Source organism: Lepidochelys kempii, chromosome 6, assembly GCF_965140285.1.
Source record: "Lepidochelys kempii isolate rLepKem1 chromosome 6, rLepKem1.hap1, whole genome shotgun sequence".
NCBI classification, from domain to species: domain Eukaryota; kingdom Metazoa; phylum Chordata; order Testudines; family Cheloniidae; genus Lepidochelys; species Lepidochelys kempii.
This window is the reverse complement of record NC_136385.1, coordinates 20,312,388-20,562,584: the sequence shown is the minus strand read 5'-3', so window position 1 is coordinate 20,562,584 and position 250,197 is coordinate 20,312,388. Positions and strand designations below refer to the sequence as shown.

The following is a 250,197-nucleotide window of genomic DNA, read 5'->3' as shown; positions in this document are numbered from 1 at the left end:
GGTCACCTTTGTCAGTCAGAGATTTAGGGACACCCAGAGCAAGGTGTTGCATCCCTGACCAACTTGGCTAATAGTCACTGCAGACCTATCCTCTATGAACGTATCTAATTCTTTGTTGAATCCAGTTATACTTTTGGCCTTCACAACATCCCCTGGCAATGAGTTCCACAGGTTGACTGTGCATTGTGTGAAGAAGTACTTCCTTATCTTTGTTTTAAACCTGCTCCATATTCATTTCATTGGGTGACCCCCTCATTCTTGTGTTAGGTGAAGGGGTAACAATATTTTGTTATTCATTTCAAATCACCAGTCCTTAGTTTATAGACCTCGAGCATATCCCCCCTTGGTCGTCTCTTTTCTAAGCTGAGCAGTCCCAGTGTTTTTAGCCTCACCTCATACAGAAGCTGTTCTATACCCCTAATCACTTTGGTTGCCCTTCTGTGTACTCTTTCCAATGCTAATATATATATTTTGATATGGGGTGACCAGCACTGCACGCACTATTCAAGGTGTGGGCATAGCATGGATTTACAGAGTGGCATTATGATATTTTCTGTGTTATCTGTCCCCTTCCTAATGGTTCCTAACGTTGTTAGCTTTTCTGACTGCCATTGCACATTAAGCAGATGTTTTCAGAGAACTATCCACAATGACTCAGAGATCTTTCTTCAGTGGCAACAGCTAATTTAAACCTCATCCTTTTGTATGTATAACTTGGGATTATGTTTTCCAGTGTTCATTATTTCACACTTACCAAAATGAAATTTCATCTGCCATATTGTTGCTAAGTCACCCAGTTTAGTGAGATCCTTCTGTAACTCTTCACAGTCAGCTTTGGACTTAACTGTCTCCAGTAGTTTTGTATTGTCTTCAAATTTTGCCACCTCACTGATTACCCCTTTTTCAGCTCATTTATTAATGTTGAACAGAACTGGTCCCAGTACAGATCTTTAGTGAAACCCACTACTTACTCTCTGCACTGTGAAAACTGACCGTTTATTCCTACCCTTTGTTTCCTATCTTTTAACCAGTTATTGATGCATGAGAGGACTTTCCCTCTTATCTCATGACTGCTTACTTTGGTTAAGAGCCTTTGGTATGGGACCTTGTCAATTTCATCATGGTAAGTGTGAAGTAATGAAGAGTGGAAAACATAGTACCAACTATACATACAAAAGTGTCCACATGCTAGTTGATCCCCTCAAAGAATTCTAATAGACTGGGGAGGGATGATTTCACTTTACAAAAGCCATGTTGACTCTTCCTCAACATATCATGTTCACCTATGTGTCTGATAAATCCATTCTTTACTCTAGTTTCAACCAATTCACCCACTGGTACTGAAGTTAGGTTTACGGGCCTGTAATTGCCAGGATCGTCTCTAGAGCCCTTTTTAAAAAATCAGTGTTATATTAGCTACGCTCCAGTCATCTGGTACAGAGGCTGATTTAAGCCTTAGGTTACATACCACAGTTAAATATCAGACCGTGTTAGTCTGTATCCACAAAAACAACAAGGAGTCTGATGGCACCTTAAAGACTAACAGATTTATTTGGGCATAAGCTTTCGTGGGTAAAAAACCCACTTCTTCAGATGCATGGAGTGAAAATTACAGATGCAGGCATTATATAAATGACACACAAAGAGACGGAGTTACCTCACAAGTGGAGAACCAGGGCTGACAGGGCGAATTCGATCAGGGTGGATGTAGTCCACTCCCAACAGTAGATGCGGAGGTGTCAATTCCAGGAGAGGCAAAGCTGCTTCTGTAATGAGCCAGCCATTCCCAATCCCTACTCAAGCCCAAATTAATGGTGTTAAATTTGCAAATGAATTTTAGTTCTGCTGTTTCTCTTTGAAGTCTGTTTCTGAAGTTTTTTTGTTCAAGTATAGCTACTTTCAAATCTGTTATAGAATGTCCAGGGAGATTGACGTGTGCTCCTACTGGCTTTTGTACGTTACCATTCCTGATGTCCAGTTTGTGTCCATTTATTCTTTTATGTAGGGACAGTTTGGCCAATGTACATGGCAGAGGGGCATTGCTGGCACATATCACATTAGTAGACATGCAGGTGAATGAGCCCTTGATGGTGTGGCTGATGTGGTTGGGTCCTCTGATGGTGTCGCTGGAGTAGATATTGGGACAGAGTAGGTAACGAGGTTTGCTACAGGGATTGGTTCCTGGGCTAGTGTTTCTGTGGTGTGATGTGTAGTTGCTGGTATTTTCTTCAGGATGGGGGGCTGTCTGTAAGCGAGGACTGGCCTGCCTCCCAAGGTCTGTGAGAGTGAGGATAGGTTGTAGATTGTTGATAATGTGCTGGAGAGGTTTTAGCTGGGGGCTGTACGTGATGGCCAGTGGTGTTTGTTATTTTCCTTGTTGGGCCTGTCCTGTACTAGGTGATTTCTGGGTACCTGTCTCGCTCTGTCAATCTGTTTCTTCATGTCCCCAGATGGGTATTGTAGTTTTAAGAATGCTTGATAAAGATCTTGAAGGTGTTTGTCTCTGTCTGAGGGACTGGAGCAAATTCAGTTGTATCTTAGGGCTTGGCTGTAGACAATGGATAGTGTAATGTGTCCTGGATGGAAGCTAGAGGCATGTAGGTAAGTAGAGCAGTCAGTAGGTTTCCGGGATAGGGTGATATTTATGTGATCATCACTTATTTGCACTGTAGTGTCCAGGAAGTGGATCTCTTGTGTGGACTGGTCCAGGCTGAGGTTGATGGTGGGGTGGAAATTGTTGAAATCCAGGTGGAATTCTTCAAGGGCATCCTTCCCGTGGGTCTGTATGATGAAGATGTCATCAATGTAGCGCAAGTAGAGGAGGGGCGCTAGGGGATGAGAGCTGAGGAAGCGTTGTCCTAAGTCAGCCATAAAAATGTTGGCATACTGTGGGGCCATGCAGGTACCCATAGCAGTCCCACTGACTTGAAGGTATAAATTGTCCCCAAATCTGAAATGGTTGTGGGTCAGAACAAAGTCACCAAGCTCAGCCACCAGGTGAATACCACAGTTAGTAGTTCTGCAATTTCATATCTGAGTTCCTTCAGAACTCTGGGGTGAATACCGTCTGGTCCTGATGACTTATTACTGTTTAATTTATCAATTTGTTCCAAAACCACCTCTACTGACACTTCAGTCTGGGACAGTTCCTCAGATTTATCACATAAAAAGAATGACTCAAGTAGGGAATCTCCCTCACATCTTCTGCAGTGAAGACCAATACAAAGAATTCATGTAGCTTCTCTGCAACAGCCTTGTCTTCCTTGAGCGCTCCTTTAGCATCCTGATCATCCAGTGACCCCAGTGATTTTGTGGAAAGTTTCCTGCTTCTGATGTACTTTAAAAAATTGCTGTTAGCTTGTGTGTCTTTTGCTAGCTGCTCTTCGAATTCTTTTTTGGCCTTTTTTATACTTTTGCATTTGACTTGCCAGAGTTCATGCTCCTTTCTATTTTCCTGAGCAGGATTTGAAACTTCCAATTTTTAAAGGATGCCTTTTTGCCTCTAAGTGCCTCTTTTAATCTGCTGTTTAGTCATGGTGGCATTTTTGGTCCTTTCCCCCCTTTATTTGGGATAGATATGTATATAGTTTGAGCCTCTATTATGGTGGTTTTAAATAGTTTCCATGTCATTTGCAGGCATTTTACCCTTGTGACTGTTTCTTTTAATTTCTATTTAACTAGTTTCCACATTTTGTGTAGTGACTCACCGAAGGTCACCCAGGGACTTGAATCCAGGACTCCCAAACCCTAAATTAGTGGCTGGACTGTCCCTCCTCCGAGATCTGGGTCCAAACTGCTGCTCTGCCCCACTGCTACTGAAAACATATAAAGAAGTACATTCCCAAGACTTCCATCCCCTTGCTTACACAAAGCCCATTATTTCACCCAATTAAATGTTTCCTTGCTGATAAGGAAGGCCTGTAAAGTTTACTCATAGGGTCTTAAACCTGCATTGAAATGATTTCTAACCTGGATAAAGTATGTGGGGAAACAAACACCCTGATTAGAACAAAGGCTCTTAAAGCTCTATACATCCAAGATTCAGACTTGGCATGGAGCTAACTCAGAGGCACAATGCGGCAGCCTTATCAATGTTGTCATCACTGTTCAGTGGCAAACTGCTCCCACAGGGAACACCCAGCCCTCTCTCTCCTCTAGGTTAGAGCTGGGCACGTTCTTTGCAGTGAATCTGAAGCACTGAGTCCTTTTCCCTGTTCCCATGGTACTCACCGCGGCTGGATTTTTTGAAATTGTATTTTATTTTTACTAATTTGTTCATTTTTCAAAAAGGCTGGGAAAAAACTGGGGTTTATCTGCCAACTGAGTGCTGGCTCTTTGTGCCCTGAGCCTAGTCACATGGGATTGTTTGGGATGCCTGCTTGGATGAGGCATCAAATCATTGGATGAGCTTCATGAAATAGGAAGTGTGCCCTTTTCTGTTTGCAATCCATTCACAGTGGGCTTGTCATCATTGGATGAATCTACTGCACTGAAAATAAAGAGCATTTCAAGACTAGCCCAGGGGCACTTCCCTCTCATAAATATATACCCACATCCGTAGTCCCTAAGGTTTTGCTTGGTGTGAGTATTCTTGGGAACAAAATCTCCCTTGGTGTCTGCTCCAAAGCTCACTGAAGCCAAGAGGAGTCTTGCCATTGATGGGGGTGGGCTTTGTGTTAGGCCCTCTTTGTTTACACAGAAGTGGGGCTGCAAGTCCCAGCAAAAAGAAGCTGCAGGTTTTATTCGTTAGAACAGAGTTTCTCAAACTGTGGTCCGCGGATAGTTCCTTCTAAGGTGCACACCTGGATGGTGGCACACAAGAGAATGAAGGGCGACCCACCTAATTAGTGGAACCACACAGGCGTGGCTCCACTAATTAGGTGCCTGGACCCTGGAGAAGATGCACATGTCAGGTGGTGGCCTTGGGGGGAATAGGGAGTAGGTGGGAGGGGGCAGTGGGGTGAGAAGAGGGGGTGGGGGGAATTTGGGACATGCAGGGCTGCAGCAGCCAGAGAATGAGACTACTTTCCCCAGCTCCAGGGCTGCAGCTGCCGGGGAGAGATCCCCCTCCTTCCCAGCCCCAGCTCGGGGGCTGCCACAGTGGGGGAGACCCCCCTCCTTCCCAGCCCCAGCTCGGTGGGAGAGAAGGCACATCCATTGCATTAGAAAAGGTAAGTCTCCTGATATTAAAAGATGAGTTGTGTGCTTTTATTTCTAGAACAAAAAAACATTATTATTAAAGGGTTTTTTTATATAGTGCTTTTATCCAAAGCGCTTTACAATAGTTAGCTAATGGTACAAACAACATTTGGAAAGATCATTAAGTGGTTCGCCAAGACCCTCAGCAATTTTCAAGTGGTCCGCGAAAAAAAAGTTTGAGGACCACAGCCCTAGAACATTCGTGAATAGCTCTTTTTGCTTGATTCTGCATTTGTCCGGCTCTGTCTCAGGACTTCTCTCACCCCTTACCCCAGGCCTATGTGGGGGAATACAGCTGACCCTTACGACACCATTGGACCATGGTGAACCACCCCCAGGCTCAGCCAGAACAATACGGTTGAACAACAACAACAAAAAGATGCTTTCTCTGGACTTAGCATGTTGCATCAATGAATTCTGGCTGTTTTATACATCTAGCACTGGCCACTGTTGGAGACAGGATACAGGACTAGTACTAGATGGACCATTGGTCTCTCATTGTCCCACTGAAAGGGGGCAAAATTTTCAGCTGAGAAGTGCTAAGTGTTGGTAACATTTTAGAGTTCTGTAACACCACCACACTGCTACAGCACACGTCATCTTCCCTCCAGGGCCCTCAAAGAACTTTATCATCACTAGCCCTGATTAGCAGGAGGAAAAACCAAGGTACATAAAACTTAAGGAACTCCCCCAAGGCCACAGAGAAAGTCAGGAAAATAGCCTTCAGCGAGGAGAAGAGTCTCTGTGTTCCAGCCAACGTTGATCCATTTCCCTCCGGACCACAAGGGTCTGAAAATCATAGCTCATGCATGGTGAGTAACTTGGTGAAAGGGTGGACCTAGGGTTTAATACAAACCCCACTGGACTCAATGGGAGCCTCGCAATGTAGCTTGTAGCCTCAGCAGCTCTTCCAGGACTCTCAGCCCAGCCTGTGTGGCACAGAGCATTCAGGGGGGCTCTGGACCAATATTTCAGGATTATGGAATTCATGTTTCCTGTTTTTTAGGAAACTAGGAAATTCCATCCAGAAGCTACTTGATGGGAAGATTAAAGGTTGCCACGTTAAGGACCCAAAAACCAGGAATTAACAATGTTCAGGTTTGCCCCACTATAATAAAAGTGGCTTTTGGCCACTACTGGCCCCGTGAGACCCAGGAACATGAAAAGTGCAAGTAAATGCAGAGATCAAAGAATACAGAGAGGTCTCCTTCCTGTATGTGTCTTCTGCTGCTTATGCCATGACTGTCTGTAGTGCAGAGTATCCCTGCTACTAGTATTCATACACTACAGACCTGCTGTGACACTGTGATAGCAAATCTATCACAGCTGTGTCTAATCCCCTTCCATGCCCAGCTTCCTCCAGCTCTTGGAATTTGGCTTCTGTTTTCCTGACTAATCAAACTGCCCAGGATGAGAAGTTTCATCTCTCCTACCGATTCCTCGTAAAACAGCCCAAGAAAACCAAACCAAACGATCATCTAATCCAGAGGCAGCACTCCCTGCGCCGCCCCCGTCCCAGTCCCAGTGCTTCTGGCACCAGCTCTAATCTTGGGCCGGCAGAAGATGCAGCCTCTCCCAGGGCAGAAGAAATCAAGACGTTTCAGAGCAACATTCCTTTGGGCACAAGAGCTCCATGGAAATAGCCCGCACGCTCTCACTTCGGCAGCATTTTCAAACCCCCTCCAGAGCAGAAGGGGTCTGGAATTGGCAAGCTGAAGGGCACGACTCTTTGGGTGCCTCACACGTGTGCAAACACTCTCGCCAGTGCAGCGTTCAGCTGCTTCCAGCCAGAGAGCGCCTTCTCCGAGCCCCTCCCACAGCCAGCCAGCTCGGCGCCAGCTCTCACTGCTCACCCTTAGACTCCCCGGCCCATCTAGCTCCCACCTGCCTCTTGTCCCCAGTAGCTTCTTCCGATTCCCTCAGCTCTGCTACCAACTGCTACCCCCCAGCTTTCCCCTTTGGCTCCCCATCTCTCCCTTAGTGCTCCCTCATCAGCTGAGAGGCAGTGTAGCCTCGTGGGCAGAGCCCTAGACGGCGACTCAGAAGAGCTGGGTTCTATTCCATGCTAGATGACCTTGAGTAAGTCACCGCTCTGTACCTCTTTCCCCATCTGGAAAATGTCAAGTGCTAGGAGATCTTCTGATGAACTGTGCTAGACAAGAATGAGTTATTATTATTACTCCAGCCATGTTGCTCATCCTCCACTCTTACTGGGTGGGGAGGGGTAACACCCTGAGCCACCCACCAGTTCCCATCGTCCCCTCTCTCACCTGTGACTGACAGAGGAGTAGCTTTACTTTTCTGATCATTTAATGCAGGGCTGGTCCATACTCCGAGTTGCGCCCGTTTCACTCAAGGTGTGATTTAAAATGGCGTTAGTTAAACCAGTGCAAAAGGCTGGGTGGATCCTCTTAAACGGCTACAAACCCGGCTACTGTCAGCTTAGCTTAGCTTGATTCAACTGGGGTGGCGTCCTGGTTCTGTTCATTCCCTCCGAGGCCTCTGGCGCTGGCCGTTGTCAGAGACAGGACACTGGACTGGATGCAGCATAGCTCTGACCCACTATGGCTATTCTTACTCTCTTATGGTTAGAGACAGGTTTAAGTTCAGCTGAAACAAGCCACTCTCGCTCTGCTGTCAGTTTCACTGGGGGCTGGTTGAAGTGTGGGAATTGTTTCCCACAGAAGTTTCCAAGTGATACACAACACTGCATTTCATTTGATTTTTTCTTGCAGCGTTTCCCTATTTTTCAACAGAATCAAAAGATCATTTTGAGCAGATTCAAACAGAAACCATTTAATTTCCCTCAGATCAAAGGGAACGGAAATGGACATTTTTACTGTGTCCCCCCCAAAACGCAAGTCACCTCAAAGGAGTGCTGGAGAAGCTTTAATGCTGCCCCACTGTGTGTTCACTGGGTGACACACACATGCCAGGCACACACACTGTGCTAGGGAGTGCAAGACACTTAATGGCATAGCCAGGTCAATCAAATTTGGGCCTCCTGAAGAACCACCCCGTTGGCAGTGAGATCTACGATTCACTACATGCCTTCTCCCAACTTCTCCTGCCAGGGAGTTTCTGAGGTTCCTGTGTTGAGTTATCCAGAGCAGGGGAGAGAGAGTCCAGAACTGGTGGGTCTGTCTGCAAAGGGAGTTAGGAGAATGGGGCAACGGGGGTGGCAGAATTCTGCTCTATGCACTAACCAGGCTTCCCACTTACAGTCACCAATAAAGGGAGATGGCTAGGGGTAGCAGCCAGTCAAACAGGGACATGCTGATTTCCCAGGGGGCCCAAGTTATTACTCCCACACAGCTCTCAGGCCATATGAGCTGCCCCATCTGACAGGCTACATGGCGCTGGAGCAGGAGCAGTAAACATCACCCTGCTGATTGACAGTCCATGATGGTTGGAGCTGAGGGCCTCCTGCAGACACAGGTTTAGCAGCATTGGCTGTTTGTTGGTCTCATTTTCCCAAACCCTTCTGCCCGTGCAGCCAGCTTGCTGCATTGTCCTGGCAGGGAAGGAAAAATCACAGCCGATACAGCACTGGGGAAACTGCCCCTCCGAATATTTGGTCTGGGCATTTCCAAGTGTTGTGGGCTACCCCATCACATTCCCCAGCCTGGCGTGGTGGGGGGCTCAGGCTAGCCTACAGCAGAAAGCACATTGGAATACACCGTCTGGGTGTCTCTGGTAGACATTTGCCTCCCCATTCACAATCACTGAGCCCCACCTCGCATCCCAGCTGCAATTGCATAACATCCCTACAGCAAACACTGCAGCTGTCAGTGTGGCACCGAGACCAGACCCTGGGCTGCTTTTAGGATTTTTGGCCAGGATTGCAAGATATTCTGCCACCAATTTCCCCTCCCCGCCAAGGCCAAGACTCCCCTCCCCGCCCCCATGCACTCAGCAGGCACCAGAGTAGCCTCTAGAGGTCAGAGGGCACAGTGGCACCCTGTCCTGGGCTGGATGGCGAAGGATGCTGCTGAGGTGCAGGCCGGTGCGACAGGGCTGCCGAGTACATGACACTTGGCAGCCATACTTTTGGGGAGAGGGGGGCAGATGTCAACACCATTCCAGAGGAGGCCTCTGTGTGCGGCCGAAGAAGTGTGCAGCGGGCCCACCCCACTAGGTACTTTAGCAGCTGGAATGTATGGGGGAGGAAAGAGAGAAGAGACCCTTTGCTGCCCTCTCCACCCCTCTGGGCAGGAGTAGCCCCCCCCCCCATCACTACCACTCCAAGTTGGGGGAGAGGGGCAGGGCCAGGGTTTCAAGGAGCCCTGTTTGTGCCTCTAGGCCAGCTGTTCTCAAACTGTGGGTTGGGACCCCAAAGTGGGTCACGACCCTGTTTTAATGGGGTCGTCAGGGCTGGTGTTAAACTTGCTGGGGCTTGGGGCCAAAGCCAGAGCCCCACCGCCCAGGGTCGGGGCCGAAGCCCAAGTGCTTCAGCCTTGGTTGGCGTGGCTCATGTGACTGGCCTCCCACCTGGGGCTTCAGCTTCCCCTCCCTCACAACCCAGACAGGTGGGACTCAGGCTTCCGTCCCTCCTGGGATTGTGTAGTAATTTTTGTTGGCAGAAGGGGGTCGCGTTGCCTTTAAGTTTAAGGCCTAGTACGGGGGTTCTGAGTGTGCTTTAGTCTAGTTTTGGGCAGGATGCCTGCGGGGCAAGGCCTGTGTGACCAGAAAGAGAAATGTAAGGATTTCTAGCATTCCCTACCACTATTTCTCTGCTCCTTTCCCCTAACTCGCCTCATTCCCTGAGAGCCCCAGGGAGACTTTGTCAATCCATCCTCCCCATTATAGGAGTTTTGGGCAGCCAGTTAGGGGAGAGGGTACAGAAATGATACTATGTGACCAATCACAACCCATTCCTCACCCCAATCAGACTTAGCTTCACATAGTCACAGCAAACGATTTGCAACCAATCCATGGCCCGAGCAGGGGGGGGGGGGGGGGCAGTTCAGAGAAGCGTATCTAATAAATGGAAGGGAATCACAATATGCTCAGGGACATTGCACAGGCAGGAGGCTAAATTCACCTAATAATTTATTTGAAGCAATTTATCCTCTCCATTCTCCTAACAGAGCCTGGCTTCAGGGCCGATTTTAGGCTCTGGATTTCAGCAGATCCCAGGCCATGCTCTAAATAAATGAAGCTCCCTAGGACCTACAGGCTAGCTCATGGGCCAGACTGTGCAACCTGTGGAATGGGTCTCATTGTGTAACAACTGATTCAAAACCTGATTTGTATAATGGACAGCTCTTACATGAGTGCTTTTTAATTTACAAAAAGAAAAGGAGTACTAGTGGCACGTTAGAGACTAAGCATAAGCTTTCGTGAGCTACAGCTTACTTACTGAAAAGGTCCTTTCCTGTGCTACTCAGAGCCTCTTAGCTCCTGTTACACTAGCACCCTCTTGTGGCTAAGAAGAGCCCTGATCTATAACCTCACTGGTTCAAGGTGGTTTTATAGCCTCCATGCCTCTTAGAAAAGTTACTCCTAAAAATAGCATTTCTAACAGTTGCTCCTATTCTGATAGTATCCTGTATTTGTAACACCCAGGAGCCCCAGATGTTTATTTGGATTATTGTAATTCCTAGGAGCCCTCCTCACAGACCAGGACCCAACTGTACTGTGCAGACAGAACAAAAGGTATCACTGAAGATTGTCTCTTTAAAAACAGTGACCAAAGTTGCATGAGCATGGGGAAGAGGTGTTTCTTAGTTAGGCCCTGTCTACACCCAGAGTTGCACTGGTTTAACAAAAGGTGTTATTTTAAATGAATTTGGTTAAATCAGAGCACAGTATAGACACTGCTCTCGGGGTTTTGAACCTGGCTTATAGAAGTTTACCTTCTGTTAGTACATTCACAGATACAAGTTAAATCAATAGAATAGATTTAAACTGATACAAAGGGGTTTGCCCTCGTTTAAAGCAGCTTAGGGAGGCAGTGTTTCCTAGTGGATAGAGCACTGGACTGGAATTCAGGCAACCAGAATTCTATTCTTGGCTTAGCCTCTTCCCTGTTGGGTGACCTTAGGCAAGGCACTTCTCTCCCTTTATCCCAGTTTTCCCACCTGTAAAATGGGGATAATGATGCTGAAAATCACTAAGATCAACTGCTGAAGAGGACTATAAAAGCTAGGGATTATAACACAGACTAGTTTCAGAGTAACAGTCGTGTTAGTCTGTATTCACAAAAAGAAAAGGAGTACTTGTGGCACCTTAAAGACTAACCAATTTATTTGAGCATAAGCTTTCGTAGCTCATGAAAGCTTATGCTCAGATAAATTGGTTAGTCTCTAAGGTGCCACAAGTACTCCTTTTCTTTTTGCGAACACAGACTAGGTTTAGGCAAGGCCTTGTATCAACCAGAAGCTTCATCATCATGGTTATCTCCCAGAACTAAGCAAAATATTTAGTGGAAAAATTAACAGCTGAGCACAGGAGACCTGACAACATCTGGAAAGAGGTTTGGGTGCTGACAAAGGCGGCCTGATTACTAATGCTACCCCCAAGCTCTGACATAGTGCTTTTCACCCATAGCTCCCAAAGCACTTGACAATGGGGATTAGGCTGCATGCCTTATTTGAATGGACACTTGGTGCCAGCCCAGAGCATTTTAGAAAGAAACCTCAGTATTATGCACACTTCAAAACCCCTCAACCCAGAGAGACAACCTCAAGCAGCCCATGCAGACATCAGCGAATGTTTGATTTCCTGTGGTTTTAATTACATTTGGGCAGCACAGCACAGCAGAGTTGTCACTTATGGTCTTGCAGAGGGCCCAGCCTGAAAGAAATGTCAACTCTGCTATTCAGCCTGTAACAGTTACAAGGAGAGGCTTTCCGGGCAGATTGGCAATGCGTCCAGAGGATGTCACTAGTTAATTAAACTAATCGTTTGACAGCTGCTCAGTGGCCTAGGGGGCCTCAGGCCAGTTCCCAGTGGACAGATGTCTATACATCAAATACCCCATCCACTGCTACTAGCATCCGGGTTAATCTCACACTACAGAGAATTAGCTTCCCCCTACAAGGTGGCCACTGTAGCTTGACGTAGACGGGGCCACTTTTTGGGGGGGACTGGGGGGCAGATTTTGCACAGTTGGTTTCTTTGGTGCAACTGTTCTTTGGCTACTTAGGCAACTCCGGACTCCTAGGGTGTCAATTCTGTTCCTCTCCCAGACACACAGATCACAGGGGAAAACAACCAAGAAAGGAAACCAGACTATGATTCTGGGCAGCGTTTGTTTAAAGGGCGTGGACTAGAACTTATAGGAGCCCAGAGCCCATTCTCAACATACAATGAGAACCGCTGAATGCTGAGCAGTGTTGAAGACCTGGCCCAGTTGGAGGTGTTGAGCACTTGAAAAATTGGCAGATGTAGGATCTAGCCAGCAGGCACATGCAGCAAAGTATCTGCCTTGGCCCTGCTACTTCAGAGGAAATGCTTTGGCTAGCACAGGGAAAAGCAAGCCTAGTTATTCAATATCGGATCACAGGAATGACAACTCTTAGGGCATGGCTACACTTGCGAGTTAGAGCGCATTAAAGCAGCCCCGGGCGCCCTAACTCATGACCCATCCACACTGGCAAGGCACTTAGAGCACCTGGACGGCTCCTGGTAATCCACCTCCACAAGACGCATAAAGCTTGCTGCGCCCCGGTTGAAATCCCAGGTGTCCGTATGGACGAGGTGTTGCATTACTGCACTCTGATCGGCCTCTGGAAACGTCCCACAAGGGAAGCAATAAGAACATGACATAATTAATAAGTTATGTCATGTTCCTCTGTGAGGAAGGAGCAATGAGATCTTTCCTCCACTCCCTCCCCACAGCACAGGAGTGGGATTGTTTGATGTTTTTTAGATCTGTGGGGAAAGGCAATTTCTTTCCTCCCCTCACTACGTGGCCAGGATGGTCACTCATCTGGATCCAGCTTGACGCACTGTAGACAGGCTTAGGGAATAAACCAAGAGTTTCAGACACAAGCACTCCCGCTGGGCTGAAATTAACCAGAATAGAAGTGCCAAAGCAGCAGGTAGGTTTAAACTAGAAGAACAATGCCTCAAAAAGAGAAGGGAAAGCCTTAACTCATTTTATACACGGGTTGGTAGCCCTAGGTTCGTAATGTACAAATGAGACAGATGAGGCACGCTATGAAACCTCTTGCCAATTAAGTTCACTAATAACCCAGGAATGTTGGTGTCAGTTATTTAAATTCCCCATGCCCCATTAACTCCACATGTCTATCTAGATTGCAAACTCCCTAGGGCACAAACCTGTTTTCCTGCACACCTCTGGCTGGGCACTAAACTACAAATTAAGCTTTCAGCATAGTGCGTAAACTACAATTAATTTTTCAGAGAGTATATTTTAAATGAGAGCATCACTCAAGCAGGAATTCAGGGGCAAACAGCGTCTATGTCAGTGGCTCTCAAACTATTTTTTTTTTTTTTTTTTACTGGTGACCCCTTTCACATAGCAAATCGCTGAGTGCGAGCCCCCCCTTTATAAATTAAAAAGACTTTTTTAATATATTTAACACCATTATAAATGTTGGAGGCAAAGCAGGGTTTGGGGTGGAGATTGACAGCTCGACCCCCCATGTAATAACGTTGTGACCCCCTGAGGGGGTCCCAACCCCCAGTTAGAGAACCCCTAGTCTATGTGTTGTTACCACACATTATCTTGTGTTTACATCGGTATCCTTGGAGGTTTAAGAAGCTTGAAAAGATTAAACTGGTGGCGTATCTATGCCAACCGAAGAATGGCTGGGGCACTAGGAGATGGAATGGCACTGTATTTAGTGATACATTTATTATTCAAGTTTAATAAGAGATCTTAATCAGAGAAGGGAGCCAGAGAAAGAAGTTACAAAAAAAATTCCATTTATAGGTTTCTGGTGATCAGGCCTCAACTCTGCATTGCCGGGGAGGCAGCGCACACCAATGAACCTCTCAGCTGGTGCCCAACAAGCAGCTATTTACAAGAGCCCATTCAGTCATAAGGCGTCTAGATTAATGTCTCAGCCAGGTGAGAATTTAATAGTTAAGAGTGAAAAGTGGCACCCCAGCCAGGAAGGTTATTAACCAGGGCCCCCCCCGCTGGCACACTTCCAAGGCAAGAGGGCTGGACAGACAGCGCAAGAGAAGTGGTTTCTTCGTGGTCATTATGTGTCAGACGCAGACTGAGCTCATTCTCCTTTGGCCACCAGCAAAATGGGGAGCTGCAACTTGCTGAGAATAAGGAGCAAGTTCAAGGAGTAGATGGTAAGGCCAGAAGGGACCATTGAGGTCTAATCTGGCCTCCTGTACAACAGGCCATGGAATTTCACCTAGTTATGCCTGTATTGCGTGAATAATTTGACTAAAGCATACCTTCCAGAAAGGAACCCAAGTCTTGATTTGAAGGATTTGAGAAATGGAGAATCCACCAGTCCCACCGTTAATCATGCTCACCGTTAAAAGCTTCAGGTGCTATGTGAAGGTGTCTATGAGCCTTCTGACAGAATTCAGTGGCTGGAACCCTGGGAAAGAGGGAGATATTGGGCACTGAACTGCTGAGGGGAAACCACAGTGAGAATGGAGGTGTCAAAAGTTCTTTAAGAGCTGTGGAGTTCCAACAGCCCCATGTTGAGAAGCCAAAAGCCAGCAATGAGAACGCTGGCAGATGGTACCTCTAGAGGAAGCTGTCTGGCTATTCGTGAAACATCAAACCTTGCAGAGTCCCACAGGTAGCTAGTCCACATAGATGCGGTCGGGGGGGGGGGGGGGGGGAAGAAGCAGCCCCCATACCTCTATTTTTCTAGTTGTGAATAGGAGTCTTGGCAGTACTACCAGGTAGCCACCATCTCCCAGCTAGCACGTGACTCAACAACACTAACATGGGCTGAACATGTTTTTCGCACCCACCCAATCTTGCTGTTATTTACACTGCATTCTTTCCCTTCTGGAGACAGCAGCTCAACCTAGATATCTAATTTCCAGGACAAATTTCAGTGCATTATTAGACCAGGAAAAACGCAGGTTCTCAGAAAGCTAATAGAGTTGTACAAGGGACCATCAGACTAAGGTGAGAAGATATGGGATAAAACAGGGATGTACAAGGCAGAGGAGGTAGATACTTTCCCTTCATATCTCCATAGAGGCAAACAACCTTCCTTATTTCATGTCCCACTTACCTTTAGTGGACTTCCCAGTAGGGCCTAGCAGCTCTCCTTCTCTCCACATACCAGCTCCTTTGAAATCTTGCATGCTTTTACGGCATAGCCCTTAGACAGTGGTGCATGGAAGCATACATTATAAGGGACTCCTAAAAACAAGTAAGACTTCAATGGCCAGAGCTCACCAGCAATGCAAAACATCCCCACAAGGGAAGCAATAAGAACATGACATAATTTTAGTAAGTTTAGAATAACCCAAGTTGTTTCACTTTATGATTAAGGTCTTTTAATTCAGAGCCATTTCATTCAAAGTTAGTTACCTTTTAGGGAAGGGGAGGAGACTGCCACATGGAAATGTGGCCATGAACATCTGGACAAATTTGTTACACTAATGGCCACTTGTCCAAAATCCCGTTACATGTAGTGGCAATCTAATGGTGCTTTCTGCTCATAGGAATGCACAAGATGGCCTATTAGCCATGCAACTCCATACCTACCATAGGTAGTGTGAAAGTAAACCACAAACAGGTTGTACCCAAGAATACACCAGCAAATATTTTATTTGTTCAGTTATCCTGCCTGTAACTTTAAAAGCTCCATGTTGAAGTGAACGTAGATAGACACAAATTAGTGTTTTGTCTAGTACACCAGCTTTGGAATTGGGAAGTGGGCATTTTCCATAATTCCTTCAAATTTGCATATCAGAGTCCCGGGGGGGGGAGGGGGAGTAAAATGCCAAGTTCTCCCCATTCCACCTGCGAGAATCATGAAACCAAAATGGGAATGTTTACGCACCCAAAGACAAGTCAGAAAAGGGACAATGGTGTGAACTAGCACAAACAGTGAATGAAAAGATACACATCTGAGTCTTGCTCAGCTGGGACCACATTAGCACATGTACATGAGTACTACCTACTAACAGTCAGTCAACAGTTGATAAGACTGGTATGAATAAATGTGAATGTGTAAAATTAATACTTGGGGGTGGAAAAAGGTTTAAAAATAAATGATTTGCTCAACTCCGCCTCTGTCCATTTAAGGATTTGTTAACGTCTAGTTACACAGCCATAGCATTCATCACCACGTTACAGCAGATAAATCCTAAAGCTTAACAGCAGCTGTTTAATGGCTCACAGTAGCACAATCAAGGGAGAAGCCTCATATGACCCCTCAGACTGATCAACCTCCCCTCAATTTACTGATCATCATCATCATGAAGGGAAGCCACCATACTCCATCGACCCTGCCTCCTTTGCCCTGAAATTCTGCTTCATTTGTCGAGCTTTTTAGGTGCACTCATACTGTAAAATTTTTAATTAAATTCTACTCTGTTGCACGTTGTTTAAAAGTATCTGTGTCACTGTCAACACAGGAGAGACACGGATTTCGCTTACCATTCAAGTATACCCCCAAAATGGGTCAAAGAGTTGTGCTTTGCTGCAGCCAGCAGCTTTGGCTTGTGAGTCTCTAGCTACCGTTGAAAGTTTGGGGTAAAGCGATTTGGAAATTCTGAGCTTCTACTCTGTTTTCGTATTTATATTATTTTCTTCTGTATAAATAAGCTTCTCTCAAAAGTAGTGTATATGATTAATAGCCAGATAAGACCGCTGCATTTTTAGAAAAAGTTAAAGTTGGTTAAAGTTCTCAGTCTGTTACAGTACAAGGGCCTGCATCTAAGACAATATGGGACAAGTTTATGTTCTACTGCGGCCACTACGTTCTAGGAGCAGTGACATTAGAAATGAACACCAGTTCTCCAATTTTGTTACGAGAGACAGTCACTGGCAAGAATGCTAGCTAGCCTGGACAGCAGGTTCTCTCTCATTACTCAGGATAGGGCTACAAGTGATCAGGTCAACCCTATTCTTTCATCAGCTAGGACAGCAAAGCGTTTAGTGTCTGTTTATTGTGCAAGTGGCCGGCAGAATGTACATTTTCCAGTTGGTTTACGGTTGCTAAAAGCTGAGACCTAGCACTGGGAGGAATAGGACAACTCTGAAGGGTGGCAGAACTTGACCTGCCTTCAAAGCCGAAGCAAAGAATGCAGCGGTCTTGGCAAGCAAAGAAAAATAATGCTGTAAGTATAAGGCAAATAACTTAAGACCTTGATGGAATTAACTTCCAGTTTTCTGTTTGTAATACACTTTACTCCATTAGGCAATGGAGGTTAACTTTCTGATCTAAACTTCGATTATGTTGAGAGATGACCTGGATAAAAATGAACCAAAAGGAGAGGTTTTCTGAATAATCAGTGCTATGATGTACTATGAAACAGTCATAGGTTGCATCCTGGTAATGTAAATCAGCTTTGAGAAAGGCAGCAAACCCCAGCATTATAGGGGATGTAACAATTGTGTGCTGTATTATATGCTGTGCAAGTTACGCAATTTGTTCACACGCTCCAGTCACATCACTAAGTTTATCTTGCTGCAGTTCTGTCCCTGAACTTCTGCTAATAGGTGGATGAAACCAACATTACATATATTACTTCACAGCTCAAGGTAGTTTCAGCAGAAATACAAAATTGTTCAGTGCCATGTATATTTAGTCCATAAAATGGGTGTTCCTAATGGCCTACCAATCAGTGTCAAAACTGATATATCATGGGTCACTGGAAATAGGATCACTGGATTCCCTTTGCATTGAAATTTAAAACTCCCCATAATCGTTGATTTTGCAAGGAACAGACACATTTATAAAAACACACACACGCAAAGATCCTTTCTTTCAGTAGTGTAGGTTCTGACTTCTGTCTATTGTAGTCTTTCTCCAGCTTTGACTAGAAGGGGGTCATAGTGACATCTTTTCCCAGGAGATTTTCAGACGTGGGTAAACAATGAAAGTTTCTAGGTAGAAGAAGGTTGAGAGTCAAGTCAAACAAGCTGACTTTCATAGGTTGCTCTCTTAGCCCTTAGTCTGTTGCTTGAGTTCAAAGTTTTCTTTCCCTCAGTTTGTTCCCATTTTGTTCATCTGGTACTGGAGAATGTCCATCACCATTGCTTAAGCATTTGTCCTTTTCATATTTGTGCTCTTGCTGTTGTCGTCTTATCTCCTTACACCGCAAGGTAATGTCACTAAAAACAAAACAAGATTGTTAGTACTGACTTAAACAAGCATTCCGTTTAGATTTACAATAAAAACAATTGGACAAATATATCCTGGTGTCATTATGACAGGGATAATTTGGTTCATTCTGATTAATGCTACAGCACTAAGTTTGTAAGGACTTCCTTTATCCTGTGAGGAAGGGTACAGATTCAGTTGATGAAAAAAGTTTATTTACATTTAGTGCTAGTACTTACAAATAGTTACCACCATGCCCAGAAGTATAATGAACACAGGCTGAATTCTGCACAAGTGTAGCGGGGAAGATGCCATGCAGGCCCTGATCCATAGGCTGGTCTCATTCCATTGACCACACTCATTGACTGAGTATAGACAAGGAAGGCACATCTTCTATTTCTTCACACAGAGGTGCTGTCTCACTTGAGTAGTGTCCAAACTGAGCATGCATATTTAGATTATGTGTCAGGAAACTAGGGAAAACTCTCAACCTGGATAACAGCAAAGTAGCACACTTCTAACAACTAAGGGTGCGAGTGTCACAGAAGTCATGGATTCCATGATCTTCTGTGACCTCCATGACTTCTGCACCAACCAGTGTTGGTTCAAGGGCTGCCCAGCTCAGGCAGCCCCTGGGCCAGCAGCAGCAGTTTGGGTGTGTGGGAGGGGGCTCAGGGCTGGGGGGGCACTTAACTTGGGGTCGGGGGGGCTTCCTGGCTCCCACAGGCATGGCCCTGCAGGTGCCAGGGAGAGGGGCCATGCGTGGCAGCCTCCATGCCGCCCATGTCCACAGGCCCCGCCCCCCAGCTCCCATTGGCTGCAATTCCCGGCCAATGGGAGCTGTGGCAGCTGGCACTTGTGGCAGGAGCAGCAGAGCCCCTGCCCTGGCACCTTCACTGCCTAGGAGCTGCACGGATGCAGAGCCAGGTAGGAAGCCCCTGCCAGCCCCAGCAGGGGTCCACATCAGTCTCCCCACCCTACCCCCGCAGCACCAGCAGGGTCCCAGGTCAGCATCTGCAGTGCCCCCAGAGCGCCTTCAGCCCCAGGCCCATGTTTTAGTCATAGTGGTATTTTTAGTAAAAGCGATGGACAGGTCATGGGCCTGTGAATTTTTGTTTACTGCCTGTGACCTGTCCATGACTTTTACTAAAAATACCAGTGACTAAAACGTAGCCTTACTTATAACGCACATTTACCTTTGGTCCTCTCACTCTTGGTCTGTTTAACTCTTTGACCTTTGTTACCATCTTCATTTCCCTTGACTATAGAGCACTATACCAGGAGGGCAGTTGGACTTATGCACCTTCAGCTGTTTATTTCCCAAGTGACAATACTAGGGCTAGTCTCATGGAGAAAATACATGCCATGCATTTGTCCCCAGACAACATGCAGGAAAACTGTTTGCCAGGCACACACAGTAACACTTCCTATTTGGCTGCCGGAAGTGCTTGTGAACTAGTCTCTCTTCTGTATTAAGATATTTTAGCGGGAGAAGAGAATTCCTGCTCCTGTGGTAGATGCTCAGGGAAGTGCACATCACGCTCACAAGCAATTCAGCTTGGGTTACCTTCTGCACTCTAGTGAGAGCGATGTAACCTTTTGAAAGGGGTCCTGCCATCTAGGCAAGTGGCCAAGAGCATATAAAATCAATAGATCATGTATATGCACCTGCTGTGGTTGTCAAAGATATATGTTTGTCATCTTGGAAATGTTACATCTCCCACCCACCATCTCTACAACAACTACATTCCCACTATGTTACATACAATATATTTTGCAACTGTTGCATTTTTGTACACGCAGTCAGGGTAAATATCTTGCGTATTAACTACTGGAGTTTTTCATCCAGATTGAGATTGTACTTTTAAACTAATCCCCTACTTTCAGTAGTTTATTCAGAAATTTTCTCAAATTATTTTCGGGCTGAAATTTCCAGTGGTTGGTCACCATACAGCATTATTAATTATTATTATGAAGCTGCATAAAAATCATGAGCCATTTTTGCATTTTGATAATGAGGGCCTTATCACTTAGATTTCAGTCAATATTTGCACTCTGATCATTCAATTGAGGTTGAAAATAATTCCAGTTTGGCATGTATGTAGCCTTAAAAGACATTAGTGTCAGAAAGAAACTTTAGAAACAGAGCTAGATGGTCTAAAAATATAGGCCAGAATTTTCAAAAGTCACCAGTGAATTTGGTGCCCAACTTGAGAAAAGTCTTCATGAGGCCTGATTTTCAGGGAGGGCTACTCAGTACTTTCTGAAAACTGGTCTTCTTTAAAAGGGGTCGCAAACTGGGCACCCAAAATCCCTAATGACTTGTGACAGCTGTGGCCATGGCATACTGAGCATCTGATGTATACAGTTGGTCTTCCCTTCAAAAGTATACACCACTGTGTGAGGGTCACCGACTAGCTTTCAGATTTCTGGTTAAGTTCTTTAAAACAAGTAGTTATAAATTGGTTGTCAGGATTCTGGTTACATTTATATTTAAATTATACGAAACAGAGTCAAGCATTGTGGATACTGTGTGTCGAAGACTACCTAATCCAGTCTCCCAAACAGACTTTATATTGTATACCTGCAGTAGGCTGTTTGTGAGATGCATTTCCCCTGGAAACTCAAAATTCTATAGGGTTTTTAAAAGATACACTTTGAAAGTTTTTTGTTCCACAATAAGCTACTGTTCACATGGGCTGGCTAAGCCTGGCCTTGGCGCACCGGTGCTCACTGGAATCTGAGCTCTATCACCTTTGCTTACCGAATGAAAAAGCGCCATATTGTCCAGGTGAGCACAAGTATGATTCCAAGGATCCAGCACTGGGTAATGTAGAAAGGAAGGGACAGCATTAGGGTGTAAGGGTCGTACTTCACAACAATCAGAAACTCTGTGACTGTGATAGCAGCAACTAGCCAGGCCTGTTGACCCAACTTCTTATTGAATTTCCTGAAACAGAGACATTAAGTGATTAGTATTTTAGTAGCAAATGTACAATGGAAAATACCTTTCTAAAAATAAGAGGGAGGATAGGAATACATATTTCATCTTTACCCAATTGCGTGAATGTCTATGCTTAACCATTACTATGGATGTACGGACATACTACAGATTGGCATGCCAAAGTATTTTCCCTCTAACGCTGAATACTTTGTTCTCCCCTACAGCCCATTTCAGAGGTTCTGAGAACACGTTACATGAATTAATCCTCCATATCTTTGTAAGGTAGGCAAGTATCTCCATTTCAATAGATCTGTGAACAGGCAAAAAGCAATTACCTGACCAAGTCAAGATTATAGACAGTCGATGGTGAAAGTGGGGTTATAAGAGGAACTCTGACTTCCAGATCTTCTATGAACACTAAGCCACAATCCACACTGTGTTACATACAGTACTTAATGCCTTTAAGTAACTATGTGATTTAACTATATTTTGAGCCCTATTATCTTCCAAACAAAAGCTACCCAATTAGTCCTATCTGACCATCTCTGAAGGGACTTAAAAGCAAGATGCTTAATATCAGAAAATAAGACACTGGAAGAGGCAAGGGAGCTACAATGCTTTTGGCGGCATAACTATCTACAAGCATAAACATTCTCAGTATTTAATCTCCCCTTGAATTAGTCCTTATGAAGTACCAGGAAAGCAAAAGGGGCATTGCAACATTGTGTACGTTTGAAGTAATCAGGGACACTCAAACTAAACCCTACTAAAACTCAAGATTGTAAGCAAACCCTCTGAATACTTACAAGGAGAAGCCAAGGCAATAAGTCTGCTAGGGTATGTCTACAGTGCAATTAAAATCCTGCAGCTGGCCTGTGACTCAGGCTGAAGTAGCTTGGGCTAAGGGGCTGTTTAACTGCGGCTTTAACTTTGGGCTCCGGGGGCAGCCTGAGTTTTGGGACCTCCCACCTCACAGTTTACATGCCGATGAGGAACAAATTTCAGAAAACCTGTTAAAAAATTAGACCTCTAACAATAAAAAGCCATTTGACTCAAATCAAACTATGCCAAGTACCATGCTTTGGAAGGCAGATGCCCACACTTCACCTAGCTCAGCCAACAATTCTCTGTATTCACTTTCTACTGTATACATTCTTTCAAAAACAACTGTGGGATTACTATCTATCTGTATTACCACAGAGCCTAGAAGCCCTAGTCAAGGACCAGGACCCCCACTCTGCTAGGCACTGTACAAATGAAACAAAAAGATAGTCCCTGGTTTATATGACAGCTACAGACACTGCCACTACATTTTTCTAGGCACCCTCCTCTTCCCTCCCACCTCTCACAGCTGATCGTTAAGCCTTCTACCAGCAGCTCCTGTCTCTAAATTAAAGTTTGTCGGTTTTCTACAACACAAAATCAAAACAAAAATTTCACTAACCGAAGCATTAATACAGATGACTGAATTTTACTGTTGACACCTTCCCACTCTGTCTCTTTGGTAAAAAGACAAGGCAAACCATACGAAGAATCCAGCGTTTTTCTTCATTCATCATGAAGAGGAGAGCTGTTTCCTCTGATAGCCTCTCACACTTTTACTTATTTCTCCTTCATTCTGTGTTCACTCGCCAACATGCTCCCTCCCTTTGCCCAGCCCTCCCCTGGTCTTCCATTCTGAGTGCATCCCAAGCCGCTACGTGAAACACAGCAGGGGAGATGGTGCCTTCTACTGCCTCCGCCATTGCAGAACTGCATGACACAGCCCAGGAACACATCCACTCAATCAAATACACATTTTTCTTAAGCATGTGGTCCTTGAGAGCCACGTGTTTGACACCATCGCTCTATTTCAAGTTAGACAGAATGGTCTGGGTATTCTGGGGAAAACAAAATAGGGTACATGGAGCACAAATTGCTGTCTGATGCAGATGGAGTCAGAGAGACATACTCCAAATTAAAAAAGCCTCCTGGCTCTAGAACAAGGGACCTTTGGAGCCACAGTACAAAGTATTATTCGATGTGACTAGGATTAAATAAGCTAAAATGGAAATATAGATTGACAAATGGGGAGAGAGAGAAACCAAAAGTATTTCAAAAACCTTGTTTTGACCTACACCTATTGAGGAGAGTAGGCCAGCAAAGCAGAAAGCTAGCTATTTTCAAGTGCCTTGATTATAAAGCCATTCCTTGAGGAACGCTGCTTGTGGGAGAACTAAGGAAGGAGAATTAAGAGTACCAGGTGACCATTGATGAAAGGGCCATACTCAGACTGAGAATGTTGAAGAAACACAAGCTAGTTACGTGCTCTTCGTTTGGGAAAGAATTTTAAAGGGAAGTTGTTAGGATATAGATATTCAGATCTGTCTGTAAAGGCCTATACTCTAAGAATTTAGGTGTATTCTTATCACTTGGCTAGTTATAGAAGTATAAAAGAAAGAATCAAAATCACTGTCTGCCAGTGTAAGGGCCTTCTCTTACTGTGACAGTCTGAGGCCCTGTTCTTAGGCTAAGGCCTTTGGCTAAGCAACAGAGGCAGCCATAAGCTGGGAAGCGAACGGTCACATCTTCACATTCCAAACTAGTCACATTGAAATAAGGTGCTATTGGGCTGTTAGGAATACAATCCTATCCTGATCGTGCCTATCACCTCCAGAGAAAGGGAAGTGCCTAGAAAATGTAAAAGGAAACTTAGTTTGATAGCATCCAGTCTGGCAAGAACTCACTTATCAATAGCTGGGATGTGAAATACACACTTCTGTATTGTTTTGTCATTATAGTTCCCACTTTGCTATTGTTTGTCTGTATAATCTGTCTGGTTCTGTGATTGTTCCTGTCTGCTGTATAATTAATTTTGCTGGGTGTAAACTAATTAAGGTGGTGGGATGTAATTGGGTACATAATCATGTTACAATATGTTAGGATTGGTTAGTTAAATTTCAGGAACATGAGCAGAACTCAAGTTTTACTATAAAGTCTGCAGTCAATCAGGAAGTAGGGGGGTGGGGGTGGGCATGCGGGTGGGGGAAATGGGAACAGGGAATGGGGCTGGGGAAATTGGAATCATGTTTGGCTAAGGGCAGGAATGGTAACAGGGACACAGGTGTAAGGCTCTGTGGTGTCAGAGCTGGGAAGGAGGATACTAAGGAAGGAAACTGGAATCATGCTTGCTGGAAGTTCACCCCAATAAACATCGAATTGTTTGCACCTTTGGACTTCGGGTATTGTTGCTGTCTGTTCATGCGAGAAGGACCAGGGAAGTGAGTGGGTGAAGGAATAGCCCCCTAACAGAAGTCACTCTTCCGCTCAAGGCCCAAGTATAAAGCCCATGGCCTTATTCCAGGCTTTCTGAAAAAGGCTTGACACCAGAAACAGGAAGATACAGAGAGAGCGTAACTCCAGATGCCATGCACCTAGTAGTTAAGTCCACTGCACCAGAGGATTCTTTCAGGAAGAATCCTCCTGGATTCAGAGCTTTTCTGCTCTTAACTGTGGGAACACACCAATTTTGATGGGACAAGTGGAATATCAGAATGACAAAAGCCTCACAGCACCAAAACTGTAAGTCTCACGGCCCATTAATGTAAATTTTAGATGCTCTATGAGGAGGACCAGAAAGTTCTAACCACTCTGGATCTAAAATGGTTGAAAAGACTATAAATGACCCTGAATCAGGAGAGAAGATAATGTCTTAGTTTAGAGCTTCATTGCTTCCTATACTGAATACTGTAGGATTACAGAAGCTGGTTAAATCTTTGGCTGTCTCTGCAACAGTTTTATCACCCAGGAATAAGGCATCCTGACTCTGATTCAGGCAACAGGTGGTGAATGGAATATCCTAGGTTTTATCCCTTTTTAAAAAGAGTTGAGAGGCCACAGCAGCTTTCAAATGGAACAGACTGGATGTGTTTCGAGTGTATCTAGGGAGTAAGTATCCAGAACAACCTGCTCTTCACCAATAGCTTCCTCTTACAATTCAAAATTGGAAGAGTCCATCAATAGGGTTCTTGACTCAAGGTGATTTGGAGTGGTACAAACACCAAGACAGGTGGTGAAAAAAAGGAGTGTGAGGGTATGGGAAGCATGAAGGAACTACAATCAGACCAAGCAGACAGAGGATATCAATGAGATACCAGTGGCATTAGATTCACAGCCTTCCATAAAGAACCTACGGAAGTTAGGTCTGCTGATGAATCAGAAAAACTGAATCTCAAATGTGCTGATGGCAGTCACTTTACCTACCAAGAGAAACAAAAAAAGGTAGCTAATGATGGTGTTGGTGACATGGTACTTGGGTTGAGTTTGTCTGGTCACTAGATTAATTCCTCATTTTTGTGACTCAATTTGCTAAAAGAATGCTGATTCAGCATGTTGCCAATGAGAGACTAGTGACTGATGATTCTCAAGTCTCAATGTTATGCCATGTGGTTGAACAGAGGGCAAAGGAGTTGCTTTTTCAACCCAAACACAGGGACCAGATGATGGGGTGTGCTGCTAAGGAGAGGAGCTCACCAATAAGAGGTAGAGACCTTCTCTTACCTTCAAAATGGGAGGCATGTCCCAAACCAGTAAATCCAACACCAGAGGGCAGGGGACCACCTGTTACCGCTGAATGTCCTTAAATCCAACTAAATAATCGGGGTTGACCCTTCTTTCCAGTACTGTGAGTCAAAGCCTTGCAAGTGAAACTGATCTTCGGAGTGTTGAAACCCTAACTTCTCAACACAGACACTTTTTGTGTTGGTCAGTGACAGACAATGAGCATCCCTTGCAGCCAGAGGTAGGGTCAACCTTAAGAAGCGTGGTCAGCCAATCTGTGACATTACCACTGTAAATTAACAGAAAAACTGAACTTGAGAACTAAGCAGTCTCAGAACTTACAATCTGCAGAAACAATAAAAGCAGCAAGGACAAATACGATGCTGAAATAGGAGCAATCTGACAGGTAACTAGTACATGCACTGTTGTGGGGGAGGGGGGTCTTTGCCCTAAAATGCATCACTAGAGGGTCCTCTGATTTGCAAGATGGTGCCGCAAAAGCTCCAGAGGACCAGAAAAGTGTTGGAAAATAGCTCAAGAAAGAAGCAACTTTAAGAAAAAGGGTTTAGGGCTGGACCATGCAGTCCTTAGAAGCTAAGTCTAAGGACTGTAGCACCAGGCTTGTAAATGTGAAAGTGGAGTTCAGTGCTGCCTCGCACAAACAAAAAAAGTGTTCCAGGTAATTCAAATGTTTATAGAACATTTTCAAAGAATATGGTAACTTTTTGTTCAAGAAAAACTGAAATTTAATACTGCGTATGTAAAATGGTCTATACGGACACCTGTTATCTAGCACATGTAGCCTACAAGAGGGGATATGTTTAACACTCAAGGTAAACAGTGGAAAACAAAGCATGTGCTCAGAGCTGAAGGCTTCTTTGCCCCAAAAGACTGATCCACTTCTATGGTACTTGCACCAAGAAGCTGCAGCAAGGCTAAAAAGAAAGCAATTGAAGCTTGACATTGCACCAAAAAAAAAAAGGACTGGCTTACGGGTCATCCATGAAGTCGTAGATCTCCCTCATGCCCACACCTCCAACATTGACAAAGAAGACAAGTCGTAACAGGACCAAGCAGTGTTCGGGTGGCATCCACAGGACAAACTTCAAGTAAAATGTGTTCAGCTCTGCCAGTAAAAACTGAGAAAAAAAAGGGACATTTTAATAAATTAATTTAAAAAGGTTCAGTGAGTAAAGCCTGGACCACCCCCACCCCCATATTTATTCCTAAAATAGAGACTTGTACTCAGACTTGTACAGAGAGGGCCCCACAAGGAGCAAGTAGAAAACATGCCTATCTGCTTGGCATTATGCAGAGCTACCTTCCAGTCACATCTTGAAGTACTGTTGAAAATGCCAGGCAATTACAGTTATACTTAATATACAGATTACGGGTGAAATCCGGGCTCCACTATGGAGGACTATGGCAAAACTCCCATTGACTTCAACAGGACCAGGACATCGCTCTAGAATTTGGGAGCCTATTAAAGCTAATGGGGGTTGTAGGCCCAGATGAGCATCCCGAGATTAATATCAAGAAGGGTCTGAGGGAGCAGGGGAACAAGCCTCCTCTTCCTGGGAGTTCTTACATATGGCTCATGCGGGGAATAGGGGTGGAGGTTTTGCCAGAAGCAGAGGGACCGAGGACATGTTCAAGAAGCACTAGCACTTCCTGCCCTCTTCACTCAGCTAACTTCCTGCAGTTCATCATAATCACGCATAGTGCTTCCTTTACCACCTTCTCCTGCGTGCTCTCGCTCTCTCTCTCTCTCTCTCTCTCTCACACACACACGCGTGCGCGTGCCCCTGAGGTAACGCCCCACCTGGACCCTTCCGATCTCAGCAGCACTGACTCAGTCAGCAGGTCTTTATAGTCTCAGTCCCCATGCCTTCTCTAAAGGGCTGCCAGAAGTAAAGGAGTCCAAAGGAAAGTGGGGATACAGATATATTCCTCGGCTTCCTTTGCTCTCCCATTCCATGGACAAGACTTGGTTAAAGCTTGAGCTAAAGTTATTGCCACTGTTCCAGAACATCCTACTCCATGCCACCGCTCATGCTATGCCCTCCATCAAGATATGAGGACCTGTCACGTGCCATAAGAACATTAAAGGGTTCTGTGGGGGGCTGCATGGAAATGATTACAGTATTTTTAAAAAACAAATGTTCTTGTACAGCACATGGTGAAGCACCAATGAAGTGTGGCAGTAACTGTAACTCTATTTTTAACCAAGTTTATCTGGTGATTTATATAGTTTTAGAACTATCACTAATGAATCCTAAAAGCATAAATGCTGTTCTTCCAATGGCCACTGAAGAAGCTGATTATAGATGCACATAAAATACCAGGAAACAAAAGCAACAGATCCTGTTTTGGGCACTAATTACACAAGTGTCACTGACAAGGTCTCACTGAACAGCAGCAGTTAAATATTTACTTAAGAACGAGTTTGTAGATGAACTGAAGTTTAAAGTGACAGAAAGAACCCCTACAGGGGGATCCACTTCAGTTATGGTTATTATGGTAGACTGAGTTGAAGGATGTTTCTTGCTTCAAAGATTATATATAATGAAAAATATTAGCAAGTAATGATTAAATCTGAGGTATATCTGCTAGATGAAGCATCACAAATCAGATGCAAACCATTTTTGTCAAGAGAATCACTATGACTTGAGTTTGCCCCAGGCTAACATGAACTTGACAGCTTCTTCAGGTTTAGCAATAGGCACAGCCAACTAACGGTTGGCTCTTTTTATTGTGCATGAAAGTTACTTTCATATTGGGTGCCAGACCTCTTTATAGATATGCAGAATGTTTTATTAATAGTGGCGTTTACTTCAACTCCCATAAAAAATTGTATCAATCTGAGCAAATCCATTGTGGCAAATGAATCTAACATACAAAACAAATTTTATATAACAGAAAGTTTGGTGGTCTGAATTTTTATTCAAATTGACTATCATCTATGTGTTTGCAAAGTGCCTAACGTATGTTGTAGGTGCTCCCACAAATTGTTAATTACAGGTAATACATTACTTGCTCCAAAAGGACAGTTTCACAAACCTGCCATTTGTCTTCTCCAATAAAAGAGTAAATTTAGAATACATAACAATCTAAGATGCCCCACAAAGCAAATTGGATTAGAAAAATTTGCTAGGCAACCCTTAAAATAAAAAGGCCATCAGATTTTCACAGCAATCATTCATCCTCTGCTAATTTACAAAGTGATTACGCAGCTGTTAGAACAATCTGCTTATCAAATGTACAGATTATATATATAGTATCATGTAAATAATACAGTCCAATATCTAGAGAAAGCATCAAAAGCATTTCAGTCTGCTGCGTTTTTGCATTTCTCCACTTACTCTGGATATGTGACTATTCTGGGATAGCTATATAAATACATTTAAGTCATGCTGGAGAACAGAGCCGGACAAAACAGAGTCCAGTATGATCATCAAATTGTTTAGTTACCTTATCTTTTCTTTGATATTTTAGTTAGATAGGCCTGAGCCAAAACACTGTGCTCTAGATCCATAGTGCCCAGAGCCTGAAGTGCTGAGCTCTAAGGTTCTGGTTTGAAGCTATCTCCAGTTTTAATTTGATAATACTCCCCTGGAAGTGGGGAACAAAAGGGATATTTTCATATGAAGTCTGCATTTTGGGCAGCACACTTTATTAATTTAATCATGCTTAGCATGCATGTTAAACTACTTAGAATTGAAGTACATCACTCAGTAATCAAGATTAAAAGTATTTTTGAAAAATCAATTTACAGACAGGAATATAGACAGTCCCAATTCCAGGGTGTCACACACAGTATGGCTAGGATTGGCAGAAATAAAAAACAAAATTACCATTAACATATTTATGAGTGCTGCAAACAAGTCATTTTATCAGTTAAGTTTAAAAAGAAGTTTCCTTACTACAAAGATGATGCCACAAACTGCTAGCCATCTGCGCAGGCTGGATGCTGGCTTCCACTCAAATTTGACCCAGCTATAGGGTGTGAACTGGAAAGCAATTCTCTTTATTTTACCTCTGAAAAAAAGTCACCACACATCACTCTTACACCAGTTTTAAGGAACAGAAAATATCCAATCTTTACAAACACATTTTAAAAATTTTTAAATCAGGCAACAGTTCAAGCCACCAAACTTTTCTGCACTGAGCTAGGGGCCCTCTATTTCCCCTGTATTAAACCCACCTTTATATGAAAGCTGCAGTGAGTCAACGTACTCTAATTTAAAAACCTGTTAAACAGCATATCAATTAAATTTTTACAAAACTAACTTTACAGAGACATTGCACTAAGTAGATAGGTCCTATCCTAGGTGTCATCTAGTAAGAGCAGTCTCCACAAACCTAATTCAGAACTAGCAGCGCATGGCATACAGCATAACTATTATCAAAGGACATTTTTAAAACTTAGGAGTTGAAGAAATAATGGTATAACTCTACTGAAGCTTTGAATGTTCTTGACCTGATCACTCATAAGTAGGTTAGAGTACACCCTTGCTCACAAAATATTTTCTATACAGAGCGGAAGCATTCTACAGTTCCTGTCTGTATTTATTTTAGGTTAATCTATAAACGTGTCTGGTTTCCACACAACTCTGACTGTGAAATCTAGAAATGGCAATGTGGAAGACGCCATTGCAGGAGGATGTATTTTCAGAAATGCAATCACTACATGAAACAAAGTTCACATTAATATTTAACTCAGCATCAGTGGTCAGAAAATAACCCACTAGTTATTGCATAGTCTTCAATCTTCACCGAATACACTTTTCGGTTACAGAACCACAATGTCCTTTAACTGCCCAAATTTCACAATCATATGTGCACAGATTTTAATGAAATACGAGTCTCAGAACAAGCAGCACGATCTTCCACCACCATTTCAATTCTGGAACTCTTGGTATAACAGGCACTTAAACTTGCTTCTACAGCAGATGGTTATATAGCCAAAAAGGCCAGTTTTACTACCAAACTCTGATCACTGATGAGAAAATGGCACCCTCACACACGGTCAGAAAAACTGGAAACAAAAAAGATGCTAATATAGTGTCCATTATTTTGTTGCATTTAATAAGTCAGACTTCCTAAATTATCTAGTCCCTACCTCGTGTCTTTTCCATACCCCATACTTGAAACTACAGCTCTCTCCAGCTGTTCATTTACAGATATGATAATCAGAATAATTTCACTTAAGACACCAGGGACATGATGAAAACTCTTTCTCTGTTAATATAGGCTGAAGCTCTGAGACTCACATCTGTGGGGCTGCGATTCAACTTGTCCCCAACGCTGCTTAAAGAGTTCTAAATGCCAGCCTAACTCAAGCAACTGCAAACAAGAAGGTAAGCACAGAGCAGCACCCACCAGTAAGTTTCAAGAATGCTGGCATCAGAGCTCAAGTTACAAGACATCCCTTTTAGAGGCTGAAGACATGCTAAGTTGCCATATAGCTTTTATTGTTGTCTCGAGATAAAGCTGGTTCTTAATAGGAGCTGGAGTCCGATAGTATTTTAACCTGCTGCCTACTCAGGAAAATCAGATTAAGCAACTGCTGCTCCATTACAAAACCCAAAAGAACAAGTTGGCTCCTTCATGACATAAGTCTGTTTCATCACACAGGCCCTTACATATTTCCAGCATAAGCCTCAGTAATGCTAATAAGGCAAACAGAGCAAAAGCTCCCCTTCACACAGAAGTGAGCAGGTTTCCTTAAGATGTCCCTTTAAAACCCAGAGTGTGTTAGCTTAACAAAGTCATACAAAATTCCCAATATCAGGATTATTTACAAAATTAAATTACAGATTCTTGTTTTGAGCATACAAATTAAAGCCTTTAATCAAATAAAGCTTCACCTATGATTCAGTATTTTAGTATATTTGAAGTAAAATCCCCAAACTCATTTGAGTTCTGCTACTTTTGGTTACGGAAAATTTTTCTAAAGTGGCATACTTGTACGTAGGAATGTTCCAAAGTCCTTGCCATTTATACGTTTTCAAAGAAAGCCATCCCAAAGTCTTCATTCCACAATAAATCCCAAATCCATTGCATAGGATTACATCCATTATCCACTGAAAAGGAAAAAAAAGGTATTTAAGCAGCAGAACTACAAAACTGAAGCTTAATGGTCTAGTGAAGGCTAGAAAATGTAAATACTATATACTTTTATGTGCAGGTACATGTTTTCATGCAAAAGGAACTATAGCTAGTTCATCCTATATTAAGATTCTCTGGACACCTGCCTCATACTTCCTGAAAGTCTAGCTGCCCCAATATGCATTTGATGGACACCAGAATTTTTAAACAGAAGGACGAGTTTCTTCTTGATATATCAGTCCTATTATAGTAAACTGATCTCCCACTGCTCATTATGGTTGTGGCTCCACACACCCCGTCTCTGGTGGGAACGTCTTAAAGCACACCAAATAAAGAGTATTACCAGGTTGTGTTGCACTGGGATTTTGCTGTGCCTGGTATTTAAGGTGTTTCTTGATCTTGAGCCTGTCATTCCCTACATATCCAGCTGGATAATTTGTCTCCAGGTTCAGGATGTAAAGTTCATGGGAGACCTGAATTTCTCCCATGCCCTCTATTTCCTGTTCAGCATTAATTCCCGAGAAGAGTCTCAGAGCTGGGAATATTGGCTGCTTTTTTAATTCAAAACGTGATAGCATCTCTCAAAGTTGCTCACTACGTTAGTTCTACAATGACAGCTTCCAATACTGCTATCTATTGATCAAATAGATATTTTCTTTGTTTTCTTTAGGAATGTGTTTAAAAAGATAAAGTGAACATTAAAAAATGTTACAGCTTTAACAATAAGAAAGTACTTTTTCCTAGAGTTGACATTACATAAAAAATTAATTTATACAAAAAAAAATTATAGATAAACAGCATCACGTCTAGGGAAGCTTGTTGCAAACTTTGAACACTTGAGTCTGATGGCATCATGCAGAAGATGAAGTCACACTTCAAACTGTATGGCCCATGTTGTGAAGGTAGCCAGACTAGATTATAGTAGTGCCGTCTGGCCTTAAAAATCTAAGTGTTAAGTATCCTAAGACATCTAAGGCTACAATAGATACACTAAACTCCAAGATTTTGGTTTTGTCTAACTTGAGACATTGCATGCTCCCATCTGCACTACAAGACCAAACTATTTAAATGGCATTGTGGATGACTTTCTAATTTGAACTCCCAACAAATAGAAGGGACCTAGTTAAGACAGATTTAATTTACTGTACAGTAGCAATGTCTTTAAAAAAGCACCTATGTTTGTTGTCAGATGAACAGAGTCAAAATGGGTTTTCATAAAAGATTCAAAATACACCCCCCCCCAAAAAAAGAAGACAGATTGAACACAAGTTGCACATTTGAAACTGATAAAAAAACCACACACTACATTCAAGGCTGTAATTTTCTCTGTGTTCCTCAATCTTCAAGTATTGTGATTTATTCTGTCTTCAGAAAGACATATCCAAACATCTGTACACTGAGTATAGATTAGTGTGGAAGGTACAACATATGCAGGAACAGAGAGAAACATGGACGGACATCTAATTGTGTACTATAGGGCTACCATTCCACAGAACAGATGTATGTCAGTAAAGGTATTTATACATCCACTGATAGTTGGGCAATCATAAAACAAGGGAAGGGTTTTGTACTAAGCAACAAATACACATTTTTAATCCGTTAAAAAAAAGGGGGAAGTAGGCACTGAGCTAAAACTCAATCACCTCCATGTGCATATACAACTGAACAGATTTACATCTGATAGATAGCACATGAATGCTCATCAGCTACATCAATCCTGTACCATAGCAGTGTCACTACAGTTAGATGTCTATTTGGGCCATAGATAGATCAGATAATCAAGTTGATTTCAGCATTTAAGATATACAGAATGCAGTACATACATGATCCCACCAACATTCACTGAAGTTTGGAAGCTGATGTTCCAGACTATACTCCAGAAATTCAAACATTACACTGATGATCATACACATCCACCAGTCCCGAATCATTAGCGTCTGAAGAAAGAAAGGGAGGGAAATTTATCTTGGAGAATACCTTGCAAAGAATAAAAGCAAACAAGCAGGATACAGTAACAGAAGGAAATACAAGTCAAATGCAGGAGTCTATTACTATGTCCCTCTGCTACCAGGTGAAGGTGGCAGTAGCCAGCAGTGTTTTGGGGCTGCTCAAGAAAGGCTCTTCCAGCTTGCTTAATGCAATTCTCAAAGCAGCCAACTGCCCTCAAATCAGCAATAGAGCTGTGTTCACTCAAACTCACATCACATCTCCAAGTAAGCCTGCATAGGAAGCATTAAGTGGAAATTTCCTATAAGATCCAGGTACATATTTTAGGCTAAGCCTCTCAGTGACACACTTAACTCAGTGGGTGCTGTTCTGATCCTGCTTCACACATCTGAACAGCACTCCCACTCCTCACCTATCAGGAGGGGCTGGAAAAGGAAACTGCAGGTATAGATTTTTCATGTGTAAAAAAACAAAACCATCCCAATCAGTGATTTACTCAAAAGGAGCCAACAATACAGAGTGTAGTTGGGATTGGGCAGACACTTGAGTGATCTCTTCCCAAACAGTTCCTTTTAGGATTGAAGATGACTGGCACTGTCTTGCAAGATGTAGTGGTAAAAATGCAGCAGGTTTGTAAGCAGCATTCTTACAGCATTAGAAATAGCAAGATCAGGAGCATGAGCATGGACAGACGGACTGTACTGCTGTAGCTCCTGGAGAGGAATATTCATACGGATGGGTGGTTGTAAACATATCATTATTTGGATACCGGGAGGAGTGTAGCATAGATCTCACTCTCCCAGCAGTCAGAAGGTGAGGATATAAATCCGTCCCCCTCCCCCCATCCAGCCAAAAGGGGGGAGAGCTGCCTACGTGCAGCAGCCAGGAAAGGAGAAAGAAGTGCCCCTCCTTTACTGCCAGCAGCTTAAGACTGAACTTCTCACATGGCTGGGGTTCCCACAGCTTTCTTTCTACTAGTACAGCACCTGCCCAGCAATAGATTAGTGTTAGACCTGAGACACAGTTTTACTACAGAGAAAAAGGCACAGTCCTGAGGTGGAAGAGTAAGGGCAATCATAGCCAGTCACATTTCTGCCCCCTCTATTTAAAACATGCTTTCCTCAAACCTGCTACATATGGAAGACTATGAACTATATCACCTAAATATACACATACCTTTTGTTAGATAACAGCATTTAGAGCTATATTAACATTTAATCTCAGGCAGTTAAGTTGTGCTTTAATTCTATATTTAATGTGATCAGCTACACTGACTGAAACCTGGCAAAGCCAATAAGAAGCAGACATCTTTTAAATATGTTTATGCTGATAATGTGCAACCAATATCTATCCTGGGATCACACCGATGATGAAATAAAAGATCCACATAAGTAAAGTACTGACAAGTAAGACCCTTAATTTTTCCGTGTTTTTCATGGGGAGTCAGGGTGCAGAACAGGTCAGAGTTTGTTTTAATTATTCAAGTCACAAGCAAAACTGAAAACAGAATGTGCTCACTTTTGCATTCAAGTAGTATGAAAGATAAAAAGTTAACAAAGTGGCGTAGGAAATGTTTTAATGACTACGGAGGAATACAAGAGGCATATTTATTTTGCTATACAGTACACAAATCTCTGCTTTGTTGCGCACATAGGTGATCGAATCTGGCTCATCTGTTTTAAGAGATGGGACAAACAAACAGTTGGACAGGAAGCACATCATCAAATAAACCTCTCTGTAGAGGACATTCTCCCACATGACCCTGATACAGGCTATACTCTTCTTCACCTGGAGCAAATCTAATAGCTTGATTTAAGAGAGATCCAAGTCCTGTATCCTACCCCAACTTCCTTTAGTTCCTACAAAAACCTTGTTTTACTAGTTGTGCTATGTCTTTTCACCCAGTCCCTCATTTTTCTAGGAAATCACACTCTGCCTAAGTTTTGGTCAAATTTGTTTTTATAGAGAAAATATTATTACATGAATGCAACAGAATTCGCATTCTGAGAATTGTCTCTCTATATCCAGGAGTATCAGACTAACAGAAGTACTCCTCTGATATCCCACATATGCTTCAAAACAAAGCCTTATATAGGTTAGCAAGCTCTTTTCTATTTAATGTCAAGCCTTGCATTTTTGAATGGGGAGTGCAAGTAAAATGAAAACAGTGATTTATCTTACAATTCAAGTTTAACGTTCCCTGAATTACGTTGTTCAAGAGAGGACATAGAATAAGAGATCAACAAGGGATGCAAGGTAAAGTAAAACTTGTTAGTAAATTCACTTGAACAGAGGATAGTCACATTTAGACCTAAATGTTTAGTAACTGACATACAGCGCATAGAATCATAGAATATCAGGGTTGGAAGGGACCCCAGAAGGTCATCTAGTCCAACCCCCTGCTCAAAGCAGGACCAATTCCCAGTTAATTCCCATGTTCTGCTATAGACAAATTCAGCTGGCATTTCTTCCATGATTGGTACATGCATGACTAAGACATTGCCCCTTTATAGTATTTTTAAGTTATGAACTAGAAGCTATCTGGAAAGTGTGAAGTGCTTAGCCTGTAACTTCACCACAGCCTGTACTGCACATTATCTTTTCCACAGTCTATGTTAAGATCACTCAAGCATTCAGGATGCTTGGAAAACAAAGGACTTTGCTTTTGCATATTCTTTGTTTTATCCATCTGACCTAAATATGAATCATCTCTGTGGAAGCAGAAGCTTGTTAGTGGAATGTTATTTAGAAAAGAAATTAAACAACTTACTACAGTCAGAAAAAAATAAGTTATTATGCAAACACTTATTTAAACTAGTTCATGGATGACTGCCTAATATAATTGATTCTGAACACTGGTAACATTGAAACAGAAGCAGTCAAGCTTTGAAAGCAGAAGAGCACTAATGAAAATATCTGAACATAGAGGGGACTGATTCTTACTTTTAGGTACCAGCCAAGGAAGTGAGCAGGAACAAATCCATCCAGTTTGTCCTATAAACCAAGCAGAGATGTTAGGTTATTTGTTATACAGAAGATCAATATTTAATTTTCAAGGCCTGCGTTTCTATCTAGGTAATACAGAAGTGGAACTTAATCTTTTCAACTGCCTTAGCTGCTATTTGAAATATATGCAAATTCCATATGCCTCTCTGTACCCATGAAGTATTGCAAACACTCAGGTAATGTGATCTAAAGCAAAATTAGAAACTTCAAGCAGGGACAGGAGGGGGGAACAGGGACTAAGACAGCTTGTAGAGGTACAGGCAAAAGCCAGGGGTCAGTATGCGGGGAAACCAGCAGAAGAGTCTGTGCTCACCAGAGCATGCTCCTCTCAGGAGCCTGGAACAAAACCCATGTTTCCCAAGCTCACCATTTCTCTGCTGTCAGCAAACAGATATAAAATCCATGGGTAAAAGGGGTCTCTCATCCCCTTCTAGTGTTCGTGCACCTGCAGTATAACTTGCTATTACCATCAGTTACTCCATTAGCTCAAGTGGCAGAGGAGCACGAAGTGGGTCTAAAGGTTCCAACCTTGTCCACTGCACAGCCACCAAAACAGCTTGGAGATCAGTGTACATAACTAACACCAATTCCTATGGTTTCAGATTTTATGCCTCTGGCTTGCGGACCTGGGAACAAAGTTCATATGGCTTCTTGAATCTCAGGTGAAGATACAAAAGTGTGCAATTTATGGATCACTCAGTAGCATGTAACAGCATTTAAACTTTTAGTCTTCTGTAAAAAGGAGCTAAATATGCTACTGTTAAGTGTAAACAGAAGCTAACTCTAGTAGGACCAGAGGAATGGGTATGGATTTACATCAATACTTTGAACAAGCAGCTAAATAATTTACCTCTGCTCCAAAAGTAGTTAATTTGGTGACAAAGAGATGCATATCTTGACCTGATTAATACTAAACATCAAGAGAGAAAAGGAAAAAGGAAAACGGTGGGTAAGAGTCTAAAACTAAAGAAAAGGCATAAATGGATTACGGATTCAGCAATGAAACATATATGGAAGACAGCACATAGAGCGATCAAATAGGCAACATTTCACACAAACATTAAGGCTCACTGGCCAAGAGCTTTTTCATTTCAATTTCTTACCCAGACGTTGTGAAATGGATCCGTCTTATTGCCTGGATCGTAAATAAGGCAGTTCCCACCATAGTCTCTTTCTGGCAAGGCAACTCCTAAATTTGGATCAATGTATTTCATGAACTGTCTGCCATCGTGTACAGTCTGCAGAATTAACACATCCGTCTGTTAGCAGTGGATAGTTAAAAGGCAGGAAAATCTGAAGCGTTGCTAACTAGTGATTCCCTATCTTTCATGATTTTTACATTTATGTTGCAGAATACCTCAAACATGTAGTCAAACCTCCTTAAATGAAGGTTGAACGGTTATTAATTTATATTCCTGACTCTCATGACCTCCAGTACTAGGTGCTGAAGCTGATTCAAATGACTAGTCAAGACTGTATTAAGGTACAATCCTACAGTCTAGGCTAGGAAAACCAGAGACAGATTTGACTGAATTTACCAAAGAGCTTCTATGCAGCAATTTAAAAAAAAACAAAAACAAAGCCTACAAGGCGCATAATTGAAGAGTTGAGGCATAATCCACCCTCTTTCCTTTTCCAATCACCTCAGTGGAGCAATCAACAACCACCAAACCATACCAGTTAATTCTTCAGGGACTACAATGTCTATTGTCCTCATATAGACTGTTCATTTTGGTTTTGTTTTCCTAGGACAGGCAACATCCAGCGGCATTTCAACCTAGCTACAGCCCATACATCTGCCAACTAAATGCATGCTAAAAATCAGCAGATTTAAAACACAGATTAAACATACAAAGAGGAGTGGTCATGCACGAATGTTTACTTCAGTTACAGAAAGAGCAGGATCAAACTAAATTCTGTGGTTAGAGTTTACTAGAAGTGCTCATCAAATAAATACAATTTTGTTTTCAAATTAAGATCAGACTAGTATCATGAACAAAAGGACTTAAACTAAAGGAGAGTCTTCAGCAGAAAGATTAATTCATGTATCAAACAACCCCCATCACATGTAACTAATTTGCTGAAGAACAAATATTTCCTAATGGAATCACAAACGTTGTCATAGCCAATGCTTTACACTAGCAGCAACATGATAAATGGGGTAGTGTTTGTTCTGACTGGCTAATGATCAGACAAGTAGGAATCAAACCAGCAAAGTGTAACGGGGGGGGGGGGGGGGGGGGGGGGAAAGAAAATCAAATCTGTGTAACCAAAGTCAGTAACATGTCAAAACAAAAGTAGTCAACTTGCACTAATTTCACATTAACCACAAAGATGTGTTACACAAACGAGCTTGTATCGGCTTTTAGGAGAGTCGGTAATATTGATCTATAGAGAACAGACTAAGGCCAAGAAAAATGTATGTTCAAATATTTACAAGATAAATATTTGGTTTATAATTGAAGGATTGGTCAATAGCTAGTAAACATGTCTTTTGCCATTAGTGGCTGAGCAGGCCTAGAAGATGGCAGGACACAACCAGAGGAAGGAAAAGCAATTATAAACAAACTGCTATCCAAAACAGAAGAACTACAGCAGTATAGCTCAGCAAATGAAATCAAATTGAAGTAATCAAATATTGACAGCACGTTGCAACAATGCTGTCTGGAAAATGTAAGATAACCAGCATGGTGGGGACATAAGAATGAATGGGGACTGACCACTCAGGGATACAAACTACTTAAAAAGGAACAAAAGGAGAAAGGTAAATTTGTCCATGATGTAAAAGGCTCAAGACCCCAACACAAGGGGGCAGACACCTTGTAAGAGACACGAAAGAATGAATTTAGTTAAGATCTAGTAATCAAGTGTCATGTAAACACAGGCAGAAACATTAAGCGTGACACAGTGGACTGGTTCAGTGGGTACTAGTACAAATCTGTTTGGACAAGCCAGTAGAGGTAAGAATTACTGATTGCTCTCTTGCTCCTAAGGCTTCTGCCACTGACTTTTGGGGAGGCAATCAGGCTGAATGAGAGGGAGTGCTATTTGAAGCAGTATGGACCCAGAGGAAACTTTAAATGAACTTCAAAAGTTTCACTAAACATTTAGATCTTGTTTGCAAAGCAGGCATCATGGTCTAATGGAAAGAGAAGATGGGAGCCAAAAACTCCTGAATTCTATGCCCAGTTTTGCCAATAATTCACTGTCACCATGATCAAATCCTTTAACTTTGCCTGATTTTCCCCTCCACTGTGGAAGCCTGTGAAATAGAGCTGTTTATCTACATCATAGCAGTGTTGATAATTAATGTTTTTATATTTTCAAAAGAGTTGTACTTGAGATAAATATTACTAAGATTTCAAGATGAGAAAAAGTCTCTAGTTGTGAAGTGCAATTAATTCAGCATTTAATACCCTAATAGCCTGCAAAATAAGAACCGTAGACTAACAGAGTAAGATCGCAAGTTACAGAAAGTGATCAGAATAGAATGGCTTGTCAGTCTAACATTCCCCTCTGGGCTGAACTATCATCACGTGCATTTCCGGGGGGGAGGGAGGGAGGGGTGTTCAGTTTTTGTGGGTGGGAGGTGTGACACCACACCCCATATTCATCATAGTGGTATGGTTATAATAGGATTATGACATAATTATCAGGCATTTCGCACAAGATACGTCTGGTCAGGTGTCTATGGAAAAGTTATGATTTGCTGAATATGATTACCCTATTCATATGCATATCTCGTTTTTGTATCTGAAGTTATGAATATAGACTACGTATCTGTATTTCAAATCTGCTTACTCTGGAAAACACCCACAGCTAGCCTTTCAGGTACAACAGTGATGAAGCTAGACAGTGCTAATGGCCCACCAACAAAGACAATGGACCATGGAAGAGCTCAGCCTTCCTGTAAACCTTTCAGCCAGCCTGTAAATAATGGCTGCTATGACTCAGCAGGATATTCAAGGGCATGTGACCAGACCACATGACACTGAACTCCATTTTGGTACCTGTATTTTTCCCACAAACTGGACAGGGAACTGAGTTTGGAACAAAGGGTTCCTGCCATATGGAAAAACTATATAAGGCAGGGAGTGACATCATCTCGTGGCCTCCCTACCCACACAGGAGAACTCCTGGAAACACCTGAGGAACAAAGACTGAACTGGGGGAAGTGCTGGTCCTAGGCTAAAGGAATTTCTAGCCTGTGTATGGAAACTTGACTGCCTGTATCAACAGTCAGGGCGAGACATTACCGATTCAAAGCCTATCTAGTATTTTAGGTTTAGTTTGCGTTTTTTTGCTTAAATTTCCTACGTAACCTGCTTTGATCTGTTTGCTATCACTTATTAGTGCAGCGGGGCACAGCGGTTCCCACGGCTCCCAGACTGCATCCTAGGGGCAACAACCTATCACGGGGTGGGGTGGGGGGGATGCAAATTGAATAAGACTGAAAAAATAGATATTCATGATATCAAGCTGGGAGGGGCTGCAAGTATTTTGGAGGATAAGATTAAAACTCAAAATGATCTGAACAAACTGGAGAAATGGTCTGAAGTAAACGGGATGAAATTCAATAAGGACAAATGCAAAGTACTCCACTTAGGAAGAAACAATCAATCAGTTGCACACATACAAAATGGGAAATGACTGCCTAGGAAGCAGTATTGCTAAAAATGATCTGGGGGTCATAGTAGATCACAAGTTAAATATGAATCAACAGTGTAATGCTGTTGCAAAAAAAAAAAAAAGCAAACATAATTCTGGGATGTATTAGCAGGAGTGTTGTAAGCAAGACCCAAGAAGTAATTCTGCTCTACTCTGTACTAATTAGGCTCAAATGGAGTACTGCGTCCAGTTCCGGGTGCCACATTTCAGGGAAGATGTGGACAAATTGGGGAAAGTACAGAAAAGAGCAACAAAAATTATTAAAGGTCTAGAAAATGTGACTTATGAGGGAAGACTGAAAAAATTGGGTGTGTTTAGTCTGGAGAAGAGAAAACAGGGGACATAACAGTTTTCAAGTACATAAAAGGCTGTTATAAGGAGGCGGGAGAAAAATTGTTCTCCTTATCCTCTGATAAGACAAGAAGCAATGGGCTTAAATTGCAGCAAGGGAAGTTTGGACATTAGGAAAAGTTTCCTAACCATCAGGGTGGTCAAGCACCAGAATTAATTGCCTAGGGAGGTTATGGAATCTCCATCACTGGAGATTTTTAAGAGGTTAGACAAACACCTGTCAGGGATGGTCTAGATAATACTCAGTCCTGCCATGAGTGCTGGGGACAGGACTAGATGACCTCTCAAGGTCCCTTCCAGGCCTATGATTCTATGAGTCATCAGCAAATTAATTACATGTGTTGCGGATTGTCTGATGATACATGAATTCCTCTTTCTACTAATGACTTTCCTTTAGTCTCCTTAAGACTTAAAGCACTCACACCTAATTTGCAGTTGCTCCTTACAACAGTAGATGTACATATTAGATATTTTTAATGGAAGAACTATTTCCTTAGCAACTTCCATCCAAGATACACAATGTGCTTCACAAATATTAAGCCTTGTGAGGCAGTTAATTTTCTTGTCAATTTTACAAAGGAGTAAACTGAGACCTAAACATGACTTAAGTCTGTGGTAGTGGAAAAAATAAAAGCAAGGGTATGTCTACACTGAACACTAAGCCCAGGCTCCAATTCAGACCTGCTAGGAGGTGGGGTCAGAGCCCAAGTCCAACTGGGAATCAGGTCTTGAGCTGTGTGAACGCAGCTGTGCGAGCTGCAGACCTGAGTTGTGACGTCTGTGCAGTGCAGAATGGCTGCGTTAGCACAGCTGAGAGACCTGGGTCCACAAATTGTAACCTAGGTTTACAATGCAGCATGCTCAAGCAAGGGCTTGGAAACACTGAGTCTGCCAGCCCAGGTCCCACAGACCTTGACTTAACATGCAGTACAGACATACCCCAAGCGTACTGTCTCCTAGTCATCTGATGCAGCCACCAGAGAACAATGCCTCCCTCCCCACCATCTCTGGCTAAAGGAAGCAGCATCTTGATGAGGCTTTCAACTAGCCTAGGGTTTGTAGTACATGCTATGGAGAAATGGGAAAGGGGTATATTTAAATAGTTTTACCACCTTGCCTCCATACCAGCAAAGAACTTTCATATCCAGAGCAAGACCCCAGTTGTTATTAAGAGTCAATTCTTAAGTTCCTTACCTGGAAGAGTATAAAGATGAGGAAGAGCTCATACACAACGCTGACACAGAGCCAAAACCTCCAATAAGCTACAGAAACAAACAGGAGGTTAGCAAGGCTTCTGGCAAAATCTCAGTTGGCAATTCGTTTATCAGCAGCATGATTAGAAAACACTTTCACACAGAGCACCTGTCAAATATAAAGGGTAGGGTAACCACCTTTCTGTATACAGTGCTATAAAATCCTTCCTGGCCAGAGGCAAAACCCTTTTATCTGTAAAAGGTTAAGAAGCTAAGATAACATCACTGGCACCTGACCCAAAATGACCAATGAGGGGACAAGATACTTTCAAATCTGGAGGGGGGGGATGACAAAGGGTTTGTCTGTCTGTGTGATGCTTTTGCCGGAAACAGATCAGGAATGCAGCCTTACAACTCCTGTTAAATTAGTAAGTAATCTAGCCAGAAATGCATTAGATTTCCTTTTGTTTAATGGCTGGTAAAATAAGCTGTGCTGGATGGAATGTATATTCCTGTTTTTGTGTCTTTTTGTAACTTAAGGTTTTGCTTAGAGGGATTCTCTATGTTTTGAATCTGATTACCCTGTAAGGTATTTACCATCCTGATTTTACAGAGGTGATTCTTTTACCTTTTCTTAATTAAAATTCTTCTTTTAAGAACCTGATTGCTTTTTCATTGTTCTTAAGATCCAAGGGTTTGGGTCTGTGTTCACCTGTACCAGTTGGTGAGGATTCTTATCCAGCCTTCCCCAGGAAAGGGGGTGTAGGGCTTGGGGGGATATTTTGGGGGAAGATGTCTCCAAGTGGGCTCTTTCCCTGTTCTTTGTTTAAAACACTTGGTGGTGGCAGCATACGGTTCAAGGACAAGGCAAAGTTTGTTCCTTGGGGAAGTTTTTAACCTAAGCTGGTAAGAATAAGCTTAGGAGGTCTTTCATGCAGGTCCCCACATCTGTACCCTAGAGTTCAGAGTGGGGAAGGAACCTTGACAGCATCCCTTCTGCTCCCCCACTAAGAAATACTAATGCACAACAGGGAAGTAAGGAGCTCCACCAATAAGCTTCCCAAATTGTGCAAGTCTATTCAGGCAACATTCAAACAGCCCATTAAATCAATCCACTTGCAAAACTTGTGCGATTCCTATTCAGCTCCCAGAGCCATTGATATGCAAGATAATTCTCTTCTACATATTTTCATAGGGGTCCACAAGAATGCATCAGAATTCAGCAAGCTTTTAACACGCATGTTGAAGAGATAAGGCAAAAAAAAAAGCTGAATTACATATCTCTTGCATGACTTTCCCCATGAAAGATTTCTCAAGTTCCCCACCATACTTTATAATGACTCCTTAAAGCAAATCTGTTGCTTATTGAACTAATCCCATCTCCTTCCCCACTGCCTGATGTTACTTGACTCTTCAGCTTTACTTTTTACCCTATGCCTAGTTCAGCTTGGCAGACTTTTTTTGGATACCAAAAATTGGCATCCCATTGCAGTCCCAATTCTTTAAGGTCACTAAGCAATATTGCTGTTTTCATTTTTAGAAGCCTATCTTCCTCTGTGTGGAATGCTGCGTTATCTTAAAGGTGAGCAGATGGCATTTTTCAAAGTTTACTATCAAAACGGTATTACAAGGAGGTTAAGAAAAAGAAAAAAAAGCAAAGGGTTTTACAGTAACTACATGACAAGATCTATAGAGACCACGCAAACTATTGGAAGTTAGCTAACCTGTCTGAGAATGAGGTCTTAACCTCAGACAACATGTTTTTATAAAATATTGTGATGCTGTAGGATGGAAGATGTCCATTTGTATCATTGTTGCTACCACTGTTATACAAAGCATATCGTGTAAGGTGTCAATGGAAAGGTTACAATCTGTCAAGTATGATTATCCTAGTTAAATCCATGTATCACCACTCTATCTCAAGTTCTGAATATTGGCTATGTATTTGCATTTCAAATGGGTTTGTTCTTTAAGGTACTTTACAACTACTCTTGCCAGCCCATTGTGAATGGACTATTCAAGCTTGATGGGCCATTAAGAATCAACTCTCCAGATTGCTGTCTGAGGCATCCTCAGGAAGAGCTAAGAGCCAATGGCCACCACTGTGATTCAGCAAAACATGTAAGGGTATGTGATGTGGACATGTGAACCCTGACTCCATCTTTGCCAGTATCTTTCCATACACAAGGTCTATAAGCATTGTTTGGGACAGTAACTTTCCATGCACATGGCAGGGGATATAAAAGAAACCCAAGTTATCTCCGTTTTGCCTCATTTCTCCTCCAATTCTCTGGGCTGCCAACTAAAAGGAGTATTTTGAACAATGGGCTGAGGATCTTCCAATCTTTGGACATGACCAGAGACTTTTTACAAGCTAGCAGATTATTCCATCACTGCTACAAAGCTGATTTAAGGACTTTGCAATCATTTGTAAGTATATGATTTAGCCATTTATAGTCCATTCTTTTCTTAATAAACTCTTAGTTTACTAAGAATTAGCTGACAGCATGATATTTGGGTAAGATCTGAAATATATACTGACCTAGGGGTAAGTGTCTGATCCTTGGGGATTGGTAGAACCTGACATAGTGAATTGGGTTTTCAGTAACCTCTCACTACATTATATCAGTTTGTCTGGAAGGGAACAAAGTACTGGAATGCCTAAAGAGACTGCATTTGGCTCCTTGTTAACCGATGTGGTGTTACAGAAGCTCGTTACTAGTTTGATCAATATAATTATAGAATAAACCACCAGGTTTTGGGATGTGCCTGCCCTGTTTCTTGAAGTCTGCCCTTAGGGTGGAACTCTCAATGTGGTCCATTCTAGGCACCTGGTCACAACTGTTCCTTTGTGTTCCACCCCCCTGGTGTCCCTTCCACCAATAGTCACCTTCCCACAACCAGTATGAGGTTGAGTCCCATCCAAGCAAAAAAGTACACAAATAAAAGACAGGTTTCAGAGTAGCAGCCATGTTGGTCTGTATTCGCAAAAAGAAAAGGAGTACTTGTGGCACCTTAGAGACTAACAAATTTATTTGAGGATAAGCTTTCGTGAGCTACAGCTCACTTCATCGGATGCATTCAGCGGAACATACAGTGGGGAGATTTATATACATAGAGAACATGAAACAATGGGTGTTCACTCTCCTTACAGTGTGTATGGTAACACCCATTGTTTCATGTTCTCTATGTATATAAATCTCCCCACTGTATGTTCCGCTGAATGCATCCGATGAAGTGAGCTGTAGCTCACGAAAGCTTATCCTCAAATAAATTTGTTAGTCTCTAAGGTGCCACAAGTACTCCTTTTCTTTTTACAAATAAAAGAGTATCTTTGGCACTTCTGGCTCCCTGCTCTGCCAATCCCACCTCTGACTTCAAATCCTTAACACTCCAACAATAGGCCCTTCTGCCTCCCATGGATCCAACCTTTGTGGGTCTCCGGGCCACCTCTCAGGACCTGGATCCTATCGTAATTCATCCCTCTTTTCTCAACATCTACACAAGTGAAATTTAGGAGACAGAAATGGGGCACAAAGAGATTGATGCCCCAAACTGTTTTTATTACATGTTTGTATAGTGCCTAGCACAATGGGATCCTGGTCCATGATTAGGGCTCCTAGGTGTCATTGCAATACAAATAATAAAATCAAAACCCTGGATTGGAATGTCAACTCCCTCCAATGAGCAGAGCCAGACAGTGGAGGGATAGCTCAGTGGTTTGAACATTGGCCTGCTAAACCCAGGGTTGTGAGTTCAATCCTTGAGGGGGCCATTTAGGGATCTGGGGCAAAAATTGGGGATTGGTCCTGCTTTGAGCAGGGAGTTGGACTAGATGACCTCCTGAGGTCCCTTCCAACCCTGATATTCTATGATTCTAACCTAAACACTTGGGAGCTTGCAATCTGTATGTGAACTCTCCCATATGTCAAGAGTTTAGATTAGGAGCATTAGAAAGTTCCATGCTGTGAACTATGATTCAGAGTTTTGGCTCAGCCCACCTCTATGGTGAAGCATCCATTAGAGGAGATAAACACCTCAGGGTAAACTCCAAGTAGTATGTGACCAATTCATCTAACCATGTCCACTGGTTTACATAATGGGGAGCAGTTTAAAGAACTTTTGATTTGGGATCAGATAAGACCCATGTCCTCCAATCAGTAATCATTCCTGGGAGATTTTCTTGATAGCTGTTTATACAATGTGCCAGCTCTCTCAAGAAGCCTACCTGTCCAGGGCTACACCTGGATATTTGGCCTGACTGGTTCTGGGCAAACAGGATTCTCTACAAGAGAATCAGCATTCAAATGGTCAAGTGGAAAGAATTAGCTGTTGTGTGTCTGAGACATCATTTCCTCAACTTCCACTAGTTTTTTGCATGGTTAGTCCTTAGTTCTAGTGAAGACAGGTAAACAATATTACAAATCAGACATTAAAAACCCTATGTAAAAAGGAAACCAGGAGGAACTTTGACACAAGTACACACATTTTGTATAAGAGTTGCTCATCAGTGCTTCACTGGACAATGATTGGATTTTTAGAAGAACACACGCTATTATTTTAAACAGGATTACATGTACTTTGCAAATCAATAAGGAAAAAATATCAAATATTAGTCCTGTTTTTTAAGACTGAATTGAGCAAAGAAAATCTATCACAGGGCTAAAAAAAGTTTCTTTTCTAACAGACTGCTCCTAACACCATCTTAAAAATAGCTTCAGATGTGAGAGGTTGTGATCATTTTCAGCAAAACTGCCAAATAAATCTCATCAGGATGGCCTACTTTGCACGTCAGGGACAAACAGCAACTCTGATCTGGATAACGGAGTTCAGAGCTTCTACTTTGTAAATTCCAAACTCAGACTGAAGATTAACTTTGGTAGTTTTATTTGCAAGTTTATTAATTTAGAGAGAAAATATGTTCTTGGAATAACCAGCTAAGAAGAAAGCACGCCACAGAAGTAGTGCATACAGATTACCAAACTACCATTTTAATAATGATCACAGGATTTGTCCAAAATTATTCATGTTGCTCTTTTTCCTCAGTCACGCAACACTATGAGAACAACCTTATTAGAGCATCTTCCCTCAAGGAAAAACACTAACATGCAATGTAACTTGTGCAGTGCACGTTACTTTGTTCTTGCTTATTATTGCTAGTTCTCCTTCAACAGCTGTCGGTGTCCCGTCACTAGTCTGACATTACCAAACGTGATAGCCCTTGGGAAAGGAATAGAGTACCAGAGGTCTATCAAATTTGTGTTTCTGTGCATTAGTAAGCAAGATCAATTCCAGGATAGTTTTTGTGAGGGCTACATCAACAGTTGGCTCCCTTCAATTAATGCCTTCAAATGCTTTCAAGTTAGAAGACTCTCAGATTGAAAGATACCAATTGCAAGTTTTATTCAAAGCACAAAAGCTTTTTGCCTCAAGCACCTAGACTATAAATACCACCCGACCCAATATGGAGTCAATGTTTTGTCAGAAGCTAGATTTGGATTTTGCTAAATGGGGAGTCTAGGGGAGGGAGATGCTAGTGGAACCAGTCAGGTTACTGTTTTTAAGCTATTTGACAGATCTGTGAAGTATTAAAGGAAGCCTCCTACCTCTTTTTTCCTTCAGTTAATATACATCTCCTGTGAAGACCAGCATAAACCCCTCATGCCCAAGTCAGAAAGTGAGAAATGTCTGGACTGTGATTACTAAGTATGGTTTCCCTTATGGAGTGTCTGCTTCAAGTCCTCATCATACCAATTACAGCTAGACAGCTCTTTGTAAGATTGGTATACAACTAACTCAAAGCCCATACTCATTAGTTATCAAGTGAGATCCTGCAGGGGTCTGTCCTGGGTCCAGTACTATTCAATATTTTCATTAATGACTTGGATAAAGGAGGGGAGAGCATGCTTATAAAATTTACTGATGACACCGGGAGTGCTACCCACTTTGGAAGACAGGATTAGAATTAAAAATGACCTGGACAAATTGAAGGTCAAGACAAAAAAAGCAACAAGATGAAATTTAGTAAAGACAAGTGCAAAGTACTACATTTAGGAAGGAAAAATCAAATGCACAGCTACTAAATGGGGAATAACGGGCTATGTGGTAGTACTGTTGAAAAGGATTTGCGGGTTATAGCAGATCATAAATTGAACATGAGTGAACAATGTGATGTAGTTGCAGGAGAGGCTAATATTCTGGGGTGCATTAACAGGAGTGTCCTATGTAAGACATGGAAGGTAACTGTTCCGCTCCACTCAGCGCTGGTGAGGTCTCAGCTGGAGTAAGTACTGTGTCCCGTTCTAGGAACTTTAAGAAACCGATGGATAAAGTAGAGAGAGAGTGTCCAGAGGAGAGCAACAAAAATGATAAATGGTTTAGAAAACCAGACCGATGTGGAAAGGTTAACAAAGGAAAGAGTCACAGCTATCTACCTTTCCCAGACCTGAAGTAGAGTGCTGTGGAGCTCAAAAGCTTGTCGCTCTCACCAACAGAACTTGCTCCAATAAAATATATTACCTCACCCACCTTGTCTCTCTAATATCCTGGGACAGACACGGCCACACCACCACTGCAAACAGAATACTGAAGAGTTTCATCAATGAGACACTGGGTTACAAGATAACCAGATTTGGGGGAAACGATCTATTAGCAAGATTTAAAACAAAACCTATAAAGGAAGCAGTATGTACCAGCACAACATGCTGTAGCTCTATTGGGATTATGAGACACTTCTCCAGGGATAACAGAACCATGAAGTGGGGGTCACTAAAGACTCATTTTCTCATTTACACCCCACCAATAAACTTACCCTTCCACATCCCCCAGTGTATACGCTCTGGTTACAAAGAGCTCCCTGGAGGACTGCAACACCATGCACCTCCATGCCGGCAAGAGCCTCCCCATCCACGAGAAGGCTGGAGGTTAACACGCTCTCCTCCTAAAGGAACACTCAGTTACCTCCAGCAGGCCCTAGAATTCACGCTCTGCTGGGGAACTAGCCTAGAACAAGATAACCACTCATTCATAAAATGGTCCTTTTTATCTCCTCTAAGCGCATCAGGAGGCAGCCTATTTTTGAAATCCAGATATGAGTGTAAACATTTAATGCAACTAAGATGTTAACACATTCAGGTTACAATACTATAACATGTTTTTAGACAGACCACTTGGAGAAGGAACATGCATGGAGAAAAGAACGCTCAACAGCTCTAGTAAAACTAGCTCTAGCTGAGAGCATAAAAGCTTCTTTGTGATATGCAGAGCATAATCTGTGTAAATTATGCTACTCAGGCCTTGACTTTGAGCGTGTGCTCCCTGGGCTGTTGAACAATTAGTCTGGATTTTAGTATGACCATTGTTCAAAGGATGAAATTCACATAGAAGCTTCCTTAACCACCCTGTTTCATAGATCTTTCACCAGAATCAAAACTACAAGCTTCCGTATAAAATTCTCCCGCTTTCAACAGTCTATAGTTTATAAAAGGTAGAAGATATTTCTAGATGCTTTAGAGCTGAAAACTGTATGGAGCATATGTCCAAGAACATCTCTGAAGTCCTTAAAGGCAACAAGGTCTTTCATAAACAGAATAAAAAAATAAAGAATTGCCATGTAGTAGGCTGCCTAGAAAGTGGCGTTTTAAACTTAAAACAGTTCAAGTTTACTGCTGTATTTCTTCAATTGTCTCTTTGCAGAAGACAACCTTCAACTTTAGGTCTCCAAGGTTTCTTTTTAATCTGCCTACCATTTCTTGGAAAAACAGGATTACCAACATGAAAGGTTAGGATGAAATAATGAGAAATGCTTCGGTTACAGTTTTCTCTAAGTGATCGCAGAACTTGGGGCCTATACTCAAGTTTAATATGCAAGTCTATATAACGGTCCCCATTCTTATAAACCATCATTACCAAAACATAAAGACAGCCAGGAAAAAGAATCAGCAGCAAGAAGTTTGATTACTTCTACAGTTCACCAGACTCAACACATAGAAGTTTTATGTTGCTGTTTTATAAAGACTCCCTGAAGTCTTACAGCACAAACTTAATCAATGGGGCAGAAATCTTGCACACAAAGTAGAATAAAGGCCCTCTTGTAATTTGTCAGATTACTTGTAACAGCGGTTCCATAACCAAGTGAGTTGTTTACATCTGTGTCAATTAAGGAGCAGAAGTCCAGTCCAGTTACATTCCAAAATGGAATTGTATAGGTAAGGTGGAGCTGAGGTTTAAGGAATGATTTGATTAGCTTCTCCAAACTGGGGACCATGTGAGCCTTTTTGCTAGCAATATGAAATGCAGACCAGGGACAGCTGGGTAAATCCCATACAATTAGCTGATTTAAAAAAAGCAGATTGCATGCATAATATGTACTGTTTAGAGTAATTGTTATTCCCCTGGGTTAGGGGGCTGTTTTCAGACAACAGAAAGAGGGAATGTTTAGGGCTGCTATCTGACAAGGATCTCAAATTCCTTTTAAGTGTCCAAATGATAAATAGGGGAAGTAGTCTTGGAAATACCTGTTGGATAAATGAGAGATCTTGCACTATAAGGCAGAAACTGTGGGTTTAAGATTACCGGTTGTATGTATGTTATGTAGTTGTATCACAATGTTAATGAACTTACATTGCATATAAAGGAAGTGTGCTATAAAACAAAAGTTATGAATGCTAACATTTACATCCAATTATATAAACTTAGAGGCTATTTATGAAATGGTAAAATTACTTCTACAGAGTTAGCAATTTATTAGACACTTGGAAAAAGTTAAATGATTTAAATTACCTGGATGAGGTCTTGAAAATGGTCCATCTTTAGCTTGAGTGACTCCAAAACATAAGAAAACTAAGATACTGGCAACAATACCTCTGAAAATAAAGAACAAACTACTCAATATATATTTGCTTCACCAACCCACTCCAAAAAAGAAAATCATGACAAAAAGAATCTGTTTAAATTCTTAAATGTCTAGAACATCTTGTCTCTTTATACTAGTGTAATTTCCATAGATGAGTTATAACTTCCAGTGAGATGCGTGTTTCATCTTTTGCAGTTTTTGTTATAGGAGAAACTGGTACGAACCCGTATATTTAGGTTTTCTAACAGTGCATAATACCTTTCATTATAAAAGATTCACGACCTTTTCTGAAAAGCTCTTAAAACCTCCATAGTTTAAAGGTCTTCGAAATTCAGCAGGGAGAAAGTCCATGGGCTAGAGAATTGTTTTCTTTGTCCCATTAAATTCCATTCAGGTTTTGCTGAGCTATAAATGGTTGAAAATAACCATTTCCCTTCTCACTTGTGTTGTCTAGGAATATGTTAGCCGAAAATCACTGAACATGAATATTCCAAGACCATGCCCATGCAGCAGCCAAATCAGCAACAGACACTGCACTGGAACACCAGGAAACTGCTGCAGCAGCCACTCTGGGGGTTGGGGAAGAGAACCAGGCCAGGCTTCCCCTGACTACCCCATAGACCTGGCATCTAGTCTTAGTGCCCCAATCCCACCTCCCAGACACCAGCTTTCTCCTGCTACCAGCTAGTGTTCGTCTTGTAGTTCAGGTGGTAGACATTTGTGCTCCAACGTGAAGGTTCAGTTTCAAACTCTGCTGATTATTTATGATGGGAGATGGCTACAGTTGTAAAGAACAGAATTTGTTTTTAAAGACTAGGGAACTGCATGCAGGAAGTATTAGAAGGACGTTCTTTAGATTGCAAATGCTTCAAAAGTTAGGAAATACCAGATTTAAGATTGCTTGTGCTTTGAAAAAAGATGTGAAGATTCACTAAATGGTCAAATTGAGACTCCAGTGTAACCTTTCGTAATGCTTGTATTCTTGCCTATCCAGGCTTCCTAATATATTTCTTCTACAACGTAAATTAAATACAAGCCTGCTTTTTTAATTAAAAAGAATGAATGACAACTATAACACCAGACTCCCTGTCTCACCTACCATCCTTGTAACAGATGGCACACCATGCTGATCCAGTACTCAGATCTCTGAACATGAAGTGACTCATGGGCATGGACAAGGGGTCTGAGGCAAGGCTGTTTGTGAAATTTTCACTAAATTTATTTGAAGACCTGCAAATCTATTACAACTTCAAGATACTGGTATCTGTGGAACTTTAACTTATTCCCAAACTTTCAACTCTTGTACATTTAATATTGTTTGAGTGCAACTTGTGTAAGTTTCACCTCATGTAGCAGCCTTAACTTAAAATGCTGTTCTCCTTGAAACTATGGAATAATGGCACCTTCTCCCTCTTCACCTGTTGCCCCAAATGGTTAAAACGAAAAACCACCTGAAGAGCTAGAGGTCTGCCCGTTTTGTACTAGAATGCTAATATCCTCAAGAGTTACCATCTGTGCAGGATGGTGTATTTATCTGAAGGTATTAGAGAACTTGTTTTTTGAGAGAAAAAATTAGATGTAATTATCTATTGGCTTGTCACCTTACGTCTATCTACCTAGGAATATGTCCTGGTGCTGAGGACATCAGCAACAGATACAACGGGTATTGAAAGATTTTTAACTACTTTAAAGTAAATGGGAGGAAATAGTTTAATGCCATCACAGAAAGCATGATCAAGACCTGGTGAAAGCACTTTAAATACTCTGTGCACACAACTTGTTACTGAGTTCAGGCAGTTTTTAAAAACAGAAGTAGCTCGGGTAGGCTGAGGTTTATTAATCAATTGCTATCACATGATCTAAGGATGGAATATTTGCTTAGGCAGAGTTCCAATTTGGGCTGAAGCAGTGGTAAAAGGACTAGAATTGTAAGCTCTAGCACAAGTTGAAAAGTAGACATTTTAGAAAATGCATTTGGACGTTTAGCACAGCTTTGATACATTATAACAACTAATATAATTGCCAGTTTGTGATTTTGCTCAAGAATTACTGAAAGTTCCACACTACAAAATAAGTACCTTAAAACATTGCTTCAACAGGATAGTCAAAGTTGTGGCTCTGGCTTTTCCCAATATAAAGCCTACAAAGAGGCTGGTTTTGTTTGTGGGAGATGGGGAATTATTTGAGGCTGGTCCTGCTTCTATATTCAGGCATTTGGTTACCGGCCAGCATCCTGTCCACACGTGATTGAACTCTGTATGAAAACTACATAAATAATGTACTAATATAGTTTAAAAAGTTAGTATGCATGAGGCAGCCATATTTAGCTGTTTTTCAGTAATAAAATATTTTTCAATCATGGCTCCTTCAGAAGAGCAGCTGGGGCCCAAGAATTCGGATTGACTACTAGCAAGTCTTGTCTTAATGTTGGTTGTTTTTTTTTTTTTTTTTAAAAAGGCAATGTGTTTAAATGGCTAAGGATGGAAGTTTTACCATAAAAACGAATAATGACAACCAAGTTTTAGCAGGATTAATTGACAGTCTTCAAGGTGTTGATAAATGCATTGACACAACAAGTATATATTAGGGTTACACAGTAAAATTAGCTAATAAATGAAACTGTTGACACAGCAGATAGGTTCCACCAAGCTTTCCAAAAGGTGAAGAAAGCAATTACAATTTGTAGCTATTCTCAAAGAATGTAATTAGATTCTTTGTGTATTTGATTTGTTCCCTCCCCCCACCCCCCGCATTTGAAATTATGAAGCTGGCATGTACATCCTTAACAGTACCTACATTTACATCTAAAATGCTTGCTCTATACTTTTTGTATTATGTACCAATACAAATTTCTTAAATTTATCATCATTTTGCTTAGCCCTGAGCTAAGAGCCCCAAGGCACCATCTTAAGTTTCCATCATGTCATATTATCCTGAATCAATCTCCAAGGGAACCTGCAGTTATACACATTTACATCTATTCTAAAAAACCTAACAGTAGTATCAGCTGGAAATTAATGAAGTAAGTTGAATTTTTGATAATTCCCTTCTGTTTTTAATTAGCTAAAAGGAAGTTATGCAACACCAGCATTTTCCCAAAAACACTCATGTGGCAAAACCACCATCATTCTTCCCAGTGGTGAGATTTATTTTTCAGTTGCCACCATGCTTCGGCCTAATGAGGCAGCCTGAAACCTTCAAGGATATCCCAAGTTTTCACCCGTCTGCATAGTGTCCTTCTGGCTTGTCCTGGAATGAACAAAGGGCTTTACGGGTCTGTTGCACTCTCAGTCCCATAGTTGGCTTTGAGAGGCATGGCTAATGTATCTATTTTCTTGGACAGGTAGGCTCAGCCAGGCAGGATCCAAGTGTGGAGGGGTTTAGTGTAGGGGAATCCAGGTGTTGGGTGAGAGGGTTGTGTGTGGGACAATCTGGGTGCAGGAGGCTCAGACGGGGGTCCAGGTGGGGGTGAGGGAAGAGAATCTGGATGCACGTGGACTTGTTGTGGGGTTTCAGGTGCAGAGGCAGTGGGTCTCTGTAGAGAGGTCCAGGTGAAGGTGGTTGAGGCTCAGCAGGGGGGTCGGGGGGGACGACGACTTGGCAGGCAGGTTCAGGGTGCTGAGGGAGTGGGGCTTGGTGGGGTGGGGGGGGGTCTGGATGCAGTTGGTTGGGGCTCAGTGGGATTGGGTTCAGGCATGGGGGCCTCATCAGGGTGATCCAGGTGCATAGGGGATAGGGCTCATCAGGGTGGAAGTTTGAGTGTGGGGGGCTTAATGGGGGAGTCTGGGTGCAGGGGCTTGGTGGGGGGGGGTCCAGATGCAGGGGGAGGGCCAAGTGCAGGGAGCATTCAGATGCACAGGCGTTGGACATACAGAGGGAGTAGCTCCCAGTATAGTGACCCTTCCCACCCATGCTGAGGATCAATGGAGGCAGGAATCGGGGGGAGGAGAGGGATGCAGAGCTGGGGGAGGTTTCTGGGGGTGGGTCTGACCTGGCCCTGGCCACTCCACGCAAGGGAAGTCTTCTGTGCCTCCTCTCCACCCCCAGCCGGAATTGGCTGCTGAGCCTGGCACAGGTTAGGAGCCACTGGCAGGGACGTCCCCAGCCCTGGGGTGTGGGGTGTAAGGCTTGGCAGGGTTCAGGTTCTGGATGCAAGGCCCAGTGGTGGAGTCTTGGTATGGGGGCGGGGCCAGATGCACTGGGGTTGGGCGGACAAGGGTGGGTCTGACCCAGCATCGGTCGGGGCATCCCCAGCCCACCCCTTGCAGGGATTTACCTCTCCACCGGCTACTCTGGGCACCCAAAACCAAGCACCTGCACTGCTGAGGAGAGGCATATGACCGCTCTCGCAGGTTCACTTTGCTTACCTATCAGAAAATCATTTTTCTGCTGGGAGGCAAAGCAATCTGCAGGTGACATGAATTCTGCGTGAGCAGTGGCACAGAATGCCCCCAGACTTAATGTCAGTACGACCTTGTCTGCATTATGCGCTTTTCAGGAAAAGTCTCCCCTGCTGGCAACATAAGTGCAGCTCCTCTGGTGATAGCAATGATGGCATGACAAGGCACTAGTTGACGCTGGCATTTTAAGCACCCACTGTGAGTAGAGTTTGAAGAAAGAGTAGTTAAAGTATTAGGGATTATCTATCTGCAACCTTGCTTGTTCTAGCATACCCACTGTCGCTACAATGGGTGGACCTGCACTTGTACGGGGAGACGGCAGCAAACCAGTAAAGTGCCAGAAACCACTATTCGTATTGCTAAAAGCAGCCAAGTCAGCAGGCTGTAAGTTAGCCATGCAGCAGCCTCTGCTTGACCAAGGCAGGAGGGGAGGGAGTTTTGGGTGCCACAGAAAGGGCAGCATGACCCAGTGTCCTTCCTGATAAGAACTCCGTTGAAGTTGCTGATTCTGCTCTTCTAAAAGGTATGTGCCCCTCAGGAATGTCTATTAGGGCCTCAAGGCTGCACACTCTGGAAAAACCCACACCTGGTTAATCAATAATCAGAAGGAACATTTTGCTTGACCATTGAAACGGCTTGCTTAACACGTTTTCTTTAAGGGATATGTCATTCTATTATTAATGTATAAATAAGGGGGGAAAAACGAGTGAGGTAGTTGGACTCTTCTGGACTCTCCCTCTGGATACAGCTTGCCATCCCCACCGGCAGACGAAAGATTTGGCCACCAGAAACCTGCCACTCAAGAGCCACACTCAGCTTTGGTAATTATCAAGGGTTGGGGGTGTTTTACTAACCTGTTATGGACGTGTGTATAAGTGCTTGAGATTAAGTAAAGTTTAGTTTTAAGTGAAAGCACTCTTGTGTTATCCTGTTTGTGCCAGCCATCTATCGGTTGGATGGCCATGTCTCACCTGATTTATTTCCTGACACCACCTCACATAGAGTAAAAGTTACCAAGAGTTTTAGGTTGAAAGAACCACAGGTAACACACTAGCGTCCATAACAGCAGGATTTTTTACTGGGGAGGGGAGCAGAGAAAGAGGCTAACAGAGTCAAAAAGGGCCAACAGGAACTCCCCCCTCATCGTGAGAAACGTATGTGGTAATTTGTTAGTCACCTTTTCAGCTTCCAGTCTGAATAAATGTGTTTCTAGAAAAGCAAAAATGGACATGGATAGTCCTCAGAGGTTCTAATCTATAAAATCACACAACTTCCACTATGCCAAAAGTCTGTCCTAGATCTGCAAGCTTTGGAACTGTACCAAGATGTGTCACATTGCAAAACTCAAATAATTCTTCTCTAAAGAGATACTTGTCCTGTCTCAACTCCCTCATTAGGCACTCAAAATGTACCACTTGTCAAGTGAGATTAATCTGCTGCAGGACTTACATGAATAAAGTGTCCCTCATCACTGATAAGAAATTTCAGCACAGTCCTTTGGTTAGCAAGATAACACTTGAAAATTTCCAACATTTGAGATATACATGCTATCGGATATTACATCAGATTATAACACCATAGCTCTGTGCAGGAAGTCTAATGAACAGTGATTGTTTATAAAGCTATGTTTACCCATGAAATGTTTAATAGCCTAAAAGATCTTTTTTTCTTTACTGATCCTTAAGTGTTCCACAGCAGAAACTGGTGTTCAATTGCCAGCAGACAAAGTACACATATAGGATGACTATGTGCTCCGATTGTTGTGTTATGATTGCTATATGCCCTCAGTAGTTGTGGATGGCAAAATGTCTTACCAGCTGGTGGAAACCTGTGCTGACCTGCTGCGCTCATTCATTTACTGGTTGTATTCTGATCACAATTTAAACAAACACAATATCAATCACCAAAAATGCAAGTGATTTATAGCCCAACCTCTATTTCCAGTCTCAGCTCCTCCCACAGGAGCAGGGTTGCTAACCAGCACAAAGTGATGTGAAGAGAATGCACTAGATAAAATTTCAGCCATAGCAAAGAGCTCTTTTGGCTGCTTGTTTTGTTTTTGTTCCCTTTTTAAAAAGAACAAAAACAAAACAAACACGGAACTATTATACCGATCACAATAGCACACTGACTGAAAAGAGCACTAGAAATTAGGGTTTTAGCTGCGTTGGGCTTATGACTACTAGCAGCCACTCTCTTCATTATTATCTGCTCCACAAAGATTCCTTCATAAGCATTTTCCCTGTACGGATGACGGAGTTCCATTATGCTGATGGTTGCACATGTTTGAAAGAAGGAAACTGCAACATAAACTGAAGGTTGCCGTCTAAGTTCACCTCCACTAATAGTGTCCAGATTCTGAAAGTCACTGCTGCAGGTACTGCAAAGTTTCTTATTTGTTTTCTAAGTCACGGAACAGACAGCGCAGAGATCGAGTTCAAGATGTCCCAGCAGAACTCCTGAGTAGGGTGCCCAACATTGTATTTAAAAATATAAGGGACTGTTTTCTTAGCACCCCCACCCCACAATATTATTAAATATCAATAAAATAATAAATAATAAGCAGCAGGACTCACCTACATTTACCAGTGGCATTTCTTGCTGCTTTTTGCAGCACTCGGCAACTCACGATCTTTTACAGAGATGAAAAAATAAGGTCCGACCCTTGTAATAAGGGACTGATAGCAACCGTACTCCTGGGGCACATAAGTACCTTCTGCATAGTCAAGCATAAAAAATATATCCACCTCTAGGGTTCACATTTACAGTGCAACTTATTCACTCCATCAGCTATTTCTGCCACCACATGAATGAGTGTGACCTGAGTGACTAGTCTTACCCAGAATTCGACAGCCTGAAGGTTCCTAGCATCTACTGATACAGTTGTCCCCGTATGGACAGCAATGCTATCTTGCAAGGCAATAAAGCATACAGTTCTTGGAGTTATAGTTTCACACTGAGTCCCTTAAGGATGACAACAAATCTGGCTGTAAGCAAGTTGAGCCTAAGCTTCATGGCTCTGCCTCTCAATCTCTCCTAGAGTTTCAGCTCCCATTATATCTGAAGCATAAAGACTATTCAGGTCTGAACTCAGAACTTACTAAAATATCTGCAGATTCATTCCTCCACTAAGCTATAGAAAAACCAGGTGTATGAACAAGATGTTTAAGAACTTTTCTCCTTAATATTTATACATCTTTAAATCAAAGGCACAAGTCTAATTTACTACAGGTAGTAGACCGTGTTAGTTTAGCAGCCTTTATTTTCTGAAAACTTAAAATAAATGAGGACTAAGACAAATTTTACTCACAAGTTAGAGTACTGATCCTAGTTTTCATTTGTGAATAAAAGATAAGAAACTTATTAGCACATGCAACAGTACGGTATGGTGCTGAATGGGCTTAGAACCAAACTAGGAAGTGATTTGCAGGTCAGGATAGAGGTACGTTTGTAAATTTTAAACAGCACTTGTCCAAAAACAGGCCTCAAACGTACTTTTGAGAACATAAAAGATTATTTCCTTACTTCTCTTAACTTGAGAAAAAAGGATGGGACCTCTGTTGGGAGGTGCCAGGTTGAGAGCCTTGAAGATTCATGTCTGCTTTTGGGTCAAAAGACAAGTGCAAGTTCTCTGCAACAGCTTATCAAACTGGCTCAAAGCTGACTGTTTTGGAGGGCTAAAAGTAGTTCAGAATCAATATTCATTTAGGCTCAGTCCCCTTTCAGAATCTACCTAATGGAGTGCCAGCTGTGATGGTGTTTGTGATGTTGGCCCTCTAAACAGTCATCAGAAAATAACTAATCTTGGCCACTACTGTCTTGGTCTAAGTTTGAGCCAGTGATGTTAAGGTAAATAGCCCTGTACCCAATTATCAATGGCTAGTCATTCAGTTTCCTTTCAGTGCTAAATGATTGGGAAGTGATAAATGTACATAAATAAATGTACACAAATCAGATGTCAAGAATTATAACATTCATAAACCAGTTGGAGAACACTTCAATCTCTCTGGTCACGCGATTACAGACATGAAAGTCGCTATTTTACAACAAAAAAACTTCAAATCCAGACTCCAGCGAGAAACTGTGGAATTGGAATTAATTTGCAAAATTTGATACAATTAACTTAGGCTTGAATAGAGACTGGGAGTGGCTAAGTCATTATGCAAGGTAACCTATTTCCCCTTGTTTTTTCCTACCCCCCCTGCCCCCCCCTCCTCAGACGTTCTTGTTAAACCCTGGATTTGTGCTGGAAATGGTCCACCTTGATTATCATACACACTGTAAGGAGAGTGGTCACTTTAGATAAGCTATTACCAGCAGGAGAGTGGGGTGGGAGGAGGTATTTTTTCATGCTTTGTGTGTATATAAAAAGATCTTCTGCACTTTCCACAGTATGCATCCGATGAAGTGAGCTGTAGCTCACGAAAGCTTATGCTCAAATAAATTGGTTAGTCTCTAAGGTGCCACAAGTACTCCTTTTCTTTTTGCAAATTGCACACTACATACCTGAAAGCCTTGGTGGAGGTCTTAAAGGGGAGACAGAATGCCATTTGTTGCTTTTAAATAGGGTGTCAATCTTACTTCACCATCCTAAATTCCTTTTCTAGCTGTACTCCTGCTGTTTCACCAGATTGAGCATTTAGATATGGCTCTTGCCCAGGGTAGATATTTTCATGATGCAAGTGAAGGAGAAATATTAAGGTTGCTCATTTATTTTACTTTTTGCCTGTTTTTACAATCTCACATTTCCCACAAACTTGCAGCAGGGGAATAGGGAGGAAACATGTCTTGCACTAGCCCTCCCTCTTGTAGCGTTCGTATTCCAATTACCAATTCCATTTCCCATTACTTATTTCCCCCAATATCCATTTCTGGCAACCCTTAAGGAGTGTAAGCCCAGTATGGAAATACAGTAACTCCTCACTTAACGTCACCTTGGTTAACATTGTTTTGTTGTTGCCTCACTGATCAGTTAGAGAACATGCTCATTTAAAGTTGTGCAATGCTGCCTTATAACATTTGGCAACCGCCTGCTTTGCCTACTGCTTGCAGAAAGAGCAGCCCGTTGAAGCTAGTGGTGGGGGCTAGGAACCAGGGTGGACCGGCAGCCCCGCCCCCCTCCATCAGCTCCCCTAAGTTCCCTGCATGGCAGGGGACAGGACAGGACTCAGGAGGTAGGAAGCTTGCTGGCAGCAACTGTTGTCTCAACTTGCTGATCTACTTAAAAAGGCAGTGTCCTTAGAGTGGAGTCAACATACTAAAAAGGGGCAATGCAATAGCCTCACACTCACACAGTCCCATCCCCCGCACCTGGCACTTTCAAAAGTGGAGGGAATGGTGTGCTCCAGTGGGATACCGAGGGATCATCACATTCAATTTCCGCAGGGAATGTTTGCAGCCACTGCCATGCACCTACTGTGTCTCCTCCTTCCATTCGTGCTGCCTTGTAGAGTGTGAGGCTATATTAACAACATGTTAAGTTAACCCTTGAGGGCTCAGCCAAGTGTTAGTTCAGCATTTAGCAGCAAGGCATTCCCTGAGAAATATCCAACCCTCTGACTCCACCACCTCAACCAAGCTTCACAGTTGTCATTGCTATGTACAGTATTAAATTGTTTGTTTAAAACTTATATACATACACGTCTTATCTGGTGAAAAAAAATTTCCCTGGAACCTAACACACCCCCCTTTACATTATTTCTTATGGGGAAATTGGATTCGCTTAACATCATTTCACTTAAAGTAGCATTTTTCAGGAACATAACTACAACATTACGTGGGGACTTACTGTACCAGTATTGATGGCAACAAGCTTCTCCAGAGGCAAGGTCATCCTGGCCATCTGACTTTTCAGATGACAAACAGGTTTTGTGAAAAGTTTTACTAGTGAAAATAATGTTTCTACCACAGAAAGATAGATCCAGAAGAGCTACTGAAACTTGTGTCATCTAACAGACACACTAGATATCAAAATGACTAGTTATACCAGGGTGATAGGGTTCATAATTATTTATATATTTGAGATGTGGGGCAAAAGAATCTGAAGTATTTCAGACTGGTGGAAATGGTTACAAACAGTAGTTACCTCATATTTACATACAACCTTCTCTAATGGTAGCTGATTTTAGCATGCAGTTGAGAGACTGAGTCCAGGATCAATGGGACAAAAGCCTTAAGATATTCATTGTGAAGAAAAATACACAACCTCAGTCAGCGCTGCATTCAATACTGAGAGAATGACACAGTCTCAAATGCTAGGAAGTTTAAATAGGTAATCTGAGATATAAATGGATGGAGCAGTACTGAGGTTCCCACCAGCACCCCACATCTCCTTGAATCATGCTCTGCAATAGTTACTGCCTTATTCTTAGTTGTTGGTGGCTGAGATAACAGGAAGCCAGACAATAATCCGGTGGTCCCTTCTGGCTTTCAATTGTATGACTATCCTTTTTGAGCTATTATTTCTGCTGCTATCTGTGCTCACACACCTGTACATACGAGTTACTGCTGCAGTCAGCTGCAAAGGGGGCCTTTAGGGGAGTAAGGAGGGAAAGCTGGTTTTCAAGGAACTACCCATCTGCTTTACTCAGTCTTGGGAGCATGTTTACAATGGGGAGTGAAGCAGTTCTGGTTTCTGTTCCTAGCTCCCAACCATTCTTCTATTCTGCCCTACCCAGCCCCCTTGTCCCAGACTAGTTTATCACCCCACAAGTTAACAACATGCAACAAGAGTATGAAAACAAATTATTTCAAAGCATTTGCAATTCTACATTTGTGGGCCCCACATACAGAAAAGAACAGAGCTTTACTGCAATAGACATTTTCATTTCCAAGTACTGAATAATCGCAGTTACAGACACTGTTCATTACACATTGTATGATTACACTATTGATGTTCATTAAGCAGATTAAGTGTTACTGTAGGATTTTCTCATAGTGACAGCCTCAAGCAGACCCAGATTTTAGAGTTTAAAGAACAGATGGTAAAGCCACAGAAAGAGCAGAACTAGCCTAAAATAAAGACAGAACTGTAATCCAAGGCAAGACAAAATATTGTAAGTCACTAAGGTATAAAAACCATGCACTCCACTTTTTGGAGGGTTATGGGGACTAAACACATTTTATTTTCTACAAGGAACACTAGAATATGTTTGAAATGTATTGGTTAAAATTACTCTGTGTATACTAAATACAGAATGAGGTACATAACTGCCACACAACCCTAAAGTCAAAGTGGAGGGGCAGATAAAGTAAGCCCAATCATACACGGCAAAACAAGAAAAGCTTCTCTTTGAAAGTTTTTCTCAGCACATCAGAACTATCTAGCAGAGAGACCAAATGTTCTTGAGGGTTTCCTTTAGCACAGCCAAACAGGCTCATCTTTTTATGAAGGGTGTGTACTTTGAAACAGCAGATCTCATTCTTCTAGGTGTTATTACACAGACTCTTTTTCCCAGGCTGCTTCTTTAAACTGTAGCTAGTGTTTGATAAAGATAACGAAGCATTAGCAACAACAGGAATGCACAGGAAAGGCACCAATATCATACCAAGAAGACTGAAAACCCACTTATGAAGCTACGGAAGTAATACCTAACAAAACCCAAGTTGCAGCAGGGGAAAGGAGTCTGAAGAAAAGTTGATTTCTGGTAGCCTTTTGCAAGCCCATGTGCCTGAATAAGTTACCGGGGACTGCAAAGTCTGCTGAAACTTGGCTGCACCATAACTTTGAGACCCCCCTCAGGTCACTACACAAGAAACTAACTTCCAAGTCAAGATGACACAATAATAAAAGAATAAAGATCTTGCAGCAAACAACCACCTACAGATTCTTGAGTTACCTGGCTGCCTGGGTATTCCCCCCCTCCCCAAGGGAACTTCTGAGGGAGGTAGGACTATAAAAAGTACTTTGCGTTTACTTATGTGACACATTTACATAGCACTTTACAAACAAGCAATGAATCCTTAACATACTTTTCACCTCTTCCCTACCTGGAAATTGTAATGATGGGTTCTAGGTCACACGTCAAGCTAATGGCAGAGCTGCAATTAGAACTCAGTTCCACATTGCTGGGGCCCTAATTTCTAGCTACTCAACACTACTATCTAGTCCATTCTAACCACATATCACTGCCAAATCCAACCTTGGCACCTCTCCCTACATGATACAAACAAGACATTTTATTTTATCAAATGCCTGGTGTTTTCCAGGTAAAAACAGAGTGTCTTTAAATCTATGATATGGAGAAAAGTTTCCCTCAGTGGGAGTGGGGTCTGCAAAGAACATGGAGAGAGAAATACATTGAGAACACCTTAGACATGAAGCGGGGATGAAACTGTGGTGACTTTTTCCTTGTGGGCCACAGTATAAAGTAGAGTGAAAGCACTAAGCTCACTCAACCGCTCCGCAGACATAATTATCATCATGAAGGCCGTTTTGATTGATAGATGTTCAAGGGAGACTCGTAAAGAAGGCCCCTTTATCAATTTTAATCTCCTTCCTTAGAGGTTTTTAAGGTCAGGCTTGACAAAGCCCTGGCTGGGATTATTTAACTGGGAATTGGTCCTGCTTTGAGCAGGGGGTTGGACTAGATGACCTTCTGGGGTCCCTTCCAACCCTGATATTCTATGATTCTAATTTAGTTAGGAAAAGATTTAGGTCTTGAAAACAAGGACTCCCTAATGATGGGGAAGGAACACACACGGGTCACTCCCTTATATAAAGTAAGGAGATGTAATCATCTTTGTGTGAGATTGCTCATGCACTGTCAATAGACACTTCCATAGCTCAATGCCAGTGGTGCAATATCCCACACAGAGGGCCTCTGCACTCCTAACATTTATTCCCCATCACTTGATGGGACTCTTCTAGTGTGTCTGCACTGAACACAGTTCAATAAGTTAAACAGAATGAAATATTTGATATGGAAACATTTAACAGAAAAATAGTCTGATTAATTTTCTTCCATATCTGTATTATCATGATAATGGCATTAAACTCAGTAACAACATATTCCACTGAGTCACGTTATTATGTTAGTGTGTCTCAGCCTCTAATCCCAACACCTTTGATGTGTCAACTTCCCCTTCCTTGTGTTTTTTCTCCTCTATTTTAGGTGGCACATTGTTCTATTCTTGAAATTCTCTACATTGGTTATAGCCAGCACCGAAATGCCATTCGATCACAGGTTCTGAAAGATTGCACTTCCATTTCCCAGCTCCCCACTGGGTGGGCTGCTGTGATCTGCCACATTTCTCTTCTCACTATTTAGTTCACACCCATGAAAAACACTATCACCAGCTTTGTACAGATATGTATGTGTGAAGTTCACCAAATACATCTACCATATAACTGATGGAACAATGAACAGAAAACTTGGTTAGAGGCACAGGGGAAACATCTGCCATGACAATGGATGCTAGACACTTACATTAATTTGAAGGACTGTAAAGTGCCCCTTTAATTTATTTTTTCTTATGACAGGAAAAATTTTTTACATCAGCGTCATATTCACGAAATCAGACACATGGGGAAAGGAGAGTTTGGTGTTCTTTGGGCAATCTAATTTTGTTTTCATAATTTATGGCAGAGGCACTTAGACCTTTGGATAGGCACTCTTTTTGTATAAACTAATAAAAACTTGAAGTGTAAAGTGAATTAAAGACTGCATTAAAAATCATAGATGAAGTTTTGCATGATTGGGTAAACCATACTTTTTTCCTGCTCCACTTCTATAGAGGAAATGTTTGATTAGGCTTGATCAATTTGAATATAACATAATTGTAGTGATGGAACACATTCAGGTATGAAATAATTCTAAACTTTATTTTCTGGAAGTTACCATTTTGGGTACAAGTTCTCATGTTTGCTCACAGCCCAAATGTACATTTCCATTAAAACCTCAACCAAAGCCTTGCATAAACATACAATAAATTAATTTACAGTTCACACAGCCAACTTAGCTTGTTTATATATTGTAAAAGACAGGCCACAACACATCAGCAAAGAGGCAGAATGAGTTGCCATGGGAAACTGAATGCATTAAGAGATTTTATAGTTAGTTATATGCATAGGAGCTCATTACAGTAAGAAACACTACACTGATTAGAGACTAAATTCAAAGACTTTTGTACCAGATGAGCTTATTGGTTGTAGTTTAGTTTTGCTGGTTTCATACTGACAGGACAAATGCCATATCGCAACACTTCTGCAAAGGACAGTTACCTCTTTGTATTGTAGGCTGTATCTTGTGGAGTTTCTTCAAGCAAGGTTACATATCCCAGCGCACATGTGAGGATAAACAGGACTGTTAAGGTGTGAGCTCTCCTGCAGTTCAGAAAAAAGTCAATTAACACTAGATCAGAATGCGGGGGGGGGGGAGAGGGGGAGGAAGAATCATTACAAAAGACCAGCATATTGGGATATTTTGTTGAAAGCTAGACAGGTGCTGGTAACGCTTAAGGTGCTTTACATTTTCAGTGCATGTTAGAGATTGTATTTCTGTGCACTACGCAGCACAGAACATTGTCGGCACTAAACTTACATCCATGTGTCACAAGCTTATAATTTAAAAAGTTCTCAAGCCTGGTACTTTTATGTTTTCCCTTATAATTCTTCTCCACTGGAGGATTTGTAGAAACACTTGCATAGTGAAGGGCATCAACCTGAAAAATCACCTTGATTTAAGATTACACTTAAGAAAACGCTTAAGATTACAAAAACTGAAATTCTTTCCTGATTTCTCAGTAGGTTTACTTTGTATATTTGAAAGCACTTTGTGTATTGTCATTTTCACTAATTCCCAGTACACAGTTTGTTAGCAACAGAAAAACTGACTAACTGAAGGGACTTATAAACAGAAGATTAAAAACCATCGAAATTCCTTTGAAACATCAGAACATACTATTTAGAGGTTGTTTTAGGAGATTGTTTTATAGATTAATTAGGGCTCATCTGTTGCTTCCTCATTTTTACTGAGCAGCAATTTTGAGTTTTTCCCCGTCACTAAACCAAGCTGTATAGAACTGTGTCCACAAACAATTTCAATCTGGAAATAACGGAGAGTGAATTCTACATTTCTGCAATGTAAAATCTGAAGTGAGTTCATATTTCACATTTAAAGAGCCCTTTACTTCTTGGTACTCAGAGCCCATTTGCTTAACATGAAATCCATTGCCACCACAAACTCAACACCACAAGGTCATGCATGTACTTACTGATAACCACAAGATCATATATGGATATTTTGGCATTAAATTTGCCACTAAAATGCCATATTCAATACTTTAGCTATAGGTATAATTGATATGGCATAGTAGGAGTGACCAGAAGGAAATCATTTACATCACACCTAGTTTTTTAGTAGTATTGTCTACAGAGAGAAAATGTTTATGTCTACTGATCTTAAACCTCAGAAATGAAACCTCAGCACCACCACAGTATAGTCTGAAGTTGACCACTTTTCATTATGAAATCCATATTTTCATTTACTGTCATTACTTTGAGCTTCTCACTCTGGCCTCAGCCATAAAGTGAATTTTTTGGAAAGTTTAATGGAAGTCCAATCATCTGAGACCAAACCATACCATGAAAGTGTTTAACTTTTCAGAAGTCTCTATAGCACTAGTTTGCTAACAGATCTTTAAAAGCAACTTGGGTATAAAACTTCAAAAACAGTACAGAATTATCCTTAATGAAGGCTAGCAGTTTTAACAAGTTTGGTTGTGGCTCAAGTTGTGCTGGTCATACATTTCCATACTGTGCATTCATTTCCCTAACATGCAACTAATGCAACTCAGAGAGCTACAACCAATTCTATAAAAATTCCTTCACCAGCTTGAAAAACTAAAGCAACAAATTAAATTGCCTTCTGAAGTATAAGGTAAGTTCTACTCAGAACAACATTTTTCCCAACAATAACTCAAGGTTTCAAAACATAATCAGCACTCAAACAGGTCTATTAATCCCCATAGAAAACATGTAATAATACCTCATAGGCAAGTGCAATCCTCTTCTGCCACTTAAGAAATGTTCAAGATTCAAAACTGTCCTTCCACATAATCCAAACAAAGCACACAGATGAACTCCACAAACACATAGCAGTTGTTTAAGAACTAAATTCTTTATGATTTTTGAATATATCAAATCTTATTCACAGGCTTTAGGAAAGAAAACTTCCTGCTAAACAGATGTATCTACATTTTGACCAGAGCCTCTCTCAGAATGCAAGGGGGGGGGGGAAGAGGGGGAACCACAGATGATTCAGACATCACATACTTAACATTCATTGGCCAGTCATATGACTCAACACCTATTTCACATAGCACTATACTAGTTTAAAAACTAGTTACAATCCCTTCCTAAAGGATATTATGCAACAGGATGCTGCGTGAGTTGATCTAATTTACTTATCCTAAACATGGTCTCTTAATAACAGCTAGTCACTGAAACAAGAATGCTGCATCGCTGGAAGAAGCTCCATTCTTTCCCTGAAGTTTTTAATGCTGCATATTAGTTTTCATTTATAAATATTTCATTCTTTGTTTTATTTCTTAAATGTTCCTTTTATAAAGTAATCCAAGAGGAGGTTACAATGCAGTCATGACTGCTGTCCTCATCAACTACATCTACTTTAAGACATGTACCTCACAAAAACAATTTCTTCTCAAAAACATTTTTAGTCTCTCAGAGCTTGCTAAATAAGATGTATTCAGCCTAGAAGCATACCCTCATTTGAACAGATGTAGTAAGTAATCTACAAGAACACACTGATGCTCTAATTTCACTCATCCCTTTATGGAAAGATCATCAAGGTGAAAATTCAATGTTCCTGAATGTTTCATGTGCTCTGGGAACTGTCCCCATAGCTCTGTTTATCTAGGTATCACAGCAATACCTTGAAATTTAAGATACCAGGGTTTCTTGTTTAATATGCACAAGAACCTTTACGTTCTCGTCACTTCCCTTTTAGCTTTTTATGACTTTTCATTCTCAAATTGAAATTATAACCTAATGTCTTTGGTACCAAACTTTCAAATAAAATTAGATTCACATAAATACATCAGTGTGACAGAAGTTCATAAACTGGAAATACACAATCAATGGTTTGGGTTTTTCTAGAAAAAGGGGGCTGGGAAATTCACAAATCTGTCCACTGTGGGCGTTCGTGTTGACAAAGTGCCAGCAGGTGTGTGGGTCAAGCACTTAGGAGATATAATACTGAGCATAGCAATACCTAACTTTTAGGTGGCTAGAAAAAAATAAATCACAGGCTTTGTGAATCAAAGTGTTGTTTCTGAGTTAGGCACCTAGGCTGCCTATGCAATGAATGGGCAGACACAGATCCCTGAGACGCCAATTCACAAAAGCCAGCATATTAGGCAGGTAGCCAGAGAGAATGACTTTGTAGCCTGGTTTTTAGGGCATCCATCTAGGAGGCAGGAGACCCAGGGTCCAGTCCCTCTGTGATGCTGACAGACCAGGTGCCAGTTCTTGCCAAGGTTTTAGGCCTCAGCTGACCACTGACAAATTCATTGCTGAAAACCAGTCTTTCACCTGTCTGTTAGTATGGTTAAGATAGGTACTGGACTTATAACAATTTGTTTAGTCTTTATGAAATGTTTGTAAGTTGCTGCATGCATTATCTCACTTAAAATTTCTTTATCACCTGCTTTAAGGTAAATATTTACGTTTTTGCTTTGTAACTTGTAAAAAATGTTTGCTCTGAAACTGTAAACCCAGTGAGGAGGGATCGTCTTCTGCCCAGCAAGAAGGTCTATCAAAACTAAATGGGCCATTGCTGGACATCACAATACGAAGACTGTTAATTGTCCCCTTTATGCCCAGATGAGACTATCTACAAAAGGGCTCATCCCATCAGTTGGAAGATGGAAACAAAAATACTGTAGCTGGCATATGTTTTCATCTTTTTGCTTTTTAGACTCTCACAAGGCCTGCATTACAAAACAGAAGCAGAGATCCCCAGTGTCAACCTTGCCTAGCCCTAAAAGACATTCAGAGCTGATAGATACCTGCAACTGTAACCTGAATATTATTGCGATTTTTGGTGTAAAAGTGTCCATTTATCATTAAGTCCATCTTGCCTGGGTGGCAAGATAGACCGGAATGCCCAAGTGAACTGTCAGACTCCACGGTAAGACTAGTTACAGTGCTTTAGGAATTCACACTTGCTACTGGTTTGGAGAAATCTAATTCTAGAGCATAAAACCAGTTTGGGGTCCCTGCCCTGCTCGACAGTCTGCCCTGACTGTGGCACTCACAAGCGTGAGCCACTCAAGATGGCGTGAAACCCCCTTATTCCAATGACTAATTATCCACAGTGGAACAGCTTTCACAGGAAGACTGGGGGGGAGCCCTACATCAAATTATCCCAGAGAGCTCACTGGTTAGAGCACGCTCCTGATAGATGCGAGATGCCTGGTCAAGACTTTTTTCCTATCTCTATCTGAGGGGGGGAACCAATCATCCCAAGTGAGTGCTCTAACCACTGGGCTAAGTTTAAGGTTGACATAGCAAGCCACAGCATGCAACACCACCATTACCTCCAATCTAATTTTGAAAGGGACCCAATCCAGTAGACAGCCTCTAAGCGTGTCTATGGGATCAGACTCCATACGCAAAAGAGGCAGGCAAACACCCACCTTCCCTGGTTCGTGAATCACTCTTTGGCTTAGGCAAGAAATAGGTGTCTAGATGCCTACAGCAAGGCAGCTGTGCACATACCCAGAGGCAAAAAATTTAGGCACTGAAGGAACTTTTACCTTGAAAATTTAGGCTCTGGGTGAGTTTAGATTTCTAAAGAACTCAGTGGGATTTTTGTATATTGCGGATGGTGCCCAAACACCTTTGTGATTCTTGCCTAAAAAGCAGAGCATAAAAACACCATCCCTCAAGAATAAAAAGTCCCGGGACACCACACGTGGAAAAGAGCCGTAATGGTTATATGATAAAAGACAAACGAGACAGAGCTTGGGTAGTTATAGCAGATGGATATCTGAACACCACGGAAAAAGATTCCGCTCAGATATACACCTTGAAATATTTAACAAAGTCAAAATAAGTTATTTTAGAGCTGTATACAGACCAAAGAGGTCACATCTTTTATTTTGTACTCAGTGCTGTATGCTTTAGATTACAAAGACAAAAGCAGCACAGCTAAGAGCAACCACTCCAACACAAGTACTAAAGGGGAGTATGCAGACAGGCCTATATTTTCCTAGCTTGTTGTAGTCTTAGGAAACTGAAATGATCTAATTGACGTACACATGATTTGAAAGTGAAGCTAAATACATGCTACAAGAGTTTGATTTATATACCAGAACCATAGACTATGAACAGAAGTTAGGTCCCAAAAAATGTTACTATAAGAATGTACACACGACTATACAGAAGGCAGGGATTCATAGCATAAAAGATAAAAGACAGGGCTCACCAAAACCCTTAAGTAATACTGCAGCCATAACATCTTAGACAAACTAAGATCTTTCTAACAGTGTTTTTCCATCTTTCTACCCTTTCTGTATTTCATGTTCCCCACCCTCTCATACACTGTCTTGTGTTGTATAAAATACTTGCCTCATTAGCCTAGTTAGATGTTGAATGGCTTATTAGCAATTTAATCACTTTTCCTCACTCTAAATTAAGAGAGCTATGTGGATAATTCCCAGAGAAATATAAAGTGTAGGAAATATACACTCTCCAAAATAAGATGTTACCTGTTTTTTGATAGTAAGCTTTTTGATAAAATACTGTATTTAACAGCAATGGCATCTATTTATTTTACTAGTTTAATTTTACTGATTTAGAATAATGGTGTTGTATATGCATTTGGACCTGATCAATGTGTCACTAATGTGTGCATATGACACTCAGGCCATTTAGTGTGTTTATATTTTATGATTACAGACAGAGTGCATTTTAGATTATAAGTGCAATATAAGATTTACTATGTAGCTAACTACCCATTTTTTTGCTTTTAAGTGCTTGAGTTCTGTAAATGATATGATGGTGCACTGTCAATAGCAAACATACATTTTTAAAAATCTGTTTATGCAACTTCCAAGTTTGTTTTAAAAACATGTTCTGTGTAGTTTTCAAATAAATGAAATGGAGGGCATAAGATTATTAGCTTGGCCAGCACCATTTGCTCCTTTAATTTTAACAATTCCACAAATAGCTTTGCTGTGAGACTGGCAAAAAAAAAGGCAAAAAAAAAGTATTGTCTGTCCACATTGCATCACCCCAGTGTATTTTTCATGGAAAGAACTTGTTGATAAGGCTGCATTATGTAGAAGTAATGCAGTCATCCCAGTCTCTCTGCCTTTGCTTAATGAAAAAGTTAGTTGATGAGAGGTTTTAAAATATTCTCTGCCAGCTTTTCCTTGTGACAGTTTCAGTGACTGAATCATGTCTTGCTTTCAAATGGCAGCAATTCCTTTAAATGTTCAATATTTCTGCCCCTGAAAACTTTGATGAGCCAATGAAAAATGTACCTAACCTATCTGTATTTACAGATCACTTACTACTGTGGTATATAAGTGCTGTTCGTGAATTTTTTTTTAAAAAGTGAGATTGCCTGGGAACACTCAAAAAATAATGTTTGTGATGTAATAAGATTTCATTGGGCTGATTTGGGGGAGGAGGGCATCAAACAGGAAATGCTTCAAAAAGCCATTTCTAAATCTTATTTCTATAAAGATAGTAGCTACATTTATTCAAAGTTAGAACAAGTTCTAATTAACCAAAAAACCCAGGTCTTCAAGTTTTTAGGGTTGTCTTACTATTGGTCATTTTTCAGAGTTTCAAGGGAGCGTAAAACCGGCTTTATAAAGGAACTGTTGTTACAGTCTTGACAAAGGAGACACTACTATGTCTCTTTCCCTGAAGAATTAGGGCTTGAACCCTTGTTCTGCAGATCCAGTAATACAAAGCTTGTGATTCTTGGAAGTAAAGGAAACTCTCAGGCACCAACTCTTCAATCACATATGCTTAACTTTAAGCATGTGAGTAGTTCCACTGAAGTCAAAGAGACTACTCAGAAGCTTAAAGTTAAGGTTGTGCATAAGAGTTAGGCTCCAATCCTATAATGTTAGCTTCCAACGACACAAGGACATTTATGTACTTTCTTTGCTTTAACCAACCATAGAGGGCAACATGCTCACAGAAACAGGGCCTAATCCTCTTCTTAATGGAGCCAGTGGCAAGACTCCTAGTGAAATCCAAGGGAGCGGGATTGCGCCCCTAAAATTATTCAAATATCAGTAACTTTGCTTAGTTACAAGCCATTTTCTTCAAGTACAGCCAGCACACAATCTTTCAAGGAGATTTTACTATACGTAAAGTTTAAAGTGGAAGCAAACTTTTGAGCTAGAGGGAGACACAGTCAAGCTTTTAAATCCCCAGCAACGGCTAACTCAAAGAGTTGACAGATTTGCATCAGGCTTTGCATAAACGTGGTCTTCAAAGTAGGACTGGTGGTTTAAGCTAACCCAGTTTTCCAATCCATAGTTCCCAAGGGACGAAATACAGGGGTTTTAGAGCGAAGGCTGATTGCAGGCAAATAAGGGAAAGCTATGGCTGCTCCATTGTAAAACAGATTTCAGTAAAACTTATACACTTCATTCCTTTACTGCTTTTTCCCTGCTGCTCTATTTCTACTCCTTTTAGGAAAAAGAAAAGGAGTACTTGTGGCACCTTAGAGACTAACCAATTTATTTGAGCATAAGCTTTCGTGAGCTACAGCTCACTTCATCGGACGCATACGGTTTCCACAGTATGTGTCCGATGAAGTGAGCTGTAGCTCACGAAAGCTTATGCTCAAATAAATTGGTTAGTCTCTAAGGTGCCACAAGTACTCCTTTTCTTTTTGCGAACACAGACTAACACGGCTGTTACTCTGAACTCTTTTTAGGAACATGCAACACAGAACTGTGTCCCTTCCTGATTTATATGCCACCCCCCACTTCTCTCCCATATTTGATGCTCTTTTATTGCTTTCTTTCTCGTCTACCTAAACCCCAGAAGAATAACTCGGAACAACCACATTGGGGCAATACTTTAATACTGCGGCAGTGTCTGACAGGCCTAAGTACGTTCAGCACCCGGCTGCGCTTTCTAGACTGCAAGAGATACAGTACCTGCCCCAAAGAGCTTAGAAATCTAGAGCTCAAAATTTAGAGCTTTACAGCTACAAAAAAACAGCGCAATCAAGAAGTACCTGCTCTTGGGCAAGTAACAAACGTGGAGTACATTTGTAAGGGTACATAATGTTCTTATTACATTTCTGTACACACTGGGGATGCTTGATAAGGACATAAACACCCATTTTTCTTACCATAACATCCCACCCCACCCCCCTTCAGTGATGTCCAGTGGTATTTTCATGGCAGCACCAGTAGCAGCAATTTGAAGACTAAATTAATTTTTCTGCTGGTGGGAAAAGGTAAACACAGATTCAGACCTTTCCTATACTATGGAGTTCCAGTGATTTACAATAATTCGTTTTAAAACTGATCTAGCTAAAAGTCAAACTCCTAATGCAGACCCATTTTAAACAAGGTTTAACCTTATTTAGGGTTTTTGCATCACAGGTTCACGAAAGTTTAAATAATTTAAAATCAATTTAGTTAAACTAGTGTTATTCTGTAGTATAGATAAGATTAAAAGGGATACAAATAAACTGAAAGAAACACTGGAATTATTTAAAAAACAAACAAAACCCTCAACTAAGGAGAGGGAGAAAGCATGCCAGTGGGCAAAAGTTTGATTAGTCTTCTAGCAGTATGAAACCAATTTCCTCCACCCCACCCCCAAAGTGCTTCCTTCTGACCTCCAGATTCTAAAGCAATTTACCAAACAAGTCAGACGACAAGTCAGGGATCTGAAGCAGGAGGGCTGAAAGAACCCTTCAAGTGCCAATACTTCAGACACAGGGTTCCTGCAACTCCAGACCATCGGACAGACATGGCTCCCCTATCCCGCAGCCTCTTCAGCCCAAGCGTCCTGCAAAACCCCTAATGCCTCCCAATCACCTCCACCCTCCTGCCCGAGGATTTGCACTAAAGAATTGCAGATATCAGTTTTAATGCTATTTAATACTATCCCCAGGACACATACTCAAGTGCAGGGGTGGGCAAACTTTTTGGCCCGAGGGAAACATCTGGGAATAGAAGTAGTATGGTGAACCATGAACGCTCACAAAACTGGGGCTGGGGTGCGGAAGGGGGTGAGGGCTCTGGTTGGAGGCGCAGGCCAGAAATGAGGAGATCAGGGTGCTGGAGGGGGCTCTGGGCTGGGGTGCAGGAAGGGGTGCAGGCTCCAGCTGGGGGGTGCAGGCTCGGGGGGGGGATGAGAGGTTTGGGGTGCAGGAAGGTGCTCTGGGCTGGGATCGAGGGATTCAGAGGGCGGAAAGGGGAAATATGGGCTGGGGCAGGGGCATGGGGAGAGGCTCAGAAATGCAGGCTCCAAGTGGCGCTTATCTCAAGCAGCTCCTGGAAGCAGCGGCATGCCCCGTCTCCGGCTCCTACGCGGAGGTGGGGCCAGGAGGCTCTGCACGCTTCTCCGTCTGCAAGCATTGCTCTTGCAGCTCCCATTGGAGCACGTAGGAGCCAGAGCAGGGTCATGCCGTGGCTTCTGGGAGCCATGTGGAGCAGCCACTGACTCTGTGCCCTGGCTGGAGCACCGGAGCAGGGCAATGCCGCAGCTTCCGGGAGCTATGTGGTCTGGCCCAACCCTGTGCCCTGGCTGGAGTGGGGCCATCCCACGGCTTCTGGGAGCCACGTGGTACGGCCCCTGACCCTGCGCCCCATCTGGAGTGCTGGAAGCAGGGCCATCCCACGGCTTCTGGGAGCTGCGTAGTACGCCACCTGATTCTGCAGCCCAGCTGGAGTGCCAGAGCGGGGTAAGCCCCAGACCCTGCTCCCCTGTGGGAGCTCATGGACCAGCTTCCAACGGTTCACAGGCCATATCCAGCCCGCGAGCCATTGTTTGCCCACTCCTGCTCAAGTGCATATTATTGTGCCCAGTATACTTTTCTCTTCTACTGTTCCAGACAGGTACAGGCCCTTTAAAAATGAAGCTATAGTGTAACACATAATCATGTCTGAAGAAGTTGTATTACCCTGTCTAGGATCTTATGTTTAGACATTTTGGGAAGCAGCAGCAGCAGGGGAGGGGCAAGTGAGGAAGAGATCACAATCAGTTCGACTTGCTCACATATTTTGTTATGGTTCACCGGAAGCTCTCCAGTCACTTGGATACTGTCTAATGCATTCTTCCATATACATGAAGCAGTCCGTTTGCTGAATGCAGCACCAATAACCCTAGGCAAAGTTTCTTTTTTTTAAATTTACATTTGACAAAATATTTAATTTGCCCTGAACAGAAAGCGTCAATCACAAGAAATAGAGACAAGATTCAGGTAAAGAGAGTGGAGGAGGAGACCTCAACTGGGCTCACCTTAAGAGCTATCAACTCATACAGCATGGCAATATTAAGAGTTTCAAACACAAAGACTGCTCCCTTCTTGAAACGGGTATAGCGTCTACTAATAGAGTATGGAAAAAGAAACGTCCATACAAAGCTGTTCTCAAATCTCCTATTTTATTCCTCCTCTTTACCAGTTGGTTAAGCCATTAACCTCTTTCTCCCAAAATCCTCTTGTCATCAACGTGTAGTTCCTAGTTTGTCTGGGACCAGGAATATGCGCAAGTAAGCACTGGCTTGTCAACATTTCATTTGGCGGGCCACTGCATATATTCTCAGAAAAAAAATCCTCTCCTGCAATCCCTCACTGTTTGGTTCTTGAAGCATTTCATTCTGCTGACCATCAGGAGAAGCTCCACCAACCAAAAGACACAACATTAGAAACATCAAAATAGAGGACCTGAGCTATTTACAGACTACAATTTCTGCAGTTCTAATTTCTTTGTCAAGTCCCTAACTTGTCTTTCTCTAAAACAGCCCTGAAAAATTCCTATAAAAACTATACTAGGACAACAAAATATCAGTTCTAGCCTGCATCCGTCAGTCTCTTCCTTATCCACCAGAATTCTGTTCCTGAATCTTGTGTGGAGACTCCATGTTTCATATAAACCAGAACTGAAAATGAGATACTTGAGGGCTTTTTAACATGAGAGGGAAGGGCATAACAAGAACCAATGGCTGGAAGTTATAACCAGGCAAATTTAAATTAAAAATAAAAGTACTTTTTCTTTTTTAAAAAAGAGGGTGATTAACCACTGTAACAAACTACCAAGGGAAGCAATTGATTTTCCATTATTTTGAGTCTTCAAATAGAGAACGTCTTTCTGGAAGATGTGCTTCAGTCAAAGAAGTTATTGGGCTCAATACGGGGATAACTGTTTGAAATTCTGTATAACACAGGTCACAAGAGGTCAGACTAGATGATCCAATGGTCCCTTCTGGCCTTAAAGTCTAAGAATATCAGCTACCGTGGGTCGATGTGAGACACTTGAAATCCCTGCATCCAATCCTCTCTGGCTGCTGGAAGGGAGAAGGGAGATTTATTCTTTGTTCCCAAGAGTCCCCCAGCTACCATGAGAATGGGGATTCACAGCACACATCCTTAGCCTACTGTAATGAGACGTGTCTCTGCTACACTATTCCTCTCAGCTTTCCTGCTGCTCAAGGAGGTTTTTAGCTGCTGCTCACCCTGTTTTTACGTACTTCCAAGCAAATGCACTCAGTTATCCCCGGCTGCAGCAGAATGAAACAACCCAGTGAAGACTGAGAAAAATGAAAATGGACCACTCTTCTGCAACTTGTAGAAACTGAGCTGTCGCTGTGGCACTGGAGCTGTCTGCCTGCAAACTTACAAAGACAGCACTGCATTAGTTATTATTTGTATAGTGGTAGCCCCATGAGACTCAGCCCCATTGTGCTAGGCATTATACAAACACAACAAAAGCCAGTCCCTGCAACAAAGAAGTCCTTTATTTGCATTTGGAATGCTTTCTTCACAACCATGAGAGCAAGAAACTTTCAATGAAAGTTTAGAATCTGTGGAAGATGATGGACGCTCTTGCCCAGGGTGAGCAGGAAGCTTTGGGTATGTCTACACTATGAAATTAGGTAGATATTTCCAACCCTGCTCTAAAACCCAACAACATGGTTTGCAATCAACACAAGAGGTAAACATTTAATGTATTTTCAGGGCAAGTGCAAAAGCTGAAGAGAAGGCTATACTGTGTTAACCTAGCTCAACTGTAAGGCTGTCCATAAGGTTTCTTCTCCCCCTATCCCTCTTCCCCATGTATTTGACATATTTCTGCTCCTGAAAAAAAATATGCATGACCCCATAATACAGATTTCACATTTTGCAATTTTCTTAGTAACTCAGTTAGGACAAAGAGCACCAGTTTCATTTTCTCATGCCAAAAAATGGTAATTTGCAAAATTTAAGGACATTCATATCTGGGTCTGTTTTAAAGCTCTACAAAAGGTGTTATAGTTAAAGCTAAACGTTAAAGTTTCAAAAGGACCACATTTATGACAGTGAAGTTACTTATGCAAATTAAGTTGTATTACTTCTAGAAAGGGTTCCTTTTATTGCGTCTACAAATCTGTTAAATACTTTCCATTTCTCACACTGGATAGGCCACACCAGTAACTTAGGTCAGACGCTGGTGGATTTCAAGGGCAGCAGCTCTGGGTCCTATGTAATTCACACAGCTACAAATACTAAAGACCATCATCTTATTTAAGCAGTCAGTGAGGCAAACCCAACATCCTGCTAGGCAAGAACTAGATTGCCATACCCCTCAATATTCATTGAAACTCCTATGGACGCTTTCTTTAGAAATTTTGGCAGTCAACGCTTAAATACCATGATGATAGGCACTACAGAAAAAAAACATACTATTGCTTATTATGCTAATTCTACAACACTGAAAAGTTACACTGCAGTTGTAGCATTTGCCCTCACTGTTCTTCCAGTACTTGTGGCACCTTAGAGACTAACCAATTTATTTCGAAAACTTATGCTCAAATAAATTGGTTAGTCTCTAAGGTGCCACAAGTCCTCCTTTTCTTTTTGTGAATACAGACTAATACGGCTGCTACTCTGAAACCTGTTCTTCTAGTGATGACCAAGCAATGCCTGGGAAATACATTAAAGAAACTTTCTCCTAAGATAGCCATAGGGATAATGACATATTTGGTCAACCTAACTCTGCTTAGAGTGGCAGTTATGAAAATAACACCATTATTTATTATGGCATTTTTGCTTAATCTGGTATATTCAGATACCAGCTCTAATCACAACAACTAATACAGACTTTTAATGACAAATTCTATTAAAGACTTCATGTAGAGGAAAGACCTATGAAAATGGCAGAACACGCAGCTATTTCCACAAAATATAACCAGGAAATACAGAACATTATTAGAATTTTTTAACTTTAAACAATTGGCAGAAAATGACATTTAAAAACACAATAGGCAAGTGACAGTTTTACCCATTTTCCATTTACAAGGTGGCACTATCTGCAGACCTCAGCAAGATCCAGTAATAGACCCTGGACGTGGCAAGTTCTCGAAGTGTTCTCTCCCAGATAGTTCCTGCACCCTGAAGACAATGTTCTTTCCTAGTCACATATACTTTTGGTACAGCAGGCTCCAAATAATTTCCTAGTGACGATCCTGGGATCTCGCAGCATCTGGATATTTCTTGCTAACTGAGCTTCAAACTAGCAGAAATGTACCACAGGAGCCATCAAGATCAACACATCCCCTTTCATTACTGCCAAAACCAACAGATCCAGAGCCAGGAGCTTCTCACTAATGCAAAGCTCAAGCCAAATCAGATCTTCCTCTGTTCATGTTTTCCCACTCCTACTTAGCCTCTCCTTTCTAGCGTCAGTTGAGCATGTCCTCTGATCTGTCTGTAGATTAAGCCAATGAATGCATTTCTTTTTAAAACAAAATTTTAAAGACACCTAGTAATTTGATTTCCTTTTCCAGAAAACGATGGCATGCAGCTCAATGGGAACTTATACACACAGAGAGCCAGATTTCTCAAGAAACTCTAGAATGGAAGAAGATGTTGAAATATTTCCCTCTGAAGTTTTCCAGGGATGCATGAATCTGTCTCAGGTGACAAAATTCAACAAAAATGGAAATGAAGCTCAATTTAATCATTAGCACTAAGATGGTCTATTGACACATTTCAGGTGAAAAAATCATGTTTACCACATCTTGTGGAACTGACATGCAGTAAATCCAAATGAAGCAAGTTCCACCAATCAAGTGGACTAAGTAAAATTGGTTTTACCTTTCTGGACCAATAAAGAGGCATTATCTTACGTAAGACAAACTGTATGAGGGGGAATCCCTTTACACTCAAACACATACAGCTCTTCTCATAACTGTGTACATGGTGAAGAAAAAAATAACACAAGGAGATGGAGTATGAAATTCCACTTTCCCAGAAAGCAGTGTGTGAGGCAATTCATTTACAGAGTAACTTGGTGAAGGAGTGGGAGAGAGGTCTTGGTGAAGAGTGAAGCTGCCACTCACTAGATGCTTTGGACGAACTATTAGACAAATACTGTTACATGGTAAGTTCTACTGCAAGGGAACAAGGAGTGCTTGATTAGCCCAGCAAAAGCCCAAGAACCAACACTAGAATACTGTGGGTATTTATCTATGGAAAGAGGGATTATCACTCCCCAGAAGAAAACTAAAGGGAACAGAAAGAAATTATATAAATTAGAAATGTTAGCAAACTAGAGAGAGTCATCTTATTTGTCTTTCCTCTTCCCCCTGCAAATACTGGACAGAATGCATTCACTCCTGCTCCACCCCAAGGACCAGTCTAAACACATCTGCACCACTTCAAATAAATGAATTAAAGCAATTTAGTTGAATTGTCCACATAGAGACTTGCACCATTCTTATTTTGGAATAAAAATGGCTAATGTTGATCTAGCTAAATGAACTGTCACCATTTTTATTTCAAAATAAGAGTGTCTACACATTTGGACTGCAATAACTAAATCTGTTAATTCACACTAAAATAAAGTCTGTATGTAGCTCATCCTTAAGTGATCCAAGCAACATGGCTTACGCATCCAAATCTTAGAAGACTTTAACAGCCAAATATTTCTCAATGCCAGAAAATGTGTCTTGATCCTCTGCCTAAAGTTCCTTTTGTTCAGTTTTATGCAATTACTCTTAGTTATACCCCTTTGGTGCAATTCTCTCATTCCCTAGTATTATGTAATATCAAACTGGGAGACTAGCAAAACAAAATACAGCAAGAAGATTCTGGTTACAGAGACCACACCCCACTCTATTGTGTCATAATTCTTGACCTTTACTGTAAGGCACTGGTTTTCAATCTGTGGTCTGCAGACCCCTGGGGGTCCACAGACTATGTCTAAAGGGTCCACAAAAGGTTGTTACCATAGAACAGTGGTTTTCAATGTGTGGTCCACAAACTATGTCTAAGATTTCCAAATGGGTCCATGCCACAATCTGAAATTTTTTTTAGGGATCCACAAATGAAAAAAGGTTGAAAATCACTGCTGTAAGGGATCACAGATCTGATGGCCTGTTTGTTTGACAACAGTAAAGAGCTGTGCAGGAGCTACACAAGTTATATTTAAAAGTAGGTGTGACTGGGAGGTTCAAGGACTAAGGCTATGTCTACACAAGGGAGACACTCTCCCGTCACCATAATTAATCTGCCCCAAACTAGCAGCATTCTCCCACTGACATAGCACCGTGCACACGACTGCTTACGCCAGCATAATTTATGTCACTCGGGGTGGAATATACACATCCCTGAGTGACATAAATTTTGCCTAAGTGGTAGTGTAATCACAGACATTCATCAGGGTGTGTTGGAGAAGAGCTGATTAGATCTATAGGCTCGGGAGCTGGGTGTAACATTCACCAGAAAGAGGAGAGGATAAGAGCAGTAGGTGGAGAGGGTATGGGCGTCACTCACTAGAAAACACTGGAGTGTCTTCGGGGTTGTGTTAGATACCCCCCTTCTCCACATACCCCAACCCTATATCCCCCAGGCCTTCTGGAAGTAGCTGATGGAGGCAGAAAAGGTGGTTTAATGGCTATATCAGAGTGACCAACCAGGTGCGGAACAGCTTGAAGGAAGACGGGGTGTTAGCGGGGGCATGTACAGGCGGCGTTAGTCAGTAACTAGAGAAAGGAGGGGGCAGGGGCCCTGGCCCCTCCCGGGGGGAAGAGCTGGAGGTGGCTCCGGGACCCAGGGCCCAAGCTGCTGGCCAGCACTGGGGTGAAAGGCTCCCTGGGAGGGAGGGGGGGGAGTCGGGGCTCCGCTGGCAGCTGGGGTCGGAGTGCACCGGGGATCCGGGACTCCCGGGGCAGGGCCTCTATCAGCCGCCGGAGCTGGCCGGGGGGGGAGGGGGGGGCAGCACAAGGTCAGTGAGTCCACGGGGACTGGCTAAGGAGAGCCAAGGGGCCGGGCTCGCTCGGGCTCGCTCGGGGGGCGAGGCGCCGGGCCGGGCTCGCTCGGGCTCTCACCAGAAGAAGGTGTTGGTGCCGTCGTCGTACACCTCGGACTCGGTGCTGCGGCGGAGCCCGGGGGCGGCGCTGCCGGGGGCCGCGGGCGGCGAGTCCCCGCGGGAGCCCGGGGGCGCCTCCATCACCCCGCCGCCGGGCTGCTCCTCCAGGGCGGCCTTGCTCAGGGCCCCGGCGTGGCTCCTCCTCTCGCCGCGCCGCATGGCGTCGCCCCGGCTGGCGGGGCTCAGGCGGCTCCGCGCTCGCCGCGGGGGAGCTCGGCCGGCCCCATCGGCCCCGCACCACCTCACAAGGGGCAGCCCCGCGCGCCCCTGCGCACGTAGGTCACCCCCGCCGCTCCGTGCGTCGCGCGCCAGCCCCGCCTCCCGCGCAGCGACTGCTCTCACGGCGCATGCGCACTCCGGGCCGGGGGAGGGGGGCCTGCGTCCTGGGTCGCCAATCGGGGCCCGCGCGCCTCCGTTTTCTCTCCTGGTTGGAGGCCACCGCGGGGCCGCCTGCGCACGCGGCTCTGACTGGGCCCTCTGCTGATTGGGTGTTTGGTGGGGGGCGGGGCTCTGGCGGGGGCGGGCCGGCGGGATCTGAGCCCCGGGGGCAGCGGGAGGCTGCGCTCTGTCGCGGGGCCCGGCAGGGGTGCTCCGCTCCATGGCTGGCGGCCGTCTCGCTTCCCCCTAGGCCTCTCCACTGTACACCCCATCAGTCCCTGTGCGGGGTGGCTCTGGCCCGTCCTGTCCCAGCCCTGATGCGTGCACCGCACGTACCCCCTGGGCCCGCGGCCCGAGACTGATTCAGGCTGGAGATGTGAAAAGCTGGGGGAGTTCCTCCTCCCTTCCCGATTCACTGATTCTGATGCCAGTTACTTGCAATGACAAAAGGGAGGAGGCACCAAATCAGTGGTGTGGAGGCAGCCGTTCAGGATAGGAGGAGGAGAAAAGCGTATTTAATTGAAATGCAGGAGGACTTTTTAGTGGACTTGAATACAATTACTCAAGATTGTAATTTGGCCCGGCCACTGGAGTTAACGTCCCTGTGCTGTCAAACAGGCCATTAGTTCTTTGGGGAATACAAGTTTAGCTTGTAAAATCAGAGAAGATCTCAAGCTGCAGGCCAGTGTTTGCCAGATAACACGTCGAAAGAGAAATGCAGGAAGACAAAATTGTCATTTTCATTCTCTCCATGGAGATGGGGAAGAGAGAAAAAGAAAACTGGGGAGAAGAGGAATTGGGAGACTGTTCCTTTAATAAATTCCGGGAATGTGGGAGAGTGGTGATACACTGTGGTCCAAGTTACGTATCTGTTGTGAGGGATGAAATGATGCATGTATTTCAGACGGAAGAGTCTGTACTCTGAAGCATTAATGAGGGCTAATGTGTATTCTGGTTTATAAAAACAACAAAAAGCCGCTGTGATGGTATTTTGCTCAGTTACCAGCGCAGCGGTTTTAGTTGGCACATGAGACAGCCTAATCAGTACTAGGACAACACAGCGGCTTTAGTGACACCATTTTGGGCGTACACCAGTTAAAGTATCTAGAGATGGGGCAATGTGGCCCTGTCTGCCCCAAAGTCATTGTTCTGCATACTGCAATGTTTTTAATACATCCCCACTTCCTTCAGGGTAGCTGTACATTGTGACCATCTCAGGAGTTTCCTAATCATTGTTTGGTGTGTTGCTATCACTCAGGATCTGATCCAAAGTCAACTGCAATCAATAGAAAGACTCATCAAATTCAGTGAGCTTTGGATCAGGCCCTCAAAGCTCTGCAAGTACAAATACGGGGACTAATGTACAGTTTCTCAACCTTAGGGGTCGTGACCTTCATGCAGGGCATGGACGGGTGGGTTGCCATCATTCTGTCTTCATGCTTGCGGGGCGGGAAGTCCTGAAACAACTTCCTTTCTTTATGGTTACATGGGAGGGGGTCCTTAAACTTTTTTCATGTATCATGTCGTTGGATCATAATACGGAAGAGATTAGACTAATGGAAGTCATGCAAAAAGAAGGGAAATGTATATCTGTGGCATTAAATGAATGAAATGGCCACACGACGGCAGCACATGATAAGCAAGGAGAAAGGACTGCAGCAGGTTTAACAAGTGCTGAAACTTTGTGACACAACTAGCCGCATTTGGCTCTGGGGCTGCGGTTTGAATGACGCTGCTTTAAAACCACAGACCCCAAGAAGTGTTTTAAATCATTCACCTAATGAACTCCAACATGGTCAGTGTAACCGCAGGTCTCCTTGCTTTCCTCATGAGCAAAGTCCATGAAATTATATGTATTGTGTCTTTTGAATAAAATGTTACAATATAGCCTTCCACACACAGTAAGTGGATGACACATTAATGCTCATTGTTGATACAGAAAAATCAATCCCACTTACACATAATATGGCAATTCTGAATACTGCATAACCCCCCCAAAAATATGAAATACTGCCCTTTTCCTGGTTATCCCTAGAGTAATAAGGTTTCAAGTAGCTTTCACTTGGCACAAGAAGTGCCACTGACAGAAATTACAATGTATGAGAACCACCACAGTTCTGAAAAAAGAAGCAGAGGTCCTAAAAGCACCCTGAATCATTTTTTCCCTCTGAGTGCCGCTGAATGCAACAGGAACTTTATTAATTAAAGGTTAGTTACTACATTGTTATCTGAGGGTAATTACTGGAGTCTGTTTATTTTGTGCAAAGTATTTTTCACAGCTTGTCAAGGGTGTGGAGAGCTTTTGTGTAGTGGTGTAAATCTGGAGTAAGTCTATTGATTTAAATGCATTTACTCTGAATTTACATTGTTGTAATTGCAAATAGTGTTTGGGCTAGGACGGGGCAGTGCAAGGATTCTTTCTTCTTCCTCTGGGAATTGTTTAATCCTCCAACTGCCCAGCACTGTGTAATAATATACACCCTTCACAGGCTAGTCTAGATTCTCGGCTGGTGTAAATAATCAGTATAGCCCCATTGACTTCGGTAGAGCTAAATCAGTATACTCCAAAGTGAGTATTAAGCCCTCTGTGTTTATGTCAAAAGGCAGGGCCTATTCCCACTTCCATTAAAATCAACAGAAATAGTCATTGGCCTCAGTGAGCAGAATCATGCCCTTAATGAATACATTAAAAAAAGAAAGGAAAAGAAAGATTCCTGCTTCTCTGAAACAGAACAGCTCCTGTTGCACTGGAGCACACTAGATGGCGATGTATGACGGTCCCTTATATTGGGGCTAACACTTTGTTGTCAGGGTTTAAGTTTGTGGCTAAGTTCCTCATTCACACTTCTCTAATAGGATTTTCGCTAACTGCTAAGAAACACATTTGACAACCAATCTTTAAGAATAACGTGCCCAAGAACTATTAGACTCATAGCAGTAGTTTGACATCAAGTGAAGTTGCTTCTCCTGTTCCACGCACTTTGTGCCACTCAGACAGGAGAAAGTGGCAGAATCTGGCCCTGTTTGGCTAGCTGACAATTCTTCCCATGTAGGAGAGCTCTCAGCTGGCACAAAGTGGTGTAGCTGGCTTCTATACCAACTGCCCCAATGCACACACACACACGCACGGGCAGAAGGGGGTGGAGGAGGCCATGCCTGCACTACACCTGTTCCCATGGGGTATAAGCTGCTAGACAGACCTTAGCCAGTTGGTGTGAACTAGAGTAGCCCCTACAATGTCTCTAACTTATTACTCATGGGGGAATTCTGTGCCACTGTGCATGCACAGAATTTATGTCCCCCGCAGATTTCTTTGTTTCCCCGCAGAAAAATGATTTTCTGACAGGGAAGCAAAGGGAAGCCACAAAAGCGGTCATGCAGCTCTCCCCTCAGTACGTTTCGGGTGCCCAGGGCAGCCAGCAGAGAAGACTGGGAAAGACACGACTGGTGGCTCCTACCCTGCGCCAGGCTCAGCTGCTAGTCCTGGCTGGGCTGGGGAGGACAGGACTTCTTCTTCCCCTGCATGGCATCCGGGGCTGGGTCAGATACCCCCCACACCAGATTTCTCCCCCCAGCTGTAGGAAGCTCTGCAAATTCCCCCCCTCCATCCCCCCTCTTCCTTCACCCATCACTCCTCAGCTGCAGTGGGTAGGAAGAAATCACTGTATAGTGAGCTGCTCCCACATCCGTCCAACCCCTGTGCATCCAGACCCCCTCATACCCAGACCCTCCAGCCAACCCTCATTCCCTCCTCCCCCCACACCCAGACCCCATCCCCGATGAGCCCCACTCCCCCTGGACCACCCCGATGAGCCACTCACACCCGGATCCCCCCCTACCAAGCCCCAACCAGCTGCACCTGGATCCCAACCCCACTGAGCCCCATTCCCCCAGCATCTGGACCCCCCACTGAGCCTCCCACACCCAGACACCCCTGTTAAGCCCCAACCACTTTCACCTGGACCCCCCTGCAAAGTCACATTACTGTTGCACCCAGAAACCACACACACACACACAGAAGCCCCTATGCATCCTGATCCCCCCTGCACCCGGATCCCGCACTGAGCCATCTGCACCCAGATTGCCCCACACAGAACCCTCTTAACCCACAACTGGATTCCCCCCACACTAAGCCCCTCCACACTTGGATCCTGCCTTGCTGAGCCTGCCTGCCCACACCTGGTGCATCTGGCGCAGAGGGGCAGGGCTCTGGGGTGTTTCTGGGGCAGGCCCGGTCCTTGAGCTGTGGCAGGGTTGGGTGCAGCCTCACCGCTGAGTCCGTGTCCTGGATAGGGGGAGTTGCCCAGTGATCTCCCACCTCTGGGCAGCCAGGGGCCTCTGTCCCCCAGTGCCAGGCTGGAGCCTCCACATTTTTTTGACAAATAAAATGTGCAGGGTTTTAAAAGACTGTGTGCAGAATTTTCAAAATGTCGGTGCAGCATTTGTAAATGTTTGGTGCAGAATGCCCTCAGGATTAACTCTGTGTGCTGTGAGACTCAGGGAGGTGTAATTAGGGATCCCGGCAACCCAAGGGCCCGCTCTTCCACCAGGAAACCATTTGGGCTATAGTTGCTCTCAGTCCCCCTTTTCCATCGGCTAATCTTCCTCTCTTGACTCTCAGACCATCTATGCAGGAAGGGGTGTTCCTTTAATTACTTTCCTGTGAACTTCCTGTGGATTGAGTGCAGCTCATTAAATATTTCAGTGCCATCCTCAGTCCACGATGCAGGCGTGTGCAGTGCAGCCTTCTTTCATTTAGAACCCTGGGAGATCACCGGTGGAGAGCCTTGTTCATCCAACACTTCCATGCCTGTGTGAACTATGGCTCCAGAACACTCAGCCAGATCAAACCCAGATCTTCACCAAGACACTGAAAGATCCTTCTCCTCCCAAAGGTCTATCTCCCGGCTGAACTGTGTCTTCTGACCACCGCCATCTTCTGCACTAGACTGTGGGTGTGATGAGTAGGGAATCCAGCAGACTGAGTGTTGTGGATAATGCAGATGGCAGTTTATGCCTGGCACGTTGGACTTGAAAGAAGAGCACCATTCATTTTAATTTGTCACGTTGACTGCAGGAGTAGCGGGGAAAAGAAAGAAACCTGCCTGTTCAGCTCCAAATTCCCCCAGACTTGAAGAAAAAATGTTTATCTTCTCACGCTGCTATGAGAGATAGTGCTTCCAGTAACAGCTCCAAAAACTCAGAAGCTACATGGACCAGTTGGGAAGAGACGGCATCACCCCGCTTCACCTCCATCTGACAACGATGGTGCACCAAGACAGCTTAAAGGCTTTTCAGACACACCTGGACTTTGTTCTTCTGATGTAGGGGAAACATGATCCTTCTTATCAAGTGCAACTTCTGTACCCTTCTTTATCAGCTGTCCGAAACTGTGCAAACACACACACACACACCTTCATCCTATAACCCTGCTGCTATTCTGTGGCTACACACAGTAAAGCTTTCACTCCCGTCAATCCCCACAGATAGCTTCTTGGAAGATAAGCTCCCACTCTAACTGACTATACGCATAGCAGGAAATCTGGAACTCTTCTCTTTTCAGACTTGCGGGCCTGATCCTGTTAAAGGCATTTGGCAAAGTTATTGAACTAAATTGACTTTACTGAGTGTAGAGTCAGGCTCTGTAAGTCCTGGCTGTCTCACAAGCCAGAGTTCATCTAGAAATCCCCAACATTGATTAGGCCTGGTCTACACTAAAAAAAATTAGATCGACCTAGCTACAGCACTCAGGGTTGTGAAACTTTTGTGCACTGCTCACCATAGTTAGCTTGACCTAACCCCTGGTGTAGACACAGCTAGTTCAATGGAAGAATTCTTCTGTCGAGCTTGCTACCACCTCTCAGAGAGCGGGATTAATTACACTGAGAGAAAACCCCTTCTGTAAATGTAGGAATCATCTACATAACAGCACTGCAGCTGTGCCATCAATAATGGCAAAGCCCCCCCAGTAATCATCAGTGGCAAAGAGCTCCTCCAGCCTTGGGGCTGCAGTGGCTGGGGATGTGGGAGAGCGAGTGCCTCCTGACCCCGGGGCTGCTGGGAAGGAAGAGTGAGCTCCTGTTGGGCCATGGCAGGAGGAAGAGTGAGCTCCTCCCGGGGCCAGGACAGGGGAAGGGCACAGAACATGCCCTCGCAAAAGGGGTCAATGTTACATTTCTGTGCACGCCCCTGTTTGCCAGTATCACACCTGTAGTGTACATAGACCTTAAGAGCATCACTTTGCCCACGTCTACACTACACACTTAAGTATCAGAGGGGTAGCCGTGTTAGTCTGGATCGGGAAAAGCAGCAAAGAGTCCTGTGGCACCTTATAGACTAGCATAAGCATAAGCGTTTGTGGGTGAATATCCACTTCTTCAGATGCATGTAGTCGCACTACACACTTACTGCGCTATAACTATGTCGCTCAGGGGTGTCGAGTTTTACCAACCTTAACCTCCCATGTAGACAGCACTAAGTCAGCGGGAGGGCTTCTCCCACTGACATAGCTACCACCCCTGGCTCAGGTGGAGTTATTAAGCCAACGGGAGAGATCTCTCCTGACAGTGTCTGGTGCAGCTGCACCAATGCGAGTGTAGACCTGCCCCTTGTGTAGCTTATGGAACAATATACGGGAATCCAGATAGGAGGATACTGAGGAGGCTGAAACCTTGTGCTGTAGCTGGGCAGAGCAGAGCTTTGTTCTTGCTCTGTAAAAAATAAAATTAAAACTCAGAAAACACTGACACATGGTGAGAGGTATAACAGAGTTGTCTCATCCCTGGTGTGTGCATTTCAAAGCTACTCATTCTTCTTAACCCATTCCACCCTGCTCCAAACACAGCATGCAAACATGCCCCTTCCTGGTCTTTGCTTTTCTTGCTAACTTAAATAAAAAATAACATCCAGCTCAGGCTAAGCTTCCTCTTGGGCTTGGCTGGTCCTGCGGCTATCCTAGCAGTCCTCACCCTTTTGTTCTCTGCATCACAGAGATGGGCTTCAGACTCTTTTGGCTTGGGACTACAGGAATAGAGTTCACCTGCTCTGGCAGCCAGGCTGAGCCAGTAGAATAGTTTTGCATCTCTGACATGGTGCTAACAACAAGAGCTCTAACCCAAGGATCAGGTCGAACAGATACCCAGTATAATATTTCCACCCCTATATATGTGGATGTGCAGGTGGGAATGAGAATTATGTGACCTAGTAGGTGGTCAGAGTGAGATAAGTCTTCCAAAAACCACCCTGTAAAAGAAACTCAGTATTGCTAATGCCAAGCATTGAAAAATCATGACTCAGCCCCCCAAAACCATGAGATTGGCTTTAAAAAAATCAAGAGATTTCTAAAAATAAGAAATGTGGGTTCTTTTTCTTTGCTTTTGGGGTTTTTGAGCCCTGGAGATACACTCAAGTCACATTTTCAACTTTATTCTGCAGCCATGGGGGCTAGATGTTCACTTTTTAAAAAAATTGAAAATTGCGATTTTCATGTAATCAAATGACTTCAGGAGGTGGGACTTTAAGAAATGCACCAAATATCACAAGACTCACGATAAAATCATGAGAGCTGGCAGCCCTGCAAAAGCAAAGGCTGGTTTTATTTAATCAGAAACTTTATTTAAAAGACCCACTGTAATTCTTCAAATGCTCAGATTCTGGTATATTTTTCCACCCTTTGGAAAGACGGTGCTTCTTTTGCACTGAGGCTTCCCCGTTACCTAGGCAATACAATATCAATTCACACAGGAGCTCATCCAAAGCCTCTTTTAGTGAGCTTTTGATCAGGTCCATATTGAATGTGACCAGTTGAGTGCAGTCCGAATGCTGGCTCTTGCTGGAATTTGGATACTGGACTACTGCCGTCCTTATAAAGGAGTAATATGCAGTGGAACTAGAAGTCAAGAGTTTGGCGATCCACGCTGAGGAGCGGAAAGTTATTGTTAGTGCACCCTCTTTTAACTAGTACTCACATTCAGCCGGTTTGTAAACATCCCACTCTTTTGGTAATTAATGCTCACCTACAAGGGGAAAACATCAAACGATTCTACAGTGAGGGGCGCCAATGTAAGATGGATGGACTTGAATGGGGTTTGTTATTATTTTGTTTTTCTTGAAACAACCTGACACCTGTTGAGTTTTATGACCATCCACCATTTGCATTCTTGAATAATGGCCAGGGCAGGACATGCAGTGCAGTAGACCAAGTATCTGGTGGCAAAATTGAGAGGGCTGTGTCCATGCAAAGCAAGGAAGTGACTGGCAGCTCCCTTGCAATGGAATATACACTCATTCCAGTCCTTTGACCCAGTACCATGCTGGAGGGGACTCGCTGGAGTCCCTTATTAAAATTCTGCTATTAAACTGCAGGGAGGAGTTGGAATGATTCCCTGCCTCTGATGGGTCACCTTCTCTCTGGATACTGGTAAACTAACCCCACTAGAGACCGGTGTGCCCTTGGATTGCAGTTCATAAAAATACTTCTGAAGGGGAAATGTGTTGCCTTTGGAATGCACTAGACTGCAGCAAGCTATTTCAAAAGTAAGACATTTTCCCAGGCAAGACATCCCCTGACTCCCCGGACCCCTAAAAGGCTCTCAGGTCCTCTCTGCCACCCAGTCACCACCCCGTATTTCAGATGGCACACCTTGGACACGGTGCCATACACTCTAAACACTCAAAATATTTTTTTTCGGGAACGCAGGCAGAACATTTCCAGGGAAATGCACTTAATATTAAGTCTGTACAGCTCGTGGTGATGTCTCCTTCCATGGGGATGAGAAAGTGCTTTGTTCCTTCCTTCCTCTCAGAAATCTCACACCCCCACCCTTCCACAATGTATGGGGTTTGTCAGCAGGAGTGGATAAAGCCAGGTCTGGGCCCTATGCTGGGAGGGGGCCAATGGACCAATAAAGTTGGGTTACAAGGATCAATGGGGGTAGGGGCAGCTGTTGGTATAGAGAGGGGAGCAGGAGGCAGGATTGGCAGGAGAGGGAATCAGGAGTGCCAGAAGCATCTCAGCAGGTGTGGGGTAGCTTTGATTTGACGGCAGCCTTCTGGTTGGTTTTGATCTGCGTTCCATTTAAACTTAAACCATACCTGCTTTTCACAGGCTAGAGGGGGAAAGTTTTGTGGGAGCCCCTGGTTAAAATATTGGCAGCGTGTCACTGTTCAGATGTGACTAAAGTCACTGATAACTATTGCTTTAAAAGGTCCCATATAGCATATCAAATAAAATCTGAAATAATAAGGCAGGAAGCAGCCAGATTGTCAGCCTGGCCATGTGAAGGTGATCAGAGCTTCAGTCAGAGACACGGGGGACAGCAGGAGATTTCCACAGCTTTTAAATTCTGTAATTTTTCACATTACACAAAAAGTCCATTAAAAAAAAATACAAAGCCAGATTCTCAATTGGCATCAATCAGCAAAAGTCCACTGTGTTCAATGGGGACCAGACCGATTTAAACCAGCTGAGGATTGGGCCCACCCAACGCACTTAACAAGAGCTGTGGAAGTCTGCTGCTGTTCCCAGTGTCCCTAGCTGCAGCTCTGATTTTTCTGGCCTGATGCATGCCAACAGACTGCAGCCCCGGGATTTGCCCTGCTGCCCCGTCCCACTGATGGAATGTCCGAACCATTTTTGACATGTTGCTTTATTGTGTCCTTCTTTTCCCGACTCAGTAAACTTGTCTGCAATCATCAGACAGGAATAAAAATCACTGCAGTTTTCCTTTAAGCAGGGGAAATTTGAAGCCAGTTCAAATCCTCCAATTACTGCTTATCCCTTTCCCTTTTTTCCTCTAGGGCCTGGCCCACCATTCCTTCCCCTCCGTGGCTCCTGGAGAATGAGAGGAAGCTTTCTGAGGCTTTGTTGGAGCAGCTCAGACCTCCTCATGTAACTCCACTGCTGGCTGGAGCAGTGGAATGGAGAAAGGGACAGTGGGGGGCCCAGAGAGAATCAAGACCAAAGGTGGTCTTTGCAACCTACCTTCATGGGAGGTCCCCAAAGCATCCCATTTGCAGGGAAGTCCCAAGTTTAACATGGGACCATAGGTCCTGCTGCTGTCCAAGTCTGCTAACGAAGGAAGGGAGGGGAAGGAAAAGCCAGGAGGACCGAGTCCCTCCAAGGATAACTCAGAGAGGGGGAGGGTAAGTGAGAGTGTTTGGTGGAGCCGGGAGGAGGGTAGCAAGAATGATAAGAGTGTGGGGCCAGAAGAGGGAATGATGGGTGTGTGGGTGGGAAGAAGTGGCAGGTGACTGATGGCTGGGGAGGATGGAAAGTGAGTGAGGGGACAGGTTAGAAGAGAGACTGAATGAGGAATTGATGGGGTGAGAAAGGGAGAGAGGAATGGGACGGATGAGTGTGTGATGGGAAGGGAAGAGAGACTGGAGAGTAGAAGAGACAGAGGGTCCAACCCAATTCCCTCTAAGGATAATGGAAAGACTCCCATTGGGAGCTGGATCAGGCCTTCAAAGAGCATGGGTGAAAATGGGGAAGACCCATAGATTGTGAGCTCTTTGGGGCAGAGACCTTCCTTTAGTTCTGTGTTTGTGCAGCACCTGGCACAATGAGGCCCTGCTCCATGACTGGGGCTCGGAGGTGACACTGCAGTTCAAATACATAACAAAATACCAGTACGAATACAGAATCTACTGCAGGTACAGAAAGAAAGGCCAGAGTAAGGGGTGAGGCGGAGGGAAAGAACAGGGAAGGCCAAACCATTATTACATGTTAGAGAAACACATGAGTCTGGAGAAGAGAAGGCTGAGGGGGGACATGCTAACAGTTTTCAAGTACAGAAAAGGTTGTTACAAGGAGGAGGGAGAAGAATTGTTCTTAACCTCTGAGGACAGGACAAGAAGCAATGGGCTTAACTTGCAGCAAGGGAGGTTTAGGTTGGACTTTAGGAAAAGCTTCCTGTCAGGGTGGTTAAGCACTGGAATAAATTGCCTAGGGAGGTGGTGCAATCTCCATCACTGGAGGTTTTTAAGAACAAGTTAGACAACCACCTGTCAGGGATGGTCTTTCTAGGTAATACTAGTCCTGCCTTGAGTGCTGGGGACTGGACTAGATGATCTGTTGAGGTCCCTTCCAGTCCTACGCTTCTCTGATTCTCTGAATGAGGGGAAACAGACACTGAAAATCCAGAGGAAGAGCTACAGCAAGGCCTAGGGGGGCAGGGAGGGACAGAAAAAAGCACGGGAAGAGCCCAGGGTGGGAGATGGAGGAAAGGAGGAAGGACTGGGGGCTAGGAGGCTTAGGGCAGAGAGGAACAAAACGGGACAGGCTGGAATGGAGGGGAGGAGGGCCGCGCCCCTCTGGCCAGTGCCTGCTCCCCTTCATGACAGCAGGGCGAACCTTCAGCAAACCTGGCTGCTGGCTGTGGGTGCTAGGGTGACCAGATGTCCCCGATTTTATAGGGACTGTCCCGATATTTGGGGCTTTCTCTTATATAGGCTCCTATTACCCCCCACCCCCTGTCCCGCTTTTTCACACTTGCTACCTGGTCACCCTAGTGGGTGCCCAACTTGAGAGGCCTGGGTGAAATCCTGGCCCCATGGAAATCAAGGGCAAAACGCTGGGTGACCTCAGTGGGGCTAGGGCTTGACGCCTGGAGTCAGGTTCTCCCAAGGGCTGGGCCCCCCGCCAGCTGCCACTGAAGGCAGGGGGGTGGGGGGAGCTCAGCACCCAGGGGAATCAGCCCCGCCCCAAGACACGAGGCTCCCCCGCTGGGGGTGGTGGGTGGGGCGGTGAGCACCCGTCCCCCTCGGGCAGCCACAGGCAGCTGGCAAGCGGGGCCGGGGCCTTGCCACTCCCCAGCCGCACGCCCCGGCCAGGTGCGGGAGAGGACAGCTCCCTTCCTGCCTCCGAGCTCGCCGCGCCGCGCCGCGGGAGGCTGCTTCCCCGCCCGAGAGCGGGCAGAGCCCGGCGCCGCAGCGGAGCCCCCGGGAACCGGCTGAGAGCGAGGACGGGGAACCGAGCCGCGCCCGCTGCTCCCTGCCGCGGCCCGGGCTCCGCCACCTGCCTCGGGATCCGCGCCGCCCCGCTCCCGGTCCCGGTCCCGGTCCCGGTCCCGATCCCGGCAGAGAGCGAGATTGGTTCTGCTCCGGGCTCCCCACCATGTCGGTAAGACGGAGAAACCGCCCAGCGCCTGGTGCGCAAAGTCCCTGGACCTTTGAAACCAGGCACCTTTGTAAAGTCCGATCCGATTCTCAGTCCAGCTTCAGGCCCGCTCCGAGCAACGCGAGCCGCGCCGGGAACGCACCCCGCACACGGAGTTAGTTCCCCTTCCTGGCGCCGTTCGCCCTGCGAAACTCCGTGTCATGCTCCTTTCACGGTTTCCCAGGGCCTCTGCCCGCCGCCGTTGGGAGATCTCGCTCCCCACCGGTGCCGAGCCGTTTTGCTTCCAGGCTCCGTTTATGTTCAGATGATGTGGCCTTCGGTTTGCTGCGGGGGAGGGGGAATCAAAAGGAAAGGAGGGGTGGGAAGCAAGCGTTGGCTTCAAGAGAAATACATTTTATTGAAAGTTGGGCTCAGGTCTTCAGCGTGGGGCTCTGCTGACTTCTGTGGAGAGTCACCCATTTACATCAGCTGAGGGTCCCCTCCCTTGAGCTTTTATGAACCTGGTGAAACACACTAAGGTGAAGGGGAAAGGCCCACTTAGCTAAAAGGGGAAGATAGATGTTTTGTTTCTGTAAACAGAAAGAGAAAAAGAAAGAAAGAAAGAAAGAAAGAAAGAAAGAAAGAAAGAAAGAAAGAAAGAAAGAAAGAAAGAAAGAAAGAAAGATCAGGCATTTTCCTTAGTCCAAAAAGACTCTTGGAGTCTCCCGAGAAGACGGGAATGAATGGGAAGTATACAAATGGATTATGTGTCAATTCAGTTGGAGTTTCCTCAGAGTCTGGGATTTCTTTAGGTTGAGTAGAAAGAACGAGGAGTCCTTGTGGCACCTTAGAGACTAACAAATTTATCTGAGCATAAGCTTTCGCGGGCTACAGCCTCCTTCATCGGATGCATGCAGTGGAAAATAAGTTGAGTGGAGGTGGTGTGGTGATAAGCTGTTTGTTGCAAATGATTCTTAAAGAGCAGAGACACAAATTTTCATTGTGGGATTCAGGTACCAAAACAACTGCAAACCATCCTGAATTTAAAGAAAAAAATAAATGGTACCTAATAATCCTAGAGACTTCACTCATGTGAATAGCCCTTATTGGTATAGTGTGAACAGCCCCCGGGGCCTGTGATGTGCTAGAGATAATGTAGATGTGGTAGGTATGAAAGGAGGATACCTGTTTGCCCAAGTGTGAGGGTTCAGCCTTGGAGGAGAATGATATTTCAGATTCTGTGGATGGGGCTTGGGCAGGTGAAAGCTGACAGTGAGGTAGGGGGATTACATATTTCCTCACCTTCTCCCATGTGGTGGAGCTGATTAGCTGCTCTTCCAATATGGGTTGGGCCTTCCCAAATTCAGGGTTTATTTTGGTCAATTTCACAGTCCTAGGATTTTAAAAATCGTAAATTTCATGATTTCAGCTTTTTAAATCTGAAATATCACAGTGTTGTAATTGTAGGGTGACCAGCTAGCAAGTCTAAAAAAGCAGGACAGAGGGTGGGGGGGTGATATACCCCCAAAATCGGGACTGTTCCTATAAAATCGGGACATCTGGTCACCCTATGTAATTGTAGGGGTCCTGACCCAAAAAGGAGTGTATGTTTGTGTGTGGGGTGTGTGTGGGGGGGTGTTTGTGTGTGTGGGGGGGTGTCGCAAGATTATTGTGGGGGGGGGTGCAGTATTGCTACCCTTACTTCTGTGCTGCTGCTGGCGGGGAGCTGCCTTCAGAGCTGGGCGCCCGGCCAACAGCCGCTGCTCTCCAGCCACCCAGCTCTGAAGGCAGCGCAGAAGTAAGGGTGGCAATACTGCGACCCCCCTAAAATAACCTTGTGACTCCCCTGCAACTCCCTTTTGGGTCAGGACCCCCAATTTGAGAAACGCTGTGAAATCCGTATAGTGTATGGTAAAAGCACACAAAAGGCCAGATTTCATGGGAGGAGACCAGATTTCACGGTCCGTGATGCGTTTTTCATGGCTGTGAATTTCTTAGGGCCCTAAATATGGGGCAGGGAAGAGACACAACAACTTCTGTTAAAGGCAAGAATTAAAGTTGACATTTTACACAGATCATAGCCAATTCAGAGTTATGATGGCCACAGATTTCAGATTAACAGCCGTGTTAGTCTGTATTCACAAAAAGAAAAGGAGTACTTGTGGCACCTTAGAGACTAACCAATTTATTTGAGCATCACAGGGCCTAATAACATCAGCCACATTATCAGAGGCTCGTTCACCTGCACATCCACCAATGTGATATATGCCATCATGTGCCAGCAATGCCCCTCTGCCATGTACATTGGTCAAACTGGACAGTCTCTACGTAAAAGAGTAAATGAACACAAATCAGATGTCAAGAATTATAACATTCATAAACCAGTCGGAGAACACTTCAATCTCTCTGGTCACGCGATTACAGACATGAAAGTCACTATTTTACAACAAAAAAACTTCAAATCCAGACTCCAGCGAGAAACTGCTGAATTGGAATTCATTTGCAAATTGGATACAATTAACTTAGGCTTGAATAGAGACTGGGAGTGGCTTAGTCATTATGCAAGGTAGCCTATTTCCCCCTGTTTTTTCCTACCCCCCCCCCAGACGTTCTTGTTAAACCCTGGATTTGTGCTGGAAATGGCCCACCTTGATTATCATACACAATGTAAGGAGAGTGGTCACTTTGGATAAGCTATTACCAGCAGGAGAGTGAGTTTGTGCATGTGGGGGGGGGGGGGTGAGAAAACCTGGATTTGTGCTGGAAATGGCCCAACTTGATTATCATACACATTGTAAGGAGAGTGATCACTTTAGATAAGCTAGTACCAGCAGGAGAGTGGGGTGGGAGGAGGTATTTTTTCATGCTTTGTGTGTATATAAAAAGATCTTCTACACTTTCCACAGTATGCATCCGATGAAGTGAGCTGTAGCTCACGAAAGCTCATGCTCAAATAAATTGGTTAGTCTCTAAGGTGCCACAAGTCCTCCTTTTCTTTTTATGATGGCCACAGCCACCCTAATCCAGCCTCCTCAACTGCACATAGGGCCAAATCCTTGGTCCCTCTCTGGTTGCCTTGTCCTGTTCCAGCTGCACAAAGCACCCTAGAGTTAGTTTAACTGACTCCTTGAGGATTCCCCTGTGCAAAGAGTATACTTGGTGGTGTGGTAGCTTGTCCTGGTTCTGGTCCCCCGGTGTGGGAAGTGGTGTCCAGGGAAAGAATTATAATGGCCCCTTAGCCAACCAGGGCAAGCTGGAGCAACTTGAAGGCTGCTCTGACTTGTGCTGGAGATCCAGGCTGGTGCAGGACAGCCCCAAAGCCATCTTTGTATTTGCCCTGGTCTTGTGCTAAACACAACTTGGCTGGGACGGGAGGAGCTGGGAAGAAGTTTTTCCTACTAATCAGCCAGTTCCAGAGAGGATCAGGTACAGTATTAGTGGATTGTTTTCAGCAATCTGGGATTCATTGATTTGTGAATACATTTTTGTCATTATTCAACCAGCTCTGCTTGATATGGAGTTATCTGTAATGCCAGTTGAATACGCATATGTGCAATGTGAGCAAATTATTGTTGCTGTGGAAACCATAATGAACACTCCCCATACAGCAACATGCAGAAAGTGTGTGTTAAATGGAGGAGGGCCTGGATAGACTTGGGGAGGGCAAGATCTGTCAAAGGGAGGATTGTTGAGTCCTCTCCACCCTGGAGGGGACGTGTTGGAGACAAGGTACACTGCACCAACCATTAGGGTTGGAGTTGTACAATAGCTCCACCCCCTAGGACATTCCTCCCACAGCCCTCCATATCTGGTCATTCCCAGCCCATCTATTCCGGTTGGCAATAGGGCACATAGTATTTTATCTGCTATTTATTGATTATTTCTAGACTGACTAACTTTAGCAGGAGACTGATGCCTGGGGCATTTCCCACTCTAACCTGCTTGTGAGGCCTGGGAAACATGGGTCTGCCCTAACCAGGAGTGTAAATCATAGAATACCAGGGTTGGAAGGGACCTCAGGAGGTCATCTAGTCCAACCCCCTGCTAAAAGCAGGACCAATCCCCAATTTTTGCCCCAGAGAAATGGCCCCCTCCAGGATTGAACTCACAAACCTGGGTTTAGCAGGCCAATGCTCAAACCATTGCGCTACCCCTCCCCTCAAATGACTTGGAGAAGTTCTCTGGTGTAGTTCTGTTAATGTAAAACTGTTCTCTGAGCCACGGGATGCCGCGATTCAGGTCTGACTCCAGAAAAGCAGATGTACAGCAGCTGATTAGGGTGGTGCTAGCAGGAACCAGGGGTGCGGGGATGGATTAGGCTGTTCCACTGAAATAGCCTTTAGGCAGCTCGGGAGAGGGCCAGTGGAAGAAAGGCAGCCAGAAGGAGGGTGGGGGCAAGAGGGAATCAGAAAGGGAAGCCCAAGCAAAGGAAGTGAGACAGAGGGGTGGCTACACTAGCCTTTTTCCACTTAACATTGCTCACCAGTCCTGTCCCTGCTAGAGCTGCAGCAGCGGCAGAAATGAAGAGCACCACTGTAGACAGGCCCCAGGTGTTTTCACCACTTTATCATCGAACCTGCCCAGAGCATATCTAGACACCTGGTGGCCGGCACACCTGTAGCGACCAGCCCCTTGTCTCTGCACCCACTGATGCAGCGGAAACGCCGGTCCCCATGGTGGGGTATCTTAGCAGAATATGTCTCGCAGAGATAAGGCAGAGAGAAAAGAGCTGGGAGGGAACCAGAGAGGGTGAGCCTTAGAGAGGCAGCAGGCCAGATGCATCAGGGCACCTTCAGACGGTGTGAAGACACCGTAGTGCTCCTATGCCACCCTTCTCCCTTGTCTGGGGCAAGAGTCATGGCTGAGTAAAGAGGCACGTTGCTAGGGCTCCTCCATGCCCTGGCAATTCCAATGGCCACTGGCAACCAGTGCAAGCTGGAGCAGCCTTCAGGCTGCTATAACTTGCACCAGGAGCACCAGACTGGTGCAGAGCAACCAGAGGATCAGGGAGGCCCAAAGAGGGCTTAAAGCCCCTCTCACCCCTTGCCTGCATTTTCTAGGGGTTAAAGCTGAGGTTTGGATGCCAGCTACTCCTGACCTCTGTTCCCAGCTGTGCCACTAATTCACTGTGTGGCCTAAGGGAGGGCTGTAGTGGCAATTTCAGAGCTCCAAGAGCTCCCTGCCAGCACTGTGGGAAGGCAGGAGGAGGTGGGGGCAGGGAGGTCTGGGCTTTGAAGCCAGTAAACACTGGGGTACGCGCACGTGTAGTCAAAGTCAGGTAGTGCCCTCTTGTCCAGTCCCCAAACACCAGAGCGTCAGCTGTGTTACAGGGCACAGCCTCAGGTGGGCATGGTGGGCAGACGAGTTCTTCTGGTTCTAGCACGCCGGCTGGGTGCTGCTTATGCAAGTTGTGAAGTAAGATTCCAGTCACGGCGTGGAGGACCAGGAAGTTAGAGAACATTAACAAGGAAGGAACTGAAAGTCTCATGTGGAATAAAGGGAGGAACACCAACGCTTGTATTGCTGAAACCTCCCTCACATTCAGTTGAGCAGCGTGGTTTCAGTTTTAAATAGTTCTGTCATCCCAGGTCGCTCATCCCAGGTCATTCACTGGCAACTTGAGTTGCTTGCACACGGATCCCGACTGAGAGTCACAAAATGCAGAAGGCAAATCTGCTGGCCAATATTCATCGTGAGAGCACGTATACAGATCGGTAGTTAGTCCAGCAGAAGCCCCTGAATCTGAGCTTCATTAATTTGCTCGATGTGTCACAAGCCATCCCAGTTTAACGACTGCGGACAGTGATGGCCAGCAGCTGCCTACGACTGATGCTCTCCACTGCTGAGCCGGCCGTCACTGCCACTGGACCATTCCGAATGGCTCCCTCAGCCCGTCAAGCCTTGTTTCTGGCTGCCCTTTCATCGCCTCAACAAACCTGATGTTGTCACAAACGAGCAAGTCAGCGTAAAAAAGAGAGGGAAGCAGAGGCTAGGCGCTGCTCCACTGACATCAATGGTGTTGCGTTTGCTCACACCACGCCTGGATGTGGAAGAATTTCGGAACATATCAATAGTATTACACTGGTGTGATCACATGGAGGCCAATGGGATTGCAGTGGTGCAAGTGAGAGCAGAATTAGACCCGCAGTGTCAAACGCAGCTGTAAGGCCCATCGGAAAGAGTGTAGGGCAGGGTAAACTCAAATTACCAGGAGGGCCACATGAAGACTAGTACATTAGCCTGCGGGCTGCATCACTGACACCGCCGCCCCAAGCCCCGCCCCTGCCCTGCCTCCTCCCTCCCCCATTCCAACCCCTTCCCCAAAGTCCCCATCCCAACTCCACCCCCTCCCTGCCCCTATTCCAGCCCCTTCCCCAAATCCCCACCCCTTCTCCGCCTCCTTCCCTGAGCATGTGGCTCTCCGCTCCTCCCCCTCCCTCCTGGAAACTGCTAAGGCGCCACCAAACAGCTGTTTGGTGGCAGGAAGTGCCTAGAGGTAGGTAGAAGAGCGGAGATGCAGTGCGCTGGGTGGGCGGCAGGGGAGGGGAGCTTGGCAGCTGCAGGAAATAACCTGGGGGGGGGGGGCACACTGGGAGCTTGGCGGGCTGCAGCAAATAGCTTCGCAGGCTGCGTGTTTGAGACCCCTGGTGTAGGGCCTCCAAGATGGGATTTTGGTTCAGACCTAAGTCCTGATCTTTCTGGGGGAGGTTCTGAATCCAGATCTGAATTTCACAAGTGGCTCCTGTCTTTAAACACATTGGAACCAAACCCCTAGATCTAAACCCTGCTGAACCTTGAAACGCAGATTTCAATTTTGCCATTTGAGCCCCTTGGCCATATCCCTATCAAACAACCTATGGTTTGCTGCAGAAGTGGTATGTGTACAGTAAAGAACACCTCCGCCACAGAGCTGTGAGAAACTGGCCAGGCATTATGGACTGAACATGCAGCCAGTCGAGGCTGATCTGCTCCTCTTCTATTTCCTGCACACTTCCAGAAGTGACACTGCTTTTGAGGAGATTGAGTACAAATCGAATGCACTTTGTCTCTGAAGGCACGAAGGTGATGGATTTAGTTTACCTCTGAACTGATTCATCCCTGCTATCCCTAATTAGGGCTTTGAATGGTTACACCCAGGTATGCCTGAATCATTCTGCAGAGGACTCTGAGCAACTGCCTGTTTTCCTGCCAAGCATAATGTTAGTGCTGTCCCTTGTCGGTACTTCACAGTGTCTTTCAGAATGTGGAGATGCTCATGTGGACACTGACGCATGGCAGTCGCGCTAGGCGATCTGCCTGTTCTGCTAGATCTCTGGATAGTGCGGCTACCCCTGCTTATCACTTTCACAATTTAAAATAAACACCAAAGACTGTCTTGCTGCTCAGGGCTGTGGACTCGTCCGTGAGAAGAAAGCATTAACTGCCACTGTGCTCAGGACTTTGTTTGCAGATTTCCTTCTGCACGTCCCGGACAATGCGTCCAATCACTTCTTTAGCCCTGTATCTTGAATGCAGGCCAATCCCAGTCATCTCCTGTGAGAAACTGGCCAGGGATTATGTACTAAACATGCAGCCAGTCTAGGCTGATCTGCTCTTCTTCTATTTCCTGCACACTTCCAGAAGTGACACTGCACAGATCCATGAAGCTTTGCTTATTTACAGTAGCTGAGGATTTGGCCTTGCTTCTTACCACCACTCCTATTTTCAAGTTCCCATACGTCAAAAGGATCCATAAGCTTTGCTTAAATAACCAGACGTTAGATAAATCTGGGATACAGAGGGCAAAATCCTCCTCTCAGACCTGTGTGGCAGCACTCAGCCTGGGCGTGCTGCTCTCTGTATAGGCCTGATCCAAAGAGGTAATGAGACTCTTCCCATTAACTTTCATGGGTCTTGACCCAGGCTGCACATATCACCGAGAGGCCCACTTTGAATTTCCTCTCTCCCCATACTGCAGCCAGCCGTAGATGCGCACGTCAGGAGCTCAGCCTGCAGAAGCCCAGCAAATCTGAGAGAAGAATTTTGCCCCGCCCCTTCAGAACAAGTGATCACAGATATTCCCCAAGGTTAGCCCTGTCCCCTTATCAGAAAGGAGCCACGTGAGCCTTGGATTGTGCTTCACTCGGTTCTTTCATAAAGGTTTACAAGGACCTTCCCGACATGACTGACAACAAATGCCAGTCTCTGGCCACACGCTCTCCTTCTTCCTTCCAGGTACTAAGAGCAGCTCCACGCAAACACACATTGCAGCCAAGTTTCCCGTTGCCACAGGCAAACCAAGGTTAGCCTCTCTGTTTTCATCCTCACATCTAAGCTGTCTGCCCACCTTGAAACACTGTCACAATGACCATGCTGAGGCTGTGCTGGAAAACACACGTGGTGCACTACAAGACACTGACTGGTGCAGGGACCCACATGCTGTTAGAAGACTTCTGGGGCCTGATCCTCAGCTGGCATAAATTAGCATAGTTCAGTTGAAGTTAACAGAACTTGCTGATTTACATCTGCCAAAGAGCTAGAGGTTCCTTTCCTGATTTTCCCAGGTTGCCCCAGGAGGGGCTGCATCTCTGGACCCCTGCTGGCCTTTTCAAGGTTATTAAAGGGTTTGATAATGATCTGTCGGGGTTTTCTCTTTCCCTGCTAGGTAGGCTCACAAACATCTCAGGCCACAAGTAGCAAGAGCCACTGGCAGCCTATGAACAGCGTGTGCTCATCATCACACTATTGACCAGGCATCGCTGAAGCTAGTTATATTTTCCCTAGAGATGCTGTACACTTGCAGTCCTTAAGGAAGGTTACAAATGTAAAGTCTACGGGACAGAGCACAGTGTGAGTGACTCGGTCTCTAGCACTGGTCACCTTGCCCTGAAGCTAACTCTCCCCACCATGGCATTATAGTAGACTACTTCACCCCTGTGCAGTGCTTTGCACTTCAAAAGCTCTGTGCAACCACTAACTCATCCTCAGAGCACTCCCGTGATGGGGGAAAATATTACTGTCACAGCAGCTGAGATGAAAATGTGCAGTGACTTTCTCAAGGCCAGATGACAGTCAGTGGCAGAGAACTAGAATTCAGGGGTCTCTATCTCCCAACCTGTGCTCAGTACTCCCCACCCCCCCTTGCTTCCTCTCCCCACTACCACACATGCTGCAGGCCAATTAAAGCCAAGCCTTTAAGGGTCAATTATCTCCTCAATCACACCTGTACAACCTGATTGTCTTCAGATTCTGCCCCCAGCAACACCTGTCCAGCCCCCTGGCCTCCAAGGGGTTTTCTTGCACATGTGGAAAGTGGCAAGCAATTCTCTTGAGGATACACAAGCAGGAAGAGAAGCCAGCTCACTCCTCTCTCTTAGCTTTGTCAGCTGCGCAGGGCAAACTGAAGGAAGATGCAGTAACAACTAAAGCCAGCAGTATGAATGAAATGCATGGAGAAAGCAGATCTGCTGACCTTTCTGACACAGTTTCAGAGAAGTGAACTTTAAGCAGTGTGAATAATCATTTGAAAATGCATGCACAAAGGTGAACCTTAATACACTTCTGCCTGCTTAAACAATCTGTAACTCCTGCCTGCATCCCTTGTCCCTGCTTTCTCTTCTCCAGGTCAGCTAATGAATAATCAGAAGCAAAGCCAGGAACATTTAAATAGATCATTTCCCTCCCTCTCTGCTTTCTTCCTATGTAGTTTAATTGGATCCCATGTGTTCAGATTGCACCTCTGTGCAATCAGCTCCTCAATCTCTCCTCCTGATATTTTTTTCCTGCAGTTCAATCACACTTCTCTGCCTGTTTCTCAGATGTGGCTTCCTGTCACCTCACTTATACTTCCTGCCATATCCCTGAAATGCTTCTCAGCTAGAATTTCCTCTGGAGCTGCAGTTTGGATGCATTCTTTGTCTTTCATTTTCTGTCCTAAGCTAGCGTGTAGTGGTGCTGGATGATCTGAAACAGCTTCTCTCTTCCACCTCCTGCAGTGGCTGCTTTTCAGAAGCAGTTAGGGGTAAACTCTTTGTGTAGTCTGCAAAATCCTTGGGGATGAAAGACTCTGTACCTTGGTAAGATTTATTATTGTTTCTGTACTTAACAGAAAAGGAGGACCTCTCTAAGATATAGTATGGCATGAAATCCTGGGCACCTGCTCTTCCCAACTGGAACTGGTTCAACTGCTCATTTAAGAGCTTTCCCCCATTACTTAAAGCAGGAGGATGCAGGTCCTGACCGGGAACCTTGGTTATGGGCACATTTCCTGCATTCCCAGAGTGTGGGTTAGGACGCTAGGTATGTGTGTGTGATGATGCCATCCCATGGAATGCTCCGTGCCCCCTCCTTTTTCATTCTCTCCCTCTCACCGCAGGATGAAATTCAGCTGACTCCTCGGAGAGAACACTTGGAGCCCTTGGTCCCGGTGAGTGAAGATCCTCCTGTCCAGTGCTGCAGCAGGTCTTCCATTCAAGCTATGGTGTGAGCTCACCACAGCCCCAAGTGCCATCAGATTGCAGATCCACACCACAGTCTGACTGCTTCTCCCTCCCTGCTCAATTAGTGCTAAGAAAACCCTCAGGGCATTCTCTCCAGCCCACTGGGAGACAGTCCCCATCCTGATCTCCCCACTCTGACTTTGCAGACAGAGCATCACCAGTACTCCCAGCAGCAATGGGAGCCTCCCCACAAGCCGTCACCCTTTTTCTACTGGGAAAGAATCCTAGGGGCCCTCCAGACAGGCCTGATGAGATAGAGTCCGGCCTCTGCATACAGGGAGGAAGCTATAAGAATATCCCTTGTAATGCCACTGCTAGCTGATTTCATTGGGCTGTTTTCTCTGGTCAGAACCAGATGAAGTGGGACTTCGTCCTAGTATGCGACAAACACAAGCCTGGCAGCAAGAAGGAAGCTAAGAGGAAGCAATTCCTGGAAGAGTTGGAAAAGAAAGGATTTATCATCAAGGTGAGATTAACTAGGAGAGGGCAGGTCCTGGGATACACAGGATCACAGGCTGAGCCGGATGACTCAGCCCTTAGTGCTCTGAGCGTTTGTGTCACAGAACCTGGACAAGATCGATGAGATCATCCAGTGCAGGATTGTTCCTTACAGCGTATTCTCCTGTACTGTGGCCAGTCTAGGTGTCAGAGACCCAAGCACTGGGGCGTCCACTGCTTCCCTTGGGGAGATGTTTCTGCAGACGGAGCTCGTTGTGAATGTTGAGCCCACTGTACGTTTTTCCCCTTTTCTTATTTTCATCCCATTGCTCTTGGCTTAGCTGGTCCTGGGCTGTCCATGTAACCTTCACAGAGTATATGCCCATTCCCAGTGCCACAGTGCAGCTGTGAGGTAGCGCACACAGAGGGATTTGGCTCTGTGAGCTCAGGGGAAATACCGGCATGAAAGAGACACAAAGGCTTCCCCTCCCCTCTTGCCCTCGGGCCGGCCTGCTCATGGTTCCTCCCCAACCCCCCTTTTTAAGAAATCAGAGGAAAGCCCATCCTGATATCACAGTCCAAGGTCCTGACTGTTTGTGTCACGAAACGTAATCAGCCTGTTCAGACCAGCAGGTGCAGATGTTAGGCACCACCTAAAATGATTTCCAGACAGATGTTGTGCAACTTTAGTGTGATCACCTCTCCCTAGAAGCCTAGACCCACCTTCCCCTGGAAGCTGAGTCACCTTCTGGGTTTATAGCTTTATACAGTGATGAGCTGCCAAAATCTTAACAACCGGTTCCCTCCTCACCCCACGAGGGGGTCGTGGCCCACCCCTGCCCCCCGGGACTCCTGCCCCATCCACCCCCTTCCCCTGTCCCCTGACTGCCCCCAGAACCAGGCAGGAGGGTCTTGTGGGCCACCGTAGTGGGTGCCCATCCTGCCCCTAAGAGCCAAAGGGACCTGCTAGGGGGCGAGGTGGGGAGTCCTGGCGGTGCTTACCTGGGGAACTCCCAGGAAGCATCCGGCAGGTCCCTCTGGCTCCTAGGGGCAGGGGAGTGTAGCTAGGAGGGGAGCAGCCACTCCCCCACTGATCACATCAAAAATGGCTCCTTTAGGCACCGACTCCGTGGGTGCTCTGGGGCTGGAGCACCCATGGGAAAAATTTGGTGGGTGCTCAGTAGCTCCCCTCCCCGCCCCGCGTGTGGCCCCAGCTCACCTCCGCTCCGCCTCCTCCCCTGAATGCGCCGTCCTGCTCCCCCCCCCCTCCTCCCGGTTTCCTGCAAATCAGCTGTTTACGTGGGAAGCCTGGGAGGGCTGAGAAGCAGGCGGCGGCTTCGCGCTCAGGCCCAGGGAGGCGGAGGTGAGCTGGGGCGGGGAGCAGTTTCCCTGTGCCCCCGGGTTACCTGCTGCGGCGTGGGCGGCCCTCCTCGCACCCCCCGGCTTCAGCTCACCTCTGCCTCCCTGGGCCTGAGCGCGAAGCCGCCGCTTGCTTCTCATCCCTCCCAGGCTTCCTGCGTGAACAGCTGATTCGCGGGAAATGGGGGGTGGAGAAGCAGAGCAGGGCAGCGCGTTCAGGGGAGGAGGCAGAGCGGAGTTGAGCTGGGGCGGGGCGGGGAGCTGCTGGTGGGTGCTCTGCACCCACCAAATTTTCCCTGTGGGTGCTCCAGCCCTGGAGCACCCACGGAGTCTGTGCCTAAGGTGCCACTTTTGGCCGGTTGTTAAATTTAGAAGCCCTTTTAGAACCAGTTGTCCTGTGAGGGACAACCGGTTCTAAAAGGGCTTCTAAATTTAACAACCGGCTCCAGCTCACCGCTGGCTTTATCGACGGAAGGCCAGAGCTTCAGCTAATGTAAGTCGCCACCGTTCGGCTGTAATCAACGGAGTTGCATTGACTTACACAAGCTGAGGATCTGGCCTGTAGCCAGGCAGTTCCAGGGTTCCTCACCATCCAGACCATGGCACACCACTAGATGTCTTCTCCTAGGAATGACAATTCAGGGTTTCTTCTCCACTGCTCTAAGGTGTTCGGGTGCTCATTCCCATCAAATGTACGTGGGGCTTAGTTCTTTATACAAAGACCTTGCTTTTGTGCTCTTTAGTGCATGAGCCCATTCTCTACTTCCTCCATACCAGGAGGGCTAGTTCATTCCAGGAACAGCAACGGTTGAGGGCAGAAGGAAGGTCAAAAACAGTTGTAAAGAATTCTGTACTTGGTTTTCTCAGCCACTTGAAGCCTCCCTGCTCCTTCAAGACTGAGCTTTTCCTCCAGTGAATTCTAATGCTGCCCTGGAGGGACCACCTTCCCCAGGGATGAGGGCAATCCAGCCTCCTTGATCAATCCAGCCTCCTTCAGTTCTGGGCTTTCCCCCGCCCCCAAACCTTTTTCACCAGTGGACCCTCTGACCCTGTTCTGGATGGACCCCTCTCTCCTGGAGTGAGAAGGGTTACTGATGAGGTGTGTTTATATGCGAGGTCAGACTAGAAGATTTAGTGAGCCCTATTGGCCTTAAAATCTATTTGTCCAAGCGACAGATCTCTTCCTCTCCTCAGAGGCAACATCAACCCTTTCCTGGCTGTATTACTTCCTTGTCTGGCCCTATCAAGATACCTTGTCCCTTTGTCTACACCAGCGGCTCTCAAACTGTGGAGTTTCTGGGGCCCAGGGCTGAAGCCAAAGTCCGGGGCCAAGCTGAAGCCCAAGCCCCACTGACTGGGCCAAAGCCCGCTGCCTGGGGCTGAAGCCCTCAGGCTCAGACTTCAGTCCCCCCTCCTGGGGTCATGTAGTAATTTTTGTTGCTGTGCAATGAAGTTTGAGAGCCCCTTAAAAGGCTACAGCTGTGTTACTGTAGTGCTTCCGTGCACACACGCCACAGCGGTGGGAGGGGTCTCCCGTCACACTAGTTAATCCAGCTCCCCGAGAGACTGTAGCTAGGTCGATGGAAGAAGTCTTCCCTTGACCTGGTGCTGTCTACACCGGGGTTAGGTTGGTATAACCACGTCCCTCAGGAGGGTAGTTTTTTCGTGCCCCTGAAAGACGTAGCAATGCTGATGTAACTTTTCCGTGTAGCCCAGGCCTAGGGAATTACTGGTGATGAGAACGGGGCAGGAAGCACTCCGAGAAGGGGAGAGAGGGTGCTGAGGAGGGGCTGGACGGTGCAAAGCGCAAGCTCAGCTGGCTGGTGAGGAAGGGAGAACCTTCTCGGCCCGGGGAAGGGAAGTGTGGTAGGAGGAGAGCAGCCAACAGCGGGAGGGAAAGAGGAGTTAATGGAGCAGAATGACAGGGCCCTGCAGAGGAGGAGACTTTCTGCTCCGTTCTCTGGACGTGGCTGCACTGCTGCCTCTTGGTTCTCCGCTTTGCAGTGGTTTGCCCCGTGGCTGAGTGCTCTCCAGAGCTCCTGCCGCCCTGTCTGCAGAGCAGCTCTTCGCCAACGCTCCAGTCCCATTTCATACCTCCCAGGGCTTGCTTCATCGGCATGTCTCTCTAATCTCCCTGCTCTCCGATCCTACACCCAGGAAATCGAGGACAAGAAACTATTCTATGGGGTCCATGCCCCGAGTGAAATCTTCCAAAAATACCAATTTCTGCTGAGGAATCCAGACGGTGGGTTGCAGAATCACCACATGCAGGAGGATGTGCCCATCACCACCAGGTGAGCGTATCCTTGATCTCAAAGACCTCAGGGTGCAGGGTTCTTCACGCTAATGCCTGTGGTGGATCATGCACCCTAGGGTAAGACGTGCCTGTTAGCTGGATCACAGGCCCCCTTCCCTGGTTCCCCATGGGGAATTGCTTTGCCATGCTTGGTATCCTTACTAGAAAACCATGTAAAATCAGAGAGTGATGCTGAGCTCCTATCCTCGCACATCTTGCCCCTCTGGCCTGGTCTCCACCAATTCCCCACAACTGAACCTTATCCCCATTCCCTCTTCCTGCCCTGCTCCTTGCTCCCCTACCTGTCCAGATCTCTTAACCCATTCCTTAATCTCTGGATCCTGGGTGTAGCCTTTATCTCCCATTGCCATGGCAATCCCAGGCCATTATTCTGGCCCATGCTCACCCTTCAGTGTTTAATTCTTCCTAATCCCTGATTATTTGGGGTTTCAGGATACATATCGTCAACTTTATCCTGCAGAACACGGAAATTTCTTGTGAGGGTAAGGAAACGTTTCCTCCCTTCTAGCTCGCTCTTGCCGTTCCCATGTGCACAGTCACAAATACACATCCCAAGCAAAGGCGGATTTAAAATGAAACACACAATGCCCTGGAATGGGGGGCCCCCAACTTCAGGGGGTCCCAGGGCTGGGCAGCCAAACACCATCCAGCACTCCCTGCAGGGGGAGACCGCTGTGGGGGAGAGCAGGGAGGGAGCCGTTTAAGAGCCGTGCTGGAGGCACGGTGTGCGGTGCACTCTCCTAGCCGGTGAGCTGGGCTCCTGCTGCCTCCCATGGCGGCTGGCGCTGGCGGTCCCCGTGTGCCACAGCAGGCAGGCAGGTGAGGGGCCGGCTGAGGGCGTGCTGTGGGGGAGGCGGGCGCGCTCCCCTGGTGGGGAGGCCGCCCACGCCTGCCCTGCTCCGGGCAGTGCAGGTGCAGTCCCTGGTGTGCACCGCTGCTGGCGGCCCCTGGGAAAAGGCCAGGGGAAGGGAGCGGCAGGCCAGGGGGTCTCATGTGCTGCTGCCTCCACAGATCCCTTTGGCGGCAAACAGGAGCAGCGGCGGGGCAGCAACCCAGGTAAAGTAACCCAGCGGCCACGACTGGGACTGCCCCAGCCCTGAGTCCCGCCCCCCACCCTCCCCGTGCACTGCCCCCCCCAACACACCAGGCCCACCCACACCCCCTACTCTGACTCCTGCACCCCTCGCACCAAACAGAAACTGCCCCACTTAAGCGCTCCACACCCCAACCCCCTGCCCCAGCCCTGAGCCCTCTTCCACACCCTAACTCCTGGCCAGACCCTGCACCCCAACCCCCAGCTCGCTCCTGCCCCCTAACTCTCACCCAGACCCCACACCCCAACCCTGAGCCTCCTCCCACATCCTAACTCCTGGCCAGACCCCACACCCCAATGGTTTTTAATGTTGTTTTCTTTTAATAAAGTGCTCTTATCTAAAGGACTTTACAATAGTTAGTTAACAATAGAAACAATATTTGGAAAGCTCTTTAAGTGGTCCGCTGAGACCCTTAGCAATTTTCAAGTGGTCTGTGGGGGGGCGGGGAAGTTAGACTACAAAAACACTCATGGTACCTCCCTTTATTTTCATGTACTTCCTATTACTTATTATATAGGAGGAGGATAAAGGAAAAAAAAGAATAAAAAACGGGGATGGGGGAGATTAGAGAGAATGTTCTTTTTCTTGACTGGGTCCCGAGGGGGGCCCCCAAAAATGAAGCTGAGCACAGGGCCCCACTAACGCTAAATCCGCCACTGATCCCAAGTGCCACTCACACGAGCTTCCGCCTTCCTAGCCTTGCGCATGGGCACACTCCCACTCGCGCACAGCCTCGTGCGTACCTCCGCGTGACAGGCGCTGTTCAGAAACCGCGGGAGACTCGTGGGTGCAGCAGGACCAGCGCCTCTGCTGAGGTTGCCAGCAGCGTCGCTCTGTGCGCTGACTGTTGGGGGATTTTCTCCGGGCTGTCTGTCTGCAGCGGGGAGAGTCTGCCTGTTGCCAGTTCCTTTTCAGCACCGAAGCAGAGCTCTGAACTCCAGTTCTGTTCAGGTGTCCCCTACAGCCTTTTCTCTTAATGGGGGGTGCGGGTCGCAGGGTCAGCCTGGGTTCTACTGGGTGCCACGGGGGAATTGTGCCTGCCTGTCGCTGCTAACTCTCCTGTTCCTGCTTTGCTGCTAGAGACGCTCCGAAGGCTGATAAAGGCGAAGGTCTTTGAGGCAGCATTCCCACTGCATGAGGTGAGGAATCGGAGGGTGCCTGGGTGCTGAGCGCGTACGTGTGCGCAGGAGACAATGTGTGTGGACTGCAGATGCAGGAGAGGAAGTGGGTTAGTAGGGGAGGAGTGGCTGGGAAGGCAGAGGAATAGGTCATGGTCCTGCACCTCCTTTGGGTGAGGATGTGGTGGTATGTGTCTGGAAAAAGCCTTAATTAACATCTTAGTAGGAGTGTACGGGATGTGTGGGGGGTGGGGTTGGCAGGTTGCATATATCTCTGTCTGTGCCTGATCTGAATGCTGTTTTTTCCAGCAAGGAGAGCTGAGAATATTACTGAAGAGGAATTGGGCCCAATGGAGAAAGATACTGAAGGAACAGCCAATTGAGCCTATCAGGTAACCCATGCCAAGGGTATGCACAATGGGACAGCACACGGCCACCATGTAAAATACCCATTCAGAATAACTTCATTGCACGTTTCAGAGTAGCAGCCGTGTTCGTCTGTATTCGCATAAAGGAAAGGAGGACTTGTGGCACCTTAGAGGCTAACCAATTTATTTGAGCATCAGCTGTCGTGAGCTACACGTGACGCTGAGCATCCAGCTCCAAGTTCAAACCGGAGCTAGGCAAACCAAGTTTGTCCAACTGTGAACCCACTTGACTGCTGTGGGTTTAGGAGCGTAGGATTGTTATACTAGATCAAACTTGTGGTCCGTCTAGTCTAGTATCCTGTCTCTGACAGCCACCGGGGGAAGACGCAGCAATTCTGCAGTAGGCAATTATGGGATAACCCTTCCCCAGGGAATGGGCCTTTTAATCCTCCACACCCTTCCCCTAGACAGAGCTTGGCTCATACCGTGAACAAAGGGGGGCTATATCCCTTTCAAAACCCCTGGAGATTTTAATCCTTACAATTTGTAACTCTGGATATTCTCATCATCCATAGAAATGTCCAGCCCTTTTCTGAATCCTGCTAAGCTCCTGGCCTCGGTTGTATCAGTGGCAATGTGTGTCTCATGCTAACTCTGCATTGTTTAAAAAAGCATTTCCTTTAACCATGTTTTAAGTTACCATATTGCACTTTGAGTAGCCCCTTATTCTTGTATTGTGAGAGCAATTCCTGACCTACCTTCTTTAGGCCATTCAAGTGTACAAAATAATGATTGTCCCATTTTATTCGTCTCCTTTCTAAAATAAAGAATCCCAGTCTTTTCCATTTCTCCAGCAGAGGTTATTTTTTCCCCCCATGCCCCTAAATCATTCTCCCTCACCATCTCTGAACCCCTGTGAATCTGCTCTCTCTCTCTGGAGATGGGGTGCCCAGTACCGAACACAGCGCTCCAGATGGAGCTGCACCATTAGCTTTATATATAGGCATTCTCCTTTCTGTGTTAGTCTCAGGTTTGTTTACTCTGGCTACAGCTGCACCTCACACAGCTCTTCACTGAGCTGTCCACAATGATGCCTGGATCTCTTTCCTGTGTTACAGACTTATTGAGAACCCATAAATGAGCAGCTCAAATCAGTCCCTTCAGCGTGCCAATACTGTATTTAATCATCTGCCATCAGCTTGCTCATTCGCTTCGCTTGGTTACGTCCTCTGACTTTCCCCACGTTCTTCTCTGGCCCTGACTAACCTGAGTGTTCAGCGTGGTGTTCACAGGAGACATTTGCCACCTCACTGTTCACCCCTTCTCTCCCAGATCATTAACACCTATATCCTCAAGGCAGGGTCGGGTCATGCAGTGACCTAAGGAGAAGCAAGAAGACGGGGCTGACAGATATTTGGGGACAGCATCCCTCATCCTCAGGTCCTGGGGGAAATTCACAAGGGATTCCGAGTGGGGAGAACACTGCCTAAGGGCATTTGGCTGACATTGGATATTGTCACTGCAAATTTGGGGCTAGATGGGATCTTTGGTGAGTGGTTTAAGCACCTGCCTTGTCTTTCAGGAGTTATTTTGGGGAGAAGGTGGCCCTGTATTTTGTCTGGCTAGGCTGGTACACCCGCATCCTGTTCCCAGCTGCTGTGCTGGGCCCGCTTGTCTTCCTGTATGGGTGCTTTCATTTTGATTCCAGTCAGGTCAGGTAAGAGCATCGAGGGGACACTGTGCGTGCATGTCATGTCACGTGTCCAAATGTATGCATGAATGTGTGAATACGGGTGATCGCATCTCCTATACATGGCATCCAATTCTGGGGCCTGATCCTACGAGTTCTCTTTCTATCGAACTACCTCTGACTTCTATGGGAGCTCTGCATGGGCTTGCAGGGCCATTGACTTCCAGCAACAGCTCCACTTCATGGCTCACGTTCTACAGTCACGTGACTCCTGTGGACTTTATTGGGATGTGCACTGGCCCTTGTAAGGAATGGCATGTCTGCTTTGGAGAATGGGGACGTATTGCAGGCAGGGGGCAATAGATTGTCAAGTGTGTCCAGACTGCTAGCTACACCCCTGCATCTGGGTGTGACCAGCGGAGTGTGTATGAATATGCACCTGCGAGGAAGCTTGGCAAGGAGGAGACCTCACCTGGCACCACCAGGGCACTAATATCTGGTAGCTGCAATGTAGAGCTTTATTCCGTCCATTAGCGGTGAGTACCTGCTCTGCCTCTCCCTTGGCTGTTGACTGAGTGTGTTGGCTGGAATGAGCACACGGCTGATGGGCTAGCAAAGCAATCCTCGTACTCCTTACTTTCTTTCCTGCTCCAGCAAAGAGATCTGTGAAGCCAACACCACCATCATGTGCCCGCTCTGCGACCAGAACTGCCCGTTCTGGCAGCTGTCGGATACTTGCACCTATGCCAAGGTAAATCAATGCTCTCCAGAGAAACCTTCCATTTCTCCACTGGGCCCTTGTTTCCAATAGCTGCTGTGCCTATGCTGCCTCACGATACACCCAGCAGCACGCGGCCAGTATGGTCTCCCCCCCCACCCCCCCAACACACACAGGAAATGAGTCAGCTGCTGAAGGTGGCCGCAGGGAGATCCTGCATGTAAGACGGCAGAGAATTATGTCCAGTTCCGTTGTCCTGCCCGTGGGGTGGAGGCGTCCCAGGCTTTGGGTTGAGTCTTAAGAACTCCTGGTTTCTCCTCTTCTGCCTCCCATGATGTCCTGAGGGCCGTGGAGCACTGCTCTCCCAGGTGGGACGGGACACCATGCCGCTGCCACGGTCCCCGCAGCTCCCTGGTGCGTCCTGCGTCCTCTCCTGCCAGACTCCTCCCCTGTGCCCCTTTGTAATCCCTTCTTTCTCGGTCTCTCCTTTTCCAGGTCACTCACCTGTTTGACAACGAGGGGACGATTCTCTTTGCAGTGCTCATGGCTCTCTGGGGTAGGTTTCTGTCTCTCTGTGCATAGCACGAGGCTTTGAAGTGGGAATGGCTGCCAGCTCTAGCCTGATGTGGGTCTGGTGACAAACCGGGTTCCCACGCTGTTTATTCAGTACCTGCCAACATCCTCTCCGCCTGGCAGAGAGGTGTAACTTTACCAGGGGAAGGACTGGGATTGGGCAGTGTGTGAAGGGGAAGGGATAGGCACTGGTGAAGTTACGTGCGTTTGGGGATGGGTTTTGTACTCTAACTTTAGATCACTGGTTCAAATCCAGTTCTGGACATTCCGCTCGGGAGTCTGGTTAGGGGCCTGTGTGAAATGAGTTTGGTGGCCCATCTGTCTATGGGTTTTCTCTGTACCCACCGTAGTAGCATCTGTGTATCTAATCTGGTTCCATTTCAGCTCTGAGGTTACCAACATATGCATTCCAAAAGCATTGCCACAGCTAGCACTAACTGGTATCCTCAAGACCTGACTTGGTTGTGGACACTGGAGAGGTGGAAGCTGCCCTAAGTCAGAGCAGTCCCTGGGGCTACTCCAAGCTATGCAGGGGCCCTCTTGGCCTCCAGAGCAGCCCAGAATTCCAGTATAAAACCACTCCTGTATCTCCATTCCTTCCCTCTCTCCTGCAAAGAACAGCACAGGATCTGGCCCATAATGTTTTGCAAGCAGCTTGTGTAGCAGAGAGACGAGACACTTGCCCCAGAACAGAGGTGAGGGGTAAACCACCCAGATGGATGGGAGTCTGTCAACTCTGGCTAGAAAATATACTATAGACTGGCCACCATGTCCTGGAAGTGCATTCAGACCCAGCTGTGATCCTTCTCCTGGATTGACCCTGTGGCTCCCAGCAGTAAACACCCCCTGTTTGGAGGGCTTTTCTGCAGAGGGCTCCAGGCTGCTTCCCTCCACGTTGGAGAACCTGGATGCTTAGCAGCGCCTCTCCTATCTGGCCTGCAGGAAAGGCATGTGCTCTTGTGACTGCTTCGTTAAGTCAATGTCTCCATGGGGCAGAGGAGTTTCTGCTGCTCTGACCACACTGTTCTGTGGTTTCACCTACAGCCACCGTGTTCCTGGAGCTGTGGAAGAGGAAAAGGGCTGAGGTGGTTAGTGACTGGGAACTGTACTGGTGGGATGAAGATGAGGTGAGAATAAGTCTCTCCTTTGCACTGTCTTCCTCTTTATAGACTTAAAGGCCAGAAAGGACCATCATGATCATCTAGTCCGATCTCCTGCACATCGCAGCCACAGAACCTCACCCACCCACTCCTGTCATAGATCCCTAACCTCTGGCTGGGTTACTGACATCCTCAAATAATGGTTTAAAGACTTCGTTACAGAGAATCCACCGTTTACACTAGTTTAAACCTGCAAGTGATCCATGCCCCATACTGCAGAGGAAGGTGAAAACCCCCCTACAGTCTCTGGCAATCTGACCTTGGGGAAAATTCTTTCCTGGTCCCATATATGGTGATCAGTTAGACCCTGAGTATGTGGGCAAGACCCACCAGTCAGACACCTGGGAAAGAATTCCCTGTAGTAACTCGGAGCCCTCCCCATCTAGTGTCCCATCAACAGCCATTGGAGATGTTTGCTGCTAGCAGTCGCAGATTGACTACATGCCATTGTAATCAATCTCATCATACCATCCCCTCCATAAATTTATCAAGCTCAGTCTTGAAGCCAGTTAGGTATTTTGCCCCCACTGCTTCCCTTGGGAGGCTGCTCCTGAGCTTCACTCCTCTGATGGTTAGAAACCTTTGTCTAATTTCAAGCCTAAACTTGTTGATGGCCAGTTTACCTCCACTGTGACAGGTTAGATCCCCTTGGGATGCCACCTGATGTACTGGGGTTTCGCTGAGGCCCTCCTCCTGCTCCACCAGCCTGGATTCCCTCTCCCTGTTTTGCTGAATTAGGCTCTCCGGCCTCTTGCAGCACACACAGAGGTAGGGCCACACTCCGCTGCAGACCCAGACTGAAAACAGCTCGGTGTGAGAGGATTCACCCAGTGTTCATGTGCACACCCAAAATAATACTGTCTTGCGCTGTACAGGAAGAGCTTCACAGCGCAGACTCAAAAAAATTCCCTCTCTCCCTCAATGTAAAGAGAGAGATGCATAACTTCTTTTCCCCCCAGTTAGGAATTGCACAAACTGGGTTTAATAATAAACAAAACAAAATTATTAACTATAAAAGGCAGGTTTTAAGTGAATATAAGAGATAACAAATAGGACAAAGCAGATTATTGAGCAAAGAAAACAAAATCTGCAAGCTAAATTTAATATACTCAAGAAACAGGTTACAAAATGACAGGTTTCAGAGTAGCAACCGTGTTAGTCTGTATTCGCAAAAAGAAAAGGAGGACTTGTGGCACCTTAGAGACTAACCAATTTATTTGAGCATAAGCTTTCGTGAGCTACAGCTCACTTCATCGGATGCATACTGTGGAAAGTGTAGAAGATACTTTCCACAGTATGCATCCTATGAAGTGAGCTTTCCACAGTATGCATCCGATGAAGTGAGCTGTAGCTCACGAAAGCTTATATTCAAATAAATTGGTTAGTCTCTAAGGTGCCACTAGTACTCCTTTTCAGGTTACAAAATGTAATTTCTTATCCTAAATGTTGTTTTAGGCAGGTTGCAAAGTTTCTGTAGCTTAGAGTTCCAGACTGGACCCCTATCTCAGTCTGGACTCCCCCCTTGCCTTCCCTTCAGGTGTCTTTCACAGTCTTTACTCCGTTGTCTGCCTGTCCAAGAAGAAAGTCCCATTTGCCTTCCTCACCACCCTTAAATAAGATTTACGTAAGGCGGGAATCTTCTTGTTTCCCAAACTTGACCCACCCCCCTCTCCTTTTAGTGGAAAATTACTAGAAGTCCAAGATGATGTCTAAGTGTCAGGTGACAGGACCACCTGACCTACTAGTGTCACAGCTACAAGAAGGAGAGATTAGTATCTTCATAGTCTTGTTGTTTCTTCCTAATGGCCTATCAAGTCTGATGGCCTGTTGTCTGGTGGGTGTCTCCCAAATGCACGCCCAGCTGTAATTGTTACATAGTCCATATTCCTAACTTTAGATACAGAGCTGATACATGCCCACAAATTGGAGAATCACATTCAGTAAATCAGAACCTTTCCAATGATCTCTCACATGACCCATCTTGCATAAAACATCTTAGTTATGCCATATTCCCATCATAACAATATTTCTATGAAGAATATGGAGTGTAACGTCACATCCACGTTGACACTTTAACTTAAATAACTCCTCTCCCTCCCTGGTACTTACCCCTCTGATGTGTTTATAGAGAGCAATCCTATCTCCCCTCAGCCTTCTTTTGGTTAGACTAAACAAGCCAAGCTCTTTGAGTGTCCTCTCATAAGGTGGGTTTTCCATTCCTCGGATCATCCTAGTAGCCCTTCTCTGCACCTGTTCCAGTTTGAATGTATCCTTCTTAAAGATGGGAGACCAGACCTGCACACAGTAAACTTCACTCCCTCCCTGTGCCATTGTCTCCCTTGCCAGTAGGCAGGTGAATGCTGGGCTGTGTACAGGCATATGGAAAATTTCTGTTCCTACTGCTGCTAGTAAAGGCAATGCTGGGAGGACACTCACCCCTGCGATCCTAGCTGGTACTGCAGAGGGGGACCCTCACGCTGCAGGAATCTGAACTGGGATTATTGAGGCTCTGCTGTAGGAGAGGTGCCCCCAGATCTTCCTGTCTTTATTAGGAAAGGAGCGCAGGCCCCTGAAGTCCTTTCCCTGAAAGGGTTTTAGATGCAGGCTATGCATTAGGGCGCAGCACAGGAACTACTGTCACTCCTGTTTATAAAGACTGGGGTCAATCAGATCAGTCTGAAACATGCCTGTATGCATGATATAACCCACAGCCATTTCTAGGAATGTCCAATCCAGGCCAAGTTATGGAGACCCTGTGCTAGCCAGGCTGGGAGATGTCAGGCTTTGACATGCAGGCTACGTGAAGAAGCTACCTTAGGATCTGCTACAAGTCCTGTCCCTCTTCTGCCCTGCCAGAACATGTCCGGTTCATCGCATGCTTCCATCTCATTGACAGATGCGAGGCACTACACTGCCCCTGGCTTGCTTTTCCCTAGTGTATGGCTCTGATGCATATTCTTTTCCCCCCATCCCCAGGAGGAGCTGGCCTTGCAGCTGATCAATAACCCCGAGCATACCCTCAAGGAGTACCAGCACTCTTATATCCGCAGCACTATCCTGCTTCTCTTAGTCCTGCTTATGGTACGTGCTGTTGGCTCAGACACCTCCACGGGCTTGGGGATTTCGACAGCATTGAGCTATAAGCGTGAATGACACGGAAAGGCATTTGAGGGGGACAGGACCCTGAATAGCTTCAGGGGCCGGGGATGGACTGCAGAGCCTTTCAGCTCTAAGATGCCGAGTGGCTTCTGGCCCAGGGTGGTGGAGATTTCAAGTCCTCGCCGTTGTATGGCTGCTTGGCGGCCTATGTAGTGATCTCGGTCTGGTTCCTAAAACCCGCCCCCACAGATGAGTCTGCATTAACTGGCCCAGTCTCGGAGCGGGCATGGATTGAGTGGGCCTGCAGATCGTGCGTTCCTAGCCCGCTACTAGAGAGGAGTGAAGCCCATCTGCGGGGCAGTCACTCTGTGGAAAACGTGAACTGCGGCTGCATGTCCTCTGCCTGGTTTTTGGATGGGCGGGGGGCGCATTCAGTCTACAGGGCTGTCACTTGGGCACTAAACTCACACGGGGATGGCAGGGAGGCCGCCAGTTGCACGGAAAAGGCCAGTTTGTTTCCTGTGAGCTCACTGACACGGGCCAGCTGCCTGCCATTCTGCCGTGCTGCGGCAGAGAGAGTCCCAGCACCCATCCCTTCCTACATGCTGTGCTACAGGGGAAATGGTGTAGGGAAAACCTATCCAGACTGTACACCTGGGGCAGGGGGTCAGTGGGGACAGAAACAGGATGGGTGACTATTATGCTACTCACAATGGCGGGGGGGCAGAGTCCACAATGGGAATGCCAGCAACGTCGGACCATACATGCACGCACTTGTTCCTCCACCTCCACTGCTTGTCAATGTCCTCTGTATTAATCACTTCACTCCTCCCAGAAACTGTGCCGGGCACAGGCATTCCATCCTGCAGGCTGGGAGTGGGCACTAAGGGCCTGGATCTTGACCTGCAGCTGTTAAGCACACAGAACCCATCCTCTAGCTGCATTTAAGTCTTCCGCCCCCATGCACCCAGTTTGCTCAGTTTCCCCATCCACCTTCATTACCTGCCTCCCCTGCTCCTCCCATTTCTAATCCCCGCAAGAGCTCTGACGACATGCTGCCCTCCCAGATCACCGTGCTCATTGGCATCGCCCACGGTCTCGTCATCTACCGGGTGGTGGCCACTGTCGTCTTCACCCAAAGCAACTTCGAGTTCATCCGAGAACGGGCCAGCACCGTGGCGGTGATGACGGGGGCCGTGCTGCATTACATCACCATCATCATCATGACCAAGGTACGGAGCGCTGCGTGGTGGAAGCCCTCCTCGTTCTCCCACAATCAAACACCCTGCCCGTCCCTTCTCCCCTTTCACCCTCCCTCTCCTGTGTTGCAGGTGAACAGGCGTGTGGCGCTCTTTCTCTGTGACCTGGGTAAGGCAAAGCGCATGCTGTATTCACCCTGCATCTAGCATCCTCCAGCGCCGCTGGCTGGATTCATCCTGACCGTTGTTGGTGGAGCTCTAAAAGGGGCCTAGTCTCCCCATTGATGTCAATGGGCTTTTTCGCTCTGGCCCTCACAGCTGCTCGTACAGAACATCTTGAAATATGCTAACGCCACCTAGCTCCTGGACGGCCGAGGTTCTCGCCCTTTTTCTTTCTGAGGCCCCCCCCAGCATGCTATAAAAACTCCATGGCCCACCTGGACCGCAATAGCTGGTTTTCTGCATATAAAAGCCAGGGCCGGTGTTAGGGGGTTGCAAGCAGGGCAATTGCCCGGGGCCCAACGCCACAGGGCCCCCAGCAAAGCTACATGGCTCAGGCTTCACCTTTAGCCCCGGGTGGCGGGGCTCAGGGGCCTGGGCTTCCGCTCCAAGTGGTGGGGCTTTGGCTTTCTGCCCTGGGCCCCAGCGAGTCAGATGCTGGCCCTGCTTGGCCCCTGAAACCTGTTGGAGGCCCTCTGGGGGGTCCTGGACCCCTGGTTGAGAACCGCTGCTGTACTGCCCAGCAAAGAGCAGGGAATTGCCGCCACCACCACCACCTCTGTCCCCTAGGCAAATGAAGTGAGCCCTGGCCAGAACTCTAATGAGCACAGCAGGCCGGGAGCAAGTCCAGGGTCAAGGGTTTTCCGTTGGGAGGCCACTAGCATCAGATAGTTAAATAGAGGGACTCTCTGCTCCAGCCCCCATTCTGATCTCCGCTGCTACCAAGCCTCATGTAAAGAGAGGTGAGTCTGGCAGAGAGCCAAGAGCAGGGCTTCAGAGAGCCAAGGCAGCATGTCAGATTGCACCCCGACGTTAACGGGAAGCCAGGGCAGCTGCTGGAGAGCTGGTGAAATCGGTGCCTTCCCAGCTCTAGTTTGAGTGTAGCCCCGGCACAGCTGATTGCCATAACAGAAGCCACAAGTACATGGATCACTGTGTCAAAGTCCTGGGATTGCTGAGGTTTACTAGAACTTGGGCTACAAATCCAGGGGATCAGGTTCAGGTCCGGGGGAGTCTGGGTCACTAAAAGGCCCAAGTGCTTTGGAATGAAAGCACGACGGGCTGAAGGTGCCTGCCCAAGAAGTTTGGGGGCAGGGGGTGGCGGGCTCCTGCTGCTGTGACTAACCCACCCACCTGCGCTCCCGTTTCCAGAGACTCCGCGGACGTTCTCGGAGCGTGAGAACATCTTCACTGTGAAAATCTTCACCTTCCAGTTCTTCACCTACTTCTCCTCGCTGATCTACATCGCCTTCTTCCTGGGAAGGTGAGCCCTGGCCAGGTCCCCAGCTGGGGTCACTGGGCACAGAAGGAGCTGTACCCATTCACCCCGGGCAGAGGTCTGCATTAGTACTGTAACACACAGCCAGGGCCAATCACCCTAGGGAGGCCCATAAACCCAGTCAGGTTTGCTTGGTGCTTCTAACCATTCGTTGCAGGGGGAGGGGATTGGCTGCTCTGGTGGCAGGGATAAAGAAGGCTGGTGCTGCTAGTGAGTGAGTGAGAGAGGGCTCCTGTAGCCTGACTTCCTGGATGTTGATTCTGTGGGTGAAATCTTGGCCCCCTGGAGGTCACTGGGAATTTTGCCATTGATTTCAATGGGGCCAGGATTTCACCCTTGTTTTTTGGGCTGGGGGTGTAGTTCTCCACCTCTCTCGGCTCGTCTTTCTCTCGGTTTCTGTCTGTCCCTCTCTTGCTGGGCTGGTGCGCTTGACTCCGCCTGTGTTTATCTCCCACCCCCTCTCTCTTTCAGTCTCTGTACCTGCCTCTCTCTCTCCCCTTTGGTGCCTCGGTGTCTGTCCCAGGGGGAGTCATTACCCTCCCAGCTCCCTGCTTACAGAGGGAGGTGCTAAGAGCATTAGCGTCAGGCCTATTTAACTCTGCACTCTCCTGGTCAGGATTAACGGCCGTCCTGGGAACTATGTGCGCGTAGCTGGCAAGTGGAGGCTGGAGGAGGTGAGTAAATTGTCCATAGTGCTCTAATGCCCTCTCTGCCCCTTCCCCACCACATCCCTGGCACTGTCTCTGTTAAAATCATTGCTTCCTTCTACCCAGTACAACCCTTCCAATCACTCCAGGTTCTTCTTGGCCCATGTATCTAGCACCCAGCCCTTTGTCCCAAAGCCAGCCCATCTGATCCGCACAGTATAACTCTCTTCTCTTTGCAGTGCCACCCCAGTGGCTGCATCACTGATCTCTTTATCCAGATGGCCATCATAATGACCCTCAAGCAGACCCTGAGTAACTTGGTGGAGTACCTCACCCCGTAAGTCAGCACACCCTAGGCACTTAGGCCAGTAGGATGCGCTCACATGTCTGAACTGTACATTTCTGCTTGCAGAAGCACTCTGCTCTGATTACAAACTTTAACTGGGATTCCCCCAGGCAGTGTCTGGGGAAAGCGAGTGTGAGGCCAGTTGCTGAGATAAGTTCAGTCAGCAAATTCTCTTCATGAGAATGAAATCTGTCTCTGGAGAAGGAAGTTGTAGTCTCTGAAGTAGATCCGGTCAGGGGACAGGAACAATACCGTGTGACAGTGTGCCTAATCACAGAGCCAGAATAGTGCATTCCGAATACAGACCCATGGATTGGAAGGTCCATACGCAGAGTTCAGCTCAGACCTAGTCACAAAAACGATTTGAGAAAAGAACAAATAAATCAAATGGGGCTTTGCGCCTGGACAAGTCAGACAGAAAAAGGGCTGAACTCACTAAATAAATTATTCCCCATGAAAAGCTTGGCCTAGCTCTACCTGGCACCTTGACCCAACTCTAAATATTCACTCCATTTTTCTTTTAAAAATAATTTTCTTTGACATTTGGAATGGCCCTCCGAGCTATTTAGTATGTTTGCCACTTCCTGAATTTTTAGGCCCCAACTTTACTTGTCTTGGGGAGCAGTTACACCAAAATAGCCCTGTTGCTTTTAGTAAGATTAGTCTCATGAGTACATGCTCATCGATGTTGGAACGGGATTCACAGTCAGGCCGTAGGTAAACTACAGCTATTGGGCCATCTTATAGATGGAAACTGCCTTCTGCTATCAGTACGAATTCCCCCAATCACACCAGCAGAAGGTGTTTGAGAGAGAGGAAAGGGGAGAGTGTGTGTGTGAGACCCTACCACAGAACCAACCCACTGCTCAAGTCTCCATGTTGGTGTTCCAGAGGTGTAACCGTTGGCCCAGTGCAGGGAGCTGCTCTGGTAGCCCCCACACTTGGCTCTTTAGCATATATCCCTCACCCCTCTGCCTTTGTGTTACTGTCCCTGCAGCTGGCTAAAATTAAGGTTCCTAAAGTCGCTTGCCAACCCAACGAACAAAGACAAAGTTCACACAGAGAAAGGACCCCAGGACTCCTGCAAGGAGCAGTGGCTCAAGAACTACCAACTCAGCGAGGTCAATGTCTTCAGTTTGTTCGACGAGTTCTTGGAAATGAGTATGTGGCGCTCTGGGGTCACAGGTGTAACTAGTGGGCAGCAGGGAATGCCTTTGTTCTCCGGTGCTGTGTTCTGGGCACACGCCTGCCCATTCCCATTGCCTCTTCTCTTGGGGTCAGTTTTTCTCCAGGGGCAGCAGGTTTTAGCTGCTGCTTCAACCCAGGTTTCCTTGCACCCAGTACACAAAGGGTGTTCTGAATGCCCTGGAGCAGGGCGTGACCATGCTTCCTGCTTCGGGGTCCAGTTCCTGATGTTGGGGCTAAGGGGGTGTCATACCCTTGCAGCTAGCTGGACTGGGGCTCCTCTGAGAGAAACTGGCCACCCCTGTGACAGAGCAGTAATACCAAACGCCCATTCACATCCCTGGGAGTGGGGGCAGGTCCTAGGTCTCTGCTTGTGGAACGCAGTCAGGCTTGGTGACTCTGCATTCACCACTGAGGGAAAGGTGCAAGGGAACCAGCCCTGCAGCTCACCCAGTCTGTAGCCCATCCCTGTGCTAAGACTGCAGAGCCCAGGGAGAAATGGGCACAGACTGGGCAGATTCACTCACACACCTGCTAGGGGTCACTCACACATATCTTGCCCCAAGCAAGATCTGGCAGGTAACTGTGCGGCCTGGGAAGGATTTGTGCCTCAGGGACGGCCAATTCCTTTCCTGCCCTGTCCCGCCCTTGCTTCTGGTAGCATTTGGGTACTGGCTGTGACCACTAGCTACTACTCTCCCCTCTCCTCCCCCCATCCCTGTTCAGCTAAGGAGCCTGCACTTTGGGGAATGGGGGCAGAGTACAGGTCTCACCCCTCTGGGATCACTCCTGCATGGATGGCGTTGGAGAAAGTAGAACTGGGCGTGAAGCTCCTGATTCTCTCCCCCACCCGCCCCGCCCTTCTATGGCTACAGCCATGAAGTGAGCAGGTCACACGGAGGGCTAGAGGGGGAGTCTGACTCATCCTCTCACATTGCCATGCCAACATCCGGCTCTGAGGCATCGCGCATACAGGAAGTACTTGGACCTGTGGTCTAGCTGGATGTCCCCACAGCTCCCTCACGGTACCTGTGCTTCGTCCTGTTCTCAGTGATCCAGTACAGCTTCACCACCATCTTTGTGGCTGCCTTCCCCCTCGCCCCGCTACTGGCCTTCTTCAATAACCTCTTTGAGATCCGGCTGGATGCCATCAAGATGGTGCAGCTGCACAGGCGCATAGTGCCTAGGAAAGCCAAAGACATCGGTGAGCAGGGGCCAAGGGGAGGGGCTCTCCATGAAGAGCATGGGCCCAATAAAGAAGGCACTATGGGGAGGGGGGGGAAGGGCTAATCTTACCCCAAGACTTAACAATGGCACTAACTACTGCAGCCGACTCTTTCCCTAAGTCACGGTGCCAGAACATTTGTCTGCTCCCGTTTCTGCTGTTCCAGGGGACAGTTAGAGATAGAGGGTGCATTTGAAGAGCTGGGGGGAAGGGGCAGGACTGGAACAGCAGGGGGGCTGTAAGTCGGGACTGAGGCGCATTGTAGAGGCATGGGTAGAATCTAGATACGCTTTGCTTTGGCCAAGACGCATTGCTAGTTCCTCACGTTCATACGCAGCCCGTCCGCCCGCCTCAGTGGGTGGATACGGTACTGGGTAAGGCTCATCATTGTAGTGCTCTTACTGATGCACGGCTGCTGTGCTGGGCCACCCCGCTGTGCCCCACAGAGCACAACTCCAGAGATCAGCCTGGTCAAGCCCAATCCTCCTCCCATTCATGGCAATGGCAAAGCTCGCAGAGCAGTGTCCTGGCCACCAACGCAGCTGTGGGTATGCCTAGCTGGGCGTGTCTCTGACTTCTGTTCTCTTTCAGGCATCTGGCTGCAGGTTCTGGAGGCCATTGGTATTTTGGCCGTCATTGGCAACGGCCTGGTGATCGCCATCACCTCAGACTTCATCCCCATGCAGGTCTACAAATACACGTACAGCCCCTGCAAGCTGCAGAAACGCACTGATATCAAGTAAGTGTCACCCCACAACTGCCACAGCCTTTCCAGAACCGCGGCCACCTTGCTCGCTTTCTGCGTCTGAGTGAGCCTGTCCCTGTTGCACGGGGAAAGCCATCTCTCCCAGCACCACTGGGCGGCAAAGCCCAGCCAGGACCTTGGGAGCTCTGCTGCTACCCTACGTTCCCTCTCGCTCCTTGTGGCTCTTGGGATGGTCCCCACGAGTTCCGGGAACTGCAGCTGCTCCCAGAGTTGAGCCTGTAGGATGTGAGGCTGCATGGTCTTCCCAGCAGTCCTTGCTCTAAGACGCACAGTAGGCTATTGGGAAGCCTGCAGAGGGATAAAGAACCAGCCAGATTTGGCACAGGTGAGGTAGTGATCTCTAGAGGGACGAGCAAGAACTGCAGCCAAAGTTATTTTCCACTCCCATTTCCACAGAGCAGATCTGTTGACAAGTTGGTATCTGCTTTGTACACAAATAATGCAAACACCTGCTAATTGTGCTCAGATGACTACCAAAAAGATACCCATTCACTGGCTGCTGGCCGTTCTGGCTATTCAGACTAATTAATGCCTACTTTTGAAATAGACACTAAAGTAATCCACACAGAAATCCATAGGGAAGCTCTTACATTTTGTGTAAAAACAGCTGTTAACTGCGGCTGTTAGCACTGCAAGAGTGCACTTGGTCGTGTTTTTCACACTGGGCTACCCGCTTCCTACAATGTGATCTAATTCTCTACATGTGGAGTCAATAATTGATTGTTTTAATTGTGTGGTTTGGTCAAGCAGTAAAAGAGTGGATTAGTCCCAGCCTGGAACAGTCTCTCAGCCCCTCTCTAAGAAGCACCCTCTCTCTCTCTCCTTCCACTCCTCCCCCCACTACAGAAAGGATGTGGACAAATTGGAAAACGTCCAGCGGAGGGCAACGAAAATGATTAGGGGGCTGGGGCACATGACTTATGAGGAGAGGCTGAGGGAACTGGGCTTATTTAGTCAGCAGTAGAGAAGGGGGGGGTGGGGGGGTGGGATTTGATAGCAGCCTTCAACTACCTGAAGGGGGGTTCCAAAGAGGATGGAGCTAGACTGTTCTCAGTGGTAGCAGATGACAGAACAAGGAGTAATGGTCTCAAGTTGCAGTGGGGGAGGTCTAGGTTGGATATTAGGAAACACTATTTCACTAGGAGGGTGGTGAAGCACTGGAATGAGTTACCTAGGGAGGTGGTGGAATCTCCATCCTTAGAGGTCTTTAAGGCCTGGCTTGACAAAGCCCTGGCTGGGATGCTTTAGTTGGGGTTGGTCCTGCTTTGAGCAGGGGGTTGGACTAGATGACCTCCTGAGGTCTCTTCCAACCCTGAGATTCTATGATTCTAAATCCCACCCCCTTAAATTGCACTGCTCCAAAAATCCATCCCTTCTCCCTTTTCACCAACAATCTCTCCTCCCTGTGCATTCCATGCCTTGTCTTGTCTCTGAGTTGGATCCTGCACAAGGTAGTGTGTCCTCCATTCCCTTGACTTCACTGGGAACTCGGGGTGCTGGGCAACATCCAGAATCAGCCCTTTACATTGCTCTCTGGGATGGGGAATGTTTCTTGAGCTATAGGCCCATTCATGCCGGGGCCTGAGCACGTCCTGGGAGTTAATAAGAGCCCTTGGCCCCCAAGGGAGTTGAAGGTGCTCAGCACTTTGCAGAGACAGTTCTTATGCTTAGGAAACACTGTGTAATTTTATGATTTTTAATAAGCAGCTCTGAGGCCTTGTTCCTGCACCATCAAAGTCAATGGGGCTTTTGCCATTTAATTTCAACAAGAGCAGGATCAGGACTTAGATTCCCACCCTGAAAAGAACTGCCTGGAAGCAAGCTAAAGATGCCCATCTCTTCTAATCCTCACCTGGGTATCCTTGCCTGGACGACCCCATTGGAGCACTATTGAGCCACTGTCTAGTGCCATGTTTTCTCCCTATGCAGCTGTTTGACAGGTTACATCAACTACAGCCTCTCGGTGTTCCGTGTCCAGGACTTTGAGTGGCAGATGAAGCTGCCCGAAAAGCTTCCAGATTTTATGAGGAGTGGGATCACAGAATGCAGGTAAAAGGGGACAATAGCATGGATCATCATCCAGTCACACATGTCCATAGGTGCTGGAACTAGGGGTGCTGGAGGTGCTGCTGCACCCCCTGGCATGAAGTGGTTTCCATTATATACATAGTGTACAGTTTGGGTCAATGGCTCTCAGCACCCCCACTATACAAATTGTTCCAGCCCCCCTGTACACATCCTCACAGTAATACCCTCCCTCCCATCCCCAACAAATATTGCAAATATCGTCTACAAAAAATATCTTGAATGTTTTAAGGTAACATTGGCATGCCTCCCTTCAGCTCCCACACTTACTGGGAAAGCGAAAGACAAGATCTGTAGCTGGTGTAAATCAGTTTGGATCCCCTGAAATCAATGGATCTATGCTGCTTTACGCCAGCTGGGGATCTGTGAGTGGACAACGGAATGGTCAGCTGGAGGAAGCCGTATTGCCTCAGCCGTCTATACCTGAACTGAACAAGGCTGCCCTGGGGCCAAGAGGGAAAGGGAGTAAATGAACCAGTAAGCCTCTCCTGTGACTCGCAGTTGGGGGGGGGGGGGCGGACAGATGGACTGTGACCAGTGGGGGATGGGATTTGATGGGCAGTGTACACAGAGCTGATGGGTGTTGTCCTGTAGGTACCGGGATTACAGGAACTCCGATGACTACAACTACTCTGTTCAGTTCTGGCACGTTTTCGCGGCTCGGCTCGCCTTCCTTATTTTGTTTGAGGTGGGTGCTGTGGATGGTGGTTCTGGGGTCGGCATGGGGAAGGAGACTGAGGCAGTGGGGGAAAGAGTCACACATTCTTCCCTGGGGAGTGATTGAGCAGTGGAGAGTGTGAGCATGCTTGGCTGGGCACTCTGAGGGTGCTGCTTCCGCACTGGCTTCCTTCTCTTGTCCCCCGCCTGACCTCTTCAATGAGGCAATTAGCTCCTTTATTTTGGCACTGCCCCTTTGCTCAGACCCTCCCCCGTGTTCTCCTGCACTCACCCACACTGTCATAATGTTATACCAATTAATAAGATCCTGATGGTTTTTATTTTAAGGGGATAAGGCAAAATGTCATGTTTGTTGTGAATACAGAAAGAATCATAGTAAGCCGTCAGTTATACCTATAACATTCCATTCAATTTCACATTCATTCACACGGTCATTTATACACACACAGGTTCTGCAAGGATGTTATCATAGTTACCAGCCTTAGAGTTGCTCGTGCCAAGCCACTGGCCAGGTGGCCTGGACACAAAGAGGGAGCAGGGCCTTATCAGATGCGCATCTGATGCTCCTAGAAGTTCATTTGCAGAATCAGACCCAAAGTCCTGAGTCTTCAGGGTCTGTTCTTACAGGAATCCATCCTCATGTATTTGCCTCGTCATGCTGTTCTCATGTTTGAAGTGGTAATCAATGACTGGTCTCACGCAGATGACACAGCAATGACGGAATGACAGTATGTTCTCTTGTTCTTCTGCCCTCCTGTTCTTGGGGCAAGTATGCCCTTAGGGTTATCAGGCTATCTTGTCCACTGTATTTTTCAGCCAGATGGTCCTATTTTAAGGCTGGCACCTCAACCTTTAATCTTTCGTTCCTCATTAAATCATACATACAATCACACTCCAACATATATCTTGTCACATCTGCATTCTATCACCTACTCATCCTTTAACATAACCATTCTAAAATCAGTCTGTAAGACTTCAATAAGTCTATTCATCCCACTTGTTATATCTAAAAGGAAACTAACAGGATAAGCATGCAAGAGTGGGGGGTTCACACATCTTATTCCAGAGTTCAGAAAAACAAAGTTATACCAGCCATAAAGGACAGCTGTTATCTTGTTACTTTTAGAACAATCTCTTTGTCTCTGGATGTGCTTCTACAATTAAAACTGATCTTGTAAAACTAACAGACAATTTCAATCAACAGACTCAGCAGGGTGGCTGAGAAACATGTTTCTTTCTAATGGTCAGGCCAAATTCTGGGGTCTGCTGTGGAGTCACTTTTCTTAAATTTCTTATATCAGAAATATACCAGTTATCAATCTAGTCCAACAATCGCTTTCCCTCTCCCCTACCCCTGTGCCCCTGCTGACAATCACTCACTCCTGCTGTTAGTCCCTTGCTCACTTGCCAGTTGCCCTTTAGTCACCTGGACATGGCATTGCCTAGCAGGAAAAACAGCCACTGCCCTTGGCTGGAGCAAATTAGGGCAGCTTCAAGTCAGCTGTGCTGGGAGTGGTACCATTGCAAAGCTGGCATTTCAAAAGGGAGTGTGGGGTGCAGCCAGAGTCAGACAGAAAGCTAAGAGAAACCAGGGACTGTGGGTCCTCATGGCCTGATCTGCCACCCTCTCTGGCCCAGGTTTCCCAGGACTGGAATGAGGGGGGGGGGGTTTGATGTTTTGGGGGGGTCCCGTAGTAGCCTGTATTCGGGGCCCTAATGGGAGGCATTACCCCATAAATCATCCCTGGATGCAGCACTCTGTGTGTGTGTGTGTGTGTGTGTATGTATGTATTTTGATTCCGATCGAACTCCCATTGAAGTCAATGGGAATTGGATTGGGCACTGGATTGGCTCGCGTACTTGGTATATGCCAATATAGCAGTTGAGCATGGCCATGGAGCTATTAGTCCTTGCTAATCATTGCTGGGTCACTGATCACAGCTTGTCTCCCCTGAGAACGGGTTCTGACTGCATGGTGGGCTCTGCTTGCTCATTTCAGCACGTGGCTCTGTGCATCAAGTTGATTGCAGCCTGGTATGTACCGGACATCCCCCAATCGGTTAAGAATAAGCACCTGAAGAAAAAATATGAAAATCTACAGAGAGAACTCAGGTTGGTGTATTGTTCTAGGAATAGCTGTGAAGGGTCCTGGAAGGCAGTGTGATCTAAAGCAGGAGACCTGGCCTCTTGTCCTGATTGGCTGTGTGACCTTGGGGTTAGTCACTGCACCTCCTCTGCACAGATTCCATTAATAGTAGCTGCTCTCCCTCAACCACCGCTCCACTCAAAGGGCTACTCTGAATAGGAGTGGGCAGAGCAGAAAGGTGGAACAGAATGGTCTCTGGTGGGGCTTGACAACAGCTTACGTTCTGCCTAGGCTGGAGTCAGTATAAGGGATGATAAATGGTCTGTGTTGGCCAAGTGTCCTCTTTACTCCACGGGCAAAGCCTAGGCATCCTAGGGTCTTAACTACCAATTCTACCACAGGTCAACCTCCTGACATCTAACCTGCCTGTTCAGTAGAGGAGGTGTGAGATGGAGGCTGGTGGCATCTGACCTCTTAGAAGAGAGTCCTGCAAGCATTGGTTAGCCTCCCAAAGGAAGCAGTGGAAGCACTATCTGGGTTTCACTTAAAACTAGACTGGGGAATAGAAGGTGCAATCCATCCTTGGCCCCTGGAGGCTGGATTAGCCCAGTGATTCTCCAGTTTTTTCATTCTGGAAACTGCCTCATACAAGAGACAGAGTGCACCTCTGAGGGATCCGCCTGCCCTCCCAATCCCCCCATGCTTGGCTAGCCACATTCCTCATTCTGCAGAGCATGAGGGAGGGCTCCACAGCCCTTTACTAATCCATAGACCACAGCTTGAGAACCCCTGGATTAGATGACTCAAAACTAAAGATGGTCAGAAAATTTGGGATTTTGGGGAGGGGACTTCCCCCTCCAGAAAACTTCCACAGAAATGAAAATTTCTCAACTTTCCATGGAAAAATCTTGACTTTTTTGGTGAAAAGTCAAAATTTAAATATATCTGCTGAAAACTGAAGAAATGCTGCTGTAATGCCAATGGGAACTGTAGTTCAGATGCGTCATGCTGCCATTCTCCTTTGCGGGTTGGACTGTATTTCACATGGAGCTCCACAGTCTCCCTCTATTAATAAAGGGAAGTGGTAAGTCATGGGAGTCCCAGATCCTGTTGCATTATGGGAGATGTAGCCCAGCTAGGAAACCCAGCCCGCAGAGGAGAATGTGGACATGGGGGAACAAAACTACAAGTTCCAGGAGACACTGTGATGGTATATCCAAATCAAAATATGTTAGCTTTCCGCAGTTTGGGTTTTTTTCCAATATAATCTAAATTTGCTGAGACTAGCAGACTCTTTCCACAAAAAGCCTTTTAATTGAAACCCTGCTTGCCACAGTAAAATAGCTTTGCTAGAGTATTTTCGACCAGCCTTTCTCACTGGTTCTTACTCATCTCAATTTTGATTGTTCTGTTCAATAACTCTGCTGGTGTCACTGGAACAACCTGGATTGTTTCTGTATCTTCCAGCATAATGGATCGCTCTACAGAAGTGTAGCAAGTCACTGCGCACACGGTAGGGGGCAGAAGCAGAGACTGCAGACCCAGTATCCAGCAGGACAGTGCTGTGGGCTTTGGAGGCACTATACAGGCACCTCCCACAAACCTTGCAACTGCAGTTCATTCTCTCCTGTTGTTTTGGACTTTGCCTCTTAACTGTGGGGGAAACAATGCAATGGTAAACTTGCATAAGCAGATCCTTTAGAATCTCACTGTGGCAGGGAACAAGAGGGTATCTTTAAGAAATGCTGCATTTCAAAGATGTCTCAGAGCTGGGCGGAAACCTTTGCAGTGTTGGCCAAACATAACACTTTGTCCGATTTTTCAAAGAAGCCTAAAAAGGGCTAGATTTTTTTGCTGAATTTGTCATGCTTTTTCACCATCAGGGGCAGACACGATTTTACCCCTGCACCCACCTCCCACATTGCTAAGAGGAAATACCATACAAGGCCCAAGTCTATGGGGATGGGTGGGGTTACCCTGTCTGCTGTACCAACATTGTCCCCAGTTTGGAGGGACAGTCTCTGTCCAGCTGACTCTCCTTCCTATCCTATGTCTAAGACCTATTTCTTGATTAGATGGAATTGATCTCGAGAGACCAGATTCCTGACTGCTGATCCCTGGTTCTTACTGTATTGATGTGTGACCTTGTGCAAATTAACCTCTTAGGTGCCTCAGTTGATGTAATGGGGCAGACACCTATCTACCTCACCTGGATACTGTGCAGCTTAAATAATTAATATCTAAAGCACTTTGAGGCCTTGTCTACATTGAGAATTTGCCCTCATTCCATTACTCGGTGACCAGCCACTGCAAACTCCAAGTACACACAAGGAAATACTGTGTTTGGCAAGGGTGGAGCTCATCTCAGTTTCAAACAGCAGTTAGTTCCACTGAAGCAGAGTGAGGCTCTTCTTAGCTGTATATGGGATTTGCTCTGGCGCAGCAAGTGACACCAATTGCTGGCCTATGTAAACCAGCCCTTGGATCCTTTCAGAGATCCTGTGTTAGCATTTCATTCAGTCAGGCTAATCTACGGCAGGCAACCTGGCTTTATCTTCAGTAGTTCATTTTAATCCTTCACTTGTCATTAAACTGGGCTCACTGGCTGGACTGTGGAGTAGATTGCTTACTTTCTCTATCCCCTTTGTATTTCATATGTCTCACCAGTCCTCCTCCTTCCAGTGGAGAACCTCAGTGCTCCAGTACACCTCCATCACCCAGAAAGCTGCTCTTCTCTCTTTTACTAAAGTGATTACAGCAGCCACCTAGCCAGGTGGAGGGAACAGGGGGAGTGATCTTTAATAAAAAAAAAAAGGGGGGGGCCCACCCGCTGGGGCGCTTTTACTCACCCAGCAGCACTCCGGGAGCGGGCCCTCACTCATTCCGGGTGTCTTTGGCGGCACTGAAGGTCCCACCCCTGGAGTACTGCCGATGACCCAGAGCGCCGCTGGGTGAGTAAAAGCGTTGCGGGAAAATTTAAAAGGCGCCAAGACATTGCCAAGGCGCCACTTGTGCTCAGTCCGGGAGCGGCCACTGCCCCGCTCCCCCCACAGCTACGCCACTGGATCACAGTTGTTCCTCCTATGGGTAAGGGTGCAGAGCAGGGCCTTACCCTAAATCTCCTACATCCCAAGCAAGTACCCTAACCACTGGACAGTAATGGGGTAGGGTGGTTCCCTCTCTTAAACCCTGCGCTTGTTGGCACTTCACTCCTGGCTAGTTTAGGCCACTCCCCGCTAAGCTGGCTGGCTTCAGAAGATCCCTTCCATAGGCACCTAACTCTCCCTATGCCCTTGTATGGGGAGCCTGAGCACCTAGCTCAGGGTGATGATTCCACGAGGTGGCAGGCTGCCTGAGAGCTAGGCATTACAATGCTTAGGTACCTTTGTGGATCGGGGCCCTTGTCAGCCTTCAATGAGGACTGACAGCTAGGTTGGAAAAATGTTAGTGTCAGAGTCACAGAGCTAAAGCTCAGTTGGAACACGCCCAGTGGAAAACTCCTAAATCTGCAAACGCACAGGTAGATCCCAGTACTGCAGTGAATCCTGTGTGGGAAGATCCCTTTACACTAAGTGCCAGGGAAAGCTGGGGTCCACCGACTTGGAGCCTGTTATAGGATTGGGGCCTTTTAACGGGGCCAAGCTAAACCTAAGTGAGACAGACTTAAACTCCTGCAACAAAGTTTCAGTGGTTTAGCTAAATTGGTTTAATTCATATATAGGGCTTGCCCACATGCGGGGGTTTAAAATCACATTAACGTTAGCTAGTGAGCACTCAAATGACCTTCCCTGCCCACACATGCTGCAGTTCTTCCAAGTGGACAACTGGCCCAGAAATACTTATTCTCCAATCACCTTTGAAAGTTCCTTGCATATTGAAGTAGTGCAGACTAACGTTGACATTCACGCACGCCTCATTTCACACTAGGCTGGCAGTATGCCAGCTTCTATCCGACTGTACTTTGCCAGGACCAGCCTGTCTGTTTACCTGTGTGCCCTCCACTGCTCTGGGGTCATGTTGCCCAGATCTCCCCTCCCTGTTCAAATGCTGGCAGGAGGCCAGGAACAGTCCATTTGTTCCTGGAGTACAGCCCTCAAGCCTTCCAGTGGTGCTATTACTGCCATCTAATGCCTTATGCAGCAGCATGGAAACCTGTGGAGATCTTTGATTGCCTTGCCATCTGGGGAGACGCAAGGGTGCAGGCAGCACTTTCAAAAAAAAAAAAATCACCAGAATAACGCAGTCTATGAAGACATCTCTAAATAGATGGCCCCAAAGGGTCACAGTAGGACCCTATTCAATGCCACAGCATGAGCAAAGCACTGAAAAGCCACTACAAGAAAACGAGGGACAAAAGATAGACCTCTAGCAACGTGTGACCTGTCTTTACTATGAGACTTTTCTGCTGGGATGCCATTATTGGTGCAAATTCTGTATTTAGACAAGTCTTCAATGTGTAGTTTAAGGATTTTCTAGTTTTCTTAAATAATCAAGCCAATTAAATGCAAATCCACTACCAGCCCTACCACATTAAGGCTGAGCAACAAAGCACTCGGAGACAGGACATTCCAGACGTTGATTCTTGCTGTCGTCATTCCTGTTTTCCTTGTTCAATATCAGCTCTAAAAAAGTATGTATTTAATCTATGCCAGAAAGTATATGGCCTAAGCACAGTGACTGAATGAATCTTGCAGGCAAAAAACTCTTAGCTTTTCTAAGATCCTGATTTGTGAATTTTTGATTTGTCAGCCTTGTGCTAATGCTAGGTTCTACATTCGTTATTCACATATAAGTGACTAGATTGTGAATCACGGCAGGGGAATCAAGCCCTGATTCAGCCTAGCATGCAGGCATGTGTGTAACTTTAAGCATGTGACTAGTCCACAGAAGTCCAATGTGGCCACTCCAGGGCCCCCCCATTCGACTTCAGTGGACTAGTCACATGCTTAAAGTTACACATGTGCTTGTGTGCCATGCTGAATCAGGTCATTAATGCAGCCATCGCCAGACTGATATGGCATTTAAAATATTTTCCTGGCCTCCCTTATTTTGGATGCCAGGTATGTTGTCCATATTTTAAAATGCTCAGTAATGGTGGCTTGAAATATTGTGCACTGATATTGTAATTTTTTTAATAAAGGCAGTTTTATACAATAAACTTTGTTTGTTTTTAAAAGATGTTGCTTCAGCTTATTAAGCAAAGAGTTGGGCTGGGTTTGGATGGTAAAGAATTGAAATGTGAAGGCCATTTTAAATATTGGCTTGAGGGCAGGACCGTGAACTTGTTAGAGTTGTTAGTCATTAAGGTATTGGCATGGGATGCGGGCCATCTGGGTCAGTTTCCAGCTTTGATACAAACTTCCTGTATGACTGGGGATGAGTCACTTCAGTAGAGATTTTCAAAGCTGCCCCAGGCATTTGGAGGTGCGGTGTCTAAATCTCTGAGCCAACTTTGGAAAGCTCAGCCTTTAATCCTGGTGTCAGTTTACCCATCTGTAAAATGGGGATAATACTTCCCATACTATTTAGGGGAGTTGTGAAAATACGTGTGTTAGTGTCTGGGAAGGGCTCAGATGATACAGTATGGGGTGGAAAATACATACATTGTGCTAGGCATTTACAAACTTATTAGGGTAACATTTTCAAAGCACTTGTGATGTAAGCCTGATTTACGCACAGGTTTTGTACCAATAATTATTTCAATGAGGGTTGTTTGTTTTTAAATCTGAAATAGTTAGAACAGTACAATCCAGTGCTAAAAGGTGCTTATATCGGTATGGCTTTTTCCATATGGGAAGGGGAACAAGTTTTCTCTGTATGAAACACTTTTATATCAATATAACTGTGCCCACATTAGGGCTGTTGCAACTGCTTTTTTATGTACACTTGCACACTAGATCCTACTGTAGTGATATTTTTGGATTTGAAAGGGATCCCTGACACATTTTGCCCAGAGCGTTGAAATGCTCTTTCTGGCATTGGTGAAAGCTATTGTAAGTAGTTTTACTGAATTGGCTTAATACCATAAAATGCATTATGTTGGCTATGAATACTAACCTCACATTTATATAGCAACTTTAATCCCAAAGCACCTTCACACAGTCAATCCTTCACGCATCACTGAAATGCAGCCACCTCTGAATTGCAACACTGTGAGCTGTACACAGTAATTCTACAAGCTTAGCACAGAAAGTAAGGAAGAATACAGTAGCAAATTGAGATGGCAGGGAGAATCTGAACAGGAGGATGCAATTAGTCAGACTCCTGTCTCTTTAGAGATGGCACCTCTAACAGAACACTGGCTACAAATCAGTACTGAGTGAGAGAGAAGAGTAATATGCAGAGTTTTATCACCACCACTTTTTGCCATGCTGGGTTTTCCTTGGAGGTATCCCTTTAATGTAAAGATCAGCCTAAGCCTGTTTAACTTGTAAAATCTGACAAACCCACAGCCCAACCTGGTACAGCTGCAGGTCATACCCAACAATAAAAATAAAAAGTTATTTACTGCACTGTCTCAGGGATCACAGCTTCTGGTTTGGCTTCTCCATCTAAAAGCCATGAAGTGCTCAGGGTTAACTCAGCAGTGAGAATGGCAAGGCAAGGTAATAAATAGAAACAACTCCTAAGTATGTAACAATTGCACAAGTGCACAGCTGGCTTATCTGAGCTTGCACTGCTTCAAAATACATTGCTCTGAGTCCACAATGGTGCTTTTATTATAGTTACTGGGAGCTGCATGTACAAATCAAGGGCTGTATCTGATCCTGAGGTTCATACTCTACTCAGGGCCAGATTCTCAGCTGCTGTAAATCAATGTAGCTTTACTGAAGTCAACAGAGTTACTGATTTACATGAGTATCACCCCTATCATCATCATGCAACCTTGGGGCTTTCAGTGGAATTGCATAGGAGAGCAAAATTTGTCCCTAAAAGCTTTTTTCTTTTCATTAGTCTAAGTTGCTGGAAAGGACTTTAGTATCTCATTCCCACCTTTAAGGAACATTGTGATGCAGGGTGAGATGCTGGCACCAAGCTCTTTAGAGGAGTCCATCATTTGGAGTGGGGAGGGAAGGGGGTGGATCTAACATTAATTGACAGCATTCTTTGCCTTTCCACACTTATGGATAGAAACACCTCCTCCTGGCTGAATTCCACTCTCCTAATTAGGCGACAGGGAGAATACAGCAGCTATTAAAGAACCCATCTAACACAGCTAGAATTTTAGTTGATCCAATTCAGCAGGGATCAACTCAGAGACACATGCTGCTTTGTGTCCTCTTATGTTCTCTGCGGTGCTGACAACTTCGCACAATAAAAGTGGTTGATTCTGGAAGACAAGGCTTTCACTCTGGCAGTGAATTGTCTCTGCGCACAGGATGGGTTGCTATCATGCTCAGGAGCATGGAGCGCTGAAAGGAAAGTTACACAGACCCAGGATGCTGGTTCAGAACCGTGTCTCCTGTCATCTGGCCCTTCCTTTCCTGCCTTAATTCAGCCCAGCTGGGTTCCCATGTTCATTTCCACCCACCCACCGCAGATCAGTGCCTCTTGGGAGCGGGGAGGCTCAATTTAAATCAGGCAGGTACCGCTAAACAGTTCAATGCTGATGGTTTTTCCTCACCACACAATGCAAGGCTGATGCTGACCATTATTTAAGGGCACCTTTTTAAGCAAAAAAAATGGGGGTCCTGCTCCAGCACCCCCTGAATTCAGTGGCCCGAGTCCTGGCTCCTGCAGCCCGGGGGCTCATCCGTCCTACGTAGCTAGGTTTTTAGACCATGCCCATCCCCGTGGCCTCTGGGACCGAGGCCGGAGACCCCTGACCCGCCCTGCTGCCAGGGCGTCCCAGGGCTGAGCGGAGGTGGGGACGTCGGTCACAGGCAGCCCCTGGGGTGCCGTGGATGAGGCTCCTCCCACCTGCAGGCTCCCTAATCCCCTCCGCCAGGGCCAGGGCCCCGCCCCCGCCGCAGGCTGAGTCCAGCCAGGCACCTGCCGCCCCGCCCCGCCCCGCCCCGCCAGGTGAGCTCGTCCTGCGCCATAGGCTGGGCGGTGTCTGGGCGGGGCCACGGCTGAACCCCGCCCGGTGCATGCCGGGAGCTGTAGTCCTCTCCCCCTGGAAATCTCAGCCCCGCGGCTGCCGCGGGACTAGCACCCCAGAGTGCCCCGCGCGGGGCGGTGGCTGCTGGGAGGCGAGGAACCGCCCCTCCGCCTCCCTGGGCGCGGGTTCCCATGGCAACTGGGCGGTGCCTGGGTGCAGGTGCCAAGAAGCCTCCCCGCCCCCACCCACCGCACAGGCTGCCCCCGGGGTGGGGGCCCCTGGACGGAGATAGGTAGGAGTCACCCCGGACACGGCCCTGTCCCCGGCCAGCGCAGCTCCCCAACAGGCCCTTAGTCAACCCAGCTGCCCTCAGACCCCAGTGCCACCTGCAGCCCCGCAAGGCCACCCCCAGCCAGCCCAGCCCCCCAATATCACCCCCACCCAGATCAGCCCCCAACACCCCACCACAGCCAACCCAGCTCCCTGCAGCCCCCCCTGTGCCACCTGCAGCCACCTCAGTGTCATCTGCAGCCCCCCAGCTCCCCAAGGCCACCCACAGCCAGCCCAGCCCCCCAATATCACCCCCACCCAGATCAGCCCCCAACACAGCCAACCCAGCTCCCCGCAGCCCCCCCTGCCACCTGCAGCCACCCCAGCGTCATCTGCAGCCCCCCAGCTCCCCAAGGCCACCCCCAGCCAGCCCAGCCCCCCAATATCACCCCCACCCAGATCAGCCCCCAACACCCCACCACAGCCAACCCAGCTCCCTGCAGCCCCCCCTGTGCCACCTGCAGCCACCTCAGTGTCATCTGCAGCCCCCCAGCTCCCCAAGGCCACCCACAGCCAGCCCAGCCCCCCAATATCACCCCCACCCAGATCAGCCCCCAACACAGCCAACCCAGCTCCCCACAGCCCCCCCTGCCACCTGCAGCCACCCCAGCGTCATCTGCAGCCCCCCAGCTCCCCAAGGCCACCCCCAGCCAGCCCAGCCCCCCAATATCACCCCCACCCAGATCAGCCCCCAACACCCCACCACAGCCAACCCAGCTCCCCACAGCCCCCCCTGCCACCTGCAGCCACCCCAGCGTCATCTGCAGCCCCCCAGCTCCCCAAGGCCACCCACAGCCAGCCCAGCCCCCCAATATCACCCCCACCCAGATCAGCCCCCAACACAGCCAACCCAGCTCCCCGCAGCCCCCCCTGCCACCTGCAGCCACCCCAGCGTCATCTGCAGCCCCCCAGCTCCCCAAGGCCACCCCCAGCCAGCCCAGCCCCCCAATATCACCCCCACCCAGATCAGCCCCCAACACCCCACCACAGCCAACCCAGCTCCCCACAGCCCCCCCCTGCCACCTGCAGCCACCCCAGCGTCATCTGCAGCCCCCCAGCTCCCCAAGGCCACCCACAGCCAGCCCAGCCCCCCAATATCACCCCCACCCAGATCAGCCCCCAACACCCCACCACAGCCAACCCAGCTCCCCACAGCCCCCCCCTGCCACCTGCAGCCACCCCAGCGTCATCTGCAGCCCCCCAGCTCCCCAAGGCCACCCACAGCCAGCCCAGCCCCCCAATATCACCCCCACCCAGATCAGCCCCCAACACCCCACCACAGCCAACCCAGCTCCCCACAGCCCCCCCCTGCCACCTGCAGCCACCCCAGCGTCATCTGCAGCCCCCCAGCTCCCCAAGGCCACCCACAGCCAGCCCAGCCCCCCAATATCACCCCCACCCAGATCAGCCCCCAACACCCCACCACAGCCAACCCAGCTCCCCACAGCCCCCCCCTGCCACCTGCAGCCACCCCAGCGTCATCTGCAGCCCCCCAGCTCCCCAAGGCCACCCACAGCCAGCCCAGCCCCCCAATATCACCCCCACCCAGATCAGCCCCCAACACAGCCAACCCAGCTCCCCACAGCCCCCCCTGCCACCTGCAGCCACCCCAGCGTCATCTGCAGCCCCCCAGCTCCCCAAGCCACCCCAATATCGCCCACAACCAGCTCAGCCCCCTAATATCACCCCCAGCCAGATCAGCCCCCAACACCCCACCACAGCCAACCCAGCTCCCCACAGTCCCCCCTGTGCCACCTGCAGCCACCTCAGTGTCATCTGCAGCCCCCCAGCTCCCCAAGGCCACCCACAGCCAGCCCAGCTCCCCCACCCCCAAGCCACCCCAATATCACCCACAGCCAGCCCAGCCCCCCAATGCTCTCCATAGCCAGATCAGCCCCCACCCCCAACACCCCGCCACAGCCAGACCACCTCCCCACAGCCCCCCCCCCCCCCCCGTGCCACCTGCAGATGCCCCAGTGTCATCTGTAGCCAGCTGAGCTCCTAAAGGCCAGCCCCAGCCAGCCCGGCCTCCTGCCGCAGGCCCCTAACACCCCCCACAGCCAGCCCAGCTCCCCACAGCCCCCCCTTCCCCACCCCCACCACCTGCAGCCACCCCAGGTCCCTCACCGCCAGTGCCACCCCACAGCTAGCCTGAGGGCTCTGCTGGGCCCCATAATGGCTAGGATTCCCTGCTTGCTTCTCCCCACTGGTTTCCTTGCCTGATCCCATCCCCCAGATTCACTGCCTTCTGCCATTCATACCCTGCCCGCTCCATGGGGATCCCTGCCCACCCAAGGAGTTCTCCACCGCTCCTTCCATTTTCCAGCACCACACCCACCCATGGAGTTCCCTGCTGCTGTTCCTTCCCCAGCCCCCAGTGTTCCCTACCACAGCATGCTGCCCTGCCTGTTTGATCCTTGTACTAGGAAGTCCTCGCTTTGCACTAGATCATCACCCCTTTGATGGCATTTTGTAGGCACCTCAACCTGGGAAGGAATCACTCTGCAGGGATGCCTTATTAATATTGGGATAGATCCAGATATACGGAGACCAGTTTTCAGAGTAGCAGCCGTGTTAATCTGTATCTGCAAAAAGAAAAGGCGTCCTTGTGGCACCTTAGAGACTAACCAATTTATTTGAGCATGAGCCTTCGTGAGCTACAGCTTGGCAACCCTGCGATGCTGGGCCCAACATGCTATGCTCCACTGCAGCTGATCAAGGTGGAGCATAGCATGCTAGAAGGTGATGGTGGCACAATCTGTGTTCTATGGTTTGGAGCAGCTCCGGTGTTCCTGGCAGTGTTTGGTGATTAAAAGTATAAATAGTAATTAGAGATGAGCCTGATCCAAAACTCACCCTTCAAATGGTCCAGGTGTTGGGAAAATTTGGACCTGGATCCAAACATCACATCTGGATCCAATATGTTTCTGTAATGGGTGGAGCCAAAACCCTGGATCAGAATACCCTCAAACTTGGAAATAGCTAGGACTAAAGTGACATCCACTCTTTCAACTTAGTTTTATTTCTAATCGTGGAAGCTGAGAGCTCATATCCTGTCATTAGTGTTTTAAATAGAAAGCTGATGAGCAAGTGGCTCTATAGTGGAGAATGAACAGGCTATACAGCGAGATGGGAAGGACTGAGGTTCACCTTTCATATTTTGCTTTGAAAAAAATTGAAAGATTTAATAAGTTTCATTATTTTTCTTCATTAAAGGGGAAAAGTTACTGACAGAGTACTAAAAAATTCTCTGGAAAAAGAATCACCCATTGAAACTGGAGTGTCAGTATATTATTATGCACTTGGTATTAAATGCTTCATGCTGACATTTTATGTGGAAACTGGTTTCTTTTAAATTGAATTTCAGTGTAAGTTTCTATAAAATGAAAGATCGGAAATGAAAATGCTTTGAGGAGGATTGGTCAGTGAGGAAACTGCAGAATCGAAATGCAGCTAAATTGCAGGAGGGCAGGCTAATGTGGTCAGGTTTCTTAGAAAATGGGTTTGCCTGGTGGCTAGCCAACGTGGTGAGCTTTGCGAGTGAATCCACCACGCATACAGACGAAGTGCACAATCAGGCATGAGGATGCCACCCACCATTTTTAAATGCTGTGTGTTGCTAAAAGCAACGTTTGTCAGGGAGCTTTAGAGGAGCAAAGAGCAGTTCTTTAAAAATCCAGCCTTTGAAAAGCTAAGTGTGTACTCACCACCCATTCCTGCCACACCAGATATTTTAGCCTCTGAAATTCCCTAAGATTTACTCTCTTGAGTTTCTCCGTGTTTCGTTCTTCAGAGATTCATTTGTGTTTTTAAAAAACAGAAATATTGGTTACAGAGACACAGTGAACTCAGATTTTTGTAAAAACTTGTTTTACAATTTTTTGCTAACTCAAAACCAACAAAATGCACTGCTTGGACACTGTGGCGATTGGCAAGCCCTATATGTAGCTGCCAGGTTTTATGCAGTTCCACAGGTGACATTTTACGAAATGTAATGAGCTAATTAGCATATTTACAAACAGTTTGCATATGACTCTAACTTATGATCAATACATCCTGCCCCAAGCAGTGGAGCTGAACAACACTTGACAACTATGAGAGCTGACATAAGGACTCTATGCTAGCCATTTGTAGCCTCGTGCCTAGTGGTCATGTCAAGGAGGGAGGGGTATGGCCAGGTAGGGGACATGGCTTGAGTGCAGCATGCAACAGATATAGGGGATATGGGAAGCTGAGCTCTGTAGTTTTCATCATACTTAGATCCCCAGATGCTCTAGAGCAGGGGTCGGCAACCTTTTAAAAGTGGTGTGCCAAGTCTTCATTTATTCACTTTAAGGTTTTGTGTGCCAATAATACATTTTAACATTTTTTAGAAGGTCTCTCTCTGTAAGTCTATATATCATATAACTAAACTATTGTCGTATGTAAATAAGGGTTTCAAAATGTTTAAGAAGCTTCATTTAAAATTAAATTAAAATGCTGATCTTATACCACTAGCCCGCTCAGTCTGCTGCCAGCCTGGGGTTCCATTCACCTATGCCGGCAGCAGGCTGAGCAGGGCCTGCGGCCGGGACCCCGGCTGGCAAGGGGCTGGCAGCCAGAACCCCAGACCGGCAGTGGGCTGAGTGGGGCTGGCGGCCAGGACCCTAGACCGGCAGTGCTCTGAGCGTTTCAGCCCGCTGCCGTTCTGCGGGTCCATCCGCCGGCTCCTGCCAGCCAGGGTCCTGGCTGCCGGCCCCGCTGCCGGTCTGGGGTCCCAGCCCTGTCCACATAGAGTAGGTACCTACCTTCTCCCTGGTTCTAGACATTCTCGTCCTCTCTCTGCACTGAGATGAGGGTGGGAGTGCACTGAGCACAGGGCTGGGGGTGAAGGAGCAGGCTGGGGATTGGGGTGCAGGGCCTGACCAGGAGCTAGAATGAGGGAGGGGGCTCAGGGTTGGGGCAGGAGGTTTGGGTTTGGAGCGCTTACCTGGGCAGCTCCCATTTGGTGCAAGGGGTGCAGGTGGGAATGTGGGGGTGTGTGTGTGTGCAGGAGCTCCCATTTGGTGCTCAGGGTGGGGGTGGGGATGTGGTGGGTGCAAGAGTCAGTGCATGGGGTGTGGGGGAGCTGGGTATGTGTGGGGGGTGCAGGAGTCAGGGGGCTGGGGGTGTGTGAGGAGGGTGCAGGAGTCAGGGCGGGGGGCTGGGTATGTGGGGGGGTTCCGGAGTCAGGGCTGGGGTTGTGGGGGGTGCAGGGGTCAGGGCATGGGGCTAGGGTGTGTGGGGGGTACAGGGGTGAGGGCAGAGGGCTGGGGGTTGTGGGGGGGTGCAGGAGTCAGGGTAGAGGGCTGAGGGTGTGGGCTGGGGTCGTGGGAGTGCTCCCAGCCCCCTGCCCTGAGCGTCTCACGGCAGGGGGCTGGAGGGGATATGCCCTGATTCTACCCCCCTTCTCCAAGGTCCCCGGAGCAGAGAGCACGAGCATGCTGCGGCTCGGCTCCGCTTTTCCCCTCTGTAGCAAGAGCCGCCAGCTGATCGGCTGCAGGGAGGGAGAGAGGGAGGGGCAGGAACCCAGCACGCTGGGGGAAGAGTTGGGGGGAGGGGGAAGCTTGCCTGCCCTGCAAGGAGAGAGCAGTGGGCCGGGCTGGACAGGATTTTTAATGGCACATCCCCGGCAGACAGCAGCCTGCCATTAAAAATTGGCTCACGTGCCATCTGTTGCCGACCCCTGCTCTAGAGTATGAGGAGCACAAGTGTGATTTAAAACCTTTGCTCCCTGTTCCTGCCCCAAGGACAGAAACAAAGTAACTGAAAATTGGGCCCATTGTCTTCAGAGCTCTCTGCAAAGTACTTAGCACACTCTTGGTGCTATCTAACTAAATAATATGAACAAAAGCAAAGTCAAACTCGAGTGTCATTGTCCTAGGTAATAGAAGTGCAGAGAACAAACATAGAAATAAATAAGTCACAGGAATAGTGGGAAGATTTTTAACATTATTCCAGTTTTAATAATTTACAATCCACCACATTCCTTTACCTGCATTACTAAGTGGACACTGACAGTAAATACATTCATTGATCATGCTTTCATATGGGAGTGAGGCAATACACACTGCTCCCTCCCACTGCCAATGGCGTGTGGGGTTAGAGGGAGAGTCCTGACTTTGAATGAGATGTAAAGCTAAATGCCTCATCGTTGGTCATTAACAAATATCCAAGGGCACTTTTTTGCAAGAGTAGGTGTGTTACCCTGGTGTATTGACAAAGTTCAAATTAGAATAGTTACAATCTGCCTTCATGAATCCCCCCTTAGTTTCACTTGGACAAGGTATCTTCCTTACTTCCTGCCCTTAACTATTGGGTAGGGTTGCTGTGTGCTGTTAAAAACCTGCTGTTTTTAACCCCAGTGATGGCTGCATTTCAATAGTGAATGGAAGGACATGTAAGTAGGGCATGATCCTGCAAGATGCTGAGCACCTCCAATGAGATGCTGAGTGCACTCAGTTCCCATTGTCTTCACTGAGAGATGAGTATTCAGCTCTTTGCAGGATTGGGCCCAACAGTTTGTAAAGTGCATTGGGATGAAAGACACTGTGTACAAATTTAGATCTAGGGCTACATGTTCTGTTGGTATAACTCCATTGAAGTCAACAGAGTTACACCAGAGAATCTGGCCCCTCATTTTAAAATTTATTTGAACCACTTACAGTTTCTTCAGAAGTTCCCTCCCCCGAGGATCAGAGACTTAGGGAAGGGACATCCAGTTTTGTGTTTGGAGAGAAAAGCTGGCATGTAGCATTGCTGAAGCAATCAGCTGAAGCCATGCTGTGCCATCCCATAGTTCTGAGAGAAGACACAATGTAGGCTGCAAACAGAAAAGAACAGTAGGTGTGACATGTCTGACCCTGAGGCTCAGAGCTCTGCAAAAAGCCAATCACAAAGTTGCCTTTGAAAAGGCTGGTAAAGGCATGAGAACTGCACTGTCATCTTTAATCCTTTTCTATTGGATTATTTTTGACAGGTGTGTAACTCACCCGCTTATTGTTTAACAAATCCCATCACGTTTTGTACAGTGATGCAGGATATAGCCACATGCGCATGCCCAGGGCTGCTTTTGGAGATCACGGGCTGTCTACATACATATCAGTGTTCCAGAATAAGAGATAGGACAGAAGAAATTTCACTCAGGTTAGACCCCAGGCAGTGGGGAAGGGTACACAGCATTAAAGTCACCAGCATGATTGGCCTTAATTGGCCCCCTCAGCAGAGTGCAGTGACTACTGAGCCATGGAAACTCAACTTCCCTCCCACTCTAGAAGTGGACCCTACATATGAGGGTTGAGGCCCAGTGTGCAGGAAGCTTGCACTGCTGCTGCCCTGGCCAAACAAGACATCAGTCTCCTGAGCTGTCAGTCTGGCAGCATTCACCAACACTAAATTCACAAGGACAAAATCTTTTAACCAGGAGTGGAGTTCATCCCCTACCAGTTGCTCTCCACTTCCCTTACTTCCCTGTCATGTTGCCTTCCAGAGCATAACAAAGGGTCAAACTGAGAGACCGCCTCTCCCCACTATGACAGGACCTACCTCCTTCTTGACTCTTTGCCTACGCCCAGATTTGTGCTCATTCAATGTGCCTCTGTTTTAAAGTACCCAACTTAACTCCTAGGGCCCAGTTTCCAGAGATGCCACAGATCCCGTTAACTTCAGATCAGCTCTAGATGACACCAAGTTAACACCACTAGTGGCTGGTGTCTGTTAGCATTCCCTCCAGTGGGAGGCCAAGACATGCTTCTAGAGGACTGTGCTTATCTGGCTGTACTGACATTTTCTGAATGCCAAAGTCATCCAACTTTTTTTAAAAAGAAAAATGATTTTGCACCATTAGTGTCATTCCATAACCCTGCATATTAAAAGATTCATGGATTTAGCTAACCCCAATCTGTATTTCTTGCTTCCCAATAGAGCTGTAATATCTGTGACACACTTTGTAGTCAAGTGGGATGGAAAAAATATCCCCTTAATAACCAGTTTTATTGCTTAGCCATAAGTGCTTTGTCTCTGCATGGGTAGGGAGTTGGAGCCCAGGGAATAGATTATTTTCTCATTATTAAATTCACAGTGTTGAATAACTGAGAACAGCAAATACAGATGTGGGAGAGAGAGTAACACATTTTGCAAGCCAAGGAGCACAGTACAATGAAGCAGAAGCTTCTGTTATAGAAGCTAAAATACCATACATACAAGACACACACATCTGTGACTAAAGCCTGGTAGGCCACTGGAATGCAAAGACACTATGTAGGCTACCATTTGTTATCAGATACCTTGAAAGCAGGGGTCAGCTGAACCTGTTTGCTGCAGGTGGGAAAGATAACTATTTCACTGGTGGCTTCTGTCTTGTGCTTGAAAATCCAACCAATAGGTTTTGTTTTTTTTTAAATTAAAAGGGTGAGATTTTCGAGATTTTTTTTCAGTATTGGCCCAACTATTCCCACTGAAGTTTTACCAAAGACTGCATTTAGACCAATGATGGGCATTTTTGAAAATTCCATCCTTAATCTCCGTTTGCAGTGTTGTTGTAGCTGTGTTGGTCCCAGGATATTAGAGAGACAAGGTGGCTGAGGTAATATCTTTTATTGGACCAGTTTCTGTTGGTGAAAGAGAGACAAGCTTTCAGGCTCACACAGATTTGCAGAATTGCTCAGTGTAAACTCAGAAAAGCTTGTCTCTTTCACCAACAGAAATTGGTCCAATAAAAGATATTATCTCACCCACCTTGTATCGTTAATTTCCATCAGCTTTTAGGGTTGCAAAGATAACCTTTAAAATATGATCTACTTGTAACCGGCACAGTAGTGTCTGCCTGAGTCTGCAGAGAGTCTGAAGCGATAACTCTGAGAAGTGTGATCTTAGTTGATTCTGAAGTCTAAAGATGCTATGTAATATGCCAGCATTGTTAACTATTTCACTGTTTGTCAAATCTTGCAAGAAAGACAGATGATCATTTAATGCACAATCCTGCACCAGTTAAGGTCATTGTGAATTTTACGGTTGGCTTCAATGGGAGCAGATTTGGGCCTTTATTGAAGATCTCTCAATCAGCTCTGAGTGAAGTCTAACTTTGATGTGACAAATGGACAGAACTGAGATTATGAGAAGAGTTTAGGCAAATGCTGCCACTGGTATCATTTAAGCTCATCCCTGACTGAAAGATTGCATGCTTCCAGCATCAAGAGTTGCCATCCTTACAGCATAGCACATGCCCTATGGACTGTTAATAACACTTTTAATAACTATGGTCTACTGTGTGCTGTTTATCAGCTATTGTGGTTCACCTCAGAGGTGGCTGCATTTCACTGCTGGGTGAGTGCTCAATATAGATATACAAACTGTCAGTTTAAAAATTGTAAAATGCTTTTAAATCATTGAGGGAAAAAGATATAAATTTAAGATATTCGTGTAATAACAGCTACGTTGGATCAGGCACTCTGTAAAGATATCTACTAATAAAGATCTTACATTGTTCCAGTTCAGTCCTTTCCCAGAATATTTCTGTAATTGGCCTTAATGATACATGATGTGGTGGGGGTATACTGCATTTGAACCTGTGCTGTTGTGCCCTATAAGCCAAGCTACAAACAGTTGGGACCCAGAGCTAAAAGCACCAGTAAGTCCCGATGACTTCAGTGGAGCTGTAAATACTCAGCGCCACTCTCAGAATCAGACTAATCACAAGTTTTGGCACGGTGTGTATGTGCAAATGATGCAGTGACTCACTGAATATATAGTTTAGTGTGTGGAATATGAAAAGGAAAAAAGAAAGTTTATATGAATGGCCATCTCTCTACCTGCAGCACTGGGCTTAGGAGATAATGTTACCGATCACATCACGTGCTGTATACAGGTTTAGTCTTGTCTCACTATCTCCATTTACTGTCTGCATTGGAAAGCAGCAGGCTCCTTGGGGTATTTTTTCTTCTTCCCCAGTGGTGGCAGCTTGATGTTAGCAAGTGCTGGAGTATCATGCGAGTCTGGGATAACTGGCTGAGCTCCACAAAGCAGCTGTATTCCCGCAGTGCCAGAGCCGTTGGAGAAAATTCTTGTGCAACCTGCCTCCTCGCTTTGCACGCAGCAAATTCCTAGTCATCTATTTTTCTGCCAACAGGTTGGGTGGGTTTTGTTTTATTCAGTGTGTGTAGGTTTCCTTTTCCCCATACAGTTCAGGTGGAAAGGTAGGAGGAGCAATAGTGGCAGGTGGGAGGGAACTGGCTGTCCCTAGTGCAAGCCTGGAGGCTTGTGATTGGGGGGGAGAGTGGAACGAGCCCTTCAAGCACAAAATGCAGGGCATGGGTTGAACGATGAAAAAAATTACTTAACTGGCAGGGCCAGCCTATTGGATGGTCACGTGAGCAAGGTGGCTGGGATCAGGGAGTGTGCAGCATGTGCAGTGCCCCTGGTTCGGTCTGGAGACCTCTGCCTTAAGCTGGAAGAGGGTTGCTCCGAAAGGTAATCCTTCCCCCTGTGCTTATCTTCTTTGTAGAGTACTGCATTGAGAGGGAGCCAAGGTGGAGGGGAGACTGGCCTCTGTTCTGTCTGTAACAGCTGTGTTGTCAGCCCTCTGCCTTCCCAAGGCTGCCGCAGAGAGTGAGCAGGAAAGGACCACAGCCCCACCAGGTGAGGATCAAATAGAGGTGACGTGGAGCAAAGTGGGAGCTTGGGGCTGGGGGTCGCTGTGTATGGTGCTTGGTGATAAAGGCAGACTCTGCTCCCTTAGAAAAGGAAACAGGGACTGCTGGATCCACAGACTCTCCCCCTTCCCCTTGGTTCCCCAGCCCCACTGGTCCCTGCTGCTCTCCTTTAACCTGCTTGGCCCTGTGGTTTCTCTTCCATCCCTCCTGTGAAAACCCACAGGTTCTTCTGTTACTGCTGTTATACCCGTGAGCTCTGTTCTAGCACCAATCTCGATTGTTTGACCTTGGGGTCCTTACCCACTCCCTGCCGTTTGATCCTTTCTATCCTTTTTCTCTGTGTTTCCCACTGCTTGATCTTGTGGGCTCTCAGTCTGTGATCCCCACTGGATGATACTGCAGGCCTCTGTTATTCCCCTGACTTACAGGCTTCCCATCAATTCCCTGCTTCTTGACACCCTGGCTCCCCTCCTGTGTGACTTCCTGAACCCCTCCTCCTTGCGCTTCCCTGTCAACTGCCTTTCTCCCTGCTTCCTGCCTCTCGGAAGTGGCAGCTCACCATTGTAGTAAATGACAGGTTTCAGAGTAGCAGCCATGTTAAACCGTAGTCTCTAAGGTGCCACAAGTACTCCTTTTCTCATTGTAGTAAATGGCACTATCTTTCCAAACTTCAGCAGTGCCACCCTAATTGTAACGTGCAATACTGGATTTAACTCATCTCAACAGAGTATAAAACTATAGCATAGCTCAATAAAATTGCTGTTCCACCACTGACTTCCCAAGAACTCTGGCCCTTGAAACTATGGAGAGAAAAGCAGAGGCTGAGCTATAATTCTGGGGAACTCACTGAGATACCCCCTCGTCTGGCTTATGCAGCTTTTGGAGACCCTGGGAGTGGGCCAGTCAGCAGCAGCAAAGTGATTCTCTTGGGGCTACCTTCTCTCCCCAGATTGAGGAGGTAGGGGCCTTGCTGCCTGCCTAGCAGCAGATTGCTATGTTATAAAAATATATAACACCAACATGTGTGTTCTCGCTCCAGAAAAATCCAGCTGTCGCCATCTGCACCTTGGACTTTGCCTCTTTGTAGGTTCCTACTACATGAGCTGATCTGACTGTCCTAAACTCTTGCCTAGTGCCCTGCTTGTTCCCCATTGAACATTGTGGGGGGCACTTTGTGCCTTTGTTAGCTCAGGATCACATGTTATATCTGTCCCATTTCTTGTATGACAAGAGTGGCATCTCTAGAAAGCCAAGGCTGCTACTAGCTTGACATTATTCGTCTCCAGCAAAACTGAGCTGCGAGCATTTCTGATTGGGATGGAGGGGGCAGAGGGAAGGGTTCTGACTGGCTTACGAGGGGGCAGCATCTGCTGAAGGTTGGAGTACGTTGCCCAAGTCTAGCAGCTCTTTAACCTGTCAGCTCTGGGTTCCCACACGTGGCAGGGTGGTGGTTGGTAGGAGTTATAAGGAGAGATATTCACAAGGCAGGGATTGGTCTCCTCCTCTTAAACATCCTTCAGCTTGGACTTTGTGCCAGCAATATTTCATGCTCATTGTGAGATAGGAGCAAGAGGGCCCTGGTAGTGACTCTGAGGGATGGGGCCTGGGGGGATAGAAGGACCCTCCTCCACCAAGTCTGAGTGATCGAAGACCGGCTTTTAGGAAGAGTCTGAGCTCTCAGAAGAGGCTGTAGCTTTCATAGACTTCCTCATTCTGGCCCACTGGAACAAAACAGTGTTAGCCATCAACTCCTCTACCAGACATGACTGGACTGAGTCTGAACATCCGCAGCTGTTTAGAAAAAGGGTTCCGAACCTTGGATTTACCCTGCATCAGCAGTGCACGCTCCCAACACATGCCCCTTCCATGCCCCCTCCTAGTTACAGCCAATTAAGTTCCTGTTTCAGTACTTTCCTTCCTGCTGTCTTGCTATCCCAAAGGCCCCTCACCCAATCACAATGGATTTGTGAAGAGATTTGTTACAGAGGCACGTGGGTCTGTCCTGTCTGCTATGAACAGGTGAAAGAGGAGTGTGGTTAACTTATTTCTTCGGAAATTACTTTTTGCTTGATAAAGCTGCACCTATTATAAGTGTGTTTTGGGTGTATCTTGACCCATAATCTGGTCTTCTTTGGAGAGCCTTGCAGAGGGAGCTGTAGCTGCTGTTCCAGCCAGATGAAAGCCTGAGGCCCCCAGACCTTCACCTCCGTAAACAACAGATCCTTTCACTTCCCATCTCATAAGAAAGGGAAAATGTTTCTTCAGGGAAAGGTTCAACTTCAAACAGCTTTGTTGAGAAGTTTGTGTGCCCAGATACAGTTCAGTCCTGGGAAACCTACACTATCTAGGAGCCATCACAGTCCCAAGCTGTAATTTCAGAAGCAGTTTGCATCAAGAGTGTCAAGGAGTGGGGCCCATTCGAGAGAAACTAAGATAAGGGTTATCTCTCTGCCCCTTCCTGTTATGCAGGATGTGTTTATGGTGGTATTAGCCCTGGGAAAATCACTGATAATGTTAACACCATTTATTTGTTGGTCCAGTATTACACTGTAATCTCCAAGCTTTTGCATTAAGAAGGTTCTTCAGGTATATCAGTGCAGATCAACTATCCCACCTTGCCTAGACTGGTTTCGTAGAAACTATTCACACTTTGCAGACCATTTGGGCCTGAAACTGTGTATATGTTGACTAATTTGTTGATCCAATAAGAAGTGTCAATGCCTCTCTTGCCCACCTTTAGTGTAGTGACAGGTTTCAGAGTAGCAGCCGTGTTAGTCTGTATCCGCAAAAAGAGAAGTATTTGTGGCACCTTAGAGACTAACCAATTTATTTGAGCATAAGCTTTCGTGAGCTACAGCTCACTTCATCGGATGCATTCAGTGGAAAATACAGTGGGGAGATTTATATACACAGAGAACATGAAACAATGGGTGTTACCATACACACCGTAAGGAGAGTGGTCAGGTAAGGTGAGCTATTACCAGCAGGAGAGGGGGGGGCATTTCTTCTGCTGATAATAGCTCACCTTACCTGACCACTCTCGTTACGGTGTGTATGGTAACACCCATTGTTTCATGTTCTCTGTGTATATAAATCTCCCCACTGTATTTTCCACTGAATGCATCCAATGAAGTGAGCTGTAGCTCACGAAGGCTTATGCTCAAATAAATTTGTTAGTCTCTAAGGTGCCACAAGTACTCCTTTTCTTTAGTGTAGTGTGACTTCCCCCTTCATTCACACATGAGGATCAGCTCACTGACTTAATGGAGCTGGGTTGATTTTCACCATCTAAAGATCTGTCCTAGTGGTTTTTGGAACACATCCCTCTTTGTTGTTTGCTCCTTTGCATGTCCACTCTCACACCTCTTTCCTCTACAGCCTGGCTGTAAGTTAGCATGCGGATGTGCACACCCACCCACCCAGTCTCTTTGCTTGAAAGGAAAGCTGCACTCACTTTACTTTGCTCAACTGTATGAAAGGTCACCAGGTATGCAGCACTTGTTACTATAAATAAACTGCACACCGTTTAATTAACGACTTCAATTACAAATGGCAAGTCAAAGCTCTGTGCTGGAGGCAGTTGTCTGGCTGGAAAGTGCTGTCCTTTGTGTCGCTGGAAGCGCCAACAGGGCAGCTGTCAACCACTTTACTTTAAGGCTGATCTAGCCATCAGAAGGAACTCTAGTCAGCTCGACATTAAAATGTTAAGTCAACCCAGCTATGTTGTCCAGGGGTGTGGAAAATCCACCCCCTTGAGCAACGTAGTTAACCCGACCTAACCCCTGATGAGGGCAGTGCTAATTCTTCCATTGATCTAACTACAACCTCTTGGGGAGGTGGATTAACTACAGGAGACTCTCCCGTCACTGTACTGAGTGTCTTCACTGAAGCGCTCCAGCAGCTATAGCATTTTAAGTGTAGACACAGCCTGCGTATGGTTTACTAGTGAAGCATTTTGTGTCAAGATTAGTGATCCAAGATTATGAGGTTGGGACAATAATATGGATAATTATGATTCTCTGCTGGGCACCATTATTAGCTGGTGAAGTGACAGTGCTTTGTGCTGTAACCACATTTTAAACCATGACCGTTCCAGTTGGATGTCGTCATCACCTGCTAACTTATTGAAAAGGAAAGGAGGGTAAGATTTCGTGTGCTAAAGGAGGGGTGTGCATCCCTAGCAGTTCTCCCTCTGTGCTGGCTTGAAGTGGTTTCCATCATATACAGCAGTGTTCTCAAACTTTTGTACTGGTGACCCCTTTCGCATGGCAAGCCTCTGAGTGCGACCCTCCCTTATAAATTAAAAACACTTTCAAATATATTTAACACCATTATAAATGCAGGAGGCAAAGCGGGGCTTGGGGTGGAGGCTGACAGCTCGCGACCCCCCATGTAGTAACCTCACCACCCCCTGAGGGGTCCCAGCCTCCAGTTTGAGGACCCCTGCAATACAGGGTTTACAGTGTGATTCAGTGGCTCCCAGCACCCCTGCCCTCTTCTTGTCTTCGCACATGGTGGCCAATCCTTTGAGCTGCTGGTTGCAGAAGAGATGCAGGAGGAAAGACCTGTGATGAACTGTCTGGGTGTGTATAGCATCACCTGCAGGGGAGGAAGGTTTGCAGCATCTGAGTTTAATACCGCACACTCTTCTCTCCCGCAAGCAGTGATTATACTGTACGTAGAAGTCAGCAACATAGGACTGGCTGGTGAAATTTCAGGGCAGCAGGGGGCTTGTCCCAAGCTATGAGGAGGAGTTAGAGCTTGCTTAGATCAGCTGAAAGGGAAGGCTTCTGCCTCATCTTCTTCTCCTGCACCACTGATGGGATGTGGAGGGCCATAGCCGATGTTTAGCTGCACAGCCCACTCATCTCACACATTTTGGACAGTGATGAGAGAGAGAGGGAGAGAGAGAACCTGAATGTGCAGCTGTTACCCACAAATGCAGTGAGCTGATAGTTCTCCCATCTGTTGTAATCTGAGCACACACAGGGATTCCCCTCAGTTTCATTAAATGGCGGGTAGTAGTGATTAAAATACTTAAAGGGCTGAAAAAAACGATTTATGCAAGAAGATGGCGAACTAGGGAGATTTGGTTCGATTACAGTGAGAACTCATGCTGGCTGGATAGGGGGCAGTCTATTAGGATCTGAAGGGTACAAAGGCCCAGGGGGAAGTGAAACGGTTTTGGGTGGTTTGGGAGGGTGGGGGTGTAGAAGTAATAGCGATGAGCTGGAACTGAACAAAGGAAAGTTTCAGCTGAAGGGCAGCCAGGATGTCCTTCCACTGAGATCCATTTGAGCCCGGTGCAGCCTGCTAGGAGGGGGCGTGGTGAAAGCCTCATTGTTTGAGTTATTAAAAGTGGCTTGGCCAGAGCCCTGGAGAAGACATCTCAGGGGATGACTCCATGTTTGCCTCCAGGGCAGTGGGATTTGTTCCTCACCCTCATCTGATTTCTAGGATTGATCAGTCCCCAGAATCTTGGACAGCTGAAGCACTACAGCTGAGCTTGGCCTAGGTTAAATGAGGAATGAGAGGTCTGGGCAGGAAACCCACGGGGAAAAGAAACTCCTTTTGGGGACACTCCTGCGTTGAATTCAATGTCTGTGTGGCTGAAATCCACGTGGCTGTACGGTAAAAGGAGGAGAGGGGGTCGTCAGCCCTGCCCTGCAGCAGGACCACGCAAAACCTGGTCTGCTTTAGTTTGCTCTCCCTCCACCTCCAGGCAGGCTGGGTGTGTGCTCAGCCCCTTTGGGGGAGTAGCAACACTTTCTCCTGCAGGCTCTAGGTAGATTCTGGCTCCACAGTGTTTGCACAGCAAGCAAAGCTAGCAGGTTTTGATGTTTACATATCAGCAGGTACCCGGCCCTGCCTCGGAAACCTGCCCCAGCTAGTGCTGCTTTGGAAGTGTGGTGGGGGTTTTACTACAGAGGGAGACAAGGCAGAGGGCTTGAAGGTCAGCTAGAAGATATGGGTCTGACAAAACTTCCATAGAATAAACCTGGCCATGCTAGAGACTGGGTTAGTAATGGCATTAAGAGCTATTGTGTAACCTCCTGTGTCTTGGAGAAGTCAGTAGGTCTAGGATTAGAAGCATCCCATTAGCAATTTTACTTGCAGAGCCTTTATCTGCCAGCCATGCCCTTGATTCCTTCTCATGGCACCTGCCTGATCACCTGCCAGGTGAAGATTTGTTCTCCACTCTCTGCAGTGCTGATGTCAGCCAGTCCACACTTATTCCAGGGAGGAATTAAGTCCCTGGATGGGAACTCAGGAGAGGTAGGCTCTGTTCCCTGTTCTGCCACAGGCTTCCTGCATGAACTTGGGCAAGTCACTTAGTGCCTGAGGCTCAGTTTTCCCATCTGTAAAATGGGGATAATAACTCTTCCTTTGTCCGGCTTATCTGTTAGGAATCTATGCTCTCTGCGGTGGGTCTGTCTCTTCCTGTATGTATAGCACCTAACACAGTCTTGCTTGGGACCTCTATGTACTACTATAATACAACACAAATAATACAGACTAGTTATAATACAAATAACTAGTTTCTTTCAGCCGGCCCAGCAGACATTTGTCATCTCTGCAGTACGCCTGGTAGTGGGGAACATTGATTGCCCACCCCGCCTCCACAGTGTGTGTGGAGCATGCTACTAACTGTGCAAGCTGTTACATTTTAACCCAGTGTATTTCATTTCTAACTTATTCCTGTGTCATTCCCACCAGCCTTGGATCTGTCCTGCCAGGACCTCGACCGCTTCTATGATCGCAATGTGTAGAGGCAGCAGGAGCCTGGTAATCATTTGTTCTGTCCACTGGACGAGCTGAGCCTCTAGCTCCTCCGGTCCAGCTCAGACTTTAACCTCCTGTGGAGCAAAGACTGCAACCTGCTGCACCCCTCCGCACAGAGCCACCTGCGCAGCACGCCACCTTCCAGTGTCTGCAGGCTGGCGGTGCCGGGAACTATACCTGCACACTCTACCTGAACGGCCACAGAAACTGCACCATCAGGCTGACCATGGAAGGTAGGGCTGGGGGAAGTCACCCACATATATAGCTGCAGAGCCAAGATTAAATACCTGGCTTGAAACACTGATGCCTCCTGCTGGCTGTTGCAGGGAGTAATATTGCTGTGCTTCAGAAGAGGCCGTTTGACTGCTTATGTTACTTCTGGCTTATTAGACACACACACAGAGCGTCCTATTCTGCGCCTCTGACGCTCAGGAAGCAAACCTCCATGAGTGTAGGAGGGGGGAATTGCAGGAATAAGTGCCCTTGCATAGGTAGCTTTGCTTTGACAGGAAGTATTAAAACAATACTTATAGTGTACTGTAATCCACCTCCCCCACTAAATACTCACCCATTTCCGAGCATCTGTTCACTGAATTTAAAAAGAAACTAGGGCAGCAGCAGGGACCAAAATAAATCCTAAATGGAGGTGATAAAGAGCAAGTATACACAGTCCCCTGACTACTCACTAGTATGGAAACATAACTGAGGAGGAAGCAAAGGCTGCAAGCCTCACGAGCTGTGCTTTGACAGAATGAAATAGCGAATGAGCAACACAGGAGAGGGGGACAGGGGAGTAAAGTGGTTTGCGACATAGATTCGACGAGGTGGAGCGGTACAGGGAAGCCATTACAGATGGTGCAAAATGCAGAGGAAAAGGCTCTTGCACCAGCTGTAAAGGGTCAAACGCCTCAATTCCCTTTGAAATATTACTCTTGACTGCAGTGGGAGTTGAGTCGGGCACAGAGAGGAGGCTGCTGCTTTGAAGAGGAAAAGCAGCAGCCATGAGGAGATAGGGCATGATGCTGCCCGCCCACTGCTCAGCTCCCAAGACATTGCCTCTTTTAGAGGGCAAGTAGCTCTTTGCCATGGTCTGCACTAATCCTTAGAGCTGGAGAGGAAATGGCAAATATGGGTGCAAATGTGAGTGAAAGTCACTTGCTCTGTATGTATCATTGTCATTTCAGAAGTGACACATTTTAACCAACTTTCACTAACAAAAGGTGTAAGACACTGCACATGTGCACAACACAGCCTAGACACCTTAGTTGTCTGTGGGGAAACCTTCAACACAATTCCCTACGCCTTGTGCTATAGGAGGCATTTTGTTAGCAAGTAGGAGGCTGTTCTAGTCATTGGGAACCAGGTGCTGAGGGGGAAAAACATGGCCACACACCCTACACCAGTGTGTTACAAACAGACTGTATGGCTGGGCAGTTGGGGCATTTTGCATGTCTGTATTATCAGCAATGTGGATCTGCTACTCATTTTACTAACCATGTGACCAATTTCTTCATTTCGGGTGCAGAACTGACTGACTTTAGAGAGTGCTGTCAGAGGCACAAAGGAAGACAGGAGAAAACAGATGTTGTTCTATTATAAAGGAAAGGATTTAATATTAGGTGTAAACTGAAGAGATGTGAGACTTATTTTTAAATGGATGCTGTCCCTTTAAAGACTCTCTCTCTCAGCATTTCCTTCCCCTCCCGTGTAGATCTGTGCAGTGTGCCTCCAGAAGTCCTCTTCCCATCCAGCAACCAGACTTTGGAGCCTGCCTTGGGAAGCCAGATAACACTGAACTGTACTGTGCGGCTGCCCTTTCAGCAGCAGTGCAACCCCGTCCTGCAATGGATGAAAGATGGCCACTGGCTAGGCAAAGAGAGCAGCCAATACACCAGCGAGGAAAAAGACTGGTAAGGAATCTGACTTGTCTATAAATAGAAAGAGGCACTGAGGTGGCTACTGACAGGCAGGGCAAATTGCTTCAATCATTGCTTAAATAGCATTCATGCATCCAGTGAGCCACCGTTCACTGGGAGTTCTGGACCCACAATCAATAACACAGTCTCCACTGAGCAGTTTCCTATTGATAAGGTCAACTTCAGATGAGTCCTGGACCCCAGGGTACCATTGCTCAAACCTCCAGCAAGACATCCTCTTAGCCAAAGTGCCGATCCAAGCCACGTCCCTTTCTAGCCCTGGCTTCCCCGCACAGCTCTGCTAGTGCGCCTCAGACCTCATCTGCAGCACCTCTGTTCTTCTAGGCCCACCCACAGCTCTGCCAGGGCACTTGAGTCCTGACCTAGAATACCCCGTTAGTCTTGTCCACAGCTCAGACAATGCACCTGAGGGCAAGTCTACACCACAGCGCTACATCGGCGCAGCTGCAGCACATCTGGCGAAGACGCAATATGCCGACGGGAGAGCACTCTTCTGTCTGCATAATTACTCTTCCTTGGCGAGAAGCGGAAGTGCTGGTGTGGACAATGCAAAAACTTGCATTGCTTGAGGTGGGAGGGGGGGCAGAGCTATTTCACACCCCTGAGTTGATCAGTCTTGATCTGCAGCACCCTTGCTATTCCAGTCCTGGCCTTCCCTCTACATCTGAGGGCACTTCAGTCCTGACTCACACTTCCCATCCTGGGCCTCTTGAGGAAATATGCCAGTGATGTCAGCTTTTTAGGTGGAGGTTGGGTACAACTGAGAAGTGGCCAAGATCACCCAACATCTATTAATTTGTGACTGACACAAGATTTGAACTCATGTCTCTGGAGTACAAGCACACTGTTCTATTTATCCTCTTTCTCTAAGGTATGTTCTAAAAATTGTAATTCCATAGACACAGATAAACAGTGAAGCACGATGTGGAAAAAAAATAAACCAAGCCCCACAAAACATGTAGGCCAGCTGATGTTTCTGCCCATTTTATATTATGGCTCAGTGAATTAAACACAAGACTCTCTGCAGCACAAAGTGTGGGGTCCGAGGGCTGCTACATGCTCTGGCTCAGATTCTGATGTCAATGCCACCAGAATAAAGCCACTGTGATCAGCGAAGCTCCATTGAGTAGGACACTAGAGTCAGTGGGAGCAGAATCTGGCCCTGTGTATTTTCCCCTCAGTTACAGAGGCATATCTACTAGCTAACCTTTTGCTGCTCCACTGTGAAAGCCATAGAGCTTTCAACAGCTCCCAACAGGTCTCCTTGCTTTACAGTAGTTATCCTGAGCTTTGTGGTGTTTCACTTGCGAAAACTCTTTTCTACCGGAGCATGTTCCCTGCTCCCAGAGGGGCATACTGGTTTGAGAGAGCTAAAGACACAAGGCTAGCAGCACGTTGAACCCTGGGCCACTTCTACACTGCGGCCAAGTACATTATCCCTGTTGCCAGCAGGAGTTGCAGCTATGAGGGGTGTGATGATGGCCAAGCATGAATGGAAAGTAGGGCCAGCAGCTTAACCCATCTTAGGCAAGTCATCTGAAGTTCTTCCTTGTTGGAGGTCATTGTTAGCCGGGAGGGGGTGTGTGCACACACACACAGACACATTTATCCATCTCCTTTGTTGGCCAGGCAATGGGAAGTCCAGCAAAGCAATTCCTACCTTTTTGAAGGCTTTCCTGCCACTGAAAGTTAGATTCTAATTATAGATTTAGGATGACTATTAGGATGCCGACTTTAGGATGCTATTTTTTAAAATCTTGGCTTTGGTCTCTAAGTGCAAGGTGGATTCCTGCTGAACTGGACCCTGGCTAATGATTTCGTGTGTAAAGGAACAAAAGGCTAACTCTAAAGTAAAGACATTCAAGAAGATCACAGAATCCTATCAGAGCTTAGAGGTGGACAGCACTATCCTTCTATCCAGTCCTTCTCCCTTTCCAGGCTGAATTGTTCCCTACAGTATAGCAGAATGACAAAACCGAGTTCCTGTAGGCTACGTGCAGAACTCTAACTGGAAGCTCCTTCTTGTTCTCTTCAGTCTCCTAGTTAAAATAGGAAACCATTTCCATGAAAGTGTACGCTGTAGCACTGCACTGATGCTAGCCTCTTTTGTCCCTCAGGATCGGTGATAACGGAACAGAGAAGTTCACGTCCAGCCTTCTGGGGGTGAACCTGACAAGCGACGAGGACTACGGTGTGTTTGCCTGCTGGGTTAGGAATACCACAGCCACTTTCACACTACAGAGATCAGGTAGCTCTTTGGGCATTTACAGCACGCTGATAATGGTGCAAGGAAGGGGTTACTATACCATTTGTGATGGTGTCTACTAGATAAGGCCTTTCAACAAGGTTTGGCCAGTCTATGGTGGAAAGAGAATGCTACAGGTATTTCTGAGATGAGTTGGGAGTAACTTGAATATCCTGACTAACACTTTCACAGTAACTAGCTCTAATATTGCAGACTGAGTGAGAGATGCTGAGTGCCTCACAGGCTGTCCAGAGTAAAAAAATGACCCCCCTAAAAATAAATTCCAATGGAATCTAGGGAGATCTTGACCTCAGATACACAGTGGGATCTCAGTGGACCTCAGACACACATAGTTAGGGCTCCAGATTTGTCACAGTGGGAAGAACCTCTTGGATACTGTGATTTTCCTGTTTGTCTCGGATTTCTCTTTCTGTCCGTGATTTTAATAAACTCACTCTGCAGCGGTAGCTGCTGCAGCTGGGCCCTGCTCCACATCCTGGACATTGCAACCTGGCACATAGGGTCACGGTACTGCCCAGGTTTGGAGGGGCAGCTGGGCCATCATGCTGGGGGGCATCCAGATCACATCTGATTGAGTGGCATTGTAACTTGACAGGAGCGAGGGGGTCACAGAGCCCAGAGCCAGGCCAGCTCTGAAGGACATGAGCCACTGTTGTAGGGTTAGTGTGGGGCTGGCTCATGCTCCAGCTCCCCCCTCATTTGTTGCAGCATTTTTTACCCAAGTCACAAGCCCCATGACTTTTACTAAATTTACCATGCCTGCTCCATGATTTTTTATTTAAAATCTGTTACGACAAGTCTGCAGCCCTAATCAGAGTCCATAAACCCACTGTTGTGTCGCACTCACACCATACCTGTTAAACAGGGAAGGACGGCCCTGGGATTGCTGCAGGGCTGAGGCTGACTAGTCCTCGGGCAGCCTGGCTGTAGAGTGAAGAGGCTGTTGTCTTGGCAGTAATGAAATAACCAGAGCATGAAGTCAGTTTAGCAGTGAGACTTTCACGGTGGGCTTGTCAAGACTCCCTTGGATCTCTGCGCTGTGAGCAAGAGGATACTTTGGAACCCCCCTTCTGGAGCAGTCCTGCTTGCCATGCTGCATACACTGAGTAATAACGCAGCCACTGTGTGTGTGGAATTGCCCAGCCAGGACACTGAGTGGCAGGACCTACTTTGATTAGCTCTTGGGTTTAAAGGAACATGCAGTGTGCGTTAACCCTTTCAGGGACTTGCTGCGGCAAGTCCTGAACTTACTGCCAAATTTTCTCAGCTGTTGCTCTTTTGAAAGTAAACCCTCCAGCAATGAGACGCTATTGGCATGGGGGAGGGGGGGAGCAAAGGGGGCTTTATTATGTAAAGATGCTCTCTTTCAATATACTGACAGAATATGGTGCCATATGATGGCACCGTAACCTGAAGCCCTGGAGATGGGGCTGCCTCCAGGAGGCTAGTCACTTAGGTCAAGACTTCTTTGTTTTAAAGAACTGTGAGAAGGAGTTGATGATGGGGAATCTCTGGATTCAGCCCAACTGAACATAGTCTCTCCAGATTTGTGGTGTGCGTGCGTGCAGGCATGGATGCCATAGTCAAGGGATTCATTAGTCCCATTCTGAAGAAGGAGAATTCAGCTCTCACACTGTGACTGACTGTAGCCAGGAAGCACCAAATATCCTGGACCCCAAACCCTCTCATCTGTTTCTAGGCTGCTGTCACAGTATTTGGGGGCCCCTTTAGATCACGGAGCCTGTATCACCGATCACTGTGATCCTTCTTTAAGCTGAGGCAGCTGAGCCACTCTTCACGTTGGTGGCTAGAGCTGTAAAAAACCCATTAGATGAGAGTCCATCCCATGTACGTGCAGGGCAGCATCCACAGGCAGACGCTTCAACTGTTTTACTAGATTGTAATATGACAACACGTGGTTTTAGCTAAGAGCTTTGAGGCCAGTAACCTCTGTTCAGTTCTTCCCTCTGCAGACCATAACCTACCCCAAATTCCTCATTCACCAAGGTATAAATTCCTTTAGTTCAAATGCTAAATGTACTGAAAATGCCCTTCCCTGTAATTGCAGAAGCTGCTGGACATGTGAGTGCAGTGCTGGCAGCCCTCCTCATCCTAGGGCTGCTGCTGCTCATGGCTGTGATCTATGTGAAGTGCCGCTTGAATATGCTGCTCTGGTACAGGAACCGTTACGGGGAGCTGGAGATCAATGGTAACCCTTAGGACTTTTGTGAATCTGGCTTTCAGTGCCATTTGCACTTTGGGTATGAGGGAGACGGGGAAAGACTCAATGATCCAGACATTCTGGGCTTCTGCTGCTTCTCTAAAGGCTTCATGAGAAAGGGATTGGAAAGCAGACGTGAACTAGAATTGCCCCGGACCCAGGGGATCTTCCAGCCTCCACTTGCCCACAGGGTGACTCCCACCCAAGGGCCAGCCTGCCTCCTCCTAGCTTGCCCAGAGTGCTCCATATAGCAGAGACTTTTTTTTTTTTTTAAGATAATCCCTAATGTGTCTGGATTGTGACTCCTTCTTCCTCTAATAGAGTCTCTCTCCTCTTGGTTCAGTACGTTGTGAACGGAGGCTACTCCGTATGTCGAGTTAAGGTTGATGCTAGCTTCCTCTTAAAAGCATGATTTGTCAATCCACTCCACCACAGCCAAACCAGTCAACTTGAAAATTCCTATACCACATCTCATCTGGAGGCTCAGTTCTTCAAAAAAGTTTGCAGCAAATCACTCAGGGAGTTTCAGGAATGACATTCTTCTTCGAGTGCTTGTTCACGTTGATTCCAGTCAGGTGTGCGCATGCTGCATGCACAGTCATTGTAAACTTTTCCCCCTTAGCAGCTCCCGTTGGGTCGGCTAGGGAGCCCCATGGAATGGTGCTCAATATATAACCCTGCTGACCTGACCCCACTTCAGTTCCTTCTTACTGTCTGTGGTAGCATTGGAAGTGCATTCGTTTTCTTGCAGGTGTTCCCTTAGCCTATTACTTAGTCCTACCCAGTTTCTTGTTTTAGTAGTTAGTATAGAAATTGGAGAGTGGGATCATTCCTATCCCCACACCCTCACCTTGGGCTTCAGGGCATGCTTCAAGCCTAATAGCGATCCCCACGACTCGTGCCTGAAATGTCTAGGGGAGGCGCATCGGTCTGAGTGCTGCAAGATTTGTAAAGCTTTCAAGCCTAGAACTAGAAAGGAACATAACTTCGTTTAAAACAGTTACTGATGGAAGCTGCACTCCGTCCAGCGGCACCTGACTGCCAAGGCCCAGGCCTGAGCTCGGTGCGGAGCGCCCCGGTGTCTGTCTGCGAATTGGTGCCAAGGAATGACTACAGTGCGAGAGACCATCGGCACTGAAGATCCCCGGCACCGCAGCAAAGAGCGGTGCCCTGGCACCGATCCACATCTCCAGTGCCCCACAAGCGCCATAAGAAAGCGGACAGAGGGCGCGATCCTCAGAGAGTGAGACCATCAGGGGAGGCTTTGCTGCTCCAGAGGAAGGACTCAGCTCCCAAGCAGCAAGAGCTCGTGCTATCGACTCTGGTGCCCAGTGACTCTCCAGCACCTCAGTGCCTGGTGGAGGTGTTGGAGCCCCCCTCCACCTCGGACACTTTCGAGGCTGCTAAGGAGCTCATCAGCACCTCAGCCCCTGGCCATTAGACAGAAGCCTCCAGTACCACCTAGATGGGTGCTGTCTAAAGACAAGCCCGTGTTGATGAGGCTCTTCTCGTCGCTGGACTGGCACTGTTCCAGGTCTCCATCGCCACAACACTCCCCAGCACCGGCCTCAGTACAAGATTGCATGGCACCGGGAGTGCAACGATCTATGTCATCAGCACCGAGGGGTCGGCACCAATCTCAAACACCCTTGCAGGGCCAGCACCGACATGTGGCACAGAAGCCCAGCAGCTCTTCCCTGGCACCAGATGCATGGCACCGGTCTCGGTCATGGGACTGCCGGCACTAATCCTCAGTGCGATCGTTGCATCACCAATCCCCAACCTCCTCTTCACGGCACTGACCATTGGCACAGGGGTTGTCGGCACTGCTGTGGAGTCACCCTCGGGATCTTCGGATTCGGATGCCGACCCACATTACTCAAGGCGCAGTAGACCTAGATCCGGTAAGCGCCTGCCGCACAATGGCCCTTCTGGGCCCTCTGGGCTTACCATCAAGCCCAGACTTCTAGGTTGGTGGCCCCGGGAAATCACCCTTCCCAGTCACCGATGGATAGACCTGCCCCTCGGGTTACAGAAGCGACCCTCTCCAGACCACCCCCTCATACTACAGAGGAGACGGCAGAACCGGCTCCTGAACCACCCATAGCCCAGGACACATCCAACCGGGTCGGACCAATGGAGAAGTCCAGTGCAACCCAGGAACAACCCAGGCAGATACAGGGCCATGAGGACCCTGTCCCCACACTTGCTTCCTCATCATCCTCGCCTGAGGAGGCAGTGGCAGGAGTGTCAGCTTCAGGTCCTCTGCCCATTGACCACAGGGTGCACCAGGACCTGCTCCGCTACATTGCCCGTAACATGGGCCTACAGGTGGAGGACCCAATGGTGGACATTTTTGCCCCAGAGGGTCCTTCCAGAGTGGCATTGCCTGTCATTAAAACTATCCATAACAATTATAATACCCTGTGGCAGACTCCAGCCTCCATTCCGCCTGCTGTGAGGGACGTGGAGAGAAAGTACTTTGTTCCCTCCAAGGGACAGGAGTATTTTTTTCTCCCACCCTTCCTCCCTGGTGGTCTCAGTGGTGAATGAGAAGGTGTGCCAGGGGCAACAAGCGCCAGCACCCAAGGCTAAGGAGGCCAAATGTATGGACCTCTTTGGCAGGAAAGTATATGCTGCGGGGGGCCTACAGCTGAGGATAGCCAACCAGCAGGCTATCCTCAGCAGGTATAACTTTAACTCTTGGGACTCTATGTCCAGGTACAAAGAGTTGCTCCCCGCAGAGTCAAAAGCGGAGTTCTCAGCTCTGGTTGAAGCGGGGAAGGGAGCAGCCAGGACATCCCTACAGGCCTCCCTTGACTCGGCAGACTTGATGGCATGTACCATTTCCTCTGGGGTGGTCATGAGGAGAACCACATGGCTCCAAGCTTCTGGGCTTTCCCCGGAAGTTCAACAGACCCTGCAGGACCTTCCCTTTGAGGGTGTAGGGCTGTTTTCGGACCAGACAGACTCAAGGCTTCACAGCCTAAAAGACTCGAGGGCAACGATGAAATCTCTGGGGATGCACATGCCTGCTACCCAGAGAAAGCCTTTCAAGCCTCAACCTCAGCGGCAACAGAGGCAATACCAGCCCCTCCCGAGGCAGGATACATACCACCGTAGGGGCAGGAACAATAGGCGTACACCTTCTAACCCTCCCTCAGGCCAGGGGCAGGGCTTGACCAAGCCATCATCGGGATCCAAACAAGGGTTTTGAAGGGACACCTGAGGACAGCGCACCCACCACTATCCCGGATCCTTCCCCCACTTTCTGAACTGTCTATCCCACTTCTACCATGCGTGATCCCATACAGCATTGGACCGCTGGGTTCTTTGCATGATAGAAGTGGGATATGCTCTCTAATTCTGCTCCTCCCCATCCCTCCAACCCCCTTTCCCGTCCCTCTTCAGGGACCCTTCTCACGAACAACTCCTTAGCTAGGAGGTGCAATTGCTCCTCACCATAGGGACAGTGGAGGAGGTTCCTCAAGAGCTAAAGGACAAGGGATTCTACTCTCACTATTTCCTAATCCCCAAGGAAAAGGGGGGGTCTCAGACCCATCTTAGACCCACGAGGACTCAACCAGTTCATGGTACAGTTGAAGTTCCGAATGGTCTCCCTGAGCACGATTATCACTTCCCTGGATCCGGGGGAATGGTATGCCACCCTCGACATGAAAGACACGTACTTTCATATAGCCATTTGGCTGGCCCACAGATGTTTCCTGAGGTTTGTTGTTGACCGCATACACTATCAGTTCACGGTGCTCCTATTCGGTTTATCGACGGCCTTTCAGGTGTTCACCAAGTGCATGTTGGTGGTCGCAGCTTTTCTCTGCAAGAGATAGATACAGATGTATCCCTACTTCGACGACTGGCTTCTGCGGGGGCGCTCCAGGGAGCAGGTGGAGTCCTAGGTCTGGTTAGTCAGAGAGACCTTCCAAAGACTAGGTCTCCTCCTCAACGTGGACAAGTCAACGCTGTCACCGACCCAATGAATAGAATTCATTTGGGGCGGTGCTGGACTCGGTTCAGGCAAGAGCCATACTACCAGAGTCCAGATTTCAGGCGCTGACAGGCATCATTCAGACTCTCAGGTGATACCCCACCACAACTGCGAGGACATGCCTCAGTCTCCTGGGACACATGGCAGCATGCACCTATGTGGTCAGGCATGCCAGGCTGAGGCTCAGACCACTCCAGGTGTGGCTCGCCTCAGCTTATCACCCAGGTCGAGACAATTTGGATTCAGTAGTAACGGTGCCAGAGTGAGTCTGTGCCAGTCTGTGCCAGTAACGGTGCCAGAGTGGCTGGACCCTCGCATGGGACTCCTTCGCAGACCATTCAGCACCCCTCAACTGTCCATGACCTTAGTAACGGGTTGGGAGACCCAGCTAGGAGACCTACAGACTCAGGGCAGGTGGTTGCAGTCCAAGATCCCACTCCACATCATTATAAAGGAGCTCAGAGCAGTCAGACTAGCCTGCCAGACCTTCCATACCAGAATACAGGGTCAATGCATGGCAGTGCTGACTGACACCACCGCCATGTTTTACATAAACAAGCAGGGCGGGAGGCTGTCCAGCTGTGGGATTTTGGTATAGCCCACTCCATTCACGGAATGCATAGAATCGGTGAGGGAGGTGCTACTGGAGGTGTCCTATCTCCCTGGAGTACGGAATGAGCTTGCAGACCACCTCAGCAGGTTGTTTCGCAACCACGAGTGGTCCATCCGGCCAGATGTCATACATTCCATCTTCCAAAGGTGCAGGTTTCCCCAGGTAGACCTGTTCGCCACCAGGAGCAACAGGAAGTGTCCAACATTTTGCTCTTTCCAAAAGCACAGTCGGGCTTTATCTTGGATGTGTTCACATTACCTTGGGGGACCGTTTAATGTATGATTTCCCGCCGATACCACTCGTCCACAAGGTACTGCTCAAGATCTGCAGAGACAAGGCGGAGGTAATTCTGCTGACTCTGGTGTGGCCATGCCAACATTGGTACACCACACTCCTGGACCGGTCAGTGAACATCCCAATCGCACTGCCGCCCCCAATCTGATCACACCAGACCACGGTCGCCTCATTCACCCGGACCTCCAGTCCTTCCATCTTGTGGCTCAGAAGCTTCATAGTTAAACCCAATGGAGCTCCAATGCACGGAATTGGTGAGGGAGGTGCTTCTTGGTAGCAGGAAACTTTTCACAAGGGCCACTTACCTATCTAAGTGGAAAAGGTTCTCATGCTGGTGTGAGCGCAGTCGCCTGCCTCCACTTCGGGCATGTATACCGTTCATCCTGGAGTATCTACTGCATCTGAAGCAGCAAGGTTTGGCCGGATCATCCATCAGAGTACATCTTGCGGCCATCTTGGTGTTCCATCCGGGAGAGTTGGGGCGCTTGGTATTTGCCAACCTTATGGTGGGCCATTTCCTGAAAGGCATGGAAAGGCTATGTCCACAGTCCCGACCACTGGTACCTGCTTGGGATTTCATTCTGGTCCTCACTAGGCTAATGGGGCCCCATTCAAACCACTGGCTACATGCTCCCTTCTGTATCTCTCGTGGAAGGTGGCATTCCTAGTTGTTATCACATCAGCCAGGAGGGTGTCAGAGTTAAAAGCGTTGGCCTCCAACCCCCGCTACACAGTCTTCCATAAGGACAAAGTACAACTCAGGCTGCATCCGGCCTTCCTGCCCAGGGTGGTATCCCAATTCCACATTGGCCAAGACATTTTTCTACCAGTCTTCTATCTCAAGCCACATGCTACTGCACAGGAGCAGAGGCTTCACTCGCTAGCTATGTGGAGAGCGCTAGCATTCTAGACTGGGTGTACAAAGCCTTTCAGGAAGTCAAACCAGCTGTTTGTAGCAGTGGCAGACTGGATGAAGGGACCTCCGGTCTCCTCACAATGCATTTCTTCCTGGATCAGGGACTGCATCCGTACCTGCTACGACCTCGCCAAGATCCCAGCCCGCGCTATTACAGCCCACTCAACACGAGCTCAAGCGTCGTCCGCCACGTTCCTGGCCCAGGTGCCCATCCAGGAGATCTGCAGAGCGGCAACCTGGTCCTCGGTGCACACGTTTACCACCCACTATGCCATCACCCAGCATGCTAGAGAGGATGCAGGGTGGTTCTCCAATCAGTGATTCCTTAACTCTGAGTCGTCCCCCGCAGGGAGAGCTTGGGAGTCACCTGATTGGAATCGACGTGAACAAACACTCGAAGAAGAAAAGACGGTTACTCACCTTGTAACTGTTGTTCTTCGAGATGTGTTGTTCACTTCCATTCTAATAACCACCCTCCTTCCCCCTGTTGGAATAGCCGGCAAGAAGAGACTGAAGGGGGGTCGGGTTGGCAGGGCCCTATATTGAATGCCATGAGGGCACCACTCCAGGAGGCTCCCTAGCTGACCCGAGGGGAGCGGCTGAGGGAAAAAGTTTCCGACGACCATGCATGCAGTGCACGCACACCTGATTGGAATGGAGGTGAACACCACATCCGAAAGAACAACATTACAAGAAGGTGAGTAACTGTCTTTTTTCCCCTATGGTTTCTTTAAAAAGATACACGTGTGAACTTAAGATGCTGTGTAAGTGATTCTATGTTCCTAAAAAGATACAATGGCATTCACTTTACAGAGTTTCTGTATTCTTATGAAAATTGGTACTGTTTCTTTAACTCTTATGAAAGACACTTTTCACTGTTAAGCCTTGTCTACACACGTCTGCACCAGTTTATGTAAACCAGTTCAAATACTTCTGTAGATACTTACTACAGTTTAAAAATGGCTGTTCTAGTACATCCTTACCTGAGTGCCCCCTTCGAGCATTGTGCAGTGCAGCCTCAGTTCCCAGCGGTTCTTCCTCTGCTCCGCCCAGCCTCCAGCACTTTCTGGGTGGCAGAGACTTAGCCCCCTGTCTAGGTGACTTGCAGTTCTACCCCTTCCAGGGCACTCAAAATCCAAAATAAGGCTAAAGCAATATGAAATTAACCTCTTCTCCATTCCAGGAGATGTGCTAGACATCAGTCTTCCCCAGTCTCTGGCCTTAGCCAGCCTTCTCTCCCACAGTGAGAGCCTAGCATCTGGGCTCTCTGTCTGCTCCCCAAGGGCCCAGGCCTCTTCCTGTTAAACCCCTCCCTGGAAGCCTGCTTCCTGCTCCAGGTGTCTCCAGTTGGGCTGATTTGGCCTTTGATAGCCAATTTACCGTCTTCCTGTCTTGCATTCCCCATTATAGGTCCAGTTGTGGTTTAGATTGAATCTGTTCCCATTCAACTTTTGCTCCAGTTGAACTAAATTGGTTTAAGTAACACCTTAAGTTAAATCAGTGCAACCCATCTTGAAGACAAGACCTTTAGGATTATTGTCAAAGTGAAGCTGGTAAGTGATTCTGTAGCAGAAGGTATTGCAGGTTAGAAATCCTAGGAATTCCACTCTACAGAAACACCTAAACATTGGAAAGTTGGCAAATACATACGTCACCTAGACATCCTTAACTCTTCCCCATTGTGCCATCAGCACACAGATAATCTTTGCAGTCCGTCACAAAAGTTCAGTATGATTTTTTTTGCAGTCATTAATGAGATGTCCCTGAGTAATGGACAGATAAAGTGTTCTCCAGGTTTCTGGTTGTTAGTGTGGTGGGGCAGAGTTAAGATTGTTTGGGTGACCTTAATTCTGTATTATCCACTGTCTTGGCTAAATTTTTATTTGGGACTTTTTGTTGTCATTTCTTTAAAATTGCAATACTCTTAAGGATTTTTCGCTCAAAATATATAATGGATTCTTTCAACATTAACTCAAATTATGGTTGTTTGCAAGGTTGCCATAGCCATATTTGGTCCCAGGATATGAGAGGTAGGTGAGATGATGTCTTTTATTGGACCATCTTCTGATGGTGAAAGGTACAAGCTTGTACCTTCCACCAACAGAAGGTGGTCCATAAAAGATATTACCTCACTTACTTTGTCTCTCTAATTATGGTGTCTTTTTAGAATCTGGGAATACTAGGAGTATGTGCATGTGTATTTTATCTCCTATTTCTGCGTATTAAAAAGTACATCAGTATAGAGATGGTGAGAACTGATGAAGACAGATACTTGGGACCATTGCCAGGGTTGCTGTGGGATTTGTATTACTTGTATTACAGTGCACCCACCATCTGCTTGGTGCTCTTCAAAGCATCTACGAAGAGATAGTTCTTGTCCCAAAAAAACTATGCGGTCTGCTAGCACAAACCAGTGGTAATAACAAGTATAGTCCTCTTTGGGGAAAGAATTTGGATGATGTCACCAGGACACTGGGGTGTAAGATCAGGTCCTGCTCCAGTTCCTGCCTTGCTCCTCTCAGGGGGACAAGGACATTTTAAAGTCCACCCCTGCAACTTTCTGGTCCATGTGGCTGGGATATCGGGTTTTCTATATGGTGAGTTTTTCAGTGTCGTTAAAAATCCTGGAAGTAGCTCCATCTAGTGACACAGCAGTTCGTATGCAAGTTAACACAGGTGCCCTGCCCCAAAGAGATTCCAGCCTGAGGTGTCTTAGCAATGCCTTCCCCAGTTGGGAAGCTTATAGGAAACTGGCTGTCTATGCTGACAAACTGAGCTCTGTATCTGCCATGCTGTAATGTTAAGTGTGTCTTTTGCCACCCCCATTCTCCCTTGCTCTGCTGGGCACTTTTCACAGATGGGAAGCTGTATGATGCGTATGTGTCTTATGCAAACTCCCCGGACGACAGGAAGTTTGTGAACTTCATTATGAAGCCGCAGCTGGAGAACCGTCACGGCTACAAGCTCTTCCTGGATGATAAGACCATTCTACCCAACTCAGGTATGGACCATCCCAGACGCTGCCAGGCCACAGGTTAGATGGGAGGCAAATGGACATACTCCCACTGCTGGGAAGTCAGCCTGGACATTAGGTTAATGAACCTGCCCTTTAGGACCCAGGAAGCATCACCCGGCATAGCAGATCTGCTCTCTGGTATGCCACTTCCCTTTGCTCTCCCACACACCTTGCTGTCAAAGATTACAAACACAAACTGATTCAGAATGCTGTGATGTCAATAGCCGAGTGTTTTAGAGATGGGAAAAGAGAGGCACTGAAAGGTCAAGTGTTCCCGCCAACGTCATATAACAATTCCGTGAGAGAGTTGGGGATGGAACCCAGGAGTCCTGACACCTGGTCCCCTGCTATAATCACTGGGAAACACTTTCTTCAGATCCGGCAGTGTAACCTGAGTCTGGGAGAGGAGCACTTTACTCTCTAAGACAGGCTGGGTTATGAATTCAACTGTTTGAGAGACTGTGGACCTCTTTGTGAGGACACCCTGTTGCCCTCAGTTTGGGTTCGGATGCTAAGGCAGGCCATTCCTGGAGAGGAGGAGGAGGAATAGTGAAGTGCTGGTGGCCCATTCTGGCTCTGCTTAGTCTTTGCCGTGGCTGTGACTGTGAATCTCATTCCTATCCTACTCCTGTAGAGCCTTCAGCAGACCTGATTATGAACGTGAGCCGGTGCCGGCGCCTCATTGTGGTTCTCTCGTATGCATACCTGGAGCAAGATTGGTGCATCAACAACTTCAGGTAACTGGCTGGTCACTGAGCAGGGTTCTAGGCTGCTGCTTTGCTCTCCTAGTAGCACAGAGGTAGTTCTCACTAGATTGTCAGAATGACTGCATGGCAGACTGCACCCTTGTTCTTCTCCCCCGTCTGCAATCCAGTCATGTTATTCCTCCTCTTCCTCCTCCACACTGCTGGGGTTCCCAGCAGTGGAGTCACTGAGAGCACAGGAGAGAGTCTCCCTGCTCTCAGTTCCTATGTCTGGTGCCACAGCAGCCTGTGGTGGCTGTGAGAGCAACTGCAAGTAAGTCCTTCTCGGTGACCTAGAGCATGCTCAGTGCAGACAGAATCTTCAGTGTTTAGCAACCAAACTCTAACAAGTCTCTACTGAGCATGTGCAAACTGCAATTTTTCCCAGGCCAGGTTCGGGTGTATTTTCCTAGGAGCAGCAAAAGGCACATCCTGGGCACCATGGTGACCTCCTCCCAATCCCACCAAATTTCAAGTCTCTTGTTCGAAAGCAAGAGCTTCTGAATGAAACTATTGTAAGATATTCTTTTTTAAAGAGAGGTGAAAAAAAAATTCTTCCCTAATCTCGTTCTCTGAAATGGTTAAACTTTTTAGCTCAAACTTTCTAAAACATTTGCTAGACACGTGACATGAAAAATTCCAGTCCAAACTGTGAAAGTTTGCCAAATTTATAAGCAAATTAATGCAATCTTATCATAGACAGTATTGGGCAATCTTAACAAAAGGCATCTCTTCCAGCTCCACCTATAATGTGGTTACAAGCCCTAAAAACCTTGCCTCTATTGTCCTTACTCCAGCTTCCAAAACAGTTAGCTTCCAAGCCAACGCTCACTGAAGTCAATGGGAGTCTTTCCATTGCTTTGCAGTTGGTCAGGGCAATGAAGAGATGGGTAAGCTGAACAGGCGTGATTCATTGCACTCCTAACTCCCTGAAATGGTTGCCTTGTATTGCAGGGACGGCCTGTTGAGGCTGTTGGAACTGTCCCAAAGACCCATCTTTGTCGCCTTTGAAAGCCAGTATCGGGAGATAGAGCATGTGGCCATTAATGTGCTGAAGCAGCACAAGAATGCTCTGACCTTACTGCTCTGGCGGGCCGGCTCAATGGTAAGCTGTGAGTGGGGTGGGAGCGGACGGCTCTGGTCAGTGAGGTTTCTCACAGTACTGATGAAAGGCTCTGGGTACCACTCTCCTTGACAAAGCAGCATTTCAAACTTTACAAGAAGCACTGACAATCAAACGTGGTTCTCTGTGGTGGAGGGCCTGAGACATTCCCTCTGCTCACTGACCTCACAATGGTGTGTGCCAAGGCCACTCTGCTACTCCAGAGCTTGAAAAATAGAGCGAGATGGGCTGAGTGGGGTCTTCAGGATTTTCCCCGCTGAACTCTGCTGGGACACTTCACTGTCCCGCCCCATACATCCTCCTCTTGGCATCTGCTATGGTTACTCGAGCCCTATGACTGGGAAGGCAAGCCAACTCCAATTAGTTGTCAGTTCCTGGCCACTAAGAGATGCTGCAGCCTCCCTTTCTGAAGGCAGGTAGCGCCACTTCAACCCTGCTGAGGTAACAGAGAAACCAGAGATTCTCCCAAACCCACACAGACTGTATCCTACTGCAAGGAGAGGTGCTGAACTGTCAGGCCAAGCCTATTGCTACTCAGGGCTAGTCTACGTTAGAAGCGCTGCAGCGTCGCAGCTGCGCCGATGCAGCACATCTGGAGACGATGCTCTACGTCGATGGGCGAGAGCTCTCCTGTCGGTAGACTAAAACCACCTCCATGAGAGGCGGTAGCTCTGTCGACAGAAGAAGCTCTCCCGACGACATAGCATTGTCCACGCCAGTGTAACTTACGTCCTTCAACAGGGTGGCTATTCATACCCTGGGCGATCTAAGTTATACCAGCTTAAGTGGTAGTGTGTACAAGCCCTTAGGCAGCCTTGCTGGAAGTGTCCTGCAATACCAGAATTAGAGTGCCATGGCCTTTGAACCTCTTGGCTGCTGCCCTGGGCTCCCTGCACTGCAGCTCTCCTTGAGAAGCCCTCTGGCCACTGACACATTACCCACATTAATTGCTGGCTGGGGTTTTTCACAAAGAACAGTAAATCCTGTAATCCACGTAATCCTCCCTTGCCTGGAAGCTCAGAGGCAAAGAAGCATGGAGTTTCGTAGAAGTGCTGTAGCTCCAGGTAGTGACCCAGATGGCCACGTGGTGGCACCATAACCTGAGAGATGGCAATGGGCAGTAGGTTAAGAGATGTCTCCACATGCTACAATGCTGGGGAAGGATCATCATCTCCAAACAGACACGGAGGCTACGGGATTTTCAGAAGCGCTTAGCTCCCATTGAGAACAACGAGAGCTGCTGGGTGCTGAGGACTTTTGAAACTCAGGCTGTAAATGACTTGCCCAGAGACACACATCAAATCAGTGGCAGAGCTGGAACAGAGCCCCAGTCTCCTGTCTGCGTGCAGGAATGACCACACTTACCCAGGCTGCCTTTGCGGATGTGGTAATGGGATGGAGAAGTTAGATACACAATTGTGCAGGAGGTTGGATGTCTAACAGTGTAAAGAGTGAGGCCCACAGTGACAGTAGAGCATTTTTAAACCACTCCCTACAATTAATAACGTTCCCTCTTCAGTCATGTTATCGAAAGCTACATTCCCAGCGGTGCTACTCTTCAGAGATCAGCGTGGACTCCCCTGGTGCCACTCACTTGGCTGTAGACTCCTCTCCAGTTCTCGGAGAGAGCTTGGGTGTACACTGTTAGCGTTTGGGCTCTCTCATTAGACTACCATGTTCCCCTGTGTACCTGACACAGGATGACTCAGGATGGAGCCAACCATTTCAACCCTTTGGCTCATTGTGTTCATGGGAACACACTGCCTTTCTCACATGGCTTTGACATGTGCATCCAAAGCCAAGTTTAATCTTTGGCTTTCACTACCAAGAGCATTTTAGGGCTGGCTTGTCCCTGGCCCTTGCGCGTCCCACTTATGGGACAGGAACAGCTAATCCCCACATTTGGGGAAAATGCTGGAACTACTTTCTCTGCACTACTGGGGGCACAGCTTGAAGGTGTGGGGGCAAAGAGCGGTAGCACCATGTCCTCACCTACCTCTCCTACTTCCCCATTATGCATGCTCCCTGGAGCTCTGGGTGGATTTTGTCTCTAATTTCAGACCAGAAGTGCTCAGTTCACAAGTCAAATGTGAATTCTAACAGCCAACCCCAAACTCATACTGGGCTCTTTCCCTCCCTGCACCATCACCAGCAATAGTGGCCCTGCAGGCCTAACTCTGCCCTCAGTGCAGCTGGTGTAACCCCCGTCTTCCTCTCCTCAGCTATGCCAGTGCAAGCCACGGAAGGCTAATGGGTTTGCACAGATGTAAGCAGGGAAGGCATCATGCAGAATCATTATTCCTGGTGACGATGCAGAAGAAGGAAAGACTCCACTGTCAAATCCCAGAGCCCAGGATCTGGCAGTTACAAGAGCCAGGACCTTGGCTTTGAACTCAGCGACACACACAGGATCTGGAGCCCCGTTCTGTCCAAGGGAGACCTGCACTTTAACTCTCTCCAGAGCAGCGTGTTTGGGACTAGAAAGCTAGCTTGGAAAACTGGACAGAAGCTTTCTCTTGGGCCTAAAATGAAGTCCTGCTGCTTCCCACGGCTGTTTCTTTTTGAAACCCAAGCCTAGACCTGCAGCTTCTAGCCTCCATACAGTCTCAGCAGTTCTGCCAGGATCTCCACCCAGGTTCTGCTAGTTTTTCCTGATCCCAGCTTGGCGAGAGGCCATCTTCTGAATACAGCCTTTGCCAGAGCTCTGTTGCTGGGGCTTCAGACATGTGCAGGGACACGCCCTTGCTGGCACTAGGGAGCTGTACTGCTGGAGCAGCCCTGCCAGAGTGAAGCAGCACTGAACAAATGCAAGGCCCCCTCCAGCTTCAAGAAGAAAGCATTGCACACGCCAGACGGCCAGTGTCCAAGACGGCAGGCCCCATCCACACTTGCCCCTGACTGAAGGGGTTTGGAAGCTTCTTGGAGCTGGATTGGTCAGATCTCAGGCACTTCTGTACAGCATTTACTCCTCCAGAATTGATCCTGGCACTGCAGATAAGGTAGCACCGAATCCTTCTTGGTTCCGATAATGTGCAATTCCCAGTGAAGAGACAGGATTACACTGTTCCCCTGCTCTCTGTGGGACCCAGGAGTGTGGGGAATGCCCAGAAAGGGCAGAAGTTTGTGGGAGGAAGATGCTCTGGTGGATAGAACAGAGGACATCTAGTCAGGGGACCTGGGTTCTATTTCCTGTTCTCAGTTGCACCACTGACCTGCTGGGTACCTTCTCTGGGGAAGGGACTTCCCCTCTGTGCCTCATTTCCCCTTCCACCCTTTGGCTGCCTTGTGTGTCTAGACTATGCTTGGTGGGGTAAGGACTGTCCCTTCCTGCAGCCACAGACAGGGCTAACACAATGGGGTCTTGGGCGCGGCTTCGGCCTCTAGGCTTGACAGAATACAAATTTTAAAAAAGTTCCATTTTCCTCTGATTTTTTGGCTGAGTTTCCAGCTCCCTCTGCTGAAAAAGGAGTTCTGTCTCCATAAACTTTTCAGGAGCCAGACCTGCTGCATGTGTCACAGCTCATATGCCCCAAGAATGTGCTCAGCAAGTAGGTGCTGAAACTTGTCCAGAGACGTGTCAGGGGTTGCGGGGCTTTGCACTCGGCGAAGGATATGGCTCGAACAGAGCTTGGAGGGGAATGCAACCAGGGTTCTCCCTCTTCCTTACAGACCCCGTCGTCAGATTTCTGGAAGGAGTTGTGCCTGGCTCTGCCACGGAAGGTGTCCTACCAGGGGATCATGGCGGACCCTCAGATCCAGCTCGAGGAGGACAAGGACCCCATGCTGATTCTCCACAGTAGCTACCTGGAGTACCGAGGAGACCCACATCCTGAGGGAGACCTGGGTACTGTAACCATCTGTCTGTGTTCTTATATGGCTCCCATTGCCATAGTTTCTGAGCCCCATTCTATAAAGGGGATGTCACAACACACTGGCTGGGCTGCAGCCACTTATTCCATGAACACCTAGTGTCTAGGAACCTGCACCCATAGGGCCAGACTTCCCTGGGGTATGTGCCCCTCCCGCTGGTATTCCGCACATGGAGCTGGGCTCAAGTAGGAGCAAAGTTCACCCCTCAGAGCACCATTTCCAACCTCACGTCTGAGGTTACAGCCAGGATTAGTGGACTGAGCAATGACAAAGGGCCATTGATAGCCATCTCAACAGTTCCTCCTTCCCCATCTCTCTGCATCTGCCTGCTGGAGCCTTGCACTCTGACCTGCCCCCCATAGAGGTGGCTGTGAGTTTCCTTCCCAGTCCCCCAGGGCTGTCCTTGCCATTGACTTTGGATTGGGTTTGATGTGCTTAAATCCTGATCGGCTACCCGTTTCTAACACAAGATATTCATGCCTGGGACTAACTAAATCACCCTGGACGGCCACCAACCCCAGCTCCTCCCCTTTACCCCCAACATGCACACGGGCCACCTACTCTTCCCTTTCGGCCTCTTGGGGAGAGCCCCGCAGTTTACTAGGGCTCTGAGAAGCGCAGAGGAATTGGAGGCCCCATCCCTTTCCCTGTGCAAGCTGAAGCAGTCTAATACCCTCCAAGTCACCATGTCAAAGAGAGCACAGGCTAAAGAGAAGGGAAAGGTTGTACCAGTGGCTATTCGCTTCCTTCCCAGGCCGAAAAGAGAGTGATGCTTGCTGGGCCTTGTCTCTTCCCAAGCCTCTGGAAGAGCTGCTGCTGGCTGGAGTAGTGGAAGGGAGGTATGCTTACCGGTATCTGCCCCAAAGGTCTTGGAGAGGCAGTCCAGAGTTTGTTAACACATGCTGAGTTGCCGGGAAATATATTTTAATTTTAGTCACAGGATTCAAGTAAGTCCTGTGCTTATAAAAGATTTACAAGCAGCTGGCATCGCAGAGCTCAGCTTGTTTGCGCCCAGTGATTGTCTTGTTAGGAGGAGAGTGGAGAAATGATGGATTGGCACAGCTGGCTGGAGTTCAGACAGGAGCACTGTGGTTATTCTGCCAGGTGCTCTTTGCCGCCTGACAGCAAGTTGTCAGGCCTCAGGCACCCAAGTGTCAGGAACAGGAGTTACTGGTTGTGTGCTGCATCCCCACACAAGGCATGGCAAAGCTCCCCTTCTTCGGCTAGTGCAGCAGTGTGCTAGGATCCTGGGGCAGCCTTGTTCTCTAGCTTTGCAGGGCACTGGCAAGGAGATTGGGAAGACTGTGACGGGAAGACGTGGCAACAGCTCTTCACTAGGAGGAACAGTTAGTTCCTGGGTTTTTTAACTTCCTGTTCTTCCGCTGTTGGCTGGTATGGATTGACCCTAGAATTGCTGTTCTGTGGTAGGAAAGCCCTGTAGTCTCTATCAAAATCCCCGTTCCACCCTCAAAGCAAGCCAGAACTCCTGGGATTCCCACAGAGTAGGAGCAGCTGAGGGTCCTGTTCCCCATCCCCCACCGATCTGTACTCTCTCTCCATCCCAGCAGGTGTCCGTGGGTCCATTTTAAGGGGCCCTCCACCCCCTCGAATGACTGGCCCTGATGGACCACCAGCATTAGCAGCTGGCATCATGGAAGAAGTGCAGCTGGAAGAGGGCCAGAGGAGCGAAATAGACATCTCTGACCTCGGCTCACGCAACTACGGAGCAAGGACAGACTTCTACTGCCTCGTGACAGAAAACGACCTCTGAGAGGGAGAGCAGAGACGGTGGGATTATTGCTCCCATGGGACTGGCCATCTTGGTGTCCCTTTAGCAGGAAATGCTGCTCAGCTAGTTTCTTTAACCCAGAGGCCTGGGCAGGTCTTCAGCACTCCCATTCTGGGGTGTTCTCTATGGGGCAGTCAAGGCAGGGGAAAGGGCTGACTTTCTACCCACTCACTGAAGCCTTACAGTCCCATCTAAATGCTGGGGATCTTAGTTTTTGTACCTGTTCAGGACCAAGGGAAATTGTTAGGAACGAAGAATTCAGCCTGGAACGGGCTGAAAGAGACTGGGGGGGGGTGGTGGTGGCGAGGGAAAAGCCCAGGGAAAACTGGTGCGCTGAGGTAGGCCATGGCATTGCAGATGGTGAGGGCTGTCTCTGTGATCGCTAGAACCATGAGGGGGGCATTGCAGTAACAGATGCCAAGGAGGGGCTGGATTTTGTTGTGGCCATTGGGTACCGAGATACTGCATCATGTGGTACCTGGCAAGCACGGAGTTCCTGGCTGTCCCACGGCATGCGGTCGAGTGGTGACTGGGTTGGGGGGGACACCACCAGCAGGGCTAAGGATGTGGTCACCTTGAAAGGGGACTGGGATTTGTAGTGAGAAATGTAGAGCCATAGGACAGCGTAGCACTGTTGCAGCAAATGCACATGGAGGCCTCAGCCAGCAGCTAGAGCTAGTGTGTGGATAAGAGGCCAGACAGCGCAAAGGTCTGATGGGAGTTGGGGGGACCTAACTCAGCCTCAGGACTGAAGGACAGAGACAGCCAGGGGCGTTAAAGCAGCTTGAGGGCAGACACCAGAAAAACCCAGGGGACTGAAAGCAGAGGCTGATCCTCCCCTGCTGCATGGTTGGTTACTCAGGGATTCTTGTACCACCAGCACTTCAGCAGGGGCCATTTCCTGTGAAGGAGCAAGAGCAGGGACGTGTCGCTCTCTCCAGGAAGTGCCCTGTAACGGCATCGCTCACCGGCAGGCTTTACAGCGCTGCTCCTTCGGGACCAACAGGACGGCTTTGGAAAGGGTTTCCTTGATTCACAGAGCCGCTTTGCTCTTTCTTCTTTTTGAAATACAATTAAAATAACTGTTGTTTTAAGCTGCTCTTGGCCTTTTCCCTCCACCAGCAGTTTTAGGAGAGGATGGAAGTTGTGAGCTCTTTGTGTAAGGAGGGCTGGGATCTCACGTTCTTCCCTCTTTGGGCAGTGACATGCAGCCCCAGAGAGAGCTACTCCTAGGCTAAGGGCTTGTAGTAGCAGGAAACGGGGCAGAGCCTAGTGGAGATTCAGGACTGGAATAGCAGGGGAGCTGAAGGTCAGGACTGAGGTGTGTTGGCAAAGGCCTCTGACCTTGATTGCAAACTGCACAGCCCCGCTCCCTCCCACAGGGGAACACTAGTATTTACCACAGCCCTGGCCCCAGACAGTACTTCTCCCTGGGTACCTGTTCTGAGACACGGAAGTGAGCAAGGGGCCAGTGTGGGGCACAGAGACAGCACAGACAGTGGGGACTAGCAGGAGACGCCCCCCCCCCCCATTCATTTTCAGTTAGGACGTTAGCATTCACGAGTGCAGACCCTAGCTACGGTCCTATGGTCCCACACTGCCCCCTGTGTTCTGACAATGGCTGCTGCCACTGTCAAATCGGGTTAGAGATGGGTCAAGCCAGCCAAGAGATGGGGGGGCGGGCCTGGCCCCAGCTTCCAGAGGATTCTAGATCCTCAGAACTGCTCACTCCAGCTCCATCCTCCAAAGGGAAAGTTACAGCATAGACTTAAGACAAAGCAAAAAGCTGACCACTTCTGTGCTCTGCCTGGGGAGCGCGCAGAGCACTATCCATGGGCTCGTTAATTGTCGGCCTGGCTGGAAGGTGAATGGGGCTCGTTCAGGGAGTCTTTGCATGAGTTTCGTCCTCCTGCTGATTCACTGCTCCACAAGGGCTCGCAGTTGAATTTGCAAGTAGCAGCCACCAACACGGCTAGGCCCTGGGGCTGCCTGCGAGAGTGAGCTGTGGCTATGCAGAGGTCCTGACTCACAGTCCATGCGGTGCCTTTCCTGCTGGGCCAGCAGGGCTTCCTCAGCCCCCGAAATGCAGCTGAGAGGCTGGAGCCCAGCAGCGCCAGGCAGCAGCCCAGCAGCTGGGGACACCATTGCCCGTGGAGATTTTGTGCAGACAGAATGTGATGCAAAGCCAGTCTGGGCTTGGGGCTAACACCCCTGCTCTTGCAAAACACCAGGGCACCTTTCGTTATCACAGGATCCAAGTGTTAAGCAAAAGTCAGCAGCAGCATCCCCAGTGCCAGGCTAGGGCATTGGCTCTGCATTCACTCGGGAGGAGCGTCAGCAACTGCCGCCCCAGTGCTCCCCAGCTTTCCCTAAGTCGTGACCAGCCCAGCCCTGCTCAGCCTGTGCAAGCCAAGCAGCTCGCAGCCCCAGTGGTCTGACTCCAGCACTGCTGCAGGGTACTTGCCCTCGTTACAAAGCCCATCTTAAAAGCAATTAACTTTAGTATCAGGAAACTTTTTAGTCAACTGGGCAGTAAGGAGGGTTTGGCTGCCAGGGCTCCCCTGGGGGTTATTTGATCTGAGCCATGCCTAGCAGGGAAGGGACCGTCAGGAGAACAGCAGAGGCTGTGGCTAGGAGGTGCTGCACTCAGGCTACAGCTGGTCTTTTGCTGCTGGCTCCTGCCCATGGGTAGCAGGCTGGGTTAGAAAGCAGAGGGAGCGTTAACCTGACAGCCCTTCCCCCTCTTCCTTCTCGGAAACACCCCAGAAAGACCTCCAAGCCACTCACTGGGCAAGGCCTTTATTTAGGGAACACAACGAACTCCACTCCTGGCTGAGGAAGACAAATGCACCGAGAGAGATGCCAGCCTCACCCGGGAACCCCGCTTGGCCTCAGCCACGGGCTTGGAGGCCAGACTCTGCTACCTGCTACGCTGGGGTCAAACCAGAGTCACTCCCCAGCGGCAGTGCCCTGGTGTCACCGGGAGTAGCAGCTGGCCTCAAGTTTCTGTCCCAGGCACTGAACTGTCGCCTCTGATGCAGTTTGCTCCTGTTGCTGAAGCTACCTCTCTTATCAGAATTACCCAGACTCCCCCAATCCATTCTGCTGCTCCCCCCGCCCCTGGACTCTGCTTATCTATTGACTTGTTTCTATAGGGAAACCCCAGAGAGGCAGCACGATACAGCACTTATCCAGTGTCTCATGGCCACGGGTCAGAGCCTCATGCCCTCCGAAGGGAGAACCAAACTGCTACAACAGTGAGCGGATCCCAGCCTGGGCCCCCTCTAACACAGGCGAGGTTGAGGTGGGGAGAGAGAGTAGGGGGTCAGAGCAGGACTGGTCCCTTCTATAATCTCCAGTGTTTTCTCCAGTTGTATTTTAAATGGCTCAGGCAGCGGGGTGGCCAGCCCGTCCCTTCTTCCCTGGAGAGACCCCTCGCTAGGAGATACTGCCCGGATGTTCAGCCGGTCTTCCACGCCAGCAGCTCCCTCTAGCCAATGCCTCTCCCTGGTGTTTGTCAGGAAATACACTTCACCTGCCCCACTGCAAGCCCCCTCACTCAGCCTAGGGTTGGGTAGCCACATGGACGCATGAGTAGCAATGGGGATCTGAAGAAGAGCTCCGAATGCTCCCTGGGAATCCTTCCCCACCCCGCAGGCCAGGGGAGCAAGGGGCAGCTGCCCACCCATCAGGATGGGGACACATGTTTAATTCAGGCAAATAAAGCTTCCAGAGTGACCCAAAGGGCTCAGCTCTGCCTGCTGTCACACAGCTATAGCTGCACCCTGTGTGACCAAGGGCAGGACTGAGCCCCAAGGATTTTAAAATGGCAGAGGGAAAAAACCCATCCACCTCTACGTTACAGCGGTGCCAGGGAGCTTCCTATCTACAGCATATACAGGTACAATGGGCATGCGGCTGGAACAAGGCAGCGCTCGGCCCCGTAGCTACCGCAGGACTGAACACAGCGACAAGACCAGTCAGTGCCTCCCGATTTGTGTCAGAGGCCAGGCCAGAGGGGAGCAGCTGAATCATCTCAGGGGGGCTACCCAGAGCACTGGGTCTGATGCCAGGCACCCCTTCTGCGGCAGCCATGAGCCCCTGGGCTACTGTGGGAGACAAGGCACGGGAAGCGGGAGGGACTCCTCCAAAGAGCCAGCCCCTGCAGTTCAAGGGCAGGCCTGCTGGCTAACCCTGTGTAGGACATAGCAGCTCAAGGTGTGAATGCTGCTCATGTTACAGCTACCCCAAGGGCCTTTTGGCGCTGTGCCTCTGATCAGTGCTTGCTTCCAAAGCCGTGAGCAGCTCCCAGTCAGGCCCCGAACCAGCATCATTCCCATCCCACAGGGCAGGTGTGGGAGCCAGGAGGGCTGTTTAAAGCTCCAGTAAGGTACCAAACGTAGTGCACAGGTCAAGCCAGGAGTTTAATCATGATCTTGTAACTCAGTTTGCATCCCAAAGTGCTTCAGACTGTACAGCTAATACAGAAACCACCTCCCCAGCCAGTGACATGCCCCCTCTGCGGGGACACAGCAGCTGGTCTATGCCAGCAATGCCCCAGCTTTTAGAAAGCCAAACGAAGCTGAAGCTGGGCAGAATTTTATTATCCGATTTGGAATACAGGAAGGACACCCGCTGGGGGCACTCCTGCAGCAGGGTCTTCAATGAGCAAGAAAGTTCAGCCCTTCACCATACAGGTGTGGCCAGTTTTCCATGCAAGCGCAAGCATTTTAGGGCAACGCAATGCAGCTGCAAGGATAATCAGTCCCAGGCAGCTCAGACTAAGTCCCTTTAGCCACTGGCAGGGCCTTTCCCTATGACATCAGGGAGAAAAGGCACAAGCGCTCAGACACGGAAGTTTCCCCAGAGTGTTTGGTTTGGTCCTGCAGCAACCACTTTCCCCAATAGGCAGCACTACCCCACCCGACAACACAGCCTGCCTCTGATGCATCCAGCAAAGGGAACGCGGAGCACAAAACCCAGCCTGCGTGGAGGGCCTTGGCCCGCCAGCCCACCACACACTGTCTCTTCAGTCAGATTTTAATACACCACACGCAAATGACCTTTAGCAACTCAGTTAATGAGACCAGGTCTCTCCGAGAGCTGTGGCCCTGCAAAAGGCACACGTGCTGGGGCGTGACAAGGCCAGGGTCAGGGTCAGCACATACCAGGCATTCCCGCTTGCGAGCAGAGCACACGCTTACCTGCACAGGGAGTGGAAGAAGTGTCGCTGCGCTGAGAACGACTGCTCCCGCCCCCAGAAGTGGCTTTAGGGAGGGGGCTGCCCTCTGATTGGCATAGGGCCGGCCAGCTCACCCTCTGACAGGCACCAGAGGGAAGCATCGCTGGGATGAGGGTCTGGCTGCAGTTGGGCCCCTGGTGTGAAGGGAAACTAGCGCTAAAGAAGTCAGGTGAATAATGCTCCTGGGTAGCTCTGAAAGCTTGGACCTGTGTTTGTTTTGCCATATTCCGTTCAACCCAGGTCCACAAGCCCACAACATAACCATGCCCCCTCCCCCCCCGCTTCCTAATACATTGTGAGCATGATACAAGCCCCAGACACCCACCACAACTAGACAAGTATGGCCCCACTAGCCCCAGGAAGCCAGGGGCTCCTGACACCAATGTCCCACTGTGTAAACACCTTCCCCTTTAAATCCCACAGACCCCAGGACAGAGCTGAGATCCTCCTTAATTTAAAAAATACAAGTCCATGGGGAGGTGGGTGTGCGCGGGGAATAATAACCATAGAGACATACTGCGTTAGGAGTAATCCAGAGGTCCAAGAAGACCTTGCAAAGCTCCCTTCGTGTCCTTACAGGTGCTGGCAGGACTCCTGTGCCTTAGAATCCTAGAATCTCGGGGTTGGAAGGGACCTCAGGAGGCCATCTAGTCCAACCCCCTGCTCAAAGCAGGACCAATGGCCTGCCAAGCGGAGTCCTTTGTCTGCTCCTTGGGGCATACCCAGAGCAGTGCTGCTGGAGCGAAGGCTGCGCCGATGTCACCAGGGGAGGAGAGGCTCCCAATATGCTTGAAGAAGAAGCTGTAATGAATGCAAAAATGAGGCCGGCCAGCCAAGCTGCTACTGGTCTAGATGGAGGAGAACGGGAGCTGCAGCAAGGGGGGATTCCTGGGGCAGAGCCACAGTCTGTACTGCTGTGAGGACAATTTTCATCGGGAGAGCTAGGGCTGGTCAGTCCCGTCTCTGCCGCTCGGGGATGTTCGTCCTACAGAGCTAGGAAATCCTCCTTCCGGTAGCCCTTCTGCAAGACACAAACAGACCGGTCCTAAGGAGAGAGATTTCTGCTGAGGAGCCCCAGCACCGCAGCCCAAGGGGGCAAGTCACACATGCAGGCCTGTGTTCTCTAAAGTGAGTGAGACCCACCCTCTGAAAGTCAGGCCCCTGTGAAGGGGTCTCAGGTTGGGCCTCCCAAATCACTCATCACTTAAAAATATGGGCCACAGAAAACCTCTCTCCTTCCTGGGCCCCCTGGGGTCGTGCAGCCCGTAAGCGGATCACACCAAGGTAGAGATGTAACCAGACTGAGGACCGATAGGACATGTTGTCCCCTTCCTTGGTTCCCCCAAGGCCATTTTTCCCTGGTGGGGGTTGAACGGCCATCGCCAACAGCTCATTAGACTGTCCTCTCATTTCTGAGCAGAGCTAAAAAAGCCAAGGAAATCAAAGACGAGAGAGGACACCGCTGTAGTGAAGCCAGGACCAGGAGTGGTGAGGCAGTGAGGGACAGTCTGAGAAGAATAAGGACCCTGCATATTTCCCATTAACAGGCTGCTTCCGAATTTCCTAGGCATCCCCCTCAGCCAACTGGTGCGTCAATCCCTGGGGCACCCAAACTCTGCCCAACCCAGGGCTGCATCAGCATCTTCCCAGGATCCCAAGGGCACCTCTAGTTTGCATAAAACGGAGCAGATGGCCTCACCTTGAGTACCAAGAAGTCTCCTGCAAGAGGTGACATGCCCCAGCCCACCATGCTTCATCTTAGCACCTCAGATCAAGATGGAGCAGGCGATGAGGGGACCCATAGTTTCCATGGGCTGCAGTGGGAGTTGTGGCTCACAGTTGAACCTCACTTAGGTGACCTGGAACTCCCTCCACTGTCCCTGTGCCATGTCCTGGGGAACATCCCCTCCAGAGTCTCAATCAGGAATTGGGGCAAGCAAGGAAGAGGCTACCCCCTGGGAAATTCACCCCAGGTTTCATGCTGAGCCCAGGAAGTTTAGGGAGTGCTGTGCTGAGGTCCTATCTGCTGACTGTGCTCACTGCTTGGATGGAAGAAGAAGCCCCCAGTCACCTGGGATGTCACTCCCTAAGCCAGCCCCAAAGCTCTCGGCAAGCCGAGGATTAAAGAAATCCTTGTGGATGCTGGGTGTGTATGTCAGTCTCCCTCTGGCCACACCCTGACTCAGAAGGAGGCAGAGAACTGAAGACCAATGGTGGCCACAGCTCCCCATTGCCTTCCCAACGTACTCCTGTCCCAGGGTGGGGTGGTCCTTTAAGGGGTGTGGGGGAGAATGGGGCTTAGCCCCCACCTGTCACTAACCAGCTGCCCCTCCCAGCCGGTGAGATAACAGGCCAACCAGCAGCTCACTCAAGGGGGAGAGCCATGGGAATGCTACTGGAGGAGACCTTGCCATTCTGCTAGGGGCAAGGGTTGGCTGGGGAGCCTTGCTGGGTGGGCAGCAGCAGAAGCAGCCCTGCAGGGCCCAGGGCAGGCAGCAGGGCCTGGGTTTTCCGGCTGTGATTGAAGCTGAACTGTGTCTGCACAATGCAGCCCCGGGAAAAGCCAATGAAGTAGTGACCATGGTGGGAGGTTCATTGATGCACTGGCTAGTGAGTTGGTCTCCCAGCTTACACTGGAGTGAGGAAACCACGGCCAGGTTTGGGGAGACCCTGTTACACCCCCCTCCAGGCTGACTGAACTCCCAGTTCTTAAAGTGATGGCCCTTGAACACCAGCCTCTTCCCGCCCACCTCCACCATCTGCTGGACCCCAGGCCATTCGTATGTGTGTCTTTCTGGGTGTGACTTATTCCCTGTAATGTGCCTGGGCTCTGGCTGCCTCTTCCTCACTGCTCAAACAAGACTGAAAGGAGGGTCCCCAGTCCACACAAGGCCTTGCCTCGACTAGGATTCAATGGGGTCATGTTAGCTAACACGTCTAGACAGAGCTCAGTGCCTTTAATGCACACAGAGCTGGTCAAGTTTGATCTCCAACACAGCCAGCTTCAGATGGGTGAGCCTGCATCTTGACGGGGCTTTGCAGTTGGGTTAAGCTAACTTGACTGAGCTACCATGAACGAAGCATGCACGCACCCTGCCTGCCACCACAGAGCCTTAGCACAGTGAGTTACTAGGGCAGGTAGGAAAACAGAATTTCCCTTCGGCAGGAAAGCCCGACATTTGGAACAAAAACAAATTTCGAAACTGGAGTGAAAAGTCCACATTGTCCATGGAGCACAACTTTTGAAAAGTTTGGATTCAAAAACGGTGACATTTTTGACAATGCTGAAACCATAGAAAACATGATATGTACTCTAAAGTGCATACAGATAATACTGAAATTCGAATATACATCAAAATGAAATGGAAACGATAAAGTCGAAGTGAAACACTTTGTCTTTATCGAAACAAAGCCCTTTGACGCTTTCCCACTGAGCTCAGCACATGCCCATGGAATGTGCGGATTTTGACAAAACTGCATTTCCCCATGGAAAACGGTTGTGATGAAAAGTTTTTGACCAGCTCTCTTGGTTATCCTACGGCTGCTAATGCATGCTAACGACGCACATCTTTTGTCCTAGTCTAGACAATGCCTTCAGGGAGCGTCACACCATGTGCAAGCCAACCCGAAAGACAGCATTGGCTCCACCCCAGAGCGGAGCCACCCAACCAGAGGCTCAGCCGAGCTAGTGCTGAGCGCGCTGGCTCAGGGAGGAACGTACCATCTTGTAGTCCCGGTGCAGCTTGGTGTATTGCCACATGTTGGCCAGCAGGCTGGAAGCAGCTCTGGAGGACTTCTCGCTGTCCGAGCTAGGGCAAACACACAGAGGACACAATGACGCTACTTGTTCCTCTCCCGTTAGTGTCTGTCTGGCACAGGCCCAGGAAACACACATGTGGGGACGGAGGGCGCTATGCGAGAGGCACTCTGAACAAAGGGTGAGGATTTGGCGGTGTGGGGAGAGCAAGAGAGAAGCCATGGAGTACACCAGGACCAGATGGTCACTGCTGCACTCAGGCCTGAGGGCCTCTCATCAAGACCGCCATGCTGGGTGTAGCTGGAGAAGTTACTGACATATCAGCCAGCCAAATCCTTGGAAGATGAAGCTGGGTGGCTAGGAGTGTCCCATAAACATATTGGGGCGAGAGAATTATTCCCCAAGGTGCGCTCCCTTAGGGTAAGGACCTGGGATGATTCACAGGAGGAATTCCTGGTGAGAAGACCCTCTCAGTGGTCCTGGGACCACTCTCGGAGTGTGTACCGGGGGCTCGGACCAGCCCAAGCCCTGACGGGGGTGGGGGCTGCAGACTGGCCAGGAAGTCCCCTGTCTCCCACCACACTGATCTGGAAATTCAGGCCAGAAGAGGCTCTCAGACGTTGACGTGAGCTGAGCTCCTGTGCCCAAGGAGTGGAGGGGCAGGGCTGACGGCTGGCTAACTGGGCTGGCAGTGAAGACACACAGGCTCCCGCCAGCTCCTACCTGTCCCTTTTCTTCTTGATGTAGAAGAGCTTCCGGAGGCCGTCGAAGTAGACGATGTCACGGGCGGCGATGGGGCTCTCCACCACCAGGTTGTTCAGCACAGCGATGATGTTCACGATGACGTCGGTCGGGGGCTCCTTGTCGCCGAGGCCCCCGGGGAGCTTCTCAATCAGGTGGCTCACCACCTTGGTCGCTGCCGAGGCAAACGGATCGGCGTCAAGGGCTGGCTCTACGGTCTGGAGCAAAGCACTGGGGACGGGGCCACCACAGCGTCACCCAGGCCATGCAGTAGCAGACCTGGCTGACAGGATAGCAACATGCGCAATGGGGAGAGAGGCCTAGTGGGGTGCAGCAAAGGCCAGGACTGCCTGGGTCTCACTGAATGGCCTAAAGCAGGGAATCAGCCACGCAACTCCCAGGCGGCACTAAACTGAGGGGAGGTGCAAAAGCGAGTGAGGACCGAGAGAGCCCTACAGAGCCACCTTTGGTATTTTAATAGCACAAAAGGTGCTTAGATGTGCGGGCAGAAAACAGGTAGGGATTCAGCTTGGGAAAGGCTGTTAAAACACCTGGGGCCTTGGAAATGCTGTGAGCGTCTGCGGGGTAGACGAGTGGCTTAGAGGGGAGTGTGCCGTGTGCTGTTTATTCGTTTGCAGTGTAGATTACTGCAATCTCTGGGCGCCTGGCAAATGGCTGCCAGTGCCCAGCGGGGTCGTGCCATCAGCCAAGGTAGGGACGGCCTGTCTGTGCAGAGCTCTGCTAGGGGTGTTTGGGCCCCTCTAGGCCCGGAAGGCGTTGAGGTGCCCAGGGGAGTGAGAAAGCACTAACTAGGCCTGGCTGGCCCCAGGGACGACGGGCACAGGCAGTAAGAGGAGCAGGGAAGGTCTCTCAGAAGAGCGGACTGTTGCTAGCGGCGGCTCCTGCCCCATCTAACCCCTGCTGCCATCGAGGGAAGAGCATCTTTGCCAGCAGGCTGGCTAACCTAGTGAGGAGGGCTTTAAACTAGGTTCACCGGGGGAAGGAGACCAAAGCCCTGAGGTAAGTGGGAAAGCGGGATACCGGGAGGAAGCACAGGCAGGAATGTCTGTGAGGGGAGGGCTCCTGCCTCATACTGGCAATGAGGGGCGATCAACAGGTTATCTCAAGTGCTTATATACAAATGCACAAAGCCTTGGAAACAAGCAGGGAGAACTGGAGGTCCTGGTGATGTCAAGGAACTATGACGTGATCGGAATAACAGAGACTTGGTGGGATAACTCATATGACTGGAGTACTGTCATGGATGGTTATAAACTGTTCAGGAAGGACAGGCAGGGCAGAAAAGGTGGGGGAGTAGCACTGTATGTAAGGGAGCAGTATGACTGCTCAGAGCTCCGGTACGAAACTGCAGAAAAACCTGAGTGTCTCTGGATTAAGTTTAGAAGTGTGTGCAACAAGAGTGATGTAGTGGTGGGAGTCTGCTATAGACCACCGGACCAGGGGGATGAGGTGGATGAGGCTTTCTTCCGGCAGCTCACGGAAGCTACTAGATCGCATGCCCTGATTCTCATGGGTGACTTTAATTTTCCTGATATCTGCTGGGAGAGCAATACAGCGGTGCATAGACAATCCAGGAAGTTTTTGGAAAGCGTAGGGGACAATTTCCTGGCGCAAGTGCTAGAGGAGCCAACTAGGGGGGGTGCTTTTCTTGACCTGCTGCTCACAAACCGGGTAGAATTAGTGGGGGAAGCAAAAGTGGATGGGAATCTGGGAGGCAGTGACCATGAGTTGGTTGAGTTCAGGATCCTGACGCAGGGAACAAAGGTAAGCAGCAGGATACGGACCCTGGACTTCAGGAAAGCAGACTTCGACTCCCTCAGGGAACGGATGGCCAGGATCCCCTGGGGGACTAACTTGAAGGGGAAAGGAGTCCAGGAGAGCTGGCTGTATTTCAAGGAATCCCTGTTGAGGTTACAGGGACAAACCATCCCGATGAGTCGAAAGAATAGTAAATATGGCAGGCGACCAACTTGGCTTAATGGTGAAATCCTAGCGGATCTTAAACATAAAAAAGAAGCTTACAAGAAGTGGAAGGTTGGACATATGACCAGGGAAGAGTATAAAAATATTGCTCGGGCATGTAGGAATGTTATCAGGAGGGCCAAATCGCACCTGGAGCTGCAGCTAGCCAGAGATGTCAAGAGTAACAAGAAGGGTTTCTTCAGGTATGTTGGCAACAAGAAGAAAGCCAAGGAATGTGTGGGCCCCTTACTGAATGAGGGAGGCAACCTAGTGACAGAGGATGTGGAAAAAGCTAATGTACTCAATGCTTTTTTTGCCTCTGTTTTCACTAACAAGGTCAGCTCCCAGACTGCTGCGCTGGGCATCACAAAATGCGGAAGAGATGGCCAGCCCTCTGTGGAGATAGAGGCGGTTAGGGACTATTTAGAAAAGCTGGACGTGCACAAGTCCATGGGGCCGGACGAGTTGCATCCGAGAGTGCTGAAGGAATTGGCGGCTGTGATTGCAGAGCCACTGGCCATTATCTTTGAAAACTCGTGGCGAACCGGGGAAGTCCCGGATGACTGGAAAAAGGCTAATGTAGTGCCAATCTTTAAAAAAGGGAAGAAGGAAGATCCTGGGAACTACAGGCCAGTCAGCCTCACCTCAGTCCCTGGAAAAATCATGGAGCAGGTCCTCAAAGAATCAATCCTGAAGCACTTGCATGAGAGGAAAGTGATCAGGAACAGCCAGCATGGATTCACCAAGGGAAGGTCATGCCTGACTAATCTAATCGCCTTTTATGATGAGATTACTGGTTCTGTGGATGAAGGGAAAGCAGTGGATGTATTGTTTCTTGACTTTAGCAAAGCTTTTGACACGGTCTCCCATAGTATTCTTGTCAGCAAGTTAAGGAAGTATGGGCTGGATGAATGCACTATAAGGTGGGTAGAAAGCTGGCTAAATTGTCGGGCTCAACGGGTAGTGATCAATGGCTCCATGTCTAGTTGGCAGCCGGTATCAAGTGGAGTGCCCCAAGGGTCGGTCCTGGGGCCGGTTTTATTCAATATCTTCATAAATGATCTGGAGGATGGTGTGGATTGCACTCTCAGCAAATTTGCGGATGATACTAAACTGGGAGGAGTGGTAGATACGCTGGAGGGGAGGGATAGGATACAGAAGGACCTAGACCAATTGGAAGATTGGGCCAAAAGGAATCTGATGAGGTTCAATAAGGATAAGTGCAGGGTCCTGCACTTAGGACGGAAGAACCCAATGCACAGCTACAGACTAGGGACCGAATGGCTAGGCAGCAGTTCTGCAGAAAAGGACCTAGGGGTGACAGTGGACGAGAAGCTGGATATGAGTCAGCAGTGTGCCCTTGTTGCCAAGAAGGCCAATGGCATTTTGGGATGTATAAGTAGGGGCATAGCGAGCAGATCGAGGGACGTGATCGTTCCCCTCTATTCGACATTGGTGAGGCCTCATCTGGAGTATTGTGTCCAGTTTTGGGCCCCACACTTCAAGAAGGATGTGGATAAATTGGAGAGAGTCCAGCGAAGGGCAACAAAAATGATTAGGGGACTGGAACACATGAGTTATGAGGAGAGGCTGAGGGAGCTGGGATTGTTTAGCCTGCAGAAGAGAAGAATGAGGGGGGATTTGATAGCTGCTTTCAACTACCTGAAAGGGGGTTCCAAAGAGGATGGCTCTAGACTGTTCTCAATGGTAGCAGATGACAGAACGAGGAGTAATGGTCTCAAGTTGCAGTGGGGGAGGTTTAGATTGGATATTAGGAAAAACTTTTTCACTAAGAGGGTGGTGAAACACTGGAATGCGTTACCTAGGGAGGTGGTAGAATCTCCTTCCTTAGAGGTTTTTAAGGTCAGGCTTGACAAAGCCCTGGCTGGGATGATTTAACTGGGAATTGGTCCTGCTTTGAGCAGGGGGTTGGACTAGATGACCTTCTGGGGTCCCTTCCAACCCTGATATTCTATGATTCTATGATTCTATGACGGCCGCTGTCAGCCCTGGGCTCTCCCTGCAGCCCCCGCCCCCAGCACTTACACATCTCGTCCTTGTTGCGCGCATTGCGGGACAGATTGCGGATCAGCCCCGTCAGGGAGCGCAGCTGGTGGTGGTCAGCTGTGCGGACTCGGTCCAGCACGGGGTTCAGGATCCGCTCCTGCTCCAAAGCCACCCTGCTCAGCACGCCAGCCCACTGGGGATGGGGATAGAGAAAGGGAGAGTTACAGGGGTGTTGCACCCTGGGCCTTTCAATACCGACCCATCCCACCCTCACTACCCCCATCCCTTCCACCTCTAGCCCATGTATCCCCCCCATCCCCACCACCCCATGCATCCACCTGATCCCTGCCACTCCCACGCCCCGCCCACATATCTCCCCCTCCCATATCTACCACCCCATCTCCCCACCCCATTCTCAGTGTGGGGGGCCCACTCCATCCCTCTGGCGCTGCCTTCCCTAGCCCCCTCACACCCATATTTCACCCTCCCCCGCTGCCCTGGAGACAACTCTGCTGCAGTAGGGAGGGCTGGAGGCAAACTGCTCCCAGCCTGCCCTTGAATGCTGCCAGCTGCAAGGTAATGGTGGGCACAGGGGGGATGAGACCAGGTCAGGTGGCATCACTTCCTGGAGGGCGGGTACAGAGGCTCAGCTCAGCCTGATCCCTCTGGGCCAGTCATCTCACCCTCAGCAGCTGGGCAGAGGTGACCAGAAGCCTTGGAGACCTACAGCACGGCCAGCCTCCCTGCATTACCCCACCGCGGAGTCCAGCCTCCGAGGCGGATTCAGGCCGGGCCTCTCGGCAGTGATGGCTCCAGTCTGCGCCAGGCTGGGGGAGGTGTGGCCCACCATGGCCAAGGGGTAGGACGCAGCCTGGGCGGGATGGGACTGGGCTGTCCCCAGGCCCAATCTCACCCTCCGGTCTCCGGCGGTGATGTTCTGCAGCGCCCCCGAGGCCGCCTCCGTGGTGTGTTTGTTCAGCTCGCACCGCTGCAGCAGCCGGTTGTAGATGCCCACGATCTGCGGGTTCCAGAGCCACTCCATCCCTTTGGGGTCCTTGGAGACCTCCGTGAAGGTCACCATGTCTGTGTTCATGTGGTGCTGGGGGGCCGAGGAGAGAGACCAGCCCGTCAACAGAGAAACACAGCCCAATGGGGGCCCTGCGCACATGGGGCAGCCCCGCTTCCCTCTCACCTCCGTCCCCAGCCCCATGGCCCCCCATCCCTACCACCCAGGAGCAACGCAGCTGCCCTAAAAGTGGAGGGGCCACCAGCACCCGAACAATGGCCCTGCCTCCATGCCACCCCTTCCCCCGAGGCCCTGCCCCACCCGAGCCCCCACCTCGCACTGCTCATTCCCCCAAAGCCCTGCCCCCCATCTTCCCCTCAAAACCCCACCCCCAATCACTCCTCTCCGCCCTTCCCCCCCTTCACTCACCCTCACGGCCACCAGTGGGAGGGCACCACCCTTCCAGACGCACTTTTAAAAGCGACGGGGCCATGGCCTCTTGGTCTCCCCCCATCCCTTTGACCCCCATTCTCTTCCCTATCACCCCTGCCCCCATGAGCACCCGGCTCTATCCCTTGATTTATGACCCCCGTCTCTCAGCTGGCCGCGCGGGCTCACCAGGGGAGCGTTCCAAAGCCAGGCACACAAGTATTCATGGAAACCCATTTTTAAATGTCCCCGCAGGTGGGACGGTGCGCACGCTCTCCGCCAATCACAGACTCGGAAGAGCACCAGGTGATCAGTCACCCACCCCCTGATCCACTGCCCACTGGAGGCTTCCGGCCTGGCGCCGGGTCGCTGAACCAATGATCCGCTCGCCCCTCGTTTCAGCGACCCAGCTCATCGCTCACTGGCCGTGTCCTATTCGAGTCCCCTCCTGTTCCCCGCCCCATTCTCACCTCTCGCACTCGCCTGCCCTGGGGGCTGAAGCAGCCCACCAGCTCCCCCGTCCCAGCGGTGCCGTCCCGCCGGTGCCCCTCCAGCCGCTGCAGCGAGGACGGGGGCATCTCATCGTACAGGCGGTAGGAGAGGTTCCGCAGCACGCACACGGCGTTCTCCACGCTCTGGGGACGGGAGAAGCGGGATCAGCCTGGGCCACTCACTCCAGCTGGCTCGCCTTTCAGAGCCCACGTGGGAGAGGCTCTGGCTGGACCGTCCCGCCCAGCACTGCTTACTAGAGCCTGGGCCCAGCCAAAGGGGAGGCTGGGAACAGGGCCTCCCATCAGGGCTGGGCTAGTGCTCCCACAGTGCCAACGTGACCAACAAAGCCCACAGCCAGCCAGCCCATGTCTAATGTGCCCATCACCCTGGTATCGGGGTGCCAGTTCACTCTCCCGGCTCAGTGCCCTGGTTTGAGGGGCTCCCAGTGAACAGGGACACAGCCCTGCCCTGGGACGGTTCATGAAGGTGATCAATGATCAGATGCATGAGGCGATCAGTTTCCCATTCCCTTCTCCACCTTGCCGGGCTTGGGAAACTGTCCCCAAACCTCACACCCTTGGCGGCGGGGCTGAGCCGTACCAGGAACTGTGGTCCCCGCAGTGCCCCGTTGTGGAGAGCTGGAGCATGGCTCAGTCTGTGCCTGAGAGGCGGACAGAGGCACGGACTTTACGAATGGAAACACTCCGCATTCGGGGACGAAGGGGTCCTGAGTGTCCCCCCAGCAGCCCTGGCCTCGCTCCCAGCATCCCAACCCCCACGTCCCTCCAGGCCCCCTGCCGCTGGGGCTCCTCCCGTCTGGGTCAGGAGGCCCTGTCTCTGAGGGGAGGGTGGCTCAGACACAGGCTACACGCTGCCAGAGCCAGCCCACTGCCCTCCTCCTCCTGAAGAGGTGTGCAGGGGAGGGGCCCGTGGCCTGGGAGGGAGCTGGGGGCACTGCACATAGGCTGTACGGCCCCTCCATTGGGGCAGGAGTTTAGCTGGATGGCCCACGGCCAATCGGCTGGCAAAGGGCTCCGGGAGGCTGGCGACTGCTCACTAAAGGGCTCTGACAGCTGCAGCTCTAGGGGTTAGGCTGCCTGTGGGGACTACGCCTGGTCCCCCCAGCCACTCGGCATGGAGCAGCCCCAGGGCACTCAGCCGGCCCAGCCTGCTCTCCACTATGGCAGAGCCATGGCAGGCTGCAGGCTGGCTGGGGGTGGAAACACCCCATTGTTCTCAAGCGGGGCTGGCCAGGCCGCACGGGGGAGGCTGGGGGCTGGCCGAGGTCAGGACTGGTGCCTGGGCTGTGCTGCCGGGGGCAGGGGAGATAAGCACTTTGGGGCAGGGCCTGGCAGACCTCAGGCATGTGGGGAGGGGCTAAGGAAGTTGATACCGTGGTGAAGAGCTGCTCCAAGCCAGGAGGAAGCAGAGACAGTGGGAGAGCCACACCCCAACCTAGGCTGTTCGCTCTAGGTGGTGAAGACGAGGGGCTGGGCCCCCAGCGCAGACAGGCAGCTGCAGACTCCCTCTGGGGGCGGGGGGCTCACCTTGTCCTCTGACTTCCCCACCTCCAGAGCACTGTTGATGTAATTGATCATGGAGTCCACCAGCCCGTGGCATTCGCGCATCTTCTGCCGGGTCTGCTGGCTGGCGGAGCTGAGGTTCCTGCAGGGGGAACCCAGGGCCCAGCACTGAGAGACGGAATCTCCCCTGCCAACCCATGCCCCCAGCCTCTGCCGGGACCCCCTCCTCGGCCAGGCCAGAGCCAGTGCCCATCTAAGGGGGGGATTCCCTCTCCATCAGTGGCCAACGCTGGATGCTGCCAAGGGCAGTGTGAACCCCCCTGTAACGTCCCTCCATGTGGAATACTAACTCTGGGCTGGGCATTGCTGCCTGTCCAGTTCGGGCCCTGCAGCGTGAGGACTGGGGATACAGTGTCCCGCCCAGGGGGCATGCAGGCCTTGTTCATAACACTGGGGGCCAGAACCAATACCAGAACCTAGAAAGTCTCCACTACTCTCGGCCCAGAGCTCCCCCGGCCCCCGTGGCTCAGCGGCCAGGGTGCAGGGCATGCTCTCTATACCCAGGGGCTGGTAGAGCTGGTACCTGAGGAGGCCGGTGGAGTTGTAGAAGATCTCCGCTTCTGAGGCGTTCTGCTGGATGATGGCAGCGCTGCCCGTGCCGGAGAGCGGGGTCAGGATCAGGTCGGTGAGATGCTCCAGGGTGTCCCGAGCCAGCCGGTCCTTTAGGGTGTCGCTGGAGGAGAGATTCCACAGGATCCCTGCAGGCCGCAGAGAGCAGCACTTAGCCCCAGAGAGCATCCAAACGGGTTAAACTCCTGGGCCATTTGTACAGGGGTTCACGCTCCCCTTCCTCTGACAAGCCTGCTGGGCTAGCTAGCTGCCCCTTCCCAGCTGCCACTTGAGCGTCCCATAGCGCGGGGGCTGCTACCCTTGGCTTGCAAGGGGGCTCCAGCAGCAAGTGACCTTTGCCTCCCCCTCACCTCTATGCCTGAATCCAGCAGGCGGCCTCTGATCTGCAGCCAGGGGAGGAGGCAGGGCTCAGAGGACTCTTCCCATCCCACGGGAAGCTCAGAAACCCCGATGCAGTGACTTGACTCCCAGAATGGCAGGCACGCTGCACAATCCACCGAGTTTTGCTGGCTTCATTCATGGCCCTGCTCTATGTGGATGGGCAGCCTCTCGGGGTAGGGTCTAATTACCTGGGGCTGTTAGTCATCAACCAGCTGCACACAGGCAGCCAGGGAAGGGGACCCGCTGCCCCCCAGTTCTGATGAGCCCAAGGAGCGGCACTGACAGACATAACTAGCAGGGGGAGTTGGGAGGAGACAGACACTGTTTGAGTCCAAGCTGTGCAGGGCCCTGTTCCAGCAGCTCCGATGCCCAACAAAGCCTCTGCACTAGGCCGTTGCTGCAAGAAACACACAGTTTTGGGGGGGGGGGTGTTCCTGAAATTCCCAGGAACTTGTCGGAGCAGGGCAGCCCCGCAGGCTTGGTCAGATGCCACCTGCTGCATGCCAGAGCTCACCAACTCCTCCCTCTCCCTCCCCCGCCACAGCAGCTCTCAGGATAGAGCAAAGCATCTTGCTGTGCCACTAGGGGTAGCCGCCCAGCCTGGGCCTCAGGGGACCGGGGTTCAAGTCCTGCCTCTACCACAGACTCTGTCTGTGCCCCAGGGTGAGTCACTCGGTGTGTCTGAGCCCCATCTGGAAAATGGGGACAACGCCTCCGAGGGTTGTTGTGAGACTAACTCTGACTGTGAGGCACTCAGCTACTCAGCCACAGAGAGACTCCCTGCTGCTGAGCTTCTGCCCACGCTGCATCTGGTGTTTTAGCAACAATGGCCGAGATTCCCTCGCTGGTGTGAATTCACTGTAGTGGGGCTTTGATGATTTATGCCAGCTGAGGACCCAGCGCCGTGGGGGGACAGCTCTGATCTCCCCGGGAGGCAATGGGACCTAACAAGGAGGCGCTTACCTGCGAGGCACTCCCTGTGTGCAGGGCAAGCCAGCCTGGGGCTGAGCTATCTGGCCATGGCTCTCTCCATGCTCCAGCTGCATTTAGCTAAAACCACTTTCACAGACTCCATTACGCTTGTAATAGGCATTAAACCCTTCGCATCATCGCTCCTGGGCCCGGCTTTCCCATTAGCTCTGGTATAGGCTGAGACAATCAGAGCCTGGCGGGCAGGATTAGAAAGGGCCTTTGTAACAGAGGCAAATGTAATCTCTGCTCTTGGCCCCTCCCTGCACAGCGCTGCCTGCAAGACACAAAGCCAGGTGGAATCTGGCCCCTGGCCAGGGCCCAATCTCCCCCTCCACCATTCATCTCACTCCCTCTCTGCTCTCTCCAGCAGCAGCAGCCAGCCTGGGCAAGAGAAGCCTGTATCCCTCCCCCATCTTTATATCTGCTTCAGCTCCCCTCTCTTATCAGCACGCTCCCCGCTGGGGTGTAGCCCAGCCTGGTTACATAAAAGGGACAGCATCCCTTCCCATTCCAGGGTGGCCTGATCGCTGGCTGGTCTCTCCTCCCACCAGCAGGGCAGGACAGTCTGAGCTACCAATCCACCGCAGGTTCCCTTGCCTGAGCCCCGCCTGGCCCCACAGTGATAAGATCCAGAGCTGGCTGGCTGTACAGTAACCCAGGCTGCCAGCAGGGTTCGTGCCTGCTCTCCCTGGCACGCCCATGGGCCCTGACAGTATGGTGTAGAACCAACCGTGCGGTGATACTAACCCTGGAGGAGTGAAGTTCAGCACAAGGCTGGCTGGGGGGACTGGGCTCCTGCGCTGCCAGAGGCATCTCTCCAGCTGTGGCCCCCCTACCATCGCTCCCTGGCCTGTGGCAGAACTGGGCCACGTAACCCCTGGGCCTCAGCACACTCCGGTCAAGGAACCTTTGCCCCATCAGCATGTAAAGACATGCTGAGGCCACCAGCGGGGCGGGGCACAACCATAGCTTGGCCTGGTACTTTCTAACAAGGGGGCTTGTATGGCTCCATCACCCATTTAATGTATTTATCCTCACAACACTCCTGCAATATAGGGCTGTGCTATTAACCCCAATTCGGGGGTGGGGACCTGAGGCAAAGAGACTATGGGCTAGAGTCACAAAGGTCCTTACGGGGCCTAGCTCCCACTGAAATAGCTAAATACCTTTAAGGATCTGAATTGCCCAGGGTCACCCAGGAAGTCTAAGGCACAGCAGGGAATTGAACCCAGCTCTCCTGAGTGCTAAGCCAGGGCTCTAACCACTAGGCCATCCCTTGCACTCCAACAGACACTCTTAATGCTCACTATTCAGGATTGCGCTTGTCGGGCCAGGAGAGGAGCCATGTGCATGCACCCTCAGAGGCTGAGGAGCCATTCCCTCTCCTGCCATTGCTGCTGGGCAATAGGGTTTAACGGCATCTTATCTGAACCCTAAAGTAGAACTAGGCAAACAGTTCCAATGTATCTGTTTCCCGTCTTTCATCAAAGTCAGAAATTTTGGCCAAAAACATTTTTTTTCATTGAAATGTCAACATTTGAAAAACATCAACTAGCCCAACTCAAACGCCTTCCTCTCCCAGTATCTATCCAGTCTAGTGCCACCTGATGGAGACCTGGTGTAACTACAACAGGAGTCAAAGGGGTGAAGAATGAGGTGGAAGACGAAGAAAGAGCTATTTTGGCCATTTTTGGCTGATCCCAAAAGAATGCGCTGCCACCTGTACAACTGCCTGGGAACATCCACTGTGGCGAAGGGGCTGTCAGGACTCTCAGGACAACCCCCTGTTTTAGATGCTCCCAACTTTCTGGTAACTTCTTGATGAGCTGAAAGTTTCCAGGCTTGGCTCCACCCAAAGAGGGATTTTTTTTTAAAGCTGGAGTGAGATCTTGTTAGCCTTTGCTAAGACGTGGAGGTTCCCTATCATTAGTCTGAGCAAAGCTTTCTGATGGTTTTTGTGCTTGCACGTAAGTTCGCCAGCCGGCTGCTCCTCACTGAGAACTAGGGCCCTGTGCTGGCTGCAAAAGCAGCATGTGCATAGAAGGTGGGAACGCAAGGAGGTGGGGTTGAACAGGATTCTGGGGAGCCAGCAGTGGGATCTGGGGAAGAAGGGGGCTGTGATTTTGCAATAGAGGGATAACAGGGGCAGGCGATGCAGTCTAGAAGATCTGGAGCTGGATTTAGACTCAGGAGACCTGGGTCCTATTCCCAACTCTGCCACTGGCCGGTTGGGTGATCTTGGGCAGGTGACTGCATCGTCTTGTGCCTCAGTTTCCCCTTCCACCCTTTGTCCATTTAGACTGTAGTCTCATTGGGACTATGTGTGTGTACAGCACCTGGCACAATGGGGCCCGGATCTCAGCTGGGGTCTATAGGTGCTCCTGCAATACAAGCAATTTAGCAGTAACCCCAACAGACCCGCTTCCCTTTCCCTGCTCAGCCCGGCGCTCCCTCCCACGCACTGACCCGTGACGTTCTTGCGCAGCTCATCGTCCTGCGCACGCAGCGTCCTCATCAGCTCGTAGATGCCATTCTCCTCCACCAGCACCAGCTTGTTCTCGGCATTGTCATAGATGAGGTTGCGCATGGCGCCGGTGGCATGGCGCTGCAGCTCCTGGTTGGGGTGGTTGAAAAGCTTCACCAGCTTGGGCACGGCTTGGAGGCTGCGAGCCTGGAAGAGAGACAGGGCGGCGGGTGAGAGGTGGTGGGGCCTGTAGGCCCAAGAGTCTGCCCTGGCCTCCACTGGGCGGGGAAGGAACAGGGCCCCTGTGGAAGTGTCACGGCCTGGCTAGGAGCTGCCGCTGCAGAGTGCTGGGGCTGTATCCCTGCCCTCAGCATGTTCTGTCAGCACCTGAGTCGACAGCCGGGGCTGAGAGGCTGGGGCGGCCCTTTCCCAGCATGCCTTTGGCGTCTGCCCCCATGCACCCATCCTCGCCTTGCTCCTCACCTGCTTCTTGGCGTCGCTGTCGCTGTAGCACCTGTGCTGGATGTAGGCGGCTCCCAGCACCTGCAGGTTGGGGTCACTGGCCATCAGGTACTTCACTGCTGACGGCAGGTCAATGTCATCAAACCTGCAAACCAAGGGAGGGTCAGGAGTGGCCACCACGCCCCCTCAGGGCTTCCTCCTGCCCACGTCACAGCAGGGCTCCACCACGTCCTGCATGCTTTGCCGAGGTGCCCACCAATTCGACCCATGTCACTCCTTCACCAGGCCCAGGACACGGGGTCGCCCACCTCTGGTCAAAGATGACTGGCCAGGGCAGGGCTTTTTCAGATCCCACCTTGCTGCTCCTAACTCAGCCTGTAGGGGTCACTCCTGAGCAACATGAGCTACCCCTCCCACGCCCAGAGCCAAGTGGGTCCCGGCTGTAGAACTGCCATCCGGAGCAATGCTAGCCCAGGAAGCAACAGGGCCCAGGGCAGTCCTTTGCAACAGCATCAGTACTGCTGGGCCACTTCGCTGCTGCTCCAGCTCCCCTCTGCTTTGCCACCGCACGCTACGGATGATCTGGTGAGCTGCAGAATTTACCAGTCGTACGGGGCCGCATCAGGCAACAGGTTGAGCCCTTAGACGGAGGGATGGTCGTGCCCCAGACCATCCACAATGCCGGAGACTATGGAAATGCACCAGGGAGGCAGACCCGGGAACCAACAGAAGGGAGGCTACGCCAGGCCCAGAAGCCCAGTTCCCCTGGTCCGTCTCAGGAAACTCGGCACGTTCCTTGATCCTTGTCCAGGTTGGCTGGGAGCTTCACAGGCCACCCCTGCCCCCGAGTTACCCCCTGCACACTCACCCGCCGGAGTAGGAGAGCTGGGTCGTCAGCGTGTTGTGCCCATTGTACATGTCGATGGCGCGCAGGTCCTGCAGGTGGTGGTTGGACTCAGCCAGGCTACGCACAGAGGGGGCCCGGGCGCCGCGCTCCATCATGCCCGCGTAGGAGCTCCCCACGCCCGGCTGGGAGGCCGGGAGGCTGCTGAAGGAGCCAGTGCTCAGGCGGGAGCGGTTGTTGCTCTGGAAGCGCTGAAGCGTGCGCATGGCGGGCGCACGGATGGTCCGGTTCTGAGGCACCTCCACGCTGTCCATCCAGTCGCCTGGCTCCTTCATCCCAGTGTTGGAGCCAGCACTCATCTGCCTCTCAAAGGCGTAGGCTCTGGTGAAGTTGCCATTGTTTCTGCGTTTATAGAGGGCATCCGGGCTCAGCTGCTCCGAGATCATGCTGTAGCGGTCATCCATGCCTGCAGGGCTGCCCAGCCCATCTGCCAGGCGCAGTGACCGCAACGACATGGTGTCGAAGTTCGGCCGGGCTTGGTAGTTCCGCTCGTGGAAGGAATTGGGCCGCGCGGAGGTGCTGGCGGCCTGCGAGAGAGTGTAGCTCATACCGTAGGCTGGGCCCTGGGGCACGCCCCCGTTGCTGATGGTAGCCATCCTCTTGTGAGGTGTGAGGTCCACAGCTGACCGGGAGGACCAGCCAATGGACTTGGTGGTGCTGTACTCATTCTTGGCTGGTGGCTGATATAGCTGGGGGAGACGGGGAGAAATGGGTCAGCAATGTCTCATTTCAATAGGAAACACACAGCATGTCTTGCTAACTTCTGGCTCATCAAAGTGAGCCTGGGATCTGAGAATCAGGCTGGGGTCTTTTCCTCTCACCCTTCAACACCAAGAGGAGAAATTCTGCAGGCTCAGTTCCACCCTCAGTAATGCCTGTACAGCCTCCACGACGGCCACTGAAAGCTCACAAGGTTGCAGATATCTGACGCTCTCGGATGGAGACAGTGGGTTGGACAGGTATACTGGGAGTCACCACTGGGCCTGCAGACCTGTTAGCACTGGAGGGGACGAGTGAAAGGGAACCAACCTGGTGTGACTCTCAGATCCCAGCTGAGTTTGTTGGTTTTGAAAACACCATTTGACGGGGAGGCCTTGAGAGACCAAGGGAGAAACCCTGGCCCTAGCGAATGGAAGTTTTGCCATTGACTTTGGTGGAGCCAGGATTTCACCCACTAACCAAGGTGGCACGTTTGACCACGCTGCAGCACAGGGCTGGGCTCTGAGGCCTGCAGAGCTCTCTGACTGCCAAGTGGTCTTACTGCTCCATGGGAGGTTTGTCCACCACTAGAGAACCTCGCTCCCCTCCCTCCTCCCTGACTGGCGCCTGGGGGAAATGAGCCCCCCACTACCATTATCAGGACCAAGAGCTTCCTCACACCTGGCTTGGAACCCAGCCATCCACTGCCAGTGACTAGGCTTCCTAAGGGCTACAGGAAGAGAGGCAACTAGCGGGTGGCCTGATCTCGCGTGCCGATGGCTGGGTTCCAGATGTAATAGTGATGGGAGCCATATAACGACACATCAGCCAAACCGACCTGTCTAGCCACACACTGCAGGTGAGCTGGTACTTACAGTGCCCTTGGGGTCTAAACCATTGGTCTGGGATCTGGAGCTGAAGGACTTCTGCAGGGTGTTGCTGTACTGGCCCTGGGAGGAGCTGCCACCTGCAGGACACACAGACAGACAGACAGCGTTCAGCAAAGTTAGAAATGAGCTGTGTGCGTTCAAAGCACAGCACTAGAGGAATGGGGACTGGGACAGCCCTGGGCGGGGGCGTCAAGAGGAGATCCTACACCTGGATCTGAATACCCAATGCTCTGATCGGGGGGATGTTGTAATCTGGATTTGGTGACTGTCTGCAATTGGCTGAACCGCACCCCTGGAGCCAAACACCCACACACTGTTGTGGAGTCTGGCTTTGGCTCAGGAGCTTCGGAATGCTGCAGCCGGCTGGGACCCATCCCTGCTTGGTAGCCACAGGGAGGTTCCCACGTCATGGGGTGGGGTGCTATAGGGTGTATGAGGTGTACGTAAAATACCCGCCAGGGTCCCATCTCTGTGCCGAGGGCTCAGCGTGGGCTGCCTCTAGTGCCCGGTGAATGAACGGCCTGTGTTAGTGGAGGGAAAGGTGGGAGCCGGTCATCTGCTGCACTTAAACCTCCCAAGCACGGGTTCGACACAGCTGCAGCACCGAGCCCCTCACGGCACACGGCCAGCCCAGGAAAGCCCAGGAGCTCACCCAGGAGCCGCACGGGGATGTGGCTGAGTGAACGAGGGATGCTCTGCAAGTGACAGCAGATTAGCTGTGGGAGAATTCTCTGTCGTGACCCACAGCAACTTCTTCTAGGCCAGCCCTGGGCTCCCCCAGCCCCCACCCAGCTCAGTCCTGCCCTGTAGCACCCCCGGTAGTCCAGTCCTGGGTCCCACCCAGCTCTGCCCATGCACCCCTGTCCTGACCTTCAGCCCCCCCTTGTATCCCAGCCTTTGGACCCACCCAGCTTTGATAATGCTCCCCAGTCTCGACCTGCACTCCTCTGCTTTTCCAGCCCTGGCCCCATGCAGCTGTGCCAACACACCCCATCCTGACCTACAGTCCCCCGCTAGTCCAGCCCTGGCCCCACACATCTCTGCCAACACACCCCAGTCCTGACCTACAGCCCCCCCCACCCCCCCGCTATCCCAGTCCTAGACCTGCACACAGTTCTGGCAACACACCCCAGTCCTGACCTACAGTCCCCCCACCCCCCCGCTATCCCAGTCCTCGACCTGCACACGGTTCTGCCAACACACCCCAGTCCTGACCTACAGTCCCCCCACCCCCCCGCTATCCCAGTCCTCGACCTGCACACGGTTCTGGCAACAAACCCCAGTCCTGACCTACAGTCCCCCCCACCCCCCGCTATCCCAGTCCTCGACCTGCACACGGTTCTGCCAACACACCCCAGTCCTGACCTACAGTCCCCCCACCCCCCCGCTATCCCAGTCCTCGACCTGCACACGGTTCTGGCAACAAACCCCAGTCCTGACCTACAGTCCCCCCCGCTATCCCAGTCCTCGACCTGCACACGGTTCTGGCAACAAACCCCAGTCCTGACCTACAGTCCCCCCCACCCCCCCGCTATCCCAGTCCTCGACCTGCACACGGTTCTGGCAACAAACCCCAGTCCTGACCTACAGTCCCCCCCACCCCCCCGCTATCCCAGTCCTTGACCTGCACACGGTTCTGCCAACACACCCCAGTCCTGACCTACAGTCCCCCCACCCCCCCGCTATCCCAGTCCTTGACCTGCACACGGTTCTGCCAACACATCCCAGTCCTGACCTACAGTCCCCCCACCCCCCCGCTATCCCAGTCCTCGACCTGCACACGGTTCTGCCAACACACCCCAGTCCTGACCTACAGCCCCCCCCACCCCCCCGCTATCCCAGTCCTCGACCTGCACACGGTTCTGGCAACAAACCCCAGTCCTGACCTACAGCCCCCCCCACCCCCCCGCTATCCCAGTCCTCGACCTGCACACGGTTCTGGCAACAAACCCCAGTCCTGACCTACAGCCCCCCCCACCCCCCCGCTATCCCAGTCCTCGACCTGCACACGGTTCTGCCAACACACCCCAGTCCTGACCTACAGTCCCCCCCACTCCCCCGCTATCCCAGTCCTCGACCTGCACACGGTTCTGGCAACAAACCCCAGTCCTGACCTACAGCCCCCCCCACCCCCCCGCTATCCCAGTCCTCGACCTGCACACGGTTCTGCCAACACACCCCAGTCCTGACCTACAGTCCCCCCCACTCCCCCGCTATCCCAGTCCTCGACCTGCACACGGTTCTGGCAACAAACCCCAGTCCTGACCTACAGCCCCCCACACCCCCCCGCTATCCCAGTCCTCGACCTGCACACGGTTCTGGCAGTGCATCCGGATCTTGCCCCGTTCTGCTCCCACCTCTTCCAAACCCAGGCTCTCTAGAGCAGAGAGGTGGCAGTGCTGAGTTCCAGGCTGTCTTTGTGATGCAGACTGATCTCTGCTGGGCCCAGGATAATGCTGCCGAATGCTCTCACCTGTGACTCCAGGTCGGGGGGGGGGGCTGGAGTTTCGCAAGGGGCACAGTTTGTTAATCTAAAAATGGCCCTTTTTTCTCTGTACATCCATGGTGTTTGTGAAAAATTTCACTAGCCCTTTATCGCATTTTACACCCGATATTCTTATTGGAAATGTTGCTGACCATTTTCATTTCTCAGTTTCTATTTTTGAAAATGAATTTAAAAAAAAAATTGGAAAGAATTTTTCAAAAGAAAAACCCTGTCATGTGCCTAAACCGCCCCCTCCCCATTCATTCTTTAACCAGCTCTTCTTTTAACCATGGCGAACAAAACGCTGAAAGAATACAAGAGAAATAATGAACGTAGCTGGGAAACGGTCGCTCACATTACCCAAAACATTGTGAGAACCAAAACTTTTGGAACAACTGGGGGGGGGGGGGGGGCTGGTTTCTTGTTTTTTCTAGTTTCCAGCCAGGTCCCAAGCTGGGGTAGGTCAAGGTAGCCCCACTGGGGTCAATGGTGCCAGACCAATGTCCACCCTGGAGGAGCTGTGGTTGGCTGGGCTCCGTTGAGGTCAGTGGGACTTTCCAGCTGAGGGACTCTGGCCCAGACTGTGCAGGGAGGGAAAGGCTCGCCAAGCGAGCCTTGTGTCATAAATATAAAGGGAAGGGCAAACCATTTTAAAATCCCTCCTGGCCAGAGGAAAAAGCCTTTCACCTGTAAAGGGTTAAGAAGCTAAGACAACCTCGCTGGCACCTGACCAAAATGACCAATGAGGAGACAAGATTCTTTCAAAAGCTGGGAGGAGGGAGAAAAACCAAAGGGTCTGTGTCTGTCTGTGTGATGCTTTTGCCGGGGGAAGAACAGGAATGGAGTCTTAGAACTTAGAAAGTAATCTAGCTAGGTATGTGTTAGATTATGATTTCTTTAAATGGCTGAGAAAATAGCTGTGCTGAATAGAATGAATATTCCTGTCTGTGTGTCTTTTTTGTAACTTAAGGTTTTGCCTAGAGGGATTCTCTATGTTTTGAATCTAATTACCCTGTAAGGTATTCACCATCCTGATTTTACAAAGGTGATTCTTTTTTACTTCTATTAAAAGTCTTCTTGTAAGGAAGCTGAATGCTTTTTCATTGTTCTAAGATCCAAGGGTTTGGGTCTGTGGTCACCTATGCAAATTGGAGAGGATTTTTACCAAACCTTCCCCAGGAAGTGGGGTGCAAGGTTTGGGAGGATTTTGGGGGGAACGACGTGTCCAAACTATGTTTTTTCAGGAACCCAGATAAAGTTTGGTGGTGGCAGTGGAAGTCCAGGGGCAAAAGGGTAAAATAGTTTGTACCTTGGGGAAGTTTTAACCTAAGCAGGTAAAAGTAAGTTTAGGAGGTTTTCATGCAGGTCCCCACATCTGTACCCTAGAGTTCAGAGTGGGGAAGGAACCTTGACACCTTGTTTATGCTGAACAGCTTACCGGGAAACCAAACACTCCCCTTCCCATCTGGTCTCCCCACCTCCTTTCCCAGCCACACTTGCTCTTGTTAAGACCGAGCCCATTTAGAAGCGGCCTTAGGTCCAAAGGGCCTTTAGAAGACAACTGCTGGCATGAGTCCTGGAGATCTGAAGGGAGGAGTCTGGTGGGTGAGTGGAGAGCAGTGCGGCGGAGAGGCTGGTGAGCGATTAGTTCGCCATGGAAGACCTGCGCTGAGACCCAGCTGGGTTCAGCTGGCTTCAGTTTGACGCATGGCCAATATTTGTCCCTGTTACAAAATCAACAGCAGAGATAAGAGCAGCTGGGGGTGTCTGTAGCATCTAAGCTGCCATTTAAAGGTAACTGAAGGCGGCAGTTTCTCTTCTCCCTGATGCCACAGGAGATCTCCCTGGTTTGCTCTGGGGTCAGTGCGGGGAGAACCAGGCCCTCGCACAATTCTAGCCCTGGTGGTTGCCAAGAAAGCCTTCCCAGTTTAGCCAACGCTGGGTTAGCTCAGGCTGATGCCGCAGGTGGGGGGAGCCTCGCTCTCGCTACCAGGAGGCTTGAGCTGAGGAAGCGAGATGTGGGATTTGTGGAGACCCCAAAAGGAGGACATTTAAGAGTGACCTGCAAGGAAAGAGCACCTGCGTCTGTGCTGTGTGTCCCTCTCTGAGGGATAAAGGCCTGACAGGATCTTTTCTTAACTGATACTTTTCCTCCTTTTAAAAAAACAAAACCAAACCGTGTGAAATATTAGGAATGTCAAGTGTGGTCGTCCCAGTTTGAACGGAGGGCATGGCGGGGGTCTCGGAGATGTGCCGTGGGCACTCTCCCAGACCATCTCTGAAGAGTCAGCCTAAACAAAGAGCTCTGTGTGGCTTGAAAGCTGGTCTCTCTCACCAACTGTGGTTGGTCCAATCAAAGATATCACCTCCCCCACCTTGTCTCGCTCATATCCTGGGCCCCACACGGCTACAACTGCACTGCCTAAGGAAAGCCAGCTCTCCAAACACCGAACAGCCAGAGCTCCATCAGCTTTCCTTTCTGATGTCATCACCCCACTAGCTTGCCAGCGGGCCAGAAAGTTGTCCAGGGTGGCCAAGAGCTGAATTTCTGCATGCTTAGCATCTTTCAAAATGCGGCCACTTTGGTTAGCTAAGTGGGAGTTGTGTTGTGTTGACAAACTGTCTCATTCACTCCATGGAGAGAAATGATGACGATGTGGAGCGTACAGCTAAGCTCCCTCTCCTTTGATTGCTGTCTGGTTTGGCAGCCACACTCTCTCCCCTCCCCCCTCCGGTGAACATGGTGCTACTTGCCCTCTTGACAATGTTTGCCATGTAGTTGTAGCCGTTCCAGGATATTAGAGAGACCAGGTGGGTGGGGTAATATCTTTTATTGGACGCTCAGAGCTTGGTGTAGCTCACAAGCTTGCCTCTCTCCCGAACAGAGGTTCGTCCAATAAGAGCTATTACCTCCAGCACTTTGTCTCTCTATTGACTTAATGCTCTCAGGTGTTTTCTAGCAACCGAGGAGATGCAGGCCGGGAAGTGAAACCATGCCCAGTGCCAGCGCTGAGAGGTGGACCCAGCGTTCTTTCACCATACTCCAGGTTGAGCGGGATAATTGTTAGTCCTCAACTTACTTACTTACCCGAGACACTATCCATGCAAGAAAGTGACTAGAGATCATTTAAGGGACAAGCTTTGGTGCTTACTCATTGACAGCTGAAACACAAGCGGATGGATACAATGAAGGTGGGACTGGGTTCCCAAAGGCATCATGCAATTTACTGCCATTCTGTAAGATTACCGCCATTTCCACACTGATTTTCATATCAGTCCTGCCTCTCCCCACTGCAAAATCCTCGCTTTGTGACTGGACAAACATCCCAGCCGTTGGCACAATCGGCAGCTCTCAGGAGAGGGCTGGGATAGTGGGGGGGCTGCAGGTCAGGACTGGGGTACGTTGGCAGAGCACTGGGGGGGCCTGCACAGCACCTGGCTCCATTCCCCCAGGTGGATGTTCTACTGCTTGGGAAGCCAGGGGCTGACGGGAGCAGTTACAACCTGGCCAACTTCAGTGACTATCCCAACCGTGTCCATGTCACCAAAGGGCTGGAGCCCAGGCCCTTCTCAGTGGGCTCCTCCACCCGCCCGTCAAGACCCTGCCTGGGCCCTGCCAGTATTCTCATGGCTGTGTTTGCCCCTTCAGCAGCAGGGAGCCTGGGAGCAGTAAGGCCCCGAGAGGCTGCCTTGTATAAACACAATTCTCCCGCATGCTCAGTTCCCTGGAAATCAGCCCACACATTTTGAGTGTGTCATAAATATAAAGGGAAGGGTAAACACCTTTAAATCCCTCCTGGCCAGAGGAAAAAACCCTTTCACCTGTAAAGGGTTAAGAAGCTAGGATAACCTCGCTGGCACCTGACCAAAATGACCAATGAGGAGACAAGATACTTTCAAAGCTGGAGTGGAGGGGAAACAAAGGGTTTCATTACAGCTAATGAAAAAGCAATCAGGTTCTTAAAAGAAGAATTTTAATTAAAGAAAAAGTAAAAGGCCAAGGCCCCAACTACATACCAAGGAATACTCCAGACACCTTATCGTCCTGCCACACCGTTCTCCAGCAACCCACCTCACCCCAGTGACCCGTCACCTGGACGATGTTTTAAATGTAACAAGCCGGGGCATGTAAAGGCCAACTGCCCCAAGAACCCCAACAGATTACAGTTCATTGCACCGGAATCACACTAGAGGTTCTCAGGGCCAGATACCTCCCAGATACCCTCGGAGCGGAGGGAAACTGTGAGTGTGGGCGGGAAAAAGGTCACCGCGTGGAGGGACACCGGAGCACAAGTGCCGGCTATCCATGCTTCCTTTGTGGACCCAAATTTAATCGACCCAGAGATCCAAGTGACAATTCAACCCTTCAAGTCCAACTCTTTCAATTTGCCTACAGCCAAGTTGCCTGTCCAGTACAAGGGCTGGTCAGGAATGTGGACTTTTGCAGTCTATGATGATTATCCCATCCCCATGCTGTTGGGGGAAGACTTGGCCAATCATGTGAAGCGAGCCAAGAGGGTGGGAACGGTCACCCGCAGCCAGGCTAAACCTGCCGTCACGCCTAGCTCTGTTCTGGAAACTTCTACCAGGACCCGGTCAGAGGTGATGGACCCGGACCCAGGTCAATGTCTGCAACAGCAGTAGTGGATCCAGTCCCAGAGACCCAGACAGAGCCAGTCCCAGAACCGGAACCGGTGGAACAACCAGCACCAGACCCATGCCAGCACTGAACCCAGTACTTGCAACCCCAACACCAGAGGGCCCCACCGAACCTGAACCAGCAGCAGCCCATAACCCTACACAAGAGGCTCAGCCGGAGCCTGAAACCCAACATAGTGCACCAGCGGAGAACGGTTCACAGTCAATGGAAACAGCCCCATCCCCTACATCGCTTTCAGAGGGACCAAGCCTCAGTCCACAATCCAATGAGAACTGATGTCTCCAGCATCAAGAGAACAGTTCCAGATCGAACAGGAAGCAGATCAAAGCCTCCAGAGAGCTTGGATGGTGGCACGGAGCAACCCACTGCCTCTCAGCTCTTCTAATCGATCCAGGTTTGTTGTAGAAAGAGGACTTTTATACAAGGAAACTCTTTCTGGTGGACACCAGGAAGACTGGCATCCTCAGAGACAGTTGGTAGTTCCAACTAAGTATCTTGAGCTTAGCCCACGATCATCCTAGTGGCCATGCTGGGATGAACAGGACCAAAGACCATTTGGGGAGGTCATTCCATTGGGAGGGAATGGGCAAGGATATTTCTACCTATGTCCAGTTTTGTGAGGTATGCCAAAGAGTGGGAAAACCCCAAGACCAGGTCTAAGCCCCTCTCCAGCCACTCCACAGCTACTTGCTGAAATGGAACCTCAATGATGGGGATATTCTGGGTCCTTTTCCGAAAAAGACACCCAGAGGAAAGCAGTACATACTGACTTTCATGGATTTTGCCACATGATGGCCAGAAGCAGTAGCTCTAAGCAACACCAGGGCTAAAAGTGTGTGCCAGGCACTAGCAGACATTTTTGCCAGGGTAGGTTGGCCCTCCGACATCCTCACAGATGCAGGAACTAACTTCCTGGCAGGAACTATGGAAAGCCTTTGGGAAGCTCATGGGGTGAATCACTTGGTTGCCACCCCTTACCATCATCAAACAAATGGCCTGGTGGAGAAATTTAATGGGACTTTGGGGGCCATGATACATAAATTCGTAAATGAGCACTCCAATGATTGGGACCTAGTGTTGCAGCAGTTGCTCTTTGCCTACAAAGCTGTACCACATCCCAGTTTAGGGTTTTCACCATTTGAACTTGTATATGGCCGCGAGGTTAAGGGGCCATTGCAGTTGGTGAAGCAGCAATGAGAAGGGTTTACACCTTCTCCAGGAACTAACATTCTGGACTTTGTAACCAACCTACAAAACACCCTCCGAACCTCTTTAGCCCTTGCTAAAGAAAACCTACAGGATGCTCAAAAAAAGCAAAAAGCCTGGTATGATAAACATGCCAGAGAGTGTTCCTTCAGAGTAGGGGACCAGGTCATGGTCTTAAAGGTGCTCCAGGCCCATAAAATGGAAGCATCGTGGGAAGGGCCATTCATGGTCCAGGAGCGCCTGGGAGCTGTTAATTATCTCATAGCATTCCCCACCTCCAACCGAAAGCCTAAGGTGTACCATATTAATTCTCTAAAGCCCTTTCATTCCAAAGAATTAAAGGTTTGTCAGTTTACAGCCCAGGGAGGAGATGACGCTGAGTGGCCTGAAGGTGTCTACTACGAAGTGAAATGTGATGGTGGTATGGAAGAGGTGAACCTCTCCATGACCCTGGGGCGTATGCAGCGACAGCAGATCCAGGAGCTGTGCACTAGCTACGTGCCAACGTTCTCAGCCACCCCAGGACTGACTGAACAGGCATACCACTCCATTGACACAGGTAATGCTCATCCAATTAGAGCCCAACCTTACCAGGTGTCTCCTCAAGCTAAAACTGCTATAGAACGGGAGATCCAGGATATGTTACAGATGGGTGTAATCCGCCCCTCTGGCAGTGCATGGGCATCTCCAGTGGTTCTAGTTCCCAAACCAGATGGGGAGATACGTTTTTGCATGGACTACCGTAAGCTAAATGCTGTAACTCACACAGACAACTATCCAATGTCACGCACAGATGAACTATTAGAGAAACTGGGACGGGCCCAGTTCATCTCTACCTTGGACTTAACCAAGAGGTACTGGCAGGTACCGCTAGATGAATCTGCCAAGGAAAGGTCAGCCTTCACCACACATGTCGGGCTGTATGAATTTAATGTACTCCTTTTCAGGCTGTGGAATGCACCCGCCACCTTCCAAAGACTTGTAGATGGTCTCCTAGTGGGATTAGGAGAATATGCAGTCGCTTATCTTGACGGTGTGGCCATATTTTTGGATTCCTGGGCAGAACACCTGGAACAGCTACAAAAAGTCTTTGAGCGCATAAAGGAGGCAGGACTAACTGTTAAGGCGAAGAAGTGTCAAATAGGCCTAAACAGAGTGACTTACCTTGGACACCAGGTGGGTCAAGGAACTATCAACCCCCTACAGGCCAAAGTGGATGCTATCCAAAAGTGGCCTGTCCCAAAGTCAAAGAAACAGGTCCAATCCTTCTTAGGCTTGGCCGGATGTTACAGGCAATTTGTACCGCAATACAGCCAAATCGCTGCCCCACTGACAGACCTAACCAAAAAGAAACAGCCCAATGCTGTTCAGTGGACCGAAGAGTGTCAGCAGGCCTTTAACCAGCTTAAAGCGACACTCATGTCTGACCCTGTGCTAAGGGCTCCAGACTTTGACAAACCGTTCCTAGTAACCACAGATGCGTCCGAGCGTGGCGTGGGAGCAGTTTTAATGCAGGAAGGACCGGATCAAGAATTCCACCCTGTAGTGTTTCTCAGCAAAAAACTGTCTGAGAGGGAAAGCAACTGATCAGTCAGTGAAAAAGAATGTTACGCCATTGTCTACGCTCTGGAAAAGCTACGCCCATATGTTTGGGAACAGTGTTTCCACCTGCAAACCAACCCTGCTGTTCTACAGCGGCTTCATACTGCCAAGTGAAATAACAAAAAACTTATTCGGTGGAGTTTAGCTCTCCAAGATTTTGATTTCGACATACAACACATCTCAGGAGCTTCTAACAAAGTGGCTGATGCACTCTCCCGTGAAAGAATACTGGTTAAAATTGTCCTTGAGATGTTATTGTTAGTCTTTATATACTTGGTAGTATATTTAGAGGTGCATGTGTCTTATTAACACTGTTTTCTCCTAGAGCTCCAGGAAGAGATCACAGCCAGCGTTTCACCCGATCTGTGATTTGGGAGGTGTGTCATAAATATAAAGGGAAGGGTAAACACCTTTAAATCCCTCCTGGCCAGAGGAAAAACCCTTTCACCTGTAAAGGGTTAAGAAGCTAAGACAACCTCGCTGGCACCTAACCAAAATTACCAATGAGGAGACAAGATACTTTCAAAGCTGGAGGGGGGGAAAACAAAGGGTTCACTCTGTCTGTGTGTTGCTTTTGCCGGGACCAGAGCAGGAATGCAAGTCAGAACTCCTGTAAAGAGTTAATAAGCAATCTAGTTAGATATGCGTTAGATTCTGTTTTGTTTAAATGGCTGATAAAATAAGTTGTGCTGAATGGAATGGATATTCCTGTTTTTGTGTCTTTTTGTAACTTAAGGTTTTGCCTAGAAGGATTCTCTATGTTTTGAATCTGATTACCCTGTAAGGTATCTACCATCCTGGTCTTACAGAGGTGATTCTTTTACTTTTTTTCTTCAATTAAAATTCTTCTTTTAAGAACCTGATTGCTTTTTCATTGTTCTTAAGATCCAAGGGTTTGGGTCTGTGTTCACCTATGGAAATTGGTGAGGATTTTTATCAAGCCTTCCCCAGGAAGGGGGGTATAGGGCTTGGGTGGATTTTGGGGGGAAAGACATTTCCAAGTGAGCTCTTTCCCTGTTACTTTTGTTAGATGTTTGGTGGTGGCAGCAATAAGGTCCAGGGACAAAAGGTAAAATAGTTTTTACCTTGGGGAAAGTTTAACCTAAGCTGGTAAAAATAAGCTTAGGGTTTTTTTCATGCAGGTCCCCACATCTGTACCCTAGAGTTCAGAGTGGGGAAGGAACCTTGACAAGGTGTCTGTCAGGATGAAGTAAAACCTGGCGGAATCTGGCAGGAGGAGATGGAAACACACACGCTCCAATCCCTTGCAATCCCTGGCAGGATCAAACAAGCCACAGAAGCCCTGCCACATGCAGCGATCTCTGGGGCAGCAGAACAGCTCACTCCACCTCAGATGAGCCTCTCCTGGGAACCCTTGTGTGTGGGGCTTATTGTCTGTGGGGTAGGATGGCTCCATTGGAGCTCAGAGCTTTCCACAGCCTCTTCCTCTCGCGTGGGCAGGACTGTGAGGAGATGTTCCACTTAACAACATTCCTGTCCCTTGCCCCAGCTCCCCAGTGCATGATCAGGGAGGAAGCCCAGTAGCTGGCCTCTCTCAAACCCCATCCCCAGGCCTGCTGGCCGGCCACTGTAGGTGGGATGGGAGAGATCCCTGTGCCTACAGGGAGACAAAGCCGAAGCAGCCACACTGCACTGACAGACACAACCCCAGGAGAGACAATGCCAGAGACATCTGCCCAGCGTGATCCTGCAGTGCCGGGAGGGGGCTGACCTGGCTCGTTAGAGGAGGCCTAACTTTGGGCTGGGACTGGCTATAGCAAGGGTCCTTGCACCAGGTCCTGTGGTAAATTGGCACAAATGTCTGAGGGGGCTTCCAGCACCTACAGCCCAATCTCCATCTCAGAGCAGAGCAGAGACAAGGGATGGGAGCAGGCTCACGACCGTCTCCCCCCCAACTCTGCTGGCCAGGTGACCCCTCAGGAGTTCCTGACCCATAAGCTAAGAGCCTCTGCCAGAGGGCCATGCCAGTGCTAAGAAGACCCTGATGAGTGGCAGCTGGTGAGGATGATCACAGCCCCGTGCTGGGCCCTAGCCAGGCTCTGCTGAGGCATAAATAACTCTAAGGGCAGGCTCTCCGAGAGACATGCACTAGCCCTGCTTGGCTGACTTGCTAGTGGCTGGAGTTTGGGGCAGGAGGGAAAAGGCCTGAATGAGTTAGCGCCTGAGAGGGTGGGGCACCATCGGGACTGCCATGGAGACAGCATGGATGGCATTCTCCTTTACCAGTGAGTACACAGAATAACTGATAATGCCAGGGACCCAGCTCTGTGTGGGTAAACAGGCACCCTGAGGCCAGAAGATGGAGCCCCAGCTGCCCCTAGAAACTGGGAGTGGAAATCCTGGCACTGGAAACATAAGAGAGGCCATACTGGATTAGAACAAAAGTCCATCTAGCCCAGTATCATGCCTTCTGACAGTGGCCAGTGCCAGGTGCCCCAGAGGGAATGAACAGAACAGGTAACCACCAAGTGATGCATCCCCGGTCACTCATTCCCAGCTTCTGGCAAACAGAGGCTAGGGACACCATTCCTGCCCATCCTGGCTAATAGCCATTGGTAGACCTATCCTCCATTAACTTATCCAGTTCTTTTTTTAACCCTGTTATAGCCTTGGCCTTCACAACATCCTCTGGCAAGGAGTTCCACAGGGACTGTGCACTGTGTGAAGAAATACTTCCTTTTGTTTGTTCGAAACCTGTTGCCTATTCTTTTCGTTGGGGGACCCCTAGTCCTTGTTATGAGGAATAAATAACACTTCCTTATTTACTTTCTCCACACCAGTCATGATTGTATAGACCTCTATCATATCCCACCTTAAACCTCTCTTTTTCCAGCTGAAAAGTCCCCGTTTTCTTAATCTCTCCTCATATGGAAGCTCTTCCATACCCTTATCATTTTTGTTGCTCTTTTCTGTACCTTTTCCAATCCCAGTATATCTTTTTTGAAATGGGGCAACCACATCGGCATGTGTGTCCAGCACCCGGGGCCCTGCTCCTGCCTTAGCCCTGTGCGTGATGCTGGGATACACTCGGAATACAGAAATCATCCTACTAACCTAGCGGACTTCCACCACTTCCTGTGGGGAATGAGAACACGCCCACAGCGCGTACCCCCAGTCAGAGCACATGCATGACTGACAGGCACCACATGTCAGGGAGCCCAGAGTTCTCAGGGCAGCCACCCACCAGCCAGGGTAACGGGCATCCCCGGCCACTTTTGCCCTGCGTTGTTTCCCAGTGTCATTTTTCTCCACTGTTAGAGATTAAACACGACTGGTGCCTTCACACCTCCCACCTGGCAAGCCTGCGTGTGGCTCAGGCTCTGCATCCGCACCACGCAAGGAGATTCCTGCACTATAGGGAGAACATGCCACCCCCTGAACACAGCTCAAGGGCCACCCCTTGGAACAGAGAAGAGTGGAGAGAGCCCAGAACAGTAACAGGAGAGGGTTAGCGTTGAGATGCGTGGGCAGTGCTTGGGGTGTTGCGGGCAGCATTGAAATAGGAGGGGGGCTGTAGATCAGGACTAGGGTACATGCAGAGTTGGGTGGGTCCCAGGGCCGGGATGGCAGAGGGGCTGCAGGTCAGGACTGGGGTACATGCAGAGTTGGGTGGGTCCCAGGGCCGGGATGGCAGAGGGGCTGCAGGTCAGGACTGGGGTACATGCAGAGTCGGGTGGGTCCCGGGACTGGAACAGGAGGCATTGCTACCAGGTGGCATGGAGTTGCAGTCTAGTGCTTCCCTCTCACTCCAAATCCTGCCGTGTGGGGTGGACAGACAGTGCTACACGTGACTCACACTCACTGCTCTTCACTGTCTGGAATCCTGCCTGCCCCTCCTAGCTTTCCCAGCTCCCTCCTCGTCTAGGTGGCTGCTTCTCTGGGCAGACCCAGCCCCCAGTCATTCATCTGACTGCCCCAGCCACACCCCCACCCCCGGCCAGCAGTGCAGGTTAACTCCTGAGTGTACAACAAAGTTCAGTGAACACAATACACCCAGGGAGAAGAGGTGGGTGCACAGGGGCCTGCCCTCTGCTCCCCACACTCGGTCCCAGCTCCAGCACCCCCTGCAAGCAGCACTTCTGTATCAGGGCCTGGCCCACCATGGGAGATCCTGAGGGGAGTCTTCCAATTGCCCTCAACGTGCTTTGGATCAGGCCCTTCAATGTCATGGACCCAGTTCAGCCGTCCCAGGAGTGGGTTAGGCTGCCAGGGAAGCGGTGACCAGGTTAGGGCTGCAGGGAATCCAAGAGAACCGCCCCAGGTTGTGAGGGAGTTTGGGGCAGCATAATGCTGCTGCTGCGAGGAGAATGGGTCCCTGTATCCCCTACCCCCTCCACACACATTGTCCCCCCCCCCACACACACACAGCCAGGACCTGCTGCCAGAGAGGCAGGCTGGGCTGGAATGCACTCAGGCTACTAGCTCCCCTCCACCTCCGCTCTGTCAGTCTTGGGTGGCAATGATAAGGGTGGGGCGTGGCAGGGATGCCTGGCTCCCAGAGCCTGTAGCATGTTCAGCACCATGCCAGAGCCCAGCCTCGGGGACTGGATTCCATGGCAGGATGGAGGCCGGGGCTGGGGCCCACACAGGTGGATAACGTTGATCGGACAGGTCGGTATCTCGGGGGTGATGCCAGTAACTTCACTGGCTGCAGGTCGCCGTACTGCCTGCCCTGCTGGGACACATGATACTTGGCTTTCAGGCTAGGGAGAATCAGGAGGGCTATCTATGTGCTGCGTTGGGTATGCAAAACAGCCACTCTGGGGGGTTTCTGTGGCTGGGAGCTCCCCCTACGGCACGGGCAGGCAGGTAGCAAGAGCTGTCACCTCGGAGGAGAGGCAGAGGAGGGAGAGCTGCATTTCCATGCCTCCCCTCAATCCCGCACAGACACCAGCAATGTCCCCAGCTCTGTGCTTAATTTGTGCCTCAGCCCCGGCACCTCCGGGCCTGGCAGTTCACAGCCCTGGCACCTCTGCTTGTTGCATCAGTTATGAATGTAAAAAGAGTCCTTGACCCTGGCCCCTCTTTCATTACAGATTAAACGCAGCCGTGGATCCCACCCAAGCCAGCGATTTCCTCCTCGCGCTCAACACTTCCTCGTTGAACTGAATGCAGCCTGGCCACGAGCTCTGATTTCTTCTGATCACCAGCTGCCAGCCCTCGCTAGGCACCCAGCTCTCCTGCGTGCTCCCGGGCGCGGGGGAGCTCCGCATCTCTTTCTTTGCTCGGCCTGCCTTTTCTGGGCCTCTCTTCAGCTCGTTCTTTCCTTTGTTCTAGCTCCCACATTAAACAAACAGAACATAACAACCTGGGGCCTTCTCTGTACCTGTTCCCAGTCTTCCCCCTATACCTGCTCAGTAACTGCTTTGGTCCATCAGCCTCACCTAGGGTGACCAGATGTCCTGATTTTATAGGGACAGTCCCGGTTTTTGGGTCTTTTTCTTATATAGGCTCCTATTACCCCCCACCCCCTGTCCTGATTTTTCACATTTGCTGTCTGGTCACCCTAGGCCCACCCCACCCCTCGGTCTGTTTCACCCCCAGCTGCAGACTGGGTGTCAACAAAGGCAGAGAGGAGGCAGCCTAATGGTTCTGTTGGGCAGCTACCTGGAGGGGCGGGCAGGCAGGCTGTGGTGCTTGCCCCGGGGCCAGGAAGGAGCTGGGGGAAGCATTCTGGCTGCAGGAAGGTGGTGGCACGGCACTGAAAACGCGCCTTTCGCCTAATCCGTGCCACTGGCCAGCAGGAATCACACATCTCCTGGCCTGCTCTCCTTGGTCGTGATAACAGGGGGAAAGTTTAAGAATAAGGCCTTTGTGTCTCAGCCTGGAGTCAGGGAGCTCAAGCCCCTAGGGGATAGCTGCTGCCTGGTGCTAGTCACAGTAGCGAGATTCGGGGCAATAGTCTCTTTCTGTGAGCAGAGGCAGGCAGCTTCAGAGAATGCAGGAAAGCAGCTCATGGGTTAGGACAAAATTCCAGAACAGGGTGTGGGACAAAAAGAGATCAAAGGAAGGAGAAGCCACAAAGGCAGCTCCAGGTGCCTGTGGGAACTGCTCAGCTGCTGGCGCTCAGATCCTGGCAGTTCGGGGAGATACACCCTTTGCCTTTCTCTACTGCCTTCCCCACCCAGCAGCCTCAGAGCACGTCACAGGCATTAATCAAGTCAGCCTGATAGAGGGTTGTGCAACACCTACAATGGGGCCCTGGTCCGTGAGGTGGTCTCCTGGGGGCTACCACAACACACATAATAAACACCACCGCCCCGGGAGGCAATCCGCATTAGACAGGTGGGGAATCAATGCACAGCGAGGCTAAGGAACTTCCCTAGGTCACACAGGAAATCTGTGGCAGAGCCTGGATGAGACCCAATGGACCTGAGCCACCACTGGCCTGCACCAGTGGGCAGCGAGCAGGACACTCTCTGATTCTGAGGGGGTAGCTTTTTACACCCACCTTGCACTAGTGTGAATGACTGCTGGGGTCTGTCCCAGGCCTCCCCACTTACAGTCCTGGGCTGTAACAAGCCATCCTCCCCAGAGGAGAAAGGCACAAGGGTCTGGAAGGACGGGAGGCCAGTTTCCTCCAGCCCCTTGAACACACACTCTCTAAACATGGTGTTATTAAATGAAATAGCTACTAAACGCTTCAACGTCACACATCCATAATAGACAGAAACCTCTTGGATCTGTCATCCTACGTCTAGTCTGCCGGGTGCCGTAGGGACCATGACTGGGGGGAGTTAGGGATCGTGCACCAGGGTCAGAGATCGGCTAGTACGTGAGACCCTTCGCTGGGGGCATGGGAGCAGCACCCCGGGAACAGTCCATGGGGAGCTGATGAGCTAGACGCACGGAGTGAGCGGGGACTCCGCTTGCTCAGGGGCACCCGTGCAATGCCAGGGCAAGTAAACACAGGTCTCCCCCAAGCCAGTATTTGAAACCTGCCACAGTCCTGATCCCTGCTGACATCTGCTGGATCATGCCTACTGGCATAGCTCCTTTGCAGCTGGTCGGGGGGGGGGGGGGGGGGAGCATCCTCTCCCCACCCCCAGCTTACAGTCTGGGCCCCAAATCCAGACATCCTAGCAAGCGGTACAAACGTGCCCAGGGAGCACCTGGCTTGCGGGCTACAGAAGCTCGGGGATGGACGGGGGGGTCGCTCCGGGCAGCCACGTGGGCTTGTCTCCAGAGGGGTGGAGAGGCTCATAGGAAGCTCGGGGGACTCTGGAGTGGAGATCCGCTGCCAGAGCCAGGGCTGTGTCTTCCATGGACCGGCCGGGGGGGGGGGGGGGATGTCCTCCGTGGGGAAAACCATTAAATCTTAAACGTTTGCAAAAAAAACAAACTAACCCCAAACCCAACAAATCCCCAGCCCTGGAAAACGAACGCCGGGAGGGCTCCCAGGCCTGGCTGAGAAGTGTCCCCCCCCCACGCCGCTCCCTGGCAGACCAGGGGAGAGAGAAACACACGCCCGGCCCTTGCCCCCTCCTCGTGCCGCCGCGGAAAGAGACCAGGAAAGGGGGCGGGGCTGGGATCGGGGGCGGGCAACCTGAGCCCCCCCCCCCCAGCAGGCGGGGGGGGGGGGCAGCCCTAGCACGCAACCAGGGGAGCGGCTGTTGCAAAACAAGAGACGCTGGCGCTCCCAGCCATGCCACAAACAGGGCGTGCTGGAAAGCCCGGGCTGGATTCCTCAGGGAAGGAGCCAACCACAGGTGGGAGCCCCCGGCTTGGTGACTTTCTCTTGTGCTGGTGATATCCACAGGGTGAGCTGGTCCCCTCAGACAGTGGGGGACGGTTCACCCCCGCCCTGCCCAGTCTGCCCCACATGGACCCATTCCTTGGCCTCTAGGGCCCTGGCGGGAGCCCTGACAGGTTCTGCCCCCCCCTCCCCCATTTCCCCAGGGAGATGCCCCCAAGTTCGAGCTCCCTCCACCCAGTGTGGGCTCCCCCATTAAACCTGCTGCACAAACCCGTAGCGAGAGAGCAAATGTATGGCACAAAAAACAGCCGCCAGGCCAGCGCGGGAAGGCCAGATCACCTGCCTCGGAGGCAGAGCTCCCATTAACTCAGCAAGGAGAGCAGCACCTTCCCACTCAGGAGCTCAGTGCGAGTCACAGACGTTGGCCAGCTGAACCTCCCGCAGCCCCCCACCCCCGGGGGCAGGGAACAATCATTATCCCTATGGTACAGATGGGGAAACAGAGGCACAGGGTAGCAAAGTGACTCACCTGCTGTCACAGAGCAGAGCTAGGCCTGCCTCCCAGTCCCCACCCCCTGTATAATCCCATCCCCAGCAGAGGTGACAGATGAGAGGGGCTGGAGCCCTGCCCCCAAAGCCAGCAGTCCCTCGAGAGGCCCCTTGGCATAGCTAGCTTTGGAGGGCAGCACATCCTCGCCTGTGAAGCCCATCACGCCCCCCACCCCTTACCTTTGACCTCGACGTAGTCAAGCCTAGGTCCGTTGGTCCTGGGAACCGAGCCGCTCTTCTGCAGCATCCTCATGCGGACTTGCTCCTGCACCCGGGCGCTCTTCAGCAGCTCCGCGTCGGGCGCCTCCTTGCTCTTCCTGTCCAGCTGCTGGTCCGAGGGCAGTGCCAGGGAGCACACGCCGGCCTCCGGCTGCAAAGCCGACAGGAAGAAGTTATTCTCCTGCATGGCTTCTGTCCCGGCCAGGCGGGGAGCGTGGCTCAGTCTGTCCCAGGGCCCTGGCTCTGCCAGGGAAGGGTCCCACTGTTGCTAACACCAGTTCCACTTCCTCTGTCCGTCTGAGCCCAGGGCCAAGCTGAGACGCCAGGGAGCTGAGGGTCTGCAGCAGGAGTGCAGAGGGGACAGCTGCCAGATCCTGCCTCGGTCCTGGCTGGGGAGTCAGTCTGAGCTGCTCTGAGGAGATGGCACTGGGTGCCCCCGGCCCACACCACTCCTATCCTCGCACAAGTGCTGGCTTCCTGGGATGGGACTCTGCCACTCTGAGACACGGTTACACCCCTCTGCCGAGCCACTGACATCACCGAGGAGGCCGGCTTTCAGGCAGAGCAGGTCAGCCAGTTCCACCTTAAGCAGGTGAGGCCTTTGGCGGGGCCTGGCTTCCTCAGCTTTAAGGTGGAATTGCAGGGATGCACAACCAGCACCTGCCCTGCCATGCCTTGTCAGCTGCGTAAACCAGCACAGGCAATTACTGGAGTCGCCACCCCATGCCTCAGGGGCCAGGGCAGCCAGGAGGTTTGTGGGGGTGCTGGCACCCTCCTCCCACCCAGGCTGCATGGGTAACTGAGTGGCCCTGCTGCCCGTGGCCTGATGGGACAGCACCAGGAAAGGCTGAACGCAGAGATGCTGCGCCATAAAACCCAGAGCGACCGTGCTGCCCTGGCCAACCCAGGCTTGGTCACGGCAGCAGCCTCCTGGCTCGGGAAGGATTAGCACGGCAAGCTAGAGACTCCGATATGCAGCCAGCATTGGGGGCCAAGGGCGGGCGCTGTTGCTGCTCAGGAGCCGGGGTAGTCAGGGGGCATTCTGTTCCCATGCATCGGGGTCTGGCCCTGTTGGAAACAGCAGCGTGGGGCATGTGGGCAGGGCAGGGGAAAATTGGGTTTGATTGTGGGCAACAGCAGTAATACAGGCTGTGTGCTCTGGGCCAACTTCTCCTCCCTCATGGCCAGGGGGTACCTGGGAGCAGGATCTGGTCCTGCATGTGCTGGGGGGTCTCATGGGGGAAAGTGGGTTCTTTCCCATTACATCTTAGGCTCCCTGGAGGGGTACACAGCCCCCAGATGGGCTGAGCTTAGGGCATTCAGAGGGGCCGCAGCAGGCAGGGTGACCAGATGTCCCAATTTTATAGGGACAGTCCTGATTTTGGGGTCTTTTTCTTATATAGGCTCCTATTACCCCCCCACCCCCGTCCCAATTTTTCACATTTGCTGTCTGGTCACCCTAGCAGCAGGGCAGGATTCGGGGCAGGACTCTCTTGATCCTAGCCAAGGTCTTTCCCCAGAGTTAGTTTGAGGCAGGTGGGACTGGGGGACCAAGGGTGGGGAACTGCGACTGGGAGCAGCCAGGAGGCCATGTTGCATTAACTGGGGCAAGGACCCACAGAGAATGTTCTCATGGAACGGTAGCCGCAAGCGTAATGGCACAGTCTGATAATGGAGTCAGCAAAGGAGGCTGTGCGTGGGGACCATGTCTGACGGCCATTGGGGCGGTGTACATGGGCAGTGCCTGGGGGCCAGCTGGGATGTGTGGTGGGCAGGGCAGGGGGGCTGTGGCTGGGGGCTGTGGTGGGTGGTGCACAGGGTGGCCAGGCAGCAGTAGCTGGCCAGTGACTTAAAGTGGAGTTTAGCAAGTGTTGGATGGCCGTGTGGGGTGTGGCCAGTGTTTGAGCTGCAGGCATTCTGCAGATGTGGCGTGAACAAGGGTGGGGGGGGAGACAATAAAAGTTAACAGGAAGCACCATCACTTGGGCACATTATCAAAGTGCCCGCACTGGGCCAGGATGAAGCTGAGTGAGGGGGCAGCCCCCCTCATCCTCCCTGAGAGAAGAAGAGCACAACACCCACATCCACTGCCTGGGCCTGCAATCCCTGCACACGCCAGCCCGCTGACTGTCTGTGTCCCCAGCTGAGCGCTGATTGCACCTGTGCCGAAGCCGCGGTGCTCTAACACAGACACCCGGTGCGTGGTGGGGCCAAGATGCTAGGGAGAATACAGTCAAACTCCTGAGCCTGGATGCACAGGGCAGCCCAGCAAGGAGAGCAGATGGCACTGGGCCAGAACTCAGCAGATCTGGGTTCAATCCCTGTCTCAAATACTGTCTCTGGGTGCGTACGCAGGGCTCAGTTCCCTGCGTGCAAAGCACTTTTGTAAGCCTGGCCCTTGATTTCTTTATGCCTTGGTTCCCCCGTCTCTCAGCTGGGGATGATCATCCTTCCTTTGTCCCACCCTGCATTTGTCCTATTTAGACAGTGAGCTCTTTAGGGCAGGGGCTGTCTCTCCCCCGTCTCTGTGCGGCACCCAGCTCCCTAGGTCCTACTGTTAATATCAAATGAAGGGCATCCCTGGCGGCCAGGAAGCAGAGCCAAGCCCTCCACACCCCTGAGCATCACAGTGGCCTATTAATCCGAGGGGGAAGCAGCTTGTCCTGCCTGTAATACTCCTGCACAGAGCCAGCAAGTGACAGTCAGGTGCATGCTGCAGACAATCCTGTCTTCCTGGCAGAGTGTAATTAACGAAGGGTTGTGAAGCACAGTGTGATGTCCTGATCAAAGGTGCTGGCCTGGCAGAGTCATAACAATTAATTGCCAGGCCCAGTTGTTTAGCTTCCCCCAATCTGATGAGAGAAGGGATATGCAGGCCAGCACTGCCCCACTGTTCTGAGCACCCGGCTATTAAGCCCTGTCTGACTAACTCCAAACACTCAACACCCTCAGGATAGACCAGCCCCAGCTTTAGAAGTGGGAAAGTGGAGCCTCTAGAGTGGTGACCAGTTCAGCCAGTGAGTCAGAGCTGGAAGTTCTCAAGCCCTAGGCTCCATCTACTAGGCCATGCCCCTTCACTACTACATTCCTGCCTGCTCCACACACTGCATTGCCAACCCTTGCGATTTTTCCATGTGATAGTGTTTTCTTAAAGCCCCAACTCCTAAACTCCAGACGATTATGTTAGTCTCTTAGCTTTCCCTTAAAAAACAAAAAACAGAGTTTCTAGCCTTCTTGGTTGCAGAGCAGAGCTTGAAAACGTGACCCCTAAAGGTTCAGAAACTAGAAAGCAAAGAAAAGGAACCACACAGTTGTTATTTTTAAAAATCCTGTGATTTTTAAGCCGATGTCACGATTTCCATTGACCTTACTGATCACACAGCTGCTAGAACATTATCTGTGTTTGCTCCACCAGTCATTTTTGCAGTTCACTTTTAAAGCATGTTGGTGCTGAGTGGGACTGTGTCCTTTTATTTTTCCTATGGGATTTGAAGAAAGCCAGAAAGATTTGGTTGGTTATTAACATTACAAATTTGTGTCCTTCAATACACCTCTCCTGGCAGGTTCCCTAGCTGACTGGAGAACTAGTGAGATGGTGTTACAGGTTCTAAGGAATTGAAATCCAATTAGTCTGTGTGTCCTGGGGTTTGAAAAGGGCAACAAAAATGATTCGGGGTCTGGAACAGCTTCCATATGAGGAGAGATTAATAAGACGGGGACTTTTCAGCTTGGAAAAGAGACGACAAAGGGGGGATATGATAGAGGTTTATAAAATCTTGACTGGTGTGGAGAAAGTAAATAAGGAAGTGTTATTTACTCCTTCTCATAACACAAAAACAAAGGGTCATCCAATGAAATTAATAGACAGCAGGCTTAAAACAAAGAAAAGGAAGTATTTCTTCACACAATGCATAGTCAACCTATGGAACTCCTTGCCAGAGGATGTTGTGAAGGTCAAGACAGGGTTAAAAAAGAACTAGACACATTCATGGAGGATAGTTCCATCAATGGCAATTAGCCAGATGGGCAGGGATGGTGTCCCTAGCCTCTGTTTGCCAGAAGCTGGGAATGGGCAACAGGGGTGGATCACTTGATGATTACCTGTTCTGTTCATTCCCTCTGCGGGACCTGGCTTTGGCTGCTGTCAGAAGACAGGACACTGGGCTAGATGGACCTTTGGTCTGACCCAGTATGGCTGTTCTTATGACATGAAACTACAGCTGGGCCCAGACTCACCAGACATGAGAGATGCTCCCAGCATATAAAAAGTCAGATCCAGATTCTGAACTGCTCAGAGCTCGGCTCCAGGGAGGCTCAGCTCCTTATAACAGGCACCCTGTACAAACTCCAGAGCCAGATTTTGAATTCCCCACCACAACAAAGTTCAGGGGAGTCTGGATCTGAGCTGTTGGCCCAGGCCAACCTCCAAAAGCTGGGTGAGCCTTAGTGCCCCTAAATCTGGGGTTTGTAACAATCCCCTGACCCATCCTGGTCCTTTCATTTGGTGGGAGGTTTGATGCGACTGGCTCTCAGAGCTCTGCGTGCAGAACAAGTTTGAGTTGGACAGACAAGCCTCTTCTGGCCAGATAGTGCCTGACCACAGCATGAGGACAGGAGGGAAGGGGTCGATGGGAGCCCTTTTGACCCACCCTATTTGCTCAATGGGGCAGGAGGCAGCTGCAGCTTTCACCTCCTCCTGGGAAGAAGACAAGAATACACAGGGCACAAAGGAGGACAATAGGGAACAGAGACAGAAAAGGACAGGAGAGAGCAAAAGCACTCAAACCACCGGAGAAGACAGCTCCATGATGGTATGAGCCACAGCAGAGCACGAGGGAAGCTTCCAACTCAAGACCTCTGTAATCAGGAAATGAAACCGGTGTCTAGCGACAGGCGTTTATAGGGAAAACTATCATCCTTTGGCTTGAAACCATAACTTCCAGCCTGCTGCTAGAACCCTGGCTCCCCTCCCCACCTCTGTTGCAATGAAGTCTAGTGGTTAGCATAAGCCACTGAAAGCCAGGACACCGGGCTTTTATTCCTTATGCAGCCACTGACTCACTGTTACAACCTTTGGGCAAGTTGTTTTAACCTGCGTGCACCTCCGAGCACTACAAACATAATAACCTGTCTGTGCTGCTCGGTTAATGACACCGACCCACGCCGGGGGAATTGCTTTGAGATCCTCAGATGAAAGATGTGATCCTCTGCACTCAGTCCGACCACCTGCGCTCCACCCAAGCGTCTCAGCCACTCCCCTCTTCACGTCTCCTTTCATGCTTCCCTGCACACCTCTAATTAATGCTCCCCAAATGCCCTGGCATCAAAACCTTCCCGAGAACCCACTTGTTCCAGGAAGCAGCCCCGCTAGAAAGGCCCCTCAGCCTTTCTCCTCCATCAGCTCAAAAAGGGAGATTCTTGCTAGTGCTGGCCGACACGCAGGATTTCCAGTCTGCGGGAACTTTCAAGATTTTGAAGCAGAAATTCTGAAGTTTTTTAGTTTTGGAGTCACAGGCACATGGTGTTTCCAGAACTATGTTTGTTTGTTCCCATAGACCCTGGCTGAAACTGACAAAAAGCACATACATTTCAATCAGTAGCTGGGCAGCCCTGGCATGCGGACTGCCCCAAGGACAGGGGCCCAGGGCTTCTACGCTGCAGGGCCAGCTGGTGCACCACATGGCAGGCGTAAGGCAGCTGGACCAGGAGGCTGGTAGCCCTGAGGTTCCTGGCCCCACATCCAATCCTGGGACTTCCAGGGTCTCAGCTTCCTGGCAGGGAGCTTGGAAGCCCTGAGAGCCCCACTCCTGGCCAAGCAGGTGCAAGGGAAGCACAGAGCTTAACTGTGCACACACGTTTCCTTTCAAAAAAACACTAATAACGCGAACTAACTGCACCAGGGTTAGGAATCCCCAAGCTCGCTGGCCCATTTCCAAGGCATTGGGGGAGACAGTGGGGTGCTGTGGTGGGGAGCAGAGGCTGCTGGGAGGGCAGACTCATGCTTGGCGTGACTCCTGATTGGCCCAACTCCCTGCCACCCCTCAGGAAAGTCCCTCTACTCCTGGCTTGCTGTACCTGCTTCCCTGGGGCAGATCACAGCCAGAGAACTGAAAGGGAGTCCAGAAGGCAGCCCGGAGGGGGAAGGAGATGGATAGTGCCTGCATCAGCCCCCTCCACCATCCAGATCCCAGGGAGGAGCGTGCCATCTTGGCACTTGAAAGGTTAATCCATGCTAGGGCCAAGATGCCTCGCCCAAGCCCCACTCCCTTTGCTCATCCCTAGAATTTAGCTTGGCTGTACAGCATGCCCCAGGGCAGCCAACCCTGACTGCAAGGGAGCGGGGCAGCGGGGGAAGGGGACCCTTGGGCTTTGAGCTGTCACCATCATTGGTCTTCCCCAATGACCTTGTTAGCATGAGCTAGTGGCTGTCAGCCACTGTTAGTCACTGACCCCGTGGAGCGTTTCCTTGTGCCACAGGCAATCTGGCTCCTAGAGCAACCAGGGCTGCTTTCAGGAGAGGGGCGTCCCGGCCCTGCGGGTGGGCACACATCCCTGAGCTGGGACCAGACGGGACAAAGGACTCAGCCAGAGCAGCAGCAGGAGTCCTGTGAGCCAGGCACCAGGAATTCACAAAGGCCCGTTGCAAGCATCTGCCAGGGCCTTGGTGGGGGCAGGTCTGGAGACATGGGTGGTAATGGAGACCTGCATCTGATCAGCCACCAGCTTCCCTGCCTGCATCCAGCTCCAACAGCTGCATGGGGAGGAAGAGGAGCCAGATCCCAAGGTGTTGACTCGCAGCTTCCCCTTGGCTTATTGGCCAAGCTCCGGTGTCAGGGTGAGACCTGCCATGGCCTCTCCCAGGACAGAGTCTCCTGCCCCAGCAGTGCACGGGGCTGGCTCACGTGTCTCCCCAGCTTGGAGTGCCCTGCTGTTAAGGAAACACTCCCTGCCCCAGTACGATCAGTCTGGCTGGCTCTGCGGGGGGCATACAGGGCTCTCTGCTCCCCCCTCCTGGAAGATCCTTTTAGGCCCCGCAAAGCCTGGGCTTGCCTGTCGATCCCGGCCTCCCCCTGGGGAGAGGGCAGGGACACAGAGCGGAGAAGCTCTCCCAGCACAAGCCTGCACTGGCCCTTCGCTGCAGAGAGACGCCTAGTGCCCCAGCTCCTCAGCAAGCAGCAGGTTCCTCCCCAGGGGAAACGAGTTCCCACGAGACGCTCCTCCCCACTCAGCAGGTACTTGGCAGCAGGGCGCGCCAGGCACAGTGCGGCCCAGAAACAGGCCTCTCTGCTGCTGGTGCCTTCCTAGAGCACAGCTCCCCATGACTGAGTGAACGAGCCAGGTGCGTCCTGGGCACGTACCCTGTGACGGGAGCTGTGCTCTGCCGCAGCGCCCGTGTTCCCAGGGTCACTCGTGGGCAGTGGGTCCCTTGTGGGCAGCCCAATGGGCAGATTCAGTCTCAGCCAGGGAGCTCACCCGGCCAGCCAGCCTGCGACCCGGGGGAACACAGCACACTGCCGAGCTTGGGAGGAAACGTACCGTGCCATGGGGCGTGCCCAGGGGTGGCACTAGACCTGTCACTGCATGCTGAAGAAAGGCCAGCTTGGGACACCCCTTCCTTTTTATTTCAAACTGAAATTAGTGGTGAATTGATAGAGCTCATGAAAGTGCTGGACGGTTGGCGAGAGGGAAAGCAGGGCAGGGAGAATGCAGAGAGCATCATGGGGACAGGCGCCATACAAGCTTCCTCAAGCCAGCTCTGCCGGCGCATCCAAACCCTGCCTGAAGCCCCCTGCAGCTCTGCCGCTCACCTGCCTGCAGCCCCCTTCTCTTGATGTCCTGGCGCACAGCATCCTCACCTCACTCCCAAGGCACTTCCCTCCTGCTCTGGTGCACTCAGCTCCCCTAGCCCTGAGGCCAGGGGCGGGACGTGTCCGATTCCATCCAGCTGTGTTCACTCGACCCCAGGCTCCAGAAATCAAAGGCTACTGCCCTGGCCTGACTTCTCCTTGTACGACGCGTTAAATCCTTGACGCTGGGAGCTGAATTTCTCCTTGGACAACGCAGGGATCTGGGTGCTGAGGTGAGAGTACCCTAGGAGGCCACAGGCCTGGTGGAGATCAGCTCCCAGCTACCCGACTATGGGCCAGATCCCAAGCTGGGGTAACACCCCCACAGTAGCATTTAAATTCAAAAAGGGGAACCACATACAAACGAGGAGGCTAGTTACATGGAAATTAAAAGGAAAGATCACAAAGGTGAAATGCCAACCAGCTGCTTAGAAACTTTTGAAAACTCTCCATAGCAAAGGCTCAAACTACATGTATTATCTGACAACCCCCCACCCCCCAAATGTCACCAGAGCTAAACAGCCGAGTAAAAGAGGTGGCTAGAGGGGAAAAGGCATCCTTTGAAAACAGGAAGTCAAATCCTAGTGAGGAAAATGGAAGGAGGGTAAATGCAGGTGTAAAAGTCTAATAAGGCAGATCAAGAAAGAATTTGAAGAGCAACTAGCTAAAGACACAAATATAAAAAGAAGTTTAAGTGCATGAGAAGCAGGAAGCCTGCCAGACAATCCGTGGGGGCACTGGACAGTCAAGGTGCGAAAGGAGGACTCCAGGCCGTTGGGGAGGAGCAAAATGAATTCTTTGCACCAGTGTTCATGGCAGAGGCTGTGAGGGAGATCCCCACAACTCAGCCATTCTTTTTCGGTGACACATCTGAGGAACTGTCCCAGACTGAGGTATCAGGCGAGCAGGTTTTGGAAAAAGTTGATAATTTTAACAGTAACAAGTCACCAGGACCAGACGGTATTCACCCCTGGGTTCTCAAGGAACTCAGATGCGAAATTGGAACAGCTACTAACTGTGGTATGTAACGTAAGGCTTCAATCAGCGTCTGCACCAGATGATGGGAGGGTTGCTAATGTAACACCAATTTTTTTTAAAAAGCTCCAGAGACAATCCTGGCCAGGGCCATCCCTACCCATACGCAAAGTATGCATCTGCGTAGGGCACCAGGAACCGTGAGTCACCAAATTTCCTGGTGCCCTGCGCAGCTGTGTGCTGCTCCAACCCCTGCCCCGCCTCTTCCCCATGGCCCTCGCCCCTGCTCCGCCCCCGCCCCGCCTCTTCCCACCCCTGCTCCGCTCCGCTCCCACCCCACCCCCTTCCACCCCTTCTCCAAAGCCCCTGCCCTGCTCCGCCCCTGCTCCAGCCCCACCTCTTCCCACCCCCTGCTCTGCCCCAGGCCCGCCCCCACTCCCCTGAGGACTGCAGCAGGGCTGGGCCTGCGCTAACCGGCTGCGGGAAGTGCAGCAACCCAGCCCCAGACGCACCGCCGGTGACTGCTGGGGAGGTGGTTCCCCCCTGTCCCCCAAGCCAGCCCCGCACCCCCCACCACCACGGAGGCCTGGGGACTCACACAGTCTCCACACAGGGGGGCTGCGTAGGGCCCCGGAATAGCGAGGGACGGCCCTGATCCTGCCAATTACAACTCAGTAAGCCTAACTTCAGTACCAGGCAAATTGGTTGAAACTATAGTAAAGAACAGAATTATCAGACACATAGAGGAACACGATAAGTTGGGGAAGAGGCAACAGGGCTTTTGGAACGAGAAACCATCCCTCACCAATCTATTAGAATTCTCTGAGGGGGTCAACAAGCACATGGACAAGGGGTTCCAGTGGATACAGTGTATTTGGATTTTCAGAAAGCCTTTGACAAGGTCCCTCACCAAAGGCTCTTAAGCAAACTAAGTAGTCATAGGATAGGAGGGAAGGTTCTCTCACATCAGTGACTGGTTAAAAGATAGGAAACAAAGGGTAGGAATAAATAGTCAGTTTTCACAGCGGAAGGAGGTAAACAGTGGGGTCCACCAAGGATCTGTACTGAGACCAATGCTGTTCAACAAAAGATCTGGAAAAAGGGGTGTACGGTGAGATGGCAAAATTTGCCAAAACAATATTACTCAAGATAGTTAAGTCCAAAGCTGACTGTGAAGAGTTACAAAGGGATTGCACAAAACTGGGTGACTGGGCAAGAAAATGGCAGATAAAATTCAATCTTGATAAGTGAGGAGCAATGCACATTGAAAAACAATCCCAACTACCCATACAATATGATGAGGTATAAATTAGCTGTTACCACTCAAGAAAGATCTTGGAGTCATTGTGGATAGTTCTCTGAAAACATCCACTCAATGTGCAGTGGCAGTCAAAAAAACTAACAGTGTTAGGAACCATTAGGGAAGGGATTGATAAAACAGAAATATCATAATGCCACTATATAAATGGTTCAACACCTTGTACACTGCGTGCAGTTCCGGTCATCCTATCTCAAAAAAGATATATTAGCATTGGAAAAAGTACAGAGAAGGCCAACAATAATGATTAGGAGCATGGACTAGCTTCCATATGAGGAGAGATTAAGAAGACTGGGACTGTTTATCTTAGAAAAGAGATGCCCAAGGGGGCATATGCTAGAGGTCTATAAAATCATGAATGGTGGGGAGAAAGTGAATAGGGAAGTGTTATTTACCCCTTCACATAACACAAGAACCGGGGTCACCCAATGAAATTAATAGGCAGCAGGTTTAAAACAAAGATAAGGAAGTATTTCTTCACACACAGCACAGTGAACCTGTGGAACTCATTGCCAGGGGATGTTGTGAAGGTCAAAAGTATAACTATAGGTTTGAAAAAGAACTAGATATGTTCACAGAGGACAGGTCTGTCAGTGACTATTAGCCATGATGGTCAGGGATGCAACACCTTGCTCTGGGTGTCCCTAAGTCTGACTGCCAGATAGTAGGAGTGGGCGACAGGGGATGGATCACTTGATAAATTACCTGCTCTGTTCATTCCCTCTGGGGCACCTGGCATTGGCCACTGCTGGAAGACAGGATAGTGACTAGATGGACCTAGAATAGCCATTCTTATAACTCCAGTGAGGCCAAGGAGCTGACCCCATTTGTGCTGTGGGGACAATACATGAGAGCTACCAGGCGGGCTGAGGAGCCTGCAGCTGCTGGGGAGCGGGATGAGCTCTGTTTAGTGAATGGCTGAGTTAAACTCACACCATCACCCACCACCGGGAGGCACACACATCTTCCTTACAAACCACGGCTCTGGGGCACCCCACGCCCTCTTCCCCAGCCAGGAGAGCTGTCTGGCCACACCTCTGCCCAGACCCTTCCCCATTTATCCCCCCCTCTGCTCCACTCACTTGTCCACACTCTATCCCTTCTCACCCAGCCAGCAAAGGCATCCTGCAGCATCGCCTTTGCCATACCCTTGGTGCTCCCCATCCCCTGCCCATCTTTGTCACGGCAGCCACACGGCTCTGAACCCTGGCCAGGGAACACTCCTGCTATGCCCTTTCCCTAATATTTTTTAAGAGCAGGAGGGAGGCATTGCCTGCACCCTTCACTGGCTTCTGGCAGCCAGGGCTCCAAAAAGGTTCACGCAACTCCCACCATGGAATCCCCCACACTGCACCTTCACTCTCTCCCGACTCCCCTTTCTGTTCACCCAGTGGTGACAACGCAGCTAGAGCTCAACACCTGTTGTGCTTAGTACCAGTATAGCTATTGCACACATCAGGAAACTGAGGCAAGGAGCAGTGACGTGACTGGCCCATGGACACCCTCAGCTGTCTGGCGGCCGAGCCAGGACCAGAAACCAGCTCTCGTGACTCCCAGCGGAGAGGTCTGTCCCCTCAGCTACACAAGCTGGGCTAATCTCTTTGGGCCACACCACTGATGAGCAGCCACCCACCCGAGTAGCGTCTTTGGAGTCACAGGGGTGATTCACCTCAGTAGCTGCTCGCAGAGAGGAGCAACTGGGCCCTTTAAAATCAGCTGCAATGTCTTGAAAGAGCTGGAAAATTAGTGGGTGGCCCGGGCCTTGGGCTGGGTCTCTTTTGACTTGCCTGGACCAGCTCCGTCAAAAGCCATGGGGCTGCACACAAACATCCCAGGACACAGGCACGGAAGGTGGCAATAGCCCTTGCCTTAGGGAGTCAGCTGCTTTGACACCCTCCCTCACCCCCATTACCTCTGCTCCAGTCACCCGTCACCTGCAGGACCACTCTGGTGCCCGTGCCAAAGCCCGTGCCCTGTTCTGCTTCTGCCTGGGCTGGGCTGGGGCTCATCAGTGCCAGCCCATGGCCACTGCAAGGGGGTGGGGAGGCCAACATACCTTGCAGGTTCCACCCCAGGAGATGCCCTCAGACCCTGGCCATTCCCGTGGACATTACTACACTGGCTGCAGGTGCCCCTGACAGCACCCCTGACCCACACGGGCTCAGAGCAGCCCAGCATCCCGCTGACTGAGTCGGAAAATCCTGCAGCCTTATTAACCGAGGGAGCCGAGAGAGAAAGAATAGATGTGGAGACGTACGGTGCCCGCCGCCCTGGAGCGCATGGTGCCCTGCAGCATTCTCCCGACGACGGATGGAGGCAAACTCCCACACGCCGTGGCCCAGCGCCTCCGAGGTCCCAGGGAGATCTCCCCTTCCACAGCCAGATGGGCCAACGAACCTAACTGTGCAGTAACTGTGTCTGCGGTCTGGGCGCGGGTGACACCCACTGAGCTGATCCAACCGGTTGCTGTGCCTTTGTTGCGTGTGTGTGTGGTTTAAAATGTAATCGCCTCAGAGACAAGTTTGTACTTTCTGGGATTGTGGTGGAGCCCGGCTTATACAGCTGCGAGGGGCGCTGCTCAGCGAGCACCTTGGCAAGGGCTGGAGACCAAGCTGGCAAGCCAGGCCCTGGGGAGGTGCTAGGCCTCTCTCAGAGCTTCGCTTGCTCTGAACTGCCCCGACCTGCCATCCCAACCCTCCGTGGCTACACCCACACGTGTGCTGGGCTTGTGGGTTGGGCCAGCTGCAGAGGAACCTGTGAGCAGGCTGGGCCATTCATAGAATCATAGAATCCTAGAATCTCAGGGTTGGAAGGGACCCCAGAAGGTCATCTAGTCCAACCCCCTGCTCGAAGCAGGACCAATTCCCAGTTAAATCATCCCAGCCAGGGCTTTGTCAAGCCTGACCTTAAAAACCTCTAAGGAAGGAGATTCCACCACCTCCCTAGGTAACGCATTCCAGTGTTTCACCACCCTCTTAGTGAAAAAGTTTTTCCTAATATCCAATCTAAACCTGACCATTGTGTCAGGCGATGGCCATGGGGGCTTTAAAAGAGGCAATACCGCGCCATCAGAACTGACTCCGCTCCCGCTGGGCTCCCTTCTGGCCTGTGCATCTCCGTGTCAGCCCGCAACCCTTCCCTGTCTCTTCCTCCTTTTCCCTTTCTCTCCCCTCCTTCCATCTTCGGCGGTTGGGCTGGCTTTGGCCCACTATTAATACAGGAGGCTGGCAGGGAGCGCAGTTCTGTATAACGGGGAACTGGGCCAAACAAGACCATGTCCCTGCCTTGGAGGGCCAACAGCCAGCAGCCACAGGCTGGCACGATACGATAAGCAGACGCACACAGGGCAGGCTTTGCATGGGACCCAGAGTGGGTCAGAGTCCCAAGGAAGAGAGGCCGGGGGCTCAGCCTGGATTGCTTGGGTGGCCATTCTGGCTGGAAGGGGTGGTGGAGGTGGTCACCTGTCGGGAGTGGGTAAAGGAGACAGGTGCCAGGAGGGAAGCTTGCGGGGAGCCCAGGGAGTGTAGAGGGCACAGGAGAGGAGGGCCCAGACACGGGTAGGGCGGAGGCAGCCCAGGAAGGGATCCAGGAAGTGAGGAGACAGCGTGATGATCTCGGTAGCAGAGCCATGGGAGCACCAAAAAGCTCAGGAGCTCTTGGGTCGGAACCTCTTAGGCTGGGAATCTCTCCGAGAGCAGCTTGCCAGTGGAAATCCCCCCAGAACAGACTGCCTGTCATGGGGCAGCCCCTGGGCTCAGCCAGCCCCTGGGAGCGCATCGAGAGGTGTGGAGACAGAGGATGTGAGAGGGAGGGGAAGGGGACTGAGCGTGCGTGAACCTCACAGGAGCTTGGATCAGAATTTTGGGCAAAGCCCTGGGGAGGCACCACCCTTCTCCAGACGGGTTGGCTGGGAATGAAGCCACTGGGACGGCTGGGCTTTGCGGAGGGAGGAGTGTAGACAGGAGAACATCAGCCCCTGCTGGATCCTTCGGGGTAGCTTTGATGCCCCGAAGCCAGGCTGTACCGGTCATGGGGAGAATGGTATCCTAGGTCTGGAGAATCTTGTAAGCCGCAGCCTTGAGTGAAAAGCCACATCAGCTTAGAGAGACAGAGACAGAGACCGGGGCAAAGCTGGAAGCAAGGGCCTGATCCTGGCACACCCGCAACACTCCATAACTCTGGCAAGCAATGAGGCCCCAGGTGCCCCTTTAGCAGCTGCGAGATCAAGCCCCCTGGAACATTTCAGGGTGCTATTCTGCACCGACCCTTGAGAGTTTAGTGGCTCAAACTCTCTTGCAGCCAGCAGAATCACACCTGTCCCGAACCCGGGAAGGGAGCTGCAATTGGAAGTGTCTTGCTTTGGCGGGGCGGAAGAAGGTGGGAGGAAGAATCTCCTATGCAATGGTCCCCTTGATACATAGACTAATTATTCATAGGAGCATATTTGCATGTATGGGATTAACTGGGAGCTGTTTGAAGACACCTAAGCGTGTTTAAACATGCCAGACCAGTTTGGGGCATTCACCTAGCCAGCCCTCTGAATTGGCTTCTGGAGGAACCAAACCCTCCCCAAGACGAATGAGCATGGTTATTGCTACCAATGTCTTTGGATAGCAGCCCTTGCCCCCACCCAGGTGCTTGGGGTGCACAAAGCTATAGAGCAATAACCCCATGAGCATTTCCACCCTCCTAATGGTCAAACAAATGAAGGGGGCTGACGCTGGGCCATGGGAGTGGAGGGGAAAGGTAAATACACACTGCACGATGTACTGGAGGGAACCACCAGGCAACAGAGCCAGCTAGACGGGCCTGCTGATCCCCCAGGGACCAGAGCCAGTTTACTGGGTGTAACCCACTGTTCGCTGCGTTGTGAATCCCTTTCTGTGCCCCCAGCCACAGCAGACTGCAGTCTCGTTGCTCCCAGCTAGAAGGGTTAGTCCCTTAGCTCAAGCTGTAGCCGCCCATGTCCTTGGCTCAGTTCAGTCCCTGCTGGTGACCAAGAGGACAGCTGTTTCCCTGGGAAGCGCTTGGAGGCTGCAGTGATGGCCCAGCCCAACAACAGAGAAGCTCCTGCCAGTGGGCGGGGTGATGCTGGAACTCAGTTTATGGAGGAGGCATCAGGTACTGCCAGGGCCTGTGATGCTGCGGGCTTTCCAAGAAGCCTGCTGGCATATAGGCTGCCCAAGGTAAGCCAGGTGTGTGCGATAGGGTCACACAAACGCTGGGACTCCTACATTCTGGACAAGAGAAGACAATGCCCAGCTGCAAAGGAGCACCAGGGATGGAGCCCCCAGAGTGGAGGGGCGCCGTGCAGCTGGGACAGAGCCAGTGTACGTGGCACAACTCAAGAGAAGCCACCTTTGAAACGAGTCCAACTTGTGGCATGCCCCCGAAAGGGCCTGCTTGAAAGAGACCTGTCGGCAGAGACACGAAGGAGGAGCCAGCCTTCTCATATCAGTGCCCTCTGCCAGGCAGCAGGGCTCCTCTTGGCTGGGGTTCGGAAGGAGGTAGCTTAGATGCAAGTGTAACCCACACACCTCCTGGGTGTGGTGTTTTGTCCCATCTAGTGGCACCGAGACCACCTAAAAAAAGAGATAAAGTGAATCTGCTCTACAGCCGTAGCTAACAGCCAGTTGGCTTTTAGCTCATGCAGTAGAGGCTCACGCACTAAGTTCCCAGGTTCGATCCCGCCTGCCGCTGACTAGGGTCTGTCAGCATTATACATGCAGCTTGTGAGATTGTCCCAATATTCCTGCAGAGGAGGGACTGGAGAGATCCCAAGGGAGGAGTATTCCCATGTGCCCATTACTGGGGCTTGGCTTACACTAGAAACATTCCCTCGTGCTGAGAGCAGGGGTCAGGAATGGTGCAGCGCACGTGCAGACTGGGCCTGGCCGCACCGTGCTCATCGACTTAGCCTAAGAGTTTAGACTACAACCCACACCTGCCAAACCTGACACTGAGGCCAAGCCAGGCCACCCCAGCAGGCAGCCAGGTTAGCCAACTTCACGGGGCGACGTGTACCCATTGGGACTCTGGTGTGTTTGGCAGCTGCAAGAATTCACCGAAATGACCTCCCGCCAGGTTTGGTTTTAGCCCATCCCCAGTCCTCTACCTGCCTGCCCTTTTCAGATCCTAACCCCCCTGGGGCAGGGGATTGTCTGTCTGGGTTTGTGCAGCACCCAGCGCAATGGGCTGGGGGCTACCAGAGTATCAGTGATTACTATTGACAGTAGCTGTGCTCCTACCCAAGGGCCACACGGCCTCACTGACTGCTGCCCGGGGGCCTGGCGAGTAGGTTCTGAGTACAAAGTGGCGATTGGAACCGTCAGACTGTGACGGACACTTCCCTGCCCTCTCCCCTTGCACTGCCCTCTCCCCTTCTCACTCCCTGTCCCTCTGCCCCTCCGGGGGGAGCCCTGCTAAGCAGAGGGACCAAAGGGCAGGGCGCTGTGCTGAGGAAGGCCATGCTTAGGGCAAGGGCTCCCGATTCACATTGCACAGGGGAGTGCTGGGCTCTGGGGCCTTTCGCCACTCGGTCCGTGGTCCAAGTTCAGCTCAGCCTGGGCATGAGGAATGATTTTACCATCCATCGGCTGGTTCTTTGCTGGCCTGTGTGATGGGACCACAGTCCAGTGCCTGGTGTCCTGGTGGGCTCATCACAGAACACCTCATCTTGTCAGAGCAAGCCTGAGCTCCTTCCCACGCTGCCCCTGCAGGTCCGGGTGGAGGCCAGGCAGCGGGGGGGGGGGGGGGGGGGTGCAACACTGCCCCTCCCTGGCTGGACCTGGCCTACAGAGAAATAGGGAGGCTCAGTCTCAAAGCTGTCAGTCTGGCACCCATCGCTCATGTGAAAGTCTAAGGAGAGGAAAGACGGCACCTCCGATTCTGCACCCATTCCGGTAAGGTGATCTATACGAATATCCTGTCGCTGGGGCTGGATCAGCCTGGCAAAGCACCAGCAGTGAGTCAATAGTAAGAGGGTTTCATAAGCTGCAGGTAAAACGACTCTGGAGTGGTGTCCCATGCAGAACCCCATCGTCTCTTGCAAATCCAAGGCAGACTTTTCACCGCTACCGAGCCGGGAACAAACAACCCTACTGAGCTGCAGGCTTTGCGGCCCCTTTGAATTACTACGTTCTGTTTGGGATCCCAAACACTAGGCTGAGCCCTGGAACCTTTTCTTCCTGCAACTTAAACTCCACGGGAGACTTGCTTGCGAAACAAACTCCTGGCTGGGGCCAGACCCTCAGCTGGGGCAAAGCGGTGCAGCCTCATTGGTGTCCGGGCTGGTCATTTAAGCCCATGGAGTGCCCACTTTGCACTCCAGGGGCTTGTCCTGGGGATAGTGATACTCACCCACCTGGCTGAGATGCTTGAAGACCCTCACATCTACACTCTCATTTTTACATGGTCTATACCCCAGACCTTTCTCTCTCCCCCTTTTCCCTGCAGGGCCTCCTAGGTGGAAGCAATAATGCTCACATTCCATCTCAACTTCCCAACCCAGTGACTTCTGAGTGGCCTTGAAATTAGGCAAAATGGGTTTCCCCTCCCTGGCCAGCTACAGCTTCCCCTCCCTGGCCAATTACACCTTTGTCACACCGACTACTTCCTCATGGGATCATTACCGGCCTTCATGGCACCATTTATTCCCCAGTGCTAGGAGTGGGCTGGGTCCCAAATGACACCCCATCATTAGCCTTTGTTATACAAGGGAGCTTCCGTCCCTCCCAGGTCCCTGGTGATCACTTGGTCCTGTGATATGCTGCTCTGTGGAAGAGCAGGCTGTGATGAAACCATCTGGTCCTATACTTATAGGACTATACTTAATTAGCTTTTTGATGGCAATACTGCAACCTCCCTTATAATACAGGTGTCGTCATTTTTCTAATAGCATTTTAAAGAGAATATATAAAATGGCATTTAAAAATAAGTTTTTACAAAAATGTTTCAATTTTCTTGGAATTTTCCATTTTTCAAGAATTTAGTTTCATTTCATCATTTGCAGTTTTGACTGGTCACCTTAGTCACATGGTGCTTTTTAAAAAAAATATTATTTTTTGTCGAGGCCATTTTGATTATGAAGAGTTGAAAATGTGTTTTAGAACATTCTAATTTTAAAAGTGAAAAAATGTCAATGAGAAAAGTCTGAGGAAATTTAGAAAAAGCCAATTTCAAAAACCACAGGAACAAAACCATCTTCAACATTTTCCCCAACTTTCACAAACAATTTTTATTTTGCCCAGGTCTGTCCCTTTGCAGCTTGTCTAGTTATTACTTTCCTCTGAGAAGAAGAAAGCTCTTCCTGAGTTTGAATCCAAAAGATCTCAGCCAAGATTTTCAAAAATGGGGACTAACATCCAGCTCCTAAATCCTTCGGCACCTAAATAAGTGACAGGGTTGCCAATTGTGCCAAACCCTCATGGCTTCCAGTGTAGACAATCTCAGAAACATATGACTGGAAGGGACCTTGGGAGAGGTCATCAAGACCAGCGCCCTGTGCTGAGGCAGGACAGAGACAATAAACCTACACAATGGGAGCTGTTGTCTGCTCGGAAGCTTTGAAAATCAGGTCACTTATGTTGGTGGCTATGGATGGGTTTCGGCTCACCCATGTTTGAAAGCTTTGGCCTCGGAAACATGGGTTCTGGTCACAGCTCTGTAAAATGCGGCTCACAACACTTGCCTGCCTTTGTGGAGTCTCTGGATGCAGTGTGTCTAAAAAAGCAAAGGCCGGCAGGTCAGTGGAGCACTTACACATTTATGGAACTTCAAGCACACGGGTAGCGCCTCTGAAGTCAGTGAGTCACGGGCTCACATTTAGACAAGGCTTAAATATCTCGAATGAGACGAAAGCTTTGTGGCTCATCAAAAGATGGCACTTTCACCAGCCCAGTGCCCCCTGGCACCACTCTAGGGCATAGAGTCAGGAGTAACTTGTACAGAAGACAGCGGCTCACCAAACCGCTTCCAGCCATGCTCTAAGGTTTCCCCAGGGCTCTGCCATTCACCTACTGACCAGGTGACCATCACCCAGGCGGGCTAGGGAGATGCTGTGTAATGTCAGCACCAACATCAGGGCAGAGCTGACCTTCTGAGCACTTGCAGTGGGCAGCCATGGGGTGAGGGGAGGGCTGTGGCAGAAAGGAGACTAAAGGATGCCAGAGGCCCAGGGAGCCTCCGTGTCCCCTGGGTGTCCCTTTGAAAGGGGTGCTGGCCAAGGGCCAGTTTGTTTAAAGCACCCCCAGAGGATAGTAGGAGGAAGGGGGAAATCCTCCTTGCCTCTTTCCCTGGGACAAAGCTAGTGACCCGTCACCCAGCCCCAGCTAGCAGGACACCCATGGGGCAGCTCTTAGAGGCTGCGACAGACATAAAGGAAATGGGCTGGTGTCTCCTTGTCCTTGTTACATGATCCCCGGACATGCTCAGGACATAAGGGCTGGGACAAATTGCCCCACCCCTCCTCGCCCATGCAGCGCTGCGGGCCCCCGAACACGAGCTCTGCACTGCAGGGAGCCCGGCGTGCGGCTGCTGTGGGAACAGAACCGGCCCCAGGTGCAGTGGGCAGCCATGCCAGGGCAGAGCTGGGGGAGGGGCTGGGGGTAAGATGCAAAGGGGGAACGCTTGGAAAGGGAGTTTGCTGAGCAGGGCGGAGAGGGCTCATCACACCTGGTGGATGGCAGTTTGCCAAGGGGAGCTAAGCCTGGCTCTGAACTGTAGCTAGTAGGAGAAAGTGAGGAATGTGCTGGAATGAGGGGACTAGCAGACCCCTTGCAATACAAGTGCAGAGGCAGCCTGGTCCGCTGGTTAGAGTCTAGGAGCTAGGACTTCTAATCCTGGCTCTGACACTGAGATCTTGGGCGAGTGACTCGATTCCCCCATCCCATGTATTCTTTGCCTACCTTTATGATGATATCCCAGCCCGTTAAGAGCCTAGGCACCTGCTCCTTGACCCTGTAGAAGAGTCTCTCCAAGACCCGACAGTGTGAGCATCCGGAAGGCTGGCCTTGTCCCCCACACCGCATAGGGTAGGAGGGAAAGAAATGTCCCCTTTGTGCCCAGGACAAGCCTCTGGTCCTTGGCCAAGCACCTGCTGACTCCTGTCCATAGCTGCTAGCAGCCACTTACTCCCTGCCTGAGCCCTGGCCTTTTATCCCAGCTGTTGCCAGACCGCCACTGAGGAAGTAACTGGTCCATCCATTAACCCCTTTGTGGCTGCTACACTGTGAGGTAAAGCATCACAGAGGGCCTTTGTCACCCTTCCAGAAAAAGGCCAGAACACACACACCCCCTCCCACCACTGGAGATAGTCCCTCCCTGCTGGAGTGGGCGGGGGGGGGAAGCAGGAATTCCCATTGGGCTGCATTGGGGCTGCGAATGGGGGGTGTAGGGTCTAACAGCCTGGGAGGTGCAGTGGGGAGCGTCCCTGTCTCCTACAGTGGGCAGTACATTGGGGGACTGCAGTCATGCTGGGCCAGGGAGCCACGGGAACAAATACCTGCTTTGTGAGGCCATGTGGTACAGTGTGTGTTGTGTCATGTGGTGAGCCCACATTACTCTGTGATGTGACTCCCTCTTTGATGAGGCCACGTCTGCCCTCCCCATGCAGCCCGTGGAGGACTGACCCCATTATTGAGGGCGGGGACAAAGCATCTCTCTCTGAACCAGTACATCCTCCCACTTCTACCCCCACCCTCACCCCCACCCGGAACATGGTGCATTCAGGTTTCTAGCCATGGCAAATGAGATGCTTCACCATGGACAGGTATCTACCAAGGTCCCCCAGCAGTCAGTCCTGAGTGTGGTACTAGTCAATCTTTTCATTAATGACTTGGATACTGGAGTGGAGAGGATGCTCATAAAATTTGCAGATAACACCAAGCTGGCAGGGATTGCTACCACTTTGGAGGACGGGCTTCGAATTCAAAAGGACCTTAACAAATTGGAGAAATTTTGTGAAATCAGCAAGATGAGATTCACCAAGGACAAATGCAAAGTACTGGATGTAGGACAGCAAAATCAAGTGCACGACTACAAGGTAGGGAGTAACTGGCTAGGTGGCCAGTACTGCAGAAACAGATCTGGGGGTTACAATAAATAAATAAATATGAATCAACAACACGATGCAGTTGTGAATCTGGGGTGTGGTGTGTTTACAGGGGTGTCATATGGAAGATGTGGGAGGTAATTGTCCTGCTCGACTTGGCACTGGTGGGGCCTCAGCTGGAGTGCTGTGTCCAGTGCTGTGCACCACACTTAAGGAAAGATTTGGATAAACTGGAGAGAGTCCAGAGGAGAGCAACAAAATTGATAAAAGGTTTAGAAAACCTGAGCTATGAGGCAAGTTAAAAAACCTGGGAGTATTTTGTCTTGAGAAAGAAGACTGAGCAGGGACCGGCTAACAGCCTTCAGATGTGTTAAAGGCTGTTATAAAGAGGATGGGGATCAATTGATCTCCCTGTCCACTGAAGGTAGGATGACAAGTAATAGGCTTAATCTTCAGCAAGGGAGACTTAGGTTAGATCTTAGGAAAAGCTTTGTAACGATCAGGGCAGTTGAGCTCTGGAATAGGCTTCCAAGGGAGGCTGTGGACTCTCCATCATTGGAGTTTTAAAGAAGAAGTTGGACAAACACCTGTCCAGGATGGGCTAGGTTTATTTGGTCCTGCCTCAGTGTGGGGAGCTGGATCTGATATCCTCTTGCAGGCCCTTTCAACCCTGCATTTCTGTGATTAACCCCCAAGCTGTTCCAGCTCTGCTGGCAAGTGAGAAACAGATGTGGTGGGTGTGGCTGGGTGGAGTCCCTGGCCTCAGGGGGAGGCTCCAACTCCTCTCATCAAGTCTGGACCTGTGTCTGGGTGTCACAGGCAGAGAGGTATCCTCACTTCCCTTCTCCCACATCAGGCAGAAACAGAGGAGGAATGGGTGTGGATGGGCCCTGCAAACCACTTCACCCCCTACACCCAGCAATGCTGCATTCCCGACACCCTTCAATTCAATTCCATATTCTCTCTGCTCAGACACCAGTCTGTCCCGTTCCCCCAACTCTTACTAATTCATTCGTCTCCTCTCTACCCCCGCCCATCAATCCACTACTCCCTCCACCCCCGTCTGCATTCTCCATCCCCACCCAAACCCCAGGTGGGGGCTTGTCACGTCCTCATCAGCTGGCTCAGCTCTGCCCTGGGTCTGGGCTTTCCAGGCTGGTCTCTTCATTTCCAGCTGGGGAACTACAGCGTGGCGGTCCCCTAAGGACGGCGGGGTTGGGATCCATGCCCTTGAAAGGTCATTCGATATTTATAATGCAGCAGGACCCCCTCGGCCCTAGGCCCCGTACAAAGGTGCAGTAAGAGACCCCAGGACCTGGCATCCTACGGAGCGCTGGATCCTCTCTCTGTGGGTTAGTTTCCCCCGCACCACAGGCAATGGTGGGATCCACACAGGGAGTCAGACGTGGCAACGCGGAGCCCTTTGCTTCACACGACAAACTGAAATGGGCTTAGCTATGCCACTGGGGGCGGGGGGATCCATCCTCCTGAGCAATGCCAGGAGCAATGGACACTCTCTAAAAGGGGAGTGGGGGCGTGGGTGCCTGAACTGTGGCCCCACCCCGCTCTGCTCCTTCTCCCCAAGCCACTGCCCTCATGCCACCCATTCCCCCCGAGGCCCCATCCTCACATGGCCCTTTTCCCTGAGGCCCCCCCAGCACCGCTTCTTCTCCCGCGGAAGGAAACCCATTGGCGAAGCATCTTTCCCTGTGCCAGGAAGAGGAATTTGCTGGGGCTGCTTCTCCTTTGCTTTGCTAAACACAGCAGCTCAAAGCAGCCGCCGAGGGCCCCCCTCAAGCTGTGTTTGTGCCCTTTTGGCCTGCTTGCTGATGAATAAAAAAGGCTGAAGAGTGAATCATTTCTGCCTGGTGGGGTTCGTACATTAGAAGTATCAAGGGTTGTATCTCCTGGTTTTGGGGAAGGTCTGGGAGGTCTCAGGGTTGTCGAGAAGAGGGCATTGAAACTTTACCACAGAGGCTTTGCCCCGAGAGGCTGACAGGGTGTTGGAACGACGCGGGTGGTAACACAAACAAGGTAAACACAGAAAAGTTTTAAACAGTTCGATAATCCCTCTCGGTTGCTCAGCTTGCCCCCTCCCAGCTCTTGAAATGTCACCAGAGAGACAGGGCTTGACTTTTCCCATGTATTCCCCCCCTCCCGCTTTTTAGGCCTTCTCCATATAACAAAGCAGCCAAAGAGGGGCATGAGCCCAGTTTTTTGTTTCTCTTTGCAGGTCACTTTTACCAGCGGACACAGACATGCCTTGTTAAGTGGCGATCTTGGTAGTTAACACTTAGGGTTCCGGCTACAGGATTAGAGCTCGGTTCCCCAGCACATTGGGCTGAGCTGCAGCAAGGTCTCCCACCCCTAGGCTCGCCCTGGCAGCTCAGAGGGGCTTGGAGAAGAGCACAGAGGCTTCCCAGACTGGTTCTGCAATGAATAAGGAGGAGAGAGGATGTGGGTCAGTGGGAGTCCCTCCTGCGTGGCTCCCCAACATCAGGGTCTCTCGCCCACTCTCAGCAGCAGCTACACATTGTCTTGTCACTGGCACTGGTTTGGGTTAGCCCCCAATTTACGGCCTGGGAGGAGCACCAGGATCTGGGGAAACGCCATGGATGTAACACCACATTAAACGCTTGTCTAATAGCACTGTTTCACAAAAGCACTTTGTGCGATTGCCTGCAGGACAGCGAATGGGAGATGGCCTATGTGCAACCGAGAGGGAGAGAGGAGGTGTCCCTGAGACAACTTCTCAGGTAAAAACCACAGCTTAATGTGTGCCAGAACTTGCCAGGGCTGAGCCCCGGCATCTCTAGGCTTGGCAGTTCAAAGCCCTGGCACCTCTGGGCTTGCCACATCACTTATAAAAGTAAAGAAATTGCTTAAGCCCCAGCACCTCTTTCATTACAGATTAAGTAGTGACCCCAGCCCACTCTGGAAAAGCTCTGAGCACCCCCTGTTCTGCTGCACTGGGTGGGTGCGGGTGAAGTAGCTGAGCTCTCTGAGGCAGGGACTGTCTTTCTGTGCAGCACCAAGCACCACGGAGCCTTGATCCATGACTAAGGCCCCTAGGCACTACCACAATACAAACACACATTTGTGCAGTGCTTTGAACACGTGAAACTGTGCAAGCACCAACCAGAGCTGCTTGACATCTTTGGTTCCAACACTTTTTTCCATCCGTTAATGGCCTTTCCCCCCCTAAACTAGAAAAGCTTCTACTTGTTAGAAATATTTCATTTTTGATTATAATCAAATTTTGAAACATCTGTTTTCCCCCCCTGTCCCTTGTTGCCAGTAAATGCAACAGAATGAATAACGGCCATTGCGGAGGGGGGGAATAGGGAAGTACTGCCTCTTTTCCCCAATTTTCCCTTTTCCCATCCTCTAAAACTTTTCCAAAGAGGAGAGAGTTTGCCAAAGCAACAGAGGGGCAAAAGGGGAAAATGAAAAAGCAAAGCAAAATGCAATGGGCCTGGTTCCTTCTACTGCAGTCAGTGGCAAAACGGGTGCGGGAGTATAAAATCAATATCGAAATTTCAGAAAAATTCCATTCGAAACAGCCAAACGACATTTCTGCTGGTGGTGGAGCCAAGCTTTCGAGCTTCCCGGGGCTCTTCTTCGGGTCTGGGAAAGGAACTCGGAGTGCGTCAGCTTTTTCCGGACCCGAAGAAGAGCTCTCAAAAGCTTGTCTCTCTCACCAACAGAGGATGGTCTGATAACCGATATGAGCCCACCAGTCTTGTCTGTCTCATCTCCTGTAACCAACATGGCTACAACAACACTTCAGACAGCAACTGTTTAGTAAAAGATGTAAAAAAAAAATTGGCTCAATTTTAGAAGAAAAAAACGTGGACATTTCGAAGTTTGTCCCGAAGCGGCTTCCCCATTGTCCAACCCGCCCTGGCGCTCAGTGTTAGGTGGTACCACTGGCCCCTGCAGGAAACTCAGCAGCTGGAGGGAAGGAGGAGGAGCCCATCGGTACTGCAGGGAGCACAGCTGGTGGCCCTCGGTGACAGAAAGCGATAGCAGCAGGACACGTTAGGATCACGGGAACTGCCAGGCTGAATCAGACCATCGGCCCAATATCCTGTCTCTGACACTGACCGAGCAACGTGCAAGAAACTGCAACAGATGGTTCTGGATTCACCTGCCTGGAGGCGAACTTTCTTCCTCGCCCTCGCCAGTCTGAGGCCAAGCCCTGCAGCCTGCAGGTTCTGCCCTCGCCCTCAGTAAGTGAGGGGAGCTCTCAGCCCAGCCCCGGGCCACAGGATGGAACTTCTCACCAGCAGCAGCTGGAGCGAACGGACAAGGAAACCCACACGGACATGGTTGCCTTTGAACCTGCTGCCGAATGGAGCCTGGAGCCCGTGCACCGTGCCTCCTGCTCCGCCCAGCAGCCTGTGCAGAGCTGTCGGGACGCTAAGGGCAGTCAGCGTGGTTAGTAGAACAAGCCTGTCTTCCCTGGAGCACCCGAGTCACTCTCGTCACACCCCTGGGAATCAGGGTGCCACCCGCCCTGGTCCTGGCGCAGGGGGCTGGGAGTCAGGACCCGCGGTGCTGTTCTCAGAGCTACCAGTGACTTGCTGGGGGGCCTTGACAGTGGCACTTGCCTTCTCTGTGCGTCTGGTTATGGGGACGGTAACCCTGAGATGGCTTCCGGGGAGGCTCAGGCCGCTGCTTATAAAGCACGGCAGGGCCGTGGCTCAGAGCTGCTATGTGTAAGCAGTTTCCAGGGCTGAAACAATATATGACCCAGTGTAAGCCAGGATCTGCCCCGGCAGGCAGCCATGTTCCAGGGGCATGTCGGACCCTACCGAAATCACAAGCTGGAGGCACATGGTACTGGCTGCCCTTTGGGGGTGCCTGGGACTCATCCACTGGAGCACGGCTTTGCCTCATGCCCATGGGCCCCCCGCATTCGGAGAAGTCTCAGGGCAATGCGTGGGCATGGAAGATGCTCACCCACCTCTCTGCACAGCGGGGGTCAGAGGAGATGAAGCCGGACTCAGACTCACTGTGAGCAAAGGCAGCCCTGGTACAGCACACGGTCATCTCGCCCCAGCAGGGATGTGCGCTCTGAGCCACATGCTCACGTTGGACCTGACCCCCCCACTCACACCAGGCTAACCCCAGCACGGCTGCTCTGCCAGCCCTGGAGCCCAGCCCGTCTCCGCTCGGCCTTAGGGGCCTGCCCGGGGTTGCGGGGTGTTGCAGACGTTGCGGCCTGGGACAGGTTTAGTCAGCACTCCCATTCCCCGCTGCCCCCGGGGTGAGGTGGAGCACGCAGCGGGCGAGGCTGTGCAAGGGGCGGCTCCCCTGCCAGCCCACACGGGCTGACTCAGCACGGGGAACCCGTTGCCCCCCCCTGCAGCGGGATTCATGTTTAAAAGGCCATTGGGGCCACTCTGAAGCACAGCAGGATTTTAACTGCCACCTCCCAAGCTGCTCAGGCTCCCATGGGCAGGGGGAAAAGGGGATGGGGAGACGCTGTCGTTTGGCGGTTTGAGTCTGTCCCAGCTCCTCTCCCCCGAAATGCACATTGACATCTAGGCTCCTCTCTCTAGCTAGGCAGACCTGAGCAGTGCGGGAGAGGCAGGGCAGGAACTAGGAACTGCGGGGTTCTGCTCCGGGCTCTGTTCCTGGCTCCTGTCCTTGGTTGCCAATAAACGCAACAGAATGAGCAGCTGCCATTGCGGAGGGGGACAACCTTAGTCAAGTCACTGCATCCATCAGTTAC

General features: G+C 49.1%; 4 protein-coding genes across 16 annotated transcripts; 2 read left to right on the top strand and 2 right to left on the bottom strand.

The window, feature by feature from the left end:
- Positions 1 to 15,913: 15,913 nt before the first annotated feature.
- PTDSS2 (phosphatidylserine synthase 2) lies at positions 15,914 to 83,400 on the bottom strand. 4 transcript variants are annotated; one of them, XM_073347026.2, is made up of 12 exons: positions 82,990 to 83,381; positions 66,670 to 66,771; positions 51,975 to 52,057; positions 43,195 to 43,262; positions 38,085 to 38,219; positions 36,919 to 36,969; positions 33,852 to 33,965; positions 31,885 to 32,003; positions 29,841 to 29,955; positions 26,911 to 27,056; positions 21,199 to 21,384; positions 15,914 to 18,445 (listed from the first exon to the last, which is right to left on the bottom strand). In XM_073347026.2, exons 1-12 carry the CDS (start codon positions 83,187 to 83,189, stop codon positions 18,301 to 18,303), a joined length of 1,464 nt encoding a protein of 487 aa, XP_073203127.1. In that variant the 5' UTR covers positions 83,190 to 83,381; the 3' UTR covers positions 15,914 to 18,300. The 4 variants fall into 4 exon arrangements, 3 of the variants coding, with proteins under 3 accessions (XP_073203127.1, XP_073203129.1, XP_073203128.1); XR_012159303.2 differs by lacking the exon at positions 15,914 to 18,445 and adding an exon at positions 25,918 to 26,206 and having other exon boundaries at positions 21,298 to 21,384; positions 82,990 to 83,400; XM_073347028.1 differs by lacking the exons at positions 43,195 to 43,262; positions 82,990 to 83,381 and adding an exon at positions 54,126 to 54,312 and having other exon boundaries at positions 66,670 to 66,758.
- An 11,762-nt stretch (positions 83,401 to 95,162) lies between these two features.
- On the top strand, positions 95,163 to 136,770 carry ANO9 (anoctamin 9). Of its 3 annotated transcripts, none has more exons than XM_073347022.2 (25): positions 95,163 to 95,529; positions 105,860 to 105,910; positions 106,339 to 106,449; positions 109,938 to 110,074; positions 110,530 to 110,579; positions 111,109 to 111,153; positions 112,272 to 112,330; positions 112,619 to 112,701; positions 114,260 to 114,394; positions 115,022 to 115,118; positions 115,581 to 115,641; positions 116,703 to 116,785; positions 119,795 to 119,899; positions 120,985 to 121,149; positions 121,249 to 121,285; positions 122,488 to 122,599; positions 123,231 to 123,288; positions 123,501 to 123,598; positions 124,605 to 124,768; positions 125,844 to 125,996; positions 126,609 to 126,756; positions 128,713 to 128,832; positions 129,463 to 129,556; positions 131,546 to 131,658; positions 133,100 to 136,770. In XM_073347022.2, the coding sequence occupies exons 1-25, from the start codon at positions 95,524 to 95,526 to the stop codon at positions 133,125 to 133,127; spliced, it is 2,313 nt and encodes a 770-aa protein (XP_073203123.1). In that variant the 5' UTR covers positions 95,163 to 95,523; the 3' UTR covers positions 133,128 to 136,770. The 3 variants fall into 3 exon arrangements, with proteins under 3 accessions (XP_073203123.1, XP_073203121.1, XP_073203124.1); XM_073347020.2 differs by having other exon boundaries at positions 106,333 to 106,449; XM_073347023.2 differs by lacking the exon at positions 114,260 to 114,394 and having other exon boundaries at positions 106,333 to 106,449.
- A 3,094-nt stretch (positions 136,771 to 139,864) lies between these two features.
- Positions 139,865 to 181,298, top strand: SIGIRR (single Ig and TIR domain containing). 7 transcript variants are annotated; one of them, XM_073347017.1, is made up of 12 exons: positions 139,865 to 139,965; positions 150,523 to 150,656; positions 157,388 to 157,686; positions 159,165 to 159,363; positions 161,508 to 161,638; positions 163,725 to 163,865; positions 172,564 to 172,707; positions 173,357 to 173,459; positions 174,420 to 174,570; positions 178,258 to 178,432; positions 180,024 to 180,246; positions 181,128 to 181,298. In XM_073347017.1, exons 3-11 carry the CDS (start codon positions 157,680 to 157,682, stop codon positions 180,227 to 180,229), a joined length of 1,257 nt encoding a protein of 418 aa, XP_073203118.1. In that variant the 5' UTR covers positions 139,865 to 139,965; positions 150,523 to 150,656; positions 157,388 to 157,679; the 3' UTR covers positions 180,230 to 180,246; positions 181,128 to 181,298. The 7 variants fall into 7 exon arrangements, with proteins under 7 accessions (XP_073203118.1, XP_073203120.1, XP_073203119.1 ...); XM_073347019.2 differs by having other exon boundaries at positions 161,508 to 161,581; positions 180,024 to 181,298; XM_073347018.2 differs by having other exon boundaries at positions 180,027 to 181,298.
- A 3,360-nt stretch (positions 181,299 to 184,658) lies between these two features.
- PKP3 (plakophilin 3) lies at positions 184,659 to 223,742 on the bottom strand. 2 transcript variants are annotated; one of them, XM_073347011.2, is made up of 13 exons: positions 223,229 to 223,742; positions 204,815 to 204,906; positions 203,205 to 203,929; positions 202,358 to 202,481; positions 201,877 to 202,081; positions 198,011 to 198,185; positions 197,452 to 197,569; positions 195,883 to 196,047; positions 194,891 to 195,076; positions 194,017 to 194,170; positions 189,970 to 190,162; positions 189,211 to 189,298; positions 184,659 to 186,510 (listed from the first exon to the last, which is right to left on the bottom strand). In XM_073347011.2, the coding sequence occupies exons 1-13, from the start codon at positions 223,452 to 223,454 to the stop codon at positions 186,475 to 186,477; spliced, it is 2,487 nt and encodes an 828-aa protein (XP_073203112.2). In that variant the 5' UTR covers positions 223,455 to 223,742; the 3' UTR covers positions 184,659 to 186,474. The 2 variants fall into 2 exon arrangements, 1 of the variants encoding a protein (XP_073203112.2); XR_012159302.2 differs by lacking the exons at positions 184,659 to 186,510; positions 189,211 to 189,298; positions 189,970 to 190,162 and having other exon boundaries at positions 194,083 to 194,170; positions 194,661 to 195,076.
- Positions 223,743 to 250,197: the final 26,455 nt, after the last annotated feature.

Coding starts and splice junctions, on each gene's coding strand:
- PKP3 (XM_073347011.2), bottom strand. CDS start 223,454: ATGCAGGAGAATAACTTCTTCCTGTCGGCTTTGCAGCCGGAGGCCGGC. Junction 204,907..223,228: donor TGACTACGTCGAGGTCAAAG/GTAAGGGGTGGG, acceptor TGTGTCCTGCAG/GTGGCAGCTCCTCCCAGGGC. Junction 196,048..197,451: donor TGGGGAAGTCAGAGGACAAG/GTGAGCCCCCCG, acceptor TCCCGTCCCCAG/AGCGTGGAGAACGCCGTGTG.
- SIGIRR (XM_073347017.1), top strand. Junction 159,364..161,507: donor ACCAGCGAGGAAAAAGACTG/GTAAGGAATCTG, acceptor TTTGTCCCTCAG/GATCGGTGATAACGGAACAG. Junction 173,460..174,419: donor TGGTGCATCAACAACTTCAG/GTAACTGGCTGG, acceptor CTTGTATTGCAG/GGACGGCCTGTTGAGGCTGT.
- ANO9 (XM_073347020.2), top strand. Junction 121,150..121,248: donor CCATCATCATCATGACCAAG/GTACGGAGCGCT, acceptor CCTGTGTTGCAG/GTGAACAGGCGTGTGGCGCT. Junction 125,997..126,608: donor TAGGAAAGCCAAAGACATCG/GTGAGCAGGGGC, acceptor GTTCTCTTTCAG/GCATCTGGCTGCAGGTTCTG.
- PTDSS2 (XM_073347026.2), bottom strand. CDS start 83,189: ATGCGGCGCGGCGAGAGGAGGAGCCACGCCGGGGCCCTGAGCAAGGCC. Junction 66,772..82,989: donor GGCACCAACACCTTCTTCTG/GTGAGAGCCCGA, acceptor TCTGAACTGCAG/GAGAGCTCACACCTTAACAG. Junction 52,058..66,669: donor ACAGCCTACAATACAAAGAG/GTAACTGTCCTT, acceptor CTTTATTTTCAG/AGGTATTGTTGCCAGTATCT.